At 43.3% G+C, this 218926-nt stretch overlaps 1 protein-coding gene and 2 pseudogenes across 10 annotated transcripts; 1 reads left to right on the forward strand and 2 right to left on the reverse strand.

Moving 5' to 3' along the window:
• Positions 1 to 40045: 40045 nt before the first annotated feature.
• On the reverse strand, positions 40046 to 152796 carry UGGT1 (UDP-glucose glycoprotein glucosyltransferase 1). Of its 10 annotated transcripts, none has more exons than XM_054477103.2 (42): positions 152551 to 152609; positions 151443 to 151620; positions 146382 to 146517; positions 139892 to 139974; positions 135852 to 135982; positions 134175 to 134287; positions 130648 to 130822; positions 128998 to 129094; positions 127891 to 127969; positions 123781 to 123881; positions 122951 to 123050; positions 120997 to 121057; positions 116790 to 116881; positions 115033 to 115183; positions 110930 to 111049; positions 109237 to 109322; positions 105315 to 105450; positions 100940 to 101071; positions 95501 to 95665; positions 82659 to 82779; positions 79999 to 80097; positions 79243 to 79266; positions 78306 to 78400; positions 75942 to 76148; positions 75047 to 75178; positions 74295 to 74425; positions 70754 to 70849; positions 65223 to 65325; positions 64327 to 64406; positions 62849 to 63038; positions 61672 to 61830; positions 60762 to 60847; positions 58740 to 58824; positions 57720 to 57808; positions 57059 to 57163; positions 55774 to 55858; positions 54567 to 54749; positions 53358 to 53518; positions 51845 to 51959; positions 48859 to 48975; positions 48080 to 48245; positions 40046 to 45979 (listed from the first exon to the last, which is right to left on the reverse strand). In XM_054477103.2, the coding sequence occupies exons 3-42, from the start codon at positions 146501 to 146503 to the stop codon at positions 45954 to 45956; spliced, it is 4599 nt and encodes a 1532-aa protein (XP_054333078.1). In that variant the 5' UTR covers positions 146504 to 146517; positions 151443 to 151620; positions 152551 to 152609; the 3' UTR covers positions 40046 to 45953. The 10 variants fall into 10 exon arrangements, 9 of the variants coding, with proteins under 9 accessions (XP_054333078.1, XP_063503399.1, XP_054333077.1 ...); XM_063647329.1 differs by lacking the exon at positions 152551 to 152609 and adding an exon at positions 152370 to 152516; XM_054477102.2 differs by lacking the exon at positions 151443 to 151620 and having other exon boundaries at positions 152584 to 152796.
• Positions 103584 to 104526, forward strand: LOC129031147 (spermidine synthase-like; annotated as a pseudogene).
• A 38955-nt stretch (positions 152797 to 191751) lies between the features above and the next one.
• Positions 191752 to 203004, reverse strand: LOC129031173 (histone-lysine N-methyltransferase SETMAR-like; annotated as a pseudogene).
• Between the last annotated feature and the right edge of the window lie 15922 nt (positions 203005 to 218926).

Raw genomic sequence — 218926 nt, forward strand, 5'->3', positions numbered from 1 at the left:
CGCAGGCCCTCTCCCCAGACACCGGCCTCCCTGTTGGGTAGAATTGCTCCACCTCACTCCATCTCCCTGGCTGCAGCTGCCCCGCCCCACTCACGAGCGGCCACCTCACACTCACCCCCTGAGCTTCTTGGCCATCTGCACGGAGTTCAGGATGATCACATGGCGCCAACTGTAACAGAGCATTTTGATTTGTGTTTCTTCCTGAGTAAATGAATTAATCAACCAATCCGAGTCTACCCTCAAAGTACATCCAGGAGCCCCTTCTCACCCCATCTTCACCACCCTTGTCCCCCAAGATCACAGCAAGATCACACTCGCCCCGGTCTTCTGGCTTCCCTCTTGGCCCCTCTGTGTGACCCCCACACAGCAGCCAGAGTGCCCCTCTTAAAACTGAGCCAGGCCTAGGTGCAGTGGCTCACGCCTGTAATCCCAGCACTTTGGGAGGCTGAGGCGAGTGAATCACCTGAGGTCGGGAATTCGAGACCAACCTGACCGACATGAAGAAACCCTGTATCTACTAAAAATATAAAATTAGCCGGGCGTGGTGGTGCACGGCTACTCGGGAGGCTAGGGCAGGAGAATCGCTTGAACCCAGGAGACGCAGACTGCAGTGAGCCGAGATCGCGCCATTGTACTCCAGCCTAGGAAACAAGAGTGAAACTCTGTCTCAAAAAAAAAAAAAAAAAACTGAGCCAAGCCAGGTTATTTCTTTGCTCAAGCTCCCCAGCGCCTCTCCATGTCTCTCAAAGAAAAAGTCGAAGCCTTAACCATGGCTCCAAGGCTATGTCAGGGGTCAGCAAACTACAGCCCACAGCCGCATGCATTCGATTGCCGTATCTATGGCTACTGTCTGTCTACCACGGTTCACCTGCGGCTGCCCAACACCGCCACGAAGACATCAAGTAGCCCCACGAAGAGGCCAGCAGTTAACACCACGCTGCCAGCTGTGTGAGGCTCCACCTTGGAATGGGGGTCCACAGCACAGGCGAGCCTTTGGATGGCATCTCACTCCAAGTGGAAACTCCAGCTGAACCTTTCCCCAGCGCCTGACCCACAGACTCCATGGCCATCATACATTTATTTTGAAACAAAAATAATGGTTTTTTTCTCTTGCCACTATGTCTTGCCACAGAACTGTATGTAATCTCCCTCTGTCACAAACATATCTATATACACATGTAAGTGTGTATATATGTGTGCATATATATGTGCGTATGTGTGTAACACCTTATAGAAATACATAAGCAAGAACTTTGCTTTAATTTACTTTAATTAGTCTTCTTTTCCTTCTTTTCTTGGCTGTATACTTCCCTTTCCTCTCCCATCTCTGTCTTACCACCCAGATACCCTATGTCAATAACCTAATTTGTATTCCATCTATTCTCTGTATTTTTCCTTTTTCCTTATATATAATAATCAAGCACACATGTGCATATTGATGCGTATATACCTCTACACATATGCATGCATAGAGGTATTCGGTTAATTCGTTGCACAGTGGCATTTTGTTTCACACATTTTTCTGTATCATGATTTTCTCAGTCAATCATGCCTTGTAGAAATCCCTGTGACATCTACTGCTCACAGCCTCACTGGATCCTTTTTGTGGCTGCACAATATTCCATGCTGTGGGTGACTAATTCACTCACCCAGCCCTGAGTGAAAAACAGTCACTTTGTTACCAATTTGGGGCCCCATGGTAAAGTCCCTGCACACAGCCTCACTCACTTGTGCTTTATTTCTACGTCTGGTTGCCCAGAGTGGGGTTGCTGGCCCGAAGACAGAGGCATGTTAAATTTTAACAGATGCTGCCCGGCTGCTTTCCACATGGCCTGATGTCCAGCCCTGGAAGACCTGAGGTTTTTCGTGCTGTGGACACAGGGCCTTCCAGCTGTGCCAGGCTATCACCGGCCGCATGGAGTCCCCACCCAATCAACACAGCTCAGTGTGAAGCCTTCAGCAAATCCATGTCCTGTTGTTTCTCCAATTTTTCTCAGGCCCAAGTAACCTTCACGGGCTGGTCAACACCACGTGGGTATAGACAAAATGCACACCTGAATTCCTCTTTTTTTTTTTTTAGAGACAGTCTTGCTCTGTTGCCCAGGCTGGAGGGCAATGGCGCGATCTCAGCTCACTGCCACCTCCACCTCCTGGGTTCCAGCAATTCTCCCACCACAGCCTACCGAGTAGCTGGGATTACAGGAACCTGCCATCATGCCTGGCTAATTTTTGTATTTTTGTAGAGACAGGGTTTCACCATGTTGGACAGGCTGGTCTTGAACTCCTGACCTCAAGTGATCTGTCTGCATCGGCCTCCCAAAGTGCTGGGATTACAGGGGTGAGCTCACACCCTGCCTGAATTCTTCTTCTGAGTTTTGCTTTCAGAAAATAAATGCTGCCCATCAGGGTTCAGCAGGGCAAGCTTAGACATCCACCCCTGCCAGTTCCTGCCTGACATCAGGCCCCTCTGGTGTCCCACCTGACCAAAGGGAACTGCCAAAATGCACCTGTGGCCACCCTCCTGAGGAAGATGTTAATGTTTAAATTTGGGAACCTCTAGTTCCCAACTTCAGTTCATGGAGCCCTCCGTGTCTCCAAAAATTTTCAGGGCCTCCTAGGTGCAGGCGACACCTGGCAGGTGCATTTATTAAGTAGTTAGGTCCAAGCCACCCAACAAGCACGTATATGCTAATTACTCAGCTGGCGTTTGAGAAAGTGATACACGTAAGTAGAAAAGAGAATCGTTTTTCTTTAATTCTTAAATACCTGCAATTCCTTTGTAACAGGATGTTGGACACTGCACAGCTTCTCAAACCCACCCACCTGGTGCCTGTCCCACGGTGATTTCCACCTGGTACTGAGCCCACCTTTGCACAGGGAGGAAGGAGGACGAGGAAGGGCTGGCTGCAGCGTCGCCGGCCTGGTAACTGCAGGGGAGCCAGCGGTCCCCACCGCGGCCAGCAGAGGGCTCCGCGCTGCCCTCCAAACAGAACCCCTCGCGCAGCCGCGCCACCCCGCCCCACCGGAGGAAGCCTGGCCTCTCTCCCCGCCACCCAGTCCCCGGGCCCTGTCACCCGAACCCCGAGGCCCGCAGGAATTTAGAAAGGGGGCTGGAGGCCCGCAGCCGAGGCGGGTCCTGTGCCGAAGCAGGAGCCTGGCTGTGGGGTCGCCCCCGGCGGAGGCGCGGGCGCCGGGATCCCAGCCCCCAGGGACCCCATGGCACTCCCGAGACCGTGTCCGGAAAGGTCGCCCGGCCGTCGCCCCCGGGAGCGCGAAGGGCAGGGCGGGCAGGGACCCTGGCCCTGTGTGCGAGTGGGGACATCGTCTATTGGTCTTCTTTCTCTGCACCTTTCCCATCTTCTAAACGGGGCGGCCCTCCCGAGAACGGCCTCCTAAGGCAGTGGGGCTTCCAGCGCCCCGCTGTGCTCCCCGGGAAGGCTGGAGGCTGCAGAGGCGGGCGCAGGGCAGGGCGGCCCCTCAGGGAGCCCAACGCTGGCGAGGAAGCGGTCGCTCGGGCCGCGCCGCCGGGCTCGGCCTTCCTCGTCCCCAGGCTCGCCTGGAAGGGAAGAGCAGGGAGGCAGAGCGCAAGGTGACTCCGCCACAGCCGCCGCCGCGCTCCCGCCTCTGCCCGTGGTGGTCGCGCGGGTGACAGGGCACAGCCCCTTGGGCCTCCTCTCCCCTGTGCAACCAAGCCGGCCCCGCAGTGTCACGCTGGAGGAGAGGGGCGCACTTGTGGGGTGCAGGACTCCCCCGGCAGCAACATGGGAGTGCGCCCAAGAAACTTCCACCAGCAGCAGGGAGAGTCCGGAAGGCCGCAGCTAGGAGTTCTTAAACGAGGTGAAGAGACCAGAAGCCAAAGGAAAAGACTGATTTTTAGCCGGGCGCGGTGGCCCACGCCTGTAATCCCAGCACTTTGGGAGGCGCTGTGGCGGGAGGATCACTTGAGCCCAGGAGGTCGAGGCTGCAGTGAGCTGTGAGAGCGCCCATGCTGGTCTCCAACTCCTGGGCTCAAGCATTCCTCCTGCCCCGGTCTCCCAAAGTCCTGAGATTACAAGCATGAGCCACCACACCTGGCCCCAAGTTCTGTTGTTTAAAAAGACACCACCGGGCCGGGTGCGGTGGGGCACATTTGTAATCCCAGCACTTTGGGAGGCCAAGGCCGGTGGATCACGAGGTCAGGAGTTCCAGACCAGCCTGGCCAATATGGTGAAAGCCGGTCTCTACTAAAAATACAAGAATTAGCCGGGCATGGTGGTGCACGCCTGTAGTCCCAGCTACTCGGGAGGCTAAGGTAGAATAGCTTGAACCCGGGAGGCGGAGGTTGCAGTGAGCCGAGATCACGCCACTGCACTCCAGGCTGAGCGACAAAGTGAGACTCCATCTCAAAAAAAAAAAAAAAAAAGATACCACAGGGCCGGGCACGGTGGCGAACATCTGTAATCCCAGCACTTTGGGAGGCCTAGGCGGACGGATCACGAGGTCAGGAGGTTGGAGACCAGCCTGGCCAATATGGTGAAACCTGGTCTCTGCTAAAAATACAAGAATTAGTCGGGTTTGGTGGCGTGAGCCTGTAGTCCCAGCTACTCGGGAGGCTGAGGCAGAAGAATAGCTTGAACCTGGGAGGCAGAGGTGGCAGTGAGCCAAGATCGTGCCACTGCACTCCAGCCTGGCGACAGAACAAGACTCCGTTTCAAAAAAAAAGACACCACAGGCCGGGTGTGGTGGCTCACGCCTGTAATTCCAGCATTTTGGGAGGCCGAGGCGGGCACATTACGAGGTCAGGAGATCGAGATCATCCTGGCCAACCTGGTGAAACCCTGTGTCTACTAAAAATACAAAAATTAGCTGGGTGCTGTGGCGGGTGCCTGTAAACCCAGCTACTCGGGAGGCTGAGGCAGGAGAATAGCTTGAACCCAGGAGGCAGAGGTTGCAGTGAGCCAAGATAGCGCCACTGCACTCCAGCCTGGGTGACACAGAGAGGCTCATCTCAAAAAAAAAAGAAAAAAAAAAAAAAGACACCACAAAGAGAATAAAAAGAAAGCAACAAACTGGAAAAAAGGTATTATTGGCAATACATATAACTGAAAAGCAATCATATCCAGAATATATATTTTTTATTTGTTTGTTTTTGGTTTATTAACTAAGAGGAAAAAGGCACAACTCAAAGAATTAAAACCCAGAACAGATCTTCCTAGAGACCAACCAGGAGGCCCATTAAATGTGTGAAAAGATGTCCAACCTCATTTGTTATCAAGGAAATGTAAATTAAAACAAGGACATGCTATTCCACACCCACTAAATCAGCAAAATTTAAAATCTCTTGTCAACATAAAGTGTTGGGGAAGACTTAGAGAAAAAGGAACTTGCATACACAACTGGCGGGAATGTAAACTGTGCACTGACTTTGAAACACAGATTGGCAGGACCCAGTAAAAGTGGGCAACCAGTAAAGCTGCTTTCCTAGGGCCCTGCAAGCCCACTCCTCTGAGTGTATACACCCGGGAGACCCCGGCACACGTGGGCCGGGACCCACATAGAAGAATGTGTGCAGGAGCCTTATCTGTAAAGCAGAAACCTGAAAACAATCCAAGTGGCTATTCACTGGAGGGAGCAGATAAGAAACTGGTAAGTAGACAGCAAGGAAAAGGAATGAATGCACAGGCATGCATGACCCTCAAAACTGCCTGCTGCAGAGGACTCCAGTTATATACGATTCAAAAAACAGGTAATAGTAAGTAATAATTAGGTTAAACCAATGTTTCTCAACCTTTCAAAAAATCACCTCCCTCACACCTGTAATCCCAGCACTTTGGGAGGACGAGGTGGGTAGATTGCCAAGTCACGAGATCGAGATCATTCTGGCTAACATGGTGAAACCCCATCTCTACTAAAAATACAGAAAATTAAGCGGGGCGTGGTGGCTCACTCCTGTAATCCCAGCACTTTGGGAGGCCGAGGTGGGCAGATCACCTGAGGTCAGGAGTTCGAGACCAGCCTGACCAACATAGAGAAACCCCATCTCTACTAAAAATAAAAAATTAGCCAGACATGGTGGTGCATCCCTGTAATCCCAGCTACTTGGGAGGCTGAGGCAGGAGAATTGCTTGAACCCAGGAGGCAGAGGTACCACTGCACTCCAGCATGGGCAACAGAACAAGACTCCGTCTTAAAAAAAAAAAAAAAATCGGCCAGGTACAGTGGCTCACGCCTGTAATCCCAGCATTTTGGGAGGCCAAGGCAGGGGTGGGGGGGATCACGAGGTCAGGAGTTTAAGACCAGCCTGACCAACAGGGTGAAACCCCGTCTCTACTAAAAATACAAAAATTAGCCGGGCGCAGTGATGGCTTGCACCTGTAATCCCAGCTACTCAGTTGGCTGAGGCAGGAGAATTGCTTGAACCTGGGAGACGGAGGTTGCAGTGAGCCGAGATTGTGCCATTGCGCTCCAGCCTGGGCGACAGAGCAAGACTCCGTCTCAAAAAAATATAAAAAAGTCAAACAACAGCAGATTTCTTATCTGAAACTATGGAGGCAAGGAGGAAGTGGCACAACCATTTTCCAGTGCTGAGTGAAAAAACTATCAATGTCAACTCCATGGTGAATAAAAATTTCCATTAGGAATGAGGAGATATTAAGTCTGTCAGGCAGAGGAGCACAAGCGAGTTTGTCACCAGCTGACCTACTCCTAAAGAACGCTTAAAAGCCATTCTCTGGGCATGGGACAGTGGCTCATGCCTGTAATCCCAGCACTTTAGGAGGCTGAGGTGGGCAGATCACGAGGTCAGGAGATCGAGACCATCCTGGCTAACATGGTGAAACCCTGTCTCTACTAAAAATACAAAAACTTAGCCATGTGTGGTGGCATGCACCTGTGATCCTAGCTACTCAGGAGGCTGAGGCAAGAGAATTGCTTGAACTTGGGAGGCGGAGGTTACAGTGAGCCAAGATCGCGCCACTGCATTCCAGCCTGAGCAACAGAGCGAGGCTCCATTTCAAAACAACAACAACAACAACAAAAGTTATTTTCTGAACAAAAAGTAAGTGTAACAAAAGGAATCCTGGAACATCAAAAAGAAAAGAAAGGTGGGGCACAGTGGCTCACACCTGTAATCCCAGCACTTTCAGAAGTCAAGGCGGGCAGATCACTTGAGGTCAGGAATTTGAGACCAGACTGGGGAACTTGGCAAAACCCTACCTCTACAAAAAATACAAAAGTTAGCCAGATGTGGTGGCACATGCCTGTAGTCCCAGCTACTCAGGAGGCTGAAGTGGGAGAATCGCTTGAGCCCAAGAGGCAGAGGTTACAGTGAACCGAGATTGCACCACTGTACTCCAACCTAGGTGACCGAGTGAGACCCTGTCTCAAAAAAAAAAAAGTAAAAGAAAAGAAAGAACAAAGAAATTGGTTTAAAAAATAGGGTTAAATATAATAAGCTGTCCTTATAGTTTTTAAAATCATGTTTGATTTTAAAAATGGTCTAATGTGATGCTCAATATATGTACAGGAAACATAGTCATGTGTCACTTAATGACAGGGATACATTCTCAGAAATGAGTCATTAGGCAATTCAGTCATTGTGCAAACATCATAGAGTATAATGGCATGTGATTATACTGAATATTATAGGCAATTGTAACACAATGGTAAGCATTTGTTTATTTAAACATATCTAAACATAGAAGAGGTACTATAATCTTATGGGACAGCTGTTATATATGTGGTCATTTGTTGACCTAAATGTGATTATGTGACACTAATACAATTATATTTTTAAAGTGAGGAGGAAAAAAACATAAATGGGAATAAGCTTTCTACATTTTACTTGCAATGGTAAAATATCAGTACCAGTCAACTGTGATAAGTTGCATATGTATATTGTCATACCTAGAGCAAACACATACACAAAAAGTATACATAGAAAGCTAATTAAAAAAAAAAAACTATACGGCCCTTTCCTCTTGGAAGTCCCCTCTCTCTCTTTTTTTCTTGTTTGAGATGGAGTCTTGCTCTGTCGTCCAGGCTAGAGTGCAGTGGCACAATCTCAGCTTACTGCAAGCTCTGCCTCCTGGGTTCACACCATTCTCCTGCCTCAGCCTCCCAAGTAACTGGGACTGCAGGTGCCAGCCACCATGCCCAACTAATTTTTTTTTTTTTTCTAGTAGAGACGGGCTTTCACCGTGTTAGCCAGGATGGTCTCGATCTCCTGACCTCGTGATCCGCCCACCTCAGCCTCCCAAAGTGCTGGGATTACAGGTTTGAGCCATTGCACCCGGCCCCCTCTCTCTTTTTCCTTTCTCTTTCTTTCTCTCTCTCTTGCCTATTGAACCTCCCCTCCCAAACTCCTAAAAAAAAAAAAAATAGAGAAACTGTAATGTAGACCATTCCTCTAAGTAGCCCAGAGGAGAGCAAGAAAAGGAAACAGGAAAAGACACAGAAAAAAAAACTACAAAAATATTGGAAATATTGAAATATTAGAAATATAGATGATCCCTAACTCTCTTATCCGAATATGTACATAATAATAACCTCTTTTGGACCAAACTTCTTGAACACTAAACTTCATTTATTTATTTATTTTTATTATTTATTTATTTATTTATTTTGAGACTGATTCTGGCTCTGTTGCTTAGGCTGGAGTGCAGTGGCATGATCTTGGCTCATTGCAACCTCCGTATCGTGGGTTCAAGCAATTCTCATGCCTCAGCCTCCAAAGTAGATGGAATTTCAGCACTTTCAGAGGCCGAGGCAGATGGATCACCTGAAGTCAGGAGTTCGAGACCACCCTGGCCAACGTGGTGAAACCCCATCTCTACTAAAAATACAAAAATTAACTGAACATGGTGGTGCATGCCTGTAGTCCCAGCTACTCGGGAGGCTGAGGCAGGAGAATTGCTTGAACCTGAGAGGCAGAGGTTGCAGTGAGCCAAGATTGCGCCACTGCCCTCCAGCCTGGGTGACAGAGCGAGACTCTGTCTCAAAAAAAAAAAAAAAAACCAACAAAAACTCCTATTAGTAATTATTTTTAAGTGTAAATAGTTTAAATACACCAATTAAGACAAAGATTGCAAAGGGGATTTTTAAAACACAACCCAACTATGTGCTACCTACTGACTTCAAACATAACTACATAGGTAGGTTGAAAAAGGAGGAAAAAAGATATATGCATTTTGATCCATTGTCTGTTGCTTATAATGGGATATCTGAAACTGACTAATTTATAATAAATAAAACTTATTTCTTATAGCTCTGGAGGCTGGGAAGCCCAAAGTCAAGAGGACACATCTGGTGAGAGCATTCTGGCTGGTGGGGACTCTCTATGGATCCCCAAGGCAATGCAGGGTATCACATGGTGAGGGGCTGAGGTGCTAATGTGCTTGCTCAGGTTTCTCTTCCTCTTCCTGTAAAGCCACCAGTTTCCCTCCCATGATAAACCATTAATCCATTAACCCATTAATCCACTCATTAAGGCAGAGGCCTCATGATCCAGTCACCTCTTAAAGGTCCCACCACTCAATACTGCCACATTGGGAATTACATTTCAACATCAGTTTTGAAGGAGACGTTCAAATCATAACAGCATACAAACATTAATTTTTGAAAAATCAGGAGTCACTATATTAATATCACATAAAGTAGACTTCAGAGAAAAAATTACTAGAAACAAAGAGGGATATTGTATAATGATAAAAGAATCAATCCACCCGGAAGATAACAATCCCAAATATATACGCACCAAACAACAGAGCCCCAAAATACATGAAGCAAAAACTGAGCTGAAAGGAGTAGACAAATCCACAGTTACAGTTGGAAATACATAGAAATTAGATAGAAAATCAGTAAGGACATTGTATTAGGCCATTTTTGTATTGCTATAAAGAAATAGCTGAGACTATGTAATTTATTTTAAAAAATGTTTAATTGGCTCACAGTTCTGTAGGCTGTACAGGAAACATGGTGCCAGCATCTGCTTGTGGTAAGGGCCTCAAGAGGCTTCCAATCATGGCAGAAGGCAAAGGAGGAGCTAGTGTATCACACAGCAAGAGCAGGAGCAAGAAAGAGAGGAGGGAGATGCCACACACTTTTTTTGCTTGAGACAGGGTCTCACTCTGTTGCCCAGGCTGGAGTGCAGTGGCACGATCACAGCTCATTGCAGCCTCTACCTCCCGGGCTCAAGTAATTCTCCCACCTCAGCCTCCCAAGTGGCTGGGACTATAAGCACACACCACCACGCCCAGCTAGTGTTTTTGATTTCTAGTAAAGATGAGGTCTCGGTATGTTGCCCAGGCTGGTCTCAAACTCCTGAGCTCAAGTGATCCTCCTGCCGTAGCCTCCCAAAGTGCTGGGATTACAGGCATGAGCCACCATGTCCAGCCAATGCCACAAACTTTTAAATAACTAGATTTCATGTGAACTAATTGAGAACTCACTCATCACCAAGGGGATGGTGCTAAACCATTCATGAGGGATCTGCTCCCATGATCCAATTCGCCTCCCACCAGACCCCACTTCCAACATTGGAAATTACGTTTCAACGTGAGATTTGGAGGAAACAAACATCCAAACAATATCAGACATGGAAAAACTGAGCAACACTATCAAACAGGATTTAATTGACGTTTATCAGACAGCCTAGCCAACAACAGCAGAATACAGTCTTTTTAAGTGCCTATATAATATTAATCAAGATAGAACATATCTTGGGTCATAAAGCAAACCTTAACAAACTTAAAATAATTAAAATCATGTAGAGTATATTCCCTGACCATAATAGACTTAAACTAGAAATCAATAACAGAAAAAAAACAAGAAAAATCTCCAAATGCTTGGGAATTAACCAACACACTTCTAAATAATTCATGAGTAAAACAGAAAGCCTCAAATAAAATAAAACATACATAGCCGGGCACAGTGGCTCATGCCTATAATCCCAACACTTTGGGAGGCCGAGGTGGGTGGATCACCTGACGTCAGGAGTTCACGACCAGCCTGGCCAACATGGTGAAACACCATCTCTACTAAAAATACAAAAATTAGCTGGGCTTGGTGGCAGCCCCTGTAATCCCAGCTACTCAGGAGGCTGAGGCAGGAGAATCACTTCAACGTGGGAGGTGGAGGTTGCAGTGAGCCAAGATCGTGCCATTGCACTCCAGCCTGGGCAACAGAGTGAGACTCTGTCTCAGAAAAAAAAAAAAAAAAAAAAAAAAACATAGAACTAAATGCAAATGAAAATACAACATATCAAAATTGGTGGGATACCTCTAAAGCACTGCTGAGAAGAAATTTTTATTTTGTTTTTTTAGATGGAGTCTCACTCTGTTGCCCAGGCTGGAGTGCAGTGGCGTGATCTCAGCTCACTGCAACCTCCACCTGCTGGGTTCAAGTGATTCTCCTGCCTCAGCCTCCTGAGTAGCTGGGACTATAGGCACCCATCACCACGCCCAGCTAATTTTTTGTATTTTTAGTAGAGATAGGGTTTCACCATGTTGCCCATTCTGGTTTCGATCTCCTGAGCTCAGGCAATCTGCCTGCCTCGGCCTCCCAAAGTGCTGGGATTATAGGCGTGAACTACTGCGCCCGGCTGAGAAGAAAAGTTATAGCATTAAATGCTTACATTAGAAAGCATGATAGGATTTATATCAATAATCTAAGCTCTGACCTCAAGAAACGAGGAGAAGAAGAGCAAAATAATCTCAAAGCAAGAAGAAGGAAGGAAATAAAAATAAGAGCAGAGGCTGGGCGTGGTGGCTCACGCCTGTAATCCCAGCACTTTGGGAGGCCAAGGCAGAGCCAAGATCACACCCATTGCACTCCAGCCTCAGTGACAGAGAAAGACTCTGTCTCAAAAAAAAAAAAAAAAGCAGAATTCAATGAAGTTGAAAAGGGGGCCAGGCACAATAGCTCATGCTCATAATCCCAGCACTTTGGGAGGCCAAGGCATGTGGATCACTTGAGCCCAAGAGTCCAAGACCAGCCTAGGCAACATGGCAAAACCCCATCTCTACAAAAAATACAAAAATTAGCTGGACATGATGGCATGTGCCTGTAGTCCCAACTACTCGGGAGGCTAAGGAGGGAGGATCACTTGAACCCAGGAGGTCAAGGCTGCAGTGAGCCAAGATCATTCCACAGCACTCAAGCCTGGGTGACAGAGCAAAATCTTGTCTCAAAAAAAAAAAAAAAAAAAAACAGTCTCCATGTCCAGATAGTTTCACTAGAGCATTCTCCAAAACATTTAAAGAATTAACACCAATTTTATACAATTTCTTCCAGAAAACAGAAGAGTTGGGAACACTTCCAAACTCATTTTATAAGACCCTGAAATCACAAACAGACAAAGACAGTACTAAAACATAAATAAATAAAACTAAAACTATAGGCCAATATCTTATAAACTTAGACACAAAATTCCCCCACCAGCCAGAAGGCGCCCACCAAACGCAACCCCTCGAACTTGGACTTCTCAGTCTCTGTAAATGTAAGATACAAGTTCCTTTTCTTCATAAATTACCCAGTTTCAGGTAGAAGGAAATCAAAATATTTTACCCCAGATATATATGTTTGCCGTATTTTGAAATGGCTGCCTCAGGGCCAGCAGACTGAGGTGGCCTTGCAAAGCTGTCTTTTGGGGGCAACTCTTGCATCTGTAGAAAATCTCCCTAAGGCCGGGTGCAGTGGCTCATGCCTGTAATCCCAGCACTTTGGGAGGCCGAGGTGGGCGGATCACCTGAGGTCAGGAGTTCGAGACCAGCCTGACCAATATGATAAAACCCCATCTCTACTAAAAATACAAAAATTAGCCAGGCACGGTGGCATGCACCTGTAATCCCAGCTACTCAGGAGGCTGAGATAGGAGAATCGCATAAACCCAGGAGGCAGAGGTTGCAGTGAGCCAAGTTTGCGCCATTGCACTCCAGCCTGGGCAACAAAAGCGAAACTCCATCTCAAAAAAAAAAAGAAGAAAAAGAAAATCTTCCTAAATGCCAGGCCTTCCCTTTCTAGCCCTTTCCTGGATCAAAGAGAGATTAATTCACTCTGACGCCTTTAAAGGTCTGAACAGAGCCATTTACCATCTATTCTCTCTGAGTTCTGCTACCTGTAAGGCTTTGTCGGCATAACAAGGCCACCTCTGCCAGCCAGGCCTCTTCCTTTCTCCCTCCCAGGACCTGTTTTTGCCAAGATCCAAGCTCCCAATCTTATTGTAACTGCAAGATGGTATGAAAGCTTCTATACCTTATTGGGAGGTTGAGTCTTCATTCTGAAGGCTCCCATGGATACACATTGATTAAATGTGTGTGCCTTTTCTCCTATTAATCTGCCTCATATCAGTGATTGTTCAGCAAACCTTCAGAGGGCAAAGGGGATGTTTCCCCTTGGCTCCCCTACACTGTTAAAGCAACAGAAAATGGACTAGTCTGGGAGATAGAGATGGAATATAGGCACATGAAAAGATGTTCAACACCATCAGCCATTAGAAAAATGCGAACAGGCTGAGCACAGTGGCTCACGCCTGTAATCCCAGCACTTTGGGAGGCAGAGGCGGGCAGATCACCTGAGGTCAGGAGTTTGAGACCAGCCTGGCCAACATGATAAAACCCCCATCTCTACTAATTAGCCAGGCGTGGTGGTGCACACCTGCAATCCCAGCTACCTGGAAGGCTGAGGTAGGAGAATCGCTTGAACCCAGGAGGCAGAGGTTGCAGTAAGCCGAGATCGCACCACTGCACTCCAGCCTCGGTGATAGAGTGAAATTCTTCTCGAAAAACAAAGAAAGAAAGAAAAATGCAAATGGAGACCAGAATAAAATGTCACTACACATTTATTAGAATAGTTCAAATAAAAAATAGGGGTAATACTAAATGCTGGCACAGAAGCAAATAAACTGGAATGGAAAATGGTACAGCCAGTCTGCAAAATAATTCGATGGTTTCTTATTGTCAACAAAGAGTCAAACTCTGTAAAATGTTTGAAGAGATTTATTCTGAGCCAAATATGAGTGACCATGGCCCATGACACGGCCCTCAGGAGGTCCTGAACATGTTGGAGTCGGGATGTAGGTTGGTTTTATACATTTTAGGGAGACATGAAACTTCAATCAAATACATTTAGGAAATAACATTGGTTCGGTCCAGAAAGGAAGGACAACTTGAAGTGTGGAAGTGGAATTCCAGGTTATAGGTAAATTTAAAATTTTTCTAATTAGCAATTGGTTGAAAGAGTTATCACTAGAAAGGAATGTCTGGGTTAAGATGAGGAGTTGTGGAGACCAAGGTTTTATCACACAGATGAAGTCTCCAGGTTAACAGGCTTCAGAGATAATAGATTGTAAATGTTTCTTATCAGACTTAAGGTCTGTGTTGATGTGAATGCCAGAGAGGTATAATGAAGCATGTCTGACTCCCACTTCCTATCATGACCAGTCTCTCAGATTAAATTTTAGAGTGCTCTGGCTGAGAAGGAAGTCCCTTTGATGGTTGGGGGCCTTAGAATTTTATTTTTGGTTTACATTATAAACTAAACATGTACCTATAAAACAACCAGCACTCACACTCTTGGACATTTATCCCAAAGAAATGAAAACTCATGCTCACACAAAAACCTGTGCACAGGGCCAGGTGTGCTGGCTCACACCTGTAATCCCAACACTTTGGGAAGCCGAGGTAGGCAGATCGCTTTGAGCTCAGGAGTTTGAGACCAGCCTGGTCAACATGGTGAAACCCCGTCGCTACTAAAAATACAAAAGAAAAAAAAAATAGCCAGGCATGGTGGCACACACCTGTAGTCCCAGCTACTTAGGGCTGAGGTGGGAGGATTGCTTGAGCCTGGGAGGCAGAGGTTGTAGTGAGCTGTGATCATGCCGTTGCACTCCAGCCTGGGCCACAGAGCCAGAACCTGTCTCAAACAAACAAAAAACCTGTGCACGAACGTTCTTCCAACCTTATTCATAGTGTAAACCAAAAATCAAATTCTAAGCCCCTCAACCAACTGAATGGACCCTCCTATCGGCCAAGGGCTTTCTAAAATAAACCTGAAACACTAGTTCAGGCAATCATGGGAGTGCAGTGGTCACTCCCTTCTACTGATTCCAAGGCTTTAGATAAACTCTCAACCAATTGCCAATCGGAAAATCCTTCAATCGGCCTATGACCCAGAACCCCACTCCATCCCACCCACCTCCACTTCCAGTTGTCCCGTCTTTCCCAACCAATGTACATCTTACATGTATTAATTGATGTCTGAAGTCTCCCTAAAACGTATAAAACCAACCTGTAGCCTGACCACGTTCTCAGGATCTCCTGCGGCTGTGTTGCAGACCATGGTCACTCACATTTGGCTCAGAATAAAAGTCTTCAAATACTTTATGGAGTTCGACTTTCTTTGTCAACAATAATATTCAGAAACCGAAAAAACAACCAAAAATTCCTTCAATAGGTGAATGGTTTAAAAATCTCTGGATAAGGCTGGGCACAGTAGCTCATGCCTGTAATCCAGCACTTTGGGAGGCCGAGACGAGAAGTTCACTTGAGCTCAGGGATTGGAGACAAGCCTGGGCAACATGGCAAACCCCATCTCTACAAAAAATACCAAAAATTAGCCAGCTGTGGTGGTGTTACCGGCGGCCGGTATCTGAGTTACCAACGGCGAATCCTGACGGGTCTGCAGCAACCTCAATTCTTGCCTTCTCAGAAGAAAGAATTCAACTGAGGAACATAAGGCAGAAAAAGAGACCGAGGCAAGTTTCAGAGCAGGAGTGGAAGTTTATTGAAAAGGCTTTAGAACAGGAAAGAAAGGAAGGTATGCTTGGAAGAGACCCAGACAGGCAGCTTGAAGAACAAGTGCAGTGCTGAACCTTGCAGCTGGGACTTTATAGGCTGGCCCACCTCCAGCATCCTGCGCCCCTTTCCCATGATTCTTCCCTCAGGGTGGGCTGCCCACATGCAGTGCCCTCCTCACCAGTGGGAGGCGATCACCCACAGTGGGTTTAGTAGCAAGTTGTATGTGTGTCCATCTGAGGCTTTCTTCCCTTTTCTGGCAGAGGGACCCTGGAAAGTCATACTCTGCCATCTTGTCTCTTAATGCTTATGCCCAGGCTCACTCGCCCAATCCCTGAGATTTTATTGGAAGCCCTTTTTGCTTCTCCCTAGCGCCTGCATTCAATTAACACTTTAAGGTTAACAGCTGTGGATCAGCAGGAGATTGTCTCTTTTTGGTGCTGGCTGCCGAATTATTTTTAAAGAAGCATTGTGAATATTGTCAAACCATCACCTGACATTTCTAGTGGGTGGGGGAAAAGAGTCCTCTCCTGCCTCACCCATGCCTGTCTAACTACTTGTAACAGTGGCAGGCCCCTGTGGTCCCAAGCTACTCAGGAGACTGAAGGGGGAGGATCGCTTGAGCCTGAAGGTAGAGGCTGCAGTGAGCCAACCTAAAGATCATACCACCGAGTGTACTTAAGGCCCTCTTTGCCGGGCCCAGTGGCTCACGCTGGTAATCCCAGCACTTTGGGAGGCCGAGGCGGGTGGATCACGAGGTCAGGAGATAGAGACCATCCTGGTTAACACGATGAAACCCCGTCTCTACTAAAAATACAAAAAAAATAGCCGGGCGTGGTGGCAGGCGCCTGTAGTCCCAGCTACTCGGGAGGCTGAGGCAGGAGAATGGCGTGAACTCGGGAGGCGGGGCTTGCAGTGAGCCGAGATCGCTCCACGGCACTCCAGCCTGGGTGACAGAGCGAGACTCCATCTCAAAAAAAAAAAAAAACAGGCCCTCTTTATTTATAGTGTCAAGTTATTTTTGAATTTTGCTTAAAATCTATTTTTCATATGAAAATAAAAGATAACAATCAAAAAAAAAAAAAAGATCGTACCACTGCACTTCAGCCTGAGCAACAGAGTGAGACCCTATCTCAAAAAAAAAAAAAAAAAAAAAAATCTCTGGATACACACTCTGGATGGAGTATACATCCATACAGTGGAATACTACTCAGCAGTACGAAGTAGCAACTCTTGATCCATTCAACCACTTAGACTGATCTCAAGGCAACCATGTTTACTAGAAGAAAGTCAGTAACAAAAGGTTACATACCGTAGTACGAGTCCATATTCTGTATAACATCTTGAAAATGATCAAACTATAGAAATAAAGTACAGATTAATAGTTGCTGAGAGACAGGGGTGAGGTGCAGGAGGTGAGTGCAACTATAAAGGGTAGCCCAGGGAATGTCTTCATGGTGATGAACTATTTCCATATTGATTGTGGCGGTGGCCCCGTCATTCTATACATGAGATTAAATCACAGAGAACCACACACACACATGAGTACATATCAAAACTCATGAAAGCTGAATGCGGTCTGTAGTCTAATTACCAGGATGGTACCATGTCAGTTTCCTGAGTTAGCTATTGTACTGCAGTTACATAAGTAGCAACACTTGAGGGAAGATGAGGAAGGGTAATGGCACTCTATGTACTGATTTTGAAACTTCATGCGTGTCTATAGTTATTTTATTTTTTTATTTTTACAAATTATTTTATTTCTTCCATGATGGAACCCATGAAGGACTATCTTCAAACCAGTAAAAATATTTCATAAATAATATCTGGCCATTTTCTTTTCTTTTTTTTTTTTTTTTTTTTTTGAGACGGAGTCTTGCTCTGTCGCCCAGGCTGGAGTGCAATGGCATGATCTTAGCTCACTGCAACCTCCGTCTCTCCGGCTCAAGCAATTCTGCCTCAGCTTCCCAAGCAGCTGGGATTACAGGTGCCCGCCACCACACCTGGCTAATTTTTGTATTTTTAGTAGGGATGGGGTTTCACCATGTTGGCCAGGCTGGTCTCGAACTCCTGACCTCGTGATCCATCCACCTTGGCCTCCCAAAGTGCTAGGACTACAGGCATGAGCCACTGCACCTGGTATCTGGCCGTTTTCTAACCAATCGAGTAATTTGTTGCACAATAAGCTACCTCACATCTTTCAGCAATAAATACATTAAATTTGAAAAGTAAAGACATTACAGAATGAATTAGGACCCAATTAAAATTTGCTTTAAATATTTCTTTGGGGGAGAGGACACCACACTCTTACTCAATGAAGAGAAACATTTTCACAGTCCAGAAGTCTTTTATTTTGTGAACACCTATGATGCCATGAATCCACAGGGAATAGGTTCCAGCAGCTCAGGCTCCTTCCCATTGGTTCTCACACAGTGTGCTTCTCTGGGTGAAACAAGCTGGCGCTTCAGTTGCACCCAGGCACCTTTCTCTTTGGCGTCTTTCTTTTTCCGATCATCTTCCTTCACGCGTTTCAGGAAGTTATCTCGGCTCTTAGACTGCTGACTGTGCTCAATATGCACGCTAATTCTCTTGGCAAGAATCTTGCCCTGAACTTGTTTGTTTACAACAGTGCCAAAAGCATGCTAAGTAACACTGTAAACTCTTCCAGTTTAGCCATAGTAACACTTGTGGGCATTCCTTTTTGAACAGTACCCATTCCTTTGATGTCTACAATATCACCTTTCTTATAGATTCACATATACGTGACCAAAGGAACAACTGCATGTTTTTCAAAAGGCCTAGAGAACATATATTGGGTGCCTCTCCTCTTTCCCTCTGCGTTCATCTTTTTGGCGAATTACTGGAAGATGGTGCCAGCTGAAAAATTTACAGTTACTTTATTTTTTTGAGACAGAGTTTTGCTCTTGTTGCCCAGGCTGGAGTGCAATGGCATGATCTCAGCTCACTGCAACCTCCATCTCCCAGGTTCAAGCGATTCTCTTATCTCAGCCTCCCTAGTAGCTGGGATTACAGGCATGCACCACCACGCCCAGCTAATTTGCATATATTTAGTAGAGACGGGGTTTCACCACATTGGTCAGGCTGGTCTCGAACTCCCGACCTCAGGTGATTCATTCGCCTCAGCTTCCCAAAGTGCTAGGATTACAGGCGTGAGCCACTGCACCTGGCCTACAGTTATTTTAAAATAAAAAGCTTTTAAAAGAAAAAAAATTACAAAAATGGAAAAGCAAGCCACAAATGGAAATTATTTCCAAAACATATACTTGTATCTAGAATACATATATACAGCCATTATAACATAGTAAGACAAACAGTTCATTTTCTATTTTTTTTAGATGGAGTTTCCCTCTGTTACCCAGGCTGGAGTGCAGTGGTGCCATCTCGGCCCACTGCAACCTCTTCGCCTCCCAGGTTCAAGCGATTCTCCTGTCTCAGCCTCCCAAGTAGCTGGGATTACAGGTACATGTCACCACACCTGGCGGATTTTTGTATTTTTAGTAGAGATGGGGTTTCATCATGTTGGCCAGGCTGGTCTTGAACTCCTGACCTCAGGTGATCCACCCTCCTCGGCCTCCCAAAGTGCTGGGATTACAAACGTGAACCACTGAGCCTGGCCAGTTCAATTTTTTTAAAAGGGCAAAATTTTGAACAGAGATTTCACCAGAGATGCTCTACAGGTGGCAAATAAGGACATGAAAAAATAATCTCACTATCATTAGGGAAATGATAATTAAAACTTTAATGAAAACAAAAACTTCTATAAGATACCACTATATCTCCGCTAGAAAGGCTAATTTTCATTTTGAGAGACAGGGTCTCACTGTATGGCCCAGGCTAGAGTGCAGTGACAGAAGCTTGCTGTAACCTGCAACTTCTGGTCTCCAGTGATCCTCCCACCTCAGCTTCCAGGGTAGCTAGTGTATCCGGAGTTTGGTTCCTGCCGGTGGGGGTTCATGGTCTTGCTGACTTCAAGAATGAAGCTGCAGATCTTCGCGGTATTCCCGGTGAGTGTTACAGCACAGCTCTTAAAAGTGGCATGGACCCAAAGAGTGAGCAGCAGCAAGATTTATTGTGAAGAGCAAAAGAACAAATTCTCAACAGCATGGAAGGGAACCAGAGCAAGTTGCCAGCTGTTGGCTCGGGGGTGGCCAGCTTTTATTCCCTTATTTGTCCCCACCCATGTTCCATTTCTGTCCTGTCAGAATGCCCTTTTTTCAATCCTCCCTGCAATTGGCTACTTTTAGGATCCTGCTGATTGGGGTGTTTTACAGAGTGCTGATTGGTGCATTTTACAGACTGCTGATTGATTGGTGCATTTTACAATCCTCTTGCTCGCTACAGAGCACTGATTGGTGCATTTTACAATCCTAGCTACAGAGTGCTGATTGGTGCATTTTACAATCTTCTTTTAAGACAGAAAAGTTCTCCAAGTCCCCACTTGACCCAGGAAGTCCAGCTGGCTTCACCTCTTACTAGGACTACAGCTGTGTGGGCTAATTTTTCATTTTTTTTATTTATTTTTGTTTTGTAGAGACAGGGTGTCACTATGTTGCCCAGGTTGTTCTCCAACTCCTGGCCTCAAGGATTTTCCTGCCTTGGCCTCCCAGGCACTGAGATTACAGGCATGAGCAATCATGCCCAGCCCCAGAATGGCTAACATTGTAAAACACCGGCCATACCAAGTGTGGGCAAAAGTGCAGCAAAACAGCGAGTCTTATACCCTGCTGGTGGAAATGAAAAAGCGGTAAAATTATTTTTGGAAATCAGCTAGGCAGTCTTAAAAAGTTAAACATTTACCTTTCATATAATCCCAACTTCCCATTCCTATAATCCCAACTTCCCATTCCTAAATATGTACCCAGGAGGAATGAAAACCCATGTCCATGCAAAGGCTTGTACATGAATGTCCGTGACAGCTTTATTTGTAATAGCCGGCTGCCACCATGACTTATCCTGGGTTCCATGGCCAGGGCAGGGTGGGGTACATTTTCACCCTGGAATTCCCTCTTGGGTCATGTGTAGAGCTTAGGTTTACTCCCATCTTCATGTTCGTATTTATACTTGCACAGAGGGATAACAGGAAGCAGAGCATGCCGGGGACACCTGGGAGAGGCTGCCTCCAGCGCTTGTCCTGCCCCGTCCTCCCGCCAGCCCTGGGAGCGCAGCAGAGATGGCAAGGAAGGTGGGAGCAGGCCCAGGTCCTGCCTCACATCTCCTGGCACCTCCCACCCTTCTAGAGCCAGCTCTCTAGACATCATTTTCCTCATCAAACTGGCAAACAACTTTTTAAAGTGTTGATATCCAGGGCTGATGAAAATACAAAAACAGCACAAAACAAAGGCTCTCAAATAGGGTGGTGCTGGAAGGCATCGTGCAATATGTATTGTTTTAAACCTTTAAAAATGTGTCGACCGTTGGCCCATTTAGGACTTTATCCTAGAGAACTGGTTTAGTTGTTTAAAAAAAAAAAAGCACTAGGCTGGGCATCATGGTGTGCACCTGTAGTCCCTGTGCTTTGGGAGGCCGAGGCAGGAGGATCACTTGAGCCCAGGAGTTAGGGATTACAGTGAGCTATGATGGCCCCACTGTGATCCAGGAGCCTGGGCTACAGAGCCAGACCTTGTCTCTTACAATAAAAAATAAAATAAAATAAAGTAGGTAGCACCTAACACAGTTTTTATAATATGAAAAAATAGAAATAACCAAAAATAACAATAATGTAGGAAAATAACTCCCAGCCTCAAATTTCATTTTCAGCCAAGTGTCAGGGAGACTTAAAACATCTTCAGGCATACAAGGACTCCAAGATACCTGCCATGCATTCTTGTTCACAAAGGATGTCCTTTGGGAAACCAAGGTGGGAAGCTGAAAGAGAGGAAGCCGTGGAACTCAGAACACAGGCTCCACCAGGGGAGAGGTAAATGGAAGGGCGGGCTGGGGAGGAGCGGTAGAACCCTGGCCTCGAGCCCACCGGCCAGGACGGAGCCCACCCGAGGATGGAGGGTGGCAGGCACAAACCACCGATTTGAGGTGTGGAGTCAGGAAGAAGATAAAAAGGCATTTTTTGCTGGACCACTTCGGGGGAAAACTGGTGTATAGATAACTGGACAGGAGGCCCAGTGTGGTGGCTCATGTCTGCAATCCCAGCACTTTGGGAGGCCAAGGCAGGCGGATCACTTAAGGTCAGGAGTTCGAGACCAGCCTGACCAACATGGTGAAACCCCATCTCTACTAAAAATATATAAATTAGCTGGGCATGATGGCATGCACCTGTAATCCCAGCTCCTCGGCAGGCTGAGGCAGGAGAATCGCTTGAACTCGGGAGGTAGAGGTTGCAATGAGCTGAGATTGTGCCACTGCACTCCAGTCTGGGCAACAGAGTGAGACTCCATCTCAAAAAAAAAAAAAAAAAAAAGAAAACTAGACACAAAAGAGACAGGGACAAAGACAGAGAGATTTTACCCTCCGGTTAAAACAAAATAAGTTATTCCAGAAAGGAAAAAAGTTATAGTACACAGCTTGTTTCAGCAGCAAACAACATTTGCATAATTACAATTATAAAATCACTATTGATTAAGCCAAATTGTTACTGTATTTGTCTACTAATTACTAATGATTAACACTGTATTAGTCTCCTAGGACTGCCGTAACAAAATACCACAGACGGGGAGGCTTAAACAGCAGATGTTGATTTGCTCACAGTTCTGGAGGCTGGAGGCCCACGATCGACGTGCTGGCAGGGCTGTTTTCCCCTGGGGCTGCTCTCCTTGAGTTGCAGCCAGCCGTCTTCTGTCTTCTCCCTGTATCCTAATGTGGCCCTTCTCTGTGTACACCCACGCCCGGTGTCTCTTCCTCTCATATGGCCCCTTATGACCTTATAAGTGTAATTACCTCTTTAAAAGCCCTACCCCCAAATACAGTCACATGGGGGCTTGGGGCTTCAACATATGTAGGGGAACACAATTCCAGTCATAATAGCTCCTAAGCTTGATGCCGTAGGAGGGGAAGTGGGGAGGCAGGAGATGCAGCTGTAGGGGAGCGGAGGGAGTCCTCGGTCTCCACACTAGGTATCAAGCAATGGTAGTGCAGGAGGATAGGAGGATATGCTTGAGAAACTTGGAGGGGCATCCTGGGAAAAATAGCATAAAGAATTGAAAAATATTTGCATCTAGATGAAACAGAATGGGTCAGCAACTTGCTGGTGTGTGTGTATGTGTGTGTGCGTGTGTGTGTCTGACTTTTAAAAAATAGAGACAGGGTCTCGCTATGTTGCCCAGGTTGGTATCAAACTTCCGGGCTTTAGTGATCTGCTCTCCCTGGCCTCCCAAAATGCTGGGACTGCAGGTGTGAGCCACAGCACCCAGACTCATTGATATATATATTTTTTTCTTTTCTTTTTTTTTGAGATGGAGTTTCGCTCTCGTTGCCCAGGCTGGAGTGCAAAGGCGTGATCTTGGCTCACTGCAACCTCCACCTCCTGGGTTCAAGTAATTATCCTGCCTCAGCATACCAAGTAGCTGAGACTATAGGCACATGCCAGCAAGCCCGGCTAAGTTTTGTATTTTTAGTAGAGATGAGGTTTCACCATGTTGGCCACGCTGGTCTGGAACTCCTGACCTCAGGTGATCCACCCACCTCGGCCTCCCAAAGTGCTGGGATTACAGGAGTGAGCCACCGCGCCTGGCCGACTCATTGATATTTTTAAGCACTACTTGACTTTTTTAACTTTCGTGGTGCACACTGCGATGGACATGCTAAAGCCACACCCCTCTCCCCGCCCACGTGAAATAGCAGTAATGAGGCTGAGTAATTAGCCTCAGCTCAAGGGACAGGCTTGGCTGGTGCCCAGTGGCTGGCTCTGGAACAGGAGAGGCTTGCCCAGTCTTCGGGAAAGGTCTCTCCTGACACTAAATCCAGGATGATCACTGCAGGAAGCCAGGTACTCCCACTGTGCAGACAAGGGAGCATGTAGCACTGCACGCTGTGGGCAGCCATCCTAACACAGAGCTGATGCTATGCATGACGGGGCAGGGAGGCAGGAAGAACCTGAGACCTAAGGACATCCTGGAACACCTGAACCTTTCGGACAGAAGACCGCCCTCACTCTGGCTTCTGACGTGTAAGCATTAGAATATTTTCTGAGTGGGTGTGCCAGCCTGACGAGGGCTTCCTCTTACACGCAGCTTAAAGCGCCCGAAGAGACACACAACTGCATTCATCTACAAAATTGCTAAGTAAAACTGTCTTTTAAAAAGTAGTAGATACAAGACTAGATGCAGTGGCTCACGTCTGTAATCCCAGCCCTTTGGGAGGCTGAGGCGGGGGGATCATTTGAGGTCAGGAGTTCGAGACCAGCCTGGCCAACATGGTGAAACCCTGTCTCTACTAAAAATACAAAAATGAGGCAGGCATGGTGGCATGCACCTGTAGTCCCAGCTACTCAGGAGGCTGAAGCAGGAGAATCGCTTGAGCCCGGGAGGCAGAGGGTACAGTAAGCTGAGATTGTGCCACCGCATTCCAGCCTGGGCAACAAGGCAAGACTCTGTCTCAAAAATAAATAAATAAATATAAATGAAAAGTAGTAGATACAATATGTCCTACTTTTAATATATATGTATATGTGGATATAGATGCAAATATGTGAAAATTTTAATAGTAGTAATCGCTGATAGCAGTTTTTTCTTTTTACTTTTCTCTGTTCATTAAGTTTTCAACATAACAAGTATTACTTGTGTGATTAGATAATTTTGTCACATTTTCCCCTTGCTTTGCTGATTGTTAACCTTTTTAAGTTTTATAAAAATATATTTTATATTATTTGATAAAGGCATTATAAATGTGAATTTATTTTCTCAAAATAAATACTGCTAATTCCCATTCAATATGGGATTCAAACAGAAACATTACAACACAAAGCTACAGAGAAATATTTCTTATGTGTAGAGACAAAAGAAATCCTCAGCAAATTCAAAAATGTGTTCAAAAAAATACAAAAATTAGACAGGCATGCTGGCACACGTGTGGTCCCAACTACTGGGGAGGCTAACATGAGATGATCACTCAGACCCAGGATGTTGAGGCTGCAGTGAGCCATGATTGAGCCATAGCACTCCAGCCTTGGCGACACATTGAGATATATGTATATAGATATGTACATGTCTGATAACAGCCTTGTATCTAGACTATCTATAGAACCCTCTCCATTCCATAATGAAAAATAGCCCATTTTTTGAAATGGGCAAAAGATCTGAGTAATTTTTCCAACAAAGATATACAAACGGTAAAAAAGCAAATGAAAAGGAAGATGCTCGGCTAGGTGTAGTGGCTCACACCTGTAATCCCAGCACTTTGGGATGCCAAGGTGGGCAGATCACTTGAGCCCAGGAGTTTCAGACCAGCCTGGGCAACATGGTGAAACGCTGTCTCAACAAAAATACAAAGATCAGTGGGTGTGGTGGTGTGCACCTGTGGTCCCAGCTACTCCAGAGGCTGCAGTGGGAGGATCACTTGAGCCAGAAAAGGTTGAGGGTGAGGTGAGCTGTGATCGCACCACTGCACTCCAACCTGGGTGACAAAGCAAGACCCTGTCTCAAAAGCAAACAAACAAACAAACAAAAAACCACAGTAAGATACCACTTCACACCCAGTAGCATGGTTGTAGGAAGGAGAGAAGGAAAATGAAAAAAAAATTACCACTGTTAATGAAAATGTGGAGAAATTAGAATACTTGAGCGTTGTTGGTTGGAATGTAAAATGGTGTGGAAAATAGTATGGTGGTTTCTTAAAAAGTTGAACATAGAGGGCTGGGCGCGGTGGCTTACGCCTGTAATCTCAGCACTGTGGGAGGCCGAGGCGGGTGGATCACAGCCTGTAATCCCAGCTACTCAGGAGGCTGAGACAGGAGAATCGCTTGAACCCGGGAGACAGAGGTTGCAGTGAGCCAAGATTGTGCCACTGCACTCAAGCCTGGCAACAGAGCAAGAGTCCATCTCAAAAAAAAAAAAAAAGTTGAACATATAATTATTATATGATCCAGAAATTCCACTCCTAGGTATTTACCCAAAATAATGAAAAGCTGAGACTCAGATACTGTACGCCAGTGTTCATAGCAGTATTATTCACAATAGCCAAAATGTGGCAACCATCCGAAAGCCTATCAGCATATGAATGGATAAGCAAAATGCGGTACGTCACATGCAATAGAATATTACTCAGCTTTAAAAAGGAATGAAATTCTGATACATGCTATGGACTTAACTGTGCCCCCTCAAAATGTGTATGGAAGGCCTAACCCCCAATATGATGGCATTGGAGATGGGGCTTTTGGAAGAAAATTAGGTTTAGATGAGGTGTTGGGGGCAGGACCCCATGATGGGATGAGTGCCCCATAAGAAGAGGAAGAGCCATGAGTACTCTCCCCTGTGCCAGGTGGGGACACAGCAAGAAGGCGACCTCTGCAAGCCTAAAAGAAAGCCCTCAGCAAACCCAATCATGCTGGCATTCTGATCTCAGCCTTCCAGCCTTTAGAACTGAGAGAAATACATTTTTTTAATTTTAATTTTTATTTTATATTCTCCAATTTAAAACTTTTAACTAAAAAGTAAACTTTAATGTCGAAAATGCAAACTTGGGGAAGACAGAAAAGATCACACACAAGGCTGTCACTTCACACTTGGAAGACTGCACAGCAGCTGGGCATAGGCGCTCCTCATTTCCCAGACGGGGCGGCCAGACAGAGGCGCTCCTCACTTCCCAGACAGTTGGCTGCCGGTAAGAGGCGCTCCTCACTTCCCAGATGGGGTGGCCGGTAAAAGGCGCTCCTCACTTCCCAGACAGTTGGCGGCAGGGCAGAGGCGCTCCTCAGTGCCCAGATGGGGTGGCCGGTAAGAGGCGCTCCTCACTTCCCAGACGGGGCGACGGGGCAGAGGCGCTCCTCACTTCCCAGACGGGGCAGCGGCTGGGCAGAGACACTCCTCACTTCCCAGACGGTGGGGCGGCTGGGCAGAGGCACTCCTCATTTCCAGATGGGGCAGGAGCTGGGCAGAGGCACTCCTCATTCCCAGATGGGGCAGGAGCTGGGCAGAGGCATTCCTCATTCCCAGATGGGGCAGGAGCTGGGCAGAGGGGCACCTCACTTCCCAGATGGTTGGCTGCCAGGCAGAGGCGCTCCTCACTTCCCGGACGGTGGGCAGCTGGGCAGAGGCGCTCCTCACTTCCCGGACGGTGGGCAGCTGGGCAGAGGCGCTCCTCACTTCCCGGACGGTGGGCAGCTGGGCAGAGGCGCTCCTCACTTCCCGGACGGTGGGCAGCTGGGCAGAGGCGCTCCTCACTTCCCGGACGGTGGGCAGCTGGGCAGAGGCGCTCCTCACTTCCCGGACGGTGGGCAGCTGGGCAGAGGCGCTCCTCACTTCCCAGATGGTTGGCAGCTGGGCAGAGGCGGTCCTCACTTCCCGGACGGTGGGCAGCTGGGCAGAGACGCTCCTCACTTCCCAGACGGTTTGGGGCCGGGCAGAGGCGCTCCTCACTTCCCAGACGGTTTGGGGCCGGGCAGAGACGCTCCTCACTTCCCAGACGGTTTGGGGCCGGGCAGAGGCGCTCCTCACTTCCCGGACGGTGGGCAGCTGGGCAGAGGCGCTCCTCACTTCCCAGACGGTGGGCAGCTGGGCAGAGACGCTCCTCACTTCCCAGACGGTTTGGGGCCGGGCAGAGGCGCTCCTCACTTCCCAGACGGTGGAGAAATACATTTATGTTGTTTAAGCCAGGGTCTCCGAGCCCGGGGCTGTGGCCCGGTACTGGTCTCTGCCCTGTTAGGAAGCAGGCCGCACAGCAAGAGCGCGGAGGCGGGTGAGCGAGCCTCACCGCGCGAGCTCCGCCTCCTCTCAGCTCAGCAGCCCCGCTGGATTTTCATAGGAGCGCAAACCCTAGCGTGAACTGCGCATGCGAGGGATCTAGGTTGCGCACTCCTTATCAGAATCTGACTAATGCCTGATGATCTGAGGTGGAACAGTTTCATCCTGAAACCATACCCTCACCAACACCCCGTGGAAATATTGTCTTCCACCAAACCAGTCCCTGCTGCCAAAAAAGTTGGGGACCGCTGGTTGAAGCCACCCAGTCTGTGGCATTTTGTTATGGCAGCAGAGCTGACTAAGGCATGCTACAAAGTGGATGAACTTTGAGGACACTATGCTAAGTGAAATTAAGCCAGACATAAAAGGGCAAATATTGTGATCCCACCTACATGAGGTACCCAGAATAGGCAAATTCATATAGACAGGAATTACTAGGGGCTGGGCCCGGCGCGGTGGTTCACGCCTGCAATCCCAGCACTTTGGGGGTCCAAGGCGGGTGGATCACCTGAGGTCAGGAGTTCAAGACCAGCCTGGCCAACATGGTGAAACCCCATCTCTACTAAAAATACAAAAATTAGACGGGTGTAGTGGCACGCACCTGTAATCTCAGCTACTTGGGAGGCTGAGGCACGAGGGGACACGCCTCTTAAACCCGGGAGATGGAGGTTGCAGTGAGCAGAGATGGCGCCACTGCACTCCAGCCTGGGCGATCGAGTAAGACTCTGTCTCAAAAAAAAAAAAGAAGAAGAAGAAGAAGAAGTTTCTAGGGACTTGGAGAGAGAAGAGAAGGGGGAATGATTATTTAAAGGGCACAGAGTTTCTGTATAGGATGATGAAAAATGCTGGGAATGAATAGTGGTGATGGTTGCACAACACTGTGAATGTACTTAAGATCACTAAACTGTACATGTAAAAATGGTTAAAATGGTAAATTTTATGTTATATGAATTGCACCACAATAAAATTGCAACCAAAAAAATACATGGAGCAAGCCAGGCATGCTGGTGGGCACCTGTACTACCGGCTACTCAGGAGGCTAAGGTGGGGGGATCATTTGAGCCCAGGAGTTCAAGTCCATCCTCAGCAACATAACGAGACCTCATCTCTAAAAATAATAAAAACATGGAGCAATAATTGACAGCTAAAAGGGGAAATATACATGTTACTGCATAATTATAGTTGGAGTTTTTTTAAATTGAGATTTTGATTTGCAATTTTTTAACGACTAATGATATTGAAGATCTTTTCACGGGCTTATTGTTCATTTGTGTCTCTTCTTTGGGAAATGTCTATTCAAGTCCTTCACCCAGTTTTTCATTGGGTGGGTCTTTTGTTTGCTTTTTTTGTTTTTTTTTTTCTGCTCAGTTGTAGGAGTTTCCTATATGATCTGGTATTAATCTGTCACCAGATGTATGATGTAAAAATATTATTCTTATTCCCTAGGTTGTCTTTTCACTCTCATGATATCCCTTGGTGCACACAAGTTTTTTATTTTAATGAATTCCAATTTATCTGTTTTTTTCTTCTGTTACCTGTGCTTTTGGTGGTATACTGAAGAAACCATTGCCAACTTAGAGTTAAACTTTGTCCTCTTGCATGTGGCTATTCAGTTGTCTCAACAATATTTTTGAAAAGACTGTTCTTACTTTTTGTTTTTTTATCCGAGATGGAGTCTCGCTGTCACCCAGGCTGGAGTACAGTGGCACGATCTCAGCTCACTGCAGCCTCTGCCTCCCAGGTTCAAGCAATTCTCTGCCTCAGCGTCCCGAGTAGCTGGCATTACAGGTGCCCGCCACCATGCCTGGCTAATTTTTTTGTATTTTTAGTAGAGACAGGGTTTCATCATTTTGGCCAGGCTGGTCTTGAACTCCTGACCTCATGATCCACCCGTCTTGGCCTCCCAAAGTGCTGGAATTACAGGCGTAAGCCACTGTGCCCAGCCTGTTCTTACTTTAATTGTTTTGGCACCCACATCAAAAGTCAATTTACCACATATATAAGGATTTTTCTTTCAATTCCATCTGTCTACATGTTTATTCTTATGCTCGTACCATACTGTTTTAAATACTGTAGCTTTGTAGTAAGTTTTCAAATTGGGAAGTATGTGTCCTACAACATTGTTCTGTTTTATCAAGAATGCCTTGAATATTCAGGGTCTGCTGAAATTCTATATGTATTCTAGGATGGATTTTTATATTTTTGCAGAAAACAACAGTGGGATTTTGACAAAAATACATTGAATCTTTAGATCAATTTGCAGAGTATTGTCATTTTAACAACATTACATCTTCCAATTCATGAACACAGTATGTCTTTACATTTATTTAGAACTTTAATTTCTTTCACTAATGTTGTGTAGTTTAATGTATAGCCTTTCTCATCTTTTGTTTTACTCCTAAGCATTTTATTCTTTTTTGATTATATGTAAGTGGAATTCCTTTTTGGATTATTCATTGCTAGTGTTTAGCAATACTGTTATTTGTGTGTTGATTTTGTATTCTACAACATTGCTGAATTCATTATTTAGTGCTAACAGTTTTTGTGGATTCCTTAGGGTTTTCTATATATAAGGTCATATGATCTGTGAACAGAGATAACTTCTTTTCCAATTTGGGTATATTCAGGCACAGTGGTTCATACCTGTAGCCCCAGCACTTTGGGAGGCTGAGGTGGGAGGATTGTTTGAGCCCAGGAGTTCGAGACCAGCCTGGGCAACATGGCAATACCCTATCTCAATAAAAAATACAAAAATTAGCCAGGCTTGGTGGCATGTGCTTGTAGTCTCAGCTACTCGGGCATGTGCTTGTAGTCTCAGCTACTCAGGAGGCTGAGGTGGGAGAATCACCTGAGCCCAGGAGGCTGAGGCCACCGTGGGCTGTGATCATGTCACTGCACCCCAGCCTGGGTGACAGAGTGAGACCCTGTCTCACACACACAAAGAGTTGGGTGTCTTTTATTTCTTTTTCTTGCCTAATTTCTCCAGCCACAACTTTCAGTACTATGTTGAATAGAGGTGGCAAAAGTGGGCATCATTATCTTTTTCCTGATCTTAGGGGGAAAGCTTTTAGTCTTACACCACTGAATATGATGTGGATTTTTCACATACAGTCTTTATCATGCAGGGAATATTCCCTTCTATTCCTAGTTTATTGAGTGTTTTTATCATGAAAGGGTATTGAATTTAATCAATTTTTAAAAATCAACTGAGATAATCTTTTTTTTTTTTTTTTTTAGATGAAGTCTCACTCTGTCACTCAGGCTGGAGTGCAGTGGCACAATCTTGGCTCACTGCAACCTCCACCTCCTGAGTTCAAGTGATTCTCCTGCCTCAGCTCCTGAGTAGCTGGGATTACAGGCGCCTGCCACCACACCTGGCTAATTTTTGTATTTTTACTAGAGACAGGGTTTCACCATGTTGGCCAAACTGGTCTTGAACTCTGGGCCTCAAGTGATCCACCAACCTCAGCCTCCCAAAGTGCTGGGATTACAGGCATGAAACACTGTGCCTGGCTGAATCTAGTATTTTTCCTTCATAATATGGCATGGTACAGTGAAAGATTTTTCTGTGTTAAACCGCCCTTGCTCTGGGGATAAATTCCACTTGCTCTGGTGTATAATCAATTTAATACACTGCTGGGTTTGGTTCGGTAGTATTTTGTTGAGAATTTTTGCTTCTTCATAACGAAGATTAGCCTCCACTTTTCTTATAGGATCTTTGTACCCTACAAGGTACAAAGCTTTGGTATCAGGGTAATGCTGGCCTCATAGAATGAGTTTGGAAGTGTTCTTCCCTCTTCGATCTTCTGGATGAGTTTGAGAAACAGTGGTACATTAATCTCTAAATGTTCAGTAGAGTTCACCAGTAAAGCTATCTGGTCCTGGGATTTTCTTTATTGGGAGGTTTTTGATTATTGGTTCACTCTCCTTACTTGTTATAGGTTTCGTCTGATTTTCTAGTTCTTTTTGTCCCCGTTTTGTTAGTTTGTATGTTTATAGAAATTTGTCCTTGGCTGGGTCCGGTGGCTCATGCCTATAATTCCAGCACTTTGGGAGACAGAGACCAGCAGATCACTTGAGGTCAGGAGTTTGAGACCAGCCTGGCCAACGTAGCTAAATCCCGTCTCTACCAAAAATACAAAAAAATCTAGCCAGGCATGGTGGCAAGTTCCTGTAGTCCCAGCTACCCGGGAGGCTGAGGTGAGAGAATTGCTTGAACCTGGGAGGCAGAGGTTGCAGTGACCCAAGATCATGCCACTGGCACTCCAGCCTGGGCAACAGGTGCTTTTTGGGGAGAAGCTTTCAGGACAGCAGCCTTTTGAAGCTTCTTAATTTTATTCTTGATCATTCTGTTCCTCATTTTCTTCGCCTTCATGACTAAAATGATCAAAATCTATCATTTTGGCTTCCCCTTCTCTGGCTTCACTCTTCTTGGCCCATCGTGTGGCTGTCCATTTTGTATGAATGGTTGCCTTCTGCCAGGCTTGTTGGCCACGCCTCTGGGGTGGGCACTGTGTGGGAACTTGAGGATAAAGTCCGTGAGCTGCATGCATTTAAACAGCATGGCCTGTCTCCTTACCTGAGTGCAAGCTCCACCAACCAAAGCCCTGTTCTCATCAACAACATCTATAATCGCAACCAGTTTTCCCGCATGAGGTCCAGAGATGTAAGCCACTTGGCCAACCTCCACAAAGTGCCTGAACACCATGTTGGTGGTGCCCATCGAGAAGCTAAATCTTCTGATAGAAGGGCAAGCAGCTGCCACCACTGCCAAGAGGGCCAAAACTAAAGTAGGTGCCTGCCTTAATTTACAGCCAAAATTTACAGACCCAATTTTTTTGAAGGAGGAGGTCACCACTGCCTACCCTGGCACCAGTGAGATGTTCCAAGAGTGCAGGCAGCCATCCCTACAGCTGAGGTGGCACTGAGGAGGGAGGATGGTGGTGGGTCACATATGCCACTCACTCACAAATCAGCAGTCTCTTCCTTCAGGAAGTGCTTCCCTTGTGGTTGTAAGTGTTTGAACAGGGTCCAGAGCTCCAGAATAGTTGCTTCCAGTTGATCTTGCCAGATCAATGACTCAGTGCAGTGACCACCCCTTAGATCTCTTTCACCCTATCTACTTTCATTTAACATGCAATTCTGGTAAATTGCTTTTTAAAGTCCAATGTGAAAATCTTAGCCTTTTATTTAGAATGTTTAAGAAAATTAACTTACAATGTAATTACTGATAATTTTTAGTTTTGAGTTTGATGGCTACTATTTAGTTATTTGTCTCCTCTGTACTGATTCTTTTGTCCTTCCATTCCTGTCTTCTATTGGGTTGATCAAGTTTTATGTTTCAGGGGAATTTTTTAATTAAAAAAATTTTTTTTTTCATTTTTAACTTTTTTTGTAGAGATGGAGTCTCGCTATGTTGCCCAGGCTGGTCTCGAACTCCTGGGCTCAAGTGATCCTCCCACCTTGGCCTCTCAAAGTGCTGGAATTACAGGCAAGAGCCAGTGTGCCCAGCCTTAATTTTTTTTTGAGACAGAGTCTCGCTGGAGTGCAGTGGTATGATCTCAGCTCGCTGCAACCTCTGCCTCCCAGGTTCAAGTGATTCTCCTGCCTCAGCCTCCCAAGTACCTGGGACTACAGGTGCCCGTCACCACACCTGGCTAGCTTTTGTATTTTTAGTAGAGACAGGGTTTCACCATGTTGGCCAGGCTGGTCTCGAACTCCTGACCTCAGGTGATCTGCCTGCCTTGGCTCCCAAAGTGCTAGGATTACAGGCATAAGCCACGGCGCCCACCAGCCCTAATTTTTAAAAAGTTTTAAGCATTCCATTGTACCTCTTCTTTTGCTTTTTGGCTATAACACTTTGCGTTTTTCAGATGGCTGCGCTAGAGAAAGCAATATGCTGCCTTAGCTTATCAGTTTCTCCTGCCCTGTCCTCATAACAAATCACAGTAGATTTAAGAACCTTACAACTCCCATCCTTTGTGTGATTGTCATATATTTTACTCTACATGCTATACACCCTGCAATATACCAATGTTATTTCTGTTTTAAGCAATCAATGGTCTTGTAAAGAACTCAAGTAAAGAAAAAAATAGTGTATTTACCCACATATTTACTATTTCCAGTGCGCCCTTCCTCCCTGGAGGTTTGAATTTATATTTGGCATCATTTCCCTTTTTTTCTTTTTTGAGACGAAGTCGCACTCTTGTCGCCCAGGCTGGAGTGCAGTGGCACGATCTCGGCTCACTGCAAGCTCCGCTTCCCGGGTTCATGCCATTCTCCTGCCTCAGCCTCCAGCTGGGACTACAGGCGCCCGCCACCACGCCCACGCCTGGCTAATTTTTTTTTTTTTTTTTTTTTTTTTTTTTTTTGTATTTTTAGTAGAGACGGTGTTTCACCATGTTAGCCAGGATGGTCTCAATCTCCTGACCTTGTAATCCGCCCGCCTCGGCCTCCCAAAGTGCTGGGATTACAGATGTGAGCCACCGCGCCCAGCAATTTTTGTACTTTTTTTTAGTAGAGGGAGTTTCACCATGTTGGCCAGGGTGGTCTCTAACTCCTGACCTCAGGGGGACCTGACTGTCTCGGCCTCCCAAACTGCTGGCATTACAGGCGCGAGCCACTGTGCCTGGCCCTTTTTATTTCAGCACAGGAAGATAATATTTATTATATTTTAATTAGAAACACAGCAGATAGCAAGTTCATGAGGTATGAATTTTTTTTTCTTAAACTAGGCTTCAACAACAATAAAAAATAAGTCTGCATATATATTTTGGTCACTATTATAATCTTCAAGGGCACAAAAGCCAGCAGCATAAAGAAACATGAATAATGACTGAGAATTTCTGATGTGCCAAAAACAAAGATCACTGCATTAGACTCATTTGTTTTGTTAATATTATTCTTTTATTTGTTTATTTATTTATTTTGAGACTGAGTCTCGCTCTGTTGCCCAGGCTGGAGTACAGTGACGCGATCTCAGTTCATTGCAACCTCCACCTCCTGGGTTCAAGCAATTCTCCTGCCTCAGCCTCCTGAGTAGCTGGGACTACAGGCACGTGCCACCACGCCTGACTAATTTTTTGTATTTTTTAGTAGAGATGGGGTTTCACTGTGTTAGCCAGGATAGTCTCAATCTCCTGACCTTGTGATTCACCCACCTCAGCCTCCCAAAGTGCTGGGATTACAGGTGTGAGCCACCACGCCCAGCCAATTGTATACTTTTAATCTATACTTTATTCCACTCAATTTGAACCCCACGTAATAAGTCTTTAAAATTATTTACAGATAGTGTAACTAAAGCAATGACAAAATTTACTACTTGTATAGATAAGACTGATAATAAAGCCTTTAACTAAGAGTTGCATATTTTATATGCACTTTTAACTTGCTAGGAGCAACTCTTAAAATTACATCTATAATTCTGTCAGACAGCACTAAGTGCTTTTCATTTTGCTTCCTTTTTTTTTTTTTTTTTTTTTTTTTGAGACGGAGTCTTGCTCTGTAGCCCAGGCTGGAGTGCAGTGGCGCGATCTCGGCTCACTGCAAGCTCCACCTCCTGGGTTCACGCCATTCTCCTGCCTCAGCCTCCCAAGTAGCTGGGACTACAGGCGCCCGCCACCACGCCCAGTTAATTTTTTTGTATTTTTTAGTACAGACGGGGTTTCACCATGTTAGCCAGGATGGTCTTGATCTCCTGACCTCGTGATCCGCCCGTCTCGGCCTCCCAAAGTGCTGGGATTACAGCATTTTGCTTACATATTGCACGCTTGTCATCTAGCACACTAATAAATATTACTCATTTTTTGAAAGGATACACTGACAAATTCTTAAGTTAATGGCTTTAGCCCAACATTTTTAGTCAGTTAAAGAACAATAGCAATGGCAAAAAAACGTTGACAATACAGTTCATGGTCCGCTTCTCCCATCTTACGGTACAGGTTCCATCAGATGCGGTATTCCAAAAACAGGAGCTGGCTGTATGAAAGCCATATGCGCTATTCTGGACCATTGCACAGGTCACAATATATGTATAAGCTTTTCCCAACTTAACCAGATGTGTTAAGGATTGTTCCACTATGCTTGATTGATGCTGTGATTATAATCTTCGCCAGCTGAAACCCCATCTACACACTCTTTGACAATACTGTGGGCTTCCTCAGCATTGAAGCCAACCTCAGGGTCGGGAAAACGGGTCAGGTGGGGTGGCTCCCAGGCCCATTGGAGAGGACCAGGGCTTGGAGGACACTGAACCCCAACTCTTGGGGCCACCCCCTCGGGAGCTTTTTTTTTTAAAGCAATTTTGTAGTACTTGCCTCCTACAATGAACTCTGTCAGCATTCAGTTACCCCAAAATGTTTTTATTCCAACTTTTTTTTTTTTTTTTTTTTTGAGACAGAGTCTCCCTCAGTCACCCAGGCTGCAGTGCAATGGCATGATCTCAGCTCATTGCAACCTCTGCCTCCCGGGTTCAAGCGATTGTCCTGCCTCAGCCTCCCGAGTAGCTGGGATTACAGGTTCCTGCCACCACACCCGGCTAATTTTTGTATTTTTAGTAGAGACAGGGTTTCACAATGTTGGCCAGGCTGGTCTCAAACTCCTGACCTCAGGTGATCCACCCGCCTCGGCCTCGCAAAGTGCTAGGATTACAGGTGCGAGGCACCGCGCGTGGCCCTAGGTTCATTTTTGAGGAATATTTTCCCTACATGTAAGATGTTAGCTCCTTTCAGCATTCTATGACGTCACTCCCCCGTTCCTGATGTAAAGTCAGCTGTCATTTTCATTGTTGTTCCCCTACACATCAGGCGTTTTTGTTTTCCTGGCTACTACCTCTTCATGATTTTATCGTTAATTTTCAGCATTTGACTATGATGCACCTAGGTGTGGCCTTCTTTATATTCATCCTGCTTTTAAGGGGAGAGAGTGGTGATTCCGGTGAGGCCTGATGCAGATCAAGAGAGAAACGGTAAATTTGACATGTCGCACTCAGTTCCCTGGGGAGAAACAGCACTCCAGGCAGGGCCACTCAGTGGAAGCAACCACCGGTTATGGGGCACAGGGAGCAGGGGAATGTGGGAGAGACCCCTTATTGTGGTTTCCCAGGAAAGAACAGGTGAGGCAGGGGCAGCAGACTGAGACTGACTGGAATAATCTCAGCAGGTGCTGGGCCACAGGGGCTGTAGCAGGTTGTCTGGTACCGCCCTGGGGTGTCAGGGTGCTGGCCTGGAGCTTGAGCTGAAGAAGGGAGGTGGTTGAGGGTGTAAACTTGATTGGCTGCTCTAGAGGACTGACTGGCCTCTAGCCAGGACCTCAAAGCTAGGGCCTCAAAACTGGGTCAAGACCGCATTTTTAAAAAACAAACAATTTTGGCAATATTTCTCCGTATTTTTTTTTCTGCCACATTTTCTCTCCTCTCCTGGGATTCTAGTTATGCATTTGTTATACTGTCTCAGTTTACTGAGTCTCTGTTCATTTATTCTTTTTCAATCTCTTCTTCCACTTTGTTTTTCAATTTAGATAATTTCTATTAACCTGTCTTCAAGTTCACTGGCTTTTCTTCTGCAAATCGGGAAATGGGGAGATGCAGATCAAAAGAGTATAAACTTTCAGTTTAAAGATAAGTTCTGTGGGGCTGGGCGTGGTGGTTCATGCCTGTAATCCCAGCACTTTCGGAGGCCAAGGTGGGCGGATTGCCTGAGGTCAGGAGTTTGAGACCAGCCTGACCAACACGGTGAAACTCCATCTCTACTAAAAATACAAAAATTAGCCAGGTGCAGTGGCAGTTGCCTGTAATCCCAGCTACTCGAGAGGCTGAGGCAGGAGAATTGCTTGAACCCAGGAAGCGGAGGTTACAGTGAGGCCAGATCACAACATTGCACTTAAGCCTGTGCGACAGGCCAGGCGTGGGGGCTCACTCCTCTAACCCTAGCACTTTGGGAGGCCAAGGCGGGTGGACCACGAGGTCAGGAATTTGAGACCAGCCTGAACAACATGGTGAAACCCCATCTCTACTAAAAATACAAAAATTAGCCGGGCATGGTGGCGCACACCTATAATCCCAGCTACTCAGGAGGCTGAGGCAGGAGAATTGCTTGAATCCGGGAGGCGGAGGTTGCAGTGAGCTAAGATCACACCACTGCACTTCAGCCTGGGCGACAGACCGAGGCTCCGTCTTAAAAAAAAAAAAAAGTTAAGTTCTGGGGATCTAACGTGCAGCACAGGTGGGGATGGGTGTCCTAATTCAGTGGTGATAATCACACAATGCACATGTGTAGCAAATCATCACACTGGACACCTTGAATATACACAATCTTTGTCAATTAAATTAATAAATATATATATATACACATATACATACACACACACACAAACTCAGGACATACCAAAAGGCAATAAAAAAGCATCCACTTATATCTAAGAAAAACATTTATAATTATTTTAACATTTTTATTGAATGATTTCAACACGTTGGTTTATGGGTTGTTTTGATTTTTTTTTGTTTTTTTGAGACAGGGTCTCACTCTGTCACCCAGGCTGGAGTGCAATGGCACTATCACAGCTCACCGCAGCCTCAACCTCCCAGGATCAAATGATCTTCCCACCTCAGCCTTCTAAGTAGCTGGGACTACAGGCACATACATACCACCATGCCTGGCTAATTTTTTGTATTTTTTGTAGAGATGGGGTTTCACCATGTTGCCCAGGCTGGTCTTGAACTCCTGGGCTCCAACAATCCAACTGCCTTGGCTTCCCGAAGTCCTGGGGTCACAGGTGTGCACCACCGCACCCAGCCTGATTTTTTTTCTTGACCACGTCACATATTCCCACTTCCTTTCATGCCTACTGATGTGGTTATATACTGGACATTCTGAATAATATACTATAGAGACTCTGGATTCAGTTTTTTTCCACAAAAACTGTTTTGTTTTAGCAGAGTTTGGTTACTAGTGATCACCCTGATTCTGTGAAGCCTTCATTTTAGGCTTTATGAGGGTAGGTCTATCTTAGTTTTGCCCTCAGTCCTAGACCCTAGATTTGAGTTCTGTGATGTGGTCCTAATCCTAAGGCCTACACCCTGGGTTTTCAATGGAGAGTCTGAAATAGTTACCAAATCCCTCTAATTTGATGGAAAATGAATTCTAACCTTCTTCTCCCCAGCACATCTTCTGAAATCTCTGCTCAGCTTTTCCAGCCTTCCCAAGTGCTGCTTTCCATTTGGAATTCTGCCCTGCTTATGTATAATGCAGGAACCCGCCAAGAACTTGACGAGACTATACAAGGCAAAGTTGGGGGCTTCTGTGGTTTCCTCCTTTCTGGGATGTGCCCCCACACCAGCGTGCAGCTGCCAAGAATGTCCTGAAGTGACTTGGCTCCTGGGCCTAGTAAGACTGACATCTTCTGTTTTATTCCCTGTGAGCCACATGAGGTTTCACTTCTGATGGTTGGTGCTCTCCCTCTCTTGCCGGTATCTCAGCAGGCTCTAGTGCTTTTCAAATAGTGTGTGTAATGATCAGGCGTAGGCTGGTCTGACACATGCTGCTCTGCCCTTCCTGGAAGCCAGACTGTAATCAGATGTTTAAGTGTTAAACTCCAACTTCCTTTTCTTTATCTGGATGATGGATATGCCAGTGCTTTCACTTTGTGAAAACCTATCAAGGTGAGTGTTTACGTACTTTTCAATATGTGCTACAGACCTCAACACAAAGTTTATTACAACAAAAAACCCATTTAGTGCCAGCACCCAGTTTAAACACCTGAGGGGCCTTCTTGTGCCCCCAGGATCAAACCCATTCCCCCTCTCCTGGCACGTGCAGGCTTCCATGCAGCTCCCTCAACGACACTAGCTCAAGCTCCTCCCCTCTGCCCACCCCTCGCCCCTACTTAGTCCTCAGGCTTCAACCTAAGCACCACCTCCTTGTAGCAGCTTAGTCCTGGTCCTGCACCTTAGGGCCCTCTCTTGTGCCTTCACAGGCACCAGGTGCCCCTCCCCGCCCTCCCCATCATCACACAGAGACTACATCCTCAATGCATATCCACCCCGGAGTAGGAGCTCAGAGAACTGGCAAAATGCAAAGTCCATGCCACCCTCCTAAGGAACTCTGCTGGCCCAGGGGTCTCATGACACCTTCTTGCCTTGAGGTTCCCCCTCCCACCCCACCTGTTATGCCTGCCTGCCGAGTTCTGCCTGGGGCAGCTCCCAGAGGTTGAGGACCTGGAGGAGACCTGGGTGCTATCCTCAGAATCCAAAGAACTGGATGCAACCGAAGCCAGCCCCAGCAGCAGACAAGACTCAGGTAAAGCCCTCATTCCTCTGTCTGGGTTTGCAGCTTCTGCTAGATGAAGGGGTTGGACTTTGCGCTCTATCAATCTGCCCTTCCTAAACACAAAAGCCAAATGACTGCGCAGTTTTAAAGAAGAGAGGACAAGTTTATTGTGTTGAGCAGACCTTATTTTCATTACAGTACCAGGAAGTTCATTCTCAATTCCCTTCGAATGCAGAGATTCTGCAGACATTTAAAAGCCCAATGCTGTTCCCAAGCAAGGGGCAGCACCTGACAACAATGCTGCATTTAATGGAGCAGGATTACAGTAACATTGGATATTCATAAAGAAGATTTTTAAAGTACACAGTTTCCTTAAAAATTATAACATTTTCCCACCTTTATTTTGTTATTACCACGAATAACTGATTGGCTGGAAAACATGGTACTTGATAATCTTTTGTTGTCAATCTTAAGTTAATGTATTTTGCTTTCTGCTGTTGTTAAGAGACGTTATGCCCATTTCTCTGGAAATCTCAATGGTGACAAGTAAGGCAAGGCATATAGTACATTCCTGTCCCAGTGCAACCTTCCACAGCTAGCCTCTGCACTGCTGGGTATCTGGGAAAGACTCAGGAGAGGATCTTTTGCTTGCAAATCCTCGAACTCCTGACCTCGGGTGATCTGCCCACCTTGGCCTCCCAAGGTGCTAGGATTACAGGCATGAGCCACCATGCCCGGCGCTTGCGAATACTGACCACAGAGTTTAACCTTCATGGACTCCTTCTAGGAAGCAGGCGGCCACTTGCCGCAGACTTTGCAGTTTCTGTTTATAAATTGTCACTGATCAATAATAGCCTGAGGGAATGGGACCCTCTACTCAATTCATTGACTTCCTGCTACTACTGCCTCCAAGAAGTGTCATTTCTGTATATACAGAAATGAAAGACCAAAGAACGAAATGAGAAATCTGTATCCTCTAGGCATTTCAGGTATATACCCTGAAATATCAATAACCACTGAAGTTCGTGATGTCTCATTTGCTTGAATTCAATCAGGTAATTACCAAAATCCTGATTAAGATCTTTCCCTTACTACCTCAAGGCAGAGAAAACATGAATTTAAAAAAGTTATCTTACCAAACTACACACATGACAAGCTATATTTGATTAACTCCAATCACCCCACAAAAATCAAGTACTTAAAAAACTAATTATTAAAATTACACAACAATGGGACAGGCGCAGTGGTTCGCGCCTATAATCCCAGCACTTTGGGAGGCCGATGCGGATGGATCACTTGAGGTCAGGAGTTCGAGACCACACTGGCCAACAAGGCAAAACCCCGTCTCTACTAAAAATACAAAAATTAGCTAGGCATAGTGGCAGGCACCTGTAATCCCAGCTACTCAGGAGGCTGAGTCAGGAGAATCTCTTGAACCCAGAAGGCAGAGGCTGCAGTGAGCTGAGATCGTGCCACTGCACTCCACTCCAGCCTGGGCAACAGAGCGAGATTCCGTTTCAAAAAAAAAAAAGCAACAATTAGCCGGGTGTGGTGGCGCACACCTGTAATCCCAGCTACTCGGGAGGCTGAGGCAGGAGAATCACCTGAACCCAGGAGGCAGAGGTTGCAGTGAGCCAAGATCACACCATTGCACTCCAGCCTGGGCAACAAGAGCAAATCTCTGTCTTGGGGGGAAAAAAAAACACGCAACAATGGAATACATATATTTAAATAACTGCACATAATACACCCTCCATTTTTGTTACCAAGAGAAAGCTTCCATCAGGTAGCTTTACCAATACATTTCCATTCCCATGAAATGCAATACCACAGTACTAATATTCTATTCAGAAAAATAGACTACAATTCCCTTGTAACTCTTTTTCTTTTTCCTTTGTAACTCCTGAGTTATTTCTTTTAATCATTCAGGCCAAATTAGGTAAGGCAATTTTAGAAAAGGATTGCTTTCAAGTATCTAAATATACTTCCAGAGGGCGGGGGAGGAAGGGAGTCATTTTACACTTGTCACTCTCAGGGTGATGTCTGACTGTCCAAGTCACAGGGTCAGTAGAGTAGGTTTCCTGGCTAAAGGAAACTCTGGGAGTTCTTTCCTCCCTACCACCTGGGCCAGTCTCTTCCCCCTCCCTAGCTCTTGGCCCTCTACTCAGGGACTTGGTCCCCACAATCAGATGAAAACTCATTCAGGCAGAGCCTTGACAGGGTTCGGAACAAGAGGGCTTGACCGGACATAGCGGCTCACACCTGTAATCCCAGCAGTTTGGGAGGCCGAGGTGGGCAGATCACCTGAGGTCAGAGGTTTGAGATCAGCCTGGCCAACCAACATGGTAAAACCCCGTCTCTACAAAAAATACAAAAATTAACCAGGCATGGTGGCAGGCGCCTGTAATCCCAGCTACTCAGGAGGCTGAGGCAGGAGAATTGTTTGAACTTGGGAGGCAGAGGTTGCAGTGAGCCAAGATTGCACCACTGCACTCCAGCCTGGGTGACAGAATGAGACTCTCTTTAAAAAAAACAAAACAAAACAAAACAAAAAAAAAACCCATGAGGGCTTAAGGACAGCAGAGCAAATTAAGCTCCATTTATGGAAACTGTTTTAATTTTTTTTTTTTTTTTTTTTGAGACGGAGTCTCGCTCTATTGCCAGGCTGGATTGCAGTAGCGCGATCTCGGCTCACTGCAACCTCCACCTCCCAGGTTCAAGTGATTCTCCTGCCTCAGCCTCCCGAGTAGCTAGGACTACAGGCGCATGCCACCATGCCCAGCTAATTTTTAGTAGAGACAGGGTTTCACCGTGTTGGCCAGGATGGTCTCTATCTCTTGACCTCGTAATCCGCCCACCTCGGCTTCCCAAAGTGCTGGGATTACAGGTGTGAGCCACTGTGCCTGGCCGGAAACTGTTTCTTAACATACATCATGCATGTAATCTTTGCTCTCTCAAGAGGCATTCACCCAAGTAGACAGGCAAGCATCTATGTGTTAAATTTGAAATGCAACAATGACAGATGTACAACTTTACCTATAGAAACTAACATGCCATCCATTATTCTTCATGTGGGAAACATTCAGTAAACTTCTAAAACCAAACACAGGACTCTGGCATATCCCCACACCCCCAGCAGCAGGCTGTGACAGGCTTTGATCTCAATCAAATGCCACTGTACACAGAACATAAAAACAGGCTCATGATGCTGCATGTCACTCTGACATATCACATTATTTCATATTACTCTGTCACTTATTCAGAAACAGAAGTCTCCACTATGGCATGACTGAGAGAGAAAATAATTCATTTTATATAAATAATAGCTAAGAACAACATACTGTGAACAGTTTCCAGAGTTTGAACATTCAGCACAATCAATTCTTACTTCTTGGGAAAAAAATATCTTACCTATCTTTTCCGTTACAGTATGCCTTCTTGGAGAAAATATTTTAGTGGTAACATCATTTTCTGGGGCATTTGGTTAATTTTGAAAGATGATTATGTCACACGAACCAAAAAAAAAAAAAAAAAACTGGCAGGAGGAGGAGGGTCCTAGGCCATTCTGGAAGCAAGCTGGGTCTTGCATTATTCAGAGTCAACTATTAAGCTGACTTATGTTAGAATGGTGACAGATAAGAGGCAATGAGTGACACCAGGACATGCACAGCACACAGAGAACATGGTCTACTCTTCGTCTTCCCTGCACAGAATAAACATAAGAGGCTTGGTAGAAAGACATGGGGAAAGGTGCTATGGGGGCCAGCATTTGGAAAGCATATATCCCAGTGACTTGAATATTTCCTGTTCAACCTCCTGGACGAGAAACTGGGAAAAGGCACACTTCCGCCCACAGTTGTGGACAGCAGCAGTCACCTGTCTGAATGCTTCATTCAATGTGAAGATGCAGCTTGAACAAACGATTTTTGTTTGTTTTCTGAGATGGAGTCTCGCTCTGTCACCCAGGCTGGAGTGCAGTGCCACGATCTCAGCTCACTGCAACCTCTGCCTCCTGGGTTCAGGCGATTCTCCTGTCTCTGCCTCCCGAGTAGCTGGGCATAGAGGCGTGAGCCACCACACCCGGCTAATTTTTGTATTTTTAGTAGAGACGGGTTTTCACCATATTGGCCAGGCTGTTCTTGAACTCCTGACCTCATGATCCGTCCGCCTCAGCCTCCCAAAGTGCTGGGATTACAGGTGTGAGCCACCGCGCCTGGCCGAACAAAAGTTTTTTAATCTTACTGATCCCATCTCTCCAGCTGCTCTGACCAGAGGGGCAGGGTGGGGAAAGTCATGCCACAGACTCTGCCCACAACAGCCATTCTGAGGTGCCTTTTCAGTCTCTTATCCTCTTTCGAGCTTTCCTCTCCTTAATTTTTTGTTTTGTTTTGTTTTCATTGTACTCATTAATCCCCTCCTCAATTTTTAACAGAATTATATAAGCAAAGTCAAAAGGTCCTTCGGGATGACTGGGAGGCTTCCTAGGCTAACTTTTGCATTTGAAAATGGAAAAAATAAATTACTTGATATTTGTGATAAGACTAAGATTTCTTAAAAAGCCTGCACATCAATATATTACCTGGCTTAGGAGGCTGAGGGCACAGCTATCCATCTGCACCCTCTCCTCATATTTTTTAAAAATAGGCAAAATATGTAAGAAAAGGCTGGTGCACGTTGGAAGACAGAGCGTGCCTGTCTATGCCAGTGCTGCTGTGCCCTGCAGCCTGGCAGATGGAGTCGGATGCTGGGGCCTCATGCCCACTTAGGCCAATAACATACTCAAGGCTCTACAGCCCGTTCACCAGCAAAGTATGCCCTGAGGGGCAACACTGACTGTGGAAGTGAAGACACACAAAGCAGGGACTAAAGGCAAATGGGGCTTCACGATGCAGCGACATGAAGACAGAACTGGTGTGGGCACCGAAGGCAACCTGCAGGGCTCAGATAAAAGGAAAATAGGACAGAAAGCCACGAGTTCCACAAGCAGAATCATTTCTGATCTTAGATCTGAGGGCATTTGTAGAGAAAAGTCCAAGGCAATGTCCCCTGGGTCTGAGGGAAAAATCCTGCGCAAAAGAGAGCAGACAATGCGGTGCTCGTCTTGAGCGATCCTGACCCTGACCCTGACCCTGACGGGCTGGATGCGAGAGGGGCTGAGTATGGCTGTATCCAGTAAGGAAACTGGTAGCAGACTTTTCTAGAAGGTGGAAACAAAAAGCAAAGACTTTCACAGATACAAAAATTGTTTTCAAAACAACTACCTAGAAAGTTCACTGCGGTTGGGTGGGAGTAATATTCTCATTTCAAATGAGCCATGGTGCTACTAATGGATTATAAAAGAAGACAGCCAGTTCTGGTCTTCCTTCCCTTCCCATAGCCCCCGAACCTTCCTACTCCTGACATTTTCCCTACCCTCACTGCAAAACCCACCCCCATCCTGGCCCAAAATTAATTTGCCCAGCCACTGCACCGAACCAGCCTTGACACACAATTGTTGGTTGGATTTCAATTAAACAATGCACCTAATGCGTTGGAAGAGAAGGTGGGGAGGGCACAAGGATGTTGGCGTGAACCTGGAGATGTGTGGACCTTGGACAGAGCTTCTGCCGGCCAGACCCAGGGCAGGGTGGGCATCTGCAGTGCAGCGCAGGCTGCAGGTAAACTGAGGTAAGGAAGAACATGGTGGCTCTAGCTGGCCCTGCTTTCCGAGACAGTGCAGCATGTGTGTGCTCTTGGGTGTGGGCACCAAAAAACTAATTTTCTTCCAGTTACTGCTGCCATTCCACCCTCTGGCTAGAAGAATGCTCTTTACAGAGTCCAAAGGATCAGCCACTTGGTCTTCCTCTGAGGTACAAATCCAATAGAGCTTTAATCCCAAAGATCCAGCGGCCACCAGAGTGCAGAAGTCAGAATCAAATGCTCAGAATCAAAAGGTGTGGCACTCCTGCCCAGCCAGTTTATCAGCAGTTGTATAGACAGATCAGCAAAAACTAGCATTTAGTATAAAAACTGTTTTACAAATGGGGTGATTTCCTGTCCTTCTCCAGAGATCATAATTCTTCACGTTTCTGAGGACCTAAGGAAAACGAGAACCACAGAAAAGAAAACAGATGATCTTCAAATTACAAACACCACCAAGTGGGCATTTTTCATCACTGGAACCTATTCTTTGTACCTCCACCTTCATCTTATCTCACTTACTAAATCTTTGGGATTTGTGTTTTTGTACTGTATTTTGAAAGCAAAAACTAAATTAAAGATTTTTAAAAGATGGAAACTATCTGTAAACCCCACTCCAACTGAATTGTTTTCACAAATACAATATTTACTTTCAGTAAATGTTGCATGCATTTTGTTAGTCGGGATTTTTCTTTTATCATTTAATAGCATCTAAACATTTTCTATGTATCAGTGTAGCTCATTCTTGGATGTTTAAACTGCTTTTAATGCTTTTGGCTTATAAGTAATAGTAAAATAAAATTTTTCATGTATACAACTTTGTTTTTTCTGTTGAATTATTTCTTTAAGATACATTCTCAAGAGAGTAATTATTGAGGGTATATAAACGCCTTAAAGGCTTCTAATGGCAGATGTACTGCTTTTTAACAAGGGCTATTCTAATACACAAAGCTTCATCAAGGTACATCCACAACAGCTGCGTCACTGTCTCCCAAACAAATGGCATTATCACTATGTCCGTTTTCTTCCATGTAGCAGATACTAGTGATAGACTGCTTTAATTTGATTACTGTTTCCTCAAATTAATTTATTATTTGTGTTTCCTCTTACTTGAACAGTGTGTCCACATTCTTTGCCTATTTATCTATGGAAATCCTCAGGGTTTTACTGATGAATCGGAATTAACTACTTTTATGGTTACTATATAACCTTCCAGCTGTGATATTTAATATCATAGTACGGTCTGAGGGATGTATAGGCAAATCGCCCAAGATTCATGCTCTGGATTTTTTTATTTTGAGACAGGGTCTTGCTTGGTCACAGGTTCTCTCTCTGTTACCTAGGCTGGAGTGCAGTCGCGCACTGCAACCTTGACCTCCCAGGCTCAAGCAATCCTCCCACCTCAGCCTCCTGAGAGGCTAGGATTATAGGCATGAGCCATTGCGCCCAGCCACTTTTTTACAATTAGTCTAAAGCAGAATAAATCTTAAAAATCCAGAGCCCATGCACATACCAAAACATCATTATGGACTCCATTCATATGTACAATTATTACGTGACAATTTAAAAATAAATACATTTAAAATTTTTCTTAATCTAGAGCCCAACTTACTAATATTTTAAAAAGTCAATTTCGTATTCTAATGATTTTTTCAAGTAGCTATCATTCAAGACACACAGAACAGGGAAGACATTAAAGACTTAACACTAAATTAAATACAAGCATTCCATCTCCATCCCAACATGCTTGTTTTAAAGAATACTTTTTTCGGCCAGGCACAGTGGCTCACGTCTGTAATCCTAGCACTTTGGGAGGCTCAGGCGGGCGGATCACTTGGGTCAGGAGTTTGAGACCAGCCTGGGAAACACGGTGAAACCCTGTCTCTACTAAAAATACAAAAAATAAAAAATAAATAAAATAAAAAAATAGCTGGGTGTGGTGGTGCATGCCTATAATTCCAGCTACTTGGGAGGCTGAGGCATGAGAAACACATGAACCTGGGAGGTGGAGGCTGCAGTGAGCCAAGATTATGCCACTGCACTCCAGCCTGGGCAACAGAGTGAGACTCTGTCTCAAAAAAAAAAAAAAAAAAAAAGTTTCTTCAACTACATATTTGTGTTGATCTAAATTTTTTCATTCACTAGTACACTGACAGATTTAATGAAAAAAAAAAAAACAAGGAATCCGACAAGAACTCTGCAAACGGTTTGGCTTATGTATCACAAAACTCATGAACCTAAATAACTATAATCACAATTAAAATACCCTTTCTCCCCCTCACCAGGAAAAAAAAAAAAGATAGCAGTTGCACTAATAAATACTGTTTAGAAGACCAACATAAGAGGAAAATGAAAAATATATACTGGTGGATGTTAGAATGGAAGGATTAATGGGAGATTTTTCTCTTCCTTTTATCCATTATTCTATTGTCTTTACAACAAGCAGAAATCAGAAATGGAAAGAAGTACTGTCCTAAAGCCAACGATTTGTGCTTACCTTCTCGGCTTGGTTCTTTTGTCTTCTCTTTGTACAGTGTTCCCGTTTCTTTCTCCTTCTGAAAGCGGATCTGTAGCTGTTTGATCTCTTGGTCGTAGTCCTGCCACTCCGGGACAATCCGCACAGCTGCTTCCAGTTTCGGCTCTTTGGTCATCGGATTATTACACTGTGAAAACCAAAAGAGCACACTTCAGCTGAGTTGAAGAAAGGCTACATAATAGAGAATTCAAAGGTTCCTGGGTTACAAGTCCTAACTGGACAAAAAAACAATAGTAAGGAACCAAATGATATACCACCAGAAGCAATATGGTAGTGGGCTATGTAAAGCTGTATTTACATCTACAAAGAATGTGTGAGTGGCTACTGGAAGGCAGGAAAAGTGAAAGTCCATTTGGAAAAATTACAAGGCACAGAGATAAACTGGATGCCAAGGAGTGACTCAGCAGATTGTAAGTTGTGAAAACAGTTCCATTAAGTGCTAAGGGATTTGGTTTCCTAATGTAAGCAGGGAAATAAAACCAGTGAAATATTCTATAAGATAAGAATATTTATAAGAATATTCTATAAGAATAGCCCCAACAAACTATATACTTATGCTTACTATACAACAAACTATACTTATTCTATAAGATAAAAATATTTATAAGAATATTCTGTAAGATAAGAATAGCCCCAACAAACTATACAATTACAGAGAAAGTCTAAATAAGAATCATTAATCATGATTCGCTCATACATCCACTGGATGAACATGCAGAAGCACACCACATACGGCTTACCAAATCAATGGTTTTTGCCCTTTTCTTAGAGGCGTCATCACACCACGTTTCACACCAAAGCCATTCTTGAGGGAGGGATTTAATTGGCACCTGATGAATCATGTTATTGGGCAGATCCTATTTGGTTAAAAAAAAATGAAAATAAAACACATGTATCTAAAGTTCTGGTGGTATTTATTTATTTATTTATTGAGAGATGGGGTCCCACTCTGTCACCCAGGTTGGAGTGCAGTAGTACGATCTCGGCTCACTGCAGCCTCCACCTCCCAGGTTCAAGAGATTCTCCTGCCTCAGCCTCTTGAGTAGCTGGGACTACAGGGGCCCGCCACCACGCCTGGCCAATTTTTGTATTTTTACTAGAGATGAGGTTTTGCCATGTTGCCCAGGTTTGTCTCAAACTGCTGAGCTCAGGCGATCCACCCACCTTAGCCTCACAAAGTGCTGAGATTATAGGCGTGAGCCACTGCACCCAGCCAGTTCGTGTGGCGACAAACGCATAGAACATCAGTGATGTACAGCTGCTCGTTACAGATCACATGCCAATCACAAATGTTTAAAATGGAAAAGGTCCTTACCAATGCCTTAGAGAAGTTATTCAAAACTACAAATTTTAGAGGATCCATTAAACATCTGTCCATAATAAGCAACTGAAAAGCTTTGGCTTAAAATTTACAAACAGCCTGCACCTAACCTTCCCTTCATTAGGGCAATCCTAAGAAAAATACTCCTACTGACTTCTGAAAGTCAACTAAATAGAGTGGTGGTTCGTAAATTTTGCAGGCTTCTGTCAAGGAAGTTCTGAATCTACCTTGTCTATTGAGACTTGCTCCCAAATAGATGACATTTTTTCTAGCCAATTCTACTCTATGCTTTAAACCTTTTTCCTGTGGAGTCCTTCTGACTTTGCCACAATAAAATGTTCCATTGTCCTAAGACTTACATGGAACAAGGAAATGTACAGAAATGATTGACTGTGATACTTGTAAAGAATGTTCCATGATGGTACAAAAATAAATAGATGATACTTCTCTACAAAACCCTGCCAACAAACTAAAATTTAAAAATAGCTGCTGAAGTGGGTAGATCGCTTGAGCCCGGGAGTTCCAAGACTGGCCAGGGCAACATGGCAAAACCCCATCTCTATAAAAAATACAAAAAATTAGCTGGGCCTGGTGGTGTGAGCCTGTCGTCCCAGCTACTCAGGAGGCTGAGGTGGGAGGATCGCCTGAGCCTGGGAGTTCAAGGCTGCAGTGAGCCATGATCGCATCACTGCACTCCAGCCTGGGTGACAGAGTGAGACCTTGTTTAAAAAAAAAAAAAAGGGTGGGCGCGGTGGCTCACACCTGTAATCCCAGCACTTTGGGAGGCCAAGGTGGGTGGATCGCCTGAGGTCAGGAGTTCAAGACCAGCCTGGCCAACATGGTGAAACCCTGTCTCAACTAAAAATACAAAAAAATTAGCTGGGTGTGGTGGCACGCGCCTGTAATCCCAGCTGCTCGGGAGGCTGAGGTTGCAGTGAGCTGAGATTATGCCACTGCACTCCAGCCTGGGCTGCAAGAACAAAGCTCCATCTCAAAAAAAAAAAAAAAAGAGAGAGAAACAAATACTGTTGGGTGATACCATTTTTGAACTCAAATTATTCCCCAAAATAATTCTGCAAAAACAACGCCTGACACACTACAGAAGATAAACAAATATGTGATAGACAGTATGAACAAAAGAATAACAGAAATAATACAATAGAATCAGATCCATAGTAGCTCCATAAATTAGAAGATACCAGGTATCACACAAATTTTAAAGTAAGTAGAACTGGGCTCTGTGGCTCATGATTGTAATCCCGGCACTTTGGGAGGCCAAGGCGGGTGGATCATTTGAGGTCAGGAGTTCGAGACCAGCCTGGCCAACATGGTGAAACCCTGTCTCTACTAAAAATACAAAAATTAGCCAGGAGTGGTGGTGCATGCCTGTAATCCTAGTTACTCAGGAGGCTGAGGCAGGAGAATCACTTGAACCCAGGAGGTGGAGGTTGCAGTGAGTGCAACCCAGAGCATGCCACTGCACTCCAGCCTGGGAAACAGAGTGAGATTCTGTCTCAAAACAAACAAACAAACAAACAAAAAAGTTTATCTTTTATTATTCCATTGAGATAGAGAAGAAAATGAGCAAATTAAACTAGTGTTTACGGATACATGCTTAAACAGTAAATCTATAAAGAAAAGCAAATGATTACCATAAAAGTCGTGATGCTAGACACTTCTGTTAGGGAGGAAGGATGGCTTCTGGGATGCTGATAATGTTCTAGTTCTTGAACTAGGTTGTGGTATCTGGGTATTTGCTTCATAATAATTCCTGGATGTATGTGAATATGTATGTATTTTTTTTATACTTTTCTTTATGGATGCTACATATCACAATAAAGGTTTAAAAAAATTTAAGTAGACTTAAGCAAAACAAAATGCTTAAAATATGTGAAATACGTATCCAAAACCCTTAAACTACAATCTCACCTCTGAAAAATGCTTAACATTAACAAACAGTAATTTAGCTAGCCTTGAAACACATCATGGTTTCTGACATAGAAAAAGGGGAAGCTGTGATACTATACTGTGATTCTATACTATGAATCCTGAGCTATTTACTTCCTATAGCAGAAAAACAAACTGACCCTAGTAGGTAGAGAAACAAACCTATGAGATTAGTTTGAGTACAAAATACAAAGATATGCTAATGGTTCAGAGAGGCAGCATTCTCCTTCCATCTCTCTCCCCAGCCAGCATCAAATCTATGACATTTTTCATGCTGATATGTCTTGAGGGCAGATAAAAATCTCTCTCTCTCTCTCTCACACACACACACACACGCACACCATGAAACAAGACGCCGTCCTGTGAGGAGAGCATTGAAGACACAAGTAATACTTCATTTTCTGATGCAACACTGTATACCCGTCACTCACAGTTAACCATAAAAAATGGACACTTACTTGATCAAGATTTGAAAGGCTGTTAGGGTCCTGACTCAGACCTTGGTACTGTCCCCTGAGTCTGTCACCAGCAGCTATTTTCCTAAACTTCTTCAGATCCACAACATATAGTGCACTGAATAAAGAAGACCCGCTTGTTACAACCAACCACGGATTACGACAGGAAAACTAAACCCAATGAATAATGGAACAGGCCACTAGCCAAATATTCTGGCTTTTCTTTGAAAACGTATGCTGCAGCCCTGCAGTGGAGTTAAAGTGTGCTACTTTAAAGATCTCTAAGAAAGCCACTGCAAAATCTATACTGTGCTATGCTTTTGTTACTGTTCTGTATTTGCCATCCGAAAGAAATGATCTCAGACAAAAGATTTCTAGCATATGCGGCAGTAATAAAAGCCATAGTAACTGATAAACAACCATTATTCAATGATATCCTGATGATGTCTTCCATGTTACAGGGGGGGAAAAACCCCAGAGTGTTACAGTCCTTACAGTTCTTTTGGACCAGGAATGTAAAGAATGAAGCCAGCATCATTACACCCCAGCAGTGATCTCTGCATGTGCCGCTTCCTACACGGTCCTCTTCCCTGCACATCTTCAAATCACACTTCTTGCAGAGAAGAGAATGGAGTGCTCATTAGAAATGTAACAACGCACACACCGTTCGACCTAAAAGGTGTACTTCTAGGAATTTATCCCACAAATATATGAGATATGAAAAATTATTTAGTAGATTATTCGTTGCAACATTGTAGGTCACAGGAAAAACTATAAATAACACTCACACACTGAAATAATATGCAGCTATGAAAAGGAACCAGGTCTCTCTCTATTCATTGAGAAGATGTATATGACATTAAGTAAAAAAAAAAAAAAAAAAAAAAAAAGCCAAGTTACAAAATGTATAAATAGGTAGCATATTTTGTGTAAAAAAAAAAAAAAATACACATTCACAAAGCTGTTTCTGTAAGAATTAAGAAAATCTGGAAGGGTAGACAGTCAATAAGTTGGGAGGTTATCTGTTGTGAGAACAGGAACTGAGTAGGAAAGAGAGACAGGATTAGGAAGTTTTTTTTACACTGTATTTTTTTTTTTTTTTTTTTGTGAGATGGAATCTCACTCCGTCACCCAGGCTGGAGTGCAGTGGCGTGATCTCAGCTCACTGCAACCTCCACCTCCTGGGTTCAAACGATTCTCCTGCCTTAGCCTCCCAAGTAGCTGGGATTACAGGCACCCACTAACACGCCCAGCTAATTTTTGTATTTTTAGTAGAGAGGGGGTTTCGCCATGTTGGCCAGGCTGGTCTTGAACTCCTGACCTCAGGTGATCTGCCTGCCTTGGCATCCCAAAGTGGTGGGATTAAGGCGTGAGCCACTGCACCCAGCCACTGTGTATTTTTTATCATTTTTATTTTTCAACCATACCAATGTATTACCTATTCACAATTTTAACTACACAAAATCAATTTTAAGGAAAACCCCATAACAGTGTTAGGAGTGCTTCTTTTCAGTACCTGATATGATACTTTCGCCCGGCTAAATGACTGGCCCAGTACCCTGACTTCCAGAACCTGTAGCCGTCCATTTCTCTTCGGCTGTCACAGAAAGGAGTGTAACCATAAGGAGCACCATCCAAATTGAAATCTCTTAACTCTTTCAGATCTGTTCGTACAATCTGGAGAATATCAAAAGTCGTTTGTTAAGCAACCATGCAGACAGCTCTAATGCGGTTTCCTTCAGATACAGAGTGGCTCGCTTAAGGCAGCATGGAAGGCTGCTCCGTGGTTAGTGGCACAGGCACTAGCGGCAGATGCACTTTGATTCCTCCACTTATTACCTGGTTGACTCACTAACATGTAAGACACTTAGCAAGGTGTGTGGGAGTAGGAATAAAACAAATTTCAATTGCTTAGCCCTTCTGTGCCTCAGTGTCTTCATCTGTAAAATGGAGATAATGACAGTACCTATGTCACAGGGTTGTTGGGAGGATGATGTAAGTTAACACATGGATGGACAGGTGTAGAATAATGCCTTGCCCATCTTAAGTACTCAACAAGGATTAAATGTGGCTATGTTACAAACAGGAAGGCACACTTCAGGCTGGGCCAGTGGAAGAGAATTCCAAAGAGGTGAGTGAAGTCTCTGTCCCAGTGCCTTTCATACACATTACATCCTTCCACTCAGGTGGCTGACTTGGTTTTCCGCCCGCTCGGGCTGAAGTGGAAGGCTGTGGGCAGAAGTACATTTATGCTGTTTGAGTTTGTATGCTCTAAAATCACATGTTCCCTTTCATTAAGTCAAACCCTGACGGCCGGAAGAATATCCGGAGGTTCCCTACTGCCAAAGCCATGTATCCACTTAAGCTTCGTCTATTACCCATGACAATAACTCTTATCTTTTGGGCAGATAATTAGAGATGATGGCAAGCACTGCTAAATGTTAATTTTCTAATTTTTAGTTTTCATGTTAAATGAATTAAGTCAGATACAAAACTGCACATGTTATGTTATCACAATGATGTTAAAAAGACAGAGAAAAAGATGTAAAGGAGATAAGCTAAATGCAAATTTAAGAAGTGATCACAACTGTGTGATACATATTTTCATATTTTCTAAATGTAAAATAAGCATCTCCTTTTCCATAAGTGGAAAAAATAACATTTAAAAAGAAGCAATTTGTTGCTTTTAATACAAACTGTCAAAACTTGGCCTTTAAGGGCCTACCTGATCAGCGTCCACAAACAGGAACTTGTCAACAACTAGTGGGAAAAGTACATCCAGGAAGAGGATCTTGTAACCCCAGATGATACGCTGTTTTTCAGTCTGTTGATGAAGCCACCGGGGCCATTTGTACTGAACAAGCTCATACTGGAAATTGTATTCATTTGCCATGTAAGGTATAAACTCCTATTTTCAGACATGGGAACAACAAATAAGCATTTCTTCTGATTAAGAAAACTGCTTTCATAATGTAAGCCAACCACCATGATACGGGACAAATAAAACACATTTACCAAAACAGTGGTCTTACAAAGACTGGCCCTGACCCACTCATGACTACATAGAAGAATAGATATAAACCTCTGTCAAATCCCCATTTCTTTATGACTTCTGGTCACCACATGAAATGACAGAATGTTCAAGAGAAGGATTTTAGATGTATATCCCTGTGTGTGTGTTTTTACAGCACATGAACTTTAAGTCCATTTGTCTAAACTTGATTTCAGTAAGGCATTTACTGAGCTTGATGACAAGCCTTCCTCAAGGCCAGATCTAACCCAGGGAATAACACTGCAAAGCCAGAACTCTGGACAAATGTGTTGCCCTTTTTGAATAAGTCTTTCAGATTCTAAGTACAAGCACCTTTAGGGGCCAGCAGTAAAGTGCTTATCAAGGAGAATGGTTATTGAATATATTAAAAGTCACTTAGTAAATTCTACAAGAAAAAAAAAGGATGCAAATAAATCAACTTAGATGACAAATACTGACTGATATAAGTAACGCAGAAAACATTCCAAGTACGTGTTTTGTTTTGCACAGAGGAAGCATTACTTCCATACATCATCTAGGAGTGGTTCACGCTAACACCAATCATTCTCTTCAATGTAAACCATCGCTGTGCTTTCTAAATTAAAGCAAGCACGCAGGCTTCAGAGGAAGGAAATGTTATCTCAGTAAGACACTGCTCCTAATAACAACAACAAAAGACTCTCCTACTATATTATCCAAGTTTTTAAACACAATTTAACTGTTTCCCTCAAAAAGACCAATCTGGAAGAATAATCAAAATAAAAATATGCAACCAAATTAGGGTATCTTAGTAAATGGAAAATTTGCTAAAGTATACAGATAAAACAAAAGTCATGAAAAATATATTATACAGTAAATATCTCCTTAATAAGAATGTTTTCCTTTTCTCTGTGAAACAAACCTTAAATGTGGGGGACAAGTAATTCTTCAAGAACCAGAATTTCACAGGAGTCTTGGTATTCTTCAGCACGGATAGCATCATTATGCTGCCAAACAAAAGCAGGTAATTAATAATAGCTTTCCAATGTTATTTAACCTCAACATTACGTAGAGTCAAACACAAGACACCTAAATGCTCTTTATGGCAGAGCTAACTAATGGCTCAATTAGGCCGAGGGAGATGCTCAGTGATGGAAAATGAAAAATTGTACTTACTCCAGCTTATGAAGTTATCATTAAAGAGAAGGGGCATTCCTCACCTATAAAACTACACTTAACTGACAGAGGCAAATGTTTTAATTCTGTTACACCTCTAAATAAACTGCTTCATGAACTGATGTATTAGTTATGGTCCAGATGAACCCTGGAGATTGGGGTAACTGACATCACGCTCCAAAACCCGTCACGTGACATCAGCATCTGGTGCTAAGGCAAGAATGTGTAACCACAGCGCCTCCTGCAGCCTACACAGAGGCCCTGCTTCAGAGAGGAAGGCTACCAGCTCCGGCCTCCTTACTCAGAAAACAAAACCACATTTTTGAATGGAGGAATTTAACCAAATTCAGTTGTTATTATTATCACTATTTTAGGTAGGATATTATTTCTTGGAAATAAGAGGGCTAAAAATGAGACAAATGACATGTTGATTTTCTGTAGTGAAAAATTAAGAGTGAACAGAGCCCTGGCAATGAGAAAAGTGACTCTCAGGCCTTCCTGACAGTGCCTCTGGTGACCACTACATCAGGCAGCCCTAGCCCGTGGCCTCTTCTGGCTCTAGCTGTGTAACCTTAGACAAGTCCCTTCACACTCGGGGCCTCAGCCTGTTTATAAAATAGAAGTGTTCATATGTAAGAACTAAGGTCTCTCCTGGCTCTAAAATCCTGTGAATCTTTAGACGGCAGTGAAGTATTCCATGGTTCTGTCCTCATTCTATTCTCTATGTCAACCTCCTAATCTCTGGGTTAAGCAATGTTTGGCAGGCAGTAAACAGTACAGTCTATGAATGTGTACAGTGATGTTAAAGGGCTACAGCCTTGTAATATACAGAGGCACTCACTACATAGTTCAACTTCACAGAGATGGCGGGATCAAAACAAATCCAATGATAAATGGCAAGCCAGTCACAATGCTCAGAGTGCTTCAAAGACACAGGAGTATAATGAGCAGAATCTCACAAAACCTTTCCTCTTTAAATAAGAACACTGACCAATTCATTCATATATAATGAAATAATCAACAAGACTGACCGAAGAAATCTTTCGTAGAGATGACCAGATGCAACGGAGAAAATATTAATTATGTCATCTTTATCTTGCTTCACTTCCTCAGTCTTCTGTCCTCCTGTAAAGCCCCTATAACAATAAGGGTAAAAAAAAGACCACTTGAAACACTGGTACAGACACACAGCCTTTGAAAGTAAGAGGAAAGAGACTGCGCTTCCCATCCTTCCCTAGCGGGTGAGCTGCAGCAGGAGTGGTTATGAAGCTTCCCTCACACCCTGGAGAGAGCACAAGACTGACAAAACCAACCTATGGGAAAACAAAAAGAATGTTCACTCTCCGACAGTGTTGTTTTAGGAAGAGACTGAACACAGGCTGCACCAGAATGCAACTTACACAACGGGAAGTAAACTGAGCAGGGAGCAGTGAAATTTCCAAAGAGTAGGTACAGGCAATGAGAGTCACAAAGTATGGAGCAGAAGTAACTTCCCCACTAGGAGACATGAAGCTCTTTTGGATTAATCGAGCGGAAAACACTCATCTATGCCAAATATAAGAGTGAGATGTAGCTGCACAAAGTAGAATGTGAAAGGCCCAGACAGAATCACAAAATGCAAAAAAGGAGGGATAGATGGTGCTTATATCTCAGTTTTTCCTTAAAAACATAACTCTTACAATGTCAACTTACCATTTGAAGGAATCCCAAAATCCAGATTCATTCTCACTCGTTCCATCACTCAGCAGGTCTTCGTTCACCATATCTGCCTTCTTCTGAACCTGCAATTGAATGTGATAACCCTTACTCCCAGTATGTCTCATAGGCATAAAACTGCCTCTCGCTGGATGTACACTGTGAGCCTTTCATCAATAGGGAATTATCAATCAATTCTCTCACAAACAGGCACAACCCCACCCGGAGTCTAGAAGGATTCAATAAAAGTATCTTCACCAGGACATTCACATCATAACCTTATGTGAGGAGACAGCAACCTCTTTTAATTAGATTAACCCCATTTTCAGCTTGCAACACAGGCAAAGAGCCGCAAACTCAACTGTGCAGTGAAACCAGAAGCACGATTCAATGAGTCAACAGCTAGTTCCAGGGAAGAGTGTGGCTGCTGGGGGCTCTAGCTGTTGGGAGGGAGGTATTTCATGTTATGGCCAGTTTTCAGGATTCACTAGCACAAACAGGGGTTGCTTCTTGGTAGCACAGTGACCATTTTTCTGCTCAACAATGGATGGCCTATTTTAGGTTTCACTGTGTAATGATTCTTTCTTCCAGAATATACTGTACTTGAATTTAAGGCACTAAGAGCTTCAACATTCAGAGAACGGAAAGTACAAGTCAAAAGAAATTAAACAGGACTATCATTTTATTATTGTTGAAAATTTTCATTGCCATTTCCCCCAATATTGAGAAGAGAATCATCAACAACACTATGAATTGTGGCTATATAAACAACATAGCATCTATAAGAATATTTTATATAAGATGAGACATGTTCTGCACACCGAGATTACCCAAAAGGTACAATCTTTCAGTTGAGGGAAGCCACAAACTCACAATTACAAAGACATTTTGCCTTAAAGCAGTATCCCTATAATTGCCATAGCAAATTCCAAAGAGACTCTTGGGCTGGTTCCAAGATACATATTTTTAAATGACAGCTGTCCAATAACAGAATGCCACTACTTTTACCAAACTCACCTTCACTTTAATAATTTTGCTTTTGAAGTTGTTGAGGACGATAACCACCTCATCAGCATCAGGGGGAGAATCGGTGCCATCGTGGCTTTGCGAGAAAAGAAAGATCAATATTACAAGGCACAATTCTCAAAAGGCAGCAAATGCTCTCAGAGCATCTGAGTCCATCATCCTTCTCATAAGGGAGTTTTCCAGATCCAGCTATCTTCTTGCTCCTTAAGCTCCTTCGAGCTGCACAGAAGCACATGTTGAAATCTCTCTTTATGTAAGGTGCGTGTCCAAACCTCCTTTGTGAGTCCTCTTGCAAATTACCCATCACGCAGTGAGAGGCACCCATGTGTGGTAACCACATGGTGAGTACTAAACAACCGCCTGTGTTCACAAGCTCTGAGCCAAGCACAGAGTCTTCGATAAAGGAGTACAGTGGGAACAGGCCCCCCGAACCATTACTGGAACCACACTGCCTCTGCTCTTTTTTTTGAGACAGAGTTTTGCTCCGTTGCTCTGGAGTGCAGTGGAGCAATCTCAGCTCAATGCAACCTCCACCTCCCGGGTTCAAGAGATTCTCCTGCTTCAGCCTTCAGGTAGCTGAGTTTATAGGCACCCACCACCACGCCTGGCTAATTTTTGTATTTTAGTAGAGACGGGGTTTCACCATAGTGGCTAGGCTGGTCTCAAACTCCTGACCTTAAGTGATCCACCCTCCTCGGCCTCCCAAAGTGTTGGGATTACAGGCGTGAGCCATCACCCATCACTCCCGGCCACTACTCTTTAACTGGAATAGTGTTGTAAAGGAAATCTGCTCGCTCTTTCTGTCTGGAGGCAACAGTCAACAACAGGCCCTGTACTCAACCTGGTGTCTATACACTACCAGAAAAACTATAACAAACTCTATTTGCAGGCAGACAGGAGCAGAGGAAGAAAAATTAAATGTATGTTTCCCTACTAATCAACAGCAATGCCTAAAATTTCCAGTCACCAAATTTCAAGGTGCAGAAAGTCATAATTACAACATGAATTCACTGCATTTGCTGTCATCTAGCAGAGAGTAGGGTTCTCAGGCAAAGGAAGATCCTGCTTGGGGGGAGCCCTGAACAGCTAGGAAGAGAGGGCACCATGCTCTTGGGAAGGGGAGGGCTGGCAAGGGCCAGGGCATCCAAAAGGGAAGGAGTTCGGAAGTGCATCCAAAATTTTGTAAAACCTTATCTGAAGAAAATGTTATGTGGAAAAAAACCTTCTACTGTTTACAATGGTGTTATTATAATACAGAATTCTTCTATTTCCTGGGTAAGAACCAGACACTAATCCACTGTTTCATGTGTGTCACTATGGAGCTAATTAAGGCAAGGACATACTACAGGGTGCTTCAAATGTGCCCTAAGGGAAATCATCCCCTACACAACCTGGTAGGAAGTCTCTTCACACAGTTTAAAACTAATTTAAATTGTGTTCAGCAGAATTTATATCAAACTTTTCTAAAGGCAACATAATTATTTTTAAACTAATAAATATGTGCAGTAAACCTTAAGGTAAAAGCTGGCTATAGAGGGAATGTTCTTACTATGCCACCACAGACCAAGGAATACCAGTACTAACAGCACAGCTTTAAGACCAAAGCTTCCATGTACTGCGCATTTGCAAATCACTCAGGGTCAACACATACACTCTCTGGGCAGAAAAGTGTGGCTGTTCGTTCTTTCTTTTCTCCTTTCTTCAAGTTTCTCATCTGCCTATCTATGAGCTGCATCACAGTGATAGAATGATTTGATTCTGGGATATTGTTAGCACAAAGGAATAATTAAAAAATAAAGCCTGACTATACTCATTAGCATCTATACCTCTTATTATCTAATTCTATTCTAACAATTCTTCCATATTTAATTTCCTGGAAAAACTATTGTTTCATCACATACAACTGCAAATTAAATTCATGTTGCCTGGCTAACTGCCAGGGTAGTATTCAATTAGAGCTAATGCTCATTTCTAAATGTTCTGGGAAAATGTATCTGCATCACTTACTCCTACCTGTAAATTCTATAAATATCTTCAGAGCGTCCCTTCCTAAGTCTGAGGATCCAAGCTCCTGGGTTGGCTTTCAGCTGAAAGTAGCCCTAGGACAAGAAGAAAAGTCCAGTTAGCTCTCTTCAAAACACCACAATGCTATTTCTGAGGAATAGTTACTTCTATTTCTGAAATATCAATCAACTATAACGTTAATAACACAGTAAACAAATCAATGCAACTCTTAAAAAACCAAAACTACACATTAAAAACTCTAGCACAGACCAGGTGCGGTGGCTCACGCCTGTAATCCCAGCACTTCGGGAGACCATGGCGGGTGGATCACTTGAGGTGAGGAGTTTGAGACCAGCCTGGCTAACATGGTGAAACCCCATTTCTACTAAAAAAGGACAAAAATTAGCCGGGCATGGTGGTGGGTGCCTGTAATCCCAGCTGCTCAGGAGGCTGGGGCAGGAGAATTGCTTGAACCTGGGAGGCGGAGGTTGCAGTGAGCTGAGATCACACTACTGCACTCCAGCCTGGGGAGGAGTCTCAAAAAAAAAACTAGTACAATAAAGGCCAGTCACACCAATAAATCGTCTGCTCTTTAGCTGTGCTTCAGGGAAGAATCAACGTGTGATGCATGAATAAGTGTCGCACTTCCAAAGAAAAGAAAAAGGCTGTCAGCTCATGAGCAATCTATTTTCAGGGGGCCAATTCAGTTATAGCTGAGTATTCCAGCATGTTTTTTCTTTTGACATGTAATTCTAACCTACAAATTTAGCTGAACTAATGATTTCTATATTGACCAAATTCAGCCTATAATGAATTTTAATCTCACTCTACGGTTAAGAATGCTAATTGCTCCATCATAAATTATAGTGCCCAAATTAACATAACTACAATATCACTATCTGATGAACAGATTATTTACCAGATTGGCCATAACAATGGTGTCCACAATGACCGGGTTGGCTGAAGTTCCTAAGGTAAACTGCAGTCCCCGTGGAGGTTGGCCTGTGGTGATGTCATAGCAATGACCTTCCAGTAACAGGTACTCCAGCTCATACTCAGCAGCCACTACACTGTCCACCTGCAAGCCAAAATCCAATCACTTGAGCGCACTCAGAGACAACATGAATAAATCTGAAATGCATTACGCAAACTAAAGGAAGCAGACAAAAAGGACTTACATAATATATGATCATATTTTAAGAAATTCAAGAAAAGACAAAAGTATAATGACAGAAAGCAGATCAGTTGTTGCCTGAAACCAGGCGAGAGGAGGCTACTGTCTGCAAAGGGGTATAAAAGAACTTTTTGGGGTAATGGAAATGTTCTGCATCTTGGCTATGGTGGTGGTTAATGACTGTATACAATTATAAAAACTGGGTCGGAAAGAGAAAGGAGAAAAAAACAATAAGGACATTATTCTAAAAATATGAATGAGGATAAGATACTAAATGTTGAAAAAAATTAAAGACCTAAATGCAAAGACATCCTGTAGTCACGTATCAGTAGAAAAACTTGCACACAACATTCATAGCAGCATTTTTCATAACAACCAAAAAGTAAAAACAACCCAAATGTCCATTCGTGAAAGGATAAATAAAATGTGATATGTCCATAAATAAAATATTATCTGGCAAGTTAAAAAGAATGAAGCATCAATACATACTACAGCATGGATGGATCTTGAAAACAATTTGTTATGTGAAAGAAGCCAGTTACAGAAGACCACATTTGATTCTATTTAGACAAAATGTCAGAATAGGCAAATCCATAGAGATAGAAAGTAGACTAGCAGTTGCCAGGGGCTGGGGAAATGGAGAGTGACTGCTAATGAGTATGGGGCTTTTGCTGGGGATGCTGAAAACATTCTAAAATTATATACTGGTGATGGCTGCACAACTCTGTGAAGGTACTAAAACCTCTCAACTGTACACGTTAACGGGGAAAATTTTATGGTATATGAGTTCCATGTGAATAAAGCTGTTGTTTAAAAAAATACCATACCTGAACACCGATGTCTCAGAGGCCCACCTAGACTATGATTCAATCTGCTGTATTATACATGATTAGGTATTTGGAAGCAATAGATATGGTCTTACCTCTTCTAAATAAATATTATCAAGATCATACGGTGTTCTGACAGATTCTATCATCCAGCTTTCAGGTGTGTTCAAATTCAGAGTGAACAGTGGAGACTGAGGCATATCCAAAAATTTTGCGATTGGACCCTTAGCAAAACTATTGTCTGAAGTGAAAGAAATCTCTGGTTCTAAGACATAACGGTAAAAGCTGAAATTGAAAAGGAAAGTGTTAGAGATTTTTCTATGTGACAACAGGACTTGAGTGTACAGCCCTTACACAGGTAAACAACTGGTTAAAACAAATTAGATTTGGAGGAGTACCCTTCCAGATTGGGAAAAGTGTTTCCAAAACCACCTTTGACCTTATGATGCCTCCTGTGGTTGCTGCAGATGCAAGAAAAGGCAAACAAGGACAGCACTGAGGAGGAGTGCTCAGTGGTGACCTGTGGTGATGTCGTAGCAATGACCTTCTAGTAACAGGTACTCCAGCTCATACTCAGCAGCCACTATACTGTCCATCTGCAAGCCAAAATCCAATCACTTGAACAGAGGCCACTCCTTCACATGGATGGCTGTCAGGGTCACAATTAGGTCCTGGGCATTTTCCTCCCTTCAGGGAGGATTCATTTTTCTCTTTAAAACCAATTCCTAAATGCTGATTGGGCTCTCAGGCTAGTCCTGAAAACACTAATAATGTAAACATTTCCCCTATACGAGAATAATGGTGGAAGCTGGGAACCCTTTGGTTACTTGCAAATGCTGTTTCAATCCACTTAGAAGCTAACCTATAAAACACAGCACACTGGCAAGTTAGAAATTTCCCATAGCCACAACACTAACTGCTTTTTGTATCACTTTTTTCATAAATGACCATTCCAAAGCTCATGACAATATATAGCTAAGCAAGCTTCCTCTAACATGTATATTCCAACTTGAAATGAATATTATTCTTTTAAGATGAAAAGCACAAATGGGTCCAGGCGTGGTGGCTCACACCTGTAAACCCAGCACTTTGGGAAGTGAGGCAGAAGGATCACTTGAGGTCAAGAGTTCGAGACCAGCCTGGTCAACATGGTGAAACCCCGTCTCTACTAAAAATACAAAAATTAGCTGGGCGTGGTAGTGTGCGCCTGTAATCCCAGCTACTAAGGAGGCTGAAGCAGGAGAATCGCTTGAACCCGGGAGGCAGAGGCTGCAGTGAGCCAAGATCATGCCACTGCACTCCAATCTGGGCAACAGAGCGAGACTCCATCTCGAAAAAAAGAAAGAAAAGGCACAAATGCAAGCAGCCTGGGTTAATGCCACCTAAATGCTACAAACACACTATGTTCTTAGAACTTCTGATTAGAGTGAAATTTGGCAAAACTGAACATTTAGTAAATGACCATTTCAAACATGATGTCCACCTATAAATCCATCTGATCCTCTAACATGCAATATCAGAACTTGGATTCAGTACCATTTCTTCAACTGTTTTCTTACATAGCATGTTTTACCTTTTTAAAGGCATGTCGGAAAGTTTGGATTGGCAGTTCATAAATACTCTCAGATTCATGTTTATCAGCTGAGCCAAAACCTAGAAGGAAAACCAGATGACAAAATATTTAGGATTTTTTTCTTCAGAAATTTATTATTTGACACTGAGCTATTAATATCTCCAGAAAAGATATAAAAATAATAACAGCCATAGAGTCTGCACCGGAGAAACTTCTGGAAATCACAACTCTACTGCACAATCTACATCACACATACATAGGACGTGGCCAAAAACAATGAGAAGTAGGCTGCTGCAGCTCACTGCTCCTCACACGAAGGCAGTTCCCGTGGGGAAGCAGCAGGCAGATCATGGAAAAACTACAGGCCTCAGAGTCACCGCTCACATGCCAAAGGATGAAAAAACAGAGATACCAATACTCACAAAAAAGGTTAGAGATTTATTTGGCAATGAATGTTGGAGTGACTGTGTCTTTGTCAAAGGTCTTTTAAATGTCCTAAAATTGTAACACACTGTACATGTCTAAAAGACACGCCAAGACAAAAAATCCATGGTAGTTATAAAAAAGGAAAAATGAAAAAACATATTCATCTCTTTGCCATTATAAATTAAAATATAGCATACCTTAATTCCAGGATGTTTTACTCTAAATGAGGATGTTAATCACTTTTTAAAATTACATGAGGCAGCCAACCACACTTGCACCAACTTTCTAGGGCTGTGAGGTTGTTTCACAGCCACTGTCAATCTTTGTAAAGATTGCTCTGCCCTAGAACCCCATAGCATTGTCCAGTGCCTGTTGAAGACAACTTAAGGAAAACAAAGCTCTCAGTGAATTTCAGAGCATGTGACAACTTCAAACAAAGGTGATGTACACCTCCTGCACAGCGTTCCTACCAAGAGCAAAGGAGCAAGTCTCTGTGCTTCTCTGGTGACAGGGTCAACGACAGCCACGACATCAAAGTATGTCTCCCCTTCCTTCGGCCTCAGTTTGATTGCACTGAAAGATCACAAGGATAAAACATTAACCTGGAGGACACAGGAAACACAAGTTTTTTTTGTACAATATAACCTTCAACCTTCTTAGCATTTCAAAGAACTTTAGATCTAGAAAGACTAGACTATGACAGTGGCCAACTATATGATTCTGTCTATCCCAAAGATTGCAAAGCCTTAATAATGGATCTGAAATGGACTGAAAGGTCCATGTAAAGAGAGGAAAAACAGCTTGCAACTGTATTTAACCAAAAACTGAGAAAAGCTACTGAAGTTAGCTTCTGATAACATTATGCCAATTTTTACTTCTTGGCAAGAAGAGTACAAAAAGAAAAAGAATAAATCAATTTTTAAAAAATAATGAAAGAACATTCCAGAAAACCTGCAAAACAGAGAAAAAGGAAAAATATAATCACAAAATATTCACTATCCCAGCCCACTTAGCTGCATCTCTACGTAATCCTTTATAGATGCCTGTATAAACATTAGTTGTAGATACAGATTAGCAATTTCAAAACAATTTCCTTCCATCTCTCACTACTGTAGCATAGATTTCCACATGCTGTTACACAACAAGCATCCTCTATAAGAAATAATATGCTATTTATCAAATGAGGCTGTCAGAGTTTACTCCAGCTTTTCTTTACTGCTGGACATAGAGATGGCTTTCAACCTGTAAACAATTTGTACAACCAACTTTCTCCACATTTGGAAATTTCTTTAGAGTCAAGGAAATGCTAGACATGAGATTATGGAGACAAAGGATACAAATACTTTGCAGCTAATAAGTATTGTCAACCACATTTCCTGAAGAACTAAACAAATTTACAAGGCCAAAAAATAAATTTCACCACATCCTTCGTCAGCATTAAGTTATAGATATTTTGCCTGTTCTTTTCCTTATTTACTTTTTTAGAGACAAGGTCTCACTCTGTGGCCCAGGCTGGAGTGCAGTGGCGTGATCATGATTCACTGAAGCCTCTAACTTCTGGGTTGAAATGATCTCTCAACTTAGCCTCCTAAGTAGCTAGGACTACAGACACATGCCACCATGCTGGGCTAATTTATATTTTTTTGTAGAGATACAGGTCTCACCATACTGACCAGACTAGTCTCAAACTCCTGGCCTCAAGTGATCCTCCTGCCTTGGCTTCTCAAAGCAATGGCATAAGCCACCACACCTGGTCCTTTTTTTAAAAAAAAAAAAAAAAAAGACAGAGTCTCGCTCATTCACCCAGGCTGGGAGTATAGTGGCGTGATCTCGGTTCACTGCAACCTCCACCTCCCGGGCTCAAGCAATCCTCGTGCCCCAGCCACCAAAGTAGCTGGGATTACAGGCGCATGCCACCATGCCCAGCTAATTTGTGTATTGTTAGCAGAGACGGTGTTTTGCCATGTTGGCCAGGCTGGTCTTGAACTCCTGGCCTCAAGTGATCTGCCTGCCTTGGCCTCCCAAAGCACTGGGATTACAGGCATGAGCCATCATGCCCAGCCCCCTTGTCTGTTCTTAACTGAATAGTAACTTCCTGTTGCATGGACTCCCTGTGAAGTCACACTGACTTTGGTGACTTAAAAGGAGCAGGGACCTCTAATGAACTTTTAAAAGGACTTAACTTGAAAGGATTTAAAATTATACCCAATTTTTGAAAACCGTTAACTGTTTAAACCATTATACTTTGTTTGCTCTGAACAATACTATAATGTGGTTACAATACTAACCACTACTTTTACTTTTTTTTACCAAACAACATTTACCTAAGTGGGATGAATACAAAAGAATACCACAAAACAGCATAACCAAGAAAACTGGAAACAATTTACATGCTCATGGAGGTTACTTCACATCTTCACTGCTTTGGAAATAAACATCAGAATAGCTTTGTAACTGTTTTGAGGTAGGTGCTTTCAATCTCTGGCATTATTAACAATTTCAGATTAAGTCCACTGCCAATCATTATTCTTCTAACACAACAAAACTTCTGTTACTCTAATACAACTATTCTCAAAGTGTGGCTCCAGAGCAGTGGCATCAGCTTCCCCTGGGCATTTGTGAGAAGCAAGTCAGGATCCAACCCAGACTTACTGAATCAGAAACTCTGGGGACGGGTCCAGCAATCTGCATTTTAACAAGCTCTCTAAGTAAAAGCCAAATTTTGAGAGCCACTGCCCTAATATAATTTGCACCTCTCTGCTATTCTAGAATTCTAGAAGGAAAAACTCATTAGAAAATAGCATTATACAAAGGCTCACAAGGGAACCAGAGAGAGAGTCTCAAAAAGGACTCTACACAAGAGTGTAACATCTGGTCATGCCTGCCCACATCAGGTTTGGGGTAGAGATTCACACAACATGTTCACATTCTGAGCCAGCAGTGTTCTAGGTGATCAGCAACAGGCACACCAGAAATTGACCCTGTGAGGTCCTTTACTTACTCCACATCTCTAGAACAAGAAAAAGGGACTCGAAAAAAAAACAAGGAAAGAGGAGTATTTGTGTGGAAATGGAAACAATATGAACAACATCATGTTTAAATGTATTCATTATATTGGTCAGAGAAAAGACCAGAATAAAACTAAAAGTGACAGAGACAGGAACAAGATTTGGAGATCATACACATTTGCCTATGGTTCGTACAGTAAATGTCAAAGAATACTGTGCTTAGTAGCATTAATGCACATGGGAATCCCCCAGGAGCAACTTGTTAAAATGCAGATGCTGATTCCTCAGGACTGGTGTGGGTCCAAAGCCTGCATTTCCAACAGGCTCCCAGACAATGTCTTGCTGCTGGTCCATGGACCACACTTTGAGGGCAAGAATATACATAACTGATGGTTCAGATCTTCCTATTTCTAGCATAAATGAGAAACTTCTGAGTTAAGTGTAATAAACATTCATTTAACTGACACAACTCCCAATAAGAGGAACTTCTCTAATAGGAATTATAATTTGTCTCATAACAGAATTTATAATTAAGGTATTTTAATTATACAAAACATGGAGATCCATGGAGAAGAAGATTTCTAAAAAGGGAAGAGGTCTTTGCTCAAGACTCGCTACCTTGGGCAAGAAGGGTAAACAAGATGGCAGGTTGATTAGGAAAGGTTTCCTCCTGCTGGTGACTAATGAGTTACTTCCTGAAAGTTCACAAAAATGTTGCGAAAATGGGTGCAATCTGGGTGCTAACGGCCAAATTCAACAAGGATTATCCAGGAGCCATAAGAATCTTCACCCACTGCTGACATAAAAAATTAGGACACACAACCAGTGCAAACAGAGAGGGCCTCCATTCCAGCCTACAATCATCAAATAATCTGACCATGCACACCTGATCCCCACAAGGATTGGTCATAAAAAAACACAGGTCCACTAAACCAAAGTCCAATCCATGCCAGACTAATCAGCTCAGAATCACAGAGGAGTAGGACATAGGCATCTATATTTAAAGCCTCCCTGGGGATTCCGAGGCACAATCAGTGTATATGTATATACTTGCCAGCTACAGCAAAGGCTATATACATTACTGCACAGGGCTCTTTCCTAGAAACAATTAAATCTAATAATGAGGAAACAACTCAGACTGTGAGACATTCCCTAAGACAACTGTTCTGGACTCTTAAAAAATGTCATCATAAAAGACAAAAGACTAGAAAACAAAAATGGCAAAGAACTCTTCCAGATTAAAGGAGACCAAAGAGACACAACTCTGTAATATGTAATCTGGATCAAAACAAATACAAAAAACAGTTGTAGAAGGTCATTACAAAGATACTGGAGACATGTGAATAGAAATTGTGTTTTAATATTACTGTATCAAGGTTACATTTCTGAGGTCAGTTAACAGTACTGCGGAGAAGTCCTAGCACTCAGGATACACATGCGGAAAACGACAGACATGTTACATCAGGATGTCTGCAATGTATTTCCAAATGGTGCAGGAAAAAATATGACCATGTGTGTATGCAAACATATAAATAAACTACTAAAGCAGTTACTAGAAGTAGTACACAAACACACACATGCAGACACATGCAAACATGCACATGTGCAGATGACAGAGATAAAGCAAATGTGACACACCAACAACTGGTGAATCTAAGTGAAGGATATTTGGGTGCTCATTATACTAGTCTTTCAACTATTTCTAGGCTTTAAACTTTTCAAAACAAAAAAGTGAAGAACAAAAAGGCAAACTCCCTCATTATGCTAAGCTTATTTAAAACAAAAGTTTTCAGCCAAGCACCTTGGGAGGCTGAGGCAGGTGAATAACTTGAGCCTAGGAGTTTGAGACCAGCCTGGGCAACACAATGAGACCCCATCTCTATAAAAAATACAAAAACTAGCCAGGCATGGTGGCAAGCGCCTGTGGTCCCTTCTACACAGGAGGTTGAGGTAGGAAGATCACTTGAGCCCAGAAGGCGGAGGGTGCAGTGAGCTGAGATCACGCTACTGCATTCTAGCCCAGATGACAGAATGAAACCCTGTTCTATTTTTTAAAAAAAAGTTTTCAATAAAAGATGAATGAGGCAAGTACTTTAATAATCTGTTTATCTTACTATTATGATTTTGAGATGGAGTCTTGCTCTGTCTCCAAGGCTGGAGTACAATGGCATGATCTCTGCTCACTGCAACCTCCGCCTCCTGGGTTCAAGTGATTCTCCTGTCTCAGGCTCCCGAGTAGCTGGGATTACAGGCACCTGCCACCATGACTGGCTAATTTTTGTATTTTTGTAGAGATGGGGTTTCACCACGTTGGCCAGGCTGGTCTCAAACTCCTGACCTCAGGTGATCCGCCGGCCTCAGCCTCCCAAAGTGCTGGGATTACAGGCATGAGCCACCACATCCAGCCAATCTTTATTTTTTTGTGAGACAGGGTCTCAGTCTGTTGCTCAGGCTGGAAGTGCAGTGATGCGATCATGGCTCACTGCAGCCGCTACCTCCAGAGCAGCTGGGACAACATGCACATGCCACCACACCCAGCTAATGTTTTAAAACTTTTCTGTAGAGACAGGGTCTCCCTTTGTTTGCTGGTCTCGAGCTTCTGGGCTCAAGCAATCTTCCCACATTGGCCTCCCAAAGTGCTGGAATTACAAGCATGAGCTACCTTGACCTGCCTGTGTTTACTCTCGAATTTAAGAAAAGTACAACTTCTCTGTTTAATTAAATGCAGTCTATTTTCTACTACAAGGGTACACTCAGAGTTATTTCAGATTCATTTAGAAATAAATGTCAGTTTTCATACAACTGAGATTTACATATGAATTTTACATATGAACACAAATATATACATGTGAAAACTGCACACCAAACAAACGTTCAATTCCTATAAGAACTTATATATAAATCTTATATGGAAAAATGAAGGAGCTGAGGTAAAGGCAAACGTAAGAGTTTAATATTCAAGAATATGCATAAATTCAACATTAATTCTATACCTGTGTCTGTCTTCAAAAAACTGGTACTCGATTCTTGCATCTCCTTTTGGTTGCGCTGACAGAAGAGCATCCACCTTCATTACCAAGTCGCTTGCCCTGAAAGAAGGGGTTAGAGAAATCTTAGTATCTTTTTAACTGAAAGTTCTCCAATTATTGCCAAACATATCATCAGCCCAAATACTGAATTCTAACAAGATGGTTTGAACATGGTATAAAATCTGTGCTGATAGGCATGAGAAAGAGTGATTAGTGGTATAACCTTGGAGAAGTTACTCACTTTCCCACATGTGAAATGGAGACAGCACCCACTCTGCATGACTCTAGTAAAACTGCACAACTCTGCAATGCACCTAGCTGAGGCCCTGGCCCATTACAGGCTGTCAGTATTATTTACATTCTCCCTTGTCCTTTTAAAACTATTATGTTTTATGACTATTAGAGTAATAATTCACTGGAAAATAAATATAAGCAGAAAATTGAAATTACACATAATATCAAGTAATAAGCTCTGATATTTTGGCTTATAATTCTATTTTCAAATACATATAATCAAATTATACTGGCAGCCTGTTTTTTCACTTAAAAACATATTATAAAAATCCTTTCCTTGGTTAATAAATACAGTGATATTTCAATATTTTTGTTTGTTTGTTTGTTTGAGTCAGGGTCTCACACTAGTTGCCCAGGGCTCGATCTCAGCATCCTCGACCTTCTAGGCTCAGGTGATTCTCCCACCTCAGCCTCCCGAGTGGCTGAGACTACAGGCGTGCACCACCAGGCCCAGCTAATTTTTTATGTATTTTTAGTACAGATAGGGTTTTAGTACAGACCAGGCTGGTCTTGAACTCCCGGGCTCATGCAATCTGCCCGCCTCACCTCCTAAAGTGCTGGGATTACAGGCGTGAGCCACTGTGCCCAGCCTATTTCAACATATTTATGACTGCATAATGTTATATTTACAGACACAAAATAATCTAAATATTAAACTAACTATTGAACATCTATGTTGTTTCTAATTTCACTATTACAATTAACACTGAAGTAAACCACTTTAAAAAGAATTTTATTGTCCCTGCCTCTTCTAAAACTGATTTTTTTTTTTTTTTTTTTTGAGACGGAGTCTCACTCTGTCGCCCAGGCTGGAGTGCAGTGGCGCGATCTCAGCTCACTGCAAGCTCTGCCTCCCGGGTTCACGCTATTCTCCTGCCTCAGCCTCCCGAGTAGCTGGGACCACAGGCGCCCACCACCATGCCCGGCTAATTTTTTGTATTTTTAGTAGAGACGGGGTTTCACCATGTTAGCCAGGATGGTCTCGATCTCCTGACCTCATGATCCGCCCACCTCGGCCTTCCAAAGTCCTGGGATTACAGGCGTGAGCCACCGCGCCTGGCCTAAAATTGATTTCTAACTGAAAAAGATCTTGAACTAAACCAGAAAAAAAAAAAAAAAAAAAAAAAACTCCAATTTGCTGAATCAAAGACTAAATCCTAAATAAGAATTTTAAAAGAGCACTGTGAATGTATTTGAACTGTAATTAAGCCTATACATTTTCTATGAACCCAGCAAATATATCAAATTAACTATTTCGGTTCAACTTCTCAATATAAATGCCCAATATATACAATACAGGCCATTCTCTTCCTGTGATGTGTCAACATGGTTACAAAACATGTCAAGGGGCACTTGGTTATGTGGACTGGAGTGAGCAGGCCAACAAGAAACTCCCTGAAGGCTGATGAAGTACAATGATCAAAGTGTACAGAGCCAAGCTTCAGGGCAGCCTTGGGGATGCAGATTGGGTCATGAATGATAGCTGTGGCTGTCACGGGGAAGCGGGCGCTAATGAAAACCCAATGCAGACAAGGTAATTTTGGGAGGCCTAAGAGTTTTAGCATTAGTCTTTTGGCCCCATGACTACCTGATTTCCCTAAATTCACTCAGGAAAGATCGAGAGCCATCTCTCATCGGCAAAAGGCAAGTCTTCTATAGGCACAGTCTGGCAATTATATAGCCCAAGAAGACCCCAAGGAGCTCCCTGCAGTGGTCCAACAGCATGCCACACCAAGCCTATGCCTGTGACATGGCTGCTTCGAGTCACGAGTACCTCCTGGCCTACATCAGGGAAGCGTTTCACAGGTCGGGACAAGGGGCATCACTCAGGAGCCACTGAGGTAAGAGGGATCCTCTCCTTCTTTGTAGGAAGAAACGATTTCTTCCTAGGTCATACAAGACATGGCAACAGCTGACTTTGACAGCTATCCCAGTCAACACTTCTCTAAAACATGCTCTTGAACTCTGTAGCATGATGATATAAGAAAAAAACCCAGCAGAACTTTTTTTTTTTTTTTTTTTTTTTTTTTTTTTTTTTTTTTGAGACAGAGTCTCACTCTGTCACCCAGGCTGGAGTGCAGTGGCACAATCTTGGCTCACTGCAACCTCTCAAGCAGAACTTTAAAATTTTATATCCTCCAACTATGCATCAAAGAACACATCTCCACAGAATGGGAGAAAATGTTTACAAATCATGTATCTAGTAAGAAAGTGACATCCAGAATGTATAAAGAACTGCTACATCTCAACGACAAAAAAAAATGCAATTAAAAATGAGCAAAAGACTTGAATAGACATTTTCCCAAAGATATATAAATGGCCAATCTGTACATGACAAGATGCTCAACATCACCAATCGTTAGGGAAATGTGAATCAAACCACAAGGAGATAGCACTTCATACCCACAAGGATGGCTATTATAAAAAGCAAACAAACAAACAAAAAACCCCCCAGAAAATTACAAGTGTTGTGAGGATGTGGAGAAACCGGAACCCTTGAGCATCGCCAATGGGAACGTAAAATGGTACAGCCACTGTGGGAAAGGTACTGTGGTTCCTCAAACAATTAAACATAGAAATAGATCCTCCAACTACATAGTCACTTGATATTTAATGCAGAAACTACATATATGTAACAATGGACTCCAGGGTCCCTCCAAACAATTTATTTTCTTCCGTTAAGAAAATAACACACTCAAATATATCAGCTTATAATAACACTGAAAATTAAAATTAAAAAACCAACAACAACCAATTCATCATCACCTTTGAAGATACAAAGGAAACAACTCAGTATTCTGCACTGGTAAATAAAAGAAAGATTAAACTGCCTTTCCTTTCCTGAACAACATAAAACTGAAGGGTAACCAAATAGATAATGATGAAAAGTATCACTTTACATAAGTATTCCAGGTAATAAATAAACTAGCCTCTTTACTTCTGCATATATTTGAAATTTTCCACAACCAAAAATTATAAAAATAAAAAGAGAGAACTAATTCAGTTCTTTAAATAGTACCCTACAAAAGAAAGTATCTTGTTTCAACAGAAGCATACATTAAAACTGGCATTGAAGAGTATTATTAGATTTTAAAACTGGAAATAAAACACCTTGGGATATGTAGTATGAGTAACAACATACAATTCTAACTGATCAATGAGGAAAGTCCAATTATATAACTCCTGTAATTCCTCCTATGGCAAAACTTACACATCTTCTTCTACCCGAAGCTGTTGAATATGAGATTTTATTTTCTGTCCTGAGGTTTTTAAGATGATGTTTTCGAGGAGGTGGAAATCGTCTTGATTAAAGAGCTCCCTATCCTCCAGTGGCCCAATGATCTGTGAAGGAGAGAAGAGCAGGCGCTTAGCTCTGGAAGGCTGCCTGCACTCAGCAAGCTGGTAAGGAACCCTCTGGCGTCCTCAGGCTACCTCATACGCCAGATCACCTTAAAGACCTGAGACAGGTACATGTCTAGATAACATCAGTGAAATAATACAAAGTAAAGCCCAAAACAAGTACTTGTAGTTATTTACTTATCAGTTCCTCAAGGACACAGTGTAAACCTGTGTACATCACAGTATGTTACAGTAAGCAAACTCCAAAGTAAAATAAAATCGTAACGTAGTTTTCATTAATTCTCCCTGAATAAAAACAACAAAGGCTACTTTATGTGTCAAAGTCCATACTGATTGACTTTCTGAGAGCCACCACACTCTCACCGCCTCGCACAATGGCAGGACACAAATGGACAGCAGGAAGGCTCCATATGGGGATATTTGTCTATGTCAAAAAGCACAGCTCCTTGGAAATAGGAGGCAGAAACATCAATGGCACTTCATAAGCCCCAATCACCTTTGAAAAAAGAGTGGCACTGTTTGAAGAGTTTACTAGCTTCAGAGGAGAATGCTGCAAAGACTGTTCACGGATCTAATGTGAAGTCAAGCTTGACAAATCCTCACCCTTCCATTGCTGATCACTGCCCTCTGTCCCTTCTTCAGCTTCAGAACATCCCTGCAGTACACGGCATGAGACAAAATGAAATCCATTTTGGAAGACTCAAAGACCTCTTTAAAAAGACTGAAATCCATTCCCTAGGAAAGTAATCATTATTAAGGAAAAACAGTCGTTATTAAGCAAACCATATAAACAAATAAACACAGTGAATAAACCATAAAATTTCTTTCCCTGGAAAGTAATAACTAATTTTCATAATTAACATTAAGATGTGTCAATTCTCCAGTCTCCCCGCCATCTCCCTACTACTTAGAGTAACTGCTATTTCCTTATCTTTTCCTGTGATTTGTTCGACTAGCAGACTATTCATCATTCCTTTACTCTGCATTTTTAAATCCTGCTAATTTCCAGTGACAGCCTCTTTTCCTAATTGAAATGTCAAATACTGTATACTCATCATTCTGTAAAAAATTTAAAAACTACAAAACTGTGTCAAAAAAATAAGTAACATAAAATACAAATGAATAAACACAGGCTTATTCTGGAAACACATCAAGAACATATAAGCCTTGAACCCGTAAGTGGTTCAAATCTCCGTTTTTTGCTCTATAAATAAGCCATATTGTCTCTTTTAAAAACTGTGCATAACAAATGGCCCCATACTTAAAACACACAAAAACTCAAATCATGCACCACACGAAAGATAGGCAAGGTTAAAAGTAATAAAGGGAATGTGACAGAATTACTTCTTGGAAATATTCTTCCAAATTAAAAAAAAATTCCCTGAGACTCAGGACTAAAATGACAAATCATGATCATGAACCGGACACGTAAGCTGCAGTGGGTGAGCTTCTGTGGCAGACAAAATGGGGCAGCCTCATGAGAGGCTCAGAGCCTTACCCCAACAGAGAACTCCGCAATGTCAGCTCCTGCAGCCAGGGCCTCTGCAGCCCCCTCCTTGGCCATTTTGGTGATGAAGTTCTTAGCAGCGTTGGAAGTCTGAGTTTGGAGAGCTGCCCAGATTGCTCTGGAGATCTGAGTGTTCTCATAGCTTATCTCTTTGGCAGGATTATTGATCATGCTTATTCTAACATTGTTACTGGATTTCTGTTCACAAAATGGGAAATGGGAGTCATATTGTAGATATTTTTGAACTTGAAAAGCAGCATTAACATCAGTCATGTTCAATAAGTAGCAAATAATATCTCTCTTAAAAGTCTCAGGCCGGGCGCAGTGGCTCATGCCTGTAATCCCAGCACTTTGGGAAGCCAAAGCGGGAGGATCACGAGATCAGGAGTTCGAGACCAACCTGGCCAACAGAGTGAAACTCTGTCTCTACTAAAAATACAAAAAATTAGCCAGGCATGGTGGCGGGCGCCTGTAATTCCAGCTACTCGCGAGGCTGTGGCAGGAGAATCGCTTGAACCCGGGAGGCGGAGGTTGCACTGAGCCGAGATCGCACCATTGCACTCCAGCCTGGATGACAGAGTAAGACTCAGTCTCAAAAAAAAAAAAAAAAAAGTCTCAGATAGTTCTCCTCCGCATTCAGAATAAAATTAAAATGCCATCGTCAAGCATTCAAAACCTTACATGAAGTGGCCCCCAGCCCACCTTTCCAACTTCATTTCTTACCATCCTGGTAAATATAGCATAAATTACAGACCCTCAGAGTTCTATCTTTACCCAACACAGTTTATATTCTTATACAACATATTTTGTATTCTTCTAACGCGCTTGTTTTAGAAATGTTTTCAGTGCTCTGCTCAAACCCTTCTTCATTCATACGGCCTCCCACATTCCTAGTACAATTCAATCTCTCCCTGGGTGAAAAGACAAGAATCCAAGTGGAAGAATATACCCAGGACACACAAAGCCAAAAAAGGGCTTGTACCAATAACATAAGCAACAGACATTTATATTTGGGTGTACCAAAAGACATAAGAGAATATTCATCGCAGCAGTCTTATAATAGCACCAAGCTAAAAACCCAACTGTCCTTCACATAACTTAAACAAATAAAACTTTGTGGTACAGCCATATGATATAATACTACAGAATGAAAAAGGACTATATACCCCTACTTATAACATCATGAATAAATCTCACAAAAGATTGGGTAAAGAAACCAAACACAAATGAAATGGCATAAGATTCCATTTTAATAAACCTAAAGATAGGCAAACCTATTCTCTAATATGAGAAGAGGGAAGAGGGGTGGTGTCTGGGCACAAACGTGGATGGGCACAAGAGTGGGAGGGCTTTCAGGAATTTGAGAATTCTCTATTTTCTGACCTGAGTGGTGGCCACAAGAGTGTGTTCTCTTTGTGACACTGTGTGTCCTATGATTTGAGCACTTCTTGTGAACCTACACTTTACTTCAATTAAAATAGTTATTAAAAAATGCAACTCTCCTTCCCCATTCTCCTACCCTACCACCATTTGAAGATTTACGTATTTGTGTTGGAGTGCCTTTCACATATAACTATCGCCCTTAGCTAGAACTGCCCTGTTCTAACTTCAAATTGACCACAGCATTTGGTCCACTCCTTGAACAATAAAGGCACTCGGCATGTGAGTAAAACTGAAACCACCTGGATATTTCCCTATTTCAGTAAACCTTCCCAGGTACAGAGCGGAAAGGGGATCATGAGGAGGGTTGTGAGGTATGGATGAAGACACAAACTGAAACAGCCCAGGAAAAAGAATTTTGACATCTCATCCTCTAACGATGACACTCTCCAGAAGAATCAGCTGCTTCCCAACCACCTGCCATTGCCACTCACTCAAGCCCGACTATTAATGGCAGCATATCTTTTCAGAACACCTATGTGTGTATCCCTCAGTGCATCTGGATCTACTTCTACTAAACGCACACACTACCATTCCTGTGTGCTACTGCCCCCACGTCCAGACCTCTGTCATGGTAAGGACCCCATCTCCCCGATACAGTACACAATACAATTGTTGGAGCAACTCTGCTCCAAGAACATGAAAAGGTATGCAATAAAACTTGTCTATGATGATCTCACTATTTATTTCTTTTCTCTATAAGAATCTATCCCGTTCAACAAAGCCTGGATACTGTAGTCTTAAATCTCTTCTCTTGAGAGCTGGCAGATCTCTAGAGATACAATACTCTGTTCCCTCGAGCATTAAGAAAGCAGGACTCCCAACTCCCACTGAACAATCCGAGCCGCACAGCGAAGCCCATGAGGACAACTACAGCCACAAACAAAAATATAAAATGAAGTCATAGATACTTGCCTGATGTTTGATGGCATCATACAGTAACTGCCGTCCAGAAGGGCTATCAAAATCCCCAACAATCCAAAAAGTTACTGGCCTAATAAAAGAATCATCTGTAGAAAAACAAAAACAGCTAACTGAGTTGGAGGAGAAAAGCACATTCTGTGTTTCAACATTCTGAAAATGAAATTGACCAAATAATTTGTAAGAACCATGCAAAAAGAAGAAAATGACAAGCTTAATAAAGATAGAAGAAAAAGTGGTAAACCTTTATTATAATGAAAGCAGGGGAATCTTCCACAGAGTTTAGTTACAGACTAGGAACATGCACTGATTAATTCTACTGATTAATGCACTGGTCTGGGCATCTGTTAGCATGTAAAATGAAAAACAGCCTTTGAACATGTGGGTAACATATTGTCATTTTTAATCATACTAATTTGTAATTTTTTGAAACTAATTCTTTACAAATGTTTATACAAAATTTATCTACATTGGCCAGGTGCAGTGGCTCACGCCTGTAATCCTAGCACTTTGGGAGGCCGAGGCGGGTGGATCACTTGAGGTCAGGAGTTCAAAACCAGCCTGGCCAAAATGGTGAAACCTCATCCCTACTAAAAATACAAAAAAGTTAGCTGGACGTGGTGGCGGGTGCCTGCAATCCCAGCTACTTGGAAGGCTGAGGCAGGAGGATCACTTGAAATCACTTGAACCCAGAAGGTGGAGCTTGCAGTGAGCCAAGATCACGGTACTGCACTCCAGCCTGGGTGACAGAATGAGACTCCGTCTCAAAAAAAAAAAAAAAAAAAAAAAAATTATCTACATTGATATAGCTTCCTGTTACCCACAGATTCCAGAAACAGTACAATTAAGTGTTGATAAATTCTAAATTACAATGGTCACCAAAACCAAAGAAGAAAATTAAGAAATAGAACATTCTGAAGTTTTAAGTTACCATAGATTTCCTTGGAGGACATTCCTGGACAAAGGTAAAGAGAAAAGAGTAGAAAAAAACAAAGTATCATTTCTGGAATGAATGCCTACTGTAAGAATCGAAAGTCTAAACAACGGCTAACACAGTCTATGGTTCTTCCTGCTGCTTAGTCCTGTCGGTGTCATGGTGCTGTCCCAGTACCCTAAGAAACAGTTTCTTTAAAGAACCAAATGGAGTAATTGCTTGTACTTTACATATAGCTGAGAAACCAGAACTTCTCTCAGGGAGAGACCACACCGGGGATTAAAAAAGGCGGTAAAAATAGCTGCCTTAAAATAACAGCCAGTGCTTTTTTGAAGCACTGACCCCAGGGGGACAGAATCTGTCCGCCACTACAGGGCGTCATTTTACACAATCTTAGCCTAAATAAATACCTCTACATAAAATCAGCTTCAAAGATTATACAAGGCTTTCTAAAATCAACTTTATCTTATAAACCCCAAAATAATAAAACCCTTTTTGACTAAAGTCAAAAGGTAAAACAGGTAATACAAAATTTACGAAGACATTTGAATTTTTAAACAAATGTTTATTTTCAACAAATATACAAAGAATTAAATTTTAAATAGATATGTTCTAGACTCAAAGCATTATAAGAAATAAGAAAAATTATGAAGTCTCTTTCCCTTTTTTCTCTTGATTTGCAAATTAAGATGAATATGCAAATACTTTCAAAAAAAATGTTGAATGCAAGATAACAAGCCTCAAATGGATTACCTTTCTTTGTCAAATAGTTCATACTATTGGCTACAGCAGCAGTCTTGCCTTGGGAATCCAAGATGGTAAATCTAGCATAATCATCCACAAAGAAGTTATCTGGGAGAAAAAATGAAATACGTATATATTAGTTCCAGTTCAATCTATTCTTAATATTCAACCGATGACCTGACTTGATCATAATATAACATTTATAGAAATGTGTGAGTGAAGTATATTAAGTTCCATGTTTACTGAACAACTTCACAACATGACCCCTATCCCTACTGAAGTTACACATCAAAGACACAAGGCTGATGAAAACATACATATCTCACACAGCTATCATACAAGTATGTGTCAGTTTAATGGCTGAAATTCATCCTATTCCCATTCCTGTCACTTGTCAACTGGAGAACAATCTCAAAGAGATCCCCTTAACTCATTTCTCCCTTCCCTAGTCCAACCAGTGGAGTAAGCTCTTCCCCTTCCTACGGAGGAAGCAGGGGTAAAAGAGAAAATACATAAGAAAACTAATTTTTATTTTTCAGGTCTAACAAAATATCACCTCTTAAAACCTTAACAGAAATAAAAGGTCATTTTCACTCTTTTTGCGTATATCCCTTCTCCAATTAGTGTCAAAGGGCAATCCTCATTATTCATTTTCCCTCAGATTATTATTCCTAGAATTCCAGTTTCATCAAGTCATTCTCTTGCTCTAAACTACCCAGTAATTTCTTACAGGCTACAAAATGGTCTCCAGCCTAGTACTGTAAACTCTCTGTCTCTAACAATCTCCCCAATCTTAAACATTATTGCACCCTATACAAATGTCAGTCTTCTCATCACAGTCTGTCAGACACAGCTTGCCTGCCTACCCACACATCTATTCATCTGTGCACATGCTCATCCATCTACACTGTCACTCGACAATGCACACTGAACACCTACTATCCATAGAATACTATCCAGGAGAACAGTAGAAAATAAGTCACACACGGTCCATGATATCATGTGGGGGAAGGGAGAGCACACCATGCCGGTAAAAATTATTATCCTACTAAAAAGGTTCCAGGACAGCCAAAGCCAAAGAAACCTGGGTGACGGTGCCGCCACCACCAGGTCAAAAGGATGCCAGGGCCTCCTAATTGATGTCTGCACTATGTTCAGCTGACAGGTGGCATCTTTGCCACTGTGGACTAGCACTGTTTCATAGCTCATTGCTGCAACACTCAATGGAAAAGGAAATTCAAAAACAAAACCGCTATTATGTTCCTTATTCATGTGTATTCCAGAGACAACCCTTCAAATTTAAATAAAAATGATGAAAACAACAAATACTTAGGATGAAGAGCCACAACACGCTCACCTTGCTCTACTGAAACTTCAGGGAAGAAAGGAAAACCCAGCTGTGAAGAAAAAGCTCACTTTCTAGGTAGTTTCTTTCTCAAATATAAGCCTATATTTATACTTTTTCCTCAGTGTGTGTGTGCTTATGTATAGGGGTGTGTGTGTGTGTGTGTATATACATGTATTTTTCCTCTACCTAAAACAAACTTTCAGTTTCAAGTCTATTAGAGATAGTGCATTAACAACCATAAATAGATTGATATGTTCATTATACTCAACTATAACAATAAATAGCTGGTTATGACTTCATTACATACATCTTTCCTTCCCCAGTGAGATTTCATGGGCTAGTGATGACAGTTCCATCTTATTTCCAGGTGTTTGCTGAAGAGGCCTCAGAATCTCAAGGAAGGCACAAGGAACAAATTGCACCTGGGCTTAACATATTTGGCTCTTATAAGGTATTCTAGCAGAAAACAGCCAACTGTCTACCAACTGAGGAACAGATACATGTGGACTATCCATAAAGTGGACTATAAAAAGGAATGAAATGCTGACATACACAACAACATGCATAAGCCTTAACAACATGTTAAATTAAACAAGCCAGGCACAAAGGGCTTCCAATTATATGAAATGTCTAGAATAGGCAAATCCATAGAGACAGAAAGTAGATTAGTTGTTGCCAGGGGATAGGGGAAGGGAGGAACAGAGAGTGTCTACTAATAGGTACATGGAATTTTGGGGAATTTTGGGGAATTTTTGGGGGGTGATGATAATGATGTATCATTAGACAGTGGTGATGACTACACAAACTTTGTGGGGTTTTTTCATTAAAAAAACCATTGAATTGTATACTTTAAAAGGTTGAGTTTTATGGCATATACATCATATCTTGATGAAGCTGCTAAAGGCCTTCCTAAGTTCTCAGAGTGAAATTCAGTGAGATATTTGTTGACATTATGGCTGACTGATTCTAGAATGAGGATGAAGAAAGAGAACTGCTTTATGACTAGGGGAGCAAACAATCCAGGTCCATTCTCATCATCTACTGCCTGTTTAGTTGGCATTTAAATGGCACTAAATATTTTTCAAAGTTCACAGGGTTTTGCCCAGAAGATGTTGTCTTCTTTAGGAGGAAACTCTTGTGAATTTAGAATCTCATATTATGAACTAAAGGTGCAAAGAGTTTACACATAAAATTTTGTCACAATCTTGGGCTATCTTCTGAACACTGCAGAAGATAATCAGAATATTAAAATCTGAAAAATGTAAAGATTCTGAAGCACAAGTCAAAAAAAGCATAAGGTTGTTCCTGAAATGCTCCTTACTACTCGCTGTTAAATCCAGGTAGTCTCGTTCAGCTGTCAAAATCCTAGAATTGATTCGTGGAACAACATTTGGCTGATTCATGATATACTCTACCACATCTCGATCATGGGGCAGTTCACCCTGCAAGAAAAAAAAAAGGAGGTTGAGGGGGGAGTGTAAAGCAAATTTTAGCAATAATAATTCATTAGGAACCAAAAAATTATTAACTTTATAAATGGCTTCCTCTGTGCTAATAATAGTTAAGACAGAAGTTACTCTGTTATTGGTCCGTCACTGCCACGTATACCTGGGCACATCACCTACAGCATCTCTACCTCTATCAACAATGTGAGGCAGATATTGTTGACATTCATTGTAAAGATGAGGAAGCTAAGGCACAGAAAGGTTAAATAACTTACTCAAACTCACAAAGCCAATGCAAAGTGATTATGAAATGCAAACCCAGGCCAGGAGTGGTGGCTCACGTCTGTAATCCCAGCACTTTGGGAGGCTGAGGCAGGCAGATCACTTGAGGTTATGAGTTCAAGACCAGCCTGGCCAACATGCCATCTTTACTAAAAATACAAAAGTAGCCGGGCATGGTGGCAGATGCCTGTAATCCCAGCTTCTCGGGAAGCTGAGGCAGGAGAATCACTTGAACCTGGGAGGCAGAGGTTGCAGTGAGCCAAGATCATGCCACTGCACTGGGCTACAGAGTGAGACTGACTCAAGGAAAAAAAAAAAAAAAGAAAAAGAGAAAGCCAAAGGTCTTCTCTCAAGCAGTTAATATACTTTGTAATAAAAACCACTCCCATCTTTGTTCAATCTCAGCCATCTAAGTAACCTTACATCTCCAGAGTCAGAATTACAATGAGAGGATAAGAAATCATTTGTCGTTTATTCTTCCCTTTTGCACAGCTAATATTACAGAAATAGTTATACTTCTTGAAGGTGATCTCAGAGCCATGTGTCAACAACTGTGCAAATGTGCAGATTTATCAAATTTAAAATATTTAACACACAAGTATACTTTAAAGTCATTTTCTCTTTTTTTCCTTTGAGACAAGGTCTTGCTCTTTCACCCAGGCTAGAGTGTAGTAGTATAATCAGAACCACAGCTCACTGCAGCCTCGACCTCCAGGGCTCAAGGGATCTTCCTACCTTAACCTCCCAAATAGCTGGGACTACAGGCATGTGCCACCACACCCAGCTAATTTTTGTATTTTTGTAGAGATGGGGTTTCACCACGTTGCCCAGGCTAGTCTCAAACTCCTGGGCTCAAGAGATCCTCTCTCACTGTGCCTGACCTGAAGTCATTTTCAAGATAAAAGATGTGAATCAAATATACACATTCAAGTCTAAATAATTCCAATTAGACATTATTTGTAGCTATTTAATAAGGAGCATATGAACCAACCATACAAATCAAAAGACAAAGATATTAGATGGCTCACTGTACATGTTGGCTCATGTATACAACTTTGGTCAGTATTATAAATCTACTTGACTCCAATTAGAAGCCCATCTAGTTCAAGGAGGGGAATTTGGCAAAGTCTATAAAAATTTTAAAAGTAGGGTGGCAGGGCCTGGGGAAGGCGTGGCAGGCGCCATGTCTGGCTGTGAAGGTGCTGCTGAAACAGCCCAAGAAGCAGGCCAAGGAGATGGACGAGGAATGTAAGACTTTCAAGCAGAAACAAAAAGAGGAGCAGAAGAAACAAAAATAGGAGCTAAAATCGAAGGCTATGGGGAAGGGCCCCCTGGCCGCAGGTGAAATTAAGAAATCTGGGCTGGGTGCAGTGGCTCATGCCTGTAATCCCAGCACTTTGGGAGGCTGAGGTGGGTGGATCACCTGAAGTCAGGAGTTCAAGACCAGCCTAGCCAACATGGCAAAACCCTGTCTCTACTAAAAATACAAAAATTAGCCGGGCATGGTGGCGGGCGCCTGTAATCCCAGCTACTCAGGAGGCTGAGGCAGGTGAATCGCCTGAATCTGGGATGCAGAAGTTGCAGTAAACCGAGATCACACCACTGCACTCTAGCCTGGGTGACAAAGCGAGGCTCCGTCTCAAAAACAGAAAAGAAAAAAAAATCTGGCAGCAAGTAAGCTGTGCCTTGTGCCTGAGGAGATGGTGACCCTTGATTTCATTCATATTTAAACATCTGTATTCCCTGCCATAGCATCTTTTGCCACCTGTAGCTGGAATGAAGTGTTGTCTTGAAGCCTGTTGTACATATAAGAATAAACATTTGTAAAAAAAAAAAAGTTATTAATTAAAAAAATAAATAATTGTAACACCTTCTGACCAGCCCTTGTATACACACACATGCACACATGCATGCACACACACACACACACACACGCACACACACACACACACGCACACACACACACACACACGCACACACACACACACACGCACACACACACACACACACGCACACACACACACACACGGTAGTTGTCTTGAGGAAGAAATGAATAGTACAGGACAGGAGTGTACGGCTAGAAGTTTCTCTTCATTTACATCTCTATGTTTTGAATTTCATACCACTGGCATAGCATATCTCTTAATTCTTTTTAAAGAAACAAGGTCATGCCCTGTTGCTCAGACTAGAGCGCAGTGGCATGATTATAGCCCACTACAGCCTCAATCCTCAAGCAACCCTCCTGCCTTAGTCTCCCGAAGTAGCTCAGACTACAGGTGCATGCCACAATGCCTGCCTAATTTTTTTTTATTTTGTAGAGATGGGGTCTCGTTACGTTAGCCAGGCTGGTCTCAATCTCCTGGCCTCAACTAATCCTCCAGCCTCAGCCTCTCAAAGTGTTGTATTACAGGCATCAGCCACCACAACTGGCTGATAACACATCTTTTTGTAGTGCATTTAGTTCGAATTTTCCAGTACTTGGTATTTTTCAAGACAATGAACAAAGGTATATACATATTAGAATATTCACTGTAGCACTGTCTGTAACTAGTGAAAATGTAGAAGTAATGTCCAATACTAGGGAATGAAGTAAATGTTTATTTTATTTTATTTGTATATTTTTTGAGACAGAGTTTCACTCTTGTCGCCCAGGCTGGAGTGCAATGTCACGATCTTGGCTCACTGCAACCTCGGCCTCCTGGGTTCAAGCGATTCTCCTGCCTCAACCTCCCGAGTAGCTGGGATTACGGGCATGTGCCACCACGCCCAGCTAATTATTATTATTATTTTTTTTTTTTTCTTGAGACGGAGTCTCGCTCTGTCACCCTGGCTGGAGTGCAGTGGCACAATCTCGGCTCACTGCACTCGGTTCCCAGAGGGAACCTCTGCCTCCCAGGTTTAAGCGATTCTCCTGCCTCAGCCTCCTGAGTAGCTGGGACTCCAGGCACGTGCCACCACGCCCAGCTAATTTTTTTTTTTTTGAGTCTCGCTCTGTCACCCAGGCTGGAGTGCAGTGGCGCCATCTCTGCTCACTGCAAGCTCCGCCTCCTGGCTTCACGCCATTCTCCTGCCTCGGCCTCCCGAGTAGCTAGGACTACAGGCATCCGCCACCATGTCCGGCTAATTCTTTTTTTTTTTTTTTTTGGATTTTTAGTAGAGACGGGGTTTCACCATGTTAGCCAGGATGATCTCGATCTCCTGACCTCATGATCCGCCCACCTCGGCTTCCCAAGTGAGCCACCGCACCCGGCCTAATTTTTTGTGTGTGTTTTTAGTAGAGACAGGGTTTCACCATGTTAGCCAGGATGGTCTCAATCTCCTGACCTCATGATCCGCCCACCTCGGCCTCCCAAAGTGCTGGGATTACAGGCATGAACCATCGCGCCCGGCCTATTTTTTATAATGGAATACTGGCCAGGCACGGTGGCTCATGCCTATAATCCTAGCACTTTGGGAGGCCGAGGTAGACAAATTGCTTCAGCCCAAGAGTTGGAGACCAGCGTGGACAACCTGGCAAAATCCCAACTCTCCAAAACATATAAAAATTAGCTGCATGTGGTGGCACACACCTATGGTCCCAGCTACTTGGGAGGCTGTGGCAGGAGGACTGCTTGAACCCAGAAGTTCAAGGCTGCAGTGAGCTATGATCGTAATCCCTACACTCCAGCCTGGGTAACAGAGAGACCCTGTCTCAAAAAAAGTTTTGGTAAGGAAAGTGACCTTTGTAACAATTAATTTGCCCCACTACTATTTACATCTCCCCAGCTGCACAAAGCCTTGAAAATCAATGGCCCCAAAATAAAACAACTAGGACACTAGAGAATTCTCAGGGGTTCTCTTTATTTGGGCTGAACCAGACCTCACTCAGTGCCAACAGCCTTTTCCCTGGGGGTATCTGTCAAACACAACTGGGCAATTGTTTAACATCTTAGCTGCCTGAGGTGGCAGATAACACATGGGCTAACACAAAGCTGGTCAAAAAACAAAAGAAAAAAAAGGCTGGGGAATGGGATGTCCATAACGGACTTTGAAAAGCTCTGACAAACTTCTTGGAATTTGAAAGACCATAAGCATCATGCCCAGGGGTATGCGAATGCCCAGGGAAAATCTTAGAAGGCCTTAAACCCTTGCCTCTAACCTTGGGGCTCTGTGCAAGCAAAAATGGAAGACTAAGGCAGAGTTGCCAACTGCCTGGTTGAGTGTGGAAAGTGTGCCCCAACACAACAGAGACCCTTGGGGAAAACTGGGAGACTTTTTGAATTCATGCATCGAAGGAAATCTCTGTTCATTCATCAGCTGACCAGTAAGTTAAACAAGCTGAAACTTCAGAAGCCACACATGAAAAAGATGTTAAGGAATTGGTTCAGGGCCGAGCATGGTGGCACATGCCTGTAATCACAGCGCTTTGGAAGGCCGAGGTGAGTGGATCACTTGAGGCCAGGAGTTCGAGACCAATGTTCTGAAATTAGAGCCTGGCCAATGTGGTGAAACCCCATCTCTACTAAAAATACAAAAATTAGTTGGGCGTGGTGGTGTGCTCCTGTAATCCCAGCTACTCGGGAGGCTGAGGCACGAGAATCACTTGAACCCAGGGGGCGGAGGTTGCAGTGAGCTGAGATGGCACCACTGCACTCCAGCCTGGGCAACAGAGCGAAACTCTGTCTCAAAAAAAGGAAAGAAAATAAAAGAAAGAATTGGTTCAGGAAAGTCACTAAACAAATAACAGTTACAACAACAACAAAGAACAACACAAACCCTGGTATGGTGAAGAAGTGTCATATTATATTATTTCAAATTCCTAGTTACCAAAAACAAAATTATTAAATATGCAGAAATGGTGGCTCATGCCTGTAATCCCAGCATTGTGGGAGGCCAAGGCGGAAAGATCGCTTGGGCCCAGGAGTTCGCGACCTGAGGCCTGCCTGGGCAACACAGAAAGATCTCACCTCCACAAAAAGATACAAAAATTAGCCATGTATGGTGGCATGCACCTGTAGTCCCAGCTACTCGAGAGGCTGAGTTGGGAAGATCATTTAAGTCCAGGAGTTGGAGGCCACAGTGAGCTAAGATCATGTCACTGTACTCCAACCCGGGTGACAGAGCTCTCGCTCTGTATCAGACCCTGTATCAGAAAAAAAAAAAAAAAAAAAGACATGCAGAAAGAAAAAAGTATGGTGTACACTCAGGAAAAGAAGAGGCCAAGACATACTATTCTTACTATTATATAAGTAAAATGTGTAATGTATATTCTTACATTATGTTCATATTATTCTGAGTAAGTCCAAACATTGGACTTAATTAGAAAAAGAATTTAATAAATGATTTCAAATATATTCAAGAACTAAAAGAAACCATGTCTACCAAAGCAAAGTTTAAGACCAACATCCCCTCTCCCTCTCCCTCTCCCTCTCCCTCTCCCCTCTCCCTCTCCCCTCTCCCCTCTCCCCTCTCCCCTCTCCCCTCTCCCCTCTCCCCTCTCCCTCCCTCTCCCTCTCCCTCTCCCACTCCCACTCCCTGCCCTTTCTTTGGTCTCCCTCTCCTTTTTTCGGTCTCCCGCTGTTATCGAAGCTGGACTGTACTGCCATGATCCGGCTCGCTGCAACCTCCCTGCCTCGGGCTCCTGTGACTCGCCTGCCTCGGCCTGCCGAGTGCCTGGGATTGCAGGCGCGCGCCGCCACGCCTGAATGGTTTTTGTGTTTTTGGTGGAGACAGGGTTTCGCCGTCTTGACCGGGCTGGTCTCCAGCTCCTGGCCTCGAGTGATCTGCCTGCCTCGGCCTCCCGAGGTGCTGGGATTGCAGACGGAGTCTCGCTAACTCAGTGCTCAATGGTGCTCAGGCTGGAGTGCAGTGGGGTGATCTCGGCTCGCTGCAACCTCCACCTACCAGCCTCCTGCCTTGGCCTCTTAAAGTGCTAAGATTACAGCCTCTGCCCCGCCGCCACCCCGTCTAGGAAGTGAGGAGCATCTCTGCCTGGCCGCCCATCGTCTGGGATGTGAGGAGCCCCTCTGCCCGGCCGCCCTATCTGGGAAGTGAGGAGCGCCTCTGCCCGGCCGCCCATCGTCTGGGATGTGAGGAGCGCCTCTGCCCGGCCGCCACCCCGTCTGGGAGGAAGTGAGGAGCGCCTCTGCCCGACTGCCCCGTCTGGGAGATGAGGAGCACCTCTGCCCGGCCGCCCCGTCTGGGAGGTGAGGAGCGCCTCTGCCTGGCCACTCCTTCTGGGAGGTGAGGAGCGCCTCTGCCCGGCCGCCACCCCGTCTGGGAGGAAGTGAGGAGCGCCTCTGCCCGGCCGCCCCGTCTGGGAGGTGAGGAGTGCCTCTGCCCGGATGCCACCCCGTCTGGGAGGAAGTGAGAAGCACCTCTGCCCGGCTGCCCCGTCTGGGAGATGAGGAGCACCTCTGCCCGGCCGCCCCGTCTGGGAGGTGAGGAGCGCCTCTGCCTGGCCGCCACCCCGTCTGGGAGGAAGTGTGGAGCGCCTCTGCCCGGTTGCCCCATCTGGGAGGTGAGGAGCGCCTCTGCCTGGCCGCCACCCCGTCTGGGAAGTGAGGAGCGCCTCTGCCCGGCTGCCACCCCATATGGGAAGTGAGGAGCGCCTCTGCCCAGCCGCCCCTTCTGGGAGGTGAGGAGCGCCTCTGCCCAGCCGCCCCGTCTGGGAGGTGAGGAGTGCCTCTGCCCGGCCGCCCCGTCTGGGAGGTGAGGAGCGCCTCTGCCTGGCCGCCACCCCGTCTGGGAGGAAGTGAGGAGCGCCTCTGCCCGGTTGCCCCATCTGGGAGGTGAGGAGCGCCTCTGCCTGGCCGCCACCCCGTCTGGGAAGTGAGGAGCGCCTCTGCCCGGCTGCCACCCCATATGGGAAGTGAGGAGCGCCTCTGCCTGGCTGCCACCCCGTCTGGGAAGTGAGGAGTGCCTCTGCCCGGCCGCCCACTCTGGGAAGTGAGGAGCGCCTCTGCCTGGCCGCCCACTCTGGGAGGTGAGGGGCGCCTCTGCCTGGCCACTCCGTCTGGGAAGGGAGGAGCGCCTCTGCCCGGCCACCCCGTCTGGGAGGTGAGGAGCGCCTCTGCCCGGCCGCCACCCCGTCTGGGAGGAAGTGAGGAGCACCTCTGCCCGGCCGCCCCGTCTGGGAAGTGAGGAGCGCCTCTGCCCGGCCGCCACCCCGTCTGGGAGGAAGTGAGGAGCGCCTCTGCCCGGCTGCCCCATCTGGGAAGTGAGGAGCGCCTCTGCCTGGCTGCCACCCCGTATGGGAAGTGAGGAGCGCCTCTGTCCGGCCGCCCCATCTGGGAGGTGAGGAGTGCTTCTGCCGGGCCACCCCGTCTGGGAAGTGAGGAGCGCCTCTGCCCAGCCACCCCGTCTGGGAAGTGAGGAGCGCCTCTGCCTGGCCGCCACCCCGTCTGGGAGGAAGTGAGGAGCGCCTCTGCCCGGCTGCCACTCCGTATGGGAAGTGAGGAGCGCCTCTGCCCGGCCGCCCCGTCTGGGAGGTGAGGAGTGCCTCTGCCCGGCCGTCACCCCGACTGGGAGGAAGTGAGGAGCACCTCTGCCCGGCCGCCCCCGTCTGGGAGATGAGGAGCACCTCTGCCCGGCCGCCCCGTGTGGGAGGTGAGGAGTGCCTCTGCCCGGCCGCCACCCCGTCTGGGAGGAAGTGAGGAGCACCTCTGCCCGGCCGCCCCCTCTGGGAAGTGAGGAGCGCCTCTGCCTGGCCGCCACCCCGTCTGGGAGGAAGTGAGGAGCGCCTCTGCCTGGCTGCCCCATCTGGGAAGGGAGGAGCGCCTCTGCCCGGCCGCCACACCGTCTGGGAAGTGAGGAGCGCCTCTGCCTGGCCACCCCGTCTAGGAGGTGAGGAGCGCCTCTGCCCGGCCGCCCAGTCTGGGAAGTGAGGAGCGCCTCTGCCCGGCCGCCCTGTCTGGGAGGTGAAGAGCGCCTCTGCCTGGCCGCCACCCCGTCTGGGAGGAAGTGAGGAGCGTCTCTGCCCGGCCGCCCCGTCTGGGAAGTGAGGAGCGCCTCTGCCCGGCCGCCCCGTCTGGGAAGTGAGGAGCGCCTCTGCCCGGCCGCCCCCTCTGGGAAGTGAGGAGCGCCTCTGCCCGGCCGCCCCGTCTGGGAGAGTTTCACTCTTGTTCCGCAGGCTGGAACGCAATGGCTCACCGCAACCTCCACCTCCCGGGTTCGGGTGATTCTCCTGCCTTGGCCTCCCAGGTGGCTGGGATTGCAGGTATGTGACACCACGCCCGGCTGATTTTGTATTTTTAGTGGAGACAGGGTTTCTCCGTGTTGGTCGGCCTGGTCTTGAACTCCCGACCTCAGGTGATTTGACCGCTTCCGCCACCCAAAGTGCTGGGATTACAGGCATGAACCACCACGCCCGGCCTCACTAAATAACTTTTTTAAAATGGCACATCAAAGATAATATCAGAAATAAAATAAGCCACGCACAGTGGCTCACACTTGTAATCCCAGTGCTTCAGGAGGCTGAGGCAGAAAGGTCACTTGAGTCCAAGAGTTCAAGACCAGCTTGGGCAACATAGACTCTGTCTCTATGAAAAATAATAATAGAAATAAAACGAAAAAGCAGCAAAACTGACCAGCAGATAGAAAATACTCCCCCAGAGAATATGAAAAAGTTATAGTTAAAAAGAATAAAATGGTTATTTTCATCAGGCTATGCAACGAAATCCAACTGACAAGCGAAAAACAAAACAAAACAAGAAAGAGTAGGAGGTGTATTGGACAGATGGTAAAATCCCTATAAAATGCTTGAGTGTATTAATGCTAATTTCCTGATTTTGATCATTATACTATGGTTATGCAAAAAAAATGTTCTTGAAAGCTGGGTGCGGTGGCTCATGCCTGTAATCCCAGCACTTTGGGAGGCCGAGGGGGGTGGATCATGAGGTCAGGTGATCAAGACCATCCTGGCCAGCATGGTGAAACCCTGTCTCTACTAAAAATACAAAAATTGGCTGGGTGTGATGGCACACGCCTGTGGTCCCAGCTTCTCGGGAGGCCAAGGCAGGAGAATCGCTTGAACCCGAGAGGCAGAGATTGCAGTGAACCGAGATCGTGCCACTGCACTCCAGCCTGGCGACAAAGAGAGACTCGGTCTCAAGATTAAAAAATAAAAAATGTTCTTGGTTTTAGGAAACAAAGATTTTAGGAAATACACACTGAAATATTTGGGGCTAAAGGAATATCATGTCAGCTTATTCTCAAATGGTTCAGAAAAAAATTTAGGTAGAAAGAATAGGCTGAATGTGGTGGCTTATGCCTGTAATCTCAGCACGTTGGGAGACCAAGGCTGGAGTTGCTTGAGGATAGAGGTTTGAGAACAGCCTGAGCAACATAATGAGATCCCATCTCTATAAAAAGTTTTAAAAAAGAATAAAGTAAATGTAGTAAAATGCTAACATTTAATGAATCTGGGTGAAGGGTAGTCTTGGAAATAATTGTATTCTTGCCAGGCACGGTGGCTCACGCCTGTAATCCCAGCACTTCGGGAGGCTGAGGCGGATGGATCACCTGAGGTCGGGAGTTCGCGACCAGCCTGACCAACATGGAGAAACCCCATCTTTACTGAAGATGCAAAAATTAGCCAGGCGTGGTTGTGGGCGCCTGTAATCCCAGCTATTCGGGAGGCTGAGGCAGGGGAATCACTTGAGCCCGGGAGGTGGAGGTTGCAGTGAGCCAAGATGGCGCCATTGCTCTCTAGCCTGGGTGACAAGAGCGAAATTCCGTCTCAAAAAAAAAAAACGTATTCTTGTATTATTGTTATAATTTTTATGTAACTTTGAAATTATGTCAAGATGTAAAGTTAAAAAAAAATATTTACCCGGAATTGGCCGGGTGCGGTGGTTCAGGCCGGGTGCGGTGGCTCACGCCTGCAGTTCCAGCACTTTGGGAGGCCGAGACAGGCGGATCATGAGGTCAGGAGATTGAGACTATCTTGGCTAACAAGGTGAAACCCCGTCTCTGCTAAAAATACAGAATTAGCCGGGCGTGGTGGTGGGCGCCTGTGGTCCCACTACTCGGGAGGCTGAGGCAGGAGAATGGCATGAACCCGGGAGGCGGAGCTTGCAGTAAGCGGAGATCGCACCACCGCACTCCAGCCTGGGAGACAGAGCGAGACTCCGTCTCAAAAAAAAAAAAAAAAAAAATAATAATAATAATAATAATAATAACCTGGAATTTACACATGGATAATTCTAATGATTGGTCTAAAGTGAAACCTGTCCATTTACAATTCTAACCTACACTAAAGGTTAGACTTCAGGGGTTAGAGAGAAGCAATAGTTCCTAGAGGAGAGGAGTTCAGACAGATAATACCAGGAATATATATTGCATTGGAGAAATATTAGACATTTCTCTGTGTAATAAAGCCTACAGTTAGCAATGAAAATTGCCATCTTTTAGCGTCAAATAACTTTACATGAATTGTATAAGGCAAAAACTCTTAGAAATACAAGGGGGAAATGAGCATATCTACAAATCCATTAGGACAAAAGCTTTAAATCAGGCATGGTGGCTCATGCTTGTATTCCTAGCTACTTGGGAGGTTGAGGCAGGAGGATCACTGGAGCCCAGGAGTTCGAGACCTGACTGGGCAACACAGTGAGACCCCATTTCTACAAACAAATTTAAAAATTAGCTGGGTGTGATGTTGCATGTCTGTATTCCCAGCTACTTGGGAGGCTGAGGCAGAAGGACCACTGAGCCAGGCTGGGCAACATAGAAAGATTGCATTTTTTAAAAAAACAAGCAAACCAAAAAACCCCCCAAAAAACAAAAGCTTCATTTGGGGAGATGTTTTTGTCCTGATCTTTTACTAGTGTAAACCAGCACTTAAGAGGTACCTGGCATATAATAATCACTTAACAAAATGTAGTAGAGATTTGGACACATTTCATAGATTTACAGATAATCATCATGAGGGTGAAACCATGTCCTATTTTGTTCTCCACTGTCTATTCAACACATAATAGATGCTCAATAAATATGTGTTGATTGAAAAAAAAAAAAAAAAAAAAAAAAAAAAAAAAAAAAAGACCAACATCTCACCAAATAATATCTATAAACCAAAGGAAATTATCAAAAAGAACCAAATAGAAATCTGGATTTATAATAACTGAAATGAAGCATTCACTAGAGAGGCTCAATAGCAGATTTTAGTTGACGAAAGAAAGAATAAGTGAATTTGAAGATAGATAAACTGAGATTATCCAGTCTGAGGAACATAAAGAAAGAGATCTGTGGGACATGAGAGAGTACCAACATATGCATATTTCCAGAATGAGAGGAGGGAAGAGAAAAGGCAGTGTGTGGTAAATAATTTGGCTGACCCTAGTTTCTGGGATGTAAACTCTAAATCCAGCGATAGGAGTGTCTTTGTCATTCATGGTGAGCCCCTTAGAACACACATGATGGTTTATACTACAGGGTGATGCACAGTGGGGCCCAAGAGTTTGTGCTAATGCAATGACTCAGGTTGGGGGCTGGTAACACTAGAAAGACCAACCACATGATTAGTTGGGGTTTTGAGCAACAAGCTATCTGTCCAATATCATCCTGTTCTCTGCAAATTTGATTTGTATACAATGTCCAGAACAAGCAAATCTATTAAGCAGAAAGTAGGTTTGTGTTTGCCAATGGCAGGGTGGCAGGGAGTAGGACAAAATGGGCAAAATGGAGAGGAGTAATTGCTACTGGATATGGGGTTTCTTTCGGGGGTGATAATGTTCTGAAAATTAGAGGTGGTAGTTACATAACTGTGTGTAGAGAATAAAAACTACTGAATTGTACCGTTCAAAAGGCTGACTTTTATGCTGTCTGAATTATATCTCAAGAACTATATATATTAATATTTATATGTAAATGAAAAATAATATTGAGTCTCTCCAAAGCCAAAATTCCCTACAAATAGAATAAATGTTTCTTAGAACTGCCTGCAATTTTTAAAATAAACATTTAATCCTGAAATCAATAATACTAGTTATTTAAATTACCATATATAGAAGATTTATGAATATTTTCATCATAGGACTTGCCAAAAGTTTGCAAACCAATTACAAGTGACATATAGAATATAGTTTTTTGTTTTGTTTTGTTTTTTTTAATGGGACAGGGTCTCACTCCATCACCCAGGCTGGGGTACAGTGGGGCAATCACAGCTCACTGCAACCTCAAACTCCTGGGCTCAAGCGATCCTTCCACCTCAGCTTCCTGAGTAGCTAGGACTACAGGCGCGCACCACCAAGCCCAGCTAATTTTTTTATTTATTTTTTAGAAATGGGGTCTTGCCATATTGCCCAGGTTGGTCTCAGACTTCCTACCCTCAAACCATCCTCTCGCCTCAGCCTCCCAAATAGTGATACTAAGAATTTTACTGCCTACTATAGAGGCAACAAAAAATATAAGCCAACTGTTCTCTTTAAAAAATCAGCCTTGAAATGTGACTCACCAAGTACACCGCTCTTTGGAAAAAGGTGGTGGTCTCCAGAATTTTATGCATTGTGATGGTTTCTAACTCATCAGGGTCTAGCTGTTCCCTTTCAAAGGGCATTCCATTGAACAGCACAACGGGCAGAGGTCCAACTCCAGTCTGCTCATAGTAGCCTCTTGCTTCCTGAAACACAAGGAACCACAAAAACAGCATATTTTTGCCTTTTGTGAGACAAATGGAACAGAGCATATTTTTCTTACATGCCTGTTCTAACAACAATCAATAGAAATATTGTCAAGAAAAAATAACTCAAGATATTTCTTTTTAAAAAAATGAAAAATGACATCAAAGTTAATATCCTACTATGTAAATCTGAGATTGAATTACTGAGTTCAAGTTTTTACAAAACCACAAAAGCTGCAAATTATGAAGTGCATGTGTGTGTATGTGTGTATGTGTATGTACGTGTGTGTGTATGTGTGTGTGTGTAGCACAGGCTGTCAAAACTGAACTACATATTCTACGGTCAGCACTATACAACAGAACTTTCTGCAATGATGGAAATATTCTATCTGTGCTTGTCTGTGCTGTCCAATGCAGTAGTCACTAACCTCATGTAACTACTGAGCACCTGAAACCTGCCAACTATGACCAAGTAACTAAATCTTTAATTAATTTCCATTTTAAAATCTACATGTGACCATGGGCTGCCAAAATGAGGTGCACAGGTTTTGCTACCATATATTATAAGTGCTCTATGCAAAAAGCCTGAGGTAAATATTTGCACCCAATTCTAAGTAAGGGTCCATATCACTAACAAAGAAATTACACCTGCAGAAAACAAAACAAGGTTTGTGGGGAAACAGTGCTCAACAACTGCTCTAAGACACAATACACCTAATCTTTTCCCTTCTCCAGGACAAAAGAGGTTCACTGGCCAGAAAATACTGGAGCAACAAAACGGCAAATGTACCTAAGACGGACATTTTTCCTGTCAACACAGGCACTCATCCCTCAGATTAACTTTTCAGAGTAAAAACTGTATTACCACCCAAGATGTAAAGTGGGCAACTTTACAAATGTCTATCGCACACCTTGTAATTGCCATTTTCTGAAAATAGCAGAATTTAATTATTTATAACCATTTTAGATAGCACCAGTAGAAAAGAACTCCCATTGGGTAACTAATCCGAGTCATCGGTAACAGACTGCTTACTTTCTAATCAGACAAGCACAATAACAGGTAATGGCACAGAAACTGACGGCCTAAAACATGGCACAGCCTAAAAAGCCTTCTAGGTTGGTTTCAGCCATTTCTCTACATCACAGTTTAAATGTTTTAAATATCACTCCTAAAACTCTTACCATGTTAATTCTGTTCTTTAGCATCTCAACTATTTCACAGATATCCATTAAAACTCAACTTTCATCTAACTTTAGTTTTGAAAATCATCCCCGTCAACCAATTAAAACAAGACTGGAAAACTTACATTATAATTCCAAGTGACAATAAGATAAATAACATTGGTTTTCTCTGCAAACAGTAACTGAGTGGAAGTCAGGAGTGACAGGGAGGTGTTTGGACTATGTAGCTTCCTTTTTCACCACTCAGAAATAGTTCACAAGACCAAATAACAGAATGCAGCACAATTATCAAACAGCCAAACTGAAAATTCATATGGACAAATTTTCTATCAACAGCTAACTAAAAATATTAAATAATGATAAATAATTAACAAACATTAATTTTTGTTAGTTTTATACTGAGCCACTCACAAACAACTGAGATTAGTAAGGACTCGAAGATAATATGCTAAAGGTAAAGTGTTTGCCTGTGTAGGTTAGAACTTTTCCTAATGTCATTATCTTACTGGCTTTGAAAGATATAAATATATACCTATCAGACTATATTCTCGTCAGTTTAAAATTTCTACTTTAATTGCATTGCCTACTTTTTAAAATAATTACTTCTTTCAGACATAGAAGATATCATAGCTGCACTGTAACAAAAGGAACAGATTTACAAGTGCAATGACATTTATTAGAAGCAGCCATTTTTCCTAAAATTAACCATTTCAAAAGATTCCATTTCACTGGACTTTTTGTATAGGGGTAAAGCTCCTGTAGTTAAAAAAAAAACAAAAATCTCATTAGTCATTAGATTGTTAGGACTTCTGGGATACTCTCCACATCCCTGCCTTGAGAGTACTTCTATTCAAATAGCTGGACAATTAAATGATGAAATATAAATAATATGACCTGTTTGTATACAGAAGAGCCTCTAATCAGTACAGACAGCCAAGTCTAGGAAACTAAGGAGCATGGTGTGTGATACTCTCATTCAATTTTTCAGCACAATCAAGATTTCGACACATGTAAAGATATAAAAATACCCCTTTCCCCAGTTTGTCCACTCTACTCAATATTTTTCAAGTAAATACTTTTGATATAGTAATCATCCACAATAAAAAGCTACTGGTACTTTTTCTTCAACAGGATAAGAGAAAATGAGACAAATAGTTTCTAAATATGAAATATAAAAAAAATTCCACAAAGTCCCTCAAAACTTTCATATTCTCAAAGTGGCCTTCTTTTTCTTTTATTTCAATTAAATTCTTTTTCTACAGAGTACTATTATTGCTGTTTGTGTCTATCTGGGAGAAAAGTAGTTACTAGGTACCCATAGCAATATTATTTTATTTAAAAACCCAGAAAAGATAAGTGACTGGACAGAAGGCTGCAATAAAATAATGGTAACCAGCTGGGCAGGGTGGCTCATGCCTGTAATCCCAGCACTTTGGGAGGCCAAAGCAGGCGGATCATCTGAGGTCAGGAGTTCGAGACCAGCCTGCCCAACATGGTAAAACCCCATCTCTACTAAAAGTACAAAAATCAGCCAGGTATGGTGGTGAGTGCCTGTAATCCCAGCTACTCAGGAGGCTGAGGCAGGAGAATCGCTTGAACCCAGGAGGCAGAGGTTGCAGTGAGCCAAAATGGCGCCACAGCACTCCAGCCTGGGAGACAAAAGCAAGACTCCGTCTCAAAATAATAATAATAATAATAATAATAATAGTGGTAACCCTTCTCAGGCTACACTGCGTAGATCTCATTCCCAGCTTCAATTCCAAGCTTGACTGGATATATCTTAAAGTGAACTAAAGCACAGAATCAAAAACAGAAAAGAGAAAGAAAACAGGCAGACTGGCTTGCTCAAAGACCTTCTAGCTCCTGGTATGAATTCACCTTTCTAAAAGAGCTGGTACAGAGCTAGTATTTTAATTCGTCTTGTATTCAACAACAGCTTACACATATAACAAATATGTGTCCCTCTACGAACTTGAATTCACAGAGCAGGCAGCTGTCACTATACCCAGGAAGCCTTCCACAATCAGCTTGTCCCAAACTAGCAGAGCTGCCCATCCAGCTTAGCTGCCATCTAGCTCAGCTGCCACTGAGCCTCCACATACAATGTGCAAACACTCAGAACCTCACCATCACCAAAACCATAGTGCTCTCATTTGTTGTCTCCCCCAACGAGGCTGCGTGAACTGCCCAAGTTCATACCACATCTTGTTCAACTTTCTAGTATTAGGACTGGCACAATTACTCAACACTACTGTTGAAAAACTAAAACTTTGTTACTTATTCTAAAGTAATTCAGAAATTTCTCTCGTTGTTAAATTCTTTTGTTTTGATCTTGCTAAAGATTATTTTGTTCTCTCCCTCTAAAACCTGAATCGACTTACAGGAGCAGATCTCTCAACCAATCCCAATTAACTAATTTATCTGATTAACAAATACCAGCTATTAAAGTATGCTGAATACTTACACTGGTGAGCTATTCTCTAGAATGCCCACATATTTTTTTATTTTTATTTTATTTATTTTTTATTTTTTAGTAGAGATGGGGTTTTGCCATGTTGGCCAGGCTGGTCTCAAACTCCTGACCTCAGGTGATCCTCCCACCTCAGCCTCTCAAAGTGATGGGATCACAAGCGTGAGCCACCACACCTGGCCTCTATTTTGTTTTTTGGTTTTTTTTGACCTGTGATTTTGTTTTTAATTATCTTAAGCCTTATGATCACACATAATTTTTAACTGTTTATCTCCTCTACTTAAAACTTTCCAATGAGGTGGCAAAAGTACCATTAACAAGCAAACATACACAGTAGTTGCAGGGTTTTACATATTTTTGAATAGTTGTTTGAAGACAATCCTAAAGTATAAACTAGTCTAACTTAGTAACTCAAAAGTTTAACTTGCTACTATTTTTGTCACACTGACCTTTAAAAACAACTGACCTTAAAGATATCTAGAAAATGTGAGAGGTGTCCAGTATTCTTTCTTTGGTATTACACATAAACCACACTAAAATGCCTCTCAATAAGTAAAAGGCAGCATTTTAGATACAGGGAATAGGATGCCCACATGCTTTTGCTCCCCCCAGTTGAGCTATCTGCTTACCAAGGATCAGCTGTGTCTGTTCCCAAACCAACTATTCCTGTTAGTGAAATGATTTAATAGTATGTAAACCAATAAAATATGAGTACAAAAAGAAGGTTACTCTTCCCACTAAAACAAACTGAATGACTAGAAAACTCACAAAGATGAGAGGCTAAAACCAAATGATGTTGAACTGGGTGTCTGTCAAACAACTACAGAAGACTTGGGAGGGAGATTATAAAAATCTACAAGGATTCTGTATCAGATGAAACAGGACTCACAAACAATTCATGCTGAATATCATTTATAAACAGATGATAGCTCAGATCTTAAAACAGGAATCAAAGGCTGTTTATACAAAAAAAAAAAAAAATCCTTCCTTAAAAAAAGAGAAAAAACATTGAACCACTGGTAAATAAATGTATTTTTATATGTTTAAAATCAGAATGTTTCAGAAATGTATATTAACTCCTTTCCTTATTACACATTTTCAACAATTTGTGCTTGCAATAGGTAAAGACCCTCTACTGTGTTTAATGTCTCAAAAGAAAAAAAGATTACCTTTAAGTAAAAAAATGTTAAACTTTCTTATTATATCCTTATTACTACAATCCTTTGCCATTCTGTTACATTTCTTAATATATTTCCATCCTTAGTCTAAATAACTAAATAAAGCCAATATGATATATATTAAGCTGTACATTGTTTCCTGGCTCTATACATCCAGCAGATGTTATCCAGAGCAAACTTCATGGAAGTACTACCATTGCATTCTGAAAACAAAATTGTTTTTCTATTTAAAAGTTAATAAGCAAGTTAAAAATCAGTCATATCTTCACAAGACTGAAATAAAAACTTTTTCAAACACTGAAAAGTGATCTGGTTTCTAAACTTTTAAATGCTAAGTACTGAAACACTTTAACCACCATTCACCATTATTAACCAAAGCCCCCAAACGGGGTTAAGGACAGTACAATGTTGCAATCAAATAAGAAACACAAAGAAATTTTTTACCTTCCGATTCCGATCATAAGCAGAATCAATCCCCAAAATGCTATTCACTTCTACATACGGATATTTCTTCTCCAGGACACTGACCACATGTTCAACTTTCACTTTTTCTCCAGTCCTCACCTTGTTATAGATCTGAAGAAAGAAAAAACAGTTGGTTAACTACACTTTTAAGCTCAAATTTCAAAGTGTTTATTCCACATTTTTCTGAATTTAGAGGAAAATACACTTATTTTTCTTTTTTTTTGAGACGGAGTTTCACTCTGTCACCCAGGTTGGAGTGCAATGGCACAATCTCGGCTCACTGAACCTCCGCCTTCCGGATTCGCGTGAGTCTCCTGTCTCAGCCTCCAGAACAGCTGGGATTAGACACCTGCCACCACGCCCACCTAATTTTTTGTATTTTTAGTAGAGACAGGTTTCATCATGTTGGCCAGGCTGGTCTTGAACCCCTGACCTCAGGTGATCCACCCGCCTCAGTCTCCCAAAGTGCTGGGATTACAGGTATGAGCCACTGCGCCTAGCAGATTATTTTTCTTGAAAGGTCAAATTGGGACATGTTAGCAATTCTTCATTTTCCATATACCTTACTAAGATGGCTTCCTAGGTTGGAAATTAAGTATTCTTTTTTTTTATTTTTGAGACGGAGTCTCACTCTGTCACCCAGGTTGGAGTGCAGTGGCGCAATCTCGGCTCACTACAACCTCCGCCTCCCAGGTTCAAGCGCTTCTCCTGCCTTAGGCTCCTGAGTAGCTGGGACTACAGCACACGCTCCACACCCGGCTAATTTTTGTATTTTTTAGTAGAGACGGGGTTTCACCATACTGGCCAGGCTGGTCTTGAACTTCCGACCTTGTGATTCGCCCGCCTCAGCCTCCCAAAAGTGCTGGGATTACAGGCGTGAGCCACCACGCCTGGCCAGAATCAGCTCAGTCTTGTTAAGTGTCAAATGAAAAAATACATTAGTTAAGAAAAATCTGAATAGGCCAGGCAGACATGGTGGCTCACACCTGTAATCCCAGCACTTTGGGAGGGTGAGGCGGGTGGATCACTTGAGGTCAGGAGTTCGAGAACAGCCTGGCCAACATGCTGAAACCCTACTAAAAATACAAAAATTAGCCTGCCATGGTAGTGCCCACCTGTAAATCCAGCTACTCAGGAGGCTGCAGCAGGCGAATCCCTTAAACCCAGGAGGCAGAGGTTGCTGTGGGCCAAGATCACACAACTGCACTCTAGCTTGGATGATGGAGTGAGACTGTCTCAAAAAAAAAAGAGAAAAATCTCAACACTTATAAGTAGTCCTTGAAATAAAAACTACATCCACGATGTTTAGGAGGGAATAGGAAAGGGAGAGGGGAGAGACACAGAAATCTAAATTGACCCCAGTATTATTTATTTGATTTTTTTTTTTTTTTTTTTTTTGAGACGGAGTTTCACTCATCACGCAGGCTGGAGTGCAATGGCGCCATCTTGGCTCACTGCAACCTCCGCCTCCCGGGTTCAAGAGACTCTCCAGCCTCAGCCTCCCAATTAGCTGGGCGTGGTGGCAGGCGTCTAATCCCAGCTATTCTGGCGGCTGAGACACGGTGCCTGCCACTAAGTCTGGTTAATTTTTGCTTTGTTTTTTGAGATGGAGTATCACTCCGTCGCCCAAGCTGGAGTGCAATGGCTCGATCTCAGCTCATTGCAAGCTCTGCCTCCCAGGTTCATGCCATTCTCCTGCCTCAGCCTCCCGAGTAGCTGGGACTATAGGCACCCGCCAATATGCCCATTTAATTTTTTTTATTTTTAGTAGAGATGGGGTTTCACTGTGTTAAAGCCAGGATGGTCTTGACCTCTTGATCTCCTGATCTCGTGATCCGCCTGCCTCGGCCTCCCCAAAGTGCTAGGATTACAGGCATGAGCCACCGTGCCCAGCTAAATTTTTGTATTTTTAGTAGAGATGAGGTTTCTCCATATTGGCCAGGCTGGTCTCAAACTCCTGACCTCAAATGATCAACCCACCTCAGCCTCCCAAAGTGCTGGAATTACAGGCGTGAGCCACCACACATGGCCAATTTTTGTATTTTTAGTAGAAACGGGGTTTCACCATGTTGGCCAGGCTGGTCTCGAACTCCTGACCTCAGGTGATCTGCCTCCCTCGGCCTCCCAAAGTGCTGGAATTACAGGTGTGAGCCACTGCGCCCGGCCTGAATTCTTTTTACAGTGAGCAGTAGTACTTCATTTCTGAAATAAAAAACAGCAGCCAAGCCCCAGTGGCTCACATGTAAAATCCCAGCACTTTGGGAGGCCAAGGCAGTAAGATTGCTTAAGCTCAGGAGTTCGAGATCAGCCTGGGAAACATAGTGAGACATCATCTCTACCAAAAACTAAAAACAACAACAAAATTAGCTGGGCATGGTGATGCATGCCTGTAGTCTCAGCTATTCCGGGAAGCTGAGGCGGGAGGATCACTTAGGGCCAGGAGTTCAAGGCTGTAGTAAACCCTGACTGCGCTGCTGCACGCCAGCCTGGGCAACAGTGAGATCTTGTCTCTAAAAAAAAATTTTTAATAAAATAAAATAAACAGTGGGTGGTGGGTGAAGCTGGTCCTGTTGTGATATGGCTCTGCACAGCCTGCAGTCTCAGGCCGCAGAGCCCAGGAGACATGGAGCCTGGCTTCAATGGTCACGCTGCCATTTAGGAGGGCTGGTTCCATGAGATCTGCAGCCTGAGCCCAGGGAAGCCTTGTTGCTACAGATGGAGCAGCTGCTCCACTGCCAGTGCTCACGCTCCCAGGATATCCTTGTTTTCCACAGTAAGACCTACAGCAGTGTTTGGTGTTGGATGGCATCATCCCCTGCATGGACAGGGACAAGTTCTCCTACTAGATGAGAATCAACCTGCCACTCAGCAACCACCCCATCCCACAAAAGGTGCTGACCATCGGGGACAAAGATGGCATCCTGCACAACGTAGTGAAGCACCCCTCTGTGGAGTCTGTGGTCCGACGATAGACTGAAAAGGATGGCACTCAGGTCTCTTAAGAAATTCCTGCCGGGTACGGCCATTGGCTACTCTAGCTCAAAGCTGATCCTGCATATGAGTGACAATTTTGATTTCGTGAAACAGAACCAGGATGCCTTCAATATTATGATCACTGACTCCTGGGATCCGCTGAAAGCCTCTTCAAGGAATCCTATTACCACTCATGAAGATGGCCCTCAACAAGGACAGCATTCTCTGCTGCCAGGGTGAGTACCAGTGGCTGCACCTGGACCTCATCAAGGAGACATGGTAGTTCTGCCAGTCACTCTTCCCCATGGTGGTGCACGCCTACTGCACTGTCCCCACCTATCCCAGTGGCCAGACTGGCTTCATGCTCTGCAGCAAAAACCCGAGCACCAACTTCCAGAAGCCCATGCAACAAGTGACACGGCAGCAGGTGGAGCAGGTGCAGCTGCTCAGACGTGTACAGTGCTGCCTTCATACTGCCCCAGTTTGCCTGCAAGTCCCTGAATGATGTGAGCCGAGCCCAGGCGCCACAGCAGATGCCACCCGGGATCTCAGATCTGGGGGCCTCCAGGATGCGTGGGCCCCTTCAGCCCTAGGCCAAATCCCCTGCTGACTGTCACCTGCCAACCAAGTGTTACAAGCCTCAGAATACTGCCCAGCCTTCCCTGCTGAGTGCTGGACTGTTTCTGTGTCTGTCTCTGTGTGGCATTCGGCCTCCAAGCCCATTTTAGCTGTGTACAGTACCATCTCTCTGTCTTCTGTGGCCCCCTCAATCAAACACGTGTACTTATAACAATAAAAAATATAAATGAATAAATAAATAAAAACTTTAAAAAGCAGAGTTAAAATACTTATTCTCTGGGCATGGTGGTGCACAGCCGTAATCCCAGCTATTTGGGACTGACATGGGAGGATCCCTTAAGCCTAGGAGTTTGAGACCAGCCTGAGCAACACAACAAGACCCGGTCTCAAAAAGTACATAAATAAATAAAATTTTAAGGTAGCCGTTGTGGAAGATATATTCAAACAAACAAACAAACAAAAGCAAACCTTAAGCAGAGACAAAGTGAATAAAATAACAAAGTATAAAATACTTACTATTCTGAGTGACTTCTTTTGAACCTATTTCATTCTCCGCAGCCCTGCTAACTACCTTCCCCATTACTTCTCATGGAGATCACTGCAACAGCTCATCAACTGGCATCCCTGCCACTTTGCTTTGCCCTTCCTCAGATCCATCTCTATACACTGCAGCAGACATGACTTTTAAATTCAGGATCCACCCCTGAGCTCTAGACACCCCAGCTGCCTAGCGTACAATGGCCATACATTGTTATTAAGTTAGATCTGAAAAAATTATTTGCCATTCTGAACAAAAACGTACATGTGTCAGAGTCTGGAAGGCATGATAATCATCCACTTCTTGGGCAACATAATTATATGCTCTAAGAACAGCCACTCCAGCATCTTGCATCCCATCAACATCTTCAGAGTCATTAACCACAAAGATAAAACCAATTCTGGAGGGAAAGGGAAAAGAAGAAAAAGAAACATGTCAAAGAATGCAAATGGTTAAAAAGAATGACATCCTTGTACCCTTCTCATACATTATAGCTAACAGAGGAAAACTCTTTGAGTGAAAAGCACAGTTCACAGCCTACTCTACTCTAACATGATTGGCAAAGGTATACATACACCACTTACAAGGGTTTTTTTTTTTTTTAGATGGAGTTTCACTCTTGTTGCCTAGGGTGGAGTGCAATGGTGCAATCTTGGCTCACTGCAACCTCTGTCTCCCAGGTTCAAGCGATTCTCCTGCCTCAGCCTCCCAAGTAGCTTGGATTATAGGCCACTATCCCTGGCTAATTTTTTGTATTTTTAGAAGAGACGGGGTTTCACCATGTTGGCCAGGCTGGTGTCGAACTCCTGACCTCGGGTGATCCGTCAGCCTCGGCCTCCCAAAGTGCTGGGATTATAGGCATGAGCCACCATGCCCGGCCACTTACAAAGTATTAATAAAAAAGCAGGCTCTCAAATGTGGCTTAGGCCTTTCTACTGTCAAAGCAAGCCATTTCCATGTCATGAAAAGATTCCTTTACTGACATGAAGAGTGTTGCTATAGTTTTAAGAGATTTTTTTTTCTGATTTTAAACAAAAACTAGAAGAAATAAAAATTATCACACTTTCAAAGTAAACAGAAAGGGGGGGATTATGACATTTAGCACATGCAGTACGAGAATTATTGGTAAAAGAGAAGCCGAAAAAGGTTTACAACTGTCCCACGACAAAAAGCAATAACCAAGGTTAAAGTTTATCAGATTTTAAATTTTAAAATAAAGGAATTAACCACAGAGATACTATTATATATCTATAGATGGGCTGGCAAAAAAGACTTTGCACTGAACATACTAGGGCAAAGGCAGTTCAATGGACAAAGAATCATCTTTTCAATAAATGGTGCTGAACAACTGGACATGCACATGCATATTAATCAGTCTAGACACAGACTTTATATCTTTCACAAAAATTCATTCAAAGTGGATCACAGGTCTAAATGTAAAACACAAAAACAAAAATTCCTAGACGATAGCAGAGAATAAAATTTAGGTGGTCTCGAGCTTGGCAATGATGTTAGATCCAAAAGTACAATCCATGAAAGACAACACTTGGTTAATTTGGACTTCACTAAAATTAAAAATGTCTGCCCTGTGAAAGACACTATTCACAGAATGAAAGCACAAGCCATACAGTGGTAGAAAATCTTTGCAAAACAACCATCTGATAAAGGACAGGTAAACCAAATATGCAACTCTTCTTGTTTATTTTTCAACAGGGCCTTGCTCTGTTGCCAAGGCCAGAGTGCAGTGGCACGATCAGCTCATTGCAGCCTCAAACCTCTGGGCTCAAACAATCCTCCACTTCAGCCTCCCAAGTAGCTGGGACTACAGGTGTGTGCCACCACGCCTGGCTACTCTTTTTTAGTTCTCTGTAGAGATGGAGGTCTTCTCATGTTGCCCATGGTGATCTCAAATCCTGGCCTCAAGCGATCCTCCCACCTTGGCCTCCCAAAGTCCTGGGATTATAGGTGTGAGCCATTGCACCTGGCCTACAAAGAACTCTTAAAACTCAACAATAAGAAAACAACCAAAGTTTTAAAAATGGAGACAAAAGGGCAGGGGGGAAAAAAGAAGAAAAAAAAAAGGACAAAAAATCTGAACAGACACTTCACCAAACAAGATATACAGATAGATGACAAATATAAGTAGATCCTGAACATCATATGTCACTAGGGAACAGCAAATTAAACAACAATGACATACCACCCACCTATCAGAATGACCAAAATCCTAAATACTGGTATGACCAAAATCCTAAATACTGGTAAAACCAAATGCTGGCAAGGCTGTGGAGCAACAGGATCTCTCATTCATTGCCAGTGGAAATGCAAAATGGTACCGCTACTTTAGAACAAAACTAAGCATACTCTTACAAAACTAAGCATACTCTTAACACACGATGCAGCAATCATGCTCCTCGGTATTTACCCAAAGAAGCTGTGGACATGTCCACACAAATACGTGCACCCAGATGTTTATAGCAGGTTTATTCATAATTGCCAAAACTTGTAGGCAACCAAGGTATCTTTCAATTAAGTGAATGGATAAATAAATGGGGGGATATCTATATAATGACTATTACCCAGGGATAAAAAGAAATGAGCTATCAAGCCACTAGAAGACACAGAGGAAGCTTAAATGCACATTGCTCAGTGAAAGACACCAATCTGAATAGGCTACATGCCATATGATTGCAACCTAGAATGTTCTGGAAAATGCAAAACTATGAAGACAGTAAAAAGATCAATAGTTGCCAAAGATTTAGGGGAAGGGAGGAAGAGCTAAACAAGTGAAGCACAGGAGATTTTTAGGACAGTGAAACTAATCTGTATTAAACTGTATTGTAATGTGAATACTTGACACCATACATTTGTGTCATCAACACAAATAACAAATCTTAATGTAAACTATGGAGTTTAGTTAATAATAATGTATCAATATTTAGCAGCCAACATGCAGGACCACATGAGCTCCTACAAAGAAGGAAAGAGCAGCCTGTATGCCTGGCTCTCTCCAACTATTCACAATCTCTCAGTTGCCTAGGAGTTCAAGTGCCTTCTTCTCACCTGCCTTTGCAATCGGAAGACCACATGCCCTCTTCTCGTCCCTCAATTCAAGAAATATTGTATTAGTGCCAACTGTGTACCACGACCCAACTTCTTCTGTGTCCTTATATTTCTCTTTTAATCAAAACATAGCTCTGGTTGTGATCCAGTAATAGGTTCTTCCATCTAACCAGATGTATTCATGCTTTATATGAAAAGTGTCATTAAACTCAAAATCTCTGCATTTCCAACTATCAGAACCCTCTGTTTTCCTCAAAGCCTATCTGAAATCCAACTTCTCCATAAACCTTTGTGCTTCCCAAATATCTCAATGATTTTTTTTGTTTCCCTGAAATCCTAACGCACTTATAACTAACCAGAAGGACATAACCTAGCAGTTGATCACATATCTCCCTAAAGGGTTTGAAAGTATACAGAGGATCTTTTCCAAGAAGGTAGAATAAGGCATATATATTCACAGCATTTAGCCCAGTAGTAATCATGGAACACACAGTAATATTTATTGAAGAGTTATTTTCTTCTTTATTTTCACATTTTCTAAGAATTAAAATTTCACCAACATGTAAAATTACCAGAATTATTCAGAATGTAGGTGAAAATATCTTAGCATTTATATGTAAAACCTTTAAAAAATTTTTAAAAAAAACTGTTCTTAAAAGGACAGTGGAAATCCAGCCACTCAGTACCCTGTAGGCAGGTTTTGCAACACAAGTGAAGTAACTGTTACTGTTTGCATCTACAAAAGGCTGTGTATATGTTTAGTCCTTGACAGGCTAACAAGTTATTGGCAATGCTCTATATCTCTGCTGAAAGTGGAAATAGGTTTTGTGATGTGGACACTCACCTAGGAAAATTCCCTTCCATTGGGAAGCAAGCTGCAGCCAGAAACTATTTTTACATGGGCTATTTACTGATAATTCATTGGTGGTAAGCTTCTATTCATTGAGAAGCAAATTCTCAGTCCCAAAAGACACTGGCTTCATACTGACCAGAAGATAAAATTGCCATTAGTGATGTGCACTATTAATTATCCTACAACTCAGTAGCACCAGACTTGCATTTAAAAATGACAAATAAAACCTCAGCTAAATTAGATACATCATCAAATCAATACCAGTGTTACCTTAGTGGTATATGATTACTAAGGAACATCTCAGCTGTGTTAATCAACTCTGCTGTGGTCTCATGTGCTGGATCAACTATGAAAACCTGTTGAAGAAAGGGAAAAGAACACATGAAATGACATTTATTCAAGTATCTGTGGGCCGAGAAAAATGTTATGAGTCACTGTACATGAAGCCAACCTTTTTCGAGCTACGCTTGAACCACATAAAAGAGGACTTATATACATAGAAGCTACCTCCCTCTATGTTCAAAAAACGCGGTACTGAAGGGCTAGGTGATTTTCTCATGGACTTACGCTGATAACAAGGGAACTGTACTCCAGAGTGATGACGCCGCTTTTTCTACTACACCAAACGAAAACCAAGTTCAGCAACTCTCTCACCTTAAAAAGTGGAGCCTGCCTTTTTGTATATTCATTTCTGAGGATCTCTGAATTAAGAATTCACTTAGAACCTAATTCTTAGACCACAGTCACAGCTGTCAGGCAAGCACATAAACACATATTATGTGTTAAGCAACTTAGACGTATTCTCTCCCTTAATAAAGTTCAGACATGGTAAAACAGAACGAGATTTAAATTCTGACTAGAAAGGAAAGAAGTGGTTTCAAGAGAAAGAAAAGTGGCCAGGCATGGTGGCTCACGCCTGTAATCACAGCACTTTGGGAGGCCAAGGCAGGTGGATCACCTGAGTTCAGGAGTTTGAAACCAGCCCAGCCAATGTAGTGAAACCCTGTCTCTACTAAAAATACAAAAATCAGCCAGGTGTGGTGGCATGCGCCTGTAATTCCCACTACTGGGAGGTGAGGCAGGAGAATCGTTTGAACCCCAGGGGGCAGAGGTTGCAGTGAGCCGAGATTCTGCCACTGCACTCCAGCCTGGGCAACAGAGCAAGACTCCTTCTGGGGGAAAAAAAAGAGAGAGAGACAAGAAGAAAAGTAGAGAGGGTAATTTTCCTTGCAAGTTCTGAGGAGGCCAACCTTGGCACTAACCCTACCACTATCTCTTTCCCAGCTGTGTGAGGGAAGGGAAAGAAATAAGAGGGAAAAAGTGGGCCAATTAAGAACACTCTTTCTCTCTCTCTAAAGCAGTGCAAGATGGAATAACAAGTAGGAGTTGGCAAACAACCTTATTTAAGGGAATAAATTAAACTGCTGAATTTTAGGGATAAAGATATTAAAGAAAAACAGTAGCAATATGCTGTAATATACTGTAAAAAAAGAGCTATCTTAAAACTAATAAAACAATATTGCTATGAACCTAAAACTGCTCTAAAAAATATAAAGTCTTAAAATAAAAACAAACACATCACTGAATGGTGTGAAGAGTATGAAAAGAAAACTTATTCAATCTGGAAAAGCTGATTAGAAAAAATAAAAATTAAAAAATTAAAAATGTTTTAAAATTAAAAACAAATTAAAAGATTAAAACGATAGTCTAAACCTTCGTGTTAAAAATGAGCATTTCCCCACACTCTGAGGGGGGCTGTAATGCTCCTGTTACATCCCACAGCCCCACAAGTGGTCAGTACACGACAAAGCCCTTTCAGCCTGTGAACAGGGAGAGTATTTGGTGGAGGGTGGGGGAGGAAGCAGCTAGTAAAGGTGAGAAGTGACCATTCCACATGACAAAAAAAGAGGGACTAGGCCAAGGGAGAAACAGAGTTCACAGCCAGACAATAAGTTTTACTTACCATATTATGTAAGTTTTTCCTGATCTGCCGAATAACACCAGGAAAGGTGGGTCGAAGCAACTCTTGTAAACTAGAAGGCCACGAATTATATCTGCTATCAACCTCCAGGTTGTTGACCCACTACAAAAAATAACACAACAGGATGCATGCACATTAGGAACCAGTTAGTAAAATCTGCAATAATATCAATAAGACTTTAAAATATTTTAAGAAGAATCACGTGAGACAAGACCATTTTCAAAGATAAAAAGATTGGGTACAGTGGCTCACATCTGTAATCCTAGCACTTTGGAAGGACAAGGCAGGAGGATCGCTTGCGCTCAGGAGTTCGAGACCAGCCTGGGCAATAATAAGAGACCCCCATCTCTGCAAAAAAATATAAAAATTAGCCAGGCATGGTGGCTGCTGTCCCAGCCACTCAGGAGGCTGAGGCGGGACGATCACCTGAGCCCAAGGGGTTCGAGGCTGCAATGAGCCATGATCGTGCCACTGCACTCCAGCCTGAACAACAGAGCAAGACCCTATCTCAAAAAAAAAAACAAAAAAGATAAAAAGATCGAGTGGAAAAATGAGTGACTGAAAGATAAGCCGCAGAACAGATGAAAACATTTGTAATCTACAAACCCAATAAAGGACTAGCATCAAGAATGAAGAAAGACATAAAAATAAAAGAAGCGAAATACTTTTTTTTTTTGAGATGAAGTCTCTCTACTGACCAAGCTGGGGTGCAGTAGAGCAATCTCGGCTCACTGAAACCTCTGCCTCCCGGGTTCAAACGATTCTCGTGCCTCGGCCCCCCGAGTAGCCGGAATTACAGACACCCGCCAACACGCCCAGGGAATTTTTGTACTTTTAGTAGAGGTGGGGTTTCGCCATGTTGGCCAGGCTGGTCTTGAACTCCTGACCTTAAGTGATCCGCCCACCTCAGCCTCCCAAAGTGCTGGAATTACAGGCGTGAGCCACAGCACCCAGCCCTAAACTTTTTAAGAACAAAGGAAAAAATAAAACGTAAAAAAAAAATTGGAAAAAAGAAAAGAATATGAAAAATATACAGCAGAAACCCAAATGGGCAATAAACATAAGAAATGTGTACACCCTCAATTGTAATCTAGGAACTATGAGCTAAGACCTCAATGAAATTTCATACTCGCTGGACAGAAAAAGTGAAAGTTTGTCAAGATCAAGAATAGAAAAAGATATAGAGCAAAGAGAACTCTCATGCAATGCTGGTATGTGGACACTTTAGAGAACTGGATCTAATAAAGTTGAAGACTATATTAGTACTAATTTTTCTAAAATAAATGCAGTACTGCCAGGTGCGGTGGCTCATGCCTGTAATCCCAGCACTTTGGGAGGCCGAAGCGGGCAGATCACGAGATCAAGAGATCGAGACCATCCTGGCCAACATGGTGAAACCCCGTCTCTATTAAAAATACAAAAATTAGCTGGGCATGGTGGCATGCGCCTGTAGTCCCAGCTACTCGGGAGGCTGAGGCAGGAGAATCGCTTGAACCTGGGAGGCGGAAGTTGCAGTGAGCTGAGATCATACCACTGCACTCCAGCCTGGCGACAGAGCGAGACTATGATACAATACAATACAATACAATACAATACAATAATACAATAATACAATACAATATAATACAACACAACACACAACACAACACAACACAATACATGCAGTACCACTAAGTACTCTAGTTCCAGGTATCTACCCCAAATACATTCACATGTATACACAAAAAGAGAGGAAAAAAAAGCCTAATTAAAGTAGTGTTTACAACAGCAAAACATCAGAAACAACTTCATGTCCGCAAAGAGCAATGGTTCAGGAGGCTGAGGCAGGAGGACCTCTCGAACACAGGAGTTTAAGGCTGTGGTGAGCTATGATTGCATCCCTGCACTCCAGCAGGGTTTTGCCATGTTGGCCAGGCAGGTCTCCAACTCCTGAGCTAAAGTGATCCGCCCACCATGGCCTCCCAAAGTGCTGGGATTACTGGTGTGAGCCACTGTGCCTGACTGGATTATCCAAAAAAAATTTTTTTTTTTTTTTTTTGAGACAAGAGTCTCACTCTGTCACCTAGGCTGAAGTACAGTGGCGTGATCTCGGCTCACTGCAACCTCCGCCTCCCGGATTCAAGCAATTCTCCTGCCTCAGCCTCCCGAGTAGCTGGGATTACAAGCGTGTACCGCCACGCCCAGCTAATTTTTGTATTTTTAGTAGAGATGGGGTTTCACCATGTTGGTGAGGCTGGTCTTGAACTCCTCACCTCAAATGATCCACCCACCTCGGCCTCCCAAAGTGCTGGCATTACAGGCATGAGCCACTGTGCCTGGTCTCAAATTTTTAGAATATTAAATAGGAGTCAGGGAAGATGGCACATGCCTATGGTTCCAGCTACTCAGGAAGCTGAAGCAAGAGAATTGCTTGACCCCAGGAATTTGAGTCCAGCCTGGGCAACATAGTGAGACTCATCTCTAAAAAAAACAAAAGAAAGAAAGAAAAATATATTTGATAGAAAATAAAAGGATAAAATAAGGGACAAGGGAATGCACACCAACTTGAGAAAAGATATGAACTTCAGGAAGGAGAGGTGTGGCTGGTAAGGGACAAAGAAGGGCTTCAACTAAAACTGTTTTTTTTTTCCAAGAAAACAATTAAATCTGACACAAAATGATTAAATGTTAACATTTAGTAAGCATGATGATGGGTCCTATGGTTGTTAGTCCCTTTATGTTTGCATAAACATGTCATGTTGATGTTATTATCTTTTACTGTTTATAAGTACTTTTAACAGAAAAGCAAATGACATTAACAATGTCTTCATCAAAATAAGTTATATCACCGAGTATTAATTCAAGTAATGATTATCTACATTCTACATTATTTCTCTTAAATAAAATTTTTCTAAAATGAATGCAGTACAGAAACCAAAAAAAAATAAGATCAGCTCTCCCTTCATCTTATTTTTTACCACAACTGCCCAAGACGGCACTATTCCCCATATTCTCTATTTTTTTTTTTTTGTGACGGAGTCTTGCTGTCACCCAGACTGGAGTGCAGTGGCATGATCTCAGCTACCTGTAATCTCCACCTCCGGGTTGAAGCGATTCTCCTGCCTCAGCCTCCCGAACAGCTAAGATTAGAAGGTGTGCGCCGCCACACGCGGCTAATTTTTGTATTTTGAGTAGAGACAGGGTTTCACCATGTTGGCCAGGCTGGTCTCGAACTCCTGACCTTAGGTGATCCACCCGCTCCAGCCTCCCAAAGTGCTGGGATTACAGGCACGAGCCACCAAGCCCAGCCCTATTCCCCACATTCTCTGACAAATGACGAGACAAAGGCTCAGAAAGATCATATGGCAGGCAAAAGTCTATATAAATCCTTCAAATCTCAAATATCAAAATCCTACTAAAGAAGGTTCTTAGCTAAAAAGTGACATTTTCAATAGTAGTTTTAATTTACAGATGTCACATCACACAAGATCTGTATGCAATTGAGAAAATACAAACTAAACACTTTTTCCCAAGAGATGTTCAGCTGAATCCCAGGGGCATGCTCAAGTGAAAAAAATCACTGTCTTGGCCGGGCGTGCTGGTTCACGCCTATAATCCCAGCACTTTGGGAGGCAGAGGTGGGTGTATCACCTGAGGTCAGGAGTTTGAGACCAGCCTGACCAATATTGTGAAACCCCGTCTCTACTAAAAATACAAAAATTAGTCAGGCATGGTGGCAGGCTCCTGTAATCCCAGCTACTTGGGAGGCTGAGGCAGAAGAATTGCTTGAACCTGGGAGGTGGAGGCTGCAGTAAGCCAAGATCGTGCCACTGCACTCCAGCCTGGACAACAGAGAGAGACTCTGTCTTGAGAAAAAAAAAAAAAAAAATCATGTCTTAACCACATTAGCAACAATAACTCAACTTTTTGAAGCATTTAAGGGCCTACTTTATTACATACACAAAGTCCCATATAAGCAATTATAAATTTTTCACACCAACAAAAGAGATGGTGGGAGTAACTTCACCCTCATAAGAGACAAATCAGAAACCATAAAAAAGATTTCTGGTCAGAAAGTCCTTTGATCACCCTAACAAAATACTCACTGAAATAGCAGGACTCCGGATGTCTACTGCATAGTCTGCCTCAGAGGGCTGGATGTTCAGCTTCAAAACATTATGCAGAGAAAGGCCTTCTATTCCCAATCTATGCAGACCCTCCATTACCCGAGCTTCATTCCTCAACACATCAAACAGACTGGGGGGGGAAAAAAGAGGTATTTACTAGGAGAAAAAGCTTTTAAAAAATATTCTCACCATGAAAAAAATGTATCAGTTCAACCTCAATGCCAAATCAAATTAATTGAGAAATTAAAAAAGGGAACTCTTCTCCAAATTAATTGAGAAATTAAAAAAGGGAATAAACACACAAATTGAGGATAAAATAACCCTAAATCTATACTTTTACACCACATGATTTTAAAAACAGTACATTACTCTCTCTGTATTCTTTCTTATAACTGCATGTGTATTTACAATTATCTCAAAATAAAGATTAAAAAGAGATACTACATTATATATGCCTAATATATGTTTCAATGTCAGTACCAATTCACACAGGCAAACATATGACCACAGAAAAAAGCCTGAAAGAATCCACACCCAACTTAGAGGTTTGCTGGGAGAGATAGAAAAGATAGAGATGAACGGCTGGGCGCGGTGGCTCATGACTGTAATCCCTGCACTTTGGGAGGCCAAGGCGGGCGGATCACAAGGTCAGTAGTTCGAGACCAGCCTGGCCAACATGGTGAAACCCCATCTCTACTAAAAATACAAAAAAAAATAGCCGGGCATGGTGGCAGGTGCCTGTAATCCCAGCTACTCAGGAGGGTGAGGCAGGAGAATCGCTTGAACCCGGGAGGTAGAGGTTGCAGTGAGCCGAGACCGTGCCACTGGACTCCAGCCTGGGCAAGAGTGAGACTCCGTCTCCAAAAAAAAAGAAAAGATAGAAAGGAAGGAGAAATAAGATGTGATTAAAAAAATTTCTTTTGAGACTCTATCTCAAAAAAACAAATGAATAAAGTCTGAATTCTACCTGTCTGCTATCCACCCCAAAATCATGAAGACAATCGAATGCAATTTAATACTGAACATTTTACCAAAAAGTGGATATTCAAATAATATATGTAGACAGAACACCTTCTGAGACACATGAGACAGGTTTTTTTTGTTTTTTTGGTTTTTGAGACGGATTCTCACTCTGTTGCCCAGGCTGGAGTGCACGGGTGCAATCTCAGCTCACTGCAACCTCCGCCTCCCAGGTTCAAGTGATCCTCCTGCCTCAGCCTCCCAAGTAACTGGTACTACAGGTACGCACTACTAGGCATGGCTCATTTTTGTATTTTTAGCAGAGATGGGATTTCACCATGTTGGCCAGGCTGGTCTTGAACTCCTGACCTCAAGTGATCCACCGGCCTCAGCCTCCCAAAGTGCTGGGATTACAGGCATGAGCCACCGTGCCAGGCCCAGAGGCAGTATTTTTAATAAATGTACTTCACACTGTTCCAAAAGCCAAAGAACCTGTTCTTTTCTATGTTCCCATGGTTAAGTGGAAAAGTATAGCTTCTAAAAGGACAGCCTCAGAAAACACTCAGGCCTTGAACACACACTGCAACACAAGATGGAGACATGTCATCCTGCCCGCCCATCACAGCATGTGCCTACTACCTACGTCCACCCAGTGGGGCCTGGTAAGCCATCAGACTTTGCATCATGCCATATCAAGAAGGAACGGCAATATGAACATGTTACAAGGTGCTACGCATTACAAAAACCTTTCAGAGAATGAAAATTATTATCCATACCTGAATATATCCTGTGTATCTAAATCAATGTGAAGTCCATTGATGAAGAGGGCTGAATCTCCAGGTTGTAATCCTAACGTTCCCTTGAAATACTGAAAAATTTTAATAATTATTAGGGAGCTGTGAGAGAATGTTTTTAAAAAATTTTATTGTTTCTGGGCTTCACTACCTGTACAAATCTTGGCATCCTAAGGCAGGGCTAAGATTTGCTTCAAGATGCTGTTGGGATTCAATGGCAAGTAAGACAGGGGATAATACCACAGCGTATACACATTTCAAAACATGTTGTACACCACAAAAATATGCAATTTTTACTTCTCGATTTTAAAAAGAAGAGAAAAAAATAAGGAGATCATGGAAAGGTGTATCAATTGTGAACTGGAATTTCTTCCAAGAGAGAAGAATTCACATCTACTCACTCCCTGGCTGAGTGCACAGCACCCTCAGACGATTAAAAAAAGGCTGACCCAGGCCAGGCACAATGGCTCACACCTGTAATCTCAGCACTTGGGGAGGCCAAGGCAGGTGGATCACTTGAGGCCAGGAGTTGGAGACCAGCCTGGACAATGTGGCAAAACCCCATCTCTATTACAAATACAAAAATTAACCAGCTATGGTGGTGTACGCCTGTAGTCCCAGCTGCTTGGGAGGCTGAGGCACAAGAACCACTCAAACCCAGGAGGCAGAGGCTGCAGTGAGCCGAGATAGCACCACTACACTCCAGCTTGAACGATAGAGCAAGACTGTCTCAAAAAAAAAGACTGACCCTGAGCTGGTGAATAGAGTCATATCTATTTCTAGGACTGGACTCTGGTAATATAAATGGGTTCATTTTGGGAAAGTTCATCAAACGAATGACTGAGAATTTGTGTGCTTCTCTCTTTGTGTTTCATATATACATTTTGGGCTGGGCACAGTGGCTCATGCCTGTAATCCCAGCACTTTGAGAGGCCGAGGCGGGTGGATTACCTGAGATCAGGAGTTTGAGACCAGCCTGACCAACATGGTGAAACCCCATCTCTACTAAAATTACAAAAAATTAGCTGGGCATGGTGGCAAGTACCTGTAATTCTAGCTATTTAGGAGGCTGAGGCAGGATAACTGCTTGTACCTGGGAGGCAGAGGTTGCCATGAGCCTAGATCATGCCACTGCATTCAGCATGGGCGACAGAGCAAGACTCTGTCTCAAAAAAAAAAATACATTTTGGTCAGGCATGATGGCTCATGCCTGTAATCCCACCACTTTGGGAGGCCAAGGTGGGAGGATCATGAGGTCAGGAGATTGAGATCATCCTGGCCAACATGGTGAAACCCCATCTCTACTAAAAATATTAAAAAATTAGCTGGGCATGGTGGCACGCACCTGTAGTCCCAGCTACTTGGGAGGCTGAGGCAGGAGAATCACTTGAACTGGGAGGTGGAGGTTACAGTGAGCCGAGATCATGCCACTGCACTCCAGCCTGGGCGACAGAGCAAGACTCCATCTCAAAAAAAAAAAAAAAAAAAAAAAAAAAGTACATATTTATGCTTTAATAAAATGTTTTACTCAAAAAAAATTAAGACTCCATGAAACAGCAATATAGTATAATTTTGTCTTCCTTAGGGGGACAAAGGCCCAAATTTAAGATAAAATTTGATGTTTTTACTTTGGAAACTAAAAAGCAAATAAAAACTCCCAGTAAGGTTTTTCAATTTAGTAAACATTTGAGAAACATTTATTTATCCCTCAGATGTACTTAATTCACTAATATCTCAGATATAAAGATTAAGGAAATTTGGGGTAAAGATAGTGAATTGAACATAAGAACTTTTTTCCCTCCTGAAATTCTACTGAAATGTCACTAGAGCGACTTTTTCAGTTATAAATCCACAAAAACAAAGAGAACAGGAAAGAAAAAGGCCACCAAATTTTGGAAGCTGGAAGAGAGGTGGGTGAGGAGTCACTGTCCCAGCAGCCCTGAGAAAGCTGAATGTTAGACCAACAACAGGAAAGGTCAACAAGAAACTTGTGTCACCCTGTGGAACTCACCAAAGGCTCAGGAACTGGCAGCACACAGGACATGTACAAGGGGTGATCATTAGCTAAGTTCTGATATAAAGCCCTTTAAGACAAAACCCCCCAGCCCCCCAACTGATTTCCCACAGCCAGGTGACTGCGGTCGTGCTACCCCCTACTCCAGGAAAATGAAGGCTCATTCCCTGGAAAAGAACAAAACAGAACATCTGTGGACAATGGCAAATCGAGCACAAGGAGGACAGGGACCCCACACACATAACGGGGAATCGAAGGCAAGTCACCAAACGCTCTTCCCTACTGTGCTTCTACAGCTCTAGCAAACAGATTTCACCCACCAGCCAGAAGACTGACGGATCCTTTTCTGGAGACTGACAAGGACTGACCAACCCAAAAGAAAAGAAACAAAGATACTGTCATTGGGGTTCCCTAGGAAATGGTCACAACAGAACACCTTACAGTCACAAAGCCACATCATTAGGACTTCCAACCAGGTCCTTAGTGCCTCACTCTGAGTGTGATCACCAGACACCTATGGAAGGCCTCCACCACTAAAGAGACCAAAACCCAAAAACGCAGCTTAAGAGTAAACAGACTTTGCAGACAGAAAACACAAGCACCATTGTCTTCAGAGATACACAGGAACACCATAAAAAGAACAAAAAAAAAAAACCTGAAAATTAAATATTTGACAACTAAAGGAAAAAAGATACACACAGGTTGAAAACTCTTACCAGAAAGTTTTTTTTTAAAAAAAAGAGAAAAGAATAGGAAAGAAAAGACTTTTAAAGTTAAAAGGCCAAACTAGTCAAAGAGGTGCAACATTTAAAAAATAAATAAACACATATTTCTAGGAAAAGAAGAGAAACCAGAGAGAAGAAACACAAAGAAAGAATTTAAGAAAATTTCCCAAAGCTAAAGGAAATGATTTTCAAGATTTTAAGGGCCCACCAACCACCCAACAGTACAGAGATTTTTTTAAAAACACATATAATGAAATTTCAGATAACTAGAGTCAAAGAAAAGATCCTTAAGAGATCTCATACAAAGGCTTCAGACTTCTCATCAGCCACAATGGAAACTAAAATTCCAAGAGGCAATGCCTTGTTTCAAATTTTGAAATGACTTCCAATCCAGAATTGTATAACCTGCCAATATTGGATAACGAGCTATCAATAAAAACAAGTAGAAAGTTGGCTGGGCGCAGTGGCTCATGCCTGTAATCCCAGCACTTTGGGAGGCCGAGGCGAGTGGATCATGAGGTCAGGAGATCGAGACCATCCTGGCTAACACGGTGAAACCCCGTCTCTACTAGAAATACAAAAAAATTAGCCGGGAGTGGTGGCAGGCGCTTGTGGTCCCAGATACTTGGGAGGCTGAGGCAGAAGAATGGCGTGAACCTGGAAGGTGGAGCTTACAGTGAGCTGAGATCATGCCACTGCACTCCAGCCTGGGCAACAGAGCAAAACTCCGTCTCCAAAACAAAAACAAAAACAAGTAGAAAGTTGATTTCTCAGAATTTCAAATTTGCCTCCCAGGCAACTTTTCTCACAAAGAATGATGAGCTGTACCAAAACAAGGAAATAAACCAAAAACACAAAAGACATGGAATCAAGCAACAGAGGATCCAACAAAGGAGGTTAAAGGAAGGTCTCAGGATGACCGCATGCCCTGGGCATAAAGAGCAACTAGTCCATCTCAGACCACATCGAAACCAGGTAAAATCACAACATCCAGTATTGAGAAGATGGATAGACAGGAACAGTGCCAATATAGAATAGTGGTGGGACACTGAGGGGGAGGCAGTGAAAGAAAGTTAAACTTCATTGTTTAAATAGGAGGCCAATACATAATGTCTGAACGTGAAAAATAAAGTACCAATGTAAGCTAGAATTCTGGAGAGAAATATCAGAAGAATTAGCTAAATGTTGAAACGGAATGTCTTCAGGAACGGGGTGAGACATGTTAGGGGTGCTGCTTTCCTAAACAACACGGTAGCACCATTTCATGCTTTCAGTTATATGCATACTGAACCTTCATTAAAAACTAAAAATACAAAGATCACAGAAATGAAAAAATCACGATCTTAGATAAAAGAAGAGTGACACTGTTAAATGCTGCTAATTAAACTCAGATTTCCTTATCTTTAAAGACAGAATACAAAACAGGCCAGTATTTTCTATCGGTGAATACCTTCTGATTCTCTTCCACTTCGGTTCTAAGTTCTGAGCTCACAGCTGTTTTTGTTATTGCTCTAAGGAAATAAAAACATTATGAGTGCTTGGCTTAATATTTGATATAAAGTCTTCAATTTCCATATTTTAAAATATGAAACACATTATTCAATAAGTTAGAAAAAATTAAATGGAAAAACCTTAAATCTTTATAATTGATAAATATATTTCTCCTTTCTCAGATGTGTATATTTTTTGTAAGATACAAAATCAAAGAAATGTAGCAGCTATAGCATTATAAAACAGGTGCAGTTGTTTCCAAGTTCTTAAACATATGCACCCCATTTCTATATATGATCCCTACTGCTCTCAGGCTAAAAGGATAATGTTGAATACACCAAGGCAGCAGATTGCTCTTCCCACTTAAGCACTTACGGTGGAGGTGGAATCATTCAAGTATACCTTCAAGTAGCAGCTGGACTAAATGAGAATTCACTACATGATGTCTAAGTCCCAAATAAACAAACTTAGTTATAAAATATCTCACATCAGAAGTCAAAACACTTTATTCAGTGACTCAAGAAAATGACTGGGAACCATTCAAGTCAATAGTTTCTAAAAATGTGGCTTTTAAAACAATTTTGCCTTGCATTTATGAGATGTGCAGCAACATTACAGAATCGAAGGCAATGTCAGAAAACATACAAACAAAATCTTTTTTTTTTTTTTTTAGACGGAGTTTCGCTCTTGTTGCTCAGGTTGGAGTGCAATGGCATGATCTTGGCTCACTGCAACCTTCGCCTCCCGGATGCAAGCGATTCTCCTGCATCAGCCTCCCGAGTAACTGGGATTACAGACCCCTGCCACCACGCCCAGCTAATTTTTTGTATATTCAGTAGAAAAGGGGTTTCACCATGTTGGCCAGGCTGGTCTGGAACTCCTGACCTCAAGTGATCCACCCACCTCGTCCTCCCAAAGTGCTGGTATTATAGGTGTGAGCCACCATGCCTGGCCCACTTCCCCTTTTTGGGCACCAGACAAGGCGGGTGGATCACCTGAGGTCAGGAGTTCCAGACCAGTCTGATCAACATGGCAAAACCCTGTCTCTACTAAAAATACAAAAATTAGCCAGGCCTTGGCCTCCCAAAGTGCTGGGATTACAGGAGTGAGCCACCAAGCCCGGCCCAAACAAAATCTTATTCTGTCACTGTGAACTAGTCACTTAGCCTCTATGATTCAGTTTCTTCAAGATTCAATAAGATGACATATGTAAAACCTTTCATGAAGAAAACTACTATGGTCTGGGACAGACTCTAGATTAGTTAGTTATATGAGCAAGACTCATCCAATCCTGAAAGGCAGGTATTTTTATTCTCATTCCACTGCTGAGGAAACTGAGGTAAACAGAGGTTGTTTATTTGCAAAGGTCACACAACTAATAAGTGGGAGTGCTAAGAACATAACCTAAATCTGTGACTTCAACCACACAATGCATGGTCTTGTCATCTTCAAGACACAGAGCACCATCTGCAACAGTAGTGGTGGTGGTCATAAAGAATATTAATTTTCGCCAGGCGTGGTGGCCCACGCCTGTAATCCCAGCACTTTGGGAGGCCAAGGCGGGCAGATCACTTGAAGTCAGGCGTTCAAGACTAGCCTGGCCAACACAGTGAAACCCTGTCTCTACTAAAAATACAAAAACTTAGCTGGGCATGGTGACGCACATCTGTAGTACCAGCTACTTGGGAGGCTGAGGCAGGAGAATCGCTTGAACCTGGGAGGCGGAGGTTATAGTAAGCCGAGATTGCACCATTGCACCCTAGCCTGGGCAACAAGAGCGAGACTCCATCTCAAAAAAAAAAAAAAGAATCTTAATTTTCTAGGAATTTTCATATTGTTATTACCTCATTTGGCAAGTGAACATGACGATAACTGGGTATGATGTTAAGGAGAAGAGCATTATTCTACATTACCTGGCTTTGGTAGGAAAATTCTGACTAAGATCCTTCATGACAACCAAAGCCAACTCAACAGGAGAAGCCAAGATTCGAGCAGCAGTCTGGAAACTGAGATCTGCAACAATGTCAAATATAATTAAAAGTGGATTAATCTAATGCAATGAGAAGCAGAAAACAAAATCCACATTTACTTCCCACTCTTTTCTTGGTAATTAAGAATGTCTTAGAAGGCAACCATTCCAGAGAGTGCCCATGATTTAATTTCAGGTTTTATTCACTTCAAAGATCTCTGGAGTATTCAGTAGAGCCGTTTCTGATATATCTGTGAAAACACTAGGGCACACAACTAACGCATATAGCAGAGGCTAAATCAGGCCCAAGTCCTTTTCCCTTTTCTAAATTTACAATACATCACAAAATACAGCATGAAGACTTTTAGTAAACGATGTTGGGGAAAAAAACTTGAAAAATAGTTCTTTGGAACAGAGAAAACACACACATCCTGCCACAATGACATGTCTTTAACACTCTATAGATAAATAGTTAAAGAAATGTATATATATAGAAACTTAGGACTATGACCTGTTTCTCATATTACAAGTTTATGTATGGTCACACAGAAAGACTTGCCACTTGTTTATATATATTACTTTCACCTAGTGTTATCTGTTTACAAAAGGACTTCCTTTCTTCCCTGATTAATCGTAATTAATCACTCTTATCTTTAAAATCTGAGGCACCCTCAGAATCACGTACTACATACAATTAAATTCAAATTTTGCATTTTTTAAAGCCATAAAACTTAGCCAAAAAGTAGGCCAATGACCTCTCCCTGTTTTCATTACCTTGCAACTGCCAAACTTTTAAAGGTGCCATTTCATTGGTGCTCTCTACAAGATGCTTTCTGAGTTCTTTCAACTGTCCCTCCAGGTCGGGGTGCAGATCTCTAAAAGAAACATAAAAATCAGTCCTTTTCATTATTTTTTCTTTCCTGGAGCATAAGAAGAAGTAAATCAACATTATCTTCATGGTTTTCCTCTCCCAACCCTAGGAAATTTTCTACAACATAGGGGGAAAAAATGAAGTATAATTATTCCTCTTTAAAAAAAATAGAAAATTAGAAGCTAGTTTAAAACTCATAAAATTTATAGAAAAATGGTTAGAATAGTGATTCCCTATGAGGTAGATAAGGAGACTGAGAGTGGTTAAGAAAGGAGACTTTTCAGGCCAGGTGTGGTGGCTCACGCCTGTAATCCCAGCCACTGAGAAGGCCAAGGCAGGAGGATCACATGAGCCCAGGAGTTCCAGGTCAGCCTGTGCAACATAGCAAGACCTTGTCTCTTAAAAAAAAAAAAAAAAAAAAGAAAGAAAGGAACAAAGGAGACTTCAGCTATACCTGCAGTGTTTACTGAGCTGTTTTATTTTTTGTTTGTTTTCCTTTGTTCTTAAAGTAAAAAAAGGCTTATACTGGGAAAAAAAGAAAGCTTAATAAATAGTTCTATAGAAGAGAAAAGCAAGTATGACAACAGCAATCTATTCTGGGTTGTAAGTATGTGGGAGTAAATTTTTCTCTATGCTTTTGTGAATCATTTTAATTTCTCAAAGTAAAACTGAGGGGAAAAAAACTGCTGCCAGCCCCAGAATGAGTTTGCTTTAGCCTACGTGCTCATACATCTCTTAGTAACATGAATACAATTTAGGCTAACCATAGTTACTGGGTTTTATCTTTAAATATAGCATATTCCACTATAGTAAAGGAGAAGTGATCTGGGGCAGATGTAACATTTACATCAGACAGACAGATGGCTAGTACATTACTTTTTTCTTTTAAATGCCATAAACTCAAAATTTTGTTTTTGTTTTTTTTTTTTTCTTTGAGACAGAGTTTCACTCTTGTTGCCCAGGCTGGAGTGCAATGGCGTGAACTCCTGACCTCGTGATCCGCCCGCCTCAGCCTCCCAAAGTGCTGGGATTACAGGCGTGAGCCACCATGCCCGGCTAACTCAAAATTTCTTAATACAACATACAGAAATTAAAATTCCCTCAGACCGTTCACTGTCCAACCAACCCACTTCCTGTCAGTTACTACAGCCTGAGCATCCCAAATCCAAAATTCTGAAATCCAAAATGCTCCAAAATCCAAAACTCATTAAATGTCAACATGACATCAAAGGAAATGTTCACTGAAGCATTTCAGGTTTCAGATTTTCAGACTTGGGGTGCCCAGCTGGTAAGTATCATGCAAATATTCCAAAATTAAAATCTGAAACTCTAGTTCTAGTTTAAGCATGTCAGAAAAAAGACACTCAACCTATACAAACTCTTAAATACCAAAAATGAGGCCAGGCGTGGTGGCTCACACCTGTAATCCTAGCACTTTGGGAGGCCAAGGTGGGCAGATCCCTTGAGCCCAGGAGTTCAAGGCCAGCCTGGGCAACATGGCAAAACCCCATCTCTACCACAAATACAAAAACTGAAGTGAGAGGATCACCTGAGCCTGGGGAGGTGGAGGCTGCAGCAGGCCATGATGGCGCCATTGCACTCCAGCCTTGGTGACAGACTGAGAGCCTGTCTCAAACAAAAAAAAAAAGGTCTAATTACTTTGGATAGCTAAATAACTATTCTGAATGTCCAAAAGGTAAAACAGCCTCAATATTCTTGATAATACCTTTGTGCTGTGAATGCATAAAATCATAATGCTACCCAAAAAATAAACATAAACAATATAAATATGAAAAAAGATTCTGAAGCTGGGAGTGGTAGCTCACACCTGTAATTCTAACACTTTGGGAAGCCAAGGCAGGACAATCACTTGAACCCAAAGTTCAAGACCAGCCTAGGCAATATAGCAAGACTTTATCTCTACAAAACATTTGAAAATTAGCCAGGCATGGTGGCACACAACTGTAGTCCCAGCTATTCGAGAGGGTGAGGTAGGAGGATCCCTTGAGCCCAGGAAGTCCAGGCTGCAGTGAGGCATGATTGTGCCACTGCTCTCCAGCCTGGGTGACAGAGCAAAGCCCTGTCTCAAAAACATTTTTTTAAAAAAGGATTCTGGAAGCCTGAGTCAAATAAAAATAGAATATGATTACATTCTAATGAGGCCAAAACTGATATTAAACAAGAAGAAATGTATATATATGTAGGATGAACTCAACATGTAATTCAATGTAAACTAAGATATCTCTTCTAAATTGTTAATCTGGTTATTTCACTTGGCCAAATCTCAAAGCTGAAGTACATAAAACTGAGTTTAGCATATACTATTTTATTTGATCACTTTCTCTCTCTTTCCCTCTCTCTCTCTCTCACACACACACACACACAATGTCCTAATAAAAATTTCCAGGTAAAGCAGAATTCAGGGCTCTAAACAATTATCAAGCCATGAGGGAAATAACTTCAACTTTTAGAATAACAGCTAGAAGACTTTCCAGGCCAGGCAGGGTGGCTCACACCTGTAATCCCAGCACTTTGGGAGGCCAAGGCGGGCAGACCACGAGGTCAGGAGATCAAGATCATCCTGGCTAACACAGTGAAACCCCGCCTCTACTAAAAAAAAAATACAAAAAATTAGCCAGGCGTGGTGGCGGATGCCTGTAGTCCCAGCTACTTGGGAGGCTAAGGCAGGAAAATGGCGTGAACCTGGGAGGCAGAGCTTGCAGTGAGCCAAGATCGTGCCACTGCACTCCAGCCTGGGCAACAGAGCAAGACTCCGTCCCAAAAAAAAAAAAAACTAAGTAACAGCTAAGAAGACTTTCCAGCTATAAAATACTATGATGCTTACATTAATTGGTTATGATGATGCTTTCATTAAATGATTACATAATTATGGAATTTTTTTAAATACCATTTCCTTTCACATAAAGCAAATTCTAATAAAATGTTTTTTTCTGAGCTGGGCGCCATGGCTCATGCCTGTAATCCCAGCACTCTGGGAGAGCGAGGCGGGCAGACCACTTGAGGCCAGGAGTTCAAGACCAGCCTGGCCAACATGGCGAAACCCCGTCTCTACTAAAAATACAAAAGTTAGCCGGGCATGGTGGTGGGTGCCTGTAATCCTAGCTACTCAGGGGGCTGAGGCAGGAGAATCACTTGAACCCAGGAGACGGAGGTTGCAGTGAACTGAGATTGCGCCACTGCACTCCAGCCTGGGCAACAGAGCAAGACTCCATCTCAAAAAAATAAATAAATAAAAATAATAATAATAATAAAATGTTTTTTCCATTGAGCATGTATAAAATTTACTATACCTATTTTGCATTTTTGCTCAGACTATGTTTGAAAAAAACTTTTAAATACATTTTTTTCCTGGGAAAATATTAAGTGAAACAATTCAATTTCTCCTCTTACGGCAATCAAAAAATGGTATGTAACTTAATGCCATCAACTGAGAGGCAAGAAAAATGCACTTAAACTGTGGGCAGATAGCCATAGTATCAATTAAGAATAATGTGCTTCAGGCTGGGCGCAGTGGCTCACGCCTGTAATCCCAGCACTTTGGGAGGCTGAGGCGAGTGTGGATCACTTGAGGCCAGGAGTTTGAGACCAGCCTAGCCAACATGGCGAAACCCCATCTCTGCTAAAAATACAAAAATTAGCTGGGTGTAGTGGTGCACGCCTGTAATCCCAGCTACTCAGGAGGCTGAGACAGAAGAATCACTTGAACGTGGAAAGCGGAGGTTGCAGTGAGTCGAGATCATGCCACTGCACTCCAACCTGGGCGACACAGAGAGACTGTCTCCAAAAAAAAAAAAGAATAAAAGAATAATGTGAAATCATAAACTGTACTATAAACTAAGTGGTTGACTCTCCACACAGGATTGCATACATAAAGTACTATTAGGAGATGGGTAACTCAGACAGTAATGAGTAAGATGATGCTTAAAATGCAAGAAAGCCTAGAGGCTTAAGGAAAATGAGGGCGTTTCCCAAAATATACAGAACACACATACCTCAATTTTCCAAAGAGGAACCCCTGAACCTCATCAATAGGATCATTTTCACCAATCACTGTGGTGTTTACCTCAGTTCCTATGAAAGAATAGAAAATACATATTAATAACTGCTCAGATTTGAAACAAAAATGTTACTAGTCTCATAAACTTCATAAAATTGAATAATGTGAAAAAAATCAGAAACCCCTGAAATTATACCATTTAAAATGTTGACTATCACAATTACCCTTTGGCAATGGTTCTTTAAACAAACAGAATAAATGCATTTTAATATCTCCTGTGTTCCTGGATAAAGAATGCATTTTTCCCTTAAACTTTGGAAAATTTTACATGCTAAAAACTTCAAAATTAATACATTTAAACATTATGGACAATTATGAAATTAATAGTTTTAAACACTATGAACAAAGAATTTTTCAATATTAAAATTCTGAAGAATTTATGATTAGTCAACTTAATCCTAAATACAACTATTGAAGAAAACAGAATGATGAGGTAGTAGTTTATTTTCCATCTGCTTTACTACTCAAATTGATTTTTTATCTTTAAAATGAGCTTAAAAGAAATGAAAAAATAGCATTTAAAACTTGTAGATAAAATAACAAATTCAAAACCCTAGAGTATTACAACAGAAAGTATCCACAGTAAACTGTTCCATGTACAGAAATAATAAACAACATAAAATTGTTTGTTAAATACAGGATACTTTAAGATTTCACGTTGGAGTCACAAATAAATGGCTATTTGTAAATCCCATATAACATCAACAATAGCTACCACTTGCTGAACGTTTTCGGGCAAACCACTGTGCCAGGTTCTTTTTTTGTGTGTTTTTTTTTTTAGTACATGAAAAAATTCTTTCCTTACACATCTTATTTATTCCTCCCCCATACTGGAAGAGACATGTATCATTACCTGCACTTTACACAAGAGAAAACTGGGACCTAGGGAATCTGCTTAAGGGTCACCCACTCAGATGTAACAGAACCAGGATGCAAACACAGGTTCAGCATACACCTAAATCTATTATTTTTCATATGGAAACAAACTCCCCTTTAACTCATATTTGAAGAAAGCACACTGGTCCCATTTTTACAAATTCACCTTTCACCTGAGTATCATCCTTGGCCTTGTACTCAGTGCTCTTAATGGCCAATTCCACACCATAGCCAGAGAGGTAAACAGGCTCCTTCCTGGGATTCTGCAAGTAAAGCAAGAATTCCATCATTACCACCTAGCTCTTTCTATGTCACAGTGCACACGGCATGACCATGTTAATGTTGCATCTACTAGCCATCACCTAGGATTATGCCCTCAAAATATCTTTAAATTGTTTGTTAAGGATATTAACTATATGGCTAAGAAAGTTCACTAAACAAATTTTTTTAGTCCAAAACCTACCAAAAACTCAAGAGTAATAAAAGCACTTATCTACCATTAAAATATTGATTATATGTTTTAAAAATCAATTCAGAGTCTATATTCTCTCCTTATAAAATCCTAGGCTTCTTTACATGTTGTAGGCTGCCACAGCTGTGGGAATGGAATTCCAAGGTAGAAGCAAAACCAGATGAATGGACAGCTGAAAGTGCAATGGTCCCAACCATAAGAAATGGAGAAAAAGAAGTTCCAGAACCTACAGAGCCGGGTTGAAAGCTGGTGAGGTCTCAGTCCCAGAGGTGTTTTTTGAGGCCCATGGGAGTATGCTTTTTATTAAATTTAAATGCCTTCGAGCAGAGCTTGGAGTGACCAGATGTCACAGGCTCACCAGCATCCTGACTGAAGATGGCCCTTCAGACGTTAACATCCATCCTAACAGCTATGAAACGGGCAGAGGGAGAGTCAAAAACTGGACTTCGATAAAACTTTCTGCTTGTACAAATTTTCATTTAAAATTTTATGGCCAGGCACAGTGACTCATGCCTGTAATCCCAGCACTTTTGGAGGCTGAGGCAGTCAGATCACCTGAGGTCAGGAATTCAAGACCAGCCTGGCCAACATGGTGAAACCCCGTCTCTACTAAAAATAAAAAAAATTAGCCAGCATGGTGGCGAGTGCCTGTAATCCCAGCTACTCGGGAGGCTGAGGCAAGGGAGTCACTTGAACTCAGGAGGCGGAGGTTGCAGTGAGCTGAAATTGCGCCACTGGACTCCAGCCTGGGCAACAGAGCGAGACTCTGTCTAAAAAATAAATAAATCAATAAATAAAATTTTTATTTTTTTTTTGCATGAACTTAGTACTGAGCTTATTATGACATAGAAACTTTAAAGGGCTAACAACCTTTACATATAAATATTTTAAATAACTAAATATTACAGAGTCTTTAAAAGCTTAATATTACACCAAGTCTACCTATGAATTGCCTGTTTAGAAAATCCTCCCCCTTCCACCAAAGAAAAAAGTGGCAAAGAGAAAACGGAAGAAAAAAGGTTGGAAAGGAAACTGAATTCAACAATCAGTTCCATAGTATGATGACCATATATTAAAACCGGAAAAGATTATTTACGTGGTTCATTTTGAAATAAAATGTAAACTTTATCAAGCCACTTTTTTAGCATGTTTTATATTTCTTTAGAAAGCCAAGCAAAGCAGATCATATATGCAAATAATAGGCTCAATGAAACTACTGGATTTATCAAAAAAGGGATTCAAATAACTAGATTATTTTATAAAGAGGGAGATTATTAGCTTATGTTCTAAGGTCATGCTAGGCAAATTACATTCAAAACAGGTGTAAAATAAGTCAATACTTACAAATACATAGTGTCTGAACACATAATTGATTTTGCCTGCATTGCTTTTTGATATAAGCTGACGGTGAAAATTGGAAAATTCCTCAGAGCCAATCTCAGAGTAGAAAATCACCACAGGGCTTTCAGGATTAGATGAGGGATATCTGTGATCTCCTTTGAACAATAAAGGTTTGGGTCTGAAAATAAATAATAAAAGCTTAAAACTTTAAAAATAATTGTGAAACACTAAAAATGTCACAAAATATAAAGTACAGTTATGAAAATTTAAAGATTATAAGCATCTTAATATGATCTTAAATATTTTTCACTTACTAAGATTACTATCAGGTATGAGTCTTATTTATTCATGATTAAAAATAACAAAAGTACATTATAAAAAATACTAACTATAAAATGTAAACACTGGCAGGTCCAGTGCGTGATGCCTGTAATCATAACTAAGAGGAAGCCTGGGCAACATGGCAAAACCTCAACTCTACAATAAATAACGAAAATTAGCTGGGTATGGTGGCGTGCACCTGTAGTCCCAGCTACCTGGGAGGCTAAGGTGAGAGGATCACCTGAGCCCCAGAGGTCAAGGGTGCAGTGATCCATGATCATGCCACTGGACTCAAGCCTGGGTGACAGAATGGGACCCTGTCTCAAAAAAAAAAAAACCGAATAAAATAAATCTCAATTAATAACAGCTACCAATTCCTAAAAGGGGAGGAAAAGGGCCAAAATAGGATACATATTCAAATGACTACTAAAACTTGAGTATGTATATATGTAATATATATATAAGATAGTATTTTTTTTTGGTGTTTTTTTTTGTTTTTTGGGTTTTTTTTTTTTTTGGAGATGGAGTTTCATTCCTGTTGCTCAGGCTGGAGTGCAATGACATGGTCTCGGCTCACTGCAACCTCTGCCTCCTGGGTTCAAGCGATTCTCCTGCCTCAGCCTCCTCAGTAGCTGGGATTACAGGCATCCACCACCACACCCGGCTAATTTTTGTATTTTTAGTAGAGACAGTGTTTCGTCATGTTGGCCAGGCTGGTCTCAAACTCCTGACCTCAGGTGATCCACCCACCTCAGCTTCCCAAAGTGCTGGCATTACAGGCATAAGCCGCCAGGCCCGGCCAATATAATATGTTATATTATGTTATATTTTGAGAAGTCCTCAGTCTGTCACTTAGGCTGGAGCGCAGTCGCATGATCGCTCAGCTCACTGCAGCCTCGATCTCTAGGGCTCAAGGAGGGACTACAGGTGCACGACACTATGCCCAGCTAAATTTTGTATCTTTTGTAGACATGGGTTTTGTCATGTTGCCCAGGCTGGTCTCAAACTCCTGACTCAAGCGATCCACCCACCTCAGCCTCCCAAAGTTCTGGGATTATAGGCATGAGCCACCACGGCTGGCCAAGTATATTTTTCTACCATATAAATAGAATATGATTAGCTTTTTACTTAAAAATATAAGTATAGGCCGGTCGTGGTGGCTCATTCCTGTAATCCCAGCACTTTGGGAGGCCGAGGCACGCGGATCACGAGATCAGGAGATCAAGACTATCCTGGCTAACACAGTGAAACCCCGTCTCTACTAAAAATACAAAAAATTAGCCAGGCATGGTGGTGGGTGCCTGTAGTCTTAGCTACTTGGGAGGCTGAGGCAGGAGAATGGTGTGAACCCGGGAGGCAGAGCTTGCAGTGAGCTGAGATGGCATCACTGCACTCCAGCCTGGGCGACAGAGCGAGACTCCATCTCAAAAATAAATAAATAATAAATAAATTAATTAAAATATAAGTATAAATAATGCAAAAAGCAGAGGATGACATTAAGCATATTACTTGCCAATTATACTAAGTCTATCTCCTCTACTATTTTTACTACTATGATCTTCCTAATGGACGTTTTTGTTTCTGTTTTTGTTTTGGAGTCAGGGTCTCACTCTGTTGCCCAGGCTAGAGTGCAGTGGCATGAACAGGGCTCACTGCAGTCTCTACCTCCTGGGCTAAAGTGATCCTCCCACCACAGCCTCCCGAGTAGCTGGGACCAAAGGCGTGTGCCTGGTTACTGCCACCACACCCAGCTACTTTTTGGAGAAACTGGGTCTCACTTTGTTCCACAGGTTGGTCTGGAATTCCTGGGATCAAGTGATTCTCCTGCCTCAGCCTGCCAAAGTGCTGGGACTACAGGCTTGTGCCCCCAATGGACTTAACATTTCAGTTTTCCTCATAAATTTTAAAACTTTTCCCAAAAAAACTTATCTAAGCATGGCATCAAGATATTAACAGATCTTAATGCACAGACTTTATGACCTACCAGTCTCTATTATAATAAACTATATAACTCAGCAGAAAGTAAAGACATGAATACGGATGCTCCATATAGCCTTATTGTAACAGGACGAAATGACTTAAAAATCCATCAGTAAGAGGTAAATTACCGATTATGGGACAGTCTTACATAGGTTATGCATGTGTTAAAAATAATGAGGTAAACCCACTTGTACTAAATTGAAAGATACCTTTTATAAAAATAAAACTACCTACATGTATAAATTTAAAACCATAGAAAAAAGTCTGAAGGTATGTATATATGCCAAACCATTAAAAGTAGTTACCGCCTCTCAGAGACAGGAGACGCTGTTGTTCTTTTCTTCATAAAGGTGTGCATTATTGTTGTAGCAAATTAAAGTTTTTTAAAGGAATTACAAAGCCATCAATTTTGTTTCCCCCAAGAGAGAGCACTACTGCATGACCATGCAGCCATTTCTGAATGTCCATGCCTTGACCCGGAGATGGCTGGAATGCACGCTATGTTTTTTGGTTGGCACTCTGAGTAAGAAGCACTAATGCCATTTGGTGGGCAGAGGATGGGTGCTGGGCAGCCAATCTCACTAAAGAAGACCTACACCACCTAACTGCCATTAGCAGTACTGAGAGGGCCAGCCAACCCCATGTAGAGATCACTGTTTTGTTTAACAACAGCATTAGAGGAGGTACAGAGGGCTTGCTGCCCTAGCCAGTCAGCAAAATGATACACAGTAGAGTTGTCTACCACAGGAAACCTACCTTTGGGCAAAAAGCTGGTACATTAGTTACCAAATTAATATTCAAATCAAGCCTGCAATTATCTTTCAAATATCCTCCTTTGTCTGAAATTAATAATATCCTGAGAGATATTATAATTAATATCATTATTTCAGGCATTGGCTTTAATACACACAGTATTCCTTACTAAGCTAATGACAAAGCCTATGTCATTGCTCAGATGCAGTCATTACGAAACAATAACAGTTAATACTAAATACTTGTATTATCTCCATTTTGAAATGAGATTAGGAAAGAAAGTAATTTGCCACATTTCACAAAACTATTTTAAGTGACGGAGCTGAGATTCAAATCTAGTCAGTCTGGCTCCAGAAGCCATACTCTAAACCATTACACCTAATGATACAAAACAGATGAGAAAATCAGAAGGTAGACTAAATACAGAAGCAGCACTGGAAATGCTTGATATGAAAATAAACAAACACATAATCTACCTTTCAGAAGCTGTCAGTAGAAGAGTCTCCAGGGTATCAGATTCACAAGTCTTCTTTCCATGCACTGAAAAAAACGAATTACATCCTTCTGGTGGAGGTTCATCAGCTGCTATCTGTCTCATAAGACACAATACATACTTTTTAAATTTCTAACCAAAGATGAGATAAAGACATGTATAATCAAAATAGGTGATTAAATTATGACAAAACAACATCGGTAAAGTGGCTGAGTGTGGTAGCTCGTGCCTGTAATCCCAGCACTTTGGGAGACTGGAGTGGGAGCATCATTTAAGCCCAAGCCTGGGCAGTTAAGCCTGCCACTTAAGCCTGGGCAGCATAGTGAGACCCCATCTCTACAAAAAATAAAATAAATAAAAAATCAGGCACAGTGGCATATGCCTGTAGTCCCAGCTACTAAGGAGGCTGAGGTAGGAGGACTGCTTGAGCCTGAAAAGTTGAGGCTGCAGCAATCCATAATCACAGAACTACACTCCAGCCTGGGCAACAGAACAAGACCCTGTTTCAAAAAAACAAAATCAATAAATGCAAAAACAGGCCAGCCACAGTGGCTCATGCCTGTAATCCCAGCAATTTGGGGAGCGGAGGCAGGCAGATCTCCTGTGGTCAGGAGTTCCAGACCAGCCTAGCCAACACGGTGAAACCCCGTCTCTACTAAAAATACAAAAATTAGCTGGGTGTGGTAGCAGGCTACCCCAGCTTAGGTAGGAGAATCACTTAAACCCAGGAGGTGGAGGTTGCAGTGAGCTGTGATTGCACCACTGCACTCCAGCCTGGGCGACAGGGCAAGACTGTCACAAAATAAAGAAAAATGAAAAAAAAATCACTTTATTGTGTGAAGATGTACCTTTGGGCAATACAACAATACAGTAACAAGCAAGTGATCCCAACAGAAATTAACAGGGTGGTTGGTTTCAGAGGGCGAAAGGTGGCCACAATCCGGACACAGTACATGGAGGGCTCTCCATGGTGCCAGACCAAGTCCTGCTTCTCGACTTGGGTGAAAATTACAAGGATGTTCACATTATAATAGTCCATTACTATATATTTTTTGTGAGTGGTTTTTCTGTTTTGTTTTATAATAAAAAATAATTTTAAAATTAGCATTGCTTTTATATCAAATATCTAGTTGGTGAGGACACATCTTTGACTGCCTCTTCTTAAGTCTCTCTTAACTTGAGGTTCCTCTGTCCCTCTTTTTCTTTTCAATTACAATAGAAATTTCCATAATTTATTTATTGAAGAAACTAGATTACTTTACTACAACGATTCCTGAATTCTAGATTTTCCTGACTGCATCCCTGTGGTGATGCTAAACATTTCTTGCCTCCTGTATTTCCTGTGAACTGCTTTTAGAACTACAGGCTGTGATTAGATGCTGGCTCATTGGCTTAACAAGATTACATCTCCCAGGCTGCAATGCATAAATAAAATATTGCTGTCTCTTTTCTATATAGATATTCTTTTTCTTATTTTTTTAAATCTGTGGGTTGAAGACAACATCAATTTTGCTTATTATTTTTTTTAAAAATCGTAAATCCTAGAAAATTTCAGGCAAAAAAGTGATAGCTCTGTAATTCAATTCCAGGACAACTGCGGTCTATCGATTCATCATGATATACACTCTAAAATGCTGTTCTTTAAGAGCACCGGACCCACCTGCTGGAAGGCTTGGATCGTAGCTGAGTAGGAACGAAGAGACAGACAAAATTTCAACAAATTCTGCTGGAGGGGTGACAGAAACGGAAATGCAGCTTCCAATATTGCATGATAGTACAAATAATCAGCACCTGTCAAGGAAGAACATTAACCAAAGTAATTGCATATGACTAGAGATATCTAAAGAAGATAGTTCATCAAGCACAAAGCTGTGTTTACAAAGGTATGTGATGGCAAGTTTTACCAGTATATTGTCTTGAACTCTCATCAAATGCTTAAAATTCCCTGGAGTACACAATGCAGTTGGGCTCTTCCTCTCTTCTTCCCTTTCAAACTATTCCCTCCCCTGGACCACTATTTTCCCACTTACCTGGATGACTTACAGCTACATACTTCCTCAGAAATAATTCAGCTGTGAAATTACCTACTCCAGGAAGTCTCCACAATCCCTACCCCATGCTTCAATGGACCAGTTAAACCTCTTCCTCAATCCCAGAACACTTCTCTGTTTACCTCTTTCACTTATCATATCATTTACTAAATTATTTATTCACTGTCTATCTATACCCCACTTAGACTTCTGGTCCCCAGAGGAAGAGGCTATGACCTATTTATCCTTATATCCATGATGCCTAGCACATGTTAACTACTCCAAAAACTAAACAAAACTGAGCAGTGTCATGAGGAAGTTACACAGTATTAAAGAATACTGATGAAATTGTAAAGTTTGAAAAGAAGCATTTAAACAAAAAGTTGGACCAAATTATTTTAAAGAAAAAAACAAATCCAAATACGAATGTGAAAAAATCCCCAGGATAAATGAAAAGCAAAGGCACAAAACAATGTACATAGTAACTTTTTTTTTTTAACCGGGAGAAAGAATGAGAAATAAGAATACATATGTATATACTTGCTATAAAAAACACTGAAGGCTAAACAAATTAATTTAAAATGTTATAAAAAGCAGGAAAGAAACAGAAAGAACAGGGTCAAGGAAGAAACAAGATTTCTCTGTGTATAATGTTTTATATAGCTTTGACTTCAGAATCACATATATCCATGCAAAAAACTCAAATTTTCCATTTTAAAAGACAAGCACAGTGGCTCTTGCTTGCAATCCCAAAACTTTAGGAGACTGAGGCAGGAGGACTGCTTGAGCCCAGGAGCTCAAGAGATCAGCCTTGGTAACATAGTGCGTCTCTTTTTAAAAAAAAATAGAAATAGGCAGGGTTCATGCCTGTAATCCCAGCACTTTGGAAGGGGGAGGTGGGTGGATCACCTGAGGTCAGGAGTTCAAGACCAGCCTGGCCAACATCGTGAAACCCCATCTCTACTAAAAATACAAAAATTAGCCACACGAGGTGGCATGCACCTGTAATCCCAGCTCAGGCAGGAAAATCACTTGAATCCGGGAGGCAGAGGTTGCAGTGAGCCGAGATCGTGCCACTGCACTCCAGCCTGAGCAAGAGGAGACTCTGTCTCAAAAAATAAATAAATAAGTAAATAATGAAAATAAAATGTTCCATGTAAAAAAGAAAATATAAATATTAACATTTTATGAGGCAGAATATAAAAGGTTTTATACTGCAATAGCATCCTCTACATAAAACTAGATAAGACATATCTCAAAATGATGCCAGAATGTTAATGGTGTCAATCTTTGGGTGGCAGAAATATAAATAATATTTCAAACAAATAAAATGTTTAACATGTTTTTATGTTGGCCATAGAATTCATACTCCTATAGCTTTAATGAATATGTATTATCATTTTTACTGAAAAAATGTCTTAAATGTCAAAGTTCAAATTTGATTATAAACCCACTTTGATAAATTTGTTCTATAAAATCTTAAAAATAAAGTATTTTTTGATAACTTAATTCTAGTTGCCTTTAAATTAGTAAAACCTACAGATGCTTGTTTAAAATCTTTACATATCTATATCGCCAAAAAAAAGATTCAGGCTGGGCTTGGTGGCCCACGCCTGTAATCCCATCACTTTAGGAGGCCAAGGCGGGAGGCGGGGCAGGGATGTCTTGGGGCCAGGAGTTTGAGACCAGCATGTGCAACACAGCTAGACCCATCTTTACAAACTTTAAAAATTAGCCAGGCCTGGCTGCACACACCTATAATACCACCTACTGAGGAAGATGAAGCAGGAACACTGCTTGAGCTCAGGAGTTCAAGATTATAGTGAGCTATGATCACACCACTGCACTCCAGCCTCCAGAGCCAGACTCTGTCTCTAAAATCAAAACTAGGCCGGGCTTGGTGGCTCACACCTGTAATCCTAGCACTTTGGGAGGCTGAGGTGGGTGGATTGCCTGAGGTCAGGAGTTTGAGACCAGCGTAGCCAGCATGGCGAAACCCCGTCTCTGCTAAAACTACAAAAATTAGCTGGGCGCGATGGTGGGCACCTGTAATCCCAGCTACCCGGAAGGCTGAGGCAGGAGAACAGCTTGAGCTCAAGTGGCAGAGATTGCAGTGAGTCGAGATCGCGCCACTGCACTCCAGCCTGGGCAACAGAGTAAGACTCTGTCTCGAAAAAATAAATAAAATAAAATAAAATAAAATCTAGCTGGGTGCAGTCACTCACGCCTATAATCCCAGCACTTTGGAATGCCAAGGCAGGAGGATTGCTTGAGCCCCAGGAGTTTGAGATCAGCCTGGGCAACACAGCGAGACCCTGACTCTACAAAAAAAAAAGTTTTAATTAGCCCAAATAAAAAATAATAATAAATAAAATAAATCTTTGGCTAGATCACAGAGTGAAAAAAGTGAAATAAAATAAAAATAAAAAGATTCAGACAACTTTTAAAATATGAATTATTTTAATAAAAATTAAAAAGTTAAAAAATCAATACAGGCTAGGTGCAGTGGTTCATGCCTGTAATCCCAGAACTTTAGGAGGCCGAGGTGGGAGAATCACTTGAGCCCAGAAGTTTGAGACCAGCCTGGGCAACACAGTGAGACCTCATCTCTGTTGTATTAAAAAATAATAATAATTAAATAACTTTAAAAGAAGAAAAAAAAAAACAACCCATTAACATCAACAGCAGTCACACAATTTTGAAACATTTCCTCTTCTGTAAGAACCTATATCTGGCCAGGCACAGTGGCTCATGCCTGTAATCCCAGCACTTTGGGAGGCTGACGCGGGTGGATCACTTGAGGTCAAAAGTTCGAGACCAGCCTGGCCAACATGGGGAAACCCCACCTCTACTAAAAATACAAAAATTAGCCAGGCGTAGTGGCGAATGCCTGTAATCCCAGCTACTTGCAAGGCTGAGTCAGGAGAAATGACTGAACCTGGGAGACGGAGGTTGCAGTGAGCCTAGATCGTACCACTGCACTCCAGCCTGGAAACAAAGCAAGACTTCGTCTCAAAAAATAAAAATCAAAAAAATAATAATAATAACCTATATCTGTCAATGTAAATTAATATTCAAGGTTTTAACTACTCACATATCAGCATCTCCAACTATTAATGTTTACACCCTATATAGCTTATACAAAGTTTAAAAAATGTGAAAGCACATCATAAAAACTGCAAATGAGGTTTTACAGGATAATCATTCATTTGATACCTTAACACTCAAGTTGTGGGTGGCTGGCAGGCATAATGGAAAACACTCTGGATGATACTAACTTAATGATAATGAACTTAACAGATAATAGCTCAGTTGTGTAATTAGTTTGTAACAAAAACAGTGAATCAGATTAGATGGTTATTAACACTGAATGATTTAAAATGAAATGTACTTCCACAAAATATTCACATAGCACTTTAATAAAGGATCATGATAGAACAAAAACCAGAGGAGAAAAAAACAAAGATACCACTTATAGCCAAAGGTATAAATTGCTTCAAAAATAATAATTTGTGTTGTGTTGGCTCTTCCTGACCACCATCATAACTCCAGTCATTAAAGACAACAATGTTTTCCATTAACTGCCATGCCACACATACTATAAAGAGACAATTTTTTCCTAATATTTTCCCAGACACCAAAGTCAAAGAAGCATTTGCTTCAATTTTACCGTCATGATCTGATGATCCAATATTTTGACTGGCTTCTACAAAATTCCAAAATTTCTCTTGACTGTCTTCTGCTAAAAACTCACTGGGAGAAAAGATGAGAAATAAAACAACTTAATAAAATTTTCTAATATAAACTATATTACTAAAGAGAGTAAAAATAAGTTTTGAAGTTTCCAAATGTCCATAGTTTGACTTTTAATCTATAATATATAATACTCCTTTATGTATAATATATATTTTTTTAATGATAATCAAGTCCTATCAGCTTATTAATTATTAATAACTTAGCTTATGAACTTTTTCATTAATAGCTATTAATAGCTATTAAGAACTTTTTCTTAATAGCTATTTCTTAAGAAACCTGGAATAATAAAAACATAAAAGGAAAGTCTCAATATAAAGAAAGCTTATGAAACCCCACTGACAAAAATACTATGAGTAGTGGAAGCAGAATTAGGAACTGATGATTCTAGTACTAGTTCTGCTTACTTATTTTCTGAAAGGCCTTACAAAGAACAAAAAATATGTTTTGCCTGAAGTTCTCCCACAGTAAAATATGAACCGTAGAAAAATTTCTGAGAATAAAGGCAGCATGTTGTAATCTTTTAACACTCCTAAATCCAAATTTTCAAGATCACCAAACTTAGTTTAAAATTAGCACTGATCTAACAAAATCACATCCAAGAACTTAATGCCATCTTAATTTTTTTCGACTTATTCTACTAAAATAATGGCCAATCTAAATTTCCCTTCATTCAAGAGTCTAAAACCCCTACAAGGAAACGCATGTAGTAATTGAATGATTCATGTCAATTGCTTATCTTCTCCTCTGAGCCATAATACTAATGCAGTGGTGATCTTTCACTGTCTTAAAGCAAACTACAGATCTGGATCTCAGCTTACCTAGCCAAAGGAAGACTTTCCCATTACTTGTCAACACTGGGGTGTACAATCTCACTCTACTCCACAGCTAGACACAGAAATATGGGAAAAATAAGAAACATTTCCTGGTAATGCACAGCTTCTCTAAAAATAGGTTTCTGAAAATACCCATTATCATAATATATTAAATTTCTCAATGCCTCCTTGAAAGTAGTATTTTTCTAGGCTTTCTAGTAACTGACATAGACACCACGCCAAGCTTAGCATAGCTTATAGTCTAAGAAAACAAGTACTAAGACAGATACATCAGGATGTGCAAATAAACACTAAATTAATTAATTAAAGGCACATTCACAAGATAAGCAGAGAGGGGCAAGGTGACACACTCACCAGTGTGGTGAGAACAGATTCAATCAGGCTAAGACTCTCCCAGTAAAGGCCACACACAAATAAATACATGCTTTTCATACAATTACAGGGAAACTTCTTGAAACATACCTTCTTTTCACCCCACTGCATACATAAAGTCTTACAAGGTCTCAACTTGGAACAGTCCTAATATTACTTACTAGATCCACTGAAACAACCCAGAGGAGAGAATAACAATACAAGATATTATTAAAGAAATGCTGTCTTTTTTTACAGCATATTTTTGTTGCTTTTTGTTTTTTTAGCTTCTTATATAATACTTATTCCACTGAGTATAAATTATGATTTTACAGGCCAGGCGCCGTGGCTCACGCCTATAATCCCAGCACTTTGGGAGGCTGAGGTGGGTGGACCACCTGAGGTCAGGAGTTCGAGACCAGCCTGGCCAACATGGTGAAACCCCATCTCTACTAAAAATACAAAAAATTAGTCGAGGGTGGTGGCGGGCGCCTGTAGTCTCAGCTACTCAGGAGGCTGAGGCAGAAGAATCGCTTGAACCCAGGAGGTGGAGGTTGCATGAGCCAAGATCGCTCCATTGCACCCCAGCCTGGGCAACAATAGTGAAACTCCATCTCAAAAAAAAAAAAAAAAAAAAATTATGATTTTACAAATTATATGATGTCTGGGATTTGCTTTAAAATATTCTAGTGCAGGAGGAGATGGTGGTTATTGTACTTAAATTGGTAATTGTAAAACAGGATGATGGGTATGGAGAGAGTACATTATACCATTCTCTCCATATATAAATGTTTTGAAATGCCATAATCTAGGACAAGTTTTTAATCTGCAACACAAAAAAACTACAAACAACCAGAATGAATGCCCACAAGATAGTACAAATTGGGTGGCAACTTGTTTTCTTAGATTTCCAAAGCTATTGCGGGAGATCAGCATTGGTCTTCCTTCCATGTAGAACTAGGAGGGAAGAAACTAATATTTAAGGAGGGTCTACAATGTGACGGTCACTAAGCCTGGCATATTTACTCGTGTCCTCAAATCCACACGGCCACCCTCAGATATAACCGTTTTTCAAATAAAGAAGCTGCCATTCAGAGAAGCTACTGACTTTCTTAGGGACACAGAGTTAGTCAATGGAAAAGCTGGAATATAAATTCATGTCTATTTAATTTATACCTCTATCATGCTACATTCTTGGGTCATTACAAAATTTAGCACTCAGTAAATGATTATTGGTTTGGATTTTAATAATACCTCCTTATATAATATTTCTGTAGCTACAGCTGCAGAAAACATATTTAGTGTTTTACTTCAATTAAAGATAAATATCACTTCATAGACAACCACAAAGCTACAACTCCTTCACAAACATCAGGTCCAATCTAAAAATACACAACAGGAATATTTTTAGTCCCTAAGGGATAGATGCAAGGAAGGCAAAAGATCTGTGGTGGCAGCATGCCATAAAGTATAGTAAAAGATTTTGACCCTTCATCCTTAACCAGATGGACATAGTGCCTTGATCCAACATCAGGGTCTCCCACAGACATAAGAAGGAAGAATGGTGGGCTCTGCTAGCTCCGGAGGTGAATACTAAGTGGATTCAAATAAGCATAGTTCATTTCTATGAGTTGCCTACATGTCGTATTACCTTGGCAAACTGTATACAAATAGCCACAGGAGAAGGGGCCTAAAAATAGTAAACCAAAATGGCAAATGTAGCTCTTACTTCACATGCCAAGGAAAAAAATTAATAAAAATAAAACAAAATGTCAAATGACCAGGGATATCATGAAAGGGGGAGATGTCTGTGATAAGGAAGTTGGTGAAGAAAACAGTATACCCTGTCCACTTCACAGTGATCAAAGAAACTGAAAATATTGAGCAATTAGAGCTGGCAATTTTAGCATTCTTTCTCAAAAGTCCATAGTTTTATGCTGTAAGAATCTTCTAGGACAATGATCAAGAATATACAAATATCAAGAAATTAGTGTAAATAAAAGTGAAAGTAACGAAATGTAATTCAGGGTAAGAATGTTAAACAGAGGCCAGGCGCAGTGGCTCACACCTGTAATCCCAGCACTTTGGGAGGCCGAGACGGGTGGATCACCTGAGGCGGGGAGTTCCAGACCAGCCTGACCAACAGAGAGAAACCCCATCTCTACTAAAAAAAAAAAAAAAAAAATACAAAATTAGCCGGGTGTGGTGGTGCATGCCTGTAATCCCAGCTACTCAGGAAGCTGAGGCAGGAGAATCGCTTGAACCTGGGAGGTGGAGGTTGCGGTGAGCCGAGATCACGCTATTGCACTCCAGCCTGGGCAACAAGAGGGAAACTCTATCTCAAAAAAAGAATGTTAAACAGAATATCACAAAAACACCTGTTACAGTTAATTGTACAAAATGATACAGAAAGTGATAGTAAATCTTGGCCAGGCCCGGTGGCTCACGCCCGTAATCCCAGCACTTTAGGAGGCCAAGGAGGGCAGATCACCTGAGGTCAGGAGTTCAGACCAGCCTGGCAGCCAATATCGTAAAACCCCATCTCTACTGAAAATATAAAAATTAGCCAGGCGTGCTGGCACACACCTGTAATCTCAGCTACTTGGGAGGCTAAGGCAGGAGAATGAGAATGGGCTTGAACCTGGGAGGCAGAGGTTGCAGTGAGCCAAGATGGCGCCACTGAACTCCAGCCTGGGCGACAAAATGAGATTCTGTCTCAAAAAAAAAAGTAGGGTGGGGGGGGGGGGTTGTAAATCTCAATGACAGATTTTATACCAAACAAATCATCCAAAATAAGATTAGCAAAAAGGAAAAGAAAAACTTTAGTTTTTAGAGTCCAGCTCAGGCAGTCCAGCTCAGGCAGTCTCAAAATATCTTCAGTCACTGCTTTTTTGTTTGTTTGTTATTTGCTTTGTTGGGCTTTTTTTCCCCATAATAAGAACTCTAGAAAAAGAGCCACTTCACTTTTACAACTATGCTGTATCTAATAAAGTTCTGACATTTGAGAAGCTTGACCCATTTATCAAGTTAGTTATCACTATGAAAATATATACAATGGTTTTGTCTTTGTTTTGCCACTTCTATGCTGAGAAAGAAAGGCAGAGAGAGGCGATGGAAGGAAGTCTATTTAGCAGAAAGTCTGCTAGGCTCCTGAGCTAGTCAAGACCCTTCCCACTGGTCCTTTTAGCAATATCAAAGAAGGCTTTTTCCTTAAGAGGTGCAACCATTCGTTCACACAATCAACATGACAAAATTACTCATCCACATTTTTCTAGGAATTAAGGGGAAAATGTTAGAATATAAAATTCTAGAGGCCAGGCATGGTGGCTCACACCTGTAATTCCACCACTTTGGGAGGCCAAGGCAGGTAGATCACTTGAGCTCAGGAGTTCAAGACCAGCCTGGCCAACACGGTGAAAGCCCATCTCTATAAAAAATACAAAAATAAGCCAGGGGTAGTGGCTCACACCTGTAGTCCCAGCTACTAGGGAGGCCTAGGTGGGAGGATGGCTTGAGCCCAGGAGGTAGAGGTTACAGGGAGCTGAGATCACACCACTACACTCTAGCCTGAACAACAGAGACAGGCCTTGTCTCAAAAACTCTCAAAAAAAAAAAAAAAATTCTAAATTGAAGATGAAGAAGACAGACCACAAAGCTGATCGGAGTGATGTGACAGTCCAAATTTCTAGCACATTCAAACACTGAGACTTACCAAGTGCTTGCTGCTCAATCTACCCACACTTATCCTTTGGAAAGTCTCTGCTAGTTCCACCTCTACATCACTTGAGATACAATCAAATAACTTTCCATCCACAAGCATTTAAGCCCTACCTATACAGACAGGTATCTCATTATATTTATTTACAAACACTAGCTAAAAAGCACACTTGGAACACAAAATTTCTCATGAAATTATTTACTATATTGTGTTTCACTAATTTTAAGACAACTATTGTTTTACGAAAAATTCTACTCATTTTAATCGTAAGATAACTTCTTTCCCTTGTCTTTTTTTTTTTTTTTTTTTTTTTTTTTTTTTTGAGACGGAGTCTTGCTCTGTTGCCCAGGCTGGAGTGCAGTGGCGTGATCTCGGCTCACTGCAACCTCCACCTCCTGGGCTCAAGTAATCCTCCCACTCAGCCTCCCAAGTAGCTGGGACTATAGGCATGAACCACCACGCTCAGCTATTTTTTTTTTGAGAGATGGGGTTTCCCCATGTTGCCCAGGCTGGTCTCAAATTCCTGGACTCAAGCAATCCACCCACCTCAGCCTCCCAAAGAACTGGGATTTACAGGCATGAGCCACCGCACCTAGCCAACGTTTTATCACTTAAAAAGAAAGATTGAGCTGCACGGGCATAATCTCCTAATCTGATGCTCAGGCACACACCAGCACGCTCAGCTAATTGTTGCCAGGCTGGTCTCAAACTCCTGACCTCAGGTGACCCACCCACCTCGTCCACTCAAAGTGTTGGGATTATAGGCGTGAGCCACCGCGCCCAGCCTTCTTCCAGGTTCTTAAGGGAAATATGTCCTCTTTCCCCCATGTTGCTAAGCCCTCTTCTCTTCCTTTTATCAATCACCTCTTAAAACTTCCTTCAAATAAGGAGAAAATTTGAATACAACTGGCCAGGCACCGTGGCTCACATCTGTAATCCCAGCACTTTGGGAGGCCGAGGTGGGCAGATCACATGAGGCTAAGGAGTTCGAGACCAGCATGGCCAACAGGGCAAAATCCCATCTCTACTAAAAATACAAAGATTAGCAGGGTGTGGTGGGGCACTTCTGTAATTCCAGCTACTAGGGAGGCAGAGGCATGAGAATCCCTTGAACCCAGGAGGCGGAGGTCGCAGTGAGCCAAGATGTCACCACTGCACTCCAGCCTGGGCAACAGAGCGAGACCCTGTCTCCAAAAATAAATAAACAAACACAACCCTCTCTTCCCTTGTTATGCTTTTTGGAAAGTAACATACTAACTTATCCAACACAGTTATTTGTCTAAAGTTCCTACATATCTCTATAAACCCACATAGCCCTTGTCCTACTGAATGATGCTATGTCCTAACAGCCTTTGTACAATACATCCCACAGTGTACACTGAAGGAGGCTCTTGATAAATGCATTTGATGATAATCTCACTCCTTAAAAAGCTCCTGAATGCTCACTGTCAGAGCCTATATTTATACTCAAATACATGAAGGGAAAAAAAATGTTCTCTTACCTGGCTTCTAACAACAATGGAGTGGAAAACCATTTTGTTGTAAGAGAGGTTGTAATGGCTTTTGAGTCGGCCTTTACTGAGGAGAACAGCCACAGAACAGTGAGTACAACCAGAACTCCCATTTTATAGCAAACTCCTAAAAGGAAAAAAAAAGAAAAGAAGTTTTGCTACAAGGAAAATTTTTTTTTCTTTTTTGAGATGGAGTCTCGCCCTGTCGCCCAGGCTGGAGTACAGTGATGTGGTCTCAGCTCATGCAACCTCTGCCTTCCAGGTTCAAGCAATTCTCCTGCCTCAGCCTCCCGAGTACCTGGGATTACAGGCATGCACCACCACACCCTGCTAATTTTGTGTATCTTTAGTAGAGACAGGGCTTCACGATGTTGGCCAAGCTGGTCTCAAACTCCTGACCTGGTGATCTGCCTGCCTCAGCCTCCCAAAGTGCTGGGATTACAGGCGTGAGCCACCATGCCTGGCCTGCTACAAGGTAATTTTAACCTCATACTTGGAGACACAACATAACAATCCTAATACTTGGAGACACAAAATAACATAAGTCAGCGAAACAGAAATGCTTCTGACATATAATAGCACTTAATATCTAGCTAGTCCAACAGATATTTGCTGAGTGACTGACATGTAACTGAAGGCATTTAGGTTATTACATTCTTTCCTACAGACTCTGCTTCATTTCTCAAGCAATCTACACTATACAGGGGTATAAAAATCAGTTGGTGGCACACCAGGTTGCACACAACCATATTTTATAAAGCATGAAAGCAAATAAAGCTGAGATAGATGAAAATATAAATGATGGGTATTAAGGATTGAACTGTGTCCCCCAAAAAAGATATGGAAATCCTATACCCCAGTACCTCGTAATGTCAACTTATTTGTAAATACAATCTTTACAGAGGTCATCAGTTAAAAACAAGGTTATTAGGTGGGCACTAACCCAATGACTGATGTTATAAAGAGGAGAAATCTGGACAGAGAAAGACAGCACAGACAGAAAACTATGTAGAGACACAGGAGACCACCAGGTGAAGACAGAGGCACACACTAAAACTATACTGTAAGCTAAGGAATGCCTGAAACTACCAGAAGCTGAAGAGTCAAAGAAAGATTCTCCTCCGAAGATTTCAGCGGGAACGTGGTCCTGTGAAACCTTGAGTAAGGATTTCTAGCACGTGAGACAGTAAATGTCTATTGTTCTAAGCCATCCAGTTTGTGATACTTTGTTGTGGTAGCCCTAGGAAACTAACGTAATGGGTCTCAAATGTAAACTCAGACAGGTTCTGAAATAAAGAAATGTAAAATTTTAGTGGCTTCCCAAGCCAACTGTCCCACCTACAAAATGAGGGCTCTAGGGTCGCTGGCAAAGTGGATGGTCACACAATGCAGGCCTCCTGACACCCTCCGCAGCCGCTCCAAGCCTGTTAAGATCCTCACAGACAGCAGCCAGTTTCAGAAAAAGGTCTCCAGCTGCAGATTTCTCTGATTTTCATCCCCAAAGTCCACCTAAAAGAACCCTAATCGGACCTCCCCTGAGCTCTACCCATTTGAATGAGAACTAAAAGGGGGCGTGACTATGTGGGAAGCACTAAACTATCCTTGGGCTTCAGAATGTTAGCTCTGGTAAGGCTCACCTCGGTCTCATCCCAGCTCCTTAATATTGGCTACAAAATCTATCATTGAGGGAGGCTGTCCACATTGGGAACCAGTCAATAGCTGCTTTTTATAAAAAGCATCATTTGTGTTAACATCCTGCTTCATCGAACATACAGTATCTCTGAAGAATGATGGTCAAAAGCAAAATAAATTATAACAAATAGAAAAGTGGCTTTCAGCAGCATTTTAAGTTCAGGCACTGCCAGCTTCTTTGGAAACCAAAAAAAAATTAATAAATCAGCCAGGCATGGTGGCATGCACCTATGGTCCTAGCTACTTGGGAGGCTTAGGTGGGAAGATAGCTTGGGCCTAGGAGGACCATGCTGCATCTGGGCAACAGAGCAGGACGGGAGGAGAGCGGGACGGAGGAGAGCGGGACGGGAGGAGAGCAGGATAGGAGAGCGGGGGAGGAGGAGGAGGAAGAGGAAGAGGAGGAGGAAGAGGAAAGAAGAAAGAAGAAAGAAGGAGGAGGGGAAGAGGAAGGGGAAGAAGGGGAAGGGGAAGAAGGGGAAGGGGAAGAAGGGGAAGGGGAAGAGGAAGAAAAAGAAGAAGGAGAAGAACATCACACTTATAAATAAAAACACTCAGAAGTGTTTTTCAAAATCAACATTTGTAAAAACTGCTATAGAGGCTGCAGAAACGGAAGAATACACACACAAAAATGAAACCTACTGAAATTAGAGATAACCAAACTAGATTTTATACAATGAAACCTGGTAGCAGTGATTCCTGGCTGGGTGAGTGAAGAGGATGTAGGCCTTTCCTGGAATCTAGTAAAGTTACTGACATTTCCCACAGAGGAGCAAGCAAGGACCCAAACTTTCATGTACAACTTAAGAATTCTCTTGGGACTGGCCAAGCGCAGTGGCTCACACCTGTAATCCCAGCACTTTGGGAGGCTGAGATGGGTGGATCACCTGAGGTCAGGAGTTCAAGACCAGTCTGTCCAATGTGGTGAAACCCCGTCTCTACTAAAAATACAAAAACTAGCCGGGCATGGTGGCAGGTGCCTGTAATCCCAGCTACTCAGGAGGCTGAGGCAAGAGAATCGCTTGAACCCGGGAGGTGGAGGTTTCACTGAGTCGAGATCGCGCCACTGCACTCCAACCCGGGCGACAGAGAGAGACTCTGTCTCAAAAAAAAAAAAAAAAAAAAAAGCATTCTCTTAGGACTAACCATAGACACCCTTTCCCACAGGCCCACAGACTGCAGCCTCAGAAACCTGCTCTACAGGACACAATAGACACAGTTTGTAAAAAAGGGAACCTTTTAGCATCAGGGCAGCTGTGATCAATTCCTGAGTTTGCTATGTACTAGCAGTTTAACAATATATATGTTACCTAACTTCCCAGGTCCTTAGTCTCGAAGACTATTAAAGTAGGAATAACAGTATCTGCCTCACAGGATCAATGTGAAAATGAAATGAAGAGGCAATAAAAAAATCACTTTGTAAAATGCCAAGTACTATACCAGAATTGATTGTTGTAGTAAAACATTTTATCACAAGAAAAAACTATCTTCTAAATTACAGAGTAGTACATCATCGTTATCAAATAGCCTCAAAAATACGCATTGGAAATACATCCTCTGTGGCTGAGAGAAAAAATTCTCCCCAAAAGTTACTGAGTTTTTCTCTTTTTTTTTAATCTGGCGTTACTGAGTCAATGAGTTTATAAACTGGAGACAGAGCATCATATGAACTGTCTAGCAGTATTACGCTATTAGCTATGTTTACAATTTGTCCTGAAGGGGTCTAGATGTGTACACCCCAGAAAGTGGTGATTCCTGATGACGAATTGAACACCACTGCACAGTAACCCCAGATGGATGGCATATAGAGTGGGGAGGAAACTGGGGGTATGACAAAGTCCCCTGAGGAAACCTCAGCATTTAACAAGCAATGACTCTGAGCTAAGCATTGTATTAGGTGCTTTACATACACAGTGTTATCTAATCCTTACATACAACAACCCAGGGCACTAACGTTCTCTGAGGGGAGCAACCATGTCTACTTTGTTCACCGAAGTGCACAGCATGATGCCTGGCACTCAGAAGACAGTCCATGAATATGCTGCATGCATGGATGAAACATTACCATCTCTACTTTAAAAATAAGTGAAAGCTCGAAGATGCTGAGTACCTTGCCTAACTAATAAATAGCAGTGCTTAGAACCCACACCTTCCTGCTTCTACAATACCATGCTCTCTTCTCTGGTTCTCTGGCTTTACAAAAGGGTAAAAAGCCATACTCTGTGCAGACTCAGACTGAGCAAAGTGCTTTATTGTGAGAACCAAGGAAAGTCCAAGGATTTTCTGTGGCCAAAGTTCTTGGGAGACAGGTGGCTGAGAAAGGAATAGTTTTAACCTGAAACCACAGGAGCAGGCCTGAAGCTGGAACCGAAGCAACCCAACCAACCAATCTGACAGATCCACACTCAGGTTGGCTTTGGGGACTGATGGGAGCTCCTCAAGAGCAGGGGGTTTTGTCTATCATAGTCTCCACGCCTAGCATCATGCCTGAAACATAGAAGGCTCTCAAAATGAAATAAACACAGGCCTCGTTCATTAAGGCATGAATGGAAACAACACGAAAGGAGTGTGGCACCAAGAGCAAAGATGCTATAAAATGCCTAGGACTGCAAGATAGGTAAAATGAAAATCCTATGAACCTGTGGCCTGCCTCGAGCGCCCCCTACACTGTTTTCAAAAAGGAGAGAGAGTATGTGTTCTTGGGGAGAGGTGCAGCACCACTCGAGACGAAAAAAGGAGGAAAGCTATATGTTAAAAAAGAGCTTTGCCACCCTGACCCCACATTCTTAATTCTACAGGTAAAACCAGAGGAAAAGACTATCCAGAGAAGCAGAGGTAAGAATCTCACTGACGTGGTCTCTGGTTTGAGTATGTCTTCATTTTATAGGATCCTTTATCATTCTGACCCTAGGGTTTCTTAAATGTTGCTTATAAAGAGAAACAGTCTGAGATAATGGCCATCAGAATGTGCCATGTGGCTTGGCATGATCATAGGCATTATACTTGCGGCATAATGAATAAACAGAAAACACTCTTTAACAAGTTCTAGGCCCAACTATCAACAACCATCTGTACGTAGGAGGCTGAGGTAGGAGGACCGCCTGAGCCCAGGAGGTGGAGGCTGCAGCTAGCAAGATCATGTCACTATACTCCAACCTGGGCAACAGAGCGAGACTCTGTCTCACAAACAAAAAATAAAAAAATAAATTAAAACACTGTCTCTTGCGCCATTGCACTCCAGCCTGGGTAACAAGAGTGAAACTCCATCCCCCCCCCCAAAAAAAAAAAAAAAAAAAGAAAGAAAATTATCACATCATCTTGTATTGTTACAGGGAAACTTAAATAAAAAAAGAAAATGCTCACAGACAGCTGCAGGAAAGTTCTAAGCGAATTTTCTTCTTACTTTAATATACTCCCCTGAAGTTCAATGCGCATTATAAATGTGTTATGCTACTGTACAAAGTATTATGGTCACTTCCTTTAGTAAGTTTCATGTGGCCAGGAGTTCAAGATCAGACTGGTATGTAACAAGACCTCATCTCTACAAAATAAATAAATAAATAAATAAGAATTTTTAAAAAATAAGCTTCAGCTAAGTTTATCAAAAGCAAGTCAAGTGTTGCTAAATTCGACTGGCTTAAAAAAAAAAAGCAAAGTGAACAGGCTACAATTATTCCAAGTTTTGTGGTGCTATTAAATAGCTATTTAAAATGTCTTCAAACGCTTGCAAGTGTAAGATTCTTGAAGGAAAGAGGGCACTTTACACTAAAATTGGCTGGCAAGTGCATCAATGAATGTTTCCAAAACAGTTAGTGTAGCACAATAAGGCAAAAGACCCCAGGACTTCAAACGAACAAATAAGCTCCTTCTCAAATCTGGCAAGAAATGCAAAACAACTGCAGATTCTGGCCAAGGAACAAAAACAGTTCACATCTATAAGTTATTGGCGACGGACGCAGATCTCATTCTGGCAGGTCCCACACTAAAACTGAAACCAGATCATCCAATTTCCAGCCAACAGATCACAGTGTTAAAAGAAAACAGTAACCAATACGCATCAACCCGAATTCATTTTAAGGAAAATAGAAATCTATTTTAAAAAGTACGTCGTTCTGCAATCAGGGTCCTGCAAAGTGCTCTTCTCAACTCACTGAGGATCAAGCTTGGTCTAAATCCATAGTAGGATACCTCCCCCACTTCCTTCTGCACTTGGCACAAGGATCCAAAGCTCTTCAAAGAAGAATCAAGACCGCTGAACAGAGCCCGCCGCCACCCCCGCGGAAGCGATACCTTGCCAAGAAGATCACTGAGGGCAACTCGGGGCGCTCGCGAATAGGGGAAGGGATAGGACACCGGAGGGGAAACTGAGTCACGGTAGAGGCGGAAGCTCAATGTGACGGGGGCACAGGGTCGCCTTGCGCCCCAAACCCTCTCTTTGTCCACGAGGCCTCCTCACGCCACCCCTGGGTACCTGTCACCGGCAGCGCACCCGCGGCACACGCACCGCTCGCGTCTCCCTTGCAGCCCATGCCTGGGCCGTGGTTAGTCCGCCACAGTGCCAGAGACAACGGCAGGGCAGGGCGGGGCGAGGCGGCAGCGGCGGTGCAGGCTGCGCCAGTGAGAAGCCGACACGCGCCTTTCCCGCGGCTCGGCTCAACACCCAGCCTCGCAAAGCAATTGCCCAGCTGCCGGCCGCCCTTTTACTTCCGCTTCCTACAGGCGAACGCTGGAGGACTTCCGGCTACCGAGTCGAGACCTAGCAGCCCAGAGCGTCGCGCGGTCGCCCTCTCATCTCAGAGGGTTGGGGAGGGGGGAGTTCTGCCTCTCTCCTCACTTCTGCCCTTCAGAGTGGCGGTTTGGCTGCCGGTCTTCAAGGTCTTTGGAAAGTTCGTTGGGACAACAGCTGATACCTGAAAGCTTTAACAGTCAGTCGGTGAAATCCAATTTGTACTCTGGGACTTACTCCCTTAAACCTTTGTTAAAAGCTTACTCCCTTTAGCCTTTCGGTGGCACAGTAAGGACAATTGTCTTAATGTTTCTGAGCATCTTAGACTTTATACTAAACCCTAAAATTTTGATAGCTACCTTCCAGGAGGCATGATGAAAGGAAGACTTTTTAAATTTTATGAGCTGCTTTAGCTTTTCTTATTCGGGCAGCGGCAGCTTAGTCTACAGGGACTACTTTGTCCTTTTTATTATTTTAACTAATATAAACCAGTTTAAAATTGTTTTGGAATAGGTAGCATTTAACCCACCCAGAAATGAATACCTCTTTGGAGGGTATATTTTTAACTATATTAAGTCGAAGTGAAAGAAAACCAAAAATTTTTTTTGGAGTTGGAGTCTCGCTCTGTTTCCCAGGCTGGAATGCAGTGGCGCGATCTCGGCTCACTGCAACCTCCGCGCCCCCGCCCCCGCCCCCCCCCCCCCGCGCTCCCCCCCCCCCCCCGCCCCCGCATTCAAGCGATTCTCCCACCTCACGAGCTGGGATTACAGGCGCGCGCCACCGCGCCAGCTAATTTTTGTATTTTTGGTAGAGACAGGGTTTCACCCTGTTGGCCAGGCTGGTCTCAAACTCCTGATCTCAGATGATCCATCCGCTTTGGCCGCCCAAGTGCTGGGATTACAGGCATGACCCACTGCGCCCGGCCCAAAATAATTTTAATAAATAAACATGAGCCAAGGTGATGATGAAGGGGAGGAAGGAGAGGAGGATGAAGGAGATGACTAATGGAACACTGATGGAGGCCGGGCGCGGTGGCTCACGCCTGTAATCCCAGCACTTTGGGAGGCCGAGGTGGGCACATCATGAAGTCAGGAGATCGAGACCATCCTGGCTAACACAGTGAAACCCCATCTCTACTAAAAATACAGAAAATTAGCCGGGCGTAGTGGCGGGCGCCTGTAGTCCCAGCTACTCGGGAGGCTGAGGCAGGAGAATGACGTGAAACCGGGAGGCGGAGGTTGGTTGCAGTGAGTCGAGATCGCACCACTGCACTCCAGCTCTGGGCGAGAGAGGGAGACTCCGTCTCAAAAAAAAAAAAAAGCAACAACAACAACAAAAAAACACTGATGAATTCCAACCTTCCTTTTTTTTAATTTTCTCCAGTCCCTGGGAGCACGTTGCAGTTTTTTTGGTTTTGGTTTTTGTTTTTGTTTTTTCCCTCTTGTGCTCAGTCGCCCTGTTCTTGAGGTTTCTTTTCTCTACGTTATGGTTCTCAACTTATTTTGAGGGAAATACCTTCAGCAGAATACAATGGGAAAAGAGGCTCTACCCCTTTCTGTTAGAAATTCATTTTTATCCCTTCCTGTCTGAGCAAAAACTGTATAGAATCAACATCACCCAGCTCTGTGGGAAAAAAGGAAAACCTGCTCCCTTCGCTCTGCTGGAAGCTGGAGGGCTCTAGGCCCCTATGTAGCGGAGCATTCAATTCTAGCTTTCCTCCTGCTTTCTCTGTATATTGGGCTGGGAGAGTACACTGGGTCTCTATGTGAATATGGACAGTTAGCATTTACCAACATCTTTCTGTCTACTTTCTTTTGTTTAAAAAAAGAAAAAAACTTTAAAAAATGGGATTCTAGAGGTCAGCAAAGGGTGGGTCTGAGATGTTTGGGTGGGTTAAGTGGACATTTTGACAACATGGCTTCTCCTTTGGCATGTTTAATTGTGATGTTTGACACACATCCTTCCAGTTTAAGATGACACTTTTAAAATAAATTATCTCCTAATGATGACTTGAGCCCTACCACTCAATGGGAGAATCAGCAGAACCTCTAGGATCTTATTTGGAATTGACATTCTCTATTGTAATTTTTGTTCCTGTTTATTTTTAAATTTTGTTTCACTGGAAAGGAAAGATCATGCTCAGTTTTAAATGTTAAAAGTGTACAAGTTGCTTTGTTACAATAAAACTAAATGTGGACACACACCTACGAAAAGAAAAAAACATGAGCATTTTAAAATTTATTTCACAAGGGAGCTGTTGTGTTAGCTTTCCATAGTGTATTTTCTAGCCCTCTTTAAATCACATCAGCTAATGCTTCAATAAAAAGGAAATTGTTAATTCACCTCATTACAAAGTTGATTATGTACTTTTTCTTGGCCTTGATCTTCTGCTATGTGATACATGAACAAAACCAAAGTTTGCTTAGTTTTAAAATACAACTAAGTGGTAGCGCAGAGCTTCCAAGAAAGTTGGATTTCACCTTTTCTAAACCTTTCTCTGAAAAGTGCTACCTTATTTGAACAAAAACAGATTTTAAAAATTTTTTTAAACTTTTTATTTAGAAATAATTATAAATTCACAAGAAGTTGCAAAGATAGTACACAGGGGTACTTTGTACCCTTAAGCCCATTCCCCCAGTGATTACATTTCAAATATCTGTATTAAAGTATGAAAACCAGCAATTGACTTGGTACATTGTGTGGGGGAGACAGGTATATTTCCATCATTTTGTATATGTCAGTACATTTGTGTAACCACTGCCAAAATGAAGACCCACAACTATTGCAGCACCACAAAGATCTCCCTTGTGCTACCCCTTTATGAAGTCAGAACTACTTTCCTATCCCCAAAGCCCCTAGCCTGTGGCAACCATCATTTTGATCACTAAATAGAAAATTTTTCAGTTCTAGGATGTTATATGAATAGAATCATATAGTATGTAGCTTTTTTATTTATTTATTTATTTACTTAGCATAACCACCTGTGGAGCCATACAAGTCGTAGATATCAATAGTTTGTTCCTTTTTATTACTGAGTAATATTCCATGGTACAAACATACAGATTCATTTTAGCATCACCTATTGAAGGATATTTGGGTTTTTTCCAGTTCTGGACTATTACAAATAAAGCTCCTATTAACATTCATGTACAGGTTTGTATTTATATTTATTTATTTATTTATTTATTTATTTAAAATTACAAAAATCAGCCAGGCATGGTGGTGGGCGCCTGTAATCCCAGCTACTTGGGAGGCTGAGGCAGGAGAATTGCTTGCACCCAGGAAGCGGAGGTTGCAGTGAGTAGAGATTGCACCACTCCACTCCAGCCTGGGTGAGGAGCAAGACTGTCTCAAATAAAAAAATTTATTTATTTATTTATTTAATAGGTCAGGTCTCACCATGTTACCCAGGCTGGTCTCGAACTCTTGGGCTCAAGCAATCCTCCCCACTTGGTCTCCCAAAGTGCTGGGATTACAGTCATGAGCCACCATGCCCAGCCCAGCCCTGTGTAAAGGTTTTTTTACATAGACACAAGTTTTTTGTTTGTTTTTTATTTTGTTTTTGTTGGGATGGAGTGTCACTCTGTCACCCAGGCTGGAGTGCAGTGGCGTGATCTGGCTCACTGCAACCTCCACTTCTGGATTCAAGCAATTCTCCTGCCTCAGCCTCCTGAGTACCTGGGATTACAAGTGTGTGCCACCACACCCGGCTAATTTTTTTATTTTTAGTAGAGAGGGGGTTTTGCCATGTTGGCTAGGCTGTTTTCAAACTCCTGACCTCAAGTGATCCGCCTGCCTCAGCCCCCCAAAGTGTTGGGATTACAGGCATGAGCCACCATGCCTGGCCTAGACCTAAGTTTTTGTTTATCTGGGATGAATGACCAAGAGTGCAATTACTTGATCATATGGTAAATGTACATTTTGCTTGTAAGGAACGGCCAAACTATTTTCTAGAATGGCTGTACCATTTTACATTCCCACCACCAGTGTATGAGAGATCCATTTTCTCTGCATTCTTACCCACAATTGGTACTGCCATTTTTTGTTATTGTTGTGGTTATTTTGATAGGCATATAGTAATTCCTCATCATGGTTTCAATTTGCATTTCCCTAGTGGCTGGTGATGATGAGCATATTTTCACATGGTCATTTGCAATCTGTGTATCCTTTTGTGGAATGCCTCGTCATGCCCTAGCTTATTCTCTAATTATTTGGTTTTCCACCATTGAGTTTTGAGGGTACTTTATATATTTTAGATACAAGTTATTTGTCAGATATGTCATTTGGAAACATTTTCTCCCTGTGTATAACTTGTATTCTCATGCCCTTAACAGGATCTTTCTCAGAGCAAAAGTTTTTAATTTTGGTGAAGTGCAGTCTATCCATTTTTCTCTTATGGATCTTGCTTTTAGTGACATGTCTAAGAACTATTCACCAGAGCCAGGCGCGGTGGCTTACGCCTGTAATCTCAACACTTTGGGAGGCCGAGGCAGGCGGATTGCCTGAGCTCAAAGGAGTTCGAGACCAGTCTGGCCAATGTAGTGAAACCCCATCTCTACTAAAAATGCAAAAATGAGCTGAGCATGGTGGCACATGCCTGTAATCCCAGCTACTCAGGAGGCTAAGGTAGGAGAATCACTTGAACCCAGGAGGCAGAGGTTGCAGTGAGCTGAGATCATGCCACTGTACTCTAGCCTGGGTGACAGAGCGAGACTCTGTCTCAAAAAAACAAACGAAAACAAAGGGCCTTTCCTGACTTTTTGAAGTTCAGTCCTCAAACTATTACTATCGCTCCTCCACCTTTTCTATTTTTTTCTGTTTTATGTATGTTGATAGTTTGCATCCCCCACTAGGTGTCACTCCATGAGGACAGGGACATCATTTAGTTCAGTGCTACATCCTTAGCCCCTAGGACATTGCTCGACCAATATTGGATGAACAGTTCTCTCTGCACCTCCCTCCTCTATCCATGAGGTACACTCAGCTGAGATGGCCAGCTGTTGCTGTTCACATCCAGGTGGCTGATGGGCAAAGGACATACCTTGAAATCAGTAAATGCCCCTTGAGCTGCTGGAGACACAGCATAGAATCCTCTAGGTTTCTAAGCTCCCACCCAAATCTCATGTTGAACTATAATCCCCAGTACTGGAGGTGGGGCCTTGGGAGGTGTATGGGTCTGGGGTGGGGGCAGATCCTTCAAGGCTTGGTGCTATCTTCATGATATTGAGTGCGTTCTCTCAAGATCTGGTCATTTAAAAGTGTGTGGCACCTTACCCCTCCCCACGCTCTCTCTTACTTGCTCCTGCTTTCACCATGTGACGTGCCTGTTCCCCCTTCACCTTCTGTCATAATTGTAAGCTTCCTGAGGCCTCCCTAGAAGCCACGCAGATGCCTGCATCATGTTCCCTGTAAAGCCAACTGAACTGGAAGCCAATTAAACCTGTCTTCTTTTTAAATTACCCAGTCCCAGTTACTTCTTTATAGCAATGCAAGAGTAGCCTAATGCATTAGCCAACTAAATTGACTGTGGAAAGCAAAGTTGGCATTTAATGTTTGATTTCCAGGTGGAAAATGAGTGCAACTCAGCGAGATTTATAGTGATGAGGCTGGGTGCAGTGGCTCACACCTGTAATCCTAGCACTTTGGGAGGCAGAGGTGGGCAGATCACAAGGTCAGGAGTTCGAGACCAGCCTGACCAATATGGTGAAACCCTGTCTCTACCAAAAATACAAAAATTATCCAGGTGTGGTGGCGCATGCCTGTAATCTCAGCTACTTGAGAGGCTGAGGCAGGAGAATTGCTTGAACCTGGGAGTTGGAGGTTGCGGTGAGCCAAGATCACACCACTGCACTCCAGCCTGGGTGACAGAACAAGACTCCTGTCTCAAAAAAAAAAAAAATTATAGTGCTGGATTGCACATGTGCACAAGATGACACATGAGAAGGCCATCACTTGCACTCCAAGTTGGTGAGACAGAATACAGAAAAAGTGTTATGGTCACTAAAATATTACAGTCCATAGACTGCCCATTCCAGGGGAAACTTGTTCAGCCATGAAAAGCAGAGGGTAACCCAGAGGGGGAAGATAAGTTCATCAGAGGTACAGGAGGGAAATCACTGAGATCAAGATTTGGGGGCTGGGCAAGGTGGCTCATACCTGCAATCCCAGCACTTTGGGAGGATGAGGCAGGAGGATCGCTTGAGCCCAGGAGTTTATGGCCAGCTGGGGCAACATGGTGAACCACCCCCTGCCACAAAAAAATACAAAAAAATTAGCCAAGCATGGTGGCTCGTGTCTGTAGTCCCAGCTACTTGGGATGCTCAGATGGGAGGATCCCCTGAGCCTGAAGAGGTCAAGGCTGCAGTGAGCCATGATTGCACCACTGCCCTGCAGCCTGGACAACAGAGCAAGACCCTATCTTAAAAAAAAAAAGGAAAAAAGATTCGGGGATTGTTTCCTTCTAATTCCTAGACTTTGGGGCAGGAGGGAGAAAAGTATGGCCAAACAGGCTGTCTTACTGAAGTGGAGTCCCTTAGAAGAGCTAAATGCTTTCTAGCAAATAGGACAACCTCCCAGAAAATCTCACTTACTGTCCCAAAGCCCTCTCACTCCCATTGTCAGGTACTCTGTATGTTTTGTCTTGGACTGGAGATTAGCAACATCCATTTTGTGTGTTGTGGTTTCCATGAATCACGTCTCTCTGTTGTGCAATGTTACATTCCTGCCATCCAGAAGTGGAGTCTGTCTCCTCACCCCTTGAATCTGGACTAACCTTGTGACTTGCTTTCACCCAGAGAACGCAGTGGATGTGTCATTCTAGGACTTCTAAGCTCAAGCCTTTGGAGATCTGGCAGCTTCCACTTTTGCTCTCAGGGCTCAACCTCCAGGTAGAGAAGCCCAAGGCTACCCTGCTGGAGAAACAGGTCACTTTTTGCTTAACAACAAGTTGTTAGGCCGGGCACAGTGGCTCATACCTGCAATCCCAGCACTTCGGGAGGCTGAGGCAGGTGGATCACCTGAGGTCAGGAATTTGAGACCAGCCTGGCCAATGTGGTGAAACCCCGTCTCTACGAAAAATGCAAAAATTAGCCAGGCATAGTGGCGCACCTCTGTAATCCCAGCTACTTGGGAGGCTGAGGTGGGAGAATTGCTTGGACCCTGGAGGTGGAGGCTGCAGTGAGCCCAGATCGCGCCACTGCACTTTAGCCTGGGTGACAGAGTGAGACCCTGTCTCAAAAAAAAAAAAAAAAAAAGTTGTTAAATACTTACCAATCTTGGAAGGGAATGAAATATTTCACTCTATCTTTCCTAGCTTTTGCATTGTAAAACATGCAAATATCACCTGTATAAAAAATGGGAATGGGCAGGGCACGGTGGGTCACTCCTGTAATCCCCAGCACTTTGGGAGGCCGACGGGGGGCGTGGATCACCTGAGGTCAGGGGTTCAAGACCAGCCTGGCCAACATGGTGAAACCCTGTCTCTACTAAAAATACAAAAATTAGCTGGTGGCGGGCACCTATAATCCCAGCTACTGGGGAGGCTGAGGCAGGAGGATGGCTTGAACCTGGGAGGCAGATGTTGCAGTGAGCAGAGATAGTGCCATCTCACTCCAGCCTGAGCAAGAGCGAAACTCCACCTCAAAAAAAAAAAAAAAAAAAAGGGAGGGGGGAATTGGCCAGGCATAGTGGCTCATGCCTGTAATTCCAGCACTTTGGAAGGCCAAGGCAGGAGGATCACTTGAGGTCAGAAGTTCAAGACCAGCCTGGGCAACATAGTGAGACCCTGTCTCTACCTTAAAGAAATGGAACTTATTTTCAAAATATATTTCAAACAAACATGGTCGAAACAATAAAGTAGAAAGGAGAAGAGGCAGAAAGAATATGCAGATGGAGGCTGCAAGGGAAAGAGAAGACAACACCTACAACCCACCCCACCAGTGAGACTTGAGCACTGACTTGACTGGTCTGCGTGAGCAAGGAGTTCCACATGTACCTGCCTTCTCGCCTGCACAAGAAGCCCTGATTCTATAGTCTAACTAGCCATGGCCCCTCAGAGCTTATGACAAAGCCTGACCTTTAGGGCAATGATGGTGCTGGGGTGGGCTGGATGTACCATCTGGCAGGACTCCAGGATCGGCCCAGCTTATTTCATGTGTATGTTCCTGAGTGAGCAAGCTCTCCAGGCACAGCTCTGACTCTCCTCATTACCATTCCTTTCCCAACCCTCTTAGGGGAGACCCAGTTGAGCCCTACCCAAATTGAGGGGATACTAATGCATAGTTCCCCAGGAATCATCACCTGCCTTCAGTCCATCTTGGTCAGATCACCCCTATCATCTGCATACATTGTAATCTCCTGACTACAGGGTTCTTCCTGCCTACTGTGCAGACAAAATTAATTTACTGAGACTGGGGCGTTGCAGTAGAGAAAGAGTTTGACTCAAGGCCAGCCCACACAGGGAAACTGGAGTTCTCACTCAAATCAGTCTCCCTAAAGGCTCAGAAACCCGGGGAATTTTATGGACAATTTGGTGACTAGGGGGTCTATGGAATGGGTGCTGCTGATTGATTGGGGATGAAATTATAGGAGTATGGAAATTGTCCTTGTGCACTGAGTCCACCTTCAGGTGGGGGCCACAGAATCAGCTGAGTCAGACCCCCCCTCGTGGGATCAGTCTGAAAAAATCTCAAAAAGACCCAATCTTAGTTTCTACAATACTGATGTTATCTATAGGACCAATTGGGAAGGTCACAGATCTTGTGAGCTCTGGCCACATGACTCCTGAGCAGTGAGGGATTATAAAAACTACACCTATCTTGGCTGGGCACAGTGGCTCATGCCCATAATCCCAGCACTTTGGGAGGCCGAGGCAGGCAGATCACGAGGTCAGGAGATCGAGACCATCCTGGCTAACACGGTGAAACCGTGCCTCTATTAGAAATACAAAAAAATTAGCCAGGCATGGTGGTGGGCACCTGTAGTCCCAGCTACTCGGGAGGCTGAGGCAGGAGAATGGCATGAACCCAGGAGGCGGAGCTTGCAGTGAGCCAATATCGCGCCACTGCACTCCAGCCTGGGCAATAGAGCAAGACTCCATCTCAAAAAAAAAAAAAAAAAAAAAAAAACTACACCCATCTTGTGGTCTCTCATTCGTCTTACAAAGGCAATTTCAGCCCTGGAACAGGAAAGGGGTTAGTTTTAGGGAGGGACAATTCTTATTCTTGTTTCAAAGTAAAACTATAAATTCCTCCCAAAGTTAGCTTAGCCAAGGACATGACCAAGGACAACTTGGAGGTCAGAAGCAAGATGGTCTCAACTATGTCAAACTTCTCTGTCATAATTTTGCAAGGGCAGTTTTAACATGTACAACAGTCAAACTCAGAGGTCATTGATCATAGGAAGTAATGCCATCACATGATGTTTTTTCAGATGGCAACTAGACACACAATTCCCAACTATCACCCCTCCCCCTCAAAACTTATCAATTTGGAATGGGAAGATTGGTTTCCAAGTCTTAATTTTAAGTACTTCTATATCCTAAGTTCTTTGTTTAATAAGGCATCCAAGTCATAACAATTTCTTACTGTTCTTGCAATATGGGTTCAGCAATTAGGCATCCTCTCATTCCTAGGCTGATTTCAGTTACATTTTTACAGAACCTTGAACTATCGTTTAGATCTACCCTATATGCCAGATTGCTTCAGGAGGTAATGGGGAGGTTTGGAGATGGAAAATTGGGCATAAAACAACTGCCCTGTATCTCAACTGTACATAAAAGACTTATAGTAGCAAGCCAGGCATGGTGGCTCATGCCTGTAATCCCAGCACTTTGGAAGGCCGAGGCAGGTGGGTCATCTGAGGTCAGGAGTTCAAGACCAGCTTGGCCAACATAGTGAAACCCTGTCTCTACTAAAAACAAAAAACTAGCCAGGCATGGTGGCATGTGCCTGTAATCCTAGCTACTTGGGAGGCTGAGACAGGAGAATCGCTTGAATTCGGGAGGGGGAGGCTGCCGTGAGCAGAGATTGTGCCATTGCACTCCAGCCTCTCCAGCCTGGGCAACAGAGAGAGACTTCATCTCAAAAAAAAAAAAAGAAAGCCAATCACTGAGACAACAATCATTGCCAGGAAAGAAGGCCTTTTATTTGGGAATGTCAGCCAGAGAGATGGAAGACAAACCTCAAATCTGTCTCTCCTGACTGAAATTGGAGGTTTATATAGAGGGGAAGGAATATAGCTATGTGTGGGAAGGAATAAGAGAGAAGTCATGAAGGACCATGATGCATGAGGGGTCTTGCATCTCATTGTCTGGATGCTGTGACTTGATGAGTTCCAGTCCCTTGTGTGAGAGTTGATTTCCTGAGGAAGGAACCCAGGTAAGACAAATGTAAGTATCAAGTTTTAAGACCAAGAAGAGTCAATTTTTGTATTTATTAAAAGAAAAATGGTAAACATTAGTTCTATGGGACAACTGAGCCAGTTTCACAACCTCATGAGAGACCCCAAGGCAAAATCACTCAGTTTTAGCCACTCATAGATTCCCAACTTACAGAAACTATGTGAGATCATGTTTCTTGTTTAATGTCACTATGTTTTTGCAAAATTTGTTTCACAACCCAAGGCCACAAAGAAGTGTGGCCCTGTGCTAGTGCACACAGTGTGGCCTGGACACACAGCCCAGGCAGACCTGGAGGCGGATGGCAATTGGGGAGGTCACAAATTTTGTGATAGTTGGCCACATGATTCCTGAGAAGTAAGAGATTATAGAAACTATACCTGGCCCAGTGTGGTGTCTCACACCTGTAATCCTAGCACATTGGGAGGCCAAGGCTGGTGGATCGCTTGAGCTCAGGAGTTTGAGACCAGTCTGGGCAAACATGGCGAAACCCTGACTCTACAAAAAATACAAAAATTATCTGGGTGTGGTGGCGTGTGCCTTTAGTTCCAGCTACTTAGAAGACTGAGGTGGGAGGATGGCTTGAGCCCAGGAGGCAGAGGTTGCAGTGAGCCAAGATCATGCCATGGCACTCTATCCTAGGTGACAGAGCCAGACCTTGAAAAAAAAGGAAGGAAGGAAAGAAGGGAGGGAGGGAGGAAGGAAGGAAGGAAGGAACGAAGGAAGGAAAAAAGAGAAAGAAAAGAAAGAAGGAAGGAAGGAAAAGAGAAAGAAAAGAGAGAAGGAAGGAAGGAAAAGAGACAGAAAAGAGAAGGAAGGAAAAGAGAAAGAAAAGAGAGAAGGAAGGAAGGAAGAAAGGAAGGGAACTAGACCTACCTTTTAGCAGAATTCAAGCTACTTCCTAATCATTGGCATTTCGTTAGTTTCACAAAAGCAGTTTCAATCCCCAAATAAGGAGGGGGTCAGTTTTAGGGAGGTGCTGTTATCATCCTTGCTTCAGAGTTAAACTATCAACTAAATTCCTCCCATGGTTAGCTTGGCCTACAGCCAGGAATGAGCAAGGACAGCCAGCCTGTGAGACTGGAAGCAAGATGGAGTCAGCCATGCTAGACTTCTCTCTCTGTCAGAATCTTTGCCAAGGCACTTTCACTAAGAATCTTTTTTTTCCTTTTTTGTCTTTTGAGACAGAGTCTTGCTCTGTCACCCATGCTGGCGTGCAGCGGTGTGATCATAGCTCACCAGAGCCCCAAACTCCTGGGCCCAAGGAATCCTTGCACCTCAGCCTCCAGAGTAGCTGAGACTATAGACGTGAGCAGCCATGTATGGCTAATTTTTGTAATTTATTGTAGACACAGAGTCTCCCTTTTCTGCCCAGGCTGGTCTCAAACTCCTGGCCTCAAGCAGTCCTCCTGCCTTAGCTTCTTAAAGTGCTGGGATTACAAGTGCAAGGCAGCCAGAAGTTTGGGTTTTTGGTGGTGGTGGTGGTGGGTTTTTTGTTTGTTTGTTTGAGACAGAGTCTCGCTCTATTGCCCAGGCTGGAGTGTAGTGGCATGATCTCAGCTCACTGCCACCTCTGCCTCCCAGGTTCAAGCGATTCTCCTGCCTCAGCCTTCCCATGTTTTAGTTAGTTTTTTCTGCCAGACAACACAAGAAAGGATAATGCTGAATTTATTTTCATTCTCCGAAGCAACTACCACAGGGTTATTTATACACTTAGGAGGTAATTAGTAACCATCTACTCAGCTAAATGTTTTGCAATTTTGTAAAGTTTGAAAAAATGGCAGCCAGGCACAGTGGCTCACGCCTGTAATCCCAGTACTTTGGGAGGCCAAGGCAGACGGATCACGAGGTCGGGAGTTCAAGACCAGCCTAGCCAAGATGGTGAAACCCTGTCTCTACTAAAAATACAAAAATTAGCCGGGTGCGGTGGCAGGCACCTGTAATCCCAGCTACTTGGTAAGCTGAGGCAGGAGACTCACTTGAACCCGGGGGGCAGAGGTTGCAGTGAGCTGAGATCGGGCAACTACACTCCAGCCTGAGGGACACAGCGAGACTCCATCTCAAAAAAAAAAAAAAGACAAAATGGCTGAGTACTTTCTTAATTAACACTTAGGATGTCAACACAGACTATATGTCTATAAAATACTTATTATAGCTTGTGATTCAAATGCAGTCATGGATGGTTCTTACTACTGTAAAAGGTCTGCCTCAATGGATGGTATTATGACTTGGTATATTTAATCCTATTCCCTGGAAAAAAGACTCTGGAGATGAAAAGTTTGGGAGAAGTGCTCCTGGGATCAGCTCCTGGGGAAATGTAGAAACTGGAATTGGGAAGAGGGAAAAGCTGAACTACAGTGCAGTTGCAACAGAGGGCTCAGCTTATCTCACAGGTTATCTCACATGGAGCTATGGAGCTGGAATAGCCACCTTGAGATAGGGTTCCATGCTTTTCTAGTGCTGCATCTACAGTAGACGGATGCAGACCGTCTCTGAAGAGGAGGGATGACATTGAATGAGATGGTTGTGTTGCCCGCTAGTTGAGGACAACTTTCAGAGAGCAACTCAATAGAGAGCTTTCAGCCTCCAATATTCCCAAGAAACTAGAGAAATGAGTGCCTCCACCCTAAAGGGGAGCTATGGTTGGCATACTAAAACATCCTCCAATGTACCCCTTTTTCCCCTTAGATGCACTTTTTCACATAATAAGTTTTGGAATCAGCTCTTCCAGGATTCTGATGGGTCTCTCTTCTAGAATAAATTTTCAAGAGGAAGACTAGTAGAAAAAGATACAGCTCCTACCATTGTAACTAGTCTCAAGGTCACAAGTGACGCTCATGTTTTCCTGCTTTCCTTCTGGATTTCCTCAACCTGAGCTAGCACCTCTGCTGGTCTAAGTGATTTACTTTGTGGGTGACCCAGAACCCCATCTCTAAGGGGTCTGAACCCTTATCATCATCATGCTCTTCTCAGAGATGGCTGTTCGATTCGTCCATTTACCATCAAAATTGGGCAAAGCGTACAAAAGAAACACAGTAGGTGACCTAACTGCAAATATAGTCTTCCCTGCCCCATGATGTGACAAAAGCCCTGATAAACAGCCTTCTGATTATCAGAGTCAAGCACTTCTGCCAGGACAGTGACTTCAATCCTAGCCTGCTGGTCTCTTGACAAGAAGGGCTTGAAGTGAGTGAGTGGCAGTCACTGCTTAAATATTAATCTCACAGAGATTCTGGAATTAGGATGTCCTTCAGAATGATCGCACCTTGGGGTACAGGGGCAAGGCTGCTACAGTCAACATAAATCAGTCATTAGATGCAGGCTGCACTAAGGGAGAGGATATGACGTTGAGGAAGACCCTCTCATTGGATGAGGCCGACTAATGGAGAGAGACTCAGTGAAAGTTGTTAACCACTGACACTCCCATCAGTGAGAAAATCAGTGCTTCCATTCTGAAGGGTGATCTGAATGGCACATCACAGAATCCACTACACTTGATCACAAGTCCTTTAATTTGTTCTGTGAAGGCTATTGCTATGAATGCTTTAAAAATTATTTTATGGCCGGGCATGGTGGCTCATGCCTGTAATCCTAGCACTTTAGGAGGCCAAGGTAGGTGGATCACCTGAGGTCAGGGTATTTGAAACCAGCCTGGCCAACATGGCAAAACCTGGTCTCTGCTAAAAATACAAAAATTAGCCAGGTGTGGTGGCACGCACCTGTAATCCCAGCTACTTGGGAGGCTGAGGCAGGAGAATCACCTGAACCCGGAAGGTGGAGGTTGCAGTGAGCCAAGATCGCGCCACTGCACTCCAGTCTAGGCAACAGAGTGAGACTCAAAAAAAAAAAAAAACTTACCACCTGCCCTCTATTTGCCTGAAATTGCCACCATAGAGTCTCTTCTGCCTTCAAACCCCAATGCAGGCCACGTGAGGTGGCTCACACCTGTAATCCCAGCACTTTGGGAGGCCTTGGTGGGCAGATCACTTGATCCCAGGAGTTCGAGACCACCCTGGGCAACATGGCAAAACCCTGCCTCTACTAAAAATACAAAAATTAGCCAGTCATGGTGGTTTGTGCCTACAGGCCCAGCTACTCAGGAGGCTGAGTTGGGATGATCACTTCAGCCTGGGAGGTTGAGGCCTCAGTGAGCCATTATCCCACCACAGCACTCCAGCCTAGGTGGCAAAGCAATAAAACCACCTAATACAAGGGAAAATAAAAGATGAGTCACGGCCGGGCATGGTAGCTCCTGTAATCCCAGCACTTTGAGAGGCCAAGGCGGGCAGATCATGATGTGAGGAGTTCAAGACCAGCCTGGCCAACATGGTGAAACCTCGTCTCTACTAAAAATACAAAAATTAGCTGGGCATGGTGGCACGTGCCTGTAATCCCAGCTACTCTGGAGGCTGAGACAGGAGAATTGCTTGAACTAGGACCCAGGAGGCGGAGGTTGCAGTGAGCCAAGATCGCGCCACTGCACTCCAGTCTGGGCTACAGAGCAAGACTGTCTCAAAAAAATAAATAAAAAAAAAATAAAAAGATGAGTCATGAATGTTTTGTGATGCCATGAAATAAAGTAGTGCATGAATAAATATGGGGGAATCTCAAAAGGACACAGAGCCAACCAAAGTAGTACTCAATGCCCAAATCCAGACCAATCTGAGAAATGAACTAAACAATATGAGAGTAATGGATAACAACACATAGAATTTTTTTAAAGTCCATGATTACATGCTGATATGAATAAATAATTGAATAAATAAATTAATAGGAGGGATAGGAGGGAAGAAACAGCCCTGCCTTGTGGAAGAATACCAATTATACATGTAGAAGGGGCTGGGCGCAGTGGCTCGCGCCTGTAATCCGTGTTCTTTGGGAGGCCAAGGTAGGTGGATCACCTGAGGTCAGTAGTTTGAGGCCAGCCTGGCCAACATGGCGAAACCCCGTCTCTACTAAAAACACAAAAATTAGCCAGGCGTGGTAGCACATGTCTGTAATCTCAGCTACTCAGGAAGCTGAGACAGGAGAATTGGTTGAACCCAGGAGGCAGAGGTTGCAGTGAGCTGAAATCACACCACTGCACTCCATCCAGCCTGGGCGACAGGGCAAGACTCCATCTCAAAAAAAAAATGTAGAAGTAACAAGAGAAATGTAAAATAACCATCATGCAAACAGTAGGGTAACAATCGTTCCAGGCAAGATTCACAATGGAATGCTAAAATCCGTGGGCAAACAGGATATTCACATAATCCCAAGTATCTCTCCCAAGACAGTTCCCCTAAGATAGTTCCTCAATTATAAAGCAGAAAAATAGTGATTTTTCTTTTTTTTTTTTAAACAAGGTCTCACTCTGTCACCCAGGCTAAAGTGCAGTGGTGCCTTGAACTCCTGGGTCCAAAAGATCCTCCCACCTCCACCTCCAGAGTAGCTGGGATTACAGGTATGCACCACCATCCCCAACTTGTTTTCTTTTAGAGACAGGGGTCTTGCTATGTTGTACAGGCTGGTCTCTGACTGTCGGGCTCCCACCCAAGCCTCCCAAAGTGTTGGGATTATAGATGTGAGCCACTGTGACTGGCCAAAAAATAGTGATTTTACATTGGAAACACCCAGCAGATACCACCTGAAACAAGAGATGAAGATTGGCCTCCCACAGTTCCCCTTGCACGTGCTCCTGCATAACTCACAGTAAAGAACCATGAGCAAAAAAGATCTTGAAAGGATTTTTAGAAGCTGAACTTGTGGGCAGTTTGAGAGCATATTTTTTGTTTAATTAGATGAACAGAAGCCACAATTTCAGGCAAATAATGAGCAAGAAATTTCCCATCATTTTGGAAGTTTATTACAAATCCACTGAACAGTCTGAAATGTGTGTAATTGAAACTGCCTTTGCAAAAATTATAACAGTGAGAAAAGTGTGACAGTGACAGAGACCTGACCTAACCAACACTATCTTGCTTCTAACCTCCAAGCTGCCCTTGTTCATTCCTGGGCGTAGGACAAACTAACTTTGGGAGGAACTTAGTTTGCCGTTTAACTTTCAAACAAAGATGGTAACAGCCCTTTCCCCAAACAAACCTCCTTCTTGCCTGGGGACCAGATGGCCTTCGCAGAAATAACAAATTAGCCACAAGATTTGCAACTTCCTGCCAGGCGGGGTGGCTCACGCCTGTAATCCCAGCACTTTGGGAGGCCGAGGCGGGCAGATCACAAGGTCAGGAGTTCAAGACCAGCCTGACCAACATGGTGAAACCCCATCTCTACTAAAAGAAAAAAAATACAAAAATTAGCCGGGCGTGGTGGCGCGTGCCTGTAATCCCAGCTACTCTGGAGGCTGAGGCAGGAGAATCGCTTGAACACGGGAGGCGGAGATTGCAGTGAGCCAAGATCTCGCTACTGAACTACTCCAGCCTGAGCAACAGAGCGAGACTCCGTCTAAAAAAAAAAAAAAAAAAAATTTGCAACTTCCTCAGAGGTGGAGGTGAGAGGATCACTTGAGCCCAGGCGGTCAAGGCTGCAGTGAGCTGTGACTGGGCCACTGCTCTCCAGCCTGGGCAACAGAGTGAGATCCTATCTCAAAAAAAAAAAAAAATTTGCAACTTTTTCAGTTACTCCTGCAGAAAACATCACTATTTAGAACCTTTTGAGATGTCTTTTCAGGTTTTTTCATTTCTAAAGGCCAATGGCTCTACCCAGACCCACCAACTACTTGTCCTGTGGCCACACCCAGAAGCAGACTCAGTGAGCAAGAGGCCCATTTTCCACACCCCTATGATTTCACTCCCAGCCAATCAGCAGTACCTATTTCCTAGTCACCCTCTCCTCTCCCAAACTATAAAAAAATTCCAGTCTCCCGCGGAGCCAGCTTTGTGTGAATTAAACTCTTTCTCTACTACAATTCGCCTGTCTTGATAAATCAGCTCTATCTGGGCAGCAGGCAAGGAGGACCCACTGGGTTGTTACAGGATCAGAGAGTAAGAGCAAGAAAAATGGTTGAACAGCAACAATTAGGAATATGCCACTAATCAAGGTTTACCCTGCAGAGAAATACCATAGTATCAGGCAAGGTTAAAATTCCAAAATTGACATGGATGGGTCTTGGAATATTTAAGGCACAAGGTAAATTTTTTTTTGGTTTTTTTTTTTTGGTTTTTTTTTTCCGAAACAGGGTCTAACTGTGCCACCCAGGCTGCAGTGCAGTGGCATGGTTATGGCTCACTGTAGCCTCAATCTCCTGAACTCAAACAATCCTCCTGCCTCAGCCTCCTGAGTAGCTGAGATCACCAGCGTGCACCACCATGCCTGGTTAATTTTTTTTTTGTAGAGTTGAAGTTTCGCCATATTGCCCAGGCTTAAAATGTAAATTTTAGGCCAGGCGCAGTGGCTTACACCTGTGATTTCAGCACTTTGGGAGGCCAAGGCAGGCGGACCACCTGAGGTCAGGAGTTCAAGATCAGCCTGGCCAACATAGTGAAACCCCATCTCTACTAAAAATACAAAAATTAGCCTGGCATGGTGGCAGGCACCTGTAATCCCAGCTACTGGGAAGGCTGAGACAGGAGAATCGCTTGAACCCAGGAGGCGAAAATAGCAGTGAGCCGAAATCACTCCACTGCACTCCAGCCTGTGCAACAGAGTGACACCTGTAATCCCAACACTTTGGGAGGCCGAGGCGGGCGGATCACCTGAGGTCGGGAGTTTGAGACCAGCCTGACCAACATGGAGAAACCCTGTCTCTACTAAAAATACAAAATTAGCCGGGTGTGTTGGCGCATGCCTGTAATCCCAGGTACTTGGGAGACCGAGGCAGGAGAATCGCTTGAACCCGGGAGGCGGAGGTTGCAGTGAGCCAAGATCACACCATTGCACTCCAGCCTGGGCAGCAAGAGTGAAACTCAGTCTCAAAAAAAAAAAAGAAAAAAGAGAAGAAAAAGAAAAAACAAAGGTTTATCTCCATATAGGATGCACTAAGGGCACAATATCATAAGCATAACTTAAATATAGCCATGAGAAAACTTCAGACTCACACAGGGAAACACTCTACACAATGTCTGACCAATACTCATCAAAAGTGTCAAAGTCATGAAAGACAAGGAAATAAATTCAAGAATAAGGATACACAAATTGGAGGAGACTAGTGATATACAAAAACTAAATGCAATGTGGGATTCTAGATTAGACCCTGAAACATTAAAAGGACATTAGGGGAAAGCTGGGGAAATGTTAAGGCCTACGGTTAATGAATAGTATTGTACCATTGTTAGTTTCCTGATTTTAATATTGTTCTACTGTGATTAAGTTCTTAATATTAGGGGAAGTTGGGGCCTGGGGCAGTGGCTCATGCCTGTAATCCTAGTACTTTGGGAGGCTGAGGCGGACAGATCACTTGAGGCCAGGAGTTCAAGACCAGCCTGGCCAACATGGTGAAACCCCATCTTTATTAAAAATACAAAAATTAGCCGGGCGTGCTGGCATGCACCTGTAATCCCAGCTACTTGGGAGGCTGAGGCAGGAGAAGTGCTTGAACCTGGGAGGTGGATGTTGCAGTGAGTGGAAATTGCACCACTACACTCCAGCCTGGGCAACAGAATGAGACTCTGTCTCAAAAAATAAATAAATAAATAAAATAAATTAGGGGAAGTTGGGTGAAGAGTATATGTGAACTCTGTATACTATTTCCACAAATTCCTGTAAGTCCAAACTTTTTCAAAATAAAAATTGTTAAAAATATTTATGCAAGTGCTTCACATTGGCAGACTCTAACTTGGAACAGTATGGGGAAAGGGGTTGTGAGTGTTATAATTCCGGGCTCCCTCTCTGTGATATAGAGGGTCCTGGCAGTGATGAGAACTTCACAACAGACCATGTGACATCTTCCACCCCTTTGGGAGCTCAGCATACACACCCACCCTCTATGCACAATTTTTTTTTTTTTTTGAGGCAGAGTCTCACTCTGTTGCCCAGGCTGGAGTGCAGTGGCGTGATCTCGGCTCACTGTAACCTCCACCTCCCAGGTTCATGCCATTCTCCTGCCTCAGCCTCCCGAGTAGCTGGGACTATAGGTGCCCACCACCATGCCCGGCTAATTTTTTTATATTTTTAGTAGAGCTGGGGTTTCACCATGTTAGCCAGGATGGTCTCCATCTCCTGACCTCGTGATCCGCCCAACTTGGCCTCCCAAAGTGCTGGGATTACAGGCGTGAGCCACCGCGCCTGGCCCTCTATGCACATTTTTTAGGGGAAGAGGTGTGTTTATTAACTTTTTTTTTTTTAGATTCAGGAGTACATGTGCAAGATTGTTGCATGGCTATATTGTGTAATGGTGACATTTGGGTTCTAGTGCACGCATTACCAAATAGTGAACATTTTACCCAATAAATAATTTTTTTTTTTGAGACAGGGTCTCACTCTGTCACCTAGGCTGGAGTGTAGTGGTGCAATCTCTGCTCACTGCAACCTCAGCCTCCTGGGCTCAAGGGATTCTCATGCCTTAGCCTCTTGAGTCAGAGATGGTGTTTCACTGTGTTGGCCCAGTTGGAACTCCTGGCCTCAAGTGATCCTCCCACCTTGACCTCCCAAAGTGCTGAGAACCCAGGTTTTAGCCACCATGCCCGGCCTCAATAGATAATTTTTAATCTACTCATATTTAGTATGCCCACAAACAACTGTAACCCCATCATCTAGGTCCTGCCTAACATCCTGTTACTAGACCTCATGCCATTAGAGATGCTGCCATATTCTCCCTAAGAAGCAGACACCTTAAGTCCTATCAATCACTGTTAATCTCTCTCTAGGTGATGTTCCTTACTTTTCTAGCTCAATTACAGTCCACTTCTGATATACAGTCATCTAAAAACTAAATTATCAAGTCCAATAGAGCTTTAAAAAAAAGCTGGCTGGGCTTGGTGGCTCATGCCTGTAATCCCAGCACTTTGGGAGGCTGAAATGGGAGGATTGCTTGAGCCCAGGAGTTTGAGGCCAGCCTGAGCAACATGATGAAACCCCATCTCTACCAAAAATACAAAGCTGGGCTCAGTGGCTCGGACCTGTAATCCCAGTTTACTTGGGAGGCTGAGGCTGGAGGATCACTTGAGGCCAGGAGTTCAAGACCAGCCTGGGTAACATAGTGAGACGCCATCTCTAAAAAAAAATTTTTGAGGCCAGCCACGGTGGCTCACACCTGTAATCCTGGCACTTTAGGAGGCCAAGGTGGGCAGATTGCCTGAGCTCAGGAGTTTGAGACCAGCCTGGGCAACATAATGAAACCCCATCTCTACTAAAAATACAAAAAACCAAATTAGCTGGGCATGGTGGCGCATACCTGTAATCTCAGCTACTTGGGAGGCTGAAGCAGGAGAATCGCTTGAACCTGGGAGGCAGAGGTTTCAGTGAGCCGTGATCGTGCCACTGCACTCCAATCTGGGTGACAGAGTGAGATTTTGTCTACCACCCCCCCACAAAAAAAAAAAAGAAAAAGAAAAAATACAAAAAATTAGCCAGATGTGGTGGCACACACTTGTAGTTGCAGCTACTTGGGAGGCTGAGGCAGGAGAATTGCTTGAACCTGGGAGGCAGAGGTTTCAGTGAGCCGCGATCGTGCCACTGCACTCCAACCTGGGTGACAGAGTGAGATTTTGTCTACCAACCCCCGAAAAAAAAAAAAAAAAAAGAAAAAGAAAAAATACAAAAAGTTAGCCAGATGTGGTGGCACACACTTGTAGTTGCAGCTACTTGGGAGGCTGAGGCAGAAGAATTGCTTGAGTCCAGGAGGTGGAAGTTGCAGTGGGCCAAGATCACACCATTGCATTCCAGCCTGGGCTACACAGTAAGACTGTCTCAAAAAAAAAGTTCAAACAATAATGTTAGCATTAATAAATATGCCTTAAGATCAGTACTAGTGGCCAGGCATGGTGGCTCATGCCTGTAATCCCAGCACTTCGGGAGGCCGAGGTGGGCGGATCATGAGGTCAGGAGATGGAGACCATCCTGGCTAACATGGTGAAACCCCATCTCTACTGAAAATAAAAAAAATTAGTCGGGCATGGTGGCGGGCGCCTGTAGTCCCAGCTACTCAGGAGGCTGAGGCAGGAGAATGACGTGAACCCAGGAGGCGGAGCTTGCAGTGAGCAGAGATCGCGCCACTGCACTCCAGCGTGGGTGACAGAGCGAGACTCCATCTCAAAAAAAAAAAAAAAAAAAAAAAATTCAGTACTAGCATACTACTATAGCATGCAGAAGTATCTGGAATGGGTGGGAATAAAAAGAAGTATCTATAAGCCAGGCCTGAGAAAGAAACCAATCTTTCTCCACCAATTGGTAATAGGGAATTTCCTATGAACCCATAATGTGGGTGGAGAGGGAGGTGTCAATAAAGCAGTAGTAGCTACCATGGAAATCTAAGCTATTGCTCATACAACTGCCTTGTGCCTTCAGAGCACGTACAGGCATAACCTCAAATATACAGTTTCCACTGGATGCTGAATTGTTGGTATGCGTGATCAACTTATGGCTTCATGGATTCAATAACACACCATGATAAGCAACTGAGGTCAGCAGATAAGTTTCTTTCTGACCTCTACCAGGGCTCAGGAATAAATCAAGAGCTGTTTCTCAAAAAAAGAATAGTTGCCTTCCCATGACGGCATGATTTTGCTCCCAAATTCTACAAGTCTGAGCCAACATTCTTGATTGGGTTTTTTCAGAGGCTCCATCATACCTGCTGGATATACCATGGTAACTGTTGAATCTGCTGGATCACAATGCTCAAGCGGCAGAGCAGCTAGCGATAAAGTTTGAGGCAGCTGCAGTGGTGCGTTGTCGTGCTCTAGTTTTTATTCAAAACTGAAACATTATGGGTTAGTCAGTAAATGGGTCAGAAAACACACTCAACTGAATACATTGCCTCCAAAATCCACACTGGCCCACCAAATGCTGTGCTTCATTATTAGTGGCAGGAGTAGAAGATGCACTAACTCGCCTTTCATTTGAGAAGGGATATCTCAACATACTCCGCATCACAGAGTTTCTAGAAACTTCAACACTGTGGCAAACTTTTGGATTTTTATGAGGTTTATCGCCCATCCTCAGTCTTGAAGGTATCTTACTTAGAAAGACATCCAGGGTATTTGAAGTATTTTCATTATTAGGTCCAACAGTATCATGTGCTCAATTTATTTATTTTTATTTATTTATTTTTATTTATTTATTTTTAATTTATTTATTTATTTTGAGACAGAGTCTTGCTCTGTCACCCAGGCTGGAGTGGAGTCGTGCCATCATAGTTCACTGCAGCCTCGACCTCCTGGGCTCCAGTGATCTTCCCACCTCAGCCTTCGAAGTAGCTAAGACTACAGGCACATGCCACCACATCTGACTAATTTTGTTTTTATTTTTTTATAGAGATGAGGTCTCACTATGTTGCTCAGGCTGGTCTTGAACTTCTGGGCTCAAGCGATCCTGCCTCGATCTCTCAAAGTACTGGGATTACAGGCATGAGCCACCACGCCCCGCCTGTATGCTCAATTCAGTATTACATTGGTGCAAAAGTTATCGCAGTTTTTGACATTATTTTCAATGGCAGATCAGAATGATAACTTGATTTAAAAAGATCAAGTTTCTTTCAGACTAGATTATAACATAGAGCCAAAGATTTAACATAGGCCTAAGAAAGTGAAGATATACCACTATTCTTTCTAGGTGAAAACAACACCTTATGGTTTTTCTTAATTGGTTGTTAGAAAAAAGCATTTGCACGGTGGCTCACACCTGCAATCCCAGCACTTTGGGAGGCCAAGGCAGGTGGATCACCTGAGGTCAGGAGTTTGAGGCCAGCCTGGCCCACATGGTGAAACCTCATCTCTACTAAAAATACAAAAAAAAAAGAGCCGGGCCTGGTGGCGGGCACCTGTGATCCCAGCTACTTGGGAGACTGAGGCGGGAGAATCACTTGAACCTGGGAGGCAGAGGTTGCCGTGAGCCAAGATCACACCAATGTACTCCAGCCTGGGTAACAGAGCAAGCAAGACTCCATCTCAAAATAAATAAATAAATAAAAGATGCAATTGGAATTTTTTTTTTTTGGAGACGGAATCTCGCTCTGTCACCCAGGCTGGAGTGCAGTGGCGCGATCTCAGCTCACTGCACGCTCCGCCTCCCGGGTTCATGCCATTCTCCTGCCTCAGCCTCCCGAGTAGCTGGGACTACAGGCACCCACCACCACGCCCGGCTAATTTTTTGTATTTTTAGTAGAGACGGGCTTTCACCATGTTAGCCAGGATGGTCTCGATCTCCTGACCTCATGATGTGTCTGCCTCGGCCTCCCAAAGTGCTGGGATTACAGGTGTGAGCCACTGTGCCCGGCTGCAATTGGAATTTAAATTTACAATAATCCATTATCCTCCTCAAAATCATTTTTTTGCACAGAACTAATAGGTAAATTAAGTGGGGAATCACTAATTCCACATCTTTGTGTTCTTTAATGGTGATATGAATCTCTGAAATTTCCCAAGGAATGCTATATTGCTTTTGAAGGCATGTGGGGGCAATTTCAGGGCTTCCACTTGGCACTTCCTACCATAACAGCAGCCTTCCTTCCATGGGTTAGAAAGCCAATGTGAGGATTTTACCAGTTATTGAGTATAGAAAAAAAAATACAGAGTGGGTTCACAGACCACTAGACTTACTGTGGGATGAACTTAGACGATAACTCCATTTATCATGACTCCAAAAGTTGCCACTTTGACTAGTGTGGAGACACTAGTGACTCCATCTTGGATGCTAATCTTCCATGTTGACTTCTGATTAACCCACGTCCTGGGAATGCCTCCAGGATTTCCACTTTATTTACTGTCTTTAGTGTAAGAGCATGTCAACCTTGGTGTTACCAAATTATAGGCTATGACTCATATACTCTCCTTGGAGGGTTGCCTTCAACTGTCCTGTACTTTTTTTTTTTTTTTTCGAGATGGAGTCTCGCCCTGTCACCCAGGCTGAAGTGCAGTGGTACAATCTCGGCTCACTGCAACCTCTGCCTCCCGGGTTCAAGTGATTCTCCTGCTTCAGCTTCCCGAGTAGCTGGGATTACAGGCATGTGCCACCACGCCCGGCTAATTTTGTATTTTTAGTAGAGATAGGGTTTCTCCATGTTGGTCAGGCTGCTCTGGAACACCCGACCTCAGGTGATCCGCCCGCCTCAGCCTCCCAAAGTGCTGGGATTACAGGCATGAGCCACTGCGCCCAGCCAACCAGTTGATTTTTTTTAAGAGATGGGGTCTCATTATGTTGCCCAGGCTGGTCTTGAACTCCTGGGCTCAAGCAGTCATCCCACCTTGGCCTCTCAAAATACTAGAATTACCGGCGTGAGTCAACATGCACAGTGCCTACGGCCCTTTCAGGAAACAATTAGAATCTGAAGTCTTACAGTTTTGGAGGTCAGGAGTTTAAAATGGGTTGATCAGCTGCATTCTTTTTGGAGGCTCTAGGGGAGAGTCTGTTTTCTTGCCTTTTCCAGCTTCTAGAGGTTGTCTGCATCGCTTGGATCGTGGCCGCACATGCTCCAATCTCTCCTTTGTTGTCACATGTTCTTCTGTGTCTCTGACCCTCCCGACTCCCTCTCATGAGGACCTTTGCGATCATGTTGGCTCCACATGGATAATCCAGGATAATCCCCCCGTCTAAGATCCTCAGCTTAATGACATCTGCCAAGCCACGTGTTCCCAGTTTCTACTCCAGGGATTAGGAAGTGGACTACATTTTGGGGGGATATTATTCAGCCCACCACACAAAGATTCCTCAGGACATTGCATCAATTAAGAAACAGCATCCAGCAATCCCTGACAATTCTGGGTATTTTCCTTTCTACAATACACAATCACTATGGTAAAAAGCCACAGATCTTCCGTGGCAAGGGAAGGAAGAAGAGGCCATTTGTCTGTGTGGCCACACTGCAGGGTCCTTCTCCCCGGGGCTTTTCCTCTCCTTTATTCAAGCAGCGCTAAGTCTATAAACTGGCTCAAGTGTGAGAATTGGATGAGGGATAATGACCCTACAATCAGGTCTGGGGACTCCATAATTATAACATTTGTACATATTCAGCCAGGTGCGGTGGCTCATCCCTGTAATTTAAGCCCTCTGGGAGGTCAAGTTGAGTGAATCGCTTGAGCGCAAGAGTTAGAGACCAGGCCTGAGCAACATGGCCAAACCCTGTCTCTACTGAAAAAATAAAAAAATTAGCTGAGGGTGGTGACATATGCCTGTAGTCCCAGCTGCTCTGGAGGCCGAGGCAGGAGGATGGCCTGACGCCCGGGAGGCAGAGGTTCCAAGATCATGCTACTGCACTCTAGCCTGGGTGACAGAGCGAGACCCTGTATTGGGCGGGGGCGGAGGGGGGAAGAACATTTGTACTTCTTAATATCAAGTAAGGCCAGGTGCAGTGGCTCACACCTGTGATCCCAGCACTTTGGGAGGCTGAGGCAGTAGGGTCACCTCAGGGTCAGGAGTTCGAGATCAGCCTGGCCAATACAGTGAAACCCCATCTCTACTAAAAATATAAAAGTTAGCTAGGCATGGTGGCACGCACATGTAATCCCAGCTACTCGGGAGGCTGAGACCGGAGAATTGCTTGAACTCAGGAGGCAGGGTTGCAGTGAGCCGAGATCACGCCACTGCACTCCAGAGAGTGCGAGACTCCGTCTCAAAAAACAAAACAAAACAAAACAAAACAAAACTCAAGTAAGACTTTAGTGCAGTTCCCATATGTTTTATGCCTAGGGACATCACAATCAGTGAGACATCAGGGAGAATATCTTGAGTAAAGCCATTCTGATTATTGTCCATCCATGCTTACTGTCCACTACGATAATGATGACTCTATTTCTTTTTTTTTTTCTTTTTTTGGCTAGTCAAGAGATGCAGTGGGAGTGGAGAAGGAACAAATAAATCTGTAAGTGGTTGTAAACACCACTTACAGCACTCGGACCAGCAAGATGACCCTGTTTCTAATGATGCTTGGCCTGTACTTGGCCTCTGACACTCTGGAAACTAACTAGCAGCAGTCAAAACCACAGTTGCCTTTTCTGTTTTATGTGTGTGTTTTTTTGAGACAGGGTCTTGCCCTGTCACCCAGGCTGGAGTGCAGTGATCATAGCTCACTGCAGCCTCAAACTCTTAGGCTCAAGTGATCCTCCTATCTCAGCCTCCCAAGTAGATGGGACTATAGGCGTGTGCCACCATGTCAAGCTATTTTTTTTCTCATAGAGACAAGGTTTTGCCATGCTGCTCAGGCTGGTCTTGATCTGCTGGGCTCAAGCCATCCACCTAACTCGGCCTCCCAAAGTGCTGACGTTCCAGGCACGAGCCACTGCGCCTGGCCAGGAGCTCCTTCTTTACACTGTCAGGTACCAGGGCTCTGCCTTTTGGAGTGATTTCAACCACCAAGTCACCAACAGTAATGTGCTCCAGTCCTTTCTCTTTAATTACTTTTACAATTCCAGCCACGTTCAGCTAATTTAGCTCTCAGCAGCTCTTTGAGGTGTTTTCTTTCAGCAGTTTCTATTGACTTTTGGTTAATGGCTGCTCTCATCTGCACTTTTTTTTTTTTTTTTTTTAGATGGAGGCTTGCTCTGTTGCCCAGGCTGGACTGGAGTGCAATGGCACAATCTCGGGTCACTGCAACCTCCACCTCCCAGGATCAAGCGATTCTCCTGTCTCAGCCCCCAAGTACCTGGGATTACAGGCGTCCACCACCATGCCGGGCTAATTTTTTGTATTTTTAGTAGAGATGAGGGTTCACCATGTTGGCCAGGCTGGTTTTGAACTCTTGACCTCAAGTGAACCACCCGCCTTGTCCTCCCAAAGTGTTAGGAGTACAGGCATCAGCCACTTCCCCGGCTCATCTGCACATCTTTATCTTGTTAACCATATACTCTTTGGCGGCCTGGACTTAGACCCTCACTCTAGTCACACGCTTTTATTTTTATTTATTTATTTATTTATTTATTTATTTTCAGATGGAGCCTCACTCTGTCACCCAGGCTGGAGTGCAATGGCATGATCTTGGCTCACTGCAACCTCCACCTCCTGGGTTCAAGCGATTCTCCTGCCTCAGCCTCCAGAGTAGCTAGGACTACAGACGTGTGCCACCATGCCCGGCTAATTTTTTATATTTTTAGTAGAGATGGGATTTCACCGTGTTAGCCAGGATGGTCTCGATCTCCTGCCCTTGTGATCTGCCCACCTCAGCCTCCCAAAGTGCTGGGATTACAGGCGTGAGCCACCATGCCCAGCCTTATTTTTATTTTTGTTTTTGAAAAGGAGTCTCGCTCTGTCTCCCAGGCTGGAGTGCAGTGGCTTGATCTTGACTCACTGCAACTTCCACCTCCCGGCTTCAAGCGATTTTCCCACCTCAGCCTCCCGAGTAGCTGGGATTACAGGCGCCTGCCACCATGCCCAGCTAATTTTTGTATTTTTAGTAGCCGGTTTCACCCTATTGGTTGGCCAGGCTGGTCTTGAACTCTTGATCTCAGGTAATCCGCCCGCCTCAGCCTCCCAAAGTGTTGGGATTAGAGACGTGAGCCACCACGCCCGGCTCATCTGCACATCTTTATCTTGCTAACCATGGTCTTTGGTTGCGTGGACTTAGACCCTCATTCTACTTACATGCTTTTAAAGTATTGTTGGAAACATGTGCAGAGCAGCATACATAATGTGCTACTGTTTCTGTAACAAAAGGGGACCATATATACACACAGATTTGCTTGTAAGCATGTAGGCAACCTTGGGAATGACACACTAGAGCTGGTAACGTTGGTTTCCTCCAGAGAGAAGTAAGAAAGCAAGAGACAGAAGTGGGAGGACTTTGCCATGTACACACATTTATAATGTGTGAATGCAAGGCCTATTTTTTGTTTGTTTGTTTTGTTTTGAGACAGAGTCTCACTCTGTCACCCAGGCTGGAGTGCAGTGGTGCAATCTCGGCTCACCACAACCTCTGCCTCCCTGGTTCAAGCGACTCTCCAGCCTCAGCCCCCCGAGTAGCTGGGACTATAGGCACAAGCCACTGCGTCTGGCTAATTTTTCGATTTTTTTTATTTTTTTATTTTTTTAAGTAGAGATCAGGTTTCACCGTGTTGGCCAGGCTGGTCTTGAACTCCTTACCTCAGGTGATCTGCTTGCCTTGGCCTCCCAAAGTGTGCTGGGATTACAGGTGTAAGCCATCATGCCTGGCCTTTTTTTTTTTTTTCTTTTTGAGGTGGAGTCTCACTCTGTCACCTAGGCGGAAGTGCAGTGTCACGATCTCGGATCTCGGCTCACTGCAACCTCTGCCTCCTGGGTTCGAGCAATTCTCCTTCCTCAGCCTCCCGAAGTAGCTGGGATTACAGGCGTGCGCCACCATGCCCGACTAATTTTTGTATGTTTAGTAGAGGCGAGCTTTCACCATGTTGGCCAGGCTGGTCTCGAATTCCTGACCTCAAGTGGTCCACCCACCTCGGCCTCGCAAAGTGCAGGAATTACAGGCATGAGCCACTGAGCCCAGCCGTAAGGCCTGTTGAAAAAAGAATAAAATGTGAAACATAAAATAAAGGGATTGCTGGGTTTTTTGTTCCTGGAAAGCCTGGACTCTGACTGGCCTCTTAATCAGAATCAGGACTAGACCCCACCGAACTATTAAAAGAGAGGCTCAATGGCTGGCCCTTGGGAATAGCTGGAGGCAACAGCCTGGCACTGGGTGCCTGCCTGCCCCTACTGATCCACCTGCTGAGAAGTCACCTGGGGGAATAACTGAATAATAAAGGACCCAGCTTCTCTGGGGATGCTGGAGCTCATTGTAGCAAGTTAGTGTTGGAGAAAATTATCCTTCTTAGGGGATGCTTACTGAAGTATTTTATAGTGAAGCAACTATGCCTGAATGTATACTCAGTTCAGGGGAAAAAAGTGGGTGTATACAAATGTACACAATTATATACATGTATAGGGGGATGACTGAGGGCACAAGAAACGCAGATGTCCAAAATGTTAAAAATGGTTGAATCGGCCAGGCGTGGTGACTCACACCTGTAATCTCGGTACTCTGGGAGGCCAAGGCAGGAGGATCACTTGAAGCCAGGAGTTTGAGACCAGTCTGGGCAAAAAAAAAAAAAAAAAAAAAAGTGAGACCCTCATCTCTACAAAAAACAAACAAACAAACAAATAATCATGTGTGGTGGCATGCACCCTGTAATCCCAGCTGCTTGGGAGGCTGAGACAGGAGGATCTTTTGAGCCCAGGAGTTTGAGGCTGCAATGAGCCATGATTGCACCACTGCACTCCAGCCTAGCCTGGGTAACAGAAACTGTCTCAAAAAAAAAAAAAAAAGTTGACTCTAGGTGGGTGGAATATAGCTGCTCATTATACTTTTTTTCCATCTCTTCTGTGATGTTTGAAAATTTCAAAATCAGATGGAAAAAGAAAAATATTTTTAAGTACTTCTGACAGTAAGCTTTAAGGACAAAGTCAAAACTAAACATAACGCAGAATGCTGTTTCATCCTAGGAAAAAGCCTAGATGAGATTGGATATGTACATTTGCCCATTTGCCCATTTGCCCATTTGCCCAGACTGGTTGCTTTCTAGATATATCCACTGTACCTGTTTGTCAAACTCTGGAATTTTTTTTTTTTTTTTTTTTTTTTTTTTTTTTGAGACGGAGTCTCGCTCTGTCACCCAGACTGGAGTGCAGTGGCATGATCTCAGCTCACTGCAATCACCTCCCAGGTTCAAGTGATTCTCCTGCCTCAGCCTCCTGAGTAGCTGGGATTACAGGCATGTGCCACTATACCTGGCTGATTTTTGTACTTTTAGTAGAGACAAGGTTTCACCATGTTGGCCAGACTGGTCTTGAACTCCTGACCTCAGGTGATCCACCCGCGTCAGCCTTCCAAAGTGCTGGGATTACAGGCGTGAGTCACCGCGCCTGGCCAAACTCTGGAGTCTCCATTAAGGGAGTGCTTGGGTACTGATGGTGAGGTCAGGCTCAGCCTAAGCAGTCAGATGAATGTTGCCAGTGGCCAGAGAGAAAAAGCAGACCAGGCACGGTAAATCAAGTAGGACGTGCTTGCCCAAAGGATACCAAAGGACATCAGTGCATTTAGAGACACGGTCAAGACATGAGCCCCCTTTTCCAGGACAGTTGATGATTTAAGCTCCTGGACCCCCATTCTGTGACCGTGTGGAGCCTCCTTCTCTTCCTCGTTCTTGGAGATCCCTCTAGAGGCCAGAGTGTGCCACTGACACACAGGGAGTGCAGGAGCTGAGCTGCACAGAGTTCTCTCTGGGATGACCTCTCCTATAAATGGGGTTGGTTGGTTGGAGATTTAGGAGTGGTTCTTTCCTGCCACCTGAAGGTATCAATCTGGTGTTATGGGAGCATGGAATTCCTCCAAATGTTGAGCAGGTGCCAGAGTGGGAATGCTAAGGAAAACCAAGGGAGTGGCAAACCTAATTACTGCGAACTGGCAGACGGGCTCTGCAAGGATGCACTGCGGGAGGTGGATATGTTCCATATGGCCACTGACGGGGTTAAGTGAGCAATGGTAATGCGGACATCTTCAATCTAGAAGGCTATGTGTGGCACTACAAATGCAGGTCATGAGCCAGGCGTCAAAATATGAAATGATATGGTCAGGGAAGCCAGAGAAGTAGGACCAAAACCCTCAGGAGGCAGGAACAGGTCCACGGGACATGGGACTGCAGGAATTCCCATTCTGTACTGCTGATGCTATTAGCTGTCTTTCTTTTTCTTTTTCTTTTTTTTTTTTTTTGAGACAGAGTCACGCTGTGTCCCCCAAGCTGCAGTACAGTGGCACAATCTCGGCTCACTGCAACCTCTGCCTCCCGGGTTCAAGCGATTCTCCTGCCTCAGCCTCCCTCTTGCCACCACACCTGGCTAATTATTTTTTGTATTTTTTTTAGTAAAGACAGGGTTTCACCATGTTGGCCAGGCTAGTTTCAAACTCCTGACCTCAAGTGATCCACCTGCCTCAGCCTCTCAAATTGCTAGGATTACAGGCATGAGCCACCGCTCCCGGCTTGATGCTATTAGCTGTTTTTCTAAGGGCGATCGGCTTCTTGTGTGGCCTTGTGGCCTTGGGTGGCTAACATACCTTCTGGCTGGTGCATGGCAGTCCTGAAGTCACAGCACTGTGGGTCATTGCCTGGGCCAGGTGCCAGAGCAGGACCACTACCCTTGAGCTGCACTGCCAGAGCAGAGATGGAAAATGAAGAGGCAGCCTCAGGAAGATGTCAAGTCAATGTTAGGACCAAGGAAGTCCTCAGTTAAAAGAGACTGGTCAGAAGGAGAGTCTTGGTAGTTGCCAAAAGGATGGAAGCTGGAAGAAACAGATAAGACAAGAATCAAGGTGAAGCACAGAAGAGGCAGGGCCTGAGTCTCTAAGAATAGAGCTGTAGAGATGTCCTTAACCTTTTATTTGCCACAGACCACCTTTGATAGTCTTAAGAAGCCCAGTCATCCTTCTCAGAAAAATGTCCTCGGCCCGGTGCAGTGGCTTACGCCTATAATCTCAGCACTTTGGGAGGTCGAGGCGGGCGGATCACGAGGTCAGGAGTTTGAGACCAGCCTGGCCAACATGGTGAAACCCCGTCTCTACTAAAAATACAAAATAGCTGGGCATGGTAGCAGGCACCTGTAGTCCCAGCTACTCTCAAGGCTGAGGCAGGAGAATCGCTTGAACCCTGGAGGTAAAGATTGCAGTGAGCCAAGATTGAGCCACTGCACTCCAGCCTGGGCGACACAGCGAGACTCTGTCTCAAGAAAAAAAAAGAAAGAAAGAAAGAAAGAAAAATGTCTTTAAGTGTGTAAGATAAAATACATAGGGCCCCAAAGGGAACAAATTATATACACACATGTTTATTATCAAAATGTATGAAAAACAAAGCTGGGCCAGGCACAGTGGCTCATGCCTGTAATCCCAGCACTTTGGGAGGCTGAGGCAGGTGGATCACTTGAGCCCAGGAGTCCAAGATCAGTTTGGGTAACATGATGAGACCCTATCTCTACAAAAAAAATTTAAAAATTAGCTAGGCACAGTGGCACACGCCTGTAATCCCAACACTTTGAGAGGCCAAGGCGGGCAGATCACCTGAGGTCAGGAGTTCGAGACCACCCTGGCCAACATGGTGAAACCCCATCTATACTAAAATACAAAAATTAGCCGGATGTGGTGGCACACACCTGTAGACCCAGCTACTTGGGAGGCTGAGGCAGGAGGATTGCTTGAGCCGAGGAGGTGGAGGTTGCAGTGAGCCAATATCGCCTCATTGCACTCCAGCCTGGGTGGCAGAGGGAGCCCCTGTCTCAAAGAAAGAGAAGAGAAGAGAAGAGAACAGAAGAAAAAAGAAAGGAAAGAAAGGAAAGGAAGGGAAACGAAAGGCAAGGCAAGGCAAATCTGTGCATAGTAATACCTATGCTTCTTTATCAACAAACTCTATCAGTAAATCTAATAACCAATATACCTTCAATATGGTGATGATTCCAATTTGTATTTTGACATAGAGTTCGTGCAATGTGATTTGAAAATACATGTAATTTCTATTGGTGACAAAGTTACAGGTACTGCTAATATTACCAAAATCTGTTCTTGTATTTATAATGGAAGGAAATGGCAATTTTTAGAGACATTGATGAAAATTAATATGCACTTTTTTCCCTTCAAGTTCACAGACCCAGTAGATCCTATCTTGACTCCTCCACTTTAGAACAGTGCTCTAGAGTCTTTTACCTACAGAACCCAAAGCCATAGAGGCCATTTCTTTTTCTTAGTCCTTCCCTGGGAAATGTAGGACCAGGGTTTCTCTAAGTTTGCCTTGTGGAAGGTTCTACTTCAACTGTCTTGCTTCAGAGGGACAGGCAGAAGCTTTCCTTTCTTCTAGCTCAGTATTTTTCAAACATTTTGACCTACACCCCATAATAAGAAATGCATCTTGGCTGGGCATGATGGCTCACGTCTGTAATCCCAGCATTTTGGGAGGCCGAGGCAGGCAGATTATTTGGGTCAGGAGTTTGAGACCAGCCTGGCTAACATAGTGAAACCCCGTTTCTACTAAAAGTACAAAAATTAACCGGGCATGGTGGCACATGCCTGTAGTCCCAGCTACTTGGGAGGCTGAGGCAGGAGAATGGCTTGAACCCGGAGGCGGAAGTTGCAGTGAGCCAAGATCGTGCCACTGCACTCCAGCCTGGGCGACACAGTGAGACTCCATCTCAAAAAAAAAAAAAGAAAAAGAAAAAAAGAAATGCATCTTGTATAGACACCCAGCACACATACTCACAACTGAAACTGCAATTTCAGAAAAGAATATTCTACTCCATATAGCACATTAATTTGCTAGTGTTGTCATAACAAAATGCCACAGACTAGGGGGCTTAAACAACAGAAATTTGTTTTCTCATAGTTCTGCAGACCGGAAGTTCTAGATCAAGGTCTCAGCAGAGTTGGTTTCTTCTCCGGCCTCTCTCCTTGTGGTAGCCACTTCCTTGCATGATCTTTCCTCCATGTAGCTGGATGCTCCTGAAGTTGCTCTGTGTCCAAACTTCCTCTTCCTATAAAGACACCGGTCAAACCCGGGAGGCAGAGGTTGCGGTGAGCCAAGATCGCACCATTGCACTCCAGCCTGGGCAACAAGAGCAAAACTCCGTCTCAAAAAAAAAAAAAAAAAGACACCAGTTAGATTCTATTAGGGCCTGCGCTAATGACCTCATTTTAACTTAATCACCTAAAAGCTCTGCCTCCAAATATGGTCATATTCTGATGTCCTGGGGCTAGGACTTCAACATATGAATTTAGGGGGAACATCATCCTACCCATAATATATAGTAAGGAAAAACAACTATATTTACATAAAAATATTCTTTGTCTTTTTTTTTTTTTTTGAGACCAAGTCTCGCCCTGTCGCCCAGGCTGCCATGCAGTGGCATGATCTCGGCTCACTACAACCTCCGCCTCCTGTGTTCAAGCAATTCTCCTGCCTCAGCCTCCCAAGTAGCTGGGATTAAAGGTACCCACCACCACACCTGGCTAATTTTTTTGTATTTTTAGTAGAGATGGGGTTTCACCATGTTGGCCACGCTGGTCTCGAACTACTGACCTCAAGTGCTCTGCCCGCCTCGGCCTCCCAAAGTGCTAGGATTACAGGCATGAGACTCCATACCTGGCCACATTCTTCTTCTTCTTTTTTTTTTTTTTTTTTTTTTTTTTTTGACAGAGTCTCACTCTGTTGCCCGGGCTGGAGTGCAGTGGTGTGACCTTGGCTCCGTGCAACCTCCACCTCCCGGGTTTAAGCAATTCCCCTGCCTCAGCCTCCCAAGTAGCTGGGACTACAGGCGTACGCTGCCACATCCATCTAATTTTTTGTATTTTAGTAGAGACGAAGTTTCACCTTGTTGCCCAGGCTGGTCTCGAACTCTTGAGCTCAGGCAATCTGCCCACCTCAGCCTCCCAAATTGCTAGGATTACAGACGTCGTCCAGGCTGGAGTGCAGTGACCCTATCTCGGCTCACTGCAAGCTCCGCCTCCTGGGTTCACGCCATTCTGCTGCCTCAGCCTCCCGAGTGGCTGGGATTACAGGCGCCTGCCACCACGCCCAGCTAATTTTTTTTTGTATTTTTAGTAGAAACCGGGTTTCACCATGTTAGCCAGGATAGTCTTGATCTCTTGACCTCGTGATCTGCCTGCCTCGGCCTCCCAAAGTGCTGGGATTACAGGCATGAGCCACCGCACCCGGCCCAAAATATTCTTTAAATATAGCAGTGTCTTAGTCCATTTGGGCCACTAAAACAGAATGCCATAGACTGGGTGGCTTAAAAAACAGACTTAAAAAAAAAAAAAAAAAAGATAGGGTCTTGGCTGGGCCATTGGCTCTCACCTATAATCCCAGCACTTTGGGAGGCCAAGGTGAGTGGATTGCTTGAGGTCAGGAGTTTGGAGTTTGAGACTAGCCTTGCCAACAAGGCAAAACCCCGTCTCCACAAAAAATACAAAAAAATTAGCCAGGCTGATGGCATGTGCCTGTAGTCCCAGCTACTCATTAGGCTGAGTTGGAAGGATCACTCGAACCCGGGAAGCTGAGGCTGCGGTGAGCCGTGATGCTGCCACTGCACTCCAGCCTGGTCAATATTGTGAGACCCTGTCTCAAAAAAACAAACAAAGAGACAGGCTCTCTCTACATTGCCTAGGCTGGAGTACAGTGGCTATTCACAGGCATGACCATAACACACTGCAGCCTGGAACTCCTGGACTCCTGTCCCAGTAGTAGCTTGAGACTACAGTGGCACGCCACCACACGTGGCTAACAACAGACATTTATTTCTCACAGTTCTGGAGGCTGGAAGTCCAGGATCAAGGCGTTAGCAAATGCAGTGTCTCCTAAGGGTGCTCTTCCTGGTTTGCAAATGCCATCTGCTCCTTTTATCCTCAAATGGTAGAGAGAGAGATGGATCATCTGTCTTATGACTCTTTTAGAAGGGAACTAATCCCATAATAAGGGCTCTGCACTTATGACCTCATTATCTCCCAAAGGCCCCCCTCTGAATCCCATCACAATGGGGACATAGGAATGTGAGGAGACACACAACCATTCAGTACATAACAAACAAATAAACAAATCCACTGTCTTCCATATCAGTTTCTTATATCATATATTTTATAGTTATATATTAATGTATATATTACTTCATATTTTCTATATATATTTTAATGAGTGTCCTTGCTTCTTGATACATTCAATACAGCCTGAAACACATGGACAATACACCACGCACAAGAGCCAGGACTCGCTTTTGACTTTAATCAGGTCAGGGTTGCCTTTGTATTTGACATTGGAAGGTCACTGGAATCAGTGATAATAATAACACTACAATCTTTCTACTTGATAGTTACATTTTTTCATCTTAATGTTTCATAATCATTCTTCAATGTAAATAAGAAATCAGCTTGTTCTTCAGGCTCCACATTTAATTCAATTATCGACACATGGATACTTTATCTCAATATTTTTCTTTAATGTTTCACATTTTTCTTGTGGAATGGCAAAAGTTAAAGTAAGACAGGTAATGTGAGATGTAACAATACCTCCCATTTTGTTTATTCAACCTATCTTCATTGTAATATTTTCTTCTTCATATTGTAGCTAAGGCAATCATCTTTTTTTTTTTTTTTGTAACTTACTGTAACAATAATGTCCTTTGAGCCCTTAAATATCCTGAATGTGCTAAAATCATGCTTCCTGGCCCTGCGTGGTATGTTGCAATGGTGCATGCCTGTAGTCCCAGCTACTCTGGAAGCTGAGGCAAGAGAATTCTTTGAACCCAGGAGGCCAAGGCTGCAGTGAGCCCAGATGGCGCTATTGCACTCCAGCCTGGGCAACATCTCAAAAAAAAAAAAAAAAAAAAAAAAGGCGATTGTTTAGAACAAAAGATCTTGCTAAAATCTTTTTTTTTTTTTTTTTTTAAATTTAAGGGTCTTTCTAATTGATAGGATTCATCTTTTGGCCACTGGTTATTAGAATTTCCCATGGTGTACTCATTCCAATAGTGACTCAATTCAATACGCTTCTTCATGGAAAACATAGAGGTAGTTTTCCGGTTTAGCATAAGTTTTTACCATGTAAACTAGGTGTTTCCTGGAGAGGGCATCAAAGAGGCAGTCCTAATGATCCAACCCCCCCACTTCAAGAAATTCATTCCCAGGAATAGGCTAAGATGGGAAAAAACTTGTTGCCACAAAAGGTTAAGGATGGTGCTTGTGCACACAATACCTCTAGTATCCCACAAATTTGTGAAGGGCCATCAGTCACGGACCCATTAATCTATGACACCTGGTAGGTCCTCCTGGGCTTGGACTTCCCCAAGACTAACCAGGAAATAAGAGTTGAGATGACAGACTCTTATGGATTGGAACAAAGAGTGTGCTGGTTAAAATCTTACATGTCTTGGCCGGGCACGGTGGCTCACACCTGTAATCCCAGCACTTTGGGAGGCTGAGGTGAGCGGATCACAAGGTCAGGAGATCGAGACCATCCTGGCTAACACGATGAAACCCCGTCTCTACTAAAAATACAAAAAATTAGCCGGGCATGGTGGTGGGCGCCTGTAGTCCCAGCTACTCGGGAGGCTGAGGCAGGAGAATGGCGTGAACCCAGGAGGTGGACCTTGCAGTGAGCCAAGATCTTGCCACTGCACTCCAGCCTGGGTGACAGAGCGAGACTCCATCTCAAAAAAAAAAAAAAAAAAACAAAAAAAAACTTACATGTCTCCAGGTTCTCAGCCATTTTTAGACTGGCCACCTGACATCACCCAAAAATTACACCTTTCAGATGGTGGAGAGCAAGAGAGTGTTCCAACTTGGTCACAAGTCAAATTCTCAAGGACCTAAAACAAGATGAGACTTTTTATTCTGAGGACCAACAACAAAGTTTATCTAAATAGATGCCAGTGTGGTCAGAACCACAAAACTGACCAGTGTGCAAAGCCAACTGGAACAATGGGCTTACGGGGCCATGTTCTATCCCCATCATATCCCTCTTTATGACGGAACAACACAGAAAGACTATGGCAAATGACAAGACTATTTCTGGGAGGAAAAAGGTCAGACAATACGAATATTCATACTAAAAATATCCAGAGTCTCTATACCCAACTAGTCACACAAACCTTTTTCTCCCATTTGTAAATCAAAGAAAATGACTGAGGTAAGTCTGACTATTTTAGGAGGCTTAGTTGCCAAAGTTAAGGACACTCCCAGGAAAGAGCTCCACAGGAAAAACTGTGGTCCATGCTTTTTCCAAAAAGAGTCTAAGGGGTCTCAATATTTAAAGGGAAAAGGGAGAGTACTGGAGAGAGAAGAAGTAATTTTTAAAAGGTTATGCGTAGGTAAGAGGCAAGGGCCTGCATCCTTTTGAGTCTTTGATCAGCCTTTTTTTTTTTTTTTTTTTTTTTTTTTTTTTTTTGAGACAGAGTCGCTCTGTCACCCAGGATGCAGTAGAAGTGGAGTGGCAAGATCTCGGCTCACTGCAACCTCCGCCTCCTGGCTTCAAGCGATTCTCCTGCCTCAGCCTCCCAAGTAACTGGGATTACAGGCATGTGCCATCACACCCAGCTAATTTTGTATTTTTAGTAGAGACGGGGTTTCTCCATGTTGGTCAGGCTGGTCTCGAACTTTCAACCTCATGTGATCCGCCTGCCACGTCCTCCCAAAGTGCTGGGATGACAGGCAGGAGGAGCCACCGTGCCTGGCTGTACCTACCCTTTTTCATAGGGGAGGGAGGACACGGGAACGTACACAATTCTTTTGAAGGGCAGTAAATGATGATTAGGGAAAATGAACAGACAAGGGAGATAAAAATTAACCTACAAATGATTCTGTTTGGAATTTGAATGAGCCTCAGAAGCATGCATTAATCTTGTGAAAAAGTGCATCCAGGTATAGGTTGGTGCAAAAGTAATTGCAGTTTTGGACCATGAATTTTAAATTATTATAACTATGCTCAAACACATCTTTATTAATCAAAATATGAACCATTACAATCAACACATATTTGTCAATGAGAAATAAGTTTATTTATTCCTGTAGCATAAAAATCCATGCTTCAGGGCCAGGCGCGGTGGCCCATGCCTGTAATCTCAGCATTTTCGGAGGCCAAGGTGGATGGATCACCTGAGGCTGGGAGATCAAGACCAGCCTGACCAACATGGAGAAACCTCGTCTTTACTAAAAACACAAAATTAGCCTGGCATGGTGGCGCATGCCTGTAATACAAGCTACTTGGGAGGCTGAGGCAGGAGAATGGCTTGAACCAAGGAGGCAGAGGTTGCGGTGAGCCCAGATGGCGACATTGCACTCCAGCCTGGGTAACAAGAGCAAAACTCCATCTCAAAAAAAAAAAAAAAAAAAAAAAAAAAAAAGTTCATGATTCTTAGAAAGCATTTTCTGCATTCTGCTGGTTATGGAAGCATTTTCCTGCAAAAAGTTGTCGAGATGCTTGAAGAAGTGGTAGTCAGTTGGCAAGAAGTCAGGGTAATATGGCAGATGAAACAAAATTTTATAGCCCAATTTGTTCAACTTTCGAAGCGTTGGTTGTGCGACATGAGGTCGGGCATTGTCATGGAGAATTGGACCCTCTCTGTTGATCAATGCTGGCTGCAGGCGTGGCAGTTTTCGGTGCATCTCATTGATTTGCTGAGCATTCTTCTCAGACCTAATGGTTTCACCAGGATTCAGAAAGCTGCAATGAATAAAAAAAAATAGATGTTGAGCTGGGGCTGGATCATGGCATGTGGGAGGGACGACTAGATTGCAGCCCTGGACACAGCAGTGTGTGGAAGCTTGCACTGTGAATTGTAGCTGCAGATCCACTGCAAGAACAGACCAGCAATCCTGAGAGGACCCACAGACCCTCTGAAGGAAGTGGACTGCTCCTGCAGGACCTGGGAGACACCCCAAATACACTCAACCACAGAATAGGGAAAGGGAGACCCCCCACTCTCCTGAAAATACACCCCCTACTGGAGAAGCTGAAGGTCTGTTTGCAGGAGAAGTTCCCGACTTTACCTGGAGCTAAGTCAAGTTAGAGCCAAGCTGAGTGAAACACAGGGGTAGACAAAGCAGCAGAAAGGCCCTGGTAGCTCGCTGGGTCCCCAAGCAGCCCATTCCTGCTTGGCACCATAGGGATCCATTAGGAGGGTGGCCAGAGGAGCAAGTGAGAGGTGAAGCCAGCTGGACTTCTGGGTTGAGTGGGGACTTGGAGAACTTTTTTGTCTTACGAGAGGATTGTAAAATGTACCAATCAGCACTCTGTAGCTAGGATTGTAAAATGCACCAATCAGCATTCTGTAGCTAGCTAGAGGTTTGTAAAAGGCACCAATCAGTGCTCTGTAAAAGTGCACCAATCAGCACTCTGTGGCTAGCTAGAGGTTTTTAAAATGGACCAATCAGCACTCTGTAAAATGGACCAATCAACACTCTGTAAAATGGACCAATCAGCAGGGCGTGGGTGGGGACAAATAAGGGAATAAAAGCTGGCCACCCCCCGCCCCTCAGCCAGCAGCAGTAACCCACTCGGAAGCTTTGTTCTTTTGCTCCTCACAATAAATCTTGCTGCTGCTCACTCTTTGGGTCCGTGCCACCTTTAAGAGCTGTAACACTCACCGCGAAGGTCCGTGACTTCATTCTTGAAGTCAGCAAGACCAAGAACCCACCGGAAGGAACCAACTCCGGACACAAAGGGGGTAAAACTCCACAGGGAGAAGGGATTCTCTAGCTGAACTTAGTAACAATTTGAACCGGGCGAGAAGCCTCCTGGCCAGAACTGGGGCGGTGGTGGGTGGGGCGGGTAGGGTGTGATCTGGCAGAATTCACACGCAGAGGAAGAACTAAAGCCCAATTCTTTCACAACTGGGAGGTGGGAAGGCATGGGCAAATTTTCAAGCCCTTTTTACCCTCCACCTGGAAACAGACTTGGGGCTATTGCAGGGGGCACAGTGAGAGTGAGATTGGCCCTTCGGTTTGCGTGGGAACAGGGTGAGGCCTGTGACTGCCAGCTTTCCCCAACTTCCCTGACAACCTGCATGGCTCAGCAGAGACAGCCATAATCCTCCTGGGTACACAACTCCAGTGATCTGGGAACCTCACCTCCATCCCCTACAGCAGCTGCAGAGGGAACTGCCCAAGGAGAGTCTGAGCTCAGACGTGCTTAGCCGTGTCCCCCCCGATGGTCCTTCCCTACCCACCCTGGTAGCGGAAGACAAAGGGCATATAATCTTGGGAGTTCTAGGACACTGCCTACCACTGGTCCCTCTCCACACTGCTACAGCTAATGCTTTCTAGGAAATGCCACCTTCTAACAGGAGGCCAACCAGCACAAAAATAGAGCATTAAACCACCAAAGCTAAGGATCTTCCCGGAGTCCACTGCACTCCCCCACCACCTACACTGGAACAGGCCCTAGTATCTATGGCTGAGAGACCCATAGATAGTTCACATTACAGAACTCTGTGCAGACAACCCCCAGTACCAGTCCCAGATCCTGGTAGACTTGCTGGGAGGATAGACCCAGAAGAGAGACAACAATCACTGCAGTTTGGCTCACAGGAAGCCACATCCATAGGAAAAGGGGGAGAGTGCTACCTAAAGGGAACACCCTGTGGGTCAAAAAAATCTGAACAGCCTCAGCCCTAGACCTTCCCTCTGACAGAGCCTACCCAAATGAGAAGGAACCAGAAAACCAACCCTGGTAATATGATAAAACAAGGCTCACCAACACCCCCCAAAAATCGCGCTAGTTCACCAGCAGTGGCTCCAAACCAAGAAGAAATCCCTGATTTACCTGAAAATAATTCAGGAGGTTAGTTATTAAGCTAATCAGGGAGGGACCAGAGAAAGGCGAAGCCTTATGCAAGGAAATCCAAAAACTGATACAAGAAGTGAAGGGAGAAATATTCAATGAAATCGACAGCTTAAAGAAAAAACAATAAAAAATTCAGGAAACTTTGGACACACTTTTAGAAATGCAAAATGCTCTGTAAAGTCTCAACAATAGAACTGAATGAATAGAAGAAAGAAATTCAGAGCTCAAACACAAGGTCTTCCAATTAACCCAATCCAACACAGACAAAGAAGAACAAGAACATATAAACAAAGCCTCCAAGAAATCTGGGATTATGTTAAATGACCAAACTAAGAAAAATTGGTGTTCCTGAGGAAGGAGACAATTCTAAAAGCTTAGAAAACATATTTGCAGAGTAATCGAGGAAAACGTCCCCAGTCTTGCTATAGACCTAGACATCCAAATACAAGAAGCACAAAGAACACCCAGTAAATTCATTGAAAAAAGATCTTCACCTGGCACATTGTCATCAGGTTATCCAAAGTTAAGATGAAGGAAAGAATCTTAAGAGCTGTGAGACAGAAGGAAGCACTGGGTACCCCATAAAGGAAAACCTATCAGATTCACTGCAGATTTCTCAGCAGAAACCCCACAAGCTAGAAGGGATTGGGGCCCTATCTTCAGCCTCCTCAAACAAAACAATCATCAGCCAAGAATTTTGTATCCAGTGGAACTAAGCATCATATATGAAGGAAAGATACAGTTGTTTTCAGACAAACAAATGCTGAGAGAATTTGCCATTACCAAGCCACCACTATAAGAACTGCTAAAAGGAGCTCTAAATCTTTAAATAAGTCCTGAAAACACTTCAAAACAGAATCTCTTTAAAGTATACATCATATAGGACCTATAAAACAAAAATACAAGTTAAAAAACAAAAAGCAAAACTAAGTACGCAGACCAACAAAGAGCATGATGAATGCAACAGTACCTCACATTTCTATACTAACATGGAATGCAAATGGCCTAAATGCTCCACTTAAATGATACAGATGGCTGGGCATGGTGGCTCACACCTGTAATCCCAGCACTTTGGGAGGCCGAGGCGGGTAGAGGAAATGTTGAATACCTGAGGTCAGGAGTTCAAGACCAGACTGACCAACATGGTGAAACCCTGTCTCTACTAAAAATACAAAAATTAGCCGGGCTTGGTGGCACACACCTGCAATCTCAGCTACTTGGGAGGCTGAGGCAGGAGAATCTCTTGAACCCAGGAGGCGGAAGTTACACTGAGCCGAGATCATGCCATTGCACTCCAGCCTGGGCAACAAGAGCAAAACTCCATCTCAAAATAAAAAAAAGATACAGAACAGCAGAATGGATAAGAACTCATCAACCAACTCTGCTTTCTTCAGAAGACTCACCTAACACATAAGGACTCATATAAACTTAAAGTAAAGAGGCGGGAAAAGGCACTTCATGCAAATGGACACCAAAAGAGAGCGGGGTAGTTATTCTTATATCAGGCAAAACAAACTTTAAAGCAACAGCAGTTAAAAGAAACAAAGAGGGCCAGACTCGGTGGCTCACACCTGTAATTCTGGCACTTTGGGAGGCCAAGGTGGGCGGATCACCTGAGGTCAGGAGTTTGAGACCAGCCTGACTAACATGGTGACACCCCGTCTCTACTAAAAATGCAGAAATTAGCCAAGTGTGGTGTTGCATGCCTGTAATCCCAGCTACTTGGGAGGCTGAGACAGGAGAAACTCTTGAACACAGGCAGTGGAGGTTGCAGTGAGCTGAGATTGCACCACTGCACTCCAGCCTGGGTGACAGAGCGAGACTCTGTCTCAAATTTAAAAAAAATTATATACGTATATTATATATATAATATGCATATATAATTATATATTATACATATATATTATACATATATAATACATACATTATATATTATACATATATATTATACATATATAATACATACATTATATATTATACATATATAATACATACATTATATATTATATATTACACATATATAATATATGTATATATGTATACATATATATTACACATGTATAATATATAATATATAATATATAGTATAATGTATTATATATTATACATGTACAATATATATTATACTATATATTATATATACTTATATATTATACATATATAATTATATATATAATACAAAAGATAACTGAAACAACAAACTGTTTCTTTGAAAAGATAAACAAAATTGATAGACCACTAGCAAGATTAACCAAGAAAAGAAGAGAGAAAATCCAGATAACCTCACTGATAAATGAAACAGGAGATATTACAACTGACACCACTGAAATACAAAAGATAATTCAAGGCTACTGTGAATACCTTTACGTGCATAAACTAGAAAACCTAGAAGAGATGGAGAAATTTCTGGAAAAACACAACTCTCTTAGCTTAAATCATGAAGAATTAGATACCCTGAACAGACAAATAACAAGCAGCGAAATTGAAACAGTAATTTAAAAATTACCAAGAACAAAATGTCCAGGACCAGATGGATTCACAGCAGAATTCTACAGACGTTCAAAGAAGAATTGGTACCAATCCTTTTGACACAATTCCACAAGATAGAGAAAGAAGGAACCCTCCCTAATTCATTCTATGAAGCCAAAACCAGGAAAGGACACAACCAAAAAAGAAAACTAAAGACCAATATCCTTGATGAACATAGATGCTAAAATCCTTAACAAAATACGAGCTAACTGAATCCAACAACATATCACAAAGACAATCCACCATGATCAAGTGGGTTTCATACCCACTTGGTTTAACATATGCAAGTCAATCAATGTGATGCACCACATAAACAGAATTAAAAACAAAAATCACATGATTGTTTCAATAAATGCAGAAAAAGCATTCAACAAAATCAGTATCCCTTTATGATTAAAATCGCATAAAATCAGCAAAATCGGCATACAAGGGACATACTTTAATGTGATAAAAGCCATCTACGACAAACTCACAGCCAACATAATACTGAATGGGGAAAAGTTGGAAGCATTCTCCCTGAGAACAGGAACAAGACAAGGATGCCCACTCTAACCACTCCTCTTCAACATAGTATTGGAAGTCCTAGCCAGAGCAGTCAGACGAGAGAAATAAATAAAGGGCATCCAAATCGGTAAAAAGGAAGTCAAATTATCCCTGTTTGCTGACAATATGATCGTTTACCTTGAAAACCCTAAGGACTCCTCTAGAAAGTTCCTAGAGCTGATAAAAGAATTCAGCAAAGTTTCTGGATACAAGATTAATGTACACAAATCAGTAGCTCTTCTATACACCAACAGTGACCAGGTGGAAAATCAAATCAAGAACTCAATCCCATTTACAATAGCTGCAAAAAAAGAAAAAAAATACTGGCCAGGCGTGGTGGCTCACACCTGTAATCCCAGCACTTTGGGAGGCTGAGGTGGGCAGATCGTCTGTGGTCAGGAGTTGGAGACCAGCCTGACCAACATGGTGAAACCCCATCTCTACTAAAAATACAAAAATTAGCCAGGCATGGTGGCACTTGCCTGTAATCTCAGCTACTCCGGAGGCTGAGGCAGGAGAATCGCTTGAACCTGGGAGGCAGAGGTTGCAGTGAGCTGAGATCATGCCACTGCACTCCAGCCTGGGCAACACAGTGAGACTCTGTCTCAAAAAATAAATAAATAAATAAAATAAACTAAGGTAAAATACTTAGGAATATACCTAACAAAGGAGTCAAAAGACCTCTGCAAGGAAAACTACAAAACACTGCTGAAAGAAATCATAGACAACACAAACGAAGCGAAACATATCCCATGTTCATGAATGGATAGAATCAATATTGTGAAAATTACCATACTGCCAAAAGCAATCTACAAATTCAACACAGTCCCCATCAAAATACCACCATCATTCTTCACAGAGTTAGAAAAAACAATTCTAAAATTCACATGGAACCAAAAAAAAAAGCCCACATAGCCAAGGCAAGACTAAGAAGCAGAAAGAACAAATCTGCAGGCATCACACTACCTGATTTCAAACTATACTATAAGGTCATAGTCACCAAAACAGCATGGTACTGGTATAAAAATAGGCACATAGACCAATGGAACAGAATAGAGAATCCAGAAATAAATCCAAATACTTACAGTCAATGGATCTTTGACAAAGCAAACAAAAACAAAGTGGGGAAAGGACACCCTTTTCAACAAATAGTGCTGGGATAATTGGCTAGCCACATGTAGGAGAATGAAACAGGATCCTGATCTCTCACCTTATACAAAAAGCAACTGAAAATGGATTAAGGGCTTAAATAAACATAAGACCTGAAACTATAAAAATTCTAGAAGATAACATTGGAAAAACCCTTCTAGACATTGGCTTAGGCAAGGATTTCATGACTAAAAACCCAAAAGCAAGTGCAATAAAAAGAAAGATAAATAGCTGGGACCTAATTAAACTAAAGAGAACAGTCAGCAAAGTAAACCGACAACCCACAGAGTGGGAGAAAATCTTCACAATCTGTACATCTGACAAAGGACTAATCAGCAGAATCCACAACGAACTCAAACAAATCAGTAGGAAAAAAATCATCCCATCAAAAAGTGTGCTAAGGATGTGAATAGACAATTCTCAAAAGAAGATATACAAATGGTCAACAAACATATGAAAAAATGGCCACCGTCACTAATGATCAGGGAAATGCAAATCAAAACTACAATGCAATACCACCTTACTCCTGCAAGAATGGCCATAATCAAAAAATCAAAAAACAGTAGATGTTGGCGTGGATGTATAGAAGGGAACACTTCTATACTGCTGGTGGGAATGTAAACTAGTACAGCCACTATGGAAAACAGTGTGGAGATTCCTTAAAGAACTAAAAGTAGAACTACCATTTGATCCAGCAATCCCACTACTGAGTATCTACCCAGAGGAAAAGAAGTCATTATATGAAAAAGATAATTGCACACGCATGTTTATAGCAGCACAATTCACAACTGCAAAATTCTGGAACCAACCCAAATGCCCATCAATCAATGAGTGGATAAAGAACTGTGATATATATGTATGATGGAATACTACTCATCCGTAAAAAGGAATGAATTAATAGCATTTGCCATGACCTAGATGGACTGGAGACTATTGTTCTAAGTGAAGTAACTTGGGAATAGAAAACCAAACATTGTATGTTCTCACTGATATGTGGGAGCTAAGCTATGAGGACGCAAAGGCATAAGAATGAAACAGTGGACTTTGGGGACTTTGGGGGAAGAGTGGGAGGGGGGCAAGGGATAAAAGACAACATATATGTGCAGTGTATACTGTTTGGGTAATGGGTGTGCACCAGGATCTCACAAATCACTGCTAAAGAACTTACTCGGGCCGGGCGTGGTGGCTCATGCCTGTAATCCCAGCACTTTGGGAGACTGAGGTAGGTGGATCACGAGGTCAGGAGATGGAGACCATCCTGGCTAACACGGTGAAACCCTGTCTCTACTAAAAATACAAAAAATTAGCTGGGTGTGGTGGCGGGCACCTGTAGTCCCAGCTACTTGAGAGGCTGAGGCAGGAGAATGGCGTGAACCCAGGAGGCGGAGCTTGCAGTGAGCCAATATCGCGCCACTGCACTCTAGCCTGGGCGACAGAGTGAGACTCTGTCTCAAAAAAAAAAAAAAAGAATTTACTCATGTAACCATATACCACCTGTACCACAATAACTTATGGAAAAAAATAATAATAAAAAGATAACTGAAAAAAAAATGATGTTGGCATGGCTGTGGTGAACAGGGAACACTTCTACACTGCTGGTGGGAATCTACACTAGTACAACCACTATGGAAAACAGTGTGGAGATTCCTTAAAGAACTAAAAGTAGAACTACCATTTGATCCAGCAATCCCACTACTGCATATCTACCCAAAGGAAAAGAAGTCATTATATGAAAAAGATACTTGCACATGCATGTTTATAGCAGCAAAATTTGCAATTGCAAAAACGTGGAACCAAAAAAAATGCCCATCAATCAATGAGTGGATAAAGAAACTGTGGTATATATGGCTGGGCACAGTGACTCACAGCTGTAATCCCAGCACTTTGGGAGGCTGAGGCAGGCAGGTCGCATGAGGTGGGGAGTTCGAGACCAGCCTGGCCAGCATGGTGAAACCCCGTCCCTGCTAAAAATACAAAAATTAGCTGGGCGTGGTGGCAGGCGCCTATAATCCCAGCTACTCGGGAAGCTGAGGCAGGAGAATTGCTTGAACCTGGGAGGCAGAGGTTGTAGTGAGCCAAGATCATGCCATTGCACTCCAGCCTGGGCAACAGAGCGAGACTCTATCAAAAAAAAAAAGAAAGAAACTGTAGTGTAAACATATACGATGGAATACTACTCAGCCATAAAATGGAATGAATTGGCTGGGTGTGGTGGCTCAGGTCTGTAATCCCAGCACTTTGGGAGGCTGAAGTGGGCGCATCACAAGGTCAAGAGATCGAGACCATCCTGGCCAACATGGCGAAACCCTGTCTTTACTAAAAATACAAAAATTAGGCCAGGCACAGTGGCTCACACCTGTAATCCTAGCATTTTGGGAGGCCGAGGCGGGAGGATCACGAGGTCAGGAGATCGAGACCATCCTGGCTAAAACGGTGAAACCCCGTCTCCACTATAAAAATAAAAAATTAGCCAGGCATGATGGCAGATGCCTGTAGTTCCAGCTACTCGGGAGGCTGAGGCAGGAGAATCGCTTGAACTTGGGAGGCAGAGGTTACAGTGAGCCAAGATCACGCCACCGTACTCCAGTCTAGGCAACAGAGCAAGACTCTTGTCTTAAAAAAAAAAAAAAAAAAAAATGGAATTTGCAGTGACCTGAATGAGATTGGAGACTATTACTTTTTTTTTTTTCTTTTTTTTGAGACGGGGTTTTGCTCTTGTTGCCCAGGCTAGAGTGCAGTGGTGCAATCTCGGCTCACTGCAACCTCCACCTCCTGGGTTCAAGCAATTCTCCTGCCTCAGCCTCCCGAATAGCTGGGATTACATGCACATGCCACCACTCCCACCTAATTTTGTATTTTTAGTAGAGATGAGGTTTCTCCATGTTGGTCAGGCTAGTCTCAAACTCCTGACCTCAGGTGATCCACTCGCCTCAGCCTCCCAAAGTGCTGGGATTAAAGGCATGAGCCACCACTCCTGGCCTCTGGAGACTATTATTCTAAGTGAATTAACTCAGGAATGGGAAACCAAACATTGTATGTTCTCACTCATATGTGGGAGCTAAGCTATGAGGATGCAAAGGCATAAGAAAGACACAATGGACTTTGCAGGCTTGGGGGAAAGGGTGGGAAGAGAGTGAGGGATAAAAGACCACAAATTGGGTGCAGTGTATACTGCTCGGGTGATGGGTGCACCAAAACCTCACAAATCACCACCAAAGAACTTACTCATGTAACCAAACACCACCTGTTCCCCAATAACCTATGGAAATAAAAAATAATAATTAAAAAGAAAGAAAGAAAGCTGTAGTGGATCAGACTGGCAGAAGACCACCAAAGAGTGACCATGATTTTTTTTGGTGCAAGTTTGACTTTGAGAAGTGTTTGGAGCTTCTTCTTGGTCCAACCACTGAGCTGGTTATCACTGGTCATTGTATAAAATCCACTTTTCTTTCTTTCTTTTTTTTTTTTTTTTTTGAGATGGAGTTTCACTCTTGTTGCCCAGGCTGGAGTGCAATGGCTTGATCTGGGCTCACCACAACCTCCACCTCCTGGGTTCAATTGATCTTCCTGCCTCAGCCTGCCGAGTAGCTGGGATTACAGGCATGCACCACCATGCCCAGCTAATTTTGTATTTTTAGTAGAGACGAGGTTTCCCCATGTTGGTCAGGCTGGTCTCAAACTCCTGACCTCAAGTGACCTAAAATCCAATTTTTACTGTCATAATTAAATTGAGAAATGGTTCACCACTGTTGCATAGAATAAGAAAAGATGACATTTCAAAACGACAATTTTTAAAATTTTCCCTCAGCTCAAGAGGCACCCACTTATTGAGCTTTTTCACCTTTCCAATTTGCTTCAAATGCCGAACAACCATAGAATGTTCGATGTTGAGTTCTTCAGCAACTTTTCGAATAGTTGTAAGAGAATGAGCTTCAATGAGTGCTCTTAACTGGTCATTGTCAACTTCCAATGACCGGCCACTGTCAACTTCCAATGACCGGCCACTAGGCTCCTCATCTTCAAGGCTCTCATCTCCTTTGCAAAACTTCTTGAACCACCACTGCACTGTTCATTAGCAGTTCCTGGGCCAAATGCGTTGCTGACATTGTGAGTCGTCTCCATTACTTTACGATCCATTTTGAAATCAAATAAGAAAATCACTCAAATTTCCTTTTTGTCTAACATTATTTCCAGTCTAAAATAAACATAAAATAAGCATCAAGTAATTAGTCATTAGCAAAAAAATGAAGCGAGAAATGTGTGCTAAAATGATGCATAACATAACCACATTTATTTATTCATTTATTTATTTATCGAGATGGAGTCTCCCTCTGTTGCCCAGGCTGGAGTACAATGGCACAATCTCAGCTCACTGCAACCTCTGCCTCCTGGGCTCAAGCAGTTCTCCAGCCTCAGCCTTCTGAGCAGCTGGGCTTACAGGCATCCACCACCACACCTTTTTGTATTTTTAGTAGAGGCAAGGTTTCACCACGTTGCTCAGGCTGGTCTCGAACTCCTGACCTCAAGTGATCCACCCAACTTGGCCTCCCAAAGTGCTGGGATTACAGGTGTGAGCCACCATGCCCAGCCCATAACCACATTTATTTAAGAATGAATTCCAGTATCAAATGGCAAATTCCAAAAATGCAAAAACTGCAATTACTTTTGCACCTAGGAATTCAAACATCCCTAGGTCTGAAATGAGATTTCAGTAAGGGGTTTAGAAGGCAATTGTGTTTCTTTTGATAAGAACCTTTCTAAGTTTAGATAAGAAAATTTCAGAGAGAGTCCCTCTGTGCACTTTGGGGGAGGGGAGGGGAGAAAGAACAATACAAGATTAGAGGGTCCTGATTCTGGGGCTTATTTCTCTTTTTTTTTTTTTTTTTGAGATGGAGTCTCACTCTGTCACCCAGGCTAGAGTGCAGTAGCATGATCTCGGCTCACTGCAACCCCTGCCTCCCAGGTTAAAGGAATTCTCCTGCCTCAGCCTCCTGAGTAGCTGGGACTACAGGTGCCTGCCACCACGCCCAGCTAAGTTTTTATTTTTAGTAGAGATGGGGTTTCACCATCTTGGCCAGGCTGGTCTCGAACTTCTGACCTTGTGATCCACCCACCTTGGCCTCCCAAAGTGCTGGGATTACAGGTGTGAGCCACCACACCCGGCCAATTCTGGGGCTTATTTCTGAGGCATTTCAATTTTCAGAAATACTCAGCATGCCCAAGTGACATATTTTAGAGAATCATTTCTGTATTTCTGCATGCCAACATCTGGCTTTTCACGTATTCTGATGCCTCCTCTTCCCCAGAGGATTCCTCTGCTGTGTTCCTGCTTAGCCTTAGTTTTTGCTTTTTTATGGGGCCAGAGATGGCGCTGGGAAGTTGTTGGAGTTGAAGAAAAAAGAGAGACTAGAAGAGCATCAAGGATATTTAGTAGGTGGCAGGGGGATTGAAGACTGAGCTAGTGTTAGAAACAAGTTTTGGTGCCACAAAAGAAATAGCACTCGAACAGAAATTTTCTCAGCAAGGCAAATTTACTTCTGCAGAAGGGTGCAACTTGCGTCAGTCATGATTGCAAGAGCACACCGAGCAGGGTAGGGCAGGGGTTTTTATACCTAATGAAATTGGTTCCTACTGCTGTGTTCTTTCTTCATTGGCTGGGGTTGGACTGCACAGTCTAAACTAACCCAATTGGCTAATGTTTGAAATTGAACACAGCTATCTAGGTGGGAAGGGGAAGGCTATCCATTACGCATGTCTAGGCATACCTGAAGGCATATCTAGGCTTCTCAGGGCATGTCAGGGCACGGCAAGGGTGGGAAGGGTTGTTTACAGCAGGGGTAACTATAGAAACTGGAGAAACAAAGAAATGGAAGAACAGGGAATTAAAATCTTTTGAAGAGGAATTTATCATCTCTGCCAATTTCCCCCTTTAGATTTTATAGCTTTTCCTCTTCAAAATGTCTTAGCATATCTCAGCTCTGTTGTTCTTCTTGGGCATCTAGAAGGAAGAGTTTATCTGAATAAGGTGGGGGTGAACTAAGGGAGGTTTTGGTGAGAGCTGTTTCTATAATCTTTGCACTAAACCACGAATACAGTATATGATACAGCATCCTACAAGAATGAGCACACCTATAATGATTACAAGGGAGGTGAGTATTGAGGTCATAATTCCTTTCCATTTTCCGAACCATTTTTCCATGAGGCTTGTAAAGGGGTCATTTATTCTAGAATTTTTAGCTAACTAATTTGATAAGGAGGTAAGACCTTGTAAGGCTTTTTTTATTGTTCCATTGGGGATGGTGCTATTAGGAATAAAAGTATAACAATGGACTCCAAACATGACACAACCCCCACATTTTTCAGCTAATATCATGTCAAGGGCTATTCTATTTTCCCAGGCCATTTAGCTGGTAGGACCTAATTGTTCAACTATTCCTTCAACAGCATCTCTAGTATAATTAACAAAGTGTTGTTGATTATAATAGATATAATTTATCTAAGCTACATTCTTGTTTACAGTTGACCACCAGAATAATATAGACTTGAATCCTGCAGCTATTTGAATTCAGGATTTGAATTCATCTGGTATCCCTCGTGGTACTCTGGTAGCGTCTATATAAATAGGAGGATCAAATGATCCGTGAGAGACATCTCTCTTTTTACAATATTCCGTTTTCAACTTTCTTGGTTGATGAAATGTCAAGGTGAAAGGGATAGCCAATTGAATTAGAGTGTAAGTGTCACTCCAGTTACTTGGCAGAGTACCCAGCAATAGTCCCCCACAATACCACCACGTACCTGCTCGGGGATGAACAAGGGCAGACTGCTTGGTAAGCTCTTGAAAAGGCTTGGTTTCACTGCACCCTGTTAAGTCTCCAAGGAATTCTAACATTTCCCCTGCTATGAAAGGCATGAGGTGAAGTTAACATCAGCAACTGGAGGCCAGATGGCCCTCAGGGCTGACCCACAGGGCTCTTGACCTCAGGGAACAGCAGTGAAAGAGTCTTGCATGACTCATCACCCCAGGCTGTGGGGTTCTGGAAGAGAGCTACCATACAGTTCATGCCCGGTCATGAGAGTCCGTGAGTGGACCACCCAAGTAGAAAGGGGACAATTTGGGTCTCTGGCCTGCCTGTCGCACAAGCATAACAGTCGCTTTTGTTTAGCTTGTGAACAGAATATTTAATCCATTCCAGACAAGCATTTGCATCCTGATACCCTGTTTCAATTGCTATAATTTGTTTTAAATCTTTAACCACTACAACAGCTACTTTGGTTTTATCATTGGATATATAACGAGAAAAGGTTTGGTTAGCAGAGAACTTAGGAGAGGGAGAAGGGGGTGCAGGAGGTGGGGAAGCAATGAAGCACATTTCAAAGGATCCTATGGGGTCCTTCCCTGAGACTTCTGCTCCTATATCATAAAAATGGCTTAATAAAGGGGAAGAACTCTGGGGAGCAGAGATGGTAATCTGTGCTGGATTACATTGGTTTAGCTGACAATTGGGAGGGGTAATTCCTTTAGTAAAATGAATATATGGTTTTAAGAAACTGCAAGTACTAGTTGGGGTGGTTCATACTTGCTCTTTGGTATTTCATAGAACATTGGACCAACTTCAGCAGAGAAGCTCTGCTTTAAGAGGACAAGATTCCTGGTTTGCACTGGAATCAAACTTTTCCCTAACTAACTTATCCCAGTTAACAAATGCCCAATCTGAGGAGAGCCAGGAAGGACAGAGATACTTTTCTGAGGTGGAGAGTTGCTTTTGACTTGACAAATCTCTGTGGGGTGTAACAAGGCAAGCATCAAAGGTAATAGTTTGGGGTGAGCTTGACGTGGTTACATTAATGATAAGGGGACTAGTGATGGTGGGGGGCAGAGAAGGAAAGAAACACAGAATAGGAGGGTTAAACCTGCTTTAGACTTAGTTTGGAAAGAGTTGGTCCTGGAGCAATGGTCCATGATTCTGGGAAGGGTGGTGCCTGCTTAACTTGAGTGTGATGAGTCCAGCTCTTCTCGGTGGTCCGAACTGCTGTCTCAGTTGTTAAGAGCACTAAATAAGGTCCTTCCCAAGTGGGCTCAAGCTTCCCTTCTTTCTAACTCCTGATGAGGACGTGATCTCTAGGCTGGTGTTGGTGAACTGGAAATTCAAGAGGTGGAGTCTGGGCTAGAGTGCCTTGAGTCTTAAGGAAGGAAAGGGCAGAAGGCAGACCTAATATACAGTTTTTGAAAAATTGAGTGAGGATTTTCTCACTCAAAGGCAAATAGGTCTCGGCTGTCCTCTGCTATTGGACAAGCCCAGAAGGCATCTTTTAAATCTATTACTGTAAGCCACCGGTGACTGTATGGGATCCTACTGATAACAGTTCAAGGATTGGGAACAACAGTGTGTGTAGTTTGGACTATCTGATTAATAGCTCTAAGGTCTTGCACTAACCGGTATGACCCGTCTGGCTTCTTTACAGGAAGTATTGGAGTGTTATAGGGAGACATACAGGGTTCAAGAAGCCCATCACGGAGAAGACCTTTAATTATAGGTTTTAAATTTACCCTGGCTTCTAAAGGAATAGGGTATTGCTTTCACTTTTCTACTTCCCCAGGGGTTTTTAATTTAACAAGAATTGGAGGAATCTGTAACTTTCCTCTATTCCCATCTTTTGACCATACCTTGGGATGAATGTGTTCTTCATCTGTGGTGGTGAGCAAGTTTAGGGAGGGCAGGAATTTTCCATGATTGATTTGGAGGCCTAAGCCTAATTTTAGCATGAAATCCCTTCCTGATAGATTTGTCCCTGCTTCTGGAATTAATAGAAATTTGATACTAGCTGATCGGTTTTTATATTTCACTTGTGTCTCCTACTTACTGGTTCCTTCTTTAAATCCATATTTTCATTCCTGGGTGTTATGTCTCCCCCCATCTCTCTCAGCCCCTATGTCTTACCCAGGACAAAGCACTATTAGTTGGCCTAGCAGAGAGGAGCTGAGCTGCTGGCAGGAGTGTGCTGATGGTCCTAGTAGGCCCTGACCACAGCCAGCCACACCTTTGCAGGGACTCTGGTTGCCGTAAACACACAGCTGGGCTGAAGTGGGCAATGCCGGGCGCAAGAGCCCTCCAGAGTGGTCCCTCAGCCAACCTGTCCCAGCCACCCAGCTTGCAGCCGAACTTGTCTTTCTTCCTCTTTCCTCGCCAGCTTCACAGTCATGCCAGGATGGGGTAAAATGACAAGCTTTTATCTACTTTAAACAGTCATGCCACACTGCCAACACAGTTTTCAAAGCATTATAGCCTTCAAAGAGATCCTTTCTTCCTTTTCTAATTTTAAGTTCGAAGGCTTCGCTTTTTGGTGCTCTTTATATGGCTTGGAAAGTGGGGGCCTAGGCTCTTTATAGGTTCTCGCCCCCTGAGTACTGTGTGGTATGGTTGACAGCAGAAGTTTTGCCTTCTGCTTTTGTTTTTTGTTTCTTTTCGTCCCTTCTTAACACTTTTGAGCCTCCCTAAGAAGTTTACTCATGGGATGGTTTTTCCAATTTTCTATCTTTTTTAATTTCTTTGAAATATCTGTCCAACTGTTAGTAAGAAAATGAAGTTGTAACACTCCCTGCCCAAGAGGATCCTCGAGATCTAGACCCGCATACTTTCTCATTTGTTCTTTTAATCTGTCTAAAAATTCTATAGGCCCTTTATCTTTCCCTTGCTGAATATGAAATGCTTGGGTAAGATTCTAGGTTCAGGGTACTGATTTTTAATTCCTTTTATTATCATTTCCCTAAGGTCTTGCATATTTTCTTCGTGGGCTGCATTGTTATTGTCCCACCACGGGTCTTGGGAGGGGAATTTTTGATCTGCTGCAGGAACGTTTTGGCCAGGAGGGTGTTCAGGTTCCCAGACTACCATAGCAGCTCTACGAATGATGCGTTTTTCTTCTCCTGAGAAGAAGTTGCCTAGGATGGATGTTAGCTCAGCCTAAGTATATAACTGTGGTCCTAGAAATTGGTGAATTTGGTTTGCTACCCTGTAAGTGTTGTCTAATAGTGGCTTAAGCTCTCTTTTTAGGTTTTGTACTTCTGAGCTGGTTAAAGGAGCATTTACAAAGCCAATGCCTCCTCCTCCTAGGGGCACCTCCCTCAAGGGGAAGAGAGCTGGAGCTGATTCCCCTAAGGTAGAGGGGAAGGGGAAGTTTGGGGAAGTTTTGAATATCTTTTTTACATTTCTCTATTTCACATTGAAGTCCCTTTAGGGAAGGGTACTTAGGCTGGTAGTGAGTGGGCTCTTGGGATGATTCCCAAGAGGCAGGGTTATGAGGAGGGGGAGCAACGGGGGTAGGAGAAGGGTCTGGGACAGCAGCTGCTTGAGGCAGAGGAAAGTTGGGAGTGTTTGGTGGGGGAAGGTGATTTAGCAGGTCCAAGGTGTAGACTTCTTGGGGTTAAGAGTTTCAGTTTCCTTAGGGGAAACATACTCTGGCTTATGCTTATCTTTTAGAGTTTTGGGGGGTAGAGAAGAACAGGTCCTTGTCACCAACACAAGGCATAATCTATCTCTTCTTGGGAAACAGGACTCTTGTTATTAACATGGTCTATTAGAAGCTGACAAATCCAATACTCATTTGGCCCAAATTTTGGCCACAAAACTGAGGGTTTGAGGATTGGTTCCTGGGTCCAAATAAAACAACAATATTTTATCATTTGTTGCTTTTTCTTATGCTTAGTCCTTTATTATCTTTCAAATACTTTAACATGAGACCTAGGGAACTATCAAAGGGAATATCATTGCTGTAAGGTTTATCCTTTTTACTCCCTGTCTTACTTGGGGTATTTCCAATCTTGATGGTTTTGGGGTGAACCTTAACTTCCCCTACTGGAAATTTTTTTGCCTTCCCTAATACTAGAGGTTTGTGTGAGGCTCTGTGCCCCCTACTGGCGATTTCTCACCTTTCCTTTATTCTAGAGGCTCAACGCCTCGTATTAGGGATTTCTTGCCTTCCTTTTCTCTAGAGGCTCAACCCTCCCTGGTGGAGGCTTCTTGCACTCCTTTCCTTTCGTTTCATCCTCTCTGGCCACTTCCCTGAAGGGAACATTGGGTCCCTCTTAATGTTGGCAGGTCAGTATAAACCCCTGATGGGACCCTCGAAAGGCCGCCATATGAGGTGACCATGGAACCACAGATTGAACTCACTCACTCTGCACACTAGTAGTGCTTATTCACACACTTTCAGCTTTCAACTTCCAAGATGTCCCAACAACCAAGGAAATACGTTATGAACCCAGTGATGTTTCTTACCTTGGTCTGTGCACAGAGTTACCTGGTCGCCATGGTATATGATGATCTTTTTTTTTTTCACAAGTTGTTGGTCTGTTTTTTCCTGCATTGCTGAGAGTCCAGGTTTATTCGTCACACCAGGTGGGTCTCGATTCCTTACCCCTGAGGCCACCGCAACGAGGCAGCAGGGCACACCTCCTCACAGGAGAGGACTGGACCCTTCCCCAGAGGAGAATGGGAATCCCGGACGAGCCCCCAAATTTGTTAGAAACAAGTTTCGGTGCTGCAAAAGAAATACCACTCGAACAGAAATTTTCTCAGCAAGGCAAATTTACTTCCACAGAAGTGTGCAGCTTGCACCAGTCACAATTGCAAGAGCACACTGAGCAAGGTGGGGCAGGGGTTTTTATCCCTAATGCAATTGGTTCCTACTGCTGTGTTCTGTCTTCATTGGCTGGGGTTGGACCGCACAGTCTAAACTGACCTGATTGGCTAATGTTTGAAATTGAACACAGCTATCTAGGTGGGAAGGGGAAGGCTATCCTTTACAACATAATGTATGTCTAGGCTTGTCAGGCATGTCAGGGTGCAGCAAGGGCGGGATGAGTTGTTTACAGCCTGGGCAACTATAGAAACTAGAGAAACAAAGAACTGGAAGAACAGGGAATTAAAAACTTTTGAAGAGGAATTTATCATCTCTGACGCTAGGAAGGTCAAAAGGCAGTTGACCAATGTCTGAATTAGAGGTGTTAAAACAAAAATGCGGATGTAAATCAAAAACAAAATTCTAAGTCCTCCAACTGACTGAATGGAGCCCTCTCCACCAAGGGGACCCAAAGACACCTGAAAAACTAGTTCAGGCCGTGACACGAACGGGAGGTTTGGACATGTATCATTGTACTCTCCTTCCCTTCCAATTCGGGCACAACTGACCAGCATTAACATTGAAACAGAGATCGTAAGACTGACAAAACAGATTATTTGTAGCAAGAAAATAGCAAATTCCAGCCTGATTCTACTATATCATGACATGACAAAGAAGGAAATGAAAATATTTTACCTCAAAATATATTTCTTTGCCATACTTTGAGATGACCCTGCAAAGCCATATTTTGCAGGGAGAAATTTGCATCTGTGAAAAATTTCTATCAATATAACCAGATTTTTTTTCCCCTTGCAGGTCCTCCCAATCCTGAAGAGAGTAACTGAGAGTTTAGCATCCTTTAAAGGTCTAAATAAGAAGCATTTGGCCAGGCATGGTGGCTCACACCTGTAATCCCAGCACTTTGGGAGGCCAAGGCAAGTGGATCACTTGAGGTCAGGAGTTTGAGACCAGCCTGGCCAACATGGTGAAACCCTGACACCCTGTCTACTAAAAATACAAAGAAACAAAAAAACATTTGCCATCTCTCTCTAAGAGTGACCACCTACGTAGACTTCATCTACATAGTAAGAACCTTGATCTCCACAATCCCTGATCTTAATCCAAAGAGTCCTTTCTATTGATTCCAGGTCTTTAGATAATCACTTTTTTTGGGGGGGCGCTGGTTGGAGGGAACAGGGTCTCACTATGTTGCCCAGGCTGGAATATAGTGGCATGATCATAGCTCACTGAAGCCTAGATCTCCTGGGCTCTAGTGATGCCCCCACCACCCTCAGACTCCTGAGTAGCTAGGACTATAGACATGCACCACCATGCCAGGCTTTGTTTTTTTGTTTTTTTATTTTTTTTTGGCAGAGACAGGGTTTCACCATGTTGTCCAGCCAGGTCTCAATCTCTTAGGCTTTAGGGATCCTCCCACCTTGGCATACCAAAGTGCTGGAATTACAGGCATATCCCAACATGCCTGGCTAGATAATAACTTATCTCTTTCAACCAACTGCCAATCAGAAAATCTTTTAATCTAGCTGGACACAGTGGTTCATTCCTGTAATCCCAGCACATTGGGAAGCTGAAGCCGGTGGATTGCTTGAGCCCAGGAGCTCAAGACCAGCCTGGGCAACATAGTGAAACCTTGTCTCTACTGAAAATACAATAACAGCAAAAAATTAGCCAGGCATGGATACACGTGTCTGTAGTCTCACCTACTGCAGAGGATGATGTGGGAGGATCACCTGAGCCCAGGAGACTGAGGTTGCAGCAAGCCATCATTACACCACTGCAGTCCAGCCTGGGCAACAGAGTAAGACCCTGTCTCAACAACAATAAAAAGAAAATCTTTGAATCCACCTATAACCTGTAAGCACCCCTTCCCCTGCTTCGAGTTTTTCTGCCTTTCCAGATTGAACTAATGTATACATCACATGTATTGGCTGATGTCATCCATCTCCCTAAAACATATACAACCAAGCTGTAACTCAACCACCTTGGGCACATGTTCTCAGGACCACTTGAGACTGTGCCTCAGGCCATCGTTACTCATATTTTGCTCAGAATAAACCTGTTTAAATATTTTACAGAGTTTGGGCCGGGTGCGGTGGCTCACACCTGTAATCCCAGCATTTTGGGAGGCCAAGGCAGGCAGATCACCTGAGGTGAGGAGTTTGAGCCCAGTCTGGCCAACATGGTAAAACCCCATCTCTACTAAAAATACAAAACTAGGCCAGGCGAGGTGGCTCACGCCTGTAATCCCAGCACTTTGGGAGGCCGAGGCGGGTGGATCATGAGGTCAGGAGATCGAGACCATCCTGGCTAACATGGTGAAACCCTGTCTCTACTAAAAATACCAAAAAAAAAAAAAAATTAGCTGGCCGTGGTGGCAGGCACCTGTAGTCCCAGCTACTCCGGAGGCTGAGGCAGGAGAATGACATGAACCCGGGAGGTGGAGCTTGCAGTAAGCCAAGATCACACCACTGCACTCCAGCCTGGGTGACAGAGCAAGACTCCATCTCAAAAAAATAAAAAAATAAAAATAAAAATAAAAATACAAAAATTAGCCAGGCGTGGTGGCAGGCACCTATAATCCCAGCTACTTGGGAAGCTAAGGCAGGAGAATCAGTTGAACCCAGGAGGCAGAGGTTGCAGTGAGCTGAGATGGCGCCACTGCACTCCAGCCTGGGTGACAGAGTGAGACCCTGTCTCAAAAAAATAAAAAAATAAAAAATTTACAGAGTTTGGCTTTTTTTTTTTTTTTTTTGAGATTGAGTCTCACTCTGTCGCCCAGGCTGGAATGCAATGGCACCGTCTCAGGTCACTGCAACCTCTGCCATTCAGGTTCAAGGGATTCTTATGCCTCAGCCTCCCCAGTAGCTGGGACTATAGGTCCACACTGCCACATCTGGCTAATTTTTGTATTTTTTAGTAGAGACGGGGTTTCACCATGTTGGCCAGACTGGTCTCGAACTCCTGACCTCAAGTGATCTGCCATCCTCAGACTCCCAAAGTGCTGGGATTACAGGCGTGAGCCACCATGCCTGGTCAAGTTTGGCTTTTTTTTGTCAACATAGGTACTGTGGTATATAAAAATATTACGGTAAGAAAACAAGCCAGGCATGGTGGCTCACGCCCGTAATCCCAGCATTTCAGGAGGCCGAGGTGGGAAGGTTGATTGGGCATAGACGTTCAAGACCAGATTGGGCAACATATCAAGACCTCACCTCTACAAAAAAATTGTATGTTATATACTTTTATATAACTGGCAGAGCAGTAGTTTTGTTTGTTGTTTTGTCTTTTAAAATAGATATGGCAGCCGGGTACACTGGCTCAAGCCTGTAATCCCAGCACTTTGGGAAGCTGAGGCAGGAGGATCACCTGAGGTCAGGAGTTCAAGACCAGCCTGGCCAACATGGTGAAACCCCATCTCTATTAAAAATACAAACATTAGCCAGGCGTGGTGGTGCACCCCTGTAATCCCAGCTACTCGGGAGGCTGAGACAGGAGAATCACTTGAACCCAGGAGGCGGAGGTTGCAGTGAGCCGAGATCACGCCACTGCACTCTAGCCTGGCTGTGTCTTGAAAAAAACAAAATTGAAATAGATATGGCGTCTCACTATGTTGCCCAGGTTGGTCTCAAACTCCTTGGCTCAAGTGATCCTCTTGCCTCAGCCTCTCAAAGTGCTGGGATTAAAGGCATGAGCTACCACACCTGGCTCAGTAGTTCTGTTTACACCAATATTACCACAAATATATGAGTAATGCTTTGCACTAGGTATTATGACAGCTAGAAGGTCACTAGATGACAGGAATTTTTCAGCTCCATTATAATCTCATGGAACTAGTCATATATGCAGTCTGTCCTTGACCAAAACATTGCCACAGACCACATGGCTGTATAAGTTAACATCATACAGGAAGTGCCATCCCACCACCTCTGCCATTTGCCATTGGTTAATAGAAAGTCTCAGGTCCTACCCACACTCAAGGCAAAGGAATGATCCCTTTGCCTTGGTTCCTACATAAGGGTAGGACCACTGGGAAGAGATCATGGGGGACCATCCTAGAGTCTCCTGCCACACCTGGCATAGGTGCTGCTGGTGTGGGGACAGTGGTATAGAATGTGATACCAGGAAGAGAGAGACTCTTGCGTTTGGCCGGGTAATAAACAGATGGAAGCTGTAAAAACAATGGATACGGGCAAGCTCAAAAGCAACACATCGTTTATGTGTATAGCTCATTTAATCTACACAACAAGCTGGAGATAAATAAGGGTATGCTCATGTTACACGAGTGACCTGGAAGAAACTAGGCTTTCCTTAACTGGGAGGTTGAGTCAAGGGGAGTATTTGGACAGAGGGCAACTGCAGAGAGTCGGTATCTTTAGACTGCTCATGCAGTGACTAAGTGAGAACCATCTGGGTCTGATGGTAAAGAGGCCCACCAAAGTGTAATTACCTGGCTGACTCTGGGCACACTGCCTATGAGTTAGCCCTGCTCCACACGGAGCAGTACTATCCAATAAAAAGTTGCAGGCTACTACCACCAGTTTGCCCTGGAATTCTTAAAAAAAAATTTTTTGAAGAGAAAAAAATGCAACCAAGTGTTGGATCACCCAATGGGTTCTTCCTGTCCACTGTACAGACAAAATCAATCCACTGAGACCTTGGCATTGCAGCAGAGAAAGTGTTTAATTGACAGGAGGTGGGCAACAGGGAAGAATTAGAGTTATCACTCAAACCAGTCTCCCCGAAGGCTCAGAGCTTAGGGTTTTTATGAACAATTTGGTAAGCTGGGGGATAGGGAATGAGTGCTACTGATTGGTTGGGGATGAAATCATAGGGGTGTGGAAAACATTCCTCGTGTGCTGAGTCTGCCTCTAGGTAGGGCCACAGGACCAGTAGAGCCATGAGTCACAAGTTCAGATCGGATCAGTATGAAAGATATCTCAAAAAAACAATCTTCACAACAGTGATGTTATCTATAGGAGCAATTGGGGAAGTCATAAATCTGAGACCTCTGGCCACATGACTCTTGAGCAGTAAGGGATTATAGAAACTGACTACATTTTAGCAGAGTTCGGGCCCCTCTCATAATCCTATTCTTGTGGTCTTTAGTTGGTTACAAAGGTGGTTTTGGTCCCCAAGCAAGGAGGGGGTTAGTTTTAGAAAGGGACTATTATCATCCTTGCTTTCAAGTTAAACTATAAATTCTGAAACGTAGCTTGGTCTGTACCCAGGAATAACCAAAGACAGCGTGGAGGTCAGAAGTAGGATGGAGTCAACTATGTTAGATATCTCTCACTGTCACGATTTTGCAAAAGTGGTTTCAATCACATCACCAAGTCTCAGGAACCATTCGCTGACATCTGACTGACTTCCACAGAACACTCACATGGAGCATCTGCTTTTCTCTAGAAAATCACTGAGCAGATATGATGCCTATTGTATCTTTGCTTAATCCATTCAAAAGATCATGGGTGGACAACACTTTTTTAAAATTTTTTTATTTTTTGAGACTGAGTCTTGCTTTGTCACCCAGGCTGCAGTGTAGTGGTGCAATCTTGGTTCACTGCAACCTCCGCCTCCCAAGTTCAAATGATTCTCCTGCCTCAGCCTCCCATGTAGCTGGGATTAATTTTTGTACTTTTTGTACTTTTAATAGAGATGGAGTTTCACCAGGTTGGCTAGGCTGGTCTCGAACTCCTGACCTCAAGTGATCTGTCCGCCTTAGCTTCCCAAAGTGCTGGGATTACAGGTGTGAGCCACCACGCCTGGCCAATTTTCAAGAACCTCAAATACTAATAAGCTCCTGAAACTGGCACAGGGCTTGAATACTTGAGGAGTGTAGAAGGTTCAGTCTGGCTGGGGCACAAGGTGTGTTTTCTGCACACCAAGTTCAGTTGATGGGAATTCTAAACCCTAGTGATAAAAGATGGGTGAAGCACCTGTTTTCCTTTAAGTGTCCACTATGTGCAGGACGAGAGACATGGATGAATAAAGCCATAGCTACTGTCCCAAGTAACTCAGGAAAACTCCAATTTCAATCATATAGTAACGCCGATGTGTTTGTGGTTATATTTAGCAAACATTTATTGAATGCTTCCTGGATCTAAAACCTTGTTGACAGGAGATAAAGACAAAAAATTTCTCTCTTCGCCTACTCCAGGAGGAATATGGGCAGAGACAGATCAGTGCTGTAAGAGAGGTACTGAGGAAGTTCTATGGAAATATTCTAGCGAGTGGGGAAAAGGGAGGAATTGGAGGAAGGCTTCTTGCAGAAGAGAAACAGTTTTCTTTCTGGTTAGGCATTATAGAATTGGCAGAACTCTTCTAGATGATTGCTGAGCATCCTAGCCTATTAGAAGGCACTTCAGGCCACAGCAAAATGCTGGAAGCCAAACTGCGCAGATAACTAGTAGAAACTGTTGTTGGCAGAGTATCCAGTTTTTGGAGAGGTAGGAGAGACTAAATTATTAAGGCCTTTGGATAATGGGCATAGGGATTTGGAATATATTCTGAAGATATGGAAACATCGTGGATGGGAAGGATAGATCCAGATTAGTGATTTAGAAAAAGAATTCTGGAGGACATAGTGGGTGTAGGAAGAGATTTCAGTGGGGGCAGCAGCATTGCTGCAATTCAGATAAGAAATAATGACATCTTGAGCCACAGCTATGGAAACAATAGAAAAGGAGGCAGAGGTGCATATCAATGTAATACGGCAGCTGTGGGAGATGGAAGAGTGTGAAACAACATATATGAAGCTGAAGACAGAAAGGATGGTGATGCCAGTAAGTAAACCCAGGTATCAAGGGGAGTACATAGGGGAGGCAAATCAATAAAGGTGTTCAATACATTAACTTTGAGGGGCTTGTAAGACTTCTGTGTGGATTGGCCCATCAGGTGGAAATACAGGTATACAACTCAGAGAGGTCACCTATGCATAGGTAACATTTTCAAAGTTATTTGAGGCTGGGTGTAGTGGCTCATGCCGATAATGCCAGCACATTGGGAGGCCAAGGTGGGCAGATTGCTTAAGCCCAGGAGTTCGAGACCAGCCTGGGCATATGGTAGAACCCTGTCTCTACAAAAAAAAATATATATACACACACACACACACGTATATATACATATATACATATATACACATACAACTCCACCTCAAAAATATATATTATATATATAAAATATATATATTCATATATAAATATATATTTTTGAGACAGGGTTTCACTCTTGTTGCCCAGGCTGGAGTGCAATGGCTCAATCTGGGCTCACAGCAACTTCCACCTCCTGGGTTCAAGCAATTTTCCTGCCTTAGCCTCCCGAGTAGCTGGGATTACAGGAATTTGCCACCATTCCCGGCTAATTTTGTATCTTTAGCAGAGACGGGGTTTCACCATGTTGGTCAGGCTGGTCTTGAACTCCCGACCTCAGGTGATCCGCCTGCCTCAGCCTCCCAAAGTGCTGGGATTACAGGCGTGAGCCACGTGCCTGGCATATATACATATATGTATATATATGTATATATATGTGTGTATATATGTATATATATGTGTATATATATACACATACATATATATACATATATACACACACACACACGTTTAGTGGGGTGTGGTGGCATGTGCCTGCAGTCCTGGCTACTCAGGAGGCTGAGGCAAGAAGTTAGTTGAGCCGAGAAAGTCGAGGCTGCAATAAGCTGTGATCACGCCACTGGACTTCACCTTGGGCTGAACTGAGAACCTGTCTCAAAAAAACAAAAAACAAAAAGGATGACATTTGAAACTGTGGAAATACATTAAACCATTTAGGAAGGCAGTATAGCATTAGCGTGTTGGAGCCCTGAAGAATGCTGTATTTATGAGAAAGAGGAGGTATAATGGAGCTTGAGATAGGAATAGAAGCAGGAGACAGCCTGGTTCTAGAGGCCAAGGGAAGATATGAGGAGGAATTACTACTGGTCAGTAAGCTAAACAAGATGAGATCTAAGTGAGGACCGATGGGTTTGAAGTTGAGTAGGTGTTGGCAACTTTTGGGGAGCAGTCTGAGAAGAGTGGCAACTCCAAAAGGGATAAGGACTGCCTAGGCAGAGAGGAGGCTGAAGTCTATCACAGCAGTCACTCTTTAGAATTTTGAGAATGAAGGGAAGAAGATGGAAAAGGAAAGTGGCTTGAAGAGGAGGAGTATCTGAGACTCATCCCTGGGCTATAGCCAGGAGCTGCTCTCTTCTAACCAAGCAGTTGTCTTACACAGCTGTGCATGATAGGAAGACGGGGGTTTGAGCCCCATTTATTTCCTAACTAATCACAAAACTCCAGGCCTAAATTACCATCTGGTAAGGGAAGAGGAAGACTTAATCTCTTATCAGACGCAAATGTGGCCTCAAAGGATATGGTTAAGTCTTCTACAGGTGCATAAACTCCAACCCTGAACCCCAAACAAAATGACAAAATAAAACTGCCCCCTTCAGCTC

This window comes from Pongo pygmaeus, chromosome 11, assembly GCF_028885625.2.
Source record: "Pongo pygmaeus isolate AG05252 chromosome 11, NHGRI_mPonPyg2-v2.0_pri, whole genome shotgun sequence".
Classification (NCBI taxonomy): Eukaryota; Metazoa; Chordata; class Mammalia; order Primates; family Hominidae; genus Pongo; species Pongo pygmaeus.

Coding starts and splice junctions, on each gene's coding strand:
- UGGT1 (XM_054477098.2), bottom strand. CDS start 152,608: ATGGGCTGCAAGGGAGACGCGAGCGGTGCGTGTGCCGCGGGTGCGCTG. Junction 109,323..110,929: donor GGAAAAACTTACATAATATG/GTAAGTAAAACT, acceptor TTTCTTCAACAG/GTTTTCATAGTTGATCCAGC. Junction 80,098..82,658: donor CCTGGATTTAACAGCGAGTA/GTAAGGAGCATT, acceptor TTTTTCTCCCAG/ATAACTTCTTTGTGGATGAT.